This window comes from Epinephelus lanceolatus, chromosome 20 (genome assembly GCF_041903045.1).
Source record: "Epinephelus lanceolatus isolate andai-2023 chromosome 20, ASM4190304v1, whole genome shotgun sequence".
NCBI classification, from domain to species: Eukaryota; Metazoa; Chordata; class Actinopteri; order Perciformes; family Serranidae; genus Epinephelus; species Epinephelus lanceolatus.
In genome coordinates this window covers 19,256,325-19,462,773 of record NC_135753.1, presented here as the reverse complement: position 1 = coordinate 19,462,773, position 206,449 = coordinate 19,256,325, and the positions used below count along the sequence as shown (strand labels likewise).

The 206,449-nt window shown below is 42.1% G+C and overlaps 2 protein-coding genes across 3 annotated transcripts; one reads left to right on the top strand and one right to left on the bottom strand.

The window, feature by feature from the left end:
- Window positions 1-72,279: 72,279 nt before the first annotated feature.
- Window positions 72,280-98,516, bottom strand: dipk2ab (divergent protein kinase domain 2Ab). Of its 2 annotated transcripts, none has more exons than XM_033639161.2 (4): window positions 98,063-98,516; window positions 91,121-91,995; window positions 78,935-79,238; window positions 72,280-74,228 (listed from the first exon to the last, which is right to left on the bottom strand). In XM_033639161.2, exons 2-4 carry the CDS (start codon window positions 91,772-91,774, stop codon window positions 73,882-73,884), a joined length of 1,305 nt encoding a protein of 434 aa, XP_033495052.2. In that variant the 5' UTR covers window positions 91,775-91,995; window positions 98,063-98,516; the 3' UTR covers window positions 72,280-73,881. The 2 variants fall into 2 exon arrangements, with proteins under 2 accessions (XP_033495052.2, XP_078019147.1); XM_078163021.1 differs by having other exon boundaries at window positions 98,343-98,504.
- A 1,209-nt stretch (window positions 98,517-99,725) lies between these two features.
- LOC117265084 (sodium/hydrogen exchanger 9-like) lies at window positions 99,726-206,194 on the top strand. Its single transcript, XM_033639476.2, has 16 exons — window positions 99,726-99,919; window positions 101,555-101,754; window positions 106,342-106,419; window positions 106,582-106,658; window positions 110,445-110,560; window positions 123,963-124,068; window positions 126,396-126,534; window positions 128,385-128,490; window positions 136,023-136,111; window positions 137,449-137,562; window positions 143,612-143,723; window positions 145,717-145,870; window positions 185,256-185,301; window positions 189,572-189,627; window positions 202,288-202,393; window positions 202,482-206,194. Exons 1-16 carry the CDS (start codon window positions 99,769-99,771, stop codon window positions 202,650-202,652), a joined length of 1,821 nt encoding a protein of 606 aa, XP_033495367.2. The 5' UTR covers window positions 99,726-99,768; the 3' UTR covers window positions 202,653-206,194.
- The last annotated feature ends 255 nt before the right edge of the window (window positions 206,195-206,449 follow it).

Genomic DNA, 206,449 nt, shown 5'->3' with positions numbered 1-206,449 from the left:
TTTACTCGTCCAGGAGAAGGCAGTTAGTGTTCCTCAATGGTAGCCTTTCTAATCGCAAAGAGGTGCAATGTGGGGTTCCTCAAGGTTGCTGCTTGGGACTTCTCCTATATTCTTAATTCACAAATTATTTCCCATCAGTATTAGATAAATCAAGAGTGGTTATGTATGTAGATGTTTCAGCTATGCACAGCAGAGCATTGACATTTCAAAGGTTAACTTCTATACTGAGGTTTGACCTTCAGAACAGTGGCTAAGTGAGTAAGTAAGAAAAAAGAAGTGCTGCTTTCTAAAACAAAATGTATGGTGTTTTGACCTGGACATATGCTGGTCAGTAACCTTCTACTTAGCTCATTACATGGTGGAAAGCCAGTAGAAGTTAAAAAGATTACGCTACTTGGCATTGTTGGATGCTAGATTTACATAAACTGAACACACTGATAATACTGTAACTAAAATGGGTTAGAGCATTGCTGTTACTCGGAAATGATCAGGGTATGTAACACCATCATTCTGAGCCAAGTGATCCAAGCTTTAGTTTTGTCAGACCTTGAGTAATGTTTAGTCATTCAGTCATCATCAGCTAAGATAGATCTAAAATAGAAATGCTGTGAAATTGTGCTTACAGTTTGCATCCATGTCTGTGAAAACATGGATGCTTTACACACATCTTCAGCACAGAAGATCTATACAATTGGCACAGTTTCAACGTGGGCAACCATGATCAGTCACCAATTCAGTATCTGACCAAATGTCTCCCCTTCTGTTCCTGAGTTTGATGTTGAATAATAGCAAAGTCACATCAACCTTCACCAAACAATTTTGATCAGTTTGTCGTTGAGTCCAAGTGGACATTGGTGCCAAATTTGAAGATATAACTCAAGGTATTCTTGAAATATCACGTTCATGAGAATGTGATGGATGCAAGGTCACACTGATCTTATCCTTTTGACCAGCAAAATTTAATCAGTTCATTGTTGAATCCAAGTGGACATCTGTGCCAAATTTGAAAAAATTCTCTCCAGGCGTTCTTGAGTTCTCGCATTCATGAGAATGGGACATACAAAGATATGGACGAATGTTCAGACAGACGGACAGACAAACAACCCAAAAACATAATGCCTGCAGCCACGACCATCACCAGTACAGAGGCTAAAAAAAACAACAACAAAAAAAAACCTCAAACTCAACTCAATTGCTCAAAAAAGATTAGCTCTCAATTACGGACAAATGTCTCCGGTGGCTTCCTGAAGAGAACAGATTACAATCCAGTCCACAATCTTCCTCAGGAATGTCTTAAATGACAAGAAACCACAGTATTTGCTTGACCAAGTAGTGTACATCAGTCATTAACATAATTATCTAAAAAGACAGACCAGTTAAGGATATCTCGTACCACCTAGACCGAGGACAAACCTTCAATCTACTGTAATTTACAAAGTCATTACAGGAAGAAACTCTGCCCAGTCACGTTGTTAATACATATTCCAAAGCAACCTTTAGGAAAATTTGAAACTCAATGTAATTCACTAAACTAAACAAAAACTGAATGCTTTATCTTGCTTGCTGATTTTAGTGTATATAATCATTTGCTGAACCATGTGATGTTGGAGCTCAGGAATGACATCAAGGCAATGGCTAATGGGGATCCCAATAAACTAATGGCAGATCTAAAGCATAGCTACTAACTAAAAGAAAAGGTATTTTTCAAGTATGTAATACAAGGTGGATATTTTTCAGGTAGAATATTCACTCATTTATAAGTGGAATATTTTGTTTTGTCGCCCCCAAAAAATCAGAGGTTTAAAAGACAATATGAAATACATAATTTACACCTAATGTTGCCTTGGGTGTCTCTGGAGGAGGTAATTTGACAAGGATATTTGACAGGGAACACTTCTTGCATATTCAGTAAAAACCGTTTCCATAAACCACTGCTTTGTCCAACCACAGGGTACAATTATTTACAAAACAATAAAAAAGTGTAAAAACTAATTTAAAGCATTACTGTCTCAAAGGCGCACAAAATACTCTAAATCTCCCTCTAATAGCAAAATTATGATGATTAAAGAGCTCTACGGTTATTCTAATACTTGCCAAAGTTACTGAACATATCCATTTTGATTGTGGATCATTTTAAAGGCAAGCAGAAAGAACTGTTTATGACCGGTGTTATCTGTTGGTGTGTTTACAGTATACTTGGAATTTATTCCCTGGACAGAGGAAGATAAGTTCTGCCTCCTCATTCTCTTTGCAATTTTTGTCCATTGGGAACCAATGCCATCAGTGTTCCTGGCGTTGTACAAGATGTTCCCTTGCATAAGAGATTTCCCTGCTGATGTTGTCCTGTCATTTCCTTTCTTGTCCATAATATAATGTGACGGTGTGGTGTCCCACACAACATGCTCTATCTGAGAAGCCCGACAATGTCCTATGTCTCCACCCACCCACACAGCCAAGCTGTGATGTTCTTCAACACCCAAAGCTGTTTTCACTGATGGTGCGAAGTAAAAAAAAAAGAGCCTTTTGCGCTTCTGCACCAGGTGTTATTTAAATATTTTAAGTGCAAAGAGATTCTGCATCTAGACACGTTTACTTGACTACAAAGACAACCCACAGAGAGGCATCCAAACCTAACATGTGAATGAAACGGTTGTTTGAAAAGGTCAATTTTTACCACTTCAAAATACAAATTTCCTGTTATCTAATGAAAATTAACTTGGCCCAACACTGCACTGATAATGTGGGCTTGTAAACCTTTCAGCTTTGGTGTAACACTTTCTTTGATGCTTGAACATAATTGTTATTATGAGTTATATTTTGTGTCAAATGGGGCAAGTAAACCAGCAACTAATTGAAACTGAACACCAATTATCCCCCTTGTATAGTAGCAGAGTCACATGAAAGGATCCACACTTTTATTCAGCTAATAGTTCTAAGCAAAACAAAATTCAAAGATCACAAGGAGCTGTTGTATTCTGGGAAAAAATGAAATGATGATGTACCAGCAGCTTTTTTCACTCTGTCACCACATCTCACACCTATCATTTCTAAATCTTCCAAACTACCTGTTTAACAATAGTAAGCCTACATGGGTGCAATTATATGGGCTTTTGTAACTGATCCAAATGTTTTTGATTTGATGTTGCACTAATGTTTGTGCCTCATGTCATGAGAAAAATGCAATGTGCTTTGATGCTGACAGACAAAAACCTGAATTTGGGGCCTGTGTTTGTCATTCCCAACTTTCAGAATCAAGCACCAAAGAAGGACAAAATCTAAATTGGGAAGAGGAGGGCACAGGCAATCTGGTCTCTAGAGGACACTGCGGAAAAATGTAAATTGTACAAGCTATAGCACTGTACAGTAGTTTTAGGGAGAAAGGGATTAACCTCTGGGCTATGAACATTGTCGCAGCTGTAATAAGGTTTTCCTGATTGAATAAAATGAAATACACCTGTACCTGTAGACGCATTTCAAATTTCTTTTTGGATTATTCGACAGACATTGTATTGTTTAATCTGCATTGTACTGTTGTACGATGCTGATCATAGGTTGTTTCATTTTTTTTTCCAAATTAAATACTGTGCACTATTTTTTTGATAAGGTGATACAGGTACTGGTCAAGGTTGCATACAGATCACATTTAAATTGATACGGGTACTTTACTTTCTCTGTAACAACAAAAAGGGTTATTTGAACAAGCTGCAGGGGTGATGTAGTAAACTAAAAATAATTCTGCTCCTCTGTCCTTTTCTACGTACACATAGAGCTGATCTTCTGTCTCCTTCTGAATGGCAGGGACACTGCTACTCATATCCTTGACAAGTGAGCACTCCGTTTTCCATTGTGAAAACCTGAGTCACTGGTATGTGATTCTGTGAATGTATTCTATTGTACTTTTAATATTGTGTCCTTGTACAGGTTATTTTTCTGTGGATATAACTTAATTGTTAATATGTGCATCTGCTTGTCTAGCATAGATTTCTAAAATAATATAGAAAAGACAATAGACCAGAAGTCAACGAAGTGTCCATGGAAGTCTGTGGCCAGCTTCCTAGCTTTGGGGCAATTCCACTTCCTGTCTGAGGCTGAAGTCAGCAGCACTTCCACCTCTTGTTTTAACCTGGTGTTCTCAATCAGATGTGCTTTCAGGTGCCAAAAATGGCACCAGTGGATTTAAGGTTAATCGATACTCAGTAGTATTAACATAATTCAGCCGCTTTGAGAAAAGCTGGGGAACCTTTGTAACCTTTTTACAAAACAGAACTTCTCATGATTCTGATGCACATGGTCAAACTTCTTTTTTTGTTTTTTAATTAGTTTTGTCCATGAGGACATTTGCGACGGGGTGGGGTGTAATTGAACTGAATCTTGTTTGTGAGGAAAAAATAAATTAAAAACTCAATAAATATATTGCTGGGAAAAAATAAATAATTTCCGACAGTACCCTTCAAGTACCGAGACTGGTGCCCAACCCTAGTACAGGTGAAGTGCAGTCGTGCAGTTTAGCAACTCTGTGTTGATTACATTTTCTGTTGGCTTTAAAGGTTAATAAAGTGATATTTTAGTTTCTGTTTTCAAACAAAAAGTATTCCTTATAGAATACTACTATTTGTACTACTAATATTTCCACAAATAATAATGACAAGTATAATCAATCTCACAATACATTGCTGAAATGGACCAACACCACAAACCTGTCAATCAGAAAAGAGGCCAAAAGGCAAAGAGGCATGATTCATAATTTTTCCCATGGTGTTTTAATTTGAAATCTAATATGCAGTCCTGTATGATAAATGTTGTATGAATGTGTAATCAGGTGTTTATAAATGTTAAATTGACATGTTGAGAAAGTGTGATCAAACATGTCATGAGCCTTTTATTAATGTGCTGCACAAACCCTGAACAAAGAGTTAGCCATGCGCCACTGATTGACAGACTGAAGTTATTGCACATGATCCACTCTGGCTGATATGTCTCTGAGACTGTAAATATATCTACTGTGCTTGGCAGCGACTACTGTTCAAAACATCACTCGCTTTCTTTTCCGCTCTTGATATTTGTGATGAAGCGGTGGGTGTGATAGAAAATCTCTCTCATCCTTTTCCCCCCAGTTAAAATGGAAACCAGACAGGGAGGAAAAGAGAGTGGCGGGCCACAGCAGCTTCCATCACTTATCCACCACTCATGCATGATTGAAAGGCCTCTGCAAGCTTGGAGGACTGCATCATTTATACCGGGCTCCTTCAAAAATCAAGAGGCAAGCAGCAGCTATAGTTAATATTGACAAAGCATTGACTTAAAAAAATTTAAAGGCAGAGGCAAGTCTAAATAAAGTACAAGTTGATTCCCTCTTGGGTAAAGCTTAGACTTTTGTCTTCTCTTTTTCTTCTGCTCCTGCGCTAATCTTTTAGATGGATTCAGCTAAATTGTTATAGTCTCCTACGGAACATAAATGGAGAGCATCCAGGGATTTGGAGCTGCTATTAGGGAGACAAAATGATCCATCAAAGCAGCTGCTAGGGAAGGAACTGGGAAAATAAGGATGATGTGAGAGAAAGAGCTATTTTTGTAGGGATGCCATGTGGTGTGTTTTTTCCTCCTATTCCCTAGCTTTCTTCGTTCCCCTGCACTGGCAACACTACTGTGGTGAGCTAATCTGTGTTCTCCTGCCCCATGCGTGCTCCATACATTTGGTCTTCATCAAACTTGCATTCAGTAAGAATGCATTAGGCTTAGCCCATCAGACCACCGACACGACCACCACCTCGGCAGCAGCAGAGTGTCAGCCTCATCAGGACTACACTTTGAGCTCACACATGGACGATCACAGCTAGAGACTGTCTTTCCATCTCCTCCTCTCCTGCTTCGTGTCCATATCAACGGCTTTAGGTTGAAGCAGTAGGCTTTTGCTCATCAGTCAGAGCCCAGGGGTGTATGATGTTGAATCTGCATTAGATGTCTGGCCAGGGTGAAGAGAGAAACTGTTGATGGGGGTGGTGGGAGGTAAAGGATGGGGGTCACCACACTGATTAATGACTGAAAGCAGCAGAGCACCACAGTCTCCATTCCCTCCGCCTACACCACCCCTGGAAAGAGGAGAGATTTATCCAGCGTATCACTATAGTAGAGCCCCAAGCCTCATCCAGTTGTGTTGCCGATATCAAATCCCCACCCCCCACCCCCAACAGTAAGATTCATATCACTCAACTGAGCTTTTGTTTTAGATGTTTGTTTTTTTTTCCTCTCTGGTCCCGGAGATGGAAAGCTTGCACCTGTCAGTCACAGCTGCAGCTGGGTTTTGATGCCTTTAAAAGTGTGACATCGTGCTGTGATATGAGACAGGAGCACAGGTTCAGGCTGTGGCTGTTGGCCCGCTGGGTTTCCAATGGGAAATGGAAGCCACTGCAGTGTTTACTGTTTAGTTTTTGCAGCCTTTCCTCACACTAAATAAATCCACCACAGCCGAAAACAACTGTGGGAAAAAGGGTAGCGTCTACATAGTCTTATCTCCCGAGAACAAGAATCATGAATCAATACTGATTTTTCCTGTTTCCACTCCTGCAATCTGGCACAACAAAGGTCATGAAGACTCAAGAAATGCTGGTCTTAAATTCAGCTTGAGGTTCAGTAGTAGTAAAAACAAATCATAGAGAATAACGACTGCAAGATCAAACGGATAATTAATGATTTAAAAAAAATGTCTCTGTCCCCAAAGCTTCATGCAAGTCATTATATTAATCAATATCTTTTAGCAAAGACATAGATAAGATGCAATTTAATGACAAGAGATGAGATGCAACCAACTCATGTAATAAACACACAGTGTCGCAGATGCAAACACACACACACCTCTTTGAAAAAAAATGTGTTCAGTGCTAAAACACAGACCGTTCTTCTCGCCCTCCCACATATTTTTAGCATGAGGTTGGCTCCAGTGTCCTCAGGGTCCCGTCCTTCAGCGCTGTGCAATTCTGTGATAAGAGTGGTGATAACATCTGGCCACAAGATCAAGAATCAAAGGGACGAATCCTGCCAGGTGGGTAGGAAAAAAAACTGATAAAATCAGACAGAATATTTAAGAAACACTACATTTAAGCTTACCAAATATGTCTGTAATATCCTGTGAATTTAATTAATGACTCACACAGCTCTGGCAGGAATTATCACGCTTATATAGTCAAAGTACCTATTTTTCTTTTAAAGTGTAATATAAAGCGTTTAAGGTGTCAATCAATGCTCATCTTTTTAGTTTTCTGGGCAAAGGGGGATGTTTTAGATCATAACTGTGAGGCCTTATTATATCCAGAAAGTGAGGGAAAAAAACGACATACATTATACATAAAACAAGCTAAGTGAGATGTGTCACTGTATAATTTACATCTCATTGTCATACTTACAGCCAAGTGGCTTAATTACACTGTCAAACAATTGAAAAAAGCCTCGCTGGGAGTTGGAACAGAGCTCCGACAGCCTCTGTGCCTTGACCTTAGGTCCCTGCTCTTGGACGCTTCCTGGGTACTGATGCAGAAGGCTGACAGGGCTCAAAATAAACCTGTCTGAGACTCAGTTGCAAACTTTTCCTCATTTATTCTTCCTCCACACAACCAAAAGGGGCTTATCGTCCGAGCTTCACGTGGGAATTATCTGTGATTGATTGCTACAGCCTAGATTTTCAAGGACTCACCAGAAGGATGCGTGAGGGGACAGGTATGCTTAGCTGACCTCTCAGGCCGTTGATTAATGCTGTGTGTACTGCTGATTTGTACCACTCTGCCAGAGAGCACTGAGAGAGGCTGTGGAACACATGGTCCTCTCTGCTTTGATAAAAGCAGAGCAGGAAGAAACACACCCCTCCTCCATCCTCTTAGAGGCGATGGAGGAGTGATTTAGATGGTGAAAACACTGCAAGCAGTCCACCCCTGTGCTCTGACAATCTATACTGTTGCTACCAATGCTGCTTCCAATAAGTGGCCAAGACGTTGCCTGCAGGCTAGCTACCGTAGCAAAAGTGGATGAAACAGGGCTTGCTGACCGACATGAACCATAAAATGAGAAAAGCTGGGGAAACTTTTGTGTAAACACCACAAAATGTTTTTCATAGGTACCTCCGGGGGGGGGTTAGCTTCACATCTCTCCTAGGTTTCGGCGGATAAAGAGGCCCATGCTTAAAATTACATCCAGGCACCCTAAGTAGTAATAAGCTACTGAATGGAAACAGCCTGGGAACATGTGGACAGGGCGAGGCAGGCAATCCATTTCATGTGTTTATACTCAAGGCCGAGGAGCAAGACAGGTCTGCGCTGTCTTTCCCCAGGCTAAGGGTTTTTGTTTGACACAGATCGGCTCAACTTTGTTTACCGTTTCCTTGATTTTCTATTTAGTTTCCTCACTGCACAGCTGCGGGGCTAAACACGTGCTTATGTTGCAGAGCTCGGCGCAATGCTGGAAGTCCCTTGGTTCAGAGTTGAGGCTTTTAACTGATGGACGGGTTCCCCTCTGGCCATGGTATCCTGCCTGTCTGCCTACTAACACTCACTTGTGCAGCATCAGAAGAGAGTCTCAAAAGGAAGGGTTGAGAACTTAAGGGAGCTGCTTTGATTTGGTTGGAAGTTTTTCCGTTTAATCTTTTTAGGTTTCCGTGTAGTCCATGCTGGTAATGACTATACAATTGCACAGCTATTAATAAGGAATAATTAATATATTTTGCTGCAAGGTCTAGTTTACATACAGAACATCAGTCTGCAGCCAAGTGACACTTTACTCAGCGTTATTCTTTTCCTCACATGATACAGCACCATTGGTCTATGCAAATAAAGTGTTACCTCACGTTTAACGCTGTCCAAAGATGAAAATTAAACATTCCACTCTCTGTTTACTTTTTCCTCACTATAGCAGACAAACCAATTTTCACCTTTCTGTCTAATTTTCACCTTTTCATCCACCTTTTGATTTCCTTCATAAAGAGAGGAGGCGGATGAGTGGAGGACAAAAGCATAGCACAGATCATAACCCTGCAAAATATTTTTAAAAGAGCCACTCTGTTATGAGGCGGTTTAAGATGAAGAATGGTAAAACATGAGACAAATTGCTACAGGAGAGAGCACGTCCCCTGGGTGTGTGTAGGGGTGGCAGCCCAACTGGATCTACGAGCAGGGGTCAAGGAATCACTTGTGTGGGCATATGCAAACAGGTGCGTATATGTAAAGCTCAGTAACAAATGGCCTGTGAGAATGACAGATTAGCAGTGCAGATAGGATGAAATGGCATAGAGGGTGCAGAGAGGGGGTGAGGCACCATCCATCCCAGTCCGTAGGTGATCCATCAGGATGCGCAGGGGTCCCATAAAGGGCAAGCCAGGAGATGTAGCAGGAGACAAAACCCTGTTCGCCAGATGTTGAACGCTATTCCTGGGATGGATCATCTGGCAAGGGTGTGTGCGTCTCTGTGTGGGCGCACGAGAAACAGAGAGCCACAAATGATATGGGAATATCTGAATGGTCGTGCATGTGAATTAGGCTGTGGGCGAGATGTGAGAGATCCAGCTGTGTGTGTGTCTGTATGAGTGTATCTAAGCGAGAGGCACAGCAATTCAAGCGTACTAAAGGTAGATGTGAGAGATTTGGGTGTGTATTTGTGCGTGTGTGTGCATATACTCTAGAGAGTGCCAGCAATAGCTGAATGCTTAAGTGTGTGTATGACTCAGGTGGGGCGGGGGGGATGCAGGAGCACAAACTGTGTGTGCGAGAAAGAGTCAGTAATACAGTGGGAATACTTGAATATGTCTGTGTTAGACTCCAGCTGTGCATATGCATGCGTGTGCGAGTTACACCCTCACAATTCAAATATGCTCAAGGTTATCGCGTACATTCAGAGCTCTGGTACAGTTGTATCAACCAGCTCGACACAAAGCCTCCATATCCTTCGCTCAGAGCCACATCACAAAGGGTTAAAACAATATCCTCTCTGATAACTCGGGGCTGAATGGGAGTGAGATTTGCTCCGGTGATTATGCAGTCAGACACAGCAGCCACTTTGATGCGTGATCATACTGTTGATGGCTTGAGAGTGCACGGATAAAATCACAGTTTTGTATTCACATATACACCGCCCACCCACCACCACCACTAAGACGACACACACATATACACACACTCAGATATACACACTAATCCCCAGACTGTTTGCCCTACATGCTAGAGTAAAAAGTGTGCTGAAAATTCCAATCTGGAGTTCAGCTTTGAAATGGACCTCCGTTGCTCCAGGTGCCCGAGGTCGTGAAATCAGAATGAGATGCCTCCTGAGAAGAATGTTTGTCAAACATCATTTTACATTTCCGTCCTCTGCGGCTTCAGTGTGTTTGCATGAGAAAAAGAAAAGGGGGACCATGGGTGCTAAACACAGACAGACATACGCGGACAAAGACACGCACTGGTTTGAGGACGGTGCATTTTGGTTGCTGCTGAGCAGCATGAAGAGACGGAACATCAAAATGCACGCTCACATCCCGCCTCTGGGCCTAAGCTTCAGGCTGCCCATGCAATATTTCTGAGTACACGGCTTCCACTTGCATTGTATGTGTCATCACATAGCAGGAAAGGCACTGATGTCACACAATGTTTAGATGCTTCTAAACATTTCTTGAGGGGCAAAGGTGTTTTAATCTTGTTAATATACTTAATAAAGCAACATAACTTCCAATGCAGCCAAAAAGCCACTCATTCACTTTAAGCTGGTTACAGCAGTGGAGCATACTCATATCTTTTGACAGCATTAGGGATCTATGCACTGGTTAATAACGCCTCCAGATTGCGAAGGGCTGATTAATTGATTAGGCCCATTAGGAAAGGAGCATTAGAAGTGCTATTAATTTTGCAGCAGCAGCGCCCCTATGCGTGCTGCCGGAGAGCAGATGGCAATGAATGATGTATTTTGTTAGAACAGTAAATATTGACAGGTGCGCCTGGGCGTCTCCTCTAGCTCCCCACAGATGATGCAGAGGGAGAGCACTCTAATTGGCTGTCTCTAGTGAGGAGACCTCTGGAAAGCAGATGCCCTGACCCACTCTGGCCCAAAAAGGGCGAATGAGGAAGCGAGCAGCTTGAGCCACGCGCTTTACCCTCTATTGTGAATGTATACTATGTGTGGAGGGGGAGTGTGGTTGGGGGAGACGAGAGGGACAGTGTAGAGGGAGCTGATTCTGAATCTGAATGGCTTTGGTTTGGCTTGGGGAGCACTCGATAACAGGTCTTTGCCTGGCTCCACTTTGCCTCCAGTCACAATGGCTCCACGTCACTTCAATCGGAAAGCCAAGAAAACTCATTTCTGAGCAGCCTTGACATCAATTGCACTCTCCCGCTCAGTGGCAATTTTAAATCGATTGCTTCACACAGATCCCCTCCCAGACTTGGTGAAATTTAGACAATTTCAGACACAACACAGACACTGTAAAGCAACATGGAGAGACTCATGAAAGACACAATAAAGTTATATTAGTTGCGATTAGCTGATCTCGCTCTGTCTGAGCATCACATAGTAAAATTTTAGTGCCTGACTTGTATGAAGAAGGCACCATAGGAAATATTTCCTCAGTTCTACAGGGTACACTCAAGGACTCCTACACTGTAAAAAGTTTCCAGCCCACCTGAGGTGCATGTCTTTGCGCTGAGAGAAGAAACTAGGGCACAAAAACATATGCAAACACAGCAAGATGTCATCAAGGCATCGATCGTGGGTCTGTCTTGCTGGGAAGAAACTGTGTTGCCATGTGAAAGAGGCATCAGTTTCTAGCCAGGAAGGTGGCCCCCGGGGAGCTGGACACTATCAAGATGTTAAGTTAACCCAGGTCAGCGGCTCCAAGGTGGCAGGGAGCCGCATCATTGAAACTGTCCCCAGCAGGGATGCGGAGTCAGGAGGGCGACTGTGGAGCCTGTCAATGCTACAAATCTAATTGTGGATACTTGATGAAGACAGATGAATAGATTAGACGGACAGGTTAACAATTAATCTACTACTACATACAATTACTTTCATTCGTGATTATCTTGTTGAGTATTTCTTAATTATTTGAGTAAGAGCATAATTGTGTGGTCAGTTAATATCAGGAAAAGGGCAGATAATAGTGAAAAATGCCCATCGCGATCTCCTAGAAACAAGATGACATCCTCAAATTGGTGGTTTTGTGTCATAAACAGAACATATACAATTATATGCAACAAAGGAAAGCACCAATCCTACTATTTGTGAGACTGTAAGCAGGAAATGGTTGACATTTTGGTTTTATAAATTACTTAAAGCCACAGTGTGTAAGAATTTCTCCCATCTAACGTTGAAATCATATATTGCATTCAAACGGATAGCGCACTCTAGCGCCTCACTGTTTCAAACATGTACTGCAACAACGGTAGCCGCTTTGTGCCAAAAAGCTATGATAACATTGATGAAACCATGTCATCCGATACTTCATGGAGTATTCATTCAGGCTTCTACACAGACACACCCGACATGAGTTGACAAACCCCCTCCTCACCATGCTGGCTGCGTTTACAACGCAGGACTGTTGGGGCGGGTGTAAATCGAAACAAACCAATCACGTCTTGTCTTTTGACAACTGACAAGTGGCTCAACCTCACACACCTCATCCCTGTCCTCACATCACTGCGTCGAATTACTTTTAATTTACTTGACCAATTTTTTGACAGACTGACATTGAAGCACTTATTTAAGACAGTATCATTTTCATTCAATCTACAACATACTAGTTTTCCTCCCTATCAAGCGGCAACACAGAGGGAAACAAAACCCCTGTTTTCCTGTGTGACACAACACACAGCGCCTTTTAGTTACATGACAAAGATAACTGGTGTGATAAGAATGTGGTTTTTCCAGGCAGCGGCTTTTTCCTTCCAGAGAGATGTGTTGTTATTGTTGTTAGCTAACCAGTTATAGCCCCCAGGAGAAAACCACAGATGATGCTCAGATGAAGTGTCTTCCCTGGAACTGTGGGAATAATAGCTCCCCTCATTCTATCTCCACTCCTATGCTTCCTCTATCATTTTGGTCTCTGAGAGCCAGCGGGCCACTGTACCTCCGATTCTACTCCTTCATCCATGAAGACACGGGAAATTAGATTATCTTCGGTCCCTGTGCACGCGTGGGGGTGAGTTTCAATATGGTGGTGCTGGCTGGCGAAGGAGCCGGGGGTTATTTTTAGGGCAAAAAATTAAAAGTATACTCATGATACATAAATTTCTGGGGGAAAAAAACTCTAAAACAGCACATCATGAGACACCTTATCCCTTTTCTCATTTCAATAATATGTTATTTTGTCTTACCTTGTATGCTCTCTTAATCTCTTTTTGTTCATTGTGACTTGGTTGACCTTTCTGTCTTCTCTCTTTTCTTCCTCGCTCTATAGCTTAAAAATCACCTGCTGTGTTATTGAACTCTGCAGTGCTTTTTATGGCTGCATGGCGGTGTGCAATACTGTTGTAAAAGTCTTTGTAAAGTTGTTTTGAAAAGTGCTACACAAATAAATTTATATTGATAAGAGAGAGAGAGAGATAGGCAGAGGAGAACATATTAGAACTGGCTGGCCAATATCACATGCTCAATGGCAGGTTAAAATCCTGGCTGCAATGGACCTTTGAAAATAAAATATTAACGACTTCTGCTATGTTTCGCTTGCGCACATCCAAACAAAAAATCTACTGTAAATGTAAAGAGTTGAGATTGATGGAGAGCTTCCTCAGCTGTTTGACTGAGGCGGACGCTCAGGGTCATGCTGAGAGATCTTTCTTGCATTGCCTTGTTGCGAGCAGAGAGAGAAAGGAGAGAATGGCAAATGAAAAGTCAAAACTTTCAAAAAATGAATGCTTTCAGCTTGCTTGCATCATTCCACCATATACTGTATATGCAAAAGACAAGCGGAAAAATGGTATTTAGACTCAAACATAATGCTCTCCCAGTGAATCATTAGCAGAGCCGATCCCTGACGAAGAGATGCTTTCCAGCAGTCTCTCTGTATTTCCGAACATTAAAGACAAATGCAATTTGGGTCTTTAACAAATGTACCCTGTGGAGTTGTCTCTAAACTCAATCACTTAGGTCTATATGTGGCACTACTCATGAAATTCCCTTCTGTAAACCCATTTCATTCCTCATAAAACATTTAGAAAGCCTATTTTTGATTATTTAAACACCTGTATTCTTCTTCTTTGCGTTTTGCTTGTGCACTCCTACCTTCCTTGGCACATTCACCAAATTGTCATGTCATCGGCATCCTTGCCCATATGCTAGCAGAGCATGAGATACAAAAAAAAACATGGATTGCTGATTAGGGATGTCACAATTACTTGATTTCACTATTAACCGCGATTTTAAACGCCACGGTTAATTATTCGTAAAGATTCCTCAACACCGTCACTCTCCAAAGATTACGCCGGGACGCGGAACCATATACAGTAGGTCAGCGCAACTCGCACGGAATGAAAACAAAGTTACACAAGCGGCGTCTCCGAGTGATGAAGTATGGATGAAGAAGACTTATTCCCCCCCAAAAAACGGATAAAGTCAGCCGTGTGGGATCATTTTGGCTATCGCAAAATGACCAAGGGGTCATTGTTGACGACAGCTTTCCAGTTTGTAAAACATGCCGCAAAAAAGTCGCAGCCAAAGGATCAAACACGAGCAACATGATACAACACCTGCGGGACAACCACCCGGCTTTACATGCGCAAGTAAAGGTAGATGCACAATAACTGGGTTAAAATACGTCAATCTCAATTTATCTAATGTAACATTGAATTAAAAATTACATGTTAGCATGTCATTTGTAATTAATGGCGTAGTGGTATGATACGAGTTGGGCTTACAGTGCAACGTGACAAGCTAAGGCACGTCTCAAAAACTTTTTTCATGGATAGTTTTGCAGTTTGTGTGCACACAGCGTGAGGTTGTAATGGTTGTGGGTCCGTGTAGCTCTTTGGAGTGAAATGACAGGCAGAAACTTACGCCCACACGAGTGTGGGATTTCACAAATGCTTTATTGCTTTAATGCTTTATTTTTACATCAACTTAAAAACACTCCAAGCTTACCAAGCCCGGTTGTACGGCTACTACATTTTCATACATGAACAAAAGAGTCGCCACACGTACTTATAACCATCACTGTTGTGTTGAGAGATAAAACAAAAAGCAGGAGCACATAAGTATACGTCTGACCAGCGTTGGGTGCGCTCAACAGACAAATCATTAACAGGCGTTGCTTGATGACGTTGCTGCTAGGCAACGTCATCGGCACTAGTATACACCATGTTAAAGGCACATTTCATATATTTGACTGTTACAAGTTCAAATCCTTTTTTTAGTCGTCAGACTGTTTAAGTGTCAGTGTGCAATGTGGAAGATATACGTAATGTCTTCTCAAGGTCCTCAGTCAGTGAACATTTAGCATTAGTATTACCTCCTTTTGCTTCCTCCCATCTGTGTTGAGTAAATGTCGGACTTGTCCTTCCAGCACGATGTCTGTTTCATTTATTATTAACACTGCACGAGATATGCTCTCAATTTATTTGTGTAATTGTAATTTAAAGAGAACAAAAAGACACACACATCCTAGAAAAAACTTAGACTGCTGAACCACAAAGAGGCATGTAGTAAAAGTAGAGTCCGCACACTACTTTTTGGTTACTTTTCTTTGTTGCTATATTATTTTTGTTATGTTGGCATGGAAATAAATGAAATGTAAAGACCTATAAGGAGTGTTCATGTGATTTTACTAAGGATAGACCGATACATCGGCCGGCCGATATATCGGGCCGATATTTGAGTTTTTTACTCGTATCGGCATCGGCCGATACGCGCATGGGTTCGCGGATTTATTTTTCCCTGTCACTTTTTTTCATTTGAAAGTATGTGGTTAAGTTGAACAAAGCTGTTGAATCCTACTGTGTACAGGAGTTGTTGTTTTATTTATGCTTCAGCTTAAATATTTGTTTATTTTATAAAGACATTACTGGAAGATTTAAGAGCACTGAACTCTTTTTTTTTATTTGAATGTATAATAATAATAATAATAATAATAATAATAATATTCTACCAGTTCTACCTCAACTTTCCATCTTGTTTTAGTATTTTTTACTGTTCAATAAATGTTTCTTATTTTAAACTTGAGACCTGTAATATTTGTTATCATGGTGTCATTTTTTTTTTTATGTAAATTGAGGGAGCAAAAGCAGTATCGGCCCCAAATATCGGCTCAAGAAAATCGGCAATCCATAATCGGTCATCGGCTACGGGTGATGGAAAAAAATCGGTATCGGCATCGGCCCTAAAAAATCCATATCGGTCTATCCCTAGATTTTACACATTTATAGTGTGAAATTAATTAATGCATAATAATCGTGATAATCGTAAAACCGTGATTATTTCTCTGACAATAATCGTACCAAGAAAATCTATAATCGTGACATCCCTATTGCTGATCATTACATTGCTTCTCAGTACTGCTAGCGGTCAGCTACATGGTACCTTAAAGCATTCATTTAGTCCATTACATGACTGACAGGACTGTGCTTGGATTCTGTGTAACCGAGCACATTATGACGCCTGGTTGCATTTCGGCCCACCTGCCTAAACGAAATTTGGGCTCTCCGCTGATGTACTACACCACACACTTTCATTATTTAGCTGCATAAATGCAAATCAAAGCACGGGCGCTCTGAGGCAGGGCTTGTGGAGGACAAGGTAAATTGAGGTGAAGAGGAAGAGGTGAGCCATTCTTCCAGTGTCCTTCTCTAAGCCTTATTACCCAGGAAGAAAATGAACACAACTGATACAATATAAAGGGCTGAAAACCATGGCTATCTCTAATACAGTCTTTTCCCTCAAACAAAGGGAATGAAATAAGGTCTTTGTCAGCAGTTAGGGCATCTGTCTTCTTTCCCTCCTGCTCGCCTTGAGATAAAAGAATCAGCAAAGTAGCATAATGATTGTTAATGGGATCTTTATTAACCAAATTATTGTCTCGGCTGATAATTGCTTTCTCAATGTCATGTAACTGTGTTTTACACTGCCATTGAATTAATGTTGGGCATTTATGGAGTTTATTAGCCAACATCAGCGTGGCTTTCCATCACCTCTTTGATTAGGATAATCATGTAGATTTTACTAGACTGAGTTACGCTGTTCACATCCCCACACAGAGCATTGCAGACTTGGGACTACGGGTAATTGTCTTGCTTTGGGAGGCTTTGCACAGCAGTGCAACAGCAGCCTTCGCACAGTGTAACCTAATGAGAATTCAAGCTGTGTGAGTGTTTATGTGTGCACATGCATGTACATGTACGCATGTGTGCATTAGTAAACACAGGCATCCATCTAAAATACCATTGTGTTGCAGGGACAGAGATGAGCTTTGCTTCTTTTTAATTAGTGGCCCAGCGGACTTAACCCCACCTCATCATTCTGCCTGAACTAAGGCCCTACGATTAATTGACTCCTCGGAGTTGTCATGGAACTTCATTTCCTGAGGACACTCTGAGTGTGCCTCTGAGTTCACAACACATTTTGCTTGCACAAATATTGAGTCTTTAGTAATGACATATGGTGAAGTCCTACAGGGCTTTGATGTTCCATTTTTCCATCTTCCTCACAGCCGTGAGATGTACTCATCTCTCTTAGGCTGACTATAAGCTTAACAACTTATCATAAAATGTACCTTTTCCCTCATTTTTATGCCTATTTCTATTTCCCAACTCGTTACAGGTTTAATTGTTTTTTTGAACTGCCAGAAAGTTGCGGGCTGCCCTCAGTTGGTGACTCTATTACTGTTTCCATCCAACTGTCAAGAGAATCTGAATTGCACTTTTGAAATGTCAGAAAAATAAAATGCAAATTAGGTGCATTTTCATTAGCTGGGTGTAAGGGAATAGTCTTTCAGAATATAACTTGGTAAGACAGAAAATAGACCCCGTTGAAAATGTAACAGGAAGAAAAACGTAAACTGTTTTAATGCTACAAACAATACTGTATAAAAACTTGTTATCAGTCTTTGCTGACTGCAAACATGTCTGTCGTCTGCGTCAAAACCTCCATCACAATCCTCCATTTCCATCCATTATAATGTGCTGTTTGGAATCCTACCATTTCTAAATGTTTTAAACTGAACACCTGCACTTATTTTAATCAGGAATAAGAGTGACCCCACCAGAGTATGCAAAAAAAATAATGTTTTGCATGTTATGATTAGAAATGCCAGAGATGATGTATGAGGGGCACCTGAGATGAGAAGGTACCATGGGATGCAGAAAGCAAGCCATGGCAAACAGGCACACTCCTGCCTTAGGCTACACTTATATATATAGACCTGGGTACTTACAATTCCCTAGCATGGAGTAATGGTCCTCGATCTGCCAAGGAATGTGGACTTCAAAACTCACGAGGGGATCTTCTGAATGAAAGAAAAGGGCTGAAAAATAAAATGAGGTTTCTTCCATATGGGCATTGCTAGATAAATATTTTCATCTAACAGCTATGGCAGATGAATACAAACTTCACTGGAGCTTTCTGAAGTAAACTTTGCCCACTTAGTTTATCCCTTTTTGCCCTTTCCCTCTAAGAGCGTTTGGGCATAAAGTGGCCGGTATTATCGGACCAGAGAAGAAAACATCAATAAAAATAACCTTTAAGAGCAAATTACAAACCTCTGTACATTTCTGAAAGCTTGTGTTGTGTCATCAGCCATAAAACATTACCCAGAACTCCTGAACAGCTTTTAAAAATAAAGAAAACAGCATTCTATATTTTTCTTTCCACCAGCAATACCCATGAAAAGACCAAAAACTGTTTTTGAGTCTATACTTTCATCAAAGAAAAATTGCTGGGGACTTGTTTCAGCTGTAGATTTGGTGCACAAGCAGTAGTTACGACAGCAGGATGGTGTATGTGGGAGCTTAAACTATAATAAGGCCCTATGATTTCTGCTATGTGTAAAACATGGAAAGAATTGTGGAGTTTGATAATAAAAATGGAATCACTGTAAAATGCAAAATATCATGGAATCAAATGAACACAAAAACACTATGCTGCTATGTTTTGGTGTCATTTAGGGGCATGCTGCTTCTTGCCTCTGCTCTCTGTGTTGGTGTATCAATGAGGGCAGGGCTAAGCTCTTCCACACACATCAGCAGGGCTGCAGACACCAGGCAAACAAACACCAGGTCAGTTGTTGGCAAGACTTTGCTCCGCCTGTGTTGTCTCCAACTTTAGCATCGGCTGGTTTGACCACGGAGATGCAACGACGAGCTTGACTGCAATCTTTTTCTCGGTCAGCAAAGCTGGATCAAATCCTGTCCTCCTGGATCAAGCTAGCCATCGCTCACATCTCCATGGTCAAAGTTCCCTTATGTTATGACCTATTAATTCATTAAAACAGCCAAGGATACACATTCGACTATGTCCACTTTTCAAAATAGGGAGTAATAGCCTAAATATGTGAATAAGATTAACTGGATTATACTCACAGGAAGTATAAACATGTTACCTGCTTCCCTTATAAATGAAGAAATCCCACCAAATTGTAAGGGCAGTAACTTTAGTCCTTGATGTTATGTTGCTAAAAATAAAATCCTGACAATAAATGTTACTGATGGACCCTGCAGTGATGTGGAAGAGGCCCTCGGAGACAGTTAAGTCAACCAAAAAACTGAAGACTCAGACACTAATGGTTCAATTTAGAGGAGAGCAATATGAGGCTCAGGTGTGAAGCTCTTTATTTTACAAAAGGATGAAATGTTTTTCTTTCTTTGAATAAAAAAAAGTGCAATGATCTACTACATCAAATTCATTGATGATATTCATAAATTTTGAATATTTTCCTTTTGTTGAAATTTCATTCATCTATTACATGATTCAACACTAATGACAAAATGTGCTTCAACTGTAAAAAGAATGAGACAAATTTAAAAGGAAAACACAGAATTTTGGAAAAAATAAGAGTCTTAAAAAAATTGTAAATGGATCTCTGCAGCACCCTGATTCAACGCGATGATAAAACATGGTTAATGGACTTGCACTGACTTGTATGGCTCCTTAGTAGTCTTCCGACCACTCTAAGCGTTTTTACACAACAGAGTCATATTCACCCACTCACACACTGGTTGCCAAGGCTGCCACACAAGATGCCACCTGCTATTCAGGTCTAGACATTCACACACATTCGCACATCGTTGGCACAGTCATAAGGAGTAATTTGGGGTTGAGTATCTTGCCCAAGAATATTTCAACATGCAGACTGGAGGAGAAGGGTTGGGCCAGTGTAACATTTTCTAAACTGGTTTGATTTTAAGAGCCAGACTGAACTGGACCAGTATACCAAATGCTACGCACTCGACTCAGTAGATGCTCCCGACTGGAACATGACACCCTGTCCCGACAGCAAACAAGCGCCTGGCTATTATCAAATTGCACCACATAACATTGGAATATGCACTTCTGTCATGTAATGTAAACAACTACATAACTATCAGCTGTTCACTCAAAATCAGACTGGTGACAAAACCACTTAAAAGATGGGTGAGTAACCCATTTGCCATCATCCTACGTACTACTTACTTTGGGATGTTTTATATTGTGATATTTATGGTAAAATGACATACAAAATAGCCAAACGCTAGTAGCCTAGCTTGCTGTTAGCCATGGTCATGATCATTGACATTACCAAAAACTTTCAGCTCCCTGGTGAACTCTCTCAAGCCAGCTGAGACCTACGTTGGTTTTTTGTAGTGAAATGAGGTATTGTGTAGACCATTCCTCAATAAATCTGCTGTTCCTTGACAACCAACAAGGAACAGCGAGCAAAACAGGCCGTCCTACAAAAGTTCAGCTCTACACAATGCACCACATCACCTGCAGCCAATTAGGATACCTCTCTTGTTGGCTTCAAATCCAAAATGTTACCATATTGGTGCAGTTTTAGTTTTCTTGAGAGACTTCACCATGTCTCCTCTCATCACCGTTATCACATGAACTTTACAGTAAACACGCACGGCATGCGCAGCTCTGCCCCTCCCACCTCTATTGAAAACTGTCCTCTTTCATGTTGCTGGGGCTTACGTTGTCTACGATAGTCCGTTAATAAACAGACATAATAGTATGTTCACTTATTACTAATGCAATTCAAGTTGGATTTTGGTGCTGTGTCACTGTCAGCACAGGTTGCTGATGTAGGCTACTTTTTAATTTGCCGAAGCATGTCATAATGACAAATGTCAGTTCCACCAGTTTGCATAAAATCAGACTGGTTTAAGCTTGCACACCAGACCAGACCAGCAAAACCTGAAATCGACCCAACTCTACAGAGGAGCTCCAGCGCAGCGGTGTGGCTTGCTTGGACAAAAATGGAGGTCTATGGCATAGAGGAATAAGCTTTATCAGGCTTTGGCTACACAGACAATACTTCCTAGCAGGTTTCATTAGTTAGTAAGATCATTGTTAGTCATGGTGTAGTCATGGATTTGTTGAAAACAACAAAACTCTAGAACATCATCAGACTTATCCTTCAAGGCCCCAGTATGACATTGTGGTATTGGCTGTCTCCACCCAACCATCTGTACGCTAAAAAAAGGTACAGTCTAATAAATTACACTGTAAACCAATAATGGCTCTGGGCTTTCATTCCTGCTAAATGGTGACCAAAATACAGGCAATACATTTGTTTCATCAGGTATTGGCACCTGCACCCCGTTATAAATGTCTCAGCAGAATTGTAGACCGAGTGCAACAGAGGAATTAGTTACCTCTATTTAAGGTCTGCTGCCTATGCTCCCCCATTAAGCTTACACCCACAGATTTATAGGGGAAGGAAGGATGTACGGCTGTTGTGGTGCAATCTTGATTCTGCGACTGAAACTGGAGCAGTGCCCTGTGAACTCAGCAGGAGTGCAGCATTTATACTGAACCTCATCAGTCATACCTGGCTACACACACAACTGCTGCTCACCTATCGAGCGTCATCTCCCTGGGATGATAATCTTTTCCTATAAACTCACTGGAATGAGGATCTCTTTGTAGAACATAACCATTAGACAGTCAGTACAGTCAGCAGCACCTGGGGACTGATGCCAGGATGCAACTAAAGATGCTGCGATAACCTCATTGACCTACAGGTTGATATAGCAGGTGCAATTTCTGTAGGTTTTGTATTGAGCTGTCAAACGTTGTTACGATTGTCCCTGCAGAAGAATGGTGCGGAGGGTTTTGCAGAGTCAGTTCTTGTTATAATAGAAAAACACATTAGTCATTTTATTTTTCCGCACTCTACTTCATAAGATTTCATGCTTAGCTGAATATTTTAAACATTACTGGAAACTATCTGCATAAGTTGCTCCACAAACTCTGCAATGATTTATTAGATCTCTTCTCACATTGTGTATATTTCTCCTGAGTCATTGTTGATGTCACCCTTGAGTTCTTTTATTTATAAAGTGGACAGTTTTTGGGTCTTGTACTAAACCCCTGGATCATACAGTGGACTATTCATCAAACATATTTCGGGGAAGTTAAAAGGTCAGACTGCAGACTGTTTATGTTTTTGGACACAGTGACAACTATTTAAGAATTTCCCCTGGTAAATCCGTCACCAGTGAAACAGTACTGTATGCTCCAGAAGAAACATTCGAAATGAATCAACCAAGTGTAGCACTGCCAGGAATGTGTTGCCATTGATTGATATTTGAAATGAGCCTTATCACTAGTTTTGCTCGTTCATCCAGATGCTAATGTGACAAGACATCATCTCAGCTCAAAACCACATGGAAAAACAGAAGTATGTGTTCGGATGGCGTTCTCTTGTATTGTTGCCCGTATGGTGCGAGTTCTCCCTGGAGACATGAAAAGAAAGACTGTTCTGCCTTTCCTGGACGTCACCTAAAGCTGCACTTTAAAAGGGCTTTTAGTCTAATTCGTTTTCCCACCTCCACAACTACTTCTTCTCAAATTAATGGGCCCCTAAACGTCTATCAGCTGAACACATTTAGCAGTGCTTTACTGTGCCTCAATCACTGCCAATGCTTTCAAGCATTATAATTTTGCTGCTTTGCATCAGTTAGAAACATTCGCTGTGTGCATTAACTACATTACAATTTTACCCAGAGCCCGGAAGACTCACAAAGGAAAAAAAAAGGAAAATTGGCTCAGAACAGAGGCACTTACACAAACTTTATGATTATGTCTTTATCCCCTTTCACGCTCTAACATGGGAAGCTTAGATTAGCAATGAGGAATTGATGTCAATCATTACCACTCCATGCAGCTTTGTTGTTATTGTAAAATGTGTCACTTCGCCACCAGTTATAATTAGAGTTGGGTACGTTCACATTAGAACTGACAACAGTACCGGTTCCGCTAGCTGGAATTTAGTTCAGGTACCTTTTTTTGGTACTTTCTCTATAATAACAAAAAATGTAATTTTTGAACAAGCTGCAGGGGTAATGTAGTAGACGTAAAATCGGTTCTGCCCCTCTGCTCCTTTCTAATCACACAGAGTTAATCTGCTGTCTGTCTGTCGGCATGTGTGTGCATGCATGTGTGTGTCTGCTCGTCGGGCGGTGACACCAAGCTAATACTAAAATAATATAGTAAAGAAAACAGACCAGATGTCAAAACTATCATGGCAGATTGGTGGTGCAGCAATAGTTTTGGCTTGCTGGGAAGTGAGGACTTTGATACCCAACCTTAGTTATAACCCAAGGAAAGAAGAACTGTCAAGAAATGCTACCAGAAGAAAGAGCTCCTGGTCCTCCTCAACTGAATAATACTGTTTATTAAAAGTGCTGTCACTGGTTTTTTGGACTGGCAGCACAAGAGGACCAGCTTGAGGCACAAGCTGTCTTATTAACAACAAATAAAATAGGCCATCACAGCATGCAATAATTCATAGCTTTTAAAACAAGTTTCAACAGATCAGCATGGTGCCAAAGTCTAACTCTTTTAGTCCATGTGATTTTTGCTCATTGGTCTCAACTGTGCCGCCATCTCTACCTTGCTACTTTTGAACCTCAGCAATTTAGTTACGTAAACAGCTGGCTGAGAACAAAGACTCGGAAAGAACAAAAGCTGTTTGAGTCCAGCTGGCTCCTCAAAAATTATCCGAAGAAACCAATGCTTTCACCTTCCAGATAAATGCGGACTCAACTTAGGTCAGACCAAACACGTTTTGGAAATAATTAAAAGCAGTCATGGAGCTTTAGGCCGTCTTGCTGCCTCGCAGGCAGATTTGTTTCAGCCAGCACGTTGGGGGGGGAGGCGACTGGCTGTCGTTGAGGCCGACATACGCTTTGTTTCTCCTTTTGTTGTGCTGTCATGTGAGGATGTCGCAGATCAGCTCCTGCTTGTTTATGCCAGCATCAAGCAATGAAAGCCCGGACGAACACTGTGGCGATACAGCTGGTCTGGGATCGCTGACACAAATGCACACACGCATGCATAAATACAGCTGCTTCCTGGGCTTCTTCCCCTCAAACACGCATGTACACGTATACTCATTTGGAGAGATAACACACCTGCAGTATCATATTGCAGACTCGGAGCACGACAAGGATAGGGGCAATCAGATACCCATCTTCACACACAAAGGATAACACACACACACAAACTGTATGACAGGAAAAGCCTCAGAAGTCTCAGTATCCCAGAGACCAAACTAGGGCAGGGTTCTCTCTCTCTGTCTTTGCCCTTTGTCTGTCCATCTCTGGCTAGTGAGGTGGCTTTTGACTTAGCGGACAGAGAGCAGGGAGCCTCTGCCAGGCTGGAAAGGGATACAAAGCAGCAGCCCTGACAACCACAGAGCCCTTCATTCCCTTTCAAACCAACTCTCATTCAGCCACCAGCCTGCCAAGATCCGGGACAGGAGCAGAGGGGAAGAGTAACTGACCCCCAATTAGATTGATTAGACCATACTGAGTATGATTAATTGAAAATACCAGAATAAGACACACAAGACAGAATCATCCATTCATGATGCACTGGAGTTGCACTGACTCTTAATCGTTCCCTGGGTAGAATTAGAAATGTATCAAATAGATGAAGAAGTCAATGTTCATCTGGATAAGTGCCAATAAAACAGTCCTCCTGGCTGGACTCATATTTAGCATTCACTGCATTTGACTTTTCACGAGCACATGCTTTGATATCTGCTCAAGGCTGCATCAAGAAGCAAGGCCAAATATGAACTGAGTGTACACTCCACATTTGCAGCAAGACTGAACAGGTTTATATTGATCTCCAAAAAAATTATGCAAACATTCAGATGATCTCTTGCATGCTGAATCCTCACGAGATCCATGTGTTAAGTCCGCTTCAAAGTCAAAGTTTAAGGATCTGTGCTACAGCCCTTAGAGCTCAGCTCAAGCTCCAGCCAAGTATAATTGTCTGCTTTTGTTTTGCGGTGTTGGCCATTTTATATGTAATTAGCTGTCAGGGATCGTGAAAAGGGGCTAATTCCCTTTCTATTTTTGCCTCCCTGAGTGGAAGCTATGCTCAAGCCTGACACTGACAATAATTAAAACTCTGCCTCAATGACTCTCATGTGCAGTGTTACGTTTGTTTTCACCCGTGTAATGTGTAATATGGCTGGGCATCACCCCCACATTTCTCTGAGTAATTTGTTCCCCCTGAAGGGTTTGACCGCCTGACAACGCTGGGCCATGATACTTAACCATGCTATCACTCACAAGTCTAGTTAAGAAGTCTCTGAACTGGAGGGCTTTCAAAGTCAGCACAACGTGAGCACAGATCATACAGTTGGTATCAGAGGAACTTTATTATTCATGATGACACAATTTTTGGCATCTTTGGCAGCTTAGGAGGTTAGGGGATTCAACAGTGCTTCAAAACAGCTCATGTTTTTCATGTTGTTTTCTCCTAATTACCAAATACCTAATGTAATGGGGGTGTAACGGTACACAAAAGTCACGGTTCGGTTCATATGCGGGTTAAGGAGTCATGGTGGGGTGCAAGTTCAGTACAACAGAGAAAAAAATCCAAATGCATAAGGATACATTTCCATCATTTATTTTGAACAGACAGGAGTGCAAGTGTCAAAGTCAGACACAAACCTACTGCTGGGGACTGAGGTAGCATTTTACCCACTAACAACTTTGGTACCATTTTTATTATGAAAATAAGATCCATTTCAAACATTTCTGTATTAAGGCCTTCAAACACTCAGGCCGTTTTTTCGTCCAAAATGGTCACGTCTATAAATAAATACAACCTTAAGTTATGTTAATTATATTTGCACACTGAGCCTAAAACTTTAGCCCATCATTAAAATTTTTGGAACAGGTTTGTTTTTCTACGTTTTTCACATCCGTCTAGGGCTGTCAAAATTGCTCAAAAATGACGTTTGAATATTCCTTCTAAAAATAACTCATAGGTTCGAACCATTCAAATTTTTTTTTTTTTCCCGCATTATGTCCACAAGAGGGCAAACTAATACAAGGAAACATAACTACTTGTAGGTATTTTTATTTCAACATAAACGTCTTTGAAAACATTTACATACCTACACATTAAAACACATAAAACAATTATCTATAACATTACGTTATAAACGACCGCGGACCTCTCGCTCGCCCCCCTCTCTGACCCGTGGCCACACCGCCCGCGGAAGCGCTGCGAATAGCCTCGAAGCACTGGACCGTGACCGGCTTGTGCCCTGCAGCAATCGTTTCGGCGTCTGGTCTACTTTCTGCGCGAGCCGCAAGCGAATGTGTCAAGCCGGGTGACGGAGACAACAGCTGGGAGCAGAACCGCTTGTCGACCAGCGTGGAGAAATGCGCGTCTGATGCCAGCGCCCACTCGCAAAGAGGACAGCTGCGGTGGTGTTTTTTTTTTCTCCACAATCGATTATCAATTTTCACATTTGAAGGTCCTTTTTTTTTTTCAAATCCGAATTTAAATTCAAATTTAGAATATTCGTTACTCAGATAGCTACAGCTATAGCCTTTCCGCTGCACAAACACTGAACAAACACATTCCTTAAACGTAAAAGGTCACAATATGCTAGAGAATTTAAAAGCATCTTGAATTATATGAAATTGAAAATACCTAAACACACAGAATAATAAAAGATAAAACTTGCATTAGGAGGAGTGTTTAAAATAGTTCCACCCTTAAACATTCAAAGCACCCAAAGATTTACCATACCAGTGATCGGCACACCTGGGTGATGCCGTCGAATGTGCATTACCATGTTGGACGTGTGCATTCACATCCCCTACAATGGTGGAGCAATGCCTAGATACCATCCGCGTCACTGACCTGGGACCTGCAGGTCGGTCCTCCAGCTTCAACGTTTGATTTGCGCTTGCCATAGTGAGAGTGACTCGCGCACAAATCAGCTTGTTGTGCTAACATCAGCACCTGTTGCTATCATCATAAGGCTTCAAGTTTCCAGGCTGACTCACGCTTAAGACCTTTGGTTCTGCATTACATAGATCAGTCTACATACTGTGTATTCTGCACGAACCGAATCTTGACCTCTGTACCATGATGGTTTGGTACAGATACACAAACAGTGGCAGCCCTAGCACATAGTGAATTTTATTGGTAAAAGTTTTTCATATTCATAATTGAAGGACACAACGAGGTGTGACCAGTGTAAGCTTCACTGCCAGTCCATCAAAATAAAACATCGCACAATTGTTCTGCAGTACCCCAAGTTTTTTTTTCATCAAACATTTTCGGCCTTCAACAAAGTCTGAAGTTGTTCTCATTATCTTCTATAAATACTCTTCAGAGATACAAAATTTCACCAGAGAAAGATAAATGACTGCAAGTACAAAATACATATTTTTTCGGCATCACAAAATATTTCAGCTTAACCAAATAATGGATGAAAAGGTTGAAACTGAAACTGTAGTCTTTCAACCTCTATTTTTAAATCAAATTTTTCCAAAACACAGGACACTTTTGTCTCTCCCAATCTCTCCCCTCCTTTAATTCTTGCACGTTAGTCAAATATTCAAACCACACTGATGAAGGTAAGATAGCTGAAAATGTTGGGTGAACAAAGCACAGTGTAATGGAGAACAGCTATTCATTTTTTTTGACTGTGGATGAATGTTACAGCTTTTATCCCTACTAAATTAAATTCCATTATGAACAAAGCTCTCAAGAAAAATGCAGGGGTCTCTGCGGGGGGTTATCATGGAGACAACTAAAACCTTTTGCTGAAGCGTGAGTTGAAAACAACGTGAGACTCTTACATTTCTATCACGCAACAGTTGAGTGCCCTACTATGTATCAGGCTTTACTACAGACCTAGATTACACACAGTGGCTAGCTAATGCTAATGTGCGGGAATGTTTATGCCTGCTAGGCAACACTTCAGTCCCATCAGTTGTGGAACCATTTGTGTTGGCGAAGTCAAATGGATAATTAAATGAACAAATCATAATCTGTTGTCGCTTATTACGGTTAACTAATAAATGGTGCTTGTAGAACTGTTGTATAAAAGCAATATCACACTCAAGGTTGCGCTGTTGGACTGATTATCATCACAGATGTGATGATCTTCGACCAAATCAAAGCCGAGATGATATTCAGGGCAACAGCACTCCGTCTCGTGTGATATTGATCAATTATAGAACTGTAGATACTAAACATTGGTTGGTTTGAATTAGTTTGGGTTTGTTTGGCTGTATGGGATTGTTTATTTGGTTTATATACAGTAATTTGATCTGGGCTGATTTGGGTTGGCTGGTGGGTGAGTGGATTACTATAGATGAGGAATGACTAACTTGTCTTTGTTTGTTTTTTTCTATCAAAGACGACTCACTGATGAATGCCTCCATTGAACAGTCTATATTTTATCCTGAATCATCAAAGGAATTTCAGCAATGACGCACTGGCATGCTCCAACCTCACTAATTAAATTGGAAACTCAGATTAGCCTTTAACTAGAGGTATCTATAAAAATAATGAACAAACACAACAATCAGATCTGAAATGAATTTTCTTTCCAGCCATGGCACGAATCTAATTGTAGTACGCGAAATTATGCATCTGGGAACCGACAGCTGTTATTGTAATGATCATCTTTCCCACAGATATCAACACGTCATCATTATCATCATCATCATTATCATCATCATCATCATCATCATCACCACCACATGTATAGCAAGAAAAGGACTCCATGCCAACATGCTTTCACCTCAAAAAACAGGCTCTTTTAGAATGGGAGACCATTGCAACACCCAGTGTGACATGACGATATTCACATGGCGAATTGCAATCACTTAATCCTATTAGAACCATGTCGTAGTCATGGTAACACTTACAATGAAGCACCCATTTGATCAAGATGTCCTTCTTTTGCAAGGGAGGTGCACAGATGTTTGCACTCATGTGAGTAAAATTCAGCACTCACATTGCTTTTTCCTCTATCTCGGAGCCACAGCGTATTATGTAAATTTCACCTCTGCTGTTTGCATATGTGAGTGCATTTGTAATGAACATCATCAGCACTGGTTTACAGCTAACAGTGAGGTAAAGAGTCAAACAGTCAAAGTAAATGGAAAACACCACATAATTACTGTATACACTTGCGGTTCCAGACTTTTAAGTGAAAAGTGTGCTAGTTTTGTCCTTCCATAAAGAGTTTCACTTCTCGTCCCCCCCTGATAATGCACACAAATTCTACTCTGCACTGATAAGACATACACCCACTGCGTTTAGAGAAAATTAAGGTCTGAGACTGACAATCAAGCATGTCAGAGTATTTAAAAAAAAATAAAAGAAAACTATTGTTTGGCAGCAATTCTCCAGGCAGGTGCAGCAGGCATCTCTTTTTAATTTGCTACATGCTCAGTATTCAGCCGCATGGATCAAAGGGACACTTAATTTTCCTCCCCTCTCCCCATTATGTGCAGTGAGGAATGAGGCAGACCCTCGCGGGAGCAGATTTGATTACGGTTTATCATTACTGTCACTCTCCATGGTGACAGAGGGGCTGATCCCAGGCCGCCAAGACGCAGCCAAACAGATTAGTAAGAGGACCCTTATTTTCTGCTGTAATTTTATGCATCACTTGTACACTGAAGTCTTGTTAGATTTTAATTGTTAAGTGATTGTAAGACCTATTTCCCAGCAGCCAAGGCTACATTTTACAACTTTCTATTTGTGCTTAAGCAGTGGACGATTACCCAGAAACCACTTTAAACATTAGGCTGAAAACTGAAAATAAATGAAAATCATAAAAATGCGTAAACAGCTGTGAATCAAGCCCATGTGGTCACCATCCACAGCACTGAGGCCGAATGCAAATGCTGATGTATTTTGATAACTCTGCTGTTGAATGCAGGCAGGGCAAACCGTGGGCCTAATTATCTTCCATCCAAGTTTACTGTTGTCTGTTTCCCATTTCTCTCCCTCTCGTCCTCTCTAGTGCATCCTCAGCTCTCACTTTAAACCCACCCAAACTCCTGCACAATTGTGAATATTTCCTAACTACACACTACAACCATATTCATTTCCAATTAGAGACACTATACTTTCATCCCTCAAGTGAAACTGGTAATTTTTTATCCGATTTGCTTCCCTCTCCAACTTTTTTTCTTCTTCCTCTCCTTGTGTGATATTTTCCTGTGTCTACATTAGCATAAGTGCAGCAGTGATCTGCTTCAGGTTGACGGTTTTTAATGGGGCGGCATTTCCATTTCACAGAGGACACATGTGGCGGTGGGATGTCGAGCAGGGCTGGGGGGTTGTGGGGGGTAGCGGGTGAGGGGAAGCAGTACAAAGAGAATGGTAGAGACACTCTGCAACGAGTCCTGTCACACTTAATAATGCAGCAAGGATAGGGAAGGAGCAGTCATCTTCATCCCTAAACGGCAGACGTAGGTTGTATGCCCCTAGATGCCACAGAGCCTAATTACAAGTCAGAGACTCTTCTCCTGTCCATGGGCATGCGAGCGCTGGATCTGAACCACAGGAGAAACTATACGGTCCCTAAGGTCCTCTCAAAAGGCCTCCAGGGAGCACAGGTGACACATAGGTAAGTCACAGAGCCTGGGGGGACAGGGGCACAGCCCTCATGGCAGGGACTTGTCATGAATGTCAGAAGGACTTGACCCAGTTGCCAGATTGAGTGCTGGCAGCTGTCTCGTCAACAGAGCATCTGTCAGTCTTGGCCCACTAACTCACTGTGTAACAAAATGCACAGGAAAAGGTTTAAAATTCCAGGACAAAAGTCTGACTTTAACCTGAATTTCTCAGATAATGTGCGAGTGTGTGCCCGTGTGTGACTGTGCTCACTGTGTGTGAAATTTCAAAGGTTAGAGGCAGTGAGCGAGTGTAAGCCGCAGAAATGAATAACGCTCAAAACGGTTTCATAAATACAGAGTAATATTGTTTAAGTCACCAGTGGACTGTGCTTTTTAAAAGCTCTGCCTCCAATGAAAGTTATCTGTGAAGAAACAATCTCCATATCACACACAACACTCCACTTTTTTTTTCTTTTACTAAAATCCCTTTACACTCAAAGCTTTTCACACTTCTGTGTTTGAAAACAGTTACGAAACAAATCGATTTTGACCATACTCGTACCATATTCAAGAGTTAACAAAGGTCAGCTTGTCAAGAGGAGACATTTCGGATGGCTGATGTTAAACAGCATACTCTGATTAACCAATCAGCTCTGCTCAATATAGGATTATAAAATTAATAAAAGAAAGTAGCAAAAGGTCATATTATAATAGCAAATGTACTTGAACTTATAAATCTTCACATCTAGGCTTATTTTAGCTGCAATTTTTCATATTAATACCATAATCCTCAGGGCTTTCCTTAAAGAGTGGAGACATGAGGCTGCATCATCATCTTCTACTGTAGTGTTGAGTGTGTTAAATGCTTATTTGATACAGCTGTGGCACACAATATAGAAAATATGATGGTAATACACTTTTTTTGATAGCACCATCACACACAGCCATTCTAAGAGGAGCACTAAATCTCAATTTTGTGTCTTATTTTGTTTTTTGTCACTGAATAAATAACACAAAGCTACCATATGCTTCCCTTTATTATTTAACACTGACTTCAGTAAAGTGGGGTCCATGTCATTGGTTCGACAGCCCATTGGTTCGACATCCCATTAGTCCGACTGAACGGCTCGCGGCGGGCGTATGGTGCGCCGCGACCGGCTTGAGGCGGAGCAGGCTCACGGCTTATGTGTTTGTCACTTTCTTTTTCATTTTAACCCTCACCATGATCTTTTCCTGACCCTAACCAAGTGGTTTTTGTGCCTAAACCTAACCAGACCTTAACCACAGGGCATCATGATGATTTCGGAACGGACTTAGGAACAATGAGTTTAATATGGTCAGAACAATGGGATGTCGAACCAATTTAGGGCTGCAACGATTAGTCGATTAATCAATGACTAATGAACTATTAAAATAATCGGTGACTATGTAAGTAGTCGACTAATCGGTTTGAGTCTTTTTTCATAGAAAAGTACTATAAAAATACCCCAAAATACTCTTATTGCAGCTTCTTACGTTCAGATATTGGCAGCTTTACACACTCTCCAATGACGGTGAACTAAAATCCTTTGGCGTGAGTACGAAACAAGACATTAGATGACATAGTTTTTGGGTTTGGGAAAGACAGACCGACATTTTTCAACATTTTAACAAATTTTTCGATAAAATGATTAGTCGACTAATGGAAGAAATAATCATCAAATTAGTCGACAATGAAAACAATCGTTAGTTGCAGCCCTAGTCACCTCACGTCGCCTGTGTCTCAGACAAAACCTTGCAGTGAACAACGACCAAGTAGCATGTACATTCTGCGCCTGTGTGAGAGGAAATAACTCTCCATACCAGCAGGCGGTGGTAGTCTGTATTTGTCATTTAAACAGGGAAACTGTAAGACCAGTCCGATCAAGATGCTAGCTGTCCAGTTAGCCCATTAACAACACAACCTGATGCTGAAAGAACAAGACATCTACCGTGCACCAGTGAACAACAAAACAAACAACTACAAAACATATCTGCTAAAGAGCTCAATAGCTAAAAAAAATAATCTCACCAAATAAAACAAGTTTGTTCTGATCTCATGCCCTCCTGACTTCTTCACTTCCATTTCTTTTTCATGCACTGAATTGAACTGCCAATCAGAGGGATTTTTCTCACCAATGGTGTCTCCTGCAGCTAACAAGGGCCAACTAGTGCCAACAGTGCGAGACACACTGCAAAAACTAGGGAGACAGTCGTTTACCAACAGCCGACGGCCAACAGTTGACATGGTGAGTCAGGGCCCTTCGTGATGTGGCAAATATATTTGGGTGGGAATCGCCAGAGGACCAAGGATAAGATATTATCAGGATACGGTATAACTACATATTGTGATATGCTGTGTATTGTAGGGGTGAGTCAAGGTGTACACGTTTTTGAGATCATAAACGGTTATGAAAAATTAGTACACGAAAAACGTTTTTTTTGTTTGTTTGTTTTTTTAGGGGGGGAGGGGGGTGATACTAATTGTTGACTAACTGTGATAGACTGTGTTACCTTCTCCAGTCTGGCGCTCCGAACTGTATTTGGGAGACACTGGTTTTCTGTAGATCATCTTTACAACTTGGTTCGTTGCTGGTAACTAGCTCTAGGAGTCCATGTAGAAGCACATTTATTTCTCCTCTACAGCAGGAAAACATAACATAACATAACGCAGGGCCTTCTCACAGAGACCATGCTGTAACTGGAGCCTATCTAAACACTGTTAACAGACTGCAACCACCCGTAGCATGAACACTACTATTTTCACAGTGCATTCCTGTCCGTACACTCTATACGCCGCTTTACTTCCCACAACATCTACTATGTCACACCAACAAGGCCACAGTCTTAAAGCGAAGGGATGGCTGGTAACAACTGTGAATATGACGAGAAATATTGTGAGACAGGTCAGTAGCCTACATGCTCCGTTCTATTAAAACGGCACGTTGGTTAAATAGCCCGTTCAGTTGGTATTCGTATAACTGGGGCTTTACTGGTATAATGCAATAGCATCACCCAGTGGTGAAACCCATGTACACGTTTACACGAAAAAAATTACCCACTCTAAACGTTTAGAGACTTTTGTACACAAACTCACCCCTAGTGTATTGCGATACAATATATTGCAAGTTATTACCTTTTTTCCCCCCAACTGTAAATTATTACCCCAGGGGAAAACCTCATCATCAATTTTACCTCATAAGATAAAGTTTTCAGTCTGTTCATCTGACTTCAATCATTTTATTGCAGCAAAATGTGACACAAAGCAGACAGACTGACCAACACCGCCATAAAACCTGTCAGAAATGCTGCATACACCTGACAGACTGAATTTGGCAGACTTAACGCCCTCTACGAGGCCAGATTAAGTCGGCAATCCCCTATTCCTGAGCTGCATTTTGCAGGAGGTCTGCAATGTTTGCTGCCATGTGACTTTCGTGTACTTCTCTAGCTCAAAGAACGTGAGACAGCAATCGCCAGTCCTCTGCAATAATGTGCTGTTATAGTCACACATGAATCTGCTGACCTTAAAGGCCAGGCATCCCAAGTTAATGCCAGCCTTCCTATTGTACTCAAAGATCCTTCAACTTCATGTGTATTGCTACAATATCACCACGCAAAATATCGCAATACTATGTTGTATCGATTTTCTCACCTCACCCCTACAAACATACAGTATGAGAAACATTACAATTGCTCTATTGTCTGTATGATGACAAGACAACACACTCTGCTTTAGCAGAAAAAGGACAAATGGTATACTAATGTGTGTGTCTGGGATGTGACATACATACTGTGTAAGCTATTACAATTAACTAGAGAAACGCCTGTGACTGCATTATCCTCTAAATAAAAAAGATGCCACCACAACAACTTAATCTGTAGGGAAACACCTTACTAATGATTGTTTCCGTGATAAAGCAATACTGCCACATTACCCAGCTACGACAGTCTCATTTGTTGTGTTAAGGCACGCACAGTGTTGCTGTTAAACTGTGAAAAGTTTTTTGTGTGTGTGTGTGTGTGTGTGTGTGTGTGAACACTGTTTTTGTGAACTTTATCTAAATTTGATTAGACAATTAGAATAATTAGTCCTGGTCGTCAGTTCTAATTGGCTGAGTCAAGTCAAAAGCCATTTAAAACAAAAACACAATTTTGATAACTTATCCCTTGCGTAGCGTTCTCGTTTTAGTTCCCAGAAATGATCAACACTTTTTAGGTAACATTTATGATTTTTCATTTTAATTCAGAATGTCTTTATGTAACATATAATCAGTATGTGATGTGATGTTCAGCCTACATTAGCGTTCATTACTGACAGTTATTTAGACCAGATTCAGAGAGGAAATGAAGGAATGTTTTGTGCTTAGTAAGAAAAAAAAATGGTATTGTATGATTTACTGGAGGCCATTTCTATTATGCCACCTTTATGGATGTTCAATGTACCATACTCTTTAAGGAAAGGCTCATGGTTAATGTACCTACCTCCACCTAATGTCCTAATGAATCTACCAAAATCCAAGGTCTCACTCCAGCTCTGCCTTTCAGTTTTTAATACACCCTTAACTACATAAACTACAAAGTTTCCCATGTAGTAGCTTTAAAGTGATGCTGCATATACAGTATGTTTTGAATCTGTTCCATGTCCTCACTGACGCTACATGATGCTTACCTTGAGTGACATACTTCAACTCTTGTTGCCTCTTGTGCATCCTTTTTTACCCATTTCTCTGTAATTCAACCTGACATATTTGGTGTCTTTGGAAAGGTTTGTGTCGTGACTAGCATCTACAAGAAATTTCTGTGGGTTTGAACAGTGCTTGTCTTCGCTCCATGCATTTTAATGATAACACCCCTGGTGGGTGCAGCCAGCAGGCTTTAAGAGGTTAAATCCAAGGAAACTCAACAGCGGAAGTCCACTAGCCACAAAGAAAAAAATCATCTGCAACGTTGCATCCTCTATTATTTGGACAAGGACATGTGGTACTTATGTTGCAAAGGCTTGTGGGAAGGTGAGCGTTGAACATTTGCAAGCAAAGCAGCGAGAGGGACACGTTGAAAGGAGAGCTCAAGTTGTCTATGCAAATGTAAGCAGTCTGAAAGAACCGTTGACTAATGAACTGCCAGGTGTCTTTTTGATTGACGTATGCTCATAAAACATCCCAGTCCCACTTCCACCTGCTTCACCCATAGTCTACAATTTCACCATGGAAAAACTCATCACAACAGACAAAATAAATCTCGCTACCATCAGTTTTCCCAATAATTACAATACATGCCTTTTTAAGCACGGAGACAAATTAAGTCATGCAGCAGCACGGAAGAAAATCTGTGACACTGTGAGAGCTGGTGAAGGATGGAGAGGATGTAGCACTATTCTTTGGTCCAAATCTAATTTAGAAACAGCACCTATGATTAAATCAATGCACCCTTTACATGCCAGTGGCACATCTTACATTTTGAATGAAGCAATGTCAAGTGTTGGGAGCGCTGTAAGTGGACATGTGGACCGAGACTTGGCTCATGCTGACCATATGGTCTGGGTTGCAGACTTGCCTTATGTGCACTTTGGCAATCTCACACCTCTCAGTGTGTGCGCCTGAAAACCCCCAGTAGTGGTGCTATCAGAAAATTCTGCTTTTTGCACCTCTTCAATAAGACAAAACAACAATCCCTTTGGAATTGGAAAATGCTCCCAGTTTCTCTATGTTTGGCCAAGCCTGGACGTTTTGGCACCATCAACACTGTTTCAAATATCAGGTGGCACTCAGCCTTGTGCAGGATTCCAATTCCCATAGTCATTTTTAGCACAATTGTGTAATTACAAGAGCCGTGCAAAGGGAAGTTTGCATGGGTAAAGTAAAAAAGCTGTAGGACTATATGTAGAAATCACAAAAGCAGCTTCATATTGATGTGCAACACAAAGACTAGTCCTCTGGCAGAGACAAGACACTGGCTATACTTAATGCTGTTTTGTCTTCTACACCACCTACCAGTAACTGCAAAAAAATGAGGATGAGACAGGGCTGAGGCTACACAGTTAAAACGAGCTGAGGTCAAGGCAGTAGGTGGGAAGGCACTGGCTGCTATGAAAGCCAGATTTATACATAAAAAGACCTGATTATTACAGAACATCTTGCAAAGATTTTTACATGTCCATATGCAACACCAGACTCCAAGGATAACCAAGCAACATGCTGTCAATGTTACCTATTCAATAACAATATGCTTTGCAGTTTATAGGCTCCACAGACAAAGAGGGATCATAAAATGGGCCCAGTGATGGCGCGGCGGCCAGCACAATACAAACAGTACTACATAACAGAGGCATAATGCAAACACTGACTTGCTCTCACTGTTTGGAAGTTTATGTAAACTGGTGTGAAATTATATGGCTTTGCTGTGCAGCAACCCAAATCACCAATACACTCCACTGAGACACAGTCACAAGCATTCAAGCCAAGAAAATGACAGGGACATAACACTCACAAATGAAAAACAAGCATTTGTACAAAGCTTCCTGTAAAGATCTAGCCTAGGAAATCTCATTCATCAAACCTCCATGCTTTGCAGGTTACAGCTCTACAGCCACAGGCAGGATCACAGCATAAGCACAGCAATGGCACGGCGGCCAGCACAACCCAAACAGCACAACATAACAGAAGCATAATGCAAAGACTGATTACTTTGAGTGAATGCACCGCAATGCAAAACAATGACTTGCACTTACTGTTTGGAGATCTAATTGAGAGCGAAGTCCATCATGCTCCAATCCTTCTTTGTGGGGATGTCCATTTTGGCATTGGAGATGTTTTCATCTGTTTAAAAGCCAAAAAGATCCTCTCTTGCCAGAGATGTGCTCAGAATTTGAATTTCGTTTACATTCTATTATTTAGTAATGGGTGCTTGAGAGAGAAGCACCCAACAACATATCCAAGATGGCACATAAAATAACCTTTTAACACCAAATGCATTCAAGCCAAGTGAAGAGAAATGATGATAGAGAATATTATACAACACTAACTTTGCTCTGCAATCACCCAAACAATCAATAACCTCAGGTGTGTTAACAGGGTTTAATTAACTCTCACAAGCATTCAGATGGCAACCACAATAAATAAACCTACTGCAGTACAAATACAAAACAAGAATATGTAGTATGCTTCCTGTCAGAGACCAAGGCTGTAAACTGTTAATCATCCAACCTCATTCCGACAATGACACACAGTGCAACACTCTTAACAGTGAACCACTGTATAGTTGGCCTAATCACAACAGGCAATTGACAGTACTTTACAGCTCCACAGGCACAGGTGAGGTCGGTTAAATATAACACAACACAATAAAACATGCAACGGTGTCAGAACAGGTCTGCAGGTTACAGCTCCACAAGCACAGTTGAGGTCAACAACATAGGCACAGTAATGGCACAGGTACGACGGCCAGCTCACCACACTCAAGAAAACACAACACGCAACAGTGTCAGAGTAGGTCTGCAGGTTACAGCTCCACAGGTACAGGTGAGGTCAACATTACAGGCACAAGCACGGCGGCCATCTCACCACACTCACCTCAAGAAGCAACATGACAACATATATCAGTGTTAGAGTGGTCTGGAGGTGACAGCTCCACAGGCACAGGTGAGGTCAACACTATAGGCACAGTTATGGCACAGGCACGGCGGCCATCTTACCATACTCAGCTCAAGAAGCAACATGACAACATATATCAGTGTCAGAGTAGGTCTGCAGGCTACAGCTTTACAAGCACAGGTGAGGTCAACACTATAGGCACGGCGGCCCATACAACACCAACATAATGAGATACACTTACTATTTGAAGGTCGTCTTGACGGTGTCCACTCTGTGCCAGTCCTCCCTCACAATAGTCCTTTATGGCGTTGTATGCTAGCTACAGGTTGTCATCAGTTTGAGAGCTGAGGAGGTCGCCACCCGAGAGACAGCTACTATTAGCTAGTTGGCTAGTTCTTAATGTCCACTTTACAGCTTACCATCCGTCCTTGAGGGGTAGTGGAGTGACGCAGCTGTTTCAAGTATCCTCTGCTGGCAGTTATATTTCAGGTAAGTGTTGAGAACAGGGGCTCGTGACAAGACAGGTGTGTTTCTTAGCAACAGTTCGGCACAATTCACTTCGATGTTTGACGTCAGTTAAGTAACAAAGATGAAGACTTCATCCAAGAGTGCAGGTAAATCCAATTAACACTGGCTACATTCAATCAAACATGGCGCAGCATTTCTTCTTCACTTTTGGTCCGTGGGGCTGCTACATTGTGCTCTCTGCTGCCCCCGCTGGCTGAACGCAATATGACACCGTCTGTAATCTTGCACTCTACAGACTGTACTCTTCACATTTGATTTATAGGACACACATTGTCACACGAATGGTGATATTTTTTTAATCGTGCGTGCACATGTTAATTAGGCTATGTTGTGGGAGCAAGTTAAGGGAACAAATTCAGTGCAGAACTAAAACAGTGTAAAGAGTATATGGCTGTCAACTCTCAGTTATCCTGTCATACCCAATTTAGGTCATGTCAAGACTATTTAGGGACCACAGCATGCAGACATATTTAAATGCACCATTTTCCTTTTTTTCCTCGCCAAAATTTTGCTTAAACTTTCCGACATGATCGCTTAGCATGGTTGGTGCCAATGGATGCCTTACGTCAGGGGTGTCAAATTCATTTTAGTTCATGGGCCACATACAGCCCAATTTGGTTTCAAGTAGGCTGGACCAGTAAAACCATTGCATAACAACCTGTAAATAACAACCCCTTAATTTCTTTTCCCTTTTTTTTAGTGTAGAGATGGTACATTATGAAAATGTTCATCCATTTACAAAATAAATGATGAACAGCCCACAATATCCAAAGAAAAATATGAGAAGATTCAACACTATGTCTCAGTTTTCCACATTCTGTCAGTCTACTACTCACTTTTATTACATGTGCATTTTTTCATTCTTTACCTCTCCCACTCCCACAAAACTGAGCCTGATACAGCAGGTTTTAGTCCGCCTCACTTCTCATCATCAGCTTCATCTCTCATACCTGGTGCTTCTTCACGTTTACTTGACAGATATTTGTCCATTGCCTCTCAGCTCCTTTTATTTTCTTGTCCTGTCTGTACTCTGACGTTTCCTTTAGAAGCTCCTAATTTTTGGTGAGGCATTCTGACTTAGCTAATCAGGCAGTAGTCTGCCTCACATGTTGACATTAGTGGCACTTGTGACCTGTCCCATGTCAGATGGGCCGCACCATTTCACATTACCTGTGAATTCACAATGCCTGTGAGGGGGTGGGGTGGGTATCAGATGGCACGCTGAAAGTGTTTTAATTATAAAATTACATTTATGTATCATGTAAATACATATAACTTGTGTTGTTGGTGATTAAAGTTAGTAAGTAAATTGTTGTATTTGATCCCATTTAAGGGTCAACCATAGATCTTTTCATGTCCCCCCACTACGCTCACCACATACTCCCCCCTCCAACATTTTTCCTTATATTCAAATTTTCTGAATGACCAAAAAAAAGGTGGCACCGTAAACATCTGCCCATGTGGCTTACAGGAAGATCTTGTGTGTGCAGATAATAGGCAAACCTGTGCACACCAGACAATAACTTGATCCCACAAAATAATTAAGGGGCTCCATCAGCACGAGCAGAGTCTGTTTGGAAAAATAATAACAAACAGCATACTGTTCATGCATAGAATTTCATTTTTCTGCAAAACAATTATTTTGAAGTAGGTCAAGTTTAGCCTAGTTGAGGCAGCATGGTGCCACGATAACGTTACACTACAGTGTGATGCAAGTGGTTAAAAAAAGCTTGAGGTAGGTGTAATATGAGACACCTCCACACGAGCGTAAACATGCATTGCAACTTTGATTAACCTGAGAGCTAAATAAGATGCAGCATAGCTTATTATCTATACTGAACAACTGTTGCTCCTTGGTGCTTTTACCAAATGATGTTGCTTTTTTTCCATGTGTTTATTCACAATGCTTAAACCCGTGTTGCAGCTCCCTTGCAAGTTCATTTATTATTTATGCGAGAAATGATTATTAAGCACAAAGGGAGCCCTATTGTGTACTTACAATGCTTTCCCATAGTTCAAGAGACAGGTTAACATTGGGGGAAAAGAGCTACTGTTAAAGTCTTAATGCAGGAAGTATCCACAAGGAACACACATTTATTTCAGCTTCCTGGAGGCTGTAACTTCCCAGGTTGAGTTGACATAAATCACTGTATTTTGCAATAGCCTATAAATTCATACTGTATGATGATAACTCAGATCTAAGTAGGTAGTTGGCAAAATTTTGTTCCATCTCAGCTGCCACTGGTAGCCTGGCAGTGTCGAGCAGATGGCGCTTTATGTATTTATAATTGTCCAAACATTGTAAGAACCTCTCAGTATTTGGATCCTGTGCACACTAATTAGCTTGATGGATATAAATAAAGTGCTTAAAATTTAGCACATCGCAAAAACTATGTGGTGGTGCGCGCGCGCGTGTGTGTGTCAGTGCTGCCTAGACATAATGTATGGACTCTGCTTGCAGATGAGTGTTTGCATCAGTGTGAGTAAGCCCCGATCTGTTTCCAAGAGCCAACTACCAGTGTCCATTATCCCACTCTACAATGTGGTACCATGAGGTGCTCTTAGCGGCGCCAGAAAATCATCAAAATATTTATGATCTTTCTCAGACAGAGTTGTAAAACTGCTTAAGAAACAGACACCATGTGTTTGTTTTTTTTACTTGAAATGATTTGAGGGAGCTACAGCTGATATATCTGGTGAACTGAGTTTGATTCACTTTGTTTGTTTTAATGATATTGACTATTAGGAGTGCAGCAGGTGGAAACAGACCATCCTGAGCAGTCTGAAATATACTGCTCAAAAACTGAAGGGAACCTGATGAAGAAATTATTCAAGTTGAAAATCTTTACCAATCTACACTGTGTAATTTATTGAGAACAAAATGACATAACAGCAGTCAGTGCAAACTAAAACCATCAACCCACTGATGGCTGGATTCAGAATCAACCAAAAATCAAAGTGAGAAATTGAAATCGCAGGCTGGTCCAACTTGGTGAATTTTATCTCAGCAACTCATAATGTGACTCAGTAATATGTACGGCCCCCGCGTGCCTGTATGCACTCTCAACAGCATCTGTTCATGCTCCTGATGAGTCAGCGTATGGTGTCCTGCGGGATCTCCTCCCAGACCTGGATCAGGGCATCAGTGAGCACCTGGACAGTCCATGGCTGTACTTGTCGGTATCGTATGCACCGATACATAGCGTCCCATAGGTGCTCAATTGGATTTAGGTCAGGGTGATGAAAGGGCTAGTCAATGGCATCAGTGCCTTCGTCATCCAGGAACTGCCTACACACTCTGGCCACATGAGGCCAGGCATTGTCCGGCACCAGGAGGAACCCAGGGCCCACTACACCAGCGTAAGGTCTGACAGTCGCTTTGAGGATTTCATCCTGCTACCTCACAGCAGTCAGGTTACCATTGGCTATGACACAAAGGTCTGTGTGACCTTCTGAGGATATGCCTCCCCAGACCATCACTGACCTACCGTTAAACCAGTCATGCTGGATGATGTTACAGGCAGCAGTGCTCCGTGTGAACCTGCTCTCATCTGTGAAGTGAACAGGGCACCAATGGTGGACCTGTCAATGCTGGTGTTCTCTGATGAATGCCATTCGAGCTGCATGGTGCTGGACTGTGAGCACAGGTCCCACTAGAGGGCACTGGACCCTCATGGAGTCTGTTTCTGACAGTTTGGTCAGAAACATGCACACCAGTAGCCTGCTGGAGGTCATTTTGTAGGGCTCTGGCAGTGCTCCTCCTGTTCCTCCTCCTCACACAGAGGAGCAGATACCGGTCCTTCTGCTGGATTGATTCCCTTCTACGGCCCTGTCCAGCTCTCCTCGTGTTATAGCCGGTCTCCTGGCGTCTCTTCCATGCTCTTGAGACTGTGCTGGGAGACACAGCAAACCTTCTTGCGACTGCACATGTGCCATTCTGGAGGAGCTGGACTACCTGTGCAACCTGATTCATGCTCATGCTACCAGTAGTGACATGGACACTAGCAGAACACAAAACTAGACAAGAATCAGTGAGGAAGAATGAGGAGAGCAACTGTCTGCGGCCACCACATGTAAAACCATTCCCTTTCTGAGGGTTGTCTTGCTTTTGCCTCTCCATTGCACCTGTTGTCACTTTCATCTGCACCAAAGCAGGTGAAACTGATTCACAATCACTTGTGATCCTAAATGGACAGATTGATATTGCTGAAGTTTAACTGACTTGGTGTTAGACTCTGACGATTAAGAGTTCCCTTAATTTTTTTAAGCAGTGTAGACACTTTCATGTATTATTGCTCTACGGTATCTTCACCATCCCTTGTTGTACCCCAAATTAAAAAATATGCTGCGACTGATTAAAATACCATAAAAATGGTATGATTAATCAGTCAAAAACAACTTTGATCAGCATTATTACTGCAAATTATGAATCAGAGATTGTATCTGTGTATCTGCGGCTAATGATGCGTGCCAGATTTTCTGCAATCCTCCTTGTATACAAGTAATTATACAAAAATCTGTCATGCTTTTCCGCATTGCTTATACTTTGGCTGGTTTTCATAATGCTGGTAAGAGAGGGACACCTATCAGGTCTCTTGGAAAGCCTGAGTATTGACATTCCTTGGTAAGACGCAACACTGCATAAATTAGTGATTTAAGGATGACAGTAACATATAACACCAGCTGCTGTGAGGTGAGAGGAATACATCAGAAATAAAACAGATCAATCCCTCTAGCCTGACACCTCTAAAGGGGAATATCGTCTTGCGAAGAGATAAACGAAAGCAGCATAATGCTCATCTGGAGACATAACCTAATCTGCGAATGATTTCATCTCGGTGGTTATTACTTTAACAAGAAGTGCTAGACTGGAACTGACTGCTGATGTCACTGCGCAGCATCTTACAGACCGGCAACTGCCTTTGAGCATGACTTAATCTCAAAAAGCTCCAGCTGTGCTCTGACATTGACACCGTGCTGCTACAAACTCCTTAAGTTTGAATAAAAAGGCTCAGACACCAGCACAGAGAGAAAAATGTTACAGACATGAAAAGTGCAAATACAGGCTGCAGTATATGACATAACATAACACAGACTTGGCAAGAGGTAAGCAAAGGGTTAAAGCGATGCTTAAAAAACAGTGTGTCAGAATCCTTCAGCCACATCTCATGGCCATCCCCAGTTAATGGAGATGTTTTAGTTTTTGTCATGAGACAATTTCAGTCTTGTTATGAATGGTGGTCTTGAAAGGCAGCGCCAGAGTCCCTGCTGGTTGCCTGGAAACCGGAGGTGTCTCTGCTCTTAACCGTGGTTCACCAAAACAATAGTTAAAGCACACCTGGTCCAGAATCTTCTCACCTCTGGGCAGTGCCACAGTCGATGCATACAACTGCCAGTCACCCCAAAGTCATGCCAGCACACATCTGCAACATTATGGCTCATCGTCTTCAGTTTGTGTGAGGTGACATATGACCTACACAAAATCTTCATTTGTGTGACTTAATACCTCACACAGTTCGAAAGACAGTCTGAATGCCTCAGTCTAGTCTCGCACTTATCTGCTGTGAGAGGTACACTCACATCTTCGGGGTGGTTGGGGCTCAGGAGGTAGAGCAGGTCGTTCTCTAATCAAAAGATCGACAGTTCGATCTCCAGCTTCTCCAGTCCACATGTCAAGGTATCCTCAGGCAAGATGCTGAACCCCAAATTGCTCCTGATGGCTTTGCCATTGGTGTGTGAGTGCATGTCAATGTGAATCTCTACAAGTGCAAGTCTGTTTACCCTTTCTGTTGTCATCATTGCCCAGAATAGATTCCAGCTGTAAAATGTATTTCAGGTTAATGAAAATGTATTGTATCTCTATCCTTTAGTGACTGACCCAGCTCAACAATATTTTTACTTTACTATATGACATCAGAAAGAGGGGACGAGAGGGCCACTTCACACCGAATTAAAGTCCATTTGACGTGCTTATCATATTTAGGGTAATACAAAAGGAAGCTGTCTGTTATTTTCAGAAACAATCTTCTGCTTCAGCTACCTGCACCTACATCATTTGTCTTGACTTTGGATGAATGTGAAAGATTTTTTTGTGTAAAATGTTGGATATAAATTTCCCATTGTGTCCAACAATGAGTCTATTGAAGTAAAACAGACAAAGCAGACAATAGTTACTGCTTAGAAGGTGTTGAAACCGAATTTGACTTGGTGTCTACAAAGCAAGTAGCAAGATTTGGGCAGTTGCCACAGACTCTTTGAGTTTAATCACGTCAGCTTTGAATAAAAGGCCATGATAGCAATTATATAGGCCTTGTGTTTATATAGTTTTGTTGTTGTTGTTGTTGTTGTTGTTGTTGTTGTGAACCCAGGTGGAGAGGTTATGATCAGGACACAAGGATCTTGATGGTTTCCTTCCCACCTTTGCCACCCAAGATATGAAAATGTTTTGTTTGTTTTACGTTGTTCTTTTGTTATTGTACGCATGCTTTCAAATGGTTTAGTGACACCTAGAGGTGAGGTTGCAAATTGCATCCAAGAGAGAGAGAGACTTCTCTCATGTGCCAAGCATGTATAGGAGAGCTACTGTGCCCAACCTGAAGCCTATACTACAAAGCAGGATTTGAAGTTAGCGAGGTAACTTCAGGGTTAAATCTGGGTTTTCAGTAGTTCGAAGCTGGTTCTCTTTTTACTGGGATAAATCACCATGGCAACTTATGCTGAATAGCTAACCAGGTTAACTTCAGGATGTCAGATCGCAAGCTGTCAACACCCCGACCTCTGACCAATCAGATCACTGAAGAAAAAAGTATCCATGAACAAAAGTCCAGAGTGGCAGGTAAAAAAAGAGGAGTCTATATGCTGATATAGGTCAGTAGAATTATTTCAGTGTTCCAGGGCTCTATTTCCACTGCTTTCTACTGAATACATAATTTTAGCACTATTTGAAATTATGCAAAGTTTATTTTAGTCCGCAGTGATATTGCTGCTACTTTTACACTCTGATTCCATCACTGCAAAGTAACGAGACACCTGCGTGATGTGAACTAGGATAAAACAGATAATATTTTATTAGTTAAATAATCCACACGCTGTTAGTTGGCTCCTGTTATTATTTGGGTCACCAGTCATTAACTACTTTTCCACCCTTAACTTCAGCAGCAGAAACAGTCTGGTGTTATGTATATATGTTGTTTTATGAGACATATTTAACATCAGCCAACTAAATAGCAAAGAATACTCTATACTAATGTCACATAGGCCCACAGCTCAGTGATAACTGCAGGTAATTTGAGTCTGGGATGACGGTAAATTTTTGGATAGTGTTTCGATGTTTCTAGATCTTCCATTTTAATATTTCAAAGTATTGTTTACATTCCACACCACTGACATTTCACTGTCTCTTAGTCGCAGACACTTTCACTACTGTTTCATCTCATATGATATGTAGCAGCCTACTTCATTCATGGGTCCGATGATGTCGCTCATAATTAACACCCCCGCCTCTTTCATATGAACATACTTGTGGCGAGATAGGAAAACCCAGAGTTGACTGAACTGGTTGATAATTAGCTTTGTAGTACCATTATCCAGATGGCCATTGTAAGGGTTAGTCAACCAAGATAATATATAATAAATAATTCTTAATTGGTTTGTCCTCTCTGGGATACTGTAGGCGGACTCCATGGAAGAAGAGCTGCTCCATATGTATACATATATGCATAAACAGCTCATTCTAAGGTAACAAAAACACAGTGAATCTTAGTTTCAGGTGATTGTGCACTAATGACAACATATTTATAAATATTATAATCCACTGCCATTATACCCCTAAATTCTACACACTGGACCTTTAAGTCAGGTAACCTGCACTCTCTAACCCAAGCCTGGTCCTGATGGAGGGAGGCTGGGCACCTGACAGGTTGTTGCATAGCCAGTCAGGCTATGTTTCTGCATATTATCGTTCTTGTATTATAAAACTGGTAAATACATTTCTTTAATGAAGCACATATGGCAAATTTGTTAGTCATCAGTTGCCTATTTATAAATCCATCAGATAAGGAGAAACCTAAGCATCAGTTTTGAGTGTTTATGTCCAAACACTTTAAAGGAATATTTTACCTGTGAAACAACCTTTGCAAATAAATTAGTAATGCTGTGTTACCTTGAATCCATGAAGAAAACCTTTGTTTCTCTTGTATGCCTCCACGGAAAATGGTAAACATATTGATTTATTGATTGATTGAAGACCATGTTTAAAAACAGAAAAACTATATCAAACAAACTATCAAACTCTCACACAACTTGTGCAGTTTAATTCAGGTCTGTTTTTTCCAGTTGTATGCTCAGTAAAACGTTCGCAAATGTTAAAGGTCCAGCGGGTTGTTTAGGTAGCGTGGAAAGACCATCCTGATGATGTGAGCTCAGCATTCTGTTTCGCTTTCTGTATCAGTCTGGCCCTGCTGTAGTGCCAAAAACTTCCCAAAAGTAATCCTATCGGACCAATCAAGGATCCGCATCACAGTTGACAACATAAGCAGCCAGTTAGGGACTGTGTTGTAGTTGATAATTTACAATGCAATTTGCAGCTTGGAGAACAGGCTCCCGTCCTCAGTAGAGTAAACACAGCATTAAGTGACAATGATTAAACAAGAACAAGAGTAAGAGTTTCTGAGAGGAAAATACGTTTTTCGCTGTCCTTCTGACTGGATTTAGCAAAAGCTGAAACCCACTCAAAGTGTTTGGGGTGGCAGCACAGGCCTGGCGGATACTGAGCGAAACATGATGTTGAGCTCACGTTACCAAGCTATAGTTTAGGGGCATCTCTTGGCAGAAATGGTATATAATATTCATAACTATGTTTTTAGTACTGTATATTCATTCATTTATTGTCCGTAACCACTCATCCTATGAGGGGGGGGGGGGGTTGGAGCCTATCCCAGCTGTCACTGCGTGAGAGGCAGGGTACACCCTGGACAGGTCGCCAGACTATCACAGGGCTGACACATAGAGACAGACAACCGTTCACACTCACATTCACACCTACGGCCAATTTAGAGTCACCAGTTAACCTGCATGTCTTTGGACTGTGGGAGGAAGCCGGAGTAACTGGAGAAAACCCTTGCGGCACAGGGAGAACATGCACACAGAAGGGCCTCCCACCTCTTCATCTAGCCTGACCAGCTATGCAACAACGTCACGTACCCAGCCTCCCCCCATCAGGACCAGGCTTGGGTTAGAGAGCGCAGGCTACCTGTCTTAATGGTCCACTGTCTAGAATTTAGGGGAATAATTACAGAAATGGAATATAATTTTCAGAAATATGTTGTCATAAGTGTACAAGCACCTGAAACTAAGTGTGTCATTGTGTTTTTGTTACCTTAAATTGAGCCGTTTATATGTAAATATCAAGTAGGTCCTCCTCCACAGTGTCAACCATGTTGTTTCTACAGGAGCCCAGAGCAGACAAATCAAACACTGGCTCTAGATAGGGCCATTCATGTTTTTGCATCGGCCATCGAAATTCTCCTATTCACTTGGCACATGAGAGAAGTTTTAGTTCCGCAACGTCACCACTAGATGCCTTTCAGTTTAATATTCACCCTCCTTTTAGCTCTGTTTGGCTCTCCACCAGCTCCTGAGGGAAATATCTGTCTTAGCAGCTAAGTGCTTCGCTGTGTTTACCAGCAAGTCTGCTAACTTTGTTTGTCTGCCTTTTGTGCTGGGCAGGTGGCGCACAGTGGGATTAAGAATGTGTTCTCATTACACAGAAGTCCCATGTGTAAGAGCATCAGAGAGACTCGTACGACACCCATCAAAATCCACCATCAAGTAAAACTTTATACATATTCACTCAAGTGGTGGAGAATCCTAAGTCATCAGCAACATCCAGTTGTTTATGTAACATGGGGGCTGCAGTAATTATGCGAGTACACCATTGTAATTTATGGGAAACGTGTCCTATTTTGATGTAGAAGGATTACGAAGCCTCCAAGGCTTTTTGACACCAATTCACGCAGGAATGAATGCAAAACATTCTCTGCATGTCACCAACAGGCAGATCTGCATCAACAACATTGTGCTGGGTAAAAGATTACACTGATGATGTGTGCGTTCAGCAAGTGTAGTCATCCAAACAGTTTGTTCGTTGTTGTTTTTTTCCTTGATGTAAAGCAGCGCGTTGTCTGGCCTCATTTCTCCAAAAAATGTTCCCATTCCATCTGTCTGATTGCAAGAGTGTAAAGATATGTAACAGTAGTTTTAAAAATATATGAGTGAAAGCACTTCAGGTGAGACATCCCATGAACCTGACTAAATCTTCTGTTTCCTTTCACTACCTGTCATTTAAAGTGTAGAGACCTTTCCTCCACCTGTAAAGCCCCCCCTGGAAGATGTAATTTGTATTTTCTGTGTGCGTCTGTGTAATAAGACGTGGGATCCAAGACAGAACTCACTGTACTCGACGCTATACTGAAATGAAATAGCTGCATTTCAAAAGAAACACTTCATATCAAATAATTGCATAATAAATTGGAATGTCCGACACAAGAGTGACGTTGAATATTCAGCAATTTAATTTGAACATTCTCTCTCAACATTTTTTTTCTAATGTAAAAATTCGCCACTTCAAATTAATATAGAATGATGCCGGAGGGTGGGCAAGATTTATCTGGAATAAACAGACGCTGCTCTTTGGGCAATGAGTCTCTTCTGTCATCTTTTCAGAGGGACTAAAAATCCTTCTGCTCCCACTTAAAACATCAACAACTCTAACCATGTGGGCAGGGTAAATAAAACGCTTTGACAGAATGATACGGCTTCTCGAGCCTGACCCTCAACCTCAGCATGCTTGTTTTCCTTCCCTGCGAACTTCTGCGTAGGTTTGGTTCGTCAGCTTCCTCCCGCATGTGTTTTTTTTTTCTTTCTTTTAACAGAATTAACATCAGACCAAAGCAAACAAATTTGTTTTTGTGATATCTTGTTAAGCATTGCACAGGCCCCCTTTTGGGAGATACAAAAAACTCCCAATATTTGGATTGACACAATAATTACATCAGAACTGTGGTTCTATTCATATTAGTGTTTGACTGCGCTGGTGCACATTCTGACAGAAATTAACATAATTGTAAGCACTAAGGTTGATTTTGAGCTCTGAAGCTGTGAAACTAGAATATTTAACATTTTGCAGAAGTGAAGGAAGTGATTGGATGAATGAGGGGCTGAGGAGCACTGGAGGAGACCGCATCTGTCAACCAAGGACCTGAATTGAGTACTTCATGCTGACACCTCCACCCTGCTGAAGTGTCCCAGAGCAAAACCCAACTCCTCACTCTTCTCTGAATTTCTTTGTGCCACCTCACTGTGAGATGGCACATAGCCTTCAGAAATGCATGTGTATAGGGTGGCCATATTTTGATTTCCAAAAAAGAGGACACTCGGCCAGCTACGACATAGCCTACTTAAATGATACTCGCAGTTTACTCAAAGATGCCTTATAATTTTAATATATTTAAAATTTCTATGTATAGATAGAAAATTCAGTTATATTACAAAATAATATCTCTCAAAGACAGAAATTCAGATAGGCCCCAACAGGGGACACATACACACACTAGAGAGTGGCGATCTGAGCCCGATGGTACCCGACGGGTCGGCCGAGTTTGGTCAAAAATGTATAAATTGTATTCGGGCTCGGGTCGGATTCGGTCAGCTTTCAGTGAAAATGTAGTGTAAAAATAAATAAAATCCTATTGTCTGTCCTGTTTATTGCTTGGGCACTGTTATTTACGTGACAACACCTGAACATAACACACACAGACACACATTGGCTATTTGTTTCTACCTCTCCTCTCGCTGGAAGTCTCGGACCTCCAGCCGCCAGCTTCCGCCTTGATTAAACACTGAAAACGGAGGTCTCCCTCTCCGCAGCTGAGCACCCACGGCGCACGCCCGGCCTGTTAAATAGCCTGTAACCACTGTGTGACACAAACTCAGTGCTTTGGTCATTAAATAATGTCGGGTTCGGACAGAAATATGCTGCCCGTGCCGCACTCTAACACACACACACAAACACACGGAAAACCAGACATTATCATCAGTTTATAAAAGACCCCCGGACGCCCCGGACGGGACGTGAAAAGTGGACATGTCCGGGCAAAAGAGGACGTTTGGTCAGCCTACATGTGTGTGCCCTGCTTATCTTTATCTTTCTATTGCCTTGGCTTACCTTCTAAGGAAAATTTGAATTAGCAACCTAAAGAAAAGATTTCTAAAAGATACAGAGGACAATAGTGTATTCTGTAAGCCACTATTCACAGTTCAAGGAATAGTTTAACAGTTTAAAAAATTATTTGCTGTCTTGCTGAGCATTAGATGGCAAAAATTGATTCTCCTCTCATGTCTGTACAATAAATATAAGGCTACAGTCAGCAGCAGGTTAGCTTAGCTTAGCATAAAGACTACAAAGCAGGAGGGAAACACAGGCCTGGTGCCACAAGGAGTGCTAAGGGGGTTTAGACAGAGACAAAGAGAGAGAGCTGCGAGCTGCAAACAGCTGTTTCTACGTGCCTCCCCTGCTGATTTTGACAGAGTATCAATCAAAAGTTCAAACAGAATTTAGTCCTCTGCTAGCGCTACGTTCTTATGCAAGTGCTCTGATTAATTAATGTATTCTTTCATTTTGAAACAGTAGCTTGATGTTGTTCTTATTACCCTTTCTGAGTTTACTGCATGGTTAAATCAATTTTACTGTTTGGGAAAAAAAAAAAATCCCTGGCAATTTTGAGCAGCCCCCTCGGTCACTTCATCCTGGCACCTGGCCTGGGGACACAGCTAGCCTGGCTCTGACTTGGAGGCAAAAAAACAGAACCTCTGAAGTTCATTAATTAGCATTGGTTATCTTTTTAATGACGTAATTTTATTAGCTGGAAGCAAAACACGACTTGCCACCACAGGGCTGTGGGCTACACAGGAGTCTTTAAACGTTGTCTCATTGTGTTATTGGGAGCCAGAATAGAAGGAGTCATGGCTCAAAACTTAAATTTTATGACATACCAGCCGCCACTGCCCGTCAACAAAAACATCTATCGTTAAATGTGATAAAGACGAAAGGACTAGATGGAGGCGATCATCAAAATTGCTTGCATGTGTACATATACACACTATATCAGGTTAGGGAGAAAGTATTTTACTGTTGGAGGGATGAATATGTTATGTGTATTCAGGGTTATCATGTCCACCTCATCAGAAATTGAGGAGGTTTTAAGAGAAATATTGGATTTCTCTGTAATGCTAACTTTTGACTAACTTTGACAGTCCTTTAATTTAAGTAACACTGACAGTCCTGGAGTGAGTGACCTGACATGGTGCATTCGTAAATTCAGTCTGACGCTCTACATTAAAATGAGAGCCCTGTTGGTCGAAGAAATGGAGCATTATATTTCTAGGAATTAACCAACAGTTAAGTTAATTACAAATTCACTCCGCTTGGCGCTCTGCACTGGATAACTGAACAGTACATTCCGACAGCGTTACAAATTTAGGAATGGTCCAGTTTGTGTCAGAGTGCGCTCTGGCACTTGGAATGAGTATTTTGGAAAGCACCACTCGCACCATCTTCCTCCACCGTCTAAAACAAGCTAACAGAACTTGCTAGCTAGCACTAGCTAATGTTCATGGAGAATTGTTTTGCCCCCCCCCCCCCCCCCCAAAAAAAAAACAAACGTCATACTAACAGTAAAAGGGTTGATATATTACATAGCTAGCATGCTACTAGTAATAGCTAGCTAAACTTTCCATCAAAATGTTCACTTAATTAAATGCATAAATAAAGCTGAGCTAACATTCATCAATCTGCTAGCTAATTTGCTTTTATGCTAACTTTGTGTGGCACAGTGCAAGGGTCTGTCTGAAATCTGCCACAAAAGTCCAATTTTTTCAACATGCTCGAGGCAAATTTCGTACAAGACAAACAAACAAACAAACAAAACAAAGGAGTTTTGAAAATGAGCTTTAACCTATGTGGAAATGAGGCGTAACCATCTAGTCATAAGCCTCTTTTACACTGCCAGATTTTCCGCGAATGTTGGGTCGTTTTGCCGGCACGTTGCGAGCGTTTAGACACACAGAGCCGGATTGATGAGTTGATCCGAGGTGCCCAATTTTCCGCCTCGTAGGGTAGTCATATTGGCGGAACCCTTTTAGTTTAAACAGACCGAGGCTGCCTTCCGCAAAGAGAGGGGCTGTTGAAGGCTTGTGGGAGGAGCTGTTGATGACACCACACGTGCGACCCACTGGTGGTGGATAAACAGGAAACAGCTGATAGCAGGAATTAGCGAGCAGCTAGTAGCAAGAGGGAAATGCAAACCTGACAGACAATGTAAAGATGAGCAACTGGGGAGACAAGGAATTACGCGCCCTCCTTGCCCTTGCAAAGGAAGAGGCCATTAACCGTCACATGACGGGGACGGTGAAGAACGGGCTGACTTACGAGAGAATTGCCGAAGGACTTACCAGCCGCGGCTTCTTTCCCACGTCACTATTTACGTCACACGCTGAGCTACACGTTTTGTTATTTGCTCACGCCCCCCATTGCCCCGAAAAAGGCACATTCTGTATCAACAAAAGTAGGCAGGCGGCATTTTGCCGCACTCCCCGATTTTTTATACTGCCAATGCTGAAAAAAGACTGATTGGTCTTTCCTGCAAATTTGCACAATTCCTGTTTAAAAAGGGCTATAGTTTCATATTTTCCATGCAGACACAGAGTGGTATCAATCTTCTCATCTAACTCTCGGCAACAAAGCAAAGTATATTTCCCCAAATGTTGAATTATTCCTTTAAAGAAGTGCACTATAATCCACCACCACCATATGGAGTATATTGTCACTTTTTCCACTGTCATCCACAGTGGTTGTTTAGAATAAAAACACCTTTTATTATTCTACAGTTTAAAGAATAAGGGTTTTTATTAACACTTTTCCATATCCATTGCTTTTATTCATTGTTATAAAGCCCAGCTGAGCTCTACATTCATTTGCTGTCATATGAAGACTGTAGAGAGATTTTTATATTAGCAACAACATAACAATCTATGGTGCGGATCCATAATTTATAGACTTGCTCAAAAAATGGATTTGAGCTGTAATGGAGAGACATAACATGTTCTTTTAAGGTTCACAGATAGACTGAATGAAAGTGTGTCACACAGTATAATCCCAGTGATTGTGTGCTCTGCCCAGGATGGTGCCATTGTTTCATGGATCTGTTGATGGCTGGTTTCCAGCACAATCTCCTTTGTCACATCTGCAGCTCATCATCCCATCTCTCTCTCCCTCTTTTTTTTTCCTGGAAGCAACCCTCTTATCTGTCTTTGCCTCTTTCCTTTATTCCATTGCTTTAATGCATCTTGTCAGATTGAGTGTCTCCGAGTCACAGCTCTCTCATTTTTGGATTATAGAGCCCTCGAGGGTTTGTTGTTTTTTTTTTTCTCTTTCTTTCTGCAACCCCGCCTCCGCGCTTATTCCTCTTCAATTTCCTCTTCTTTATCCTCACCTCCTCCTGTGTTTTTTTCTCCTCCTGATATAGTAGGCCGGTATTCCCAATAAGCCTCTTACTCCAAACCCTCACCTCCATCTACCTCCGTGTCCTCATGAATGGAGCAAGAAGTTCGTAGTATCCAGGAGAAGGCTTCCGTATGCCACTCAAACAGTTTCTGTATTTTTGCACCCCTGGATCATGTTGGGAAGGACAGAGGTCTTCATCGCCTCAGGGTTTTTTCCTACAACTGCCATGCATAGTTATTAGTGGTTAAACTTGGCATTCAGTATTCAGCTGTGCCAAGTGGAAACACATCTATATCACAATCTCTCCCTCTGCTAAACCAACGGCTTCACCAGTACGTGTGAGGCCAGAGCACTAAAATAAAGCAACAACTCAGCAGGAGTGGCCTACTTAAGCCGGCAGTTTGATGTGCTTCCATTTGACTGATTTCACAACTGCAAGTTCCAGAAAGACTTGGCTTTTAAACCCTGCTGAATGGTCTTGAGGGCCCAGACCTCACAAAAAGATCAACTTGATGTCTTTTTATCCTAAATGTCTTTGGTTTCACTGTAACAATGCATTTAAAATATTCATAAAGGGACTGAGAACCACAGAGGGCATTCGTGTTTCTGCATCAGTAGACCCAAGGAATTTCCTCTTTGTTTTTCATCTCGAGTAATGGGATTTGTATCATAATGTAACTGGTTCAAACCACAATCATCAGCTTTATTTTTGTTTGTAATGATGTTCCGAGTGAAATCACACACATAAGTCAGAGTAAGAGGATTCTTTGTGGTTTCTTATCTTAGCGGTAGATGCTGATTTTCTGAGCAAGTTCAGTGAACCGCCATCATTTATTAGGATTTTTACTTCAACCTTTTTTTTTGTCTCCACGGGAGGTTGTGTTTGTTAATTTCTCACATCTCTGCACAGGATGGAGAGCGTCGCCGAGATGAAAAAGGAAGCCATCTCCCCCTGTCTTGTCCCCCCCGTTCTTCTCCTCTCACTCAGCTCAGCACCCTACGGCGCGGCAAAGCTAAGCAGACGGCTGTCCAGACTCCCCAGATCATTACACAGGAATCATACTGGGAGAGGTGTGTGGGAAGTGGCTGTGGCTCAATGTGTGAGCCAGTGTTTACTGACATTCATCTCCATATGTCATGAACCCAGCTACTCAGAAAGCATGGACGTGGATTTGGCTTTGGTTTTGGGGGGAATTAATGCATGCGGCTGCCTGTAGTAGCTACACATTTATTAACAAACAAGATAAGATTGTATCTCCACAGACACGGTTCATTTACATCTCCTATCAGATAAGTCTGCATTTTGCTGCTTTTGCTGCATACCCACTGATCTAGTATAGGCCGGGGAAAAACATACTGTTTAGAGGACACAATTCACACGGAAAAAATCTCAAACCGCAAATGAACACCCTCAAATCTCAAATGAAAACGACCGGCTCTTGTACCGACTCCAATTACATTTTGGCATATCAGTATGAGAATACATACTCCAGAGCAAATTAAACCCCTTGCTTAACCAACCTCCCCCCAGCAATTCAATTCTATGCAGTGCTGAAATCACTTCCCCGACTGCACTGCCAATCTCTCCATATGAGAGGAAAGATTCACTCCAGTCTATTTCTGAAAGTCTAATAAGATGAACCCTCACACTTGCCATGCTTAGATAAGGAGTCGCTTGAGTGTGTTGAAGTGTTTACCATGGCGCAGAGTTGCCTTCCACACACACAATACCCCCCTCCAAATGTCTTAACCCTTTAATTTCCTTAGAAGTGATTCGAGAACTAATTTGTAACAAAGGGGCATTAGAAATTCATGGCTTTGGTGCTTTTCACTGAATAAACTATTTCCTTTAGGAACAGCACTCATCTTCTACATAATGGATAATGTTTCATTCCAGTCATAGCCAGTGTTTCTGCTGGTCATTCACAGAGATTCAGTGAAGCTACAGTAACACTTGAGGGATGACCTAAGGGGAGATTGGCTGACGATGAAGAGGGAGAAGATAAAGAGGTTGTTGAATTGGCATTCTTTGGCCTCGCATCTTATTATTAACCTTGTTATCAGCCCCAAGGCATACAGTTCCACTCTGTTTATGCATTCCTTCCATTATTGAGTGCCCATAGGCCATGCTGCCATTTTATCATAGCTTGTTAAATTGCCGAGTTGAAAGATAGCCCCCCACCCCTCCCCATCAGCTAGACCGCTGTGAATCGCTTTTGTGCACGATGCAAAGCAGAAAATGTCATCCGCGGTGTGATTCTCGTGTCCTCCGAGAGGCCGGATCCACCTCCTATTTCAGATGCATCAACTTCTCCTGCTCTCCGACTCCCACGCGAGCACATAACTCACTGTGCGATGGATGGCATTTAGTTTGTTTTGATGAGACCGTGCAAAGTGCACGAGCAAAATGGAGCCTGTTGGTTATTCATTAATGAAATCCTTTTTTTTTTTTTTTTTACAGCGAGCAGGGAAAGGTTTGCAAACATGCCTGTACTCGGTAATTTTTACACACTCGGATGAGCTCAGGAATTTAAAATGGTCAACTCTGTTTACTCATCTCTCAGCGTGAGTGATTTAATTAGAAAGCACACAAAAGCGTCTTTTTCAGCATCTCGTATGTTTCCCATACATCATAAAACTCGTCCGCTCTTCCTGGATGACTTTTCCTAATGAAAAACAGCCCCATCTTTTGATTTGTCGCACATATTTTTAGAAATACATTCCGGCAATGACCAAAGTCTATTTATAACCATTGATTGCATGATCATAGGGCACAATCAGGCCATTGCCAACGTCGCAGAGCTGCATTGGTTGATTGTTCTCTTTGAGCTACTAGTTCCCTTTGATTATTGCTGGTGATTGCTACAGAGTGAGTGCAGTCACACACGCAACTGCACACACACACACCCTCTTCACATCCTTCAAAATGTGACCTGTGGTAATCAGTCTAGCCGTTTAGTAATCAGTGTGTGTGTTGATGTGAGTCTGGATGAAGGAATGACTTTAAGCAGAGTACAGTAGAGTCAACCGCTGTTTAATCTACTTGGCTCCTAGGTTGTAATCCTCTTTCTTATACTCTGACCTCCAGGGCTTAGAACACAAGACTGAACACACCAATCTTATTCAGATGATACAATAATAATAATCACCTCTCCTCCTTCTGTCCCTGCCTGCAACACATGCCGCCATGGATCTTTGTAATTATCCCTGTGCTGCAGATGGCGAAATTTGATTAAAATCCTCTCCAAAAAAAATCACGCTTTGTGCCCATTTCTCCGGACAACAGAATGCAATACTTCGCCTGAACATTCAAAGTTACAGTGGCTAGGAGGGGGGCCGCTGTGAAAGTGGTTTATCAAAGTAATTGGTGCTTTTCACTTTGGCCCAGGGTGTGGAATGGAAGGTAACAGATGTCTGTCTGAAGGAGATGTAGGTCACTGAGTTTCCTGCGCTCCCACTGATCCCATCAGATAAAGAGGAGGTTGTTTCCAAGGCTGCTTCCCGCCATGACACCCTATCAGATCTGTAGCCCCATCTTACTTCCTGTGTTTGAGGAAAATCCATGTCGTTTGAGACTGCTGGAGAGGCCATGTCAGTGAGTAATTACCACGCCATGATATCATCTACCCCCACTTATCCTCTAATGGCAATAGAAGCCAAATCCTTGTATCATACCCTCCTTTTATTTGCTTGATCCCAGAACGTGGCAGGATTTTATTTTGGAAATTTATTTTTATGAATACATCAGAAATAAGCAAGGTGATGAGAAGGAAGGTCGGAGCTCAAACTGCGCCTAAATATGTTATCATTTCCCAGACACTAGCAGGGAATCCTTAACATGCATCCCTCTAAGCATCTCTCGTGACACTTAGGTGTGTTTCGTGCCACGGGGTTAACAAGGAGCTTAATGGTGTAATCCTCACTGGATGGCAGTCTGGCATGCTGTCTTCTTAGTGACTTATCCCCTGAGCCATGGGTCAAAGTGCACGGCCCAGGTAATGCACCACCCTCCAGACAGCTCCACGACAATCTGAATTGCAACACGCAGCCATTCCTTAGAAAGTGCCATTCACAGGTGAATGGAAACAAATGATTGATTGCTTTTTACAGACCAGTGTTTTGCTGTAAAACCCACACAACCCAGACCCAGAATGTTACCCCACTGCCAACCCTCCCCTCCCCTTCACTCTCGCCGGCACACGGCCTGCACAACCCTCGCCATCCATGATGGATTATGGGAAGGCCTCGGGGCAGGCTGACTGGCTGGTTTCACTATCTGCCGGGTGTGACCCACATCCCTCTCCCCGGCTAATCCTTTTGTTCCTGCGATCTCTGAGTACCTAGCCACATCTAATCCTTTGTGCTGCTATATTTCAGCATTAGATTTCATCTCATCCGAGTGTCTTCCTGATGATACCCTTCATTCCCCTCATCAATTGGCTATGGATGTGCATTGAATCTCTATTTGCCACAGGTTCAAATGAAGGGAAAGGAGTTCTGGTAATTTGAAGTGTTATGTTCTGATCTCATCCTGCCTTATCACGCAAAGCACATCAGATTAGCAGACAAGGAATTACTACATTCGATTTACTCTCTGTGTATGCACTGTTAATACCCTGAAACTGTGCGAGACAGTGACTTCATACATCTTCCCCTTGAAACTCTTTGCTGCATCCAATACATCATTAGTTTGCAAATTCAAGTTCCAACTTGTTTTCTCACATTTTATTCCTACCAACCACAGACAGTGTGTCAGACTGAATATGCCGCGCTACAGTAACCACCAACAATTGATTGATCAGTTCAATACAACAGTTAATACGCTGTGAAACATCAATGTTGACATTTTTTATTTCTCCTCATGAAATGGCAAGTTTCAGGGATGAAATATGAAAAAATAAATAAATAAATAAAAATAGCTGGCTTCTTTGTTTTGGCTACAGTAACCTGACTGGGTTTCACATCTTTGATGGTGATTCAAATCATGGTGGCTTTCAGGTTTAATGTTTTTTTAATGTTTTTTTAATGATACTACAAAGAGAATACGCCGCATTTATTCTCAGCTCTGGCTCGTGCGGGCACGCACGTACACAAGCACACTACCAAGTATACACACACAAACAGTTAAATTGGTCAGAGCCCCTTGAGCCATTTGGAGCCCCTCAACAGCTAACCCAGTATCTGCCTTAATAAATAAATAAGGCTTTCTGCATCTATTATACATGGACATATACTATACGGGCATATGGAGAAGATGAAACAATGTATTAAACCAATGCTTTACTGGAGTGTAGAAAATGTATCAGTGAACAATCAGTTGTACACTTTACAAACTGATGTGGCTATAAAACCATATTTACAGTATTATCCTTCGCAAGCACACAATTCTTTTTAAATATATCACCACAAATAGTTATTTGTCAACTTAAAACTGAAGTACACCTTATGCCAACCATACCGTCATGACCCTCTGACATGTTCAGCCCACGATATATCTTTCTCTTCTATTTGCTCTGTTATCCATGAGTAAAAATAGCCCTCTCCTCCTTCTTCTCGGCTCCTTTTCTGTCTTTAATGACCTTTCCTGACTGCTGGAAGTGAAGCTATTTCCACAGACTTTAACTCTCTCTTGATTAAAGTTAAATTAAATATACCGTATAAAGCACCTTCTTCCGCATGCCCCTTCAACTGTTAATGCCCTGGCAATTTCTTGTGTCACAGCATACGGGAGCAGCTGCCAGATTTTCCATGTAAGACACAAGGCCACAGTGAAAACAAGACTTGCTAATAGAGCTTACAGAACCAATAGCCAATGGATCCTGGCGTAGAGACACGGAGCAATTACGCCCCGCTAACACCGGAGGGGAAAACAATTCATTGCTCTCCGCTGACTTTGTATTGCGTGAAGGTGCTTCGTGTCACTTTTGTCTGTTAGCAAACAACAAAACAATGCCTAAAAGCTGCTGTTTGTTGGGATGCACTACGAGCAGGGTAAAAGAACTAACTAAATTTTTAGAAGCTGCCAAACTGAGAAACTAAGCCTTTGAGAAGACAACAGTGGATACATGTGTGATGCATCAGCAGGAAATGGGAAACTGTAGGACGCTGACACTCATAAAATTTGACCAGACACACTGATGAGGTTGAAGCTAACTATGCTATGCAAGGCCTGGTTTTGACCTTTGTTAGGTTAAATGATGATCTTAGCTTGTAATTCGATAAAATATTTACAACTATTTTATTGAATTACAAGCTAAGATCATCATGGACCAGCTCATCAAGGCCTACTCCTCTTCACATACAGTACAGATCCTTAGCTCCTTCTTCATCTCATCTCACCACCAGCGTCTAAACTCCACAGGGGGGGTTCCCTAATCTACTATGTCCTTACCACCCTCGTGGAATATATGACATCATGATGGGGTCTAATCGGTCACAATTCTCATACTTATGTGCACATGTAAATAAATAGTCTTTTCTCTCAGAACGAGTCTCTCCTGATTGAAATGTTTTTGGCTTGCTATGGGCATTTTGTTAGTGTTGCAGCCTGCTGTTGTTTATTGTGGTGCTGATTTTTTTTCCTTCCACTGGGCGTAGTATAAGGCCTTATGCTCTGTCTCTATGCTGGAGGCTATACACATACATAAACCTACTCTAGGCTATACATATGCAGTATAGAATAATACCACTGGCAGATTTGGCACCCATTGTAGAGGGCTAACTAATTAAGCTAATGTTAGCTCCATGAGTTGGACGACAACACTGTCTCTGGGCAATTTAAATGTTTCTATATGAGTCATTCTGTAAACATAAAAGCATCTTGAGTATACCTTTGATGGCTACATACATGGTGTCATGCTAAAAGGCGGGGGCTAAAGTTGCATGTTGCAGGCCGAAAGTCAACAAAGTCGGAGTTCTGATTTAATGCTGTATTGTTTGCATTTCCAAATAATATGTTTCATGTTGATAAGAGAAAAGGCTTTTATGAGGACGAGGACGAACCAATGGGTTTATCAAACACTTTCTTGGGTAACGAGTTTAGCTGCGGCTGCTGAAGTGTGAAATTAACCAAAAATAATAAAGGGCAGGAGACGCTAATATATATTAGCATTTTACATATCCTGTAAGTCCACAATATGATATATTATAAAATGATTTTTGGCTCAGTTAGGCTGGGTAAGGTTGCTACAAGGGTGTAGGTTATGTTTCAACAATGGAGGGGGCAAATTGGGGGTTTGGGGTCAGCTTAATTTCCCGCATTCTGGGGAATTTTTAGAGTTAATTTGAGTTAATGTCTTTAATGTTGTAAAAATGAAAGTTCTTTGCTACATTCATGTTTTTATTTGGGGGTGGGGCAAATGCACATGCCCTAAATACTGAGGGGGACGTGTCCCCTGTGTTCCCCTGTAATCTACGCCTATGGGTTGCTACCTCAGATATTAAGCTAGTTAGCTAGAAATGCTAATGTGAGCAGCTCAGAAAAGATGAATACAGTTTCTCGCTCTTGTGGTTTTGGTTTCGGAAGGAGTAAAGAAACACACGGTGGTGCAGTGGCTAACATTGTCACCTCACAGCAAGAGGGTTTCTGGTTCGAACCCAGGGTGGGAGGTTTTAAGGCCCTTCTGTGTGGAGTTTGCATGTTCTCCGGCTTCCTCCCATTATCCAAAGACATGCAGGTTAACTGGTGACTCTAAATTGTCCATAGGTGTGAATGTGAGTGTGAATGGTTGTCTGTCTCTATGTGTCAGCCCTGTGATAGTCTGCCCGTCCAGGTTGTACCCCGCCTCTCACCCAGTGTTAGCCAGGATAGGCTCCAGCCCCCCCGCAACCCCTAACAGGATAAGCAGTTACGTTCTTCATTGCAATCATACAGAATTCATAACTTTTCTGGTTTCCATATTTTCCATCTCTAAAGTTGGAACAAACGAGGCAGCTCTTATGAGTCGAAAGATCATTAAACCTCATGTGAGGGCAGTCTCATCACATAGTTTTTCCTTGTACAAAACTCTTGTGTAAATGCTGAAAATCGCAGTTTCACCTGCGTAATTGAACCCAGCGCTATGACAAGTTGTGTGTATAAAAGGAATTTTAACATTTAAAATAACATAGCGTGAAAAGCGAGCGCTCAACAGATTCACCACATAACAGGGTGTAAATACCACCTAGAGTCATCCTGCATGGTCCTAATTATTCACCTCAGCAAAGTCTGCACTTACTTTCCACACCTTTTCCTTCTCCTCGTTGTCGCTGCAAAGTGTCTGATTGGCCAGTCAAGATCCAATTTATGCAGTATCGCACTTTTAAGGTCAGACTTTTGCACCTTGCTCTCTTGTTCTCAAATCTCATTTCCCCTTAAGTCTAACTGTCCTGCTGTTTTTGACACCAACTTGCAAAATATAAAGAATGAAACACCAATTTGATCATCTGGAAGTACCATTTGACCAGAGATAAGCAATAAACTAACAATTTATTGCAAGGAATAATGATAAGGATGCAATTCTGCAAAAAATAAAATCATTGTCTATCATCAGGTTGAAGAAAAACTGGTTTCTCAACTTCACAGTATTCTTCTCAAAGCCAAATGGGAGCCTTAAATGAATGTGTGGGCCTTTGGTGGAGCAAGACAGAGGTCATGTTTTGTCTCAACATGTGGATACACTCACATACCCTCTCCCTTTCTCTCCCTTATACACACACTCTTACGCAAAAGGCAAAACTTGGCAGCCAGACACCATAACTACTCAACAAATTGCTGTCCAGGCTGCTGTTGGCCTGTGCGCATCATGTCTCAGCATCCGAACGACAGCTTTGAATTGCTTATTATGCAGTTTCTCTGGAGTGCTCTGCTTGCACATGCAAGCCGCAATCTCTGTGCAGCAGCAGCTGACTAGGGAAACTGTGGAAATAATTGTCTGTCGCTCCTTGTTGGCTGCTTTGACGTCTGGCGAATCCCTTTGTGGTGCGCTAACAGAGTTGTTTGAAGTCTCTGTCAGTATGGTGGGAAGTGGCATGGCGCGAGCGCGCACTACATGTTAGCTTGCATCTGCGGTGCATTCGGTGATCCGCACACTTTCAGACTGGCTGTTGGAGGGATGAGGAGTTGGAGGGAAGAGCAGGCTGAGCATAATAGCTGCAGGTTTGACCCCAGCAGATGGACAAGACAGCCTCTGAATGGAGGTTTTTTTCTCTTCAAATATCATCTTGCACTTTCTTTCCGAGACAGGCCCAACGCCCAGACAATGGCAAGCTGTTGTGTCCACCCAAGAATTTGTTACCATTTAGAGTGCGAGACCTGCTGCTTGATGTTGGACATTGTGAGCACTGTGCTAAATTGCTCTGTTTTGAACGGTTGCGTATGTGCAAAAGGCTCTGATTGTGTTTAGACACTTGCTACTAGCTTTTTTTCCCACATGGGATTTTTTTTTTTAACTGAGTAAATATACCTAAAGCATTAATCAAAAAGTGAAGAAAATAACTCAGTAAAATTGCCTCTGAGGTCTAAAATCGAACCGATGGATGTGAGTGTCTGGTGTTTATGCGGGCATTGTTTCTGAAATGGCTGCTCCTGTTTTGCTTCAAATCAAAGATGTAGAGAGCTGGGAATCTTTGAATAGCTGTAATCAACTTTTCATCAATTTTGCACTTGTCAGGGGGCAACTATTGTTCATGAAACAAATGCACATTGGTAGAAAAACAAGGGAGGATGCATGTTTTCCCATTGTCCCTAGTCACTTCTCTCTATTGGAAATAAATAAATTCGACTGTGAGTAGCTTTATCATGCTGCCTGCAGAGAGGGTGCAGAGACGATGTTGTGTTTTGTATCCAGGGTGTCTGCTTCCTGTGTACTGTTAATTCCTTTACAAGCTCACAAGGAATTGAGCAAGGAGGGGGCAAAATTCTGGGTGAAACTTTCCACCGTGTTATCAGCTTTAGCCGCATGTCACTCAATGCGGGCGACAGTCATCAGAGAAAATGTTCCGTTTTGTCCAATAGAGTGTCACTAAGTGATGGATGCCTCCGGAGCGAAATGGGGCTGCAGTTGTGCAGCTGCCTGCGGAGCAAATGTGAAAAGCACCAAGGATTTTAGCACTGCTTTTCACAGGCATAGTGGAGATGCCATGTGAGGTCACAGAGGAGTAAATATAGCCCCGAGAGAGTGTTAAAGACCTCGAACTGGGTCCAGGCTCGTGTCGGATGTGCCGTCCTTTCCATGCTCTCCAGGGCGAAGAAGCTAAGCATTTCATTTGAGTGCACCAACGAGGGTAGGAGAGGTGAAGGGCAACCGATGCTACAGTGAGGTATAGGATCTATGCAGCTCAGTCTTTTCATATAGACATGTGATTTCTCTTGTCTAGAGTAGTTGTGGTGACATTCCGCCCCGCCAACATTCTGCAGCCTGCCTCTGAAGTGGAAGCGTGAAAAGTTACGGCAATCAGTGCAAATGTCACCTAGTATCATCTCCAACTTGCTAAATGCTTATTGCATCTTGTCTGAGTCACAGCGTACCATATGGCGTGTGATAAGATTTTTAAAAAAAACAACAATGTATCTCGGCTTTGCTCTGAAAGATACATTGAAATGAAGCCTCGATTTCGAACAGATGTGCACATCAGAATTTGATTCATTGGGCGAGGATGTGCGATTGGCATTCTCTGCTATCTAGGCTGCCGGTGCTCGTGCTGATCTGCGTGCACGGTGGATAATATGTTGTCTTTAGTGGGGATGAATACAAGCCTGGATAAGTGAGTCTGCTGAATAAATGATGTTTATAATCATAGCCCTGGGTGTCAGCTAATGTGCCTGGGGAGACGGGGGTGGGGAGTGGGGGTTGGGAGATGAGTTCCAATCATCTGTCCAAGCAAGCCCCTCCAAGGCAGATGATAATGTGGGTCTAAACTGCTGCACGGGTGGGTAATGGGATTGTGTGCACGCTGGTCTCCTGCTGGATAAGCTCCCCTGATAGTGCCACTGACCTCTTCCCTGATAGCTGGAACAGGGAGTCGCAGCACAGCTATATTTATTGTATGTGTGTGTGTGTTTAGGTATCGTATATGAGACAAAAGGGCGATGGAAGGTGTGCTGGTGGGGAGGTGAAAAGGTAGGAGGCGGGCGCATTTCCCCAGCCAGATATTATAGGGGAAGAACAAATAAAAATAAGGGAGGACAGTTCAGAAATGAAGGCTCAGGAGGGGTCATATTTGCTGTGATTAAACTTCTGTGAAATTTCAGTTCAGGTCTCACTGAGTCAACAGTAATCAAAGTTCAAGGAGGATTTTTGTTCTGGTAACTACGGGAAGTAGAGTAAATTATAAGGATTTAAATTCTGAAGCAGCAAAAACACCATTCAAACACTGTTAAAAAAGTGACTCATACCAGGCTGCATGCTAATTAGCAGTTTTTCGCCACCCTCTTATATCTGTCATCTCTCTTGGTTAGTTTCAACTTGTGACCGTTCCTCTTTGTGAACTCAGCTCACCTCAGTTGGCCAGTGTTGCAACAATTTTCAGTTATTTTTTGACAAATTGAGTAATTTTGGAGTTTCTATGATTTGGACACTGATGATTTGGTTGCCTAGCGTTCCTTTGAAAACTCTGCTGGCTGTCGGACCTCTTCAGTGGCTGACATATGCAGTTAATAAGCATTCAACTGAACAGGACGCACATAACATTTTATTCATATCAGTATCATCAAATTCAGCACAGTCTTTGACTATAACTGGCTGACTCGGTTCAGTGGAAACAGCAGTGACCCCAGGGGGGTTCTAAGGGAGGCGATGTCCCTCCTGATACAATTGCTGGCCCCCCTACTGGCCCTCCAGTGACAATAATTGTAGGCCATCATTACTTTCCTTAAAGGAATATGTCACCCACAAAATGACCATTAGCAAATCATTTAGTCATGGCATGTGACCTTGAAATCGTGAGGAAAACTCCCATGTCTCCACTGAAAATGTGGAACATATTGATTTATTGATTGATTAGGGAACACATTTAACAACAGCAAAACTCAACAAATGCATTTTTGCTGAAAATTGAAAATTTTGCTGAAAAAAAAAGTCTGACTTTGAAGAGAACATTGGTAAGGGTCTCCTTTAGTTCAGTTTTAAAAAGTAAGGTTTGGCGAAAATGCGTCCGTTAGGGAAGTACTGAGCATACGACTGGATAAATGTGACGTGGATTATACTGCATGAACTGTGTGAGAGTTTGGAAGCCAATGGTTTCGTATAGTTTTGCTGTTGTTAAACATGGTCCCCAATCAATCAATATGTCAATGCTCCTTGTTTTCCATAAAGATATCCAAGTTTTCTTTACAAATTCAAGGTAACATGGCATGACTAATTAAATGGTCATTTTGTAGGTGAGGTAATCCTTTAAGAGGCTCTGACTTGTTTTTTGAGCTAGTGCAAAGGTAGTATCTTGTGAAACTTAACAACCTTAGACAGCGGTTCCCAACTGGTCCAGTCACGGGATCCATATTTCTCCTTAGTCATTAGTTCAAGGTCCACACAGGTTAATGCACTCAGTGTCATACTTGCATTTGGCCATGTTGTCAAGCTAGTTTGCTGTCTCTGTCAAGTAGCTGTCTGCTGAGCTGTCACTCACGCATGGCAACTCAAAATATAAGCTCTGTGCTGGAAATTTTGTGAGTCACTTGCGGTCCATTCAGAATGGACCCGCGACCCACTACTTTGGAACCACTGACCGAGGGCATCCATTGGTACCAACCATGTTGGCATAGCTTTTCGAAAAGGGGCTAAATAATGCTACAAAGTTAGGCTACATTTTGGCTGAGGGAACAACTGGCATGGACGTTTTCAAATGTGAAGCTTGAACTATCACCACAAGATATCTGAATAAGAGATGGGTTCTGTAGGTACCTACGAGTCTCTCCTAAGTTTGACTTGTTTTGATGTTTTGTTCCTCACAATCAATGCAGTCCTTCAAAGTACAGCTGTATATTGGCCATTTTTGCGATATCTGTGCATGTCCAAAAACCTGTTGTTATCCAAGTCTTTTATAATGTTTCAAAGACCTTCCGACCAGAAGTGTGGGCTTTTCTGTTGGGCATGCATTCCTACACCAGCCCTGCAATCTCTTGGCAAATTGCTTTGTGTGGCGACCTTGAACAAACTAGAGGTCGTGTGTCACAACCTGCAGTAAAACCCCCAACTGAGACCCATATTCCAAATTTGCTGAATGCTTCCCCCAAGAATGCTATTAAAGCCTGAATAATAGCAGCATATCCCACATATCTTAATTGGAAATTGCTACATAACACATTAAAACAGGATTGTTGTGGAACTAAAAATGTTAACCGTACCAGCATTAGTCTGTGCACATCAGACAATTAGTCACACTGACTGTAAAATAGAAACCAAAGTATATGAGGATGTGATCCCTTAACTCTCCATTTTGACAGTTTTAAACTAGCCTATGTACTGTAAAAGCATAAGCGAACTCCTGAAATTCAGTTATGGCTTTTGGTTTTGGTGTGCCACCCATATGAAAAATGTCTGGGGGTGCCACTGGTGCAACGCTTCCAACCCCATAATCTGAGCCGCACTCTGAGGGGACGCTACAGGATTGTTTTCCCACACTGCTGTTTCTCCAATAAATTCTGTCTTGGACTCCGTTTCAGTGCCTTCTGATGTCAAAATGTGCAGGACTAGAAGATCAAACTAAAACCAGATTAACTCCCCAAAAATTCAAACACCCTGGCTCCCATGATGCTTCCTTTTGGTCCTCATCAAGCACACTGTCGCTGTACATTCAAACAACGAACGACTCCAGCCGTGGATTTTTGTGCTGGGCTGAAGTGTGCGACAGCTTTAAAAAAAAAAAAAAAAAAAAAAAGTGCTTCAGAACCAGAGTGCTATCTAAATGAGGCATAATAGATGTGAGAGTGACATAACCATGTTGAAGGGATGTAAGCAGCCTGACAGGAACATTGCTTCTAGCAACTCCTGTGTTGCATTAGTGATGATTTTCCAGGAGGCGCTCACAAAGAGTCTTCAGAGCGCTCTCCTGAGCCCCAGCCAAACCCGGAAAAGCCCCAAAACAACAGGCCATGTGCATGCAGGCGAGCTCTCCCTGACACAGCTTCACACGTTGTTATTCATAACCCACCCTCAACACTGGCCAAATCTATTTCCCCCCCCCCACTTCTAAAAAAAATATAGGTCATTCCGGTTCTAAAAATGGCTGCCTCCCTGGGGCTTGCCAGAGCATGAAATAGACTTTACATCACGTTAGCCAAGCAACAGCAACCAAGAAACTTTCCTTTTTTTTTTGGTCGTTGCTCATTTTTCATCCCCTTTTGTTGCTGTAATCTAACATATGGCGCTTCTCTCACTCTCCCCTCCTCTCTTTCAGTTTATGACCTGAATAAGATATCAGCAGTTTGCCAGGTCTGGAATATGACAGGCGAGGCTAAAGTCATGTAGAGATTTAGATAATATGGTTGCGGAACACTTTACAATGCTTTCCACCTCTGCCTTTCAGACTTCCCCCGTGCTGATAAGCAGGAATTCGGGGGTGGATTTCAAAACGCTTTGGATTTGCAAAGTGCCTGCTGATATGGCAAGGGGTAGTCACATGACAGGCAGCACAATTACTTGCTACCTGTTTATAATGCTACCTATCCCCTCAGCCAGCGGCGGATAAATTACAACAATATCCACTCTTCCTCTTGGTGGCGGCTGCAAAACACAATATGCAAAAAGAAGCAGCTCTCGCCTCCATTGTGGCTTTGACAACTTCGACTGAAATTTATGGAGGCAAACTCACTTGCAGCAGATTGGATAACGCAGGGAGAATTTCTGGTGAAATTTGCTGTAGTTTAGTGTTTACACATATCCAGATGCTCTTCCTCCACAACCATATTGTGTCATTTTAGTTTTTTTTCCCCACCTCCTACATCTCTACGTCCAATGCATAAACTCCCTGGTGGCTGTCCCTTGAAATGGCCTCATGTTTATTTAAACTTAGAGGGGCGGCAGCAGAGCGCCTGGTGCCCCATTCGTTTTCTGTGGTGTTTTCTTATAGCCAGCCAACCCCGGAGCCATTCATCAGCTGGGCTAAGTGTAGCTACAGCGCAGAGGGCTAAACAGCACTTCACCACAATGAGTGTGACATCAACTCTCCACACAAACCAGCGGGTGTGTCAAAGAGAAGCACAATTACAGAGGGAAATGGAAGGAAAGAGGTGGAGAAATGACCATGAAGAGAGACGAGGGGGGGGGGGGGGGGGGGGGGGGGGGGGTGTAGGGGGGAGGAGGCAGAGGGTGTCAGTCATGTAGCTTCTAATTTTGGTTCTGGCTCGAGCACTACTTTGTTCCACCACGGGCTTTTATGCTACGAGCATGAGCTGGCTCAAGACAGACAGAGAGAGACAGAAGAGCTATTGAATTAGCAAAAGACCACACTCCACACACACCAAAAATACCATGCGCACACACACACACACACACACACAAAATAATGAGACGGAAAAAAGTTTAAAAGATGGCGGAGAGTATTTTCGCATGTGCTTGAGCACACAAATTCTGTTTGTCTTGTGTTTTTTAGAATTAAAGCTCCCTCCGAATGTTAGGCTTTTAGAATGTAATCTAATTTCCTTGTGAATATTTCACAACGCTGCCACAGTAAACTGTTATAAAAATGATCTCCCCAAATATGGATAAAAGAGAAGGACTCGCATCCTTGCTGAGTGGAGAGCACAACAAAGGGAGCTCGGGCTAGGATCCAAATTAGAGGAGAGATGAAGATATGAAAAGATCAAAACCGAGGAGGAATGAGAAAAAAGGAATAGGAATTGGCAAACACCGACATCCAGCTGTGCCACACTGAATCACATTTTAAAGGCAATATGAACTGAAGCCAAACTCACTGTAACTGGGAGATATTAAAAAAAGAAGACTGAGACAGAATCAAGAAGAGTCCACACAAAGTGTCAGTGTATATCTATATATATATATATATATATATATATATCTTCATTTATTTTTAATATTTAAACCCACTAAAAGTTGTAAATACAACTTTTGAATGAAAGGCACAGGAAAAATCAGACAATGCTGATATAATACTCAAAAGAAAAATTACAGTACAAAAGTGGACAGTTAGTTACGCACGTACAAATCCCTCCAGGTTCAACGTCCTCCGTACAGGGGGAAACAGAAATGTATCAGACACAACAAATGAAAACCAGAAATCCATTAGTCAAACTTCTCTTTATTGCTTTTCCTAGCTGACAGGGGTCACGCCCGCTCCCCGGGTCTTGCAGAAGGTCAACAAAAGCAACTGCTGTGCTTTCCAGTTTCCCCCGTAGATGGACTGGCTCATATTTACTAGGGATGCACCGAAATGAAAATTTGTGGCCGAAGCCGAATAATATTAAACGCTTGGCCGAGTACCAAATGCCGTTTTTTTAATTAGTTTTCATTAGTTTTTGCAGATGAACCCCCTCCAGATTAGTGTTGTCACAGTACCAAAATTGGGACCCACAGTACGATACCAATGAAAGTATCACGGTCTGAGTAGTATCACGATACCACAGCGAAAATGAGGCAGATGTGCCTTTTGTCATTTATAAAAAGATAAATCACTTTTCTATAATACATCAATGATATTTCAATGGAATAAATTACTTATTGACTTATTCATACTTCAAAAACAGCATCAATAAGTGATTAACATAGGGGGGATTGAAATAAAATAAATAAATGAAATAAAAATCAACCAGCCACCCTCCTCCTCTGACAAGTCCCTTCATAAATAAAGAACAGTCCCAAAGGTGCGGTGAGGTTTGTGGGCCGTTACCTGCCACTGAAAGACTAAAAGAGAGAAATGTGAACTGCTCGTTTCTCCTCTGATACGCCACATACTGTGTGCCGCCATGGCTCAGCTGTTCAGGTAGCCTGCTTTTGGGCAGTCATGACAACAAGTTATTCACCTGGAGCCAGCGGGTAAGCCGTTATCATGCGCTGCCGTATTTGACAGGAATAGCCTACGTATTCTTGTCTGTGTCTGTGACCCCCGTTCAACCCACAACTGGCGGGATTTGCCGTTTTGTTTCTGCTGCTGGGTGAAATCTGTACTCACACAACGTGCTGAATGATTTATTTTGCCTGCACAAAACTATTTTTAGTCGCAAATGCGAGTGCGGTGACGGATGGAGTAAAATATCGCCACACTGCCGACATTTTACTCCGTCCGTCACCGCACGCTGTTTGATTGCATTATCAAAACATGCCGCTATTATTCGGCCTTGCTTTTCACTTATTCCACCGAATACCGAATGTGTGGTTTTTTTTGCAATATTCGGCTGAATATATTCGGTTACCAAATACTCGGTGCATCCCTAATATTTACTTGATTATTGGGCTGCTGACCGTGCTACACAAAACTCCACTGGGCGTTTAGCGTCCGATTCACAACATTGAGACAGATGAAATATGAAACATATGGACCAAAAGAGAGTTTTTTTTTGTTTTGTTTTTTTAAAGAGGTAAGATCTCTCATAATCCATTACCGAATGAGCCTGTATTTGTAATTACGCTTTAAGTCGTTGGTCAGCTGAGTGTAAAATCAACCCAACCTCTAAGTGGTGCCGGGTGTTTAAATATTCAACAGAAATTTCTGGGCTGCAAAATTTAAAAGTGCAGGTCAGAAGCCTGCTTCTGGAGCAAGATGGTAATTTAGGGATATCTTCATTTCCCCTTTTTAACATTTACTTGATAGAGCTTTACTGCGCTCAACACTAGTGGGAGAAGTTTGACAATAGGATTCATTTATCAATTACAGACATTTAAAGAGAATTTGGCACTGGAGGCCACTGCTACACTGTTTTATTGTGTTTTCGAGTCCTCTTAAGGATCACATAATTTCCCTCTTTCATTTAGTTTAGTGGGTTTTTTTCCACGTTGTTGAAGAAAAGCATGCCCAGGCCCATCTGACCATCATTCATCAATGGTATGGGAGGTGAACAATACAGAGGGGGTTCTGTGATATTAAGTATGCCCAATCTTTGGCTCGCACACCTCTGGTTTAGGTTCTTATGGAAAAAAATAAATCAGTATGCAGGCCTGTGCGCTCATATAGGCTTGTGTACACATTGTTTTGGACAGCTCTACTGGGGAACAACTGGAGGGAAAGGTGCCGTCACTCTGTACTGCTCAGGGTTCTTATTATTACATATAGCCTCTTTGGTATAGGCACATCTGCATCAAGGGACCACCACTGTCCAATTACTCCCATTCCTTTTCCTATGTGCAGCTGTCTCACTCTCTCTGTTTCCTATTGAAAATGGGGAAAAAAAACACACTTAGAAAAAAACAACAACAGATGATTGCCACAATCCTGGAACCTGGAAATCAAGTGATTGATTGGAGGAGCAAGAAATTAGACTTATATAGTCGTCAAGGGTTTTCTTTTTCTCCTGCATGAAGACCAAACCCCCAACCCCCTGCCTCTCCTCTCTACCTGCTGTAGCCTGGCCTTCGCTGCTGCCTGACAGCAGGAGATTCATGCTACCTCCGCCTTCCCTGCAGCCATGCTACAGAGAAAAAAGCAATGGCACAGCAAAAATGTAAACGCACCAATGTACTTAAATTCAGCCCTAAATTTAAAAAAAAAAAAACAGAGATCCTAGGGCAAAATGAAACAGGGTGTTAAGATTTGATGTTATAAAACACAACAGTTCTGATGGACTGAGGAGTGAACAGGAGGATGGATGTGGTCGATGTTGCCGCGCTAGATGCTTAGATGCTCTGGTTTGCGGTTGGGTCCAGCGAAGGATGCGTTTACCAGAGCCCTTTTCTCACCTCCCTCCCCAACGATGGCAGCCCACCCCGGGTGAGGAGAGGCTACCTCTATCCCCTCTCTATCCTGGTTCTAACCAGAATCTCTTAGCGCCACACTCCTCTTTCACACAGGAGCAAAGTCAGGTAAAAGCTAGAGCTTAAACAAATCTGCTTTGAAGTTTTGATTGTTACACTTCCTGATGCAAGACCTCTAACACCTTCCTGCTCCGGTGCACAAAGAAGAAGCGAATGACATCATGTACAAGAACCAGGATCTCGAAGAGTACAGGATCCAGTCTGTCAGTGCGTCAGGCTAACGCCGACTCCATTCATTACCTTGCCGTAGCGGAGGAGGAAGCGGCAGCTAGCTGTGTGAGGTATTCACGCAGTTCCTTGGCCGCCTGAAAGCGGCCGTAGCGCTTTTTGGGTTTGGTGCACTCGTCCAACAGTGCCTCGAGTTGTCCATCTTTGGCTATGTGGGCAGGGGGGTCATGGAGGAGGCCTCCGGTGGTGCCCCGCCACGTAGCATACCGCGACAGCAGGTTCTGGCACACGGCATAGTAGTTGTGGTCCACTGTGACCCTGGAACAAAGGGAGTCCTTGGAGAAAGAAAGGCAGGCCTCTCTGTCGCACTCCTCGAAGCGGCTCTCGTACCACACGTCATAGCTCTCTGGCTTGTCTGCGGGGACACAGAGAGACGGTTAAATGAACACACCGCAGTAAAAACATACTGATCATAAAAAACAGTTAATAATATTAATAGAGTCGTAGGTGCATAACATTCATTTCAAATATATTAAAGCGTTTATTGGGTCATAAGCTTGTTTCTTGCGGCCTTCATCAGGTGAATAAGTAATAAGGTCGGTATATGTTGGTCCTGCAAACAAAAATGTCCTGGTTTTATTACAGTGCAACACCCCTTTATATATTCCTTGGAGTCCCTACCAGCCTGCGGTTTACATTTGATGAGCCTTCACAGAAATTCTTTTCCTTAAATGTGGAGCTATACACGGGAAATTTGAGGCACAACTAATTTTAGATGATTACAACCAACTGCTTGATCGCATGTGATCGCGAGGAAAAACTATTTTTTCAAAGGTTTCTGCAAATTATTAGCTAAGAAATCAACCTGACCAGAAGCCGACAGGACCGTGGTGCCACATTTGACACCCCAGGGGCACTAACAGGAAATTCTTTCTCAAAGCACACAGCCAAACAACTCATCTGCAGTTTCATTTGACAGAAATGAACCACTTTCCAGATTTATTGAGCAAATAAAATTCTTTCTCCAGCTCATTTCACATTGCTTTTTCTCTTTAGAGGATTGTGCTGGGAAAGGAGGGAGCCAAGAAAATAACCTGGAATGATGAGAGAGAACTATTGGTTTGTGCATTAAAAAGCAGATCAATAACAGTGTTGGGAGGGGGGCTGGTGGGGGGGCGGACTCAGAGGATGCAAACACATAATCAGTGTATCAGCGTTGTAATGCACTTCTCTTCTGGCTCATCAGAACAACTCAATCAAACATCCAACGCTGCCCTGTTAGCAAGGGGGCCCCTGCAGCCCCCCTGAGGAGGAGGGGCACATCAACCTCAATCAGAGAGGGTGATGGAGATGGATCCGCCTGCGTATGCTCGCCACGAGCGCGAGCTCACAAACGCATATAAAAGATGTACGCGCGCAAGCAGCAAGGTGAGGTGAAAGCAATTAATGTTTCAGAGCTGGCCATGCATCACACCTCAGCACTGATTGACAGATGGCATCGGGAGAGTGTCCCATTCTTGTTCACTCGCACTGACGGACACACACACACACACATAGACAGACAGACACACACACAAACACACACACAGAGCAGTCAGACAGACAGAGCGGCTGAAAAGAACAAGCAGGGAGGAGAAGGTTCATACTCAAGGACGAAGATGAGCACAGCAAAAAAAGTACTTTGAGACTCAACTAAAGGCTAAAAAGGAGTCTGAGGTCTATTTACTTGCACCCCAATCCCCTCTGTTCCACCCTTACAGCAGGCCTGAGCGTAATAAAGCCAGAACATTTCCAAAGCAAACGAAATCATTTCCAATTCAAATGAGTGGCAGAGCAGTGGACGAGGCAGGCCACCTTTGCCTCTCTCTTCTCCCGCACCTCCCATGTTAAGGAGCTCAGGTCGGACTTGTATACATTCACCTCACTCCTCCGTCTTCCCAGGGCTACACTGAGAAGGGACATTGGGCCTGAAATGCTTGTTAGCGTGGCCTTACTAGTGGCATTCAAGAGTACGAGCTGGTTTTAACAATGCATGCCTGTGTTAGAGTGCATTATTGAATGTGAGAGAGAGGACTGCGTGTGTGTGTGTGAGTGAGTGAGTGAGTGTTTCAAGTGCTGTTGCATTTGTGTGTTTGTGTAAGCCGGGGAGCGATCGTGTTGGGGAGAGAAGAGAATGAGAGTGAGTGAAGTGTGTGTTACATTATACAGCATGTGTTTCCAAAAACCACTGGGGGTGAGACCATCCTCAAACACTATAAACTCAATGATGGGGAATGGCTCCTTTCGCACCACTGGACTGTGCAAACACACGGCACGCGGCACAACTTGAACACGGCATGCGTTTTATCTCACGGCGAAACCCGCCCTGCGTCAATATGGATGCCCCTAACGAGAGGGTGGAACCGCGCGTGAGCTCTCTGCGTGTTTTGATTTGCAAATCAATTGGCCTCAGTTTAGACTGATGAGATTCGCGCCACACACTTTAACTCGCTTTTCAATCTCGGGCTCTAATTGCAGGGATTGGATTCCTTTGCTTGTGGAGCCTTGGGGAGGTTACGGCGGCCTATTTCCTGCTGCTGTCCGACACATGGCCGTGACCTCGTAATTCTCATTACTGCCGTCGTTCCTCTTCTTCATGCTGAGGCCGCGCCACTTGGCACACACACAAACAGATCAGACACACAAACACGCGAGAAGCACGTAAACATTCTTGAGGCTTAAACTCTGAAGGGCCACGGTAAGCAGCTTGAGTTGTCAAGCTCTAAATGTGCCGGCCAGACAAAGAGAGTCTCAACCTGGATTGTGCTGCGGGACTTGCAAAGGGCTACGGTGACAGGGTGGAAAATTGCAGCCATTGGCAATAAGGTGAATATACACACACCAACATAATCGCACAGGAAATCAAGTACAAACTCGAGGGGAAAACTACAGGGCATGTAGGAGTGCTGCGACATGTCACACATCTATATGCGGTTTTCTGGTGTCAGATCTTGTAATTTGGCAAAGCGGCACTTTATCTGAAGATAAATTCATCACAATACTTCCCATCCAACTCAAAAAAAAAAAGCACACACACACTAGTTTCACACACACACACACACACACACACACACAGACAATAGTTCATATCTGTCACAGGGCACAATGGTGGAACCTCAACACCTAGCGACACAACAGTTTATCACTTTAATAGGATTTCTGCAGGAAGGGATAAATCTAAGAGCCTGACTGGGTGGTCGTCCCTCTCTTTGAAGTAGCCCCAGGAAGGAGGACTGAGGGGTAGCAAACTGCCACACTGAGTGCGTGATGTATAGCTCTCTCTGTCCTTGTTATGAGGTTTATTCTGAGAGGCAAAAAAAAAAAAAAAAAAAAACTAGGGCAGCGGAGATGGCTTGTTATCTGAACTATCTTTGCTTTGATGGGGACGAGTGTGTCGGAGGCACAAGGGGTGCTGAAGGAGTGTATTCTTAGATGAGAGGTGGCTTTGAGAACGTGCAAATTTGCCCACAGCCATCTGTCCCTTGAGACCTTTCCTCGAACCTTCGTCACTGCCTCATGAGCTACAGTTGGTGGTGGTTAAAATTTTGACATGAAGCGCAATGTTCTCTGGGGAGTTCAAGCTGCGGTCAGTGTTTGAATCACACTTTGGCTTTTGAGAAGTCTGTGATAAACAGTCTGAGAAGAGGAACAACCGCTGCATGAGTAGACATGTTATTAATACAGTTAGTTGTTAATTATCACTTTACAGTTTTAGAGAGGCAGCGATGTCACACAAGTAAACAAGAATTACAGCCCTGCGGCTGTGCGCCTCCACCAACCAGTCATGGTGCAGTTTACATCTATGTCTGTCCAGACTCATATGGAGCCATGACAACAGGCAAGGCTTCTTATTAGGGCAGCACCCTGAAAGTCCACTATTCGAATCATCAGTTGGAGACCCCTAAGTTGACTGAGAGTCCTTCAGATTGACCAGTCTTGGGGTTTATTGTCAGTCAGTGTGCTTCTGGGGACGTTTCAGTCCCCAGATGTAGCTGCAGAGTGAGCGCTCTCCACTTTCACGCTGCTCTGCTCTCTGGTACAGGTGGTTGCGGACCCAGACCGAGGGTGTGTCTAAGTGAGACGGAGGCAGCTGCTCGGAGGAGGACAGGCGTATGCTATCTTATGCCTTCTGCAGCAACTTAATACGATAGCATAGTTAGCATGCATTAGCTCGGAGGGCTATCTTGGCTTACGTGAGCGTCGACGTCACCCTAAACGTCACGCCGAAACCTGCTCAAACTCTCAAAATCTATATGGAAAAAGGAACGACTAGTCGAAAATTTGTACTCAACAACCAAATATGATTCTGCTGACATAATTCTAAGTTGGGTACAACCCTACTGTAAATATGGACGTTGCTGCAAAGAAGCTACATAATCAAAACATATCCACACATCTTCAACCCAGCAGCAAAGAAGATCTATACAATCAGCACAGCTTCAAGTTGGGCACCAAGGATTAGTGTCACCAATTCAGTATCTGATCAAATGTCTCCCCTTCTGTTCTTGAGATATTATGTTGAGTCATGGCCAGAAAAGTGTTTTTGCCGAACATTATGATGTCACAGTGAGGCTGGATATGAAATGTAATCACTTCATTCTATTAGACATTGTCATAATTAGTGTATGAAGTCTTGAGTTACGGCAAAAAACAGGACACAGTGAGGACACAGTGACCCTAGACAACCAAAATCTAATCAGTTCATAGCTGAGTCAAAGTGGACGTTTGTGCCAAAATTGAAAAATATTTGAAAAGGTGCTCTTGAAATAAAGTGTTCATGAGAATGGGATCGACAAACTGAAAACATAATTCCTCTGGCCAAGCAGGCACCGGTGCAAAGGCTTAAAAACCACCAGTGACAGCTCCACAATTTGAGTGACATAGTCTTAAGTGTTTATACTGTCCTTGAATAAGTGGGCAGCATTTATCTTCTTGTGTAGCTCCATAAGTGGTATTGTTTCTATGTATAAGACAAATAGTATTGTCATAGCAACAGGAGAATAAGCTGTACTAAGCATTAGACATATGGACACACACACACAGCACATATGTGTTCAGGTAACAATGGACGCTACCACTCACTCTGCTTGATCAGCCTTTTGTCTGCCACGAGAACATTCTCGGCATCAACGACGATGACCTTTCCGTCACGTGGGCCGACTGCAAAGTTATCGAAGCTGACATCGAGCAGGTAGAGGGCAAACTCAAAGTCATTGTTGGTGAGCTGCTCGGCAATGTCCATGAGCTGGCGCGCCAAGTCTACCCTCTTCTCCCAGGGTGCGTTGTAGAAGCTCCACAGCTCTTCGCCCACGTAGTTGACAGCTACCATGCGCCCACACGCTCCCAGGTACTTGGCGAAGGGCCACCCCTCATCTGACGGAAAGCTCTGGGAAAGAGAAACAGATGAGAACAGAAAACGGTGATTTAAAAACAAATATAAAAGAAGTCGGACCGTGTAATGTGGAGCTGGCTGAAAAAAAAAACAACAGAAATCCCCCCAACGGCTTTGAAAAGCAAAGGCTAACACATAAATTGCGAGAACCCTCACATTGTCAGAAAATGTTTGTTTAACTTGCACAGAAACTAGGTTCTAAATAAAGAGAGTCAAGAGAAAAAAATCCCAGACATCAAACACAACGCTGCTGTGTGTTGCCTTGGGTAATTTTTGACACATAATTCTAAGCACAATAGTTGAAAATCTGCCAAAGGATCACGTGAAATGCAGCCAGCACTGGGTATAACGGATTAAATTTAATAAAAGAAAAGAGCCAGTTTGTGTTAAAACCCTACAGCTATGAGCGGATGTACGCCGCTATCCTCAGTGCTTCCAGAGAACTGATAGGAGGTGATGTGTGGTAGCAGCAGTTAGCAGAGAAGCCTTATGTGTTGTGATGCAGCAGCGGGGCGATTTAAACTGCTGCATGATGTTGGCTAACCGAGTAAATGCAGTTTGGGCAAGCTGACAAGTAATCGCTGTGTATTACAAGGTTAAAACTGATTAATAATAACAAGGTAATACCGCTAGCAGGAAGTGGTATCACTGCTGCTGCACAAAACCCTAATCTCTCAGATTTACTCCACTTTATTGAGGTCAAACAAAAACAGGCACACATGCACCATCATCTGCAATCACTCAGAGTCAAGTGGCTGCACAGGCAAACACACAGACACAAATATACAGACAACTTAGATTAGTTGGGTGTGAAGCAGCTGCATTTGGCAAACGTGCCAGGCTGCTAAGGGACTGGATTCTGTATGTTGACTGCTGCTGTCTCTTTCTAGGAGCTCGGGAGTCTCACATTTTCAGTATATCACTTTCTCTTCTCCTAGTCCATTTCACTGCCACAGTCTAGGTGGACGAATGAAATCCCCCTTTGTTGCAGCCCACATGAGTTTCGCTACAAGTGATAAGCTCCCATCTTTTACAATAACCCCCCCCCCCCGCCATAGGCCTCTATCTTTTACAATAAACAGCCAGCCATATGCTAGCTTAATGATAGCCCACAATTCCTATGTAACAAATCTCTCCTAGGCTGCTGTTTCTGGCAGGCAGCCGTCGCACAGACAGAGAATCCAGAGTGCTCCTGTTTCACAGGAGTCTCGGCAGCCCTCCCTTTCTGAAACCCAATTGCATCGGAGATAGGGCAGGGGTGACACACCATGTCACTGCAGGTAAGGTGTGAACTACTATGACTGTTGCGTCTCACTTTACACTTGTGGTAATTCAATACTTCACCAGCTTTCAATTTATGCCAAGAGGGGGGATTTTAAATATGCATGGCTGCCCTAACTCCCTTTAAATTTTAATGAAATACAAATTATTTAAAAACATACATTTTAACCCCCCCGCCAGCCACGCAGCTGCTGTATCTCAAAGACAACAGCTGGACCCATGCCACATAGAGACTGTGGCACCGAGGGGGCGAATGTGACAAAGAAACCACAGCTTGGTGAATGGATGGCTATGCAGCGATTTGAAGGTTCACTTGTGCAGCCGTGACTGGAGTTGAGACATTTATATCTCAGACACTCAAACTGTGCTGCTCTTAAGCTCCTTTATCTCATCCTGTGACTTGGCTGTAATTTGCTGAGTGTATCGAAACGTGTATGGATCCTACCTGTGCTATAGCACATGGTACAACGTGCTGAATGCAATTATAAGTGAAGGCTAAGGATGCCTTGCAAGGGGTCCTTGACTGGACAAACTACCTTGGAAAAATCTTAGGGAGGAAAAATCAAGATCTTGATGCAACAGTGACTCATAACTTTTTACAACCTACACTGAAACAGGCAGACTTTTACAATCTGTGGTGTAAATCTATACCATAGGCGTATCTCCTGTTCCTGTCAGTTTTAAGGAAGCTCCACCACCAAGGGGGGGTGGGGAGGACAATGATAAGTTGCATGCATTGCAGTCTTGGTCGAGCCCATTTCCCTGAGGTGACCCAATCAATTGTGGGCCAGACAAAAGTCTGTCCAGGAAGCAGTGCTGGCTTCCAGCAGCCTGTCGGTCTGTCTGTGCTTGTCATCCTTAGACTTGGCAATGAGTCACCCAACTTCCCCAAAAACTCTCGGCTTAATCACCTACCTCTACATTTTCTGATAGAGCAAACTTGACAGGAAGCGGAATCTGAGGAAGTAGACATGTCTCAAAAAAGTGAGAAATTCCAGCAGATACGAGGAAACAAAAGGATACTGGTGGGCTGACAGCACTCCCAAATACTGACTGGAAAGAAGACAATCCCAGACTACTGAGATGTTGCCTGCCAATGGGCATTCCTACATAAGAGATTTTAGGATTAGAGACTTAACGGGCTAAATATCTAAAATGGCTTTCTAATTTCTGAAGTTGGTATAGAAAGATTAGGTTGGAGCTGGATCAGTTGATGGTACATCCCTATTAGTGCCGCTTCCCTTTGACCCAGATTCAAACCTCAGATCGCTTTATGTTGCTGCAAATCTAAGCGGCTCTTGGTCTTGTTGACAAAACTTAGCCTGTCCAATGTTACGGCTAAACCTGCTTTGTAAAACACCATCCTCACTCTCTCGCCCCTGCAGGGCGGATGGATAAATGTGGGGAAGGGTTAGTGGTGGTGGTGGTGAGGGTGGGAGGGGAGACAGGGAGCAAAAGAGAGAGAATACGATGGAGACGGCAAACAGAAGAGACAAACAGAGTGTCTTTCACTTCTCCGCTCCAGTGGACAGGAGGAATAAACCAGCAAAGACCTGCCTGCTAAACACATCTCTCTCTTTGTTGTCAGGTTGCAGCCTGAATGGGAGCAAAAGTAGAGTGGCGGCAGATGGGGGGGAGGCTGATGGGAAGGAGGAGAAGGATGAATGCCCTAAGGCTACTTTCAGACACTGTCAACGGCTGTTATGAGAACGCCTTCATGTCTGTTCGGCCCTCGTCCGCAGGTCTTAACATAGATGTCGTTCATTCATGCCTCTGACAGGCTCATTGCGCTGCGTCAATTACAAGAGTCTTGACAACTCATACCCATTTTTATGAGCTTCCTATATTTAAGTTTCATGTGCAATAAGTCTTAAGGTGAGAGCTACTGAGCGGTGTAGGCAGGCACATGGAAGTGGGCACCTGAGCTTTGGATCCAAACTTTGCCTATTGCAGAGCTTGATAAATACTCCACGTGTCCTACCAATCATTCTCCCTTAGCGCTCTTTAAACGGTTACTCTGCAGAAGTCATTAACGTCCGCAATGAGGCGTTGAAGGGGGGGTGGGGGGATGGACGAAATAAATTGGAAAGCCCAGCCTAATGCTACATCCACTGCACTATCTCTGAGCAGAATTGGGAGGTACTGTATGTGCTTGCGCTTGCATGTGTGGGGACTGCACAGGTAGTGAATTTTACCAGTCGTCTCTCGATGATGTTATGCTATTGAGAAATGCTGAGGGTGCAAAACTGCCAATGTCACATCTCAGCTACTTTTACTGCTTTAAAAAGGTCTTATCACTTCTTGTTCCTGTCATTGAATAAAAAACCTTTTATCTCCTGCTTAGCAAAACCTTTAACTCATAGAACCTGGCGCCAAATGCTCCTCTTATTTCCCGTACACATTTTTTGCTTGAATTTCTTGCAGTGTTAGAGAAATAATGAGCCCGACTCTGGAGACAATGAAAGCAAGGGTGGAAAACAGACCGAAACAGAGTCGTCTCATTACAGGCGACCTCACACTGACTTCTAGGCCCAAGTCTGACTAATCTAATCTTAAAGGTTGTGTTGGTGCGCTACAGTAGCATTGACTGGGGGGTGTTTGTGCTTTCCACTCCCCTCCCTGTAATACAACAGGCACACTGGCATCCTCTTGGGGGGAGATTGGTGTGGGCTGAAATGAAACAGGGCCACAGACAAATGGGCAGCCTCTGGAGAAGAGGATGAAACGAATGGAGCGAGAGGCACAGGAACACACACCTGCGTCCTGACATCTGCTGACAAAGGCATGCCCTTCTACTGGGCCACTCGGGGGAGGGCGTTGGCGTGTGTGTGTGTATTTGTGTGTGTGAGAGAGAGTCCGAAAAGAGGCTCTTTGTGCGTGCGTGTATGTGTGTGTGTGTCTATGTGAAACTGTATCCGAGTGCATGTGAATGAGAACATGCAACGTGACCAGGGCTGATAACAACCTCTATTCAGGGGCCGAGTAAACATGAGCGGCTCCCAAGATATTGCCTTGGCTGGTCTGCAAAGAACACTGGTCCATCAAACACACATATACATACACACAAACGGTGGACACACAGAGCGGCATTTATAAATGCAAGATTTGAAGGAACAAGTTGCCTTCATCTTGCAACCACAACTACTTACAGCAAAAAAGGAAATTAGTAGTTTGCCACAGAAGTGTTTCATGTGTGCAGCTTGTTAAAGCCCTGAGCAGGGTGTGGTGTAAATTCTCTACATTTTCTGTCCTCAGCAAAATCCCAGCGCTTCACAGCAAACAAGTTAGGACAGGACTCTTGAAGAGTCCGGGGATCAAACGGTAAAGTTGAGGAAGTGGGGCGGGCAGACGCAGCCAGTGAGACACAACAACAGCATTAAAAAAAAAAAAAAACCTTTTCAACCCTGATGTTGCAAAATGAACATTATTCAGCCTGTTTATCAAAGGGGCTTAGCGTTAAGAAGAAGTCACATCTGCTCTGCAAGGCTCGGGCTGCCAAGCCAGACTTGAAACGTCGCTTTTCTGTGCAGCTCTCCTGTTGACCTTGTGTGTCTGGAGGATGTGTGGCGAGCCCCGTCTGGCATTTTGCTGGCCATTTAAGTTTAAAATCCAGTTGGTTAGTTCGCAGCAAGAGCTCGGGCCCCACAGGGGAGCCGGCGCTAACTCCTCATCCTGGCACACATGGCGCTATCCCTTTCTTCTCTTTTGCTCTCATCTCCTGCTGCTGCTGCTTCTCCTGCTAACCCCGCTTTTTCCCCTCTCCCTTTGTTCCACCCCCAAAAACCTGCAATACAGGGCAGTGATGCTGTCTGTTCCAGACATGGAAGCCAGGAAATGCCTAGTCAGAGCACCAAACTGAGGAGAGTGTGTGTGTCTGTCTCTAGCGGATAGAGAAGAGTAGGGAGAGATAGAGACTGTGTATGTATCTGAATTTAGAAAAAGCCCTGCCTCTTTCTTTACCAGACATGCGGTTCAAAGAGTGCAAAGTCACAGTCTGTAGAGCTGGCAGCAGTCTTGGGAAACAGGAAAATCGTTGAATGGAGAAGACTGAAACTAGAAAGGACTGCTGGGTGGGTGTGTGTGTGTGTGTGTGTGTGTGTGTGCGTGTGCAAGCATGCGTGAACACCGAGCACAGATGAGAAATCAAAACCAAGAGGTCAGGTAGATAGAGCAGGCAAGTTAGACCACGTGCGGCCGGCTTGTGCAGCACGACAGAGCGCACACATGATTCAGAGAGCTCTGCCATGCAGTGATAGAAATGGGTTAGCTAGGTCTTTGAGTTCTGCAGGCCTTTGCTCTACAGAGAGAATGAGAGCAGGATGAGGAATGAGAGCACGGGATGGTGCAGCTCCGCGTTGCTAGTACACACTCCGCTGCTAGCTGATAGCTGATAGCTGAAACCCTTTGCCAACCTGAACCCGAGCCACTGAGCACAGAGCCACCTCATAAATCCCCACCACTGGAAGATGAGGAATGTATTAAGTCATAGGCAGCAGTGTTGACTCAGTCTAGGTGGTATTGCTGCCCACACGGGTGGGGAGGAACCCAAGTGAAGTTTGGCCTCAGACCTGAGGGCTGTGGGTTTGAGGCCGACATCAAGGGTAGTGTATTTCAGAGCAGGCGCCAATTATCTCCGGGGCAGCCGGGTGGTGTAGTGAGCAGGGAGACTGCTGTCACCGACCCCGCACTCTAACCTCGCTGCAGAAACAGGGGAAACATTAAGAGAATTTCCCACACAAGGAGCAATTAAGTGTCTCAAACGCTAAAGAAGAATTCAACTTACGTAATGAGAGGCGCCATTTCCAACACATATACAGCACAAGTGTAAATAATGTTTTTCTTTTACCTTTTGCAAGGGTGAAAATGCTCAAGATTTGAATATGCTACAGCATATCCCTGACCTCTCATATATTCACTGACAGGAACTAGGTGCCTGACGCTTTAATGCAGTGGACAATTTTATTACTGCAGACAAGCTGATGTGCTAAAAAGCATCTCCTTGCTCTAACATTAAGCCTTAGGCTCTCCGGGGGACACAGCACAGTAAAGAACCACTTGTTCCCGATCCATATTGGCCATCTTAAGGGGCCCAGGGAGAGATGTGAATGGGGTTAGTTACTCTCCAGCGTTGCAGAACTGCGTCTTCACGAGCAGGGCAGGAGGTACGTTGGGGTGCGGGCTGTAACAGTAGGAAGCTGGGTGGGGTGGGGGGCAGAAATCTAAAAAAGGAGCTGGTGGGTGGGATGAGTGAGGGGCGTGTGTGGGGGGTTCAGCCACAGGCATTTACCTAACCAAACACAGCTGTCATTCGTGTGTGTGTATATATGTGTGTGTGTTTGGAGAGCGGGAGAAAGAGAGAAAGGATTATGGTAACACAAGCAGTCCGGCTCATTCAAATGGGGGGAAAACACCACAAGGCTCCAGTTTGTACAACACACACACTCGCTCGCACAAACCCTCCGCTCCTCTCCTCTCCTCCCTCCTTCTTCTCTTCTCCCCTTTCCACCAGGGCCTCCATCCAGCGAGGGCAGCCAAAAGAGGGGAGTCGGGCCCAGATAACTCCCTGTCTTATCCTAACAGGATTCAGTCTGTACACAAAGGCCTATAAGAATAATGAAAGGGGGTTTGGGAGCACTTGAAGCAGGGTTAAGCGGCGTACACAACCTCCTCTCTTATGTGCTAAGAGCGTCACAATCCCCCAGACCCAAAAACAAAAGGTTCTAATCACAGACTAGCAACTTAAATACTATTTACCGGTGGACCTCAGCCACTGAGCCGGCCTTAGAGACAGAAGGCTCTTACTTAAGCCAGGATAGCATGCAGTGTCTGTGATTAAATGAAAAGAAATAAATAAAACTAAAAACAAAGCGGGCTTTGATCCTCTTTGTAAAGAGGCATGACCCAGAAAGCCAGACTATAAGATTGCAGAGCTTTTCCACCGTAGACAATATACAGTAACGGCTAAAATTATGTGCATGCTTGGTCAGAACATGACCATGTCGGTAATAAGAAGAGCTTTTTATACATTATTTGGACATTTTGTGAGCATGCAAAAAGTCTAATTTTCACACTTATTTTTCTAATATTTGACAGCTATACAGAAAATATTTTTTACTTGTATGCAACTCACACACACGTCATGTATAGCCTCTGACATACAGTAAGAATGCTTGCCTTTGTGTTAAAGAGGAGATGGCATGTGCAATCATTTTGATGTAATACTTAATCATTCTTCATTTAAATCATATCTTGACACTAAATCACTACCATTTTTTCAAATTATACAGTTATAAGATTATCTGACTCATAGCTGCTGTAGGAAGGTTGCGCATCAGCATGTGGCCCGATTGCATTTATTTCCCTATTAACAAATAAATCAAGGTTCAGTAGGTCACAGTGAGAGGCACCACCTTTGCCTCACTTTGTGCCAAGAAAAAAACCCCCTGAATTTATACTATTTACTTTGGCTTCGCTTCCCAAAGTGGATGAGCATCGTAATAGATTATGCAGAGCCTCATTAAATCAACAGCATACCAAAGAGGCATCCCCCCATTTTAGAAAATTCAAACAAGCTGCTAGTGTGTTTGCTCAAAGCGCTGTGAATGTTTACTTTCACATTTGCGTAAAATGCTGCTGTCAAGAATCTTAGGAGGAATAGGAGATAAGGTCATCCATCTAATCTCTGGCTTCCGTCTCTCCTGCGATTTAGTATCAGTGTCAAGACGTCCGTGTTCTGGGGAAAAACAGACGGTGTTGCGTGAGAGGTTCGTGCCTCCTGATGAGTATTGTGTCAGGTGAGGGCGGTGTGTTGAATGAGGAGGTGGAAATGTGGAAGGTGGGGAGAGATGGTAATAAAAAACAAGGGAGAAAGGGGTGTCTGGGAGAGCGCAGATTTGAGTCTGGAGGAGATGACTGCGTTAACCCCACAGGCCTGTCACATCCTATTCTCAGCTTCACTGAGCAAGACAGGGCTGAGGACCAAAAAGGGTGCGAGCGCAGTCACATGCTCCTGGCTAATTCGCCAAGCTTAATGATTTGGAAGGGAGGACTAGGCTAAATCGAACTAATTTAAGGTTGGGCCAGATGTACTCCATCAAACACAACCATCACCTGATGAATCAGTGAGTCATCTAGCCGAAGGAGAGAAGCCAAGGATGGCAAATAAGGTTCCAGTCGGGGAAATGAGAAGAATTTATTACTCATATTTCCTGCAAACCACGTTACTGTCAAATGAGAGGTAAAATTAAACAGCGTCATGTAATTTTTCTGCTTGGCAAAGAGACACAGTAGCAGAATAACTGTTCCAGGCCAACTTCTCTGTGAAACCTTAAGAAAATCTGCATTGAAATGAGAGGAAACAGATGAAGTTGCATAAGGTGCCTCTCTCATTGCACGAGGATTTTCTTGTTTGGCTATCGTCATTTTGTCTTCCAAAAATATTTATTCCCCAAAGCCAAATTGTCTTCCACGTGACACATGAGTGGGGGTGGTGTGTGTGTCTGTGCGTGTGAGTGTGTGAGTGCATGCTTGTGTACCACAGAGCACAAAGGAAATGCATTGTTGGACAGACCCGAAACAACACAGCAGATTGTTTCCCACTGACAAAGAAGGTCTGGTTTCTCATAGTGAAACAGGGCCGATTTACTGCCTGTGGCTTCAAAAGACTGGAAACAGAAGCCATTCGGAGAGGGAGTGCAGCTCACTGAGCAGACGGCAGAAATGTTATTGACATTATTCAACTGTATAAAGCCAGAGGAAAGGAGATAGAGAAAGAAAGCCGAAACCACAGCACTGGCAACCAGCGACACTAAGAAATCATTTACGCTAAATATAGCAAACTTAAATTATACGCCAAGTGATACCAGCCTCTCCAACTTACTGAAGAGGTGTTTGAAAACAACCGAGCAAAAAGAAACAATCGCTCAAGGCCTGACAAGAAGGCAGCGCGATAAACAGTCGAAATAAAGATCAGGTTTAATTAAATAGCAGGTCATAAAACTCAGCCCACATTCCTCTACCTTTTGTTAAAACTAGTCCCCACGCAGTAGCACTCACCTCTGGCAAAAAAAAAAAAAAAAAAAACAAACCAAAAAAAAAACCGGAGACTAAGGTGTTGTAGTACAGCACATCTCCTATTCAATCTCTATAGACGCTATTAATTCTTTATGGTCCACTGCTGCCCAACCTTGTGTATAGGGTCTCTCAGTCTCTCAGCAAATTTTCTCCTCATCTTTTGAGTTCAGTGATGCTGACCAACAGTCAAGGCACTCCTGTGAATCTCTGAGATGTCTGGAACATTTTAGCTGTATGTTACGCGTCCACAAAAGTCCATGCCCGTAATCTGTTACCCCTGGCCTGCTGCATACACAGACCCTACTGTTCTTTCTCATACCCGCAGGTCACAAGTTCAGCGTGAGATCAACAATTCATGAGGCCCCTGTAAACATGCAAAGGCTAGCCGAAGCAGAGAGTGAAGAGAGCCGTGGACAATGTGTGTGTGTGTAATGTGTTGGTGTGTGATGTCTGTAGCTTTGTGCAAGATAAGGGTTGGGGGGGGGGTGATTCACAGAGCCTCTGAACTGGGGCATAATGGCATTAAAAACACTGATAGAATTATCTGGCCAGAGTTTGTGGAGCGTACACAAGCGGACAGGAAAATATAGGAGAATGACACAGAAGAGGAGAAAGGCAAAATGAGAAAGAAAAGACGAGAAAGGAAGGAAGAGAAGGGCAAGCGACCACACAGGGCTAATCAGATTTTATAGATCGTCCAGACTAAAAGGCTGATCTCGCCTTTTGTCCTCTGTAATGCCTGGAGGTGTCTGGCACTATGTGTAAGGGGGGTTGGAGGTCACCATAAGTTATTGAATGTCTACACGAGCCATGACCATTGTTGTTCCGACACGGCCAATGCCAGATTGAAATTGAAATTGATTGGCTGCTTGTAAATCAGTCAGGATGAGGACATATATAACACAGTATGGCCGCTCTGACACGCAGGATGATGGAATAGAGGTGGGACGTACTTTTACTCCTAACCTGGTGTCAAAGATGATTAGGTTTACAGCGTTTTGATTTTGGCAGCATGTACCATTTAATCTACGTCAATTAAGGATTTTAAACGCTGAAGCACAATACAGTGATGATGATGTATCAAAAATTAAATGTTCAATCGGTCTCATCAAAACTACTCAAAAAGGAGCAGTGTGTAGGATTTAGCAGCTTACAGCGGTAAGGATTGCAGACTGCAACCAGCTGAAAATCCGCAGACATACAAACCAGGTGATTAAAACCAGTAAAAACACTGAATAAAACAGTTTCATCTTACAAATCAGTGTCTCTGCAACGCTGCAACGAGCTGCTAGCCGAGCACCTGCTAATGTGTGCTCACCTTTTTTCTCTCATAATTTAAAGATCCAGACATTCAGGAGATTTTTACCAGGAGCCGAATTATCCACAGAGGTCTCTTCCTCTCCAAAACAAACGGACTCAGTGTTTTACACCGGTAAAAGCAACGCACAAAGCAGTTTCATGTTAAAAATCAGTGTTTTTCTGATGCTGTTTGGTAGCTAAACAAGGTGGCCAACATGGCCCTATCTAGAGCCAGTGTATGGTTTGTCCATTCTGGGATACTGTAGAAAGATGAAACATGGACGAGGACCAGCTACCTATGTTGATAAAAATGGGTCATTCTAAGGTAACAAAAACACAACGATTCCTTTTTCAGGTGATTATACACTAACGAAAACATCCATATTCCATTTCTGCCAATACATCCTCTAAATCCCACACACTGGACCTTTAAAGCAAGAGTATCTTGGGTTTCTGTCAGTTCCTTCAAGCTGTAAATTACAACCAAATCTTTATTCTAGGTCAAAAACTTAAAAAGCTTTTATTTTGGAGGATTAGCGAAGGATCAAGAATGTTGGTACTAATACCACTTAGCAGCCCTGTAAGAGATCCCTCTACGTGCTGTCTCCTACAGATGAAGAGGATCCAGCGGACACAGACGTATATTAAAATTAAAAACAACTTGGACCATTTACAGATGCATTCTTGAATAATTCAAAACTGCCCTACATATAGTGTTAAATATGCAGTATTGCCGCCAGCCAAAATCTCTCATCTTTTGGGAGGCCACAGCTCTTAAACCCCTCTCTATTCTAGGCAGAGGAATGTTCGTGCTCCAAATAGCGGATGCGTAGTCTCGATGTAGCCTAGAGTTTAGGGGGGGTGTAATGGCTCATCTCAGATCTGTGGAAGAGGAAGGAAAAGGAGGATTCCCACCCTGTAATTTACTGGGGGCTTTGTGGGCCAACACCCCGACTTGCTTTGTACTGATGCTCTTATCCTCTTTGTAGCAAAGGTAATCCAGGAGCCGTGCCTTATCGACAACTCTGAAAACACCTGGTGCCACAGATCAGCTGACAGACATCTCTTTATCAAGATGCAATATTTTCTTCAAAGACAGTAATAGTCAAACATAACTCAAAAAAATCAAAAGTAACCATAAAAGCCTAAAATTCAACCACATGCAAATGTTGATTTAAACAGCACCTGTCCTGAAAACACTGAAAAAAAAAAGTTACATTTACCTGTAGTACGAGCGGTTCCGGGTTGAATGCCAAGGTCATGAGCAGCTGCATTCTCTCCGTGTCTTTGAGGTTCTTTAGCAGGAAGCTGCCTGAGTCTTTGGTCTCAGCATACCTGCGGACCACGCGGTCCAGCAGCCTCTGAGAGGGGCAGTGCACCAGGTCTGACCAGCCCTCCACCACCTCTGGAGTGAGCAGACGAACGTCGCCGTTGATCCGGGCAAATTCAGTCTTGTACATTGCCTGGATGAGGTCGCAGCGCGGCCTGCCTGTGGCCCTCTTGCAGATTTTCTGATCGATCTCAGCCAGCTCCTGGTTGGAGCCGAGTCGTTTCAGCACCACACGACGGGTGCCCTCCCTGGGCTCACCATACTGGGCAAAGTAAACATTCTTGACATTGAAAACGTCTAGGAATCGTAGGCGACCCCAGGTTTCAAAGGAAACCTGGCCGTTCATGAACTTGCGGCACCAGCTGGTGCCAAAGCAGGCGGGACACTTGTTGAGGTTGATGAAGCGTCTGTCAGTGAGCTCATTCTTCTGGAAGGAGGCGAACAGGTTGTGGGTGTTCATCAACAAGATGACAAACAACCCTACAACCAATAAGAGCTTCAGACAGCGGTACAGGCGGCCAAGTTTGAGAGGCAGGAAGCGCAGCATGGTGGGGACGGGGGTTCTTGAGGGATAGGGAGAAGGAGAGGTATTGAGACGATCGTCAGGGAGCGAACCTCAAAGCCTCTCCGTCATGATGTACAGGGGTAGCTTCTAAAGCGGCAGGCAGGGGCGAGGTTGGCACAGCTGCCCCGTGCCAGGCTCTGGCAGAGGCCAGTGAGTCATGTTCTCCCTTCTTGGTGTTTGTGTGCAACCTCGAGCCAGCAGGCCTGAAATCAAGCAAAGAAAGGGAGAGGGGAAGACATTACATCAGGGAAAATAGAAAAGCTGCATTTCATAACACGAATAACATGGCTACCAAGTGAAAATGATTGATCTTATTTTTCTTCCGCTAGCCCTGCAACTTCAACACCAAAGTCCCAACATGTGATACGACCTATAAAACAAAAAAGCACTTTCCCTGGTATATGAAATCGTCTCACAAATTTGAATTGCTTGGGTCATTTGAGAGATTTCATTACTTTTTGAGCAGAAATGAGATGGCCCACAGCCAATGTAATAAACCTGCCTGTGTCTGTTTGAGCGCCTTCTCTTTGGGAAATCATTTCTTGTATACTCCCCCCCCCCAATATAAGAAAGATAAATAAAAGTATGGAAAAGGGGAAAATAAAGTGTCAGTGATCAAATTAAGAGGAAATGTACAACATCCTCTCCAAGTATAAATAAAATGTGCAGCACTGCAAGGGATGATTCCTCAGAGGACCTTCCCTCGCTGCATCAGAAGTATCCATCACTTTTCTTCCGATGCACAGCAAAATAACACGCCGTCTGCATACCTCAACACTTATTCTGAGCTCGGAAGTCCTGAGTTTTTTTTCTCCTTCTCACTTCAAATGGAGAAATCTCGCTTTGCATTGTGAAGAGAGTCACGCTGTGCGTAGTTTAACCTTTGATCAGAGTTGCCCTGCTTCGTTTTAATCACGCTTTGAAGTTGTTTCTTTGAAAATGGCTGGTGTCACTAAAATAACGTCCGTGGTTGAGGGGGTGAGAGAGAGAATCTGTGAATACCTCCATTAGGCATATCGATGTCAGCAGAGAAGGGAACGGTGGGAACTAAGCAAGGAAGAAAGAGACGAGTATCTGAGCTCACAGTGCAAGAACAATGCTCTCAGAAGCCTCGCAAGCCCCCATGTAGCCTGCCCATGATGAAGCCATGTCAGACCCCCCAATCAGCTTTTTAGCAATGAGTCTTGTAAGTCTTATAAGTCGCTTTAAGAAAGACAATGACTCAGGCCATGCAAATTAGCCATCCTCAATTAGAGCTCATTAGGACATGCCTATTAGGACAGCTGACTTGAGAGGGCATGGCTAACGAGCAGGCACACTACTGTGATTAGTGCGCGTGTCGATGGGTTCCTTGCATTTTGCCTTCAGATCGAAGTGGCTGAGATCTAGAAAGACACAGGGGCTTGAGGCGGCCAAGGGAGCAGCGGTTATGGAAGATGTGTGGCTGTGGAGTGTCTGATAAGAAGATGAATACACTCGTTCTTACCTGTCTGAAAATACCTTGAGCAGATCAGGCCAACATCACTAACATAAAAATAGACTGTACCCAAATAGGGGAACTACAGACGGCTGCACTACAATTTTTTTTAAGCAAAAGAAAACTATGATTCATGCGTTTTTATTCTATTCTCACCACAAATCAAAAACTCTGTGACCCAATGGTGAGCATATGATTTTCTTCTCTGTGCCATAAACAAGGTAGAGATAATGAGAGTTGCTTTGCATCTTTTAAACAGAAGCAATCTTTAATCATATTTTGAACTCTGAACCAAATAGCTACTGTAAATCTGAATGGTAATGTGTCACAATTTCCAAAGACATGAGGCGGCATTTATTTATTTTTTCATTATAATGAACAGCACAATGATATGGTAATTTTAGGCTTTGGGAATTAATCCTTGAAAGGACACTTTTTGAAAATACAACTCCATGCACACATTAATCTGAGATATTGCATACGTTAAAATGTAAAAACAGACATTTCTTCATGCATGTAGTCTGAAACAGCATTTCATTGGGCACGCTTAATAAAGAAACTGCAGGTCCACATCAAGCTGACTTCAACAAAATGCCTCCACTGTGATAAATGAATAACCAAATAACCCTTCAGTTGCACCCATTCAGAATGAGCTAAAAAGAACACCAACACAATAGTTTAATAGTGTCAGGGGAAAATTCATTAAAATTCTACAAGATATTCATATTAAATTGGGAACGGAAGATGGATTGGGAGATGGGAAATAAAGAAACAATGTCTGTATGAAGAACCCCCCTAAAAACAACAACTTCAATAGGAGCCAGAAGGATGTGTGCCTTGTGCCTTTGACTACAGGGAGCAAGGGGGAGCTGATTGCTTGAGGGGAAAACTGAATATCCCGTTGCTATAAGATCTCGATTCAAGTGCCATTTAGCATCTAACACAGGCAGTCGCAGCACAGACGAGCCTGCAAAGATCTTGGGAGCAGATATGAGATTTAACCAGGATCAGGAAGAGGCTCAAGAGTTCAAAACGTAACCTCAGTCGGGCCGAGAAGATGATCATCCTAAAGAGAAAGCATCACAGGGCCAGGGCAAGACGGAAAAAGCCCCGAACAAGACCTGCAGAGCAATGAGATGCACGAGCTGGTGGTTAACGCTGGGAGGATGCATGGCTTCTTCCTCCTCTCCAGAGAAATGGTTAGGCCTCAATTACCTTTGGAGCGTTACCTGGATTATGTCAATGACCGTGCTAATTGCTGGAGTGAAAGGATAGGCCACACACTGCATTTTGTTTCTGTTAATGAACCAAGGTGTTAAAATGCTTAAAGTGTTGACAGTGAAACGCAGGAAACTGCCACTGATGGCTTATCCTTGATCCTGTACTTTTGTTTTGCATGAAGCAGGAGAGGATAAGGATTGAAATGCTACTAGATTAGAGTTTTTATAGCCCGCTATTGCTGCGACTACACGCTGAGTAATAGTGTGAATAAGACCACAACATTCAGCTTTATTGGAAAAATGCATGGTCATTTAAGATGGGGATATTTTTCCCGGGTAATTACCCCACTAGACTGCTTCTTGTGAATTTCACACCTGCAAGACTATTTATTTAACTCCCTCTCCGTCTATTGCTGCATGCCACCCTATGGCTGAGCGTTATTTAACAGGACTGGCAGGGAAGAGGACGGACTGTATAGACCTCAAGGTTGCCTACTCAGGTTTTTGACAAGGGTAAAGTTCACCAAAAGCTCTAAATTAAAGCCAGATGCTTTGTATTCTAACACAGATGTTACCCAGCGGAATAGAAGGGCAGTGAAATTTAAAGCAGTGTTTTCTTTCAGACAAACCTCACTGTGCCCACAGAAAACTTGTGTTTTGAATTAGCCCCCCCTCTCCTCCATTCCCCCCCCACAGTGCCTCTGCTCCTTCTGCACTCTGCAAGAAGGAGGGATGCACAATACCATGAGGAAAACCCTGTTTAGAGTAAGCACCAAATTACCTCTCATCATACGAAGCCACTGCCAAAACTGGGGTAAGAAAGTTTTTCAGCGTACTCGGTCTACAAAGTACTGCGGTGAGCGCTTCGAAAGAGAGGCAAAGAAAAGAGGGCAAATCAAAGGATGCCTGACTCCTCATGCATGGGAGATGAGTCTCGCATTCAAAATGTTCCAAGTTTGGCAGATGTTAAGAGCCGCAAAATGGCTCATTACTGGGACAGAAACGGCGCAAGATGAAGCAACAGGCCCCATGTTGGCTTAAAACAGAATGACAAAGGTCGGGACAGAGGGAGATGACATCGTAATATCCTAATATTTCAACTTTTATTAAAACTTAGATTCTGACAGAATAACCCAGATAAGAAAGAAGGGGTTGAAAAGGAAATTTCCGTCTTGAATAATCTTTTCCACAGCTCATTGTGTAAAGCCAGTTTCCGATAATGGTGTGCGAGGGCAAGGCTACTCTCGGGCTAACCCATTTCCTTCACTGCACCTGAGGCTAAACTTCATTATGATATAATGAAGTCAAGCCACACATGAACATGCTTGATTAATTCCACTGGAAATGCAAAAGAGAGTGCAAAGAGGGAGTGCTGAAAAGGACTGGAATACATTGGAGAGGTTGGGGGAGGGGGGGGGGGGAATGGAGAAAGGAGAGATATAACCAACGTATAACTAATGGACAGCAAGGTGAGAGAAACTTTGAGTTATTGCTCTTGTGATGGAAATGAATGGGAAGAGATCACTAGAATACAGAGTAGCAGTTCTCCGTCTCTGAATGGACACACACAAACACACACATGGACGCGTCTACCCACGGAGAATGCCGGCATTACCATCAAGCCCTACTCAAAGCTCCGAACTCCCCCCACCCCTTTCCATTGCAATGTACGGCTCTAGCTGGAGAGAGGAACTACTGTTGCCAAGGTTATCGACTGAGGGAGTCAATAATGTTTGATCAAAAAAACATTCAGCCACAGCCGGGTTGCCTCAGTACAGCAAACACATAGACAGTGATGGATAGATACAAATGACAGTAACATTCCCATGCCTAATGGAAAATTGAGTCCTTAGAATATAAGCACCAATTAGCGGCATCCCCATGTGAGCATTAGTCCATTCATCTCTGGCCCAAATCAAACGACAGAGGTTTAAATAACAATATAAATGGTATCTGCTTTGCGCCAAACTGACGCAGCTGTTTGGAAGGACGCACTTGAACGAGGAGAGGCTTGCTTTGGATTCTTTGACCAATAACATGATTGTTTTGTTTAATTTAAACAGCTGCACATTCTCACACGCCAGCATCAATCTGTAAAAGTTTGAAAAGTTGTCATACATTTTAAATCTCATGTTAATGCCACTGCAAAACAAATGTGTCGTCTTAAGTGAAGCTACACTTGGAATCATTAAAACAAGCTGTCACAACAAGCCTCGCTTTGAACAAATGGGAAATATGTTTGGAGTTAGGCGGGAGGAATTAAATTGATCATCTGACAGGCTTTTTTTCATTTCATTTAAGGTCACTCCTAATGTGGCTCCATCTGTTGTAGGAGTTGCTCTATCAGAGTTTGATTTGGTGAGTTTGGAGGTCAAAAACAAAAATATACTGCTCCTGTGGGAGCTTTTAGGCTACAATTACAAGACGTTCCCCCGCTGAGCGTTGAGAAACATTCAAATCAACCACCAGCAGAAAGTCTTAAGTGTATCCGTCTATTTTCATAGTTCCCTTGTCGCCTAACCTTGCAGAAAGGCTCCACAATTAGTCTCCTGTTATGGAAAAATTAATTCCAAGCAGCCCGTTCTATTCATTAGACTGTAAAAAGAAATTCCTAAGGACTTATTACAGACTTTAACCAAACAGCAGGACTGTTGTGGCAACATTTTTTTTTCCTTTGAGGCAATCAAGGGCAGAAGTTTGCAGAGAGCATGCAATCGCCAACATCTCATGGTCAAGTCAATTTAGCTATTACAGCAAATTGCTCTTTCATTTTCAGCGCCTGGACCTTTCTGTGTGATGGGCACAGGGCTCACGCCAACAAGGAAGACAAATACACAGCAAATCAATCCAAATCACGTTGGCCAAGTGGAGACCTGTTGAGGTACTTTCATTTGAGTGATAGAAACTGAAGTGCTAAGCAAGCACGAAGCAATGAAAAATGTTTTATTGAGGAAATACTTAATATGCAAATAAATACCTCCTCAACACCAATGCTTTTGCTATCATATAACATGATCTGCATACAAATTGACAAAGCAGTTCATGTTTAAAAGGTTTAAGGGACACTCCTGTGCAGTTTTGTGCATTGTATTATTCTATAGGTGCGTTCAGGTACCGGTTACAGACATGACTAATGCTCTCTAAAAACCCCAGCATAAACAAAAGACTAATTGCAGGGCAGGTAACACACCAAACGGTCATTTTGAGATCTCAAAGACAGTTGTGTTGCAGCAAAATAACACCAGCAGCAGCTCTAATAGCAGTAATAATAAACTTTCTGTCACTGTTGAGCGGATGTGGGCATCAGATAAGAGAGTGTGTTTCTAAAAACTGTCTTCTAGTATTATATCTTATCACTTCATCGTTTCTGGGGTAGCAACAGTGACGCCCTGAGTGCAAAGCTTGCTCTTAGGTTAATGTTAAAAACTGAGATTTTTTGTTTTATTGGTCAGTTATTCAAGTGGAGGCTGCAAAAAATGTCCATAAATTCATATTGTGCCATTTTATATTGTTAAAGGCTGAGTTCAGTGAGAGGACGGGCTGCAAAGAGAAGAAGAAAACTGTGGAACAAACCTGTATGACTTTTTCCTCCCCAGATCTGTAGTAGTGTAATGCTTAGCGCTCAGTTGATATCATTCTTTAAAGTTGCGGCTACTCACACGGCGGGCGACGGATACTTTAAATCATTTCCGACAGTATCTAACCCGAAAACAGCTTCTTCAAAGCTCGACGAAGATCTCTATCAAGCAAACTCACACGGTCTCCCCATGTCTAGCTCCTAGGTATCTAGCCAGCTAGCCTGCTAGCTGCTGAAATAAACAGTTGGGATGTAGAGTCTTAACTCTTCATATACCGGATCTTTCCGACTGGACGAGGCGGTCCTCTTCACAAAGGACAACAGCGTCCGTGTTGTGCGTTCACGTCCATATCTGTCCGCGTATCATGGGTCCCTTTGTGGTCACGGAATTGCCTCTTTTCTTCTTCTCTCAGGCAGCGGCTCACTCCTCTCCAACACCACAATGGGTTCTGTTTCGACTCTTTTCAACACCAGCCTCTTTGCCCTTTACGACACCCGCCGCCGCTTTACGGCAGCGGTTGCTAGGCGATTATTCTAATATTGTCTTGTCTGGAACGCCGCCCCCAGTGCAAAGTTTGACTAAATTTCTATTTTTTACCCTTCAGTGACTCCGTCAGACTAAAAGCAACCTTTGATTGAAGATAGTAACATAATTTAAAAAAATATAGTTTTTACTCAAATTGCCATAAAAAGCAACCGTATATTAAATCTAATGAAATAAAAAAAATTAAGAGTCGAAAAAATGGTATGCACAGTAATATTATCGTGCTTTGCTGTAAGAATACATCTTTGCAAGAGATTCATGTGGCTACAACCGCACCAAAATCACGTGTCAGTGTCAAAACTGCACTGAATCCATAATCACAACGAGACCATCCTGCAAAAACACCTTAACTGAGACAAAGGGGAATGCAAAGATAACAGTTCATACATATTTAATTGCGTTGTAAATCTACCGCAGCTTCATTTAAAAAACAGCACCTGCTTTTCTTTATCAGGCAGCATCATCTGTTGAACATTAGACTTGTCTATACACCAGCAATTGCACGTGTAACAGGAGCAGTGGGCCCAATTTAAGGTGTTTAATTTCACAGCCTAAGGGCAACACTGGTTGACACATTTATAAAAGGTAGTTTTAAAGGTTTTTAATAGTTTTGTACAACAGTTGAAGCGAATGAAAGAATAACATAACGATTACTTAATTAATTACAACTAATTAAGGACCATGACTGATTCACTTAGTGGTAAGGGACAGGAAGTGGAGATTCAGTGTCCCGGCCTCTCACAGTGGGCTCCCACGAGCTCTGCGGACATTACTTTGCATTCACTGCCATCTGCTGGAATATGAGAGGCTGACACCCAAAGCACGATGCATTTAAATACAGTGGGGAATACTGGAATTGTTTTAAAGCATAGTAAATACAACGAGATGAATTGCTCTCGCATTTTACTCGCAGCACGCCTCATACACATGTGTTGCTTTAGCTCTGTAGCAAAACAGCTGCATCTCTCTATCAATTTATATGTTTTCTATAAACGTGCAGGGCTATTTCCTGACGCGTAAAAGACAAAAACTGAGATTTACGTGCATCCCTAAAAGCGCCGCAGGCTCTCGAGCGCTGCTGATGCGGATGTTGCATCTGCTGAATTGAATCACAAAGGAAAGCAGTTGTTTCCGAAAAGTTTGACCTCGGCTTTGAAGATGTCGCACACTGACAAGCACAATCAAGACAGCACCACACTGGCGGTGCTGGTAGCAGTTGGCTTGGCACTTGTGACTATTCTCAGTGTGTGGAAGCTAAAACAGTTCAAATATAGACTTATAAATGAAACTGGAGGTGCAATGTTTTATGGTAAGTGACGTTAGCTGAGAGCCAATTCAGAGCATCGAGTACGGAAGCCGTTATTATACAACACTTCCTGAACTCACAGTTGTAATAAAATACCAAAATGGTGATAAAACAAAGCCAATTTTTAGCCACATGTGGTCAGATTTGACACCTTAATAGGAATATATCGGCTACATCATTTAATTTTGCTTCATTCACCATTTTCTTGTTGGCAAAGCAGAGTTTAAAATTGTTTATAACTGACACAACAGCCACTAGCAATGTGATGTAAATTCACAGGCTAAACAAATTAAGAATGAGGACATTTTAAAGGCACAATACAACACTGACTTTTATGTGGGTGGTTGTTTGGTTCAGTGGTGATACATGACTCTAATATATTGCACAGGGTTTTACAATTTTGAATGCTTTTAAATGTATTTTGAAAGACCCAGAGACAAAATTGTTGGGGCATCTGTGCTTTAAATGATATTTTGGATAAGTGGCTTGTACACCACAATGTTCCTTGGGGTATTATATATTGTAGTACTTTCTTCTCCTCTATTTTGTGTCTGTGTATAATCACTTTGTCTTGTGCTGCTGCCTATCTTGGCCAGGACTCCCTTGATTTTTTTATTTTTTTTGGGACCTATCTGGGTTTAAAGGTCCAGTGTGTAGGATTTAGGGAGATATATTGGTGGAATTGGAATGTAAAATAATAAGCATGTTGTCTTTTATCACCTGAAAACAAGAATTGTGTTTTCGTTACCTTGGAATGAGGCATTTATATCGACATACCCAGCACAGACAAATCAAACACTTGCTCTAGATAGGGCCATTCATGTTTTTGCATTGGCCACTGTGGTTAGCAGCCTCTCTGCAACAAGCATCGTTGTAAAAACACTGATTTGTTAACACAAAACTGCTTCATTCAGGAGTTTTACTAGTTTAAATCACCGGGTCTGTTTGTCTTGGAAAGAAGGAGACCTCTGCGCATGATTCGGCTCCTGGTATAAACATCCCAAGTGTCTGGATTATGTTATGTTATCAGAGAAAAAAGGTCCCTCTGTGACAAGCCAAATAACATCGGAGAAACTGATTTGTAATGTGAAACTGCTTATTCCTGTTTTAAACGATTTTAACAACCAGGTTAGTTTGTTTTGGAGAGGAGACCACTGGACACTGAAGTACTCTAACTAGGAGATGTTTCAGCTAGTTGCAATCTGCAGTCCTCACAGCTAGATGTCACTAAATCCTCTTAAATCATACACACTGCTCCTTTAAATGAAGGTTAAATTAAAATTAAATTGGCACTGGTCTCAACCTTTTAATCCAAGCTACCATTACACCTAGTAGGGTGTAATACATGCCAGGTAGCTCCAGATAGCACCAGCAAGTAGTATACTAGATTCATGCATTATGTATGTAGTTTGTGGTTTCACTACTGTTTCATCACTACTGCAACATCTAATGTAAATCATGTTCCTATATGTGCTACATTTGTGTCCCTATTATGAGCTTCTTTCTTTTAATCTTCCATACCACTGTTTTATGCATTACAGTAGCTGCATAATGATTTATGCACTTCAGGAATATTTCTGTATTTGCCAGTTTTTTCCACAACAGCAGTTTTGTCTTTCTTTTTGTATTCTCCTGCAGGCTTGCTTGTGGGTTTAACACTGAGATGCTTGTCATTTGACTGGGGCGAACATATGGACGACATGGAGACCGTGTGCAGCTGTGGTGCTCTTAACAACACTCCTCGCTTCTTGACGGTGAACATCACATCACACTTTCACTGTTTCAGACACGTTGGGAGAGTCAGCCAGCGATGCCCACCGGTCTCAACCCCTCACGTGGTAACTATGGCAATTTGATTTGACCTGCACTTCAAATACATGTTACAAAAGTGAATTATTTATGTGGGTAGCTGCAGGTTGTGACACAACATAGCCCCTAATGGAAAGTGAAACAACTTGTCTCAATAAAACATTTGTTTTAAAAAGCTACATAGTCAATATTGCAGTGGGAACACGTGAAAACAAACTGCTCAGTTCAGGATGCTTTCTTTTCCTCTGATGTAGTTTTATTTTGTCTGAAATAACATTTTCTTTCTCATTGTCTCTCCTTTGATCACATCTATATTTCGTCCCTGGTGTATGCTGGGTATTTACATCAGAACAGTCTCCTCTAATGGTGCTCAGTTATTGGTTTTCCTCTAAATTACTTGCATGGTCTGTTTGTTATTAGGGCAGCAAGAGAGTGGTGGAACAGAGAGAAACAGGGCAAGAGAGCAATTTAACCTATATTAAGGATTTATTAAGGAACAGATAGGGGAGATTACATTTTCAGGTGTGCGGTGCAGACAAGGGGGAATTAGGAGACGGCTGAACACAGAAACCAATAAACAGACTAGATACATAGACTCTAGCAGAGTAGATAAAGCAACACAAAGGGTCTGATCAATGAACAAAAAAGGCCCTCTGTTAACATTTTCTGAGAAGCATGTTCCTGCCAAAAACTGGGAACATAAACAGTGTGAATACAATTACAAAACCTAGTTTATTTCTTCTTGAAATCTGGGCTCCTCTCAAGACATTTGACTAGTTGTGTGTTTACATGCAGAGTTCCCATAATGAGATACTCTTGCAAAGGAGATTGGTGCCAGATTGCTCTGCACTGCAGGAGAGATGTGAGATAGTTAATCTCAAAAGGCACTGCAGCTTTTTTCCTCTGCAATAGAGATGGCCATCTCAACCTGTGACACAGAACACGGTAATGGATGTGAATGTCCACCATCTGTTATAAAGTGGAGGGAACTATGATACTGTGAACAAATATTCCATATCACATAAGGCTATGCATACTGTATATCAACAACGCTGCCTTAATGTAGCAGTAATGCACGGCTGCATATGATTTGATGCTGAGAGTTTAATTAGCACTTAGCCGTTATGTTTATGAACCCTGCTGACTCAAACAGAGGCTTGGTCAGGGCAGATGTTGTTGCAATTTATATTTCACAATTAAAAGATCTAGTGTCATTTTGTTTATGTGAGAAGTATAATGTTGGACCTCTATTTAATACTGAAGTGATACTGATACTTTTTTTCTGCATATAAGGATTGTTTATCAAAGTACAGTATATTTATGGTATTTTTTTTGTCTTTGAGGTAGAACTGGACCTTAAAGCTGAGGTAGACAGTTTAATTTTGGCGTCACCAGGCAAAAATCCCATAATGAACTTGGAGCTCATTGTAATTGAAGTGGTCTTAGAGAAAACTAGACTTCTTCACTTCCTCTTGGCTCCGTATTCAGGCTTTAGAAAATCTAGATCCTGATGAGGGACTTTGGCAAATCACAGGTCTTTTCAGGGAGAGGGTGTTCCTGTTGGCTGTTCTACAAATGCAAATGCGCATGCACATCCCTCCGGTGAAAGATGGATTCAGTGGCAGAGAATCTTGCAGTTAAAGGGACACTGTAAAGCAACCCCAAAACAGGAAGACGGACCTCTCAAAAACAGTCTTGAAAAGAGTCTGGCATTAAATACAATAAAACAAATGTCACTATCTTTGAAGTGTTTTAGACCTGAACGCAAATGTTGCTAATAGCTTAGCCTTTTCTTCCCTGGAGCCAAAGGCTCACAATTGCAGATTCAAGTTTATGTTTATGTAGCAAACATTAGCTAGAGTTTCAAATCACAGTGTGTTCTCCGCTTCACTCTCCGCCGCTACAGACCACCTTGCGGGGAGGAGAGCAGGCAGCAGCTCCAGAGAAGTTCCCCCAGTTATCAGTCACAACAACCTAAATCCAGCCAGCGCAAACCCCACCCTGACTCTCAGTGGGATCAGCAAACTTTCTGTTGCTGCTGTTACACAAGATAAAGTGTTTGCACTGGCTAGAGATGCTTCAGCTGATGACTGAAGGTACACATCTGGAGCTGCTGCCCACTTTCCTCCCAGTAAGGCAGTCCACAGCGGTGGGGAGTGAGGTGGAGGGGCGGTGGGGTGTCAAGCTGACTAATTCATGTCTTGTCTCTGGTTTGATGAACAGAGAGAGAGTGGGACAAGGAAGGGCTGAGTGGATATGGATTACTGTATGAAGCGTGTGCTTATGCCTGTGGTTGTCTAGTAGGAGGGGCTTAGGACAGAGAGAGGACAGCTATAGGAGGAGGGAGTATTTTCCAATCCTTTAGGCTTTTTCTTTTGTCTTTTCTCAGATCTCTGCCTGCCCCAGCTTTAAGCCAGAGTGCTGCAAACTCCTTGCAGCAACTATTTGTTAGAAAGGAAATAAGTCCGAGACTCTAATATCACTAAGTAGAAGAGCCTAAGCCTTGATATGGGCTTCTGGTTGTCATCAGTATTATTACTGTTTTCTTGCACGCTCTCGTACTTCGGCAGTGCTATCAGGGAGATTTGTCATATCAAAGAAACCAGCCAATGAGCCGGAGATTCAGCCACACGATGGCGAACAAGCACGAGAGGATATGGGGTGAGCGTATTTGAAATTGTATTTATTAATCTCGCAGAGATATTTCAACCCGAGAGAAAGGGAGTAAGTGAACCATGAACCTCGCAAATCATCCAGGCCAAGTGTAACTCTTCACTAATGGCTTGGACTCTTTGGCCCCTTTGAATGCTGGGGTCTCATTAGCAAACCAGCAGAGGCTACCACAAAGGCCATTACATTGGTCAGACCATTCTGTGTAGCCTTCACGCCATTAAGCCTGATTCATATGGGGACCTAGCAGGGAGAGATAAGAATTTCATTGCATTACTGGGTCCATTATGTGCCACTGGGGAGTAAAGCATTAAAGTTTGTGGTCTGATTAAATTTAGTGCTGCTCAGCTGAAGAGGCAATTAGTGTGTACAACACACCTCCATCCTGGACTCTGTGGTGCAGGTGGCCCTTAGAATAAAACCACTAGCACATACATAATTTATTGATTACAGTATCTGTATTATTCTCTGTTATGCCATTTTGTATTTGTCATGCACAGCCTGCACAGATGAAGAAATACATATATATTGTGCTGGGTGGGTAATTGCAGCTGCAAAAAAGTAATTTATATTGAGCCACGTGATAGGAGCAGAAAGATGGGAGCAATTTGTAGCTCTGGCAACCATTTCAAGTGTGAATTACTGAGAAAGCACGGAAGCTCTCCATACTCTATAGGTGGCTTTCCAGCATTGGAAATCATAATTAAAGGAATATATCCATATGTACATCTGTGAGTGTTCACCAAAATGCACTGTGTTCTGGAAAAAGACAGACAGAAGCATGCCGATATTCATTTGCCCAAATATTCATGCTAATCAAGCTGCTTCAACATTTTGTCTGTTCTTATAAGGCAAAATTTCAAATGGTCTGTGAGCACAGTCCTATTACAGCAAGAATCATCACCACCACATCTCTGGAATTTAATTGAACTGGAATTTAATTTTGAGCAATGTAATGAGACCTTGTGGGCTGCAGGAAACAGGGAAAAGTAGCATTATTTTGATCTGAATTGAATATCACTGCCGTTTGATCCTCCCAATGTACCCACAATAGACATAAAAAGGATTCAAGGATGAAGGACATGAAAGGCTACCTATCTGAGCGGCTTGTATTGCATCATGTTGGCTGGGATGAAAAACAGAGAGAGAACGTGCACGGTATATTAAAAAATACCCTGCATTGTATGTTACTGTTTATGTTGAAGGTAATGTAGGTTGTTGTGATCAGCAGCTGGGATTCTGTTTTATGTTAATCCGCCTATTGTCTCAACACGTGCGGCGATATGGACGGTCCCTGCTTATTCCCATTGTAATGAACGCTGGGGAGCCTCTATGGTGAACACTGACACAGCTAGTTAGACTTCTCACTTTGTATTATGCTTTGCTTTAATCAGCTGAGAAAGTCTGAGTCAGGGCGCTTGGACAGAATGCTAATGCAGTACATAGTAATTATATTATAGGGTGCTCTAAGGTGATCTAATGCCCCATCTAGTGGCCTTACTGAAGGCTCTAAGTTTGCTGTTTGAAAGAATTTCCTAACATAGCATTTAAACAATCAGTAACATGGTTAATGTGCAAAGTGATGGTTTTTCTAGACAGTTGGGAGCATACCTAACTCTGCGCAGTGGCACCTATAATGCTTACAACTGCAATTGTCATGTGTGGGAACAATAAAAAAAAAAAAATGCCTGGAGTGCCACACTTTTTCCTGTTAACAATATGCTAGAGAGGACAGAAAAGGTTGTCGTGGTACCTGGAGACTATTGTGACATTGGGATTCAAACAAGAAAAAAAAAACCTGTCTCCTGTCTGCCAAAACAGAGCCGCCGAAGTGAACGATGTGTGTGTAATATCTGTCTGTCAGCCAGTCACATTCAGTAAACGGAGTCCCTGTGCTCCCCACGGAGCCCTGTCAGTCACCAACACAACAGCTCTGTCTCTTACAGGAGACCTTTGATCCCAAGGTCCTTTTCAATCTGTTCCTGCCACCCATCATCTTCCATGGAGCTTACACCCTTAATCAGGTGAGTCTGGCGTCCTGACATGCCTCCAAGCACAGGGAAAAAGACATCATCAAAGGGCTTGCCTTATAGTTTGTGCTGCTGGAATTTGAGTAAATGTGTTGAATACTGTTGACCTGTTTGTTTGATGTTACTAATTGGTGTTCATTTTCATTTCTGCTCTAGAGGCGATTCATTGAGAGTCTTGGATCTGTTGTGACCTTTGCATTTTTGGGTACTATAATCAGCTGTTTGATCATGGGGTAAGCATTTTTCCTGTTCACTCACACAAATGCACACATCAAAAAACACAACACACAAACTTAAGATGCACAGAGGTGAGAGAATAGGTGAGGCACTGGAGAACAGTGGCTTTTCATGTAGTTGCACTGTGCTTAATCCGAGCCTTTTAACTAAGTCATGGACGGAACAATAAAATCCTGGATTAATTTTCACTGCTCCTTGTGTTAACACAGTCCTTTAACCTTTATCAAGATGGACACAGGCAGTTAGTGTCTGACACTGAGGAACATCAGATGGTACAAACTGGAAGTCTATAAAATGTAATCATATGCACAACTATTTTGAGAATCAATTAATTGCTTCAGTCATTTTTCAAGCAGTAATGTCCAACTGGTTGCTGGTTCCACCTTTTTTAAAATATTTTTTACAGCTTTTGCCTTTATTAGACAGGACAGATTTAAGTGTGAAAGGGGAAGAGAGAGAGAATGACATGCAGCAAAGCGCCACAGGCTGGAACTGAACCCTCGGCCGCTGTGGCAAGATGCCCCCGTGCATGTGGTACCCCCTCTAACCACTGTCACTTATGATAGTAAATGAAGAGTCATTGGGTTTTGGACTGTTGGTGGGACAAAAAAAAGCTAGTTGAAAATGTCACTTTGAGCTCTAGGAAATTGTGATCAGAATTTTTTTGTCATTTTATAGAGTAAACAATCAATGATTTAAACGTGAAAATAACTAGCACTAGATTAATTTCTAATAAAATTAGTTGTCAGTTGCAGCCTTGTACCATTTGTAAATTACAACAATAGATAGTAATTATCATAGTCAAATGCTCTTGCAGTTCATACACAGCACACAAAAACAATGTCATTTACTGTTTTTACTCAGACTGCTTTTACAAAGATTTAATGAACGTCTTTCGGGAGCTGTGTCATCACTTCTGCAATTAACTGAGATTGTTTGCAGCTGCGAGTGGCTTCTCTGTTTGCTCGGTGCATTGCATGGTGGTACAATGGGCCTTTGTCATAGGAGGAAAAGCACAGGTGTAACTAATGACATTAATTACTGCTCTGTTTCAAGTGTCCCAGTGAGCTGTGACTGTGAGCCAGCACGCACAATAGCAAAGCCCCGGTGCTGAGTGATGTGCATGAAATAGAGCCATCATTATTAATGACAATGCTTTTTTTTACTATCATAAGTCAAAATGTTTGCTATGAACACTTTAGTGAACATCAACAGAAGACTTACAATGATCAAATGATCAATGTCTGATTGGCTTTAGTGCGTAGCTTGGAGCTGAGTTGCTGTTCTGACCTCACAACACTAGATGGCACTCTCAGACTTTGAAGTGAAATTGAGGTCTTTGCAAATCAGTTGTTTCTGATGCTCACAAAGACGGTGTGAAAACCTCATAAGTCCAGTTGTTTTCCTGCTATAGCTGCAGGATCCTCTGCGATTCAAAAATAAGAACATCCCCTGATTTTATGAAGACCTTTCAAAGGATAATATTGATGTTATTAAATTGTTTTTTTTCCTCTGATATTTTTGAGACATGGGGTTTTTGGGCAAAAAAAAATCCAATTCAATGTCCTGCCATAAAGTCAGCTTTTACAGCGTGACGCTTATAATGTTCAGGTTTCTGTCAACACTGTCATAGAGGTGTTTAATAAATGATATGTTTTACCACTGAGGTCAGAGTTAATGACAGTGTTGTATTAGGCTGCTTCATATCGAGAGATGTTTCTAATATTCTGCCCGCCTCATGTATGTAAGTGGGAAGGACACAAAATTAGAAACACCACTCAGTGTAATGCAGTCCAGCGCAATGCCACCTTCAATTATGACCATAGTAATGAACATATACTTGAATTCACACATTTCTGACATTGTCACCAGAGGCTTTAAGTGTGCAGTGATTAGTTGATTAAACAATTAGTTGTCAACTGGTAAGGTAGTCGCCAACTACTTTGAGAATCTTTTATTCAGGTGAGTATTTTTTTCTCAGATTCTAGCTTTTGAAATGTGAATATTGTGTGTTTGTTTTTGTTTTTTTGTCTTTGAACAAAAAACGTCTGAACGTCTTTGATTTGTGGACAAAGCAAGACATTTGAGGACGCCATCTTTGGCTTTAGGAAACACTGATTTATATTTTTTGCTACTGTATAGACCAAACAACTGACCACTAAATCGAGGATATAATTGACAACAAATTAAAAATAAAATTAATCATTGCAGCCTTAATCAGCTTTGTAAAGATAGAGGTTATGGTAGTGCTGTTGCATTTGGTTGCATTATCTTGTCCAGATGAATGTGTTGCTTTCTTTTTGCCATTATAAAAAAATATAATGTCAATATTTTTTCATATTATGACACTCATAGAGCTACTACTGGTTTTAAGAGTTCCCTAGTGTGCTCGTTGTTTATGCACGTCATTATTCCCACTGTCATGCATGTTGGCAACTGATTCACAATGTTTTATATGCAATAGAAAAGTTCATGGCCCGTAGATATTTAAAGCTTACGTGCTTCTGCAACCTGCTGAAACCCGGTGTAAAAGATCCCGTCTTTCCTCGCCGCCCTCCCTTCTTCCACACATTGCTTCTTCCCCGGGAACACCCTTTGTCAAACTCTCCGCAGCTCCCCCTGGGAAGCAGGGCACGGTTTGACATGTTGGGTCACGTGCACATTCTTTGATGCTGAGGCCCAAGACCTGACCAATCCTGTTGCTTGTTAGTGAGTCTGCCGTATCCTATGGGGAAAAGACAGTCTCATGGGAGCGAGGGAGCCTTAATGACTCAACTGCCCAAGCACATCCACTGCCTGCCTTTCTCTGTCTGTGTCTGTCTGTCTCGCTTTCTTTTACTGCCTCTGTGTCCCCCTCACACACACACACACACACACACACACACACGTCATTACCATAACTTCAAATCTCCCTTAAAGATACATGCAAAAGACAGCTTAGTTGCCTCACCTGAGGGCAGTACTTTAAATCCTGGCCTTGGGGACAGGTCGTGTGCCGTCACCATGGTAACAGAGTTTTGCCAGTGGACAGAAAGGTTCCCCAGAGGACAAGCTGGCATACTGATTATTATGGGATGCTTCACAGTAACAGGATTAGTTCTTAACACACATCATTTACCAGTCGAGAGCTGGATTGGGGCGTTGAATGCGAAATGGACACGTTAGCAAGTTTTTGCTCATAGTGTTGTATTTTTATAACGGAGAGCATACAGTGGTGCATTCTGGGACAGTTAGATTTAGATTTGTTTTACTGCCAGGCCCTAGAGCTGATAAAAATACTGCTTCTGGTTTATTTCTGTCACAATGCCCTTTACTCTCCTCGTGGTTTTTAGTCTTTCGGGGGATTCTGCACTCACACAAACACACACACTCATAATTCTGGTGCCCTTTTATTATATCTGAGTCTTTATAATACTGGCATAAAATGGACGGGAGGGCTGAAGATGGATGGGCGCTGAGATAAGCTGTCTAACAAGAGTATTTGTCATGTGTATGGATGCATTATGCAGGTTGGTGTAGGACGGGAAAGAAGGGCCATGTCGATCTATACACACACACATATAAAAATGTGGTTAAATTTAATTTTACCTAGTGTGGTCACACCCGCACTTAGCAGCCGCTGCTTGGAAACGGGTCAACTCACCTGCTGGCAGCATCTGGCCCCATTACCCACACTACTCTGGGGGGAAGCCCTGCTGCGGTTAGAGTGATGACTGATAGGCCTGCTCTGGCTGGTGCTCCCTGATGACCTCGCCGCGTGTCCTTCTGTCTGTTTGTCCCAGGGCCTGCGTCTACGGCTTCACCAGACTGATGGTGCTGTTGGGCCAGGCAGCAGATGGAGACTTCTTCCTCACCGATTGCCTCCTGTTTGGTGCCATTATGTCAGCCACTGACCCAGGTAGCTGGCCTCATACAGTAACTCTCATACTTTTAATGGCAACGTTGATTTTTTTTGGTTGTGTGGCTTTACAACAGTGTTTCTAATATGGGGGGATGGGGGTACTCTGGAGTACTGTAGAGGGTATAAAAACGATCAGTCATGCACAATTCCATAAAATAATGATACTATGATTAGGGATGGAAATTCACAAGGTTTAATTGATATCAAAGCCATTTTGAATTCTGCTTATTTGTCCAATTCTTTACAGATTCCCTTGATTCCTGATTAATTTTCAAAAAAACTGACACAAACTGCTTTATTATTTATCAGTCTGAATACAAAGAAGCAACAGAGCAGGGAAAAAGGCATGACTGTTTAACTGCTGTGTAATTTGTAACGGTTTTCAACTGGACGGTCGAAATCCTGCTAAGCTTGCCGGCATGGCGATAATGTTATAACACAGGCGACAGACGTGCTGCTCGGTTGGGAAGCAGTGTCATAAGATGTTTCAGCATATAGCTGGACATTTCTACTCTTACTTGAAATGATCATTTTATTGACATTACAAGCAGCTCTGTTGTCATCTTTTGTTGTGAAATGACACCACACTTTGGACCATTTCCTCTTCTCTGCAATGTCTCCATCTTGGTGCAAGTTTGCAGTGTAGATGCATGAATTTGACATCACTGTTTTGCAGTGCAACTATCAATATAGCAGCATTGATAAAAAGAACTGAGACATAGGATTCTGATGGACTGACAGTTCTGAAACGGTTCCCATCCCAAACTATAATAAGTTCAATTCAGTATTACTGTTTTCAATGCAGTTGTTAACTGCCATAAACTGTCAACTTATCTAGGCTTTTTTTCAAACCAAAATGTTTTACACTGCTCAGGGGCCTAAAAAATATTTCAAAGGGGGGTACATCACATCATTGAAAAAAGTTTGAGAACCACTGCTTTAAAACACAAGCAAAAAAATATATTCTCAGGGATGTTTGGCACTCGCTTGCAGTAAGTATGTAACAGACACATCACAGGGATCTGCCTGAGGTAAACACATACAAATGAGTTAAAGAAAAAAACACCATGTCAAAAAAAATATCAAAGATGCAGAACGTGCAAAGACTGCTCAAGCAACTGTGTGTTTCTCATTTCTGCAGTGTCTGGGTTTTGATTTGGCGCTGCAGATTCATGCAGCTCTGCGGTATCAGAGAACATATGAGACAATATGTTTAAAAAGGTCAAACCTGGCTCACGCTGCTCTTTCACACCTCTCGGTAACCTCTTTCCTGTTGCACATGTGATGTAGTTAGGTGTAGATGTATGTGGGGTGGAGGCAAGCCACATAAAAAGTAGGACTTAACATTGTAATGTTATTCCATTTGGACATCTATGTATCTCTACTACAGTACACCCCCTCTTGCTTTATTTATAGCAATCCCTTTCTTCATATGCACAGTAGATAACAGATAGCAGAGCCTTAATGCATGAACAAAGTCATAATGCCCTCTCAGTCAATGCAGCTGCTTTGAATTCGGCACACCTTGTTCCTAAGTGGAACCATAACATAACATGTAATGTAACATAACATAATCTTTGTTCTTCAAGAGCAGTCAAGTGAAATGTCATAAGGCAGCCTGCGCCGCTGCGACAGTGGTAATGCTAATGTCCTCGTTTGGTAATGAATTATTTATACCAATAAGTGGTTGATCTGGGTGAGTGTCAAAGAGGAGCTGTAGATTATGGCACAGCTGTCACCCTGACTGACGTTATTTTCCCATGCCACGCTGTGCACATCCCCGCCGACCCCAGCACCCTCGTCACTTTGATTAGAATCACACCATAATGCATCGATGGCCTAAACACCAAGACCCCTTGGCTTCCTCCGTCTCGCGCCGTCCAAATATAGCGCCGGCTTTCTGATTTTTCTGAAAGGAAGCCATTAAAATGTCCCCGTCCATTTCTCCCCGTTTTATATTTGCATTCACAGGGCCAAAGTAGCAAAACACTCCAGAAATAGGCACACACTTACTTTTAGACACACACACACACACACACACACACATACCCAGTGACTCTAAGGAACAATTTAGTGCTGAGGAGTAAGACTCCCCCCCCCCCCCCCCCCCGCCATGTCATAACCCTTGTGTGACAGCGCTCTGGTTGTGCCGGTGACTCATTGTGTAAGTGCATCGATGTCACGTACTCCCTGAAATGATGGAGATCTTGAGAACACCGTGAAAGTCATCACAGGCCGGCAGCCAAGCTTTGAGTCGAATGGAAGCCCAATTTATTTGCCACTTTGCTCTCTCTGGACTATGGAATATAACAGAGATATTTGATAGCCTAGGTTCTCATTGCAGCTATAATGAATCTATGAAAGCTTCCACTGAGAGCAGCAGATAGCGAGCAACGGCAGTCAGGCATATGGGGGTGCTGCCTGGGTAGTAGTGTTATTTCTTTATTCATTTGGATGCTGATTTAGGGCTGCAGCTGCCATTTAAGACACTAATGTCATGTCCTCTGTTTTGTTACTGGGAATGTGGAGATTTTAATAACAGATTACACATGATGGGCCTTTTAAAACTGGCAAGGATGCTAATTTTAGAGATAATGCTTTTAAATATAACTAGTATTACTTCCTCAAAATTATATTTTTGCCAGTGTGGAGGATTTTCCAAGCAGTATTTAAACCGTAGAAGATGTATATTAGGCAACATGTATTTTTCGGTCTTGTCAGACATTTCTCAGGTGGGTGAAGTAGCACTGGGAGGGATTTGGAGTCATAGTTTCTGAAATCCTAGCTAGAGCCCTGATTTCTCCTCATATTCTAGTCTGGTGGTTTAGTGACTTTAATTTAAAGTCGGCGTGAGTCTTTTGCCTCTACAGTGAGGGATAGACTCCAGCTCCTGCTGACAATTTAGAAATTCAAGGAGAACACCATCTAAATTAAGAATTTCACTATGTTATTTCTATGGCCTAGGGAATTTCAATCACTATTTGTGAACATGAGCTTCTCTCATATAAAGCCAGAAACTAAGAAGTAAGTCTCAAATTGTGATGTCACCACGTATACAGTCTGTAGCTGCTTTATGATCAATGAATGGAAGTGTGATTTTGTGGACCCATAAAGTACTTGCTTTATTTTCATACTTAAATGAGCTTTACAGACCGAATCACAGTGATGTCGCACTAACAAAAACAATAATTTCCAGGTAGACAGCTGGCAATTTATTTCAGTTGCGGTGTTATGTGATATCAGCAAACATGTTTATTTCTGTTGTCAGTTTTCAGCTGTACCAGTAACGTTTAAAGATATATCGCCCGACCTATCAGGCATTTTGCTGTGCTTATTTTACATGCTGTGTTATTTTGCTAGCATTTTTGATTGAATGAATGAATGAATGCCTTTATTGTCATTGCATGTTTACATACAATGAAATTTGCTGTCTTTCATAAAAGAAACCATTCCATTCCTCTCAACACACACTCTCATACCCACACATTCAAATAGAATAAGGCTAAAATATGATAAATAAGATGCTAAAAAAAAAGGACTAGACAAAGTGTTCGGCTAAGTAAAATCACTGTTTTTATCAGTGGAGTCTGGTGACTTTGAGATAAGGGCTTCAGTTCCTCCGGCTGTCTGATGGCAAGGTAAAGCGCTGAAAATATTCTACATATAGCATATGTAGCATAGCATACATATGAAGTGATAAAATATAAAATAAAATATATAATTTTTCCAGATGGGCCCTTTTAAGGTGGCTAAAGACTGTCCAAATGCTCAATGACATTTCACCATTTCATTTCATGTATGTGATATTTGGGGGGGCTTTATACACTATATGAAAGCACAAATTTAAATTTTAGCACTCCAGTTTTTGGATTTTGCATAGTTTTTCATTTTTACTAATATTTTTGGACTGTTTTAGACCAAAGGAATAAGATGTATGAATTTTGCATAGAAGCTGGTAGAAAACATTTCAAGTGTTGACACCACCAGTTTGTTGACAGTAGAGACAACCAATGAGTAACAATTAGTATCCCCATTAATATTCATTTTAGAATATGTAATTCTTATGAGGCACAATGTCCTTAGCACACGCTTATTTGTTTCTTTCAGCGTGCATCCATTGAATTTTAAACTGTTGGTTTTATACCAGCCCCCAAAGCTCTGCAGCCACACAACCTGTTCTTCTCAGACTCAAAATAAGACACATGGTTCAGGTCACATAGTGGAACGCCTGCTGCGCTGCATCCTGTAGCCTCAGGGATGGTTACAAAAGGTCGGTGAAACCCTCACTTAACTTCTCAAAGGAAAGGCCCTTTTTTGGGAGGGTGCTGCAGTTTTTCCTTTCATCTTTTAGTTGGTATTTATTTATCTCCATATTCAGGAGCTCCCTTGACATGGACACTGCACATACATATTTCTCGTAGCATGTCAGAGCTGGAAATGATGCCAGAGCTGGAAATGACTTGTTTACATCTGCAGCTGTCAGCAGTAACTAGCCGACCCCAGATTCACTCTAGTTTGGCATTTCACCGAGCTATATTTGCATTTTTTTTTAGTGCTCTGTCTCTTGGATGCTTGCTGCGTATGGTCCGGCACCTGGTTGCTACCTTTTTATAAAACCCCAACCTCACAATTATGATGTGAGGGATTACTCATGTATCAGTCTACACATTGTTTTTTAGTAAATTCCCGCACAGCATGCCTCTTAGAGTGAAAGTAAATATTTAAAACACAGTTTTATTCTGAGAAGACAAGTAGTTTTGGCCAATCTGTCTTTCCTGTCGGAGCCTCTCAACAATGAGACAATTTACTGCAGCACATAAGAGACTTTTTCAACTGCCATTCCTTCTCCACAACATTAAGAGCCAGGTTTATTAGAAATCAAACTTGTGAACACCTGAACATTGAAGTCTTTTAGTGTTGTTTGTTGTCTCATTTGTCATTATTTAGTTCCGTTCTTTGTGTGTCATAACAGCTGCCTTCCATGTCTCTGTGTGGGGCGGGCTCTGATCGTATCTGTACAATATCACTGCTTTTATCATTGATTGTATTTTCAATGCTTTTATTCCTAATGCTTGCACCATTAACTATTGCCTGCCTGTGCACTGCAGCTGATAATTTGCCTTTCTACATGATTGGCATAATTTCAGAAACATAATTAAAATGCACTGTCACTGACAAATAAATAAATAAAGTTAAGTATGTTAGACATATGTGTACACATGCACATAACTCAACTTAAAGGCATGCTTGCTGTGCAGGAATTTACTAAAAAACAATGTGTAGACTGATACATAAGTAATCCCTCACATCATGATTGTGAGGTCGGGGTTTTATAAAAAGGTAGCAACCAGGTGCCGGACCATACGCAGCATGCATCCAAGAGACAGAGCATTAAAAAGAATGCAAATATAGCTTGGTGAAATGCCAAACTAGAGTGAATCTGGGGTCGGCTTTTACTTTTACTTTGATTGGTGAGCATGTTTATGAACAGTAACCAATAATCCTGCATAGTATACCTTACAGAAGTGTTACATCATTATACACAGAATAGGGCTGGGCAGTATGACGATATCATATCATTATCGAGATATCAGACTTTATATTGTCATAGATTTTAGATATCGTTGTGTGAAGATATGGCATAAATTATGATTTTTTCCCCTCATTTTAAAGGCTGTGTTACAGTAAAGTGATGTAAATTTACCAACTTAATGGACTTTTCAATTTGTTTTAACCACTTAGTAACCCACGTAGTCGTTATATCCAAATTATTGATGATTATTGATAAAAAAAATCTCATTGTAAATATTTTCTGAAAAAAAAAAAAAAAAAACAGTATCAGAGAGTCGGTGAAGATTCTCAGTCATCCAGGTCATGGTAATCGTAAGTGCTATGTGTTTCTTGTGTGTTTCGACTGACGTGGTGGCAAGCAGGTCCAGTTGCCTACGATACAGCACTTATGAGTATCAGAGAGGGTATTTGGTCAGAAATACTGTTATGCTCGATTTTGTCCTAGCATAAATGAGGTGCTTTTGAGGAGAATTAAAAATACTGATATACATATACAGTACAGGCCAAAAGTTTGGACACACCTTCTCATTCAATGCGTTTTCTTTATTTTCATGACTATTTACATTGTAGATTCTCACTGAAGGCATCAAAACTTTGAATGAACACATGTGGAGTTATGTACTTAACAAAAAAAGGTGAAATAACTGAAAACATGTTTTATATTCTAGTTTCTTCAAAATAGCCACCCTTTGCTCTGATTACTGCTTTGCACACTCTTGGCATTCTCTCGATGAGCTTCAAGAGGTAGTCACCTGAAATGGTTTCCACTTCACAGGTGTCCCTTATCAGGGTTAATTAGTGGAATTTCTTGCTTTATCAATGGGGTTGGGACCATCAGTTGTGTTGTGCAGAAGTCAGGTTAATACACAGCCGACAGCCCTATTGGACAACTGTTAAAATTCATATTATGGCAAGAACCAATCAGCTAACTAAAGAAAAACGAGTGGCCATCATTACTTTAAGAAATGAAGGTCAGTCAGTCCGGAAAATTGCAAAAACTTTAAATGTGTCCCCAAGTGGAGTCGCAAAAACCATCAAGCGCTACAACGAAACTGGCACACATGAGGACCGACCCAGGAAAGGAAGACCAAGAGTCACCTCTGCTTCTGAGGATAAGTTCATCCGAGTCACCAGCCTCAGAAATCGCAAGTTAACAGCAGCTCAGATCAGAGACCAGATGAATGCCACACAGAGTTCTAGCAGCAGACCCATCTCTAGAACAACTGTTAAGAGGAGACTGCGCCAATCAGGCCTTCATGGTCAAATAGCTGCTAGGAAACCACTGCTAAGGAGAGGCAACAAGCAGAAGAGATTTGTTTGGGCCAAGAAACACAAGGAATGGACATTAGACCAGTGGAAATCTGTGCTTTGGTCTGATGAGTCCAAATTTGAGATCTTTGGTTCCAACCGCCGTGTCTTTGTGAGACGCAGAAAAGGTGAACGGATGGATTCCACATGCCTGGTTCCCACTGTGAAGCATGGAGGAGGAGGTGTGATGGTGTGGGGGTGTTTTGCTGGTGACACTGTTGGGGATTTATTCAAAATTGAAGGCACACTGAACCAGCATGGCTACCACAGCATCCTGCAGCGACATGCCATCCCATCTGGTTTGCGTTTAGTTGGACGATCATTTATTTTTCAACAGGACAATGACCCCAAACACACCTCCAGGCTGTGTAAGGGCTATTTGACCAAGAAGGAGAGTGATGGAGTGCTGCGGCAGATGACCTGGCCTCCACAGTCACCGGACCTGAACCCAATCGAGATGGTTTGGGGTGAGTTGGACCGCAGAGTGAAGGCAAAGGGGCCAACAAGTGCTAAACACCTCTGGGAACTCCTTCAAGACTGTTGGAAAACCATTTCAGGTGACTACCTCTTGAAGCTCATCGAGAGAATGCCAAGAGTGTGCAAAGCAGTAATCAGAGCAAAGGGTGGCTATTTTGAAGAAACTAGAATATAAAACATGTTTTCAGTTATTTCACCTTTTTTGTTAAGTACATAACACCACATGTGTTCATTCATAGTTTTGATGCCTTCAGTGAGAATCTGCAATGTAAATAGTCATGAAAATAAAGAAAACGCATTGAATGAGAAGGTGTGTCCAAACTTTTGGCCTGTACTGTATACATATATATATATATATATATATATATATATATATATATATATATATATATATATATAGTGCATAGAGATACAGCCAAAAGATGTGAAAAAAGTGATAGAATTTTCAGGATAAATTGCCCAGTCCTAGCACAGAACTAAGGATTCATAATGCAGCAGAGCAGTAGTAACAGAACATTTACGCAGAAATGAAAACAGAGACAGGCCACAGTGACTTTTTACTAAAGCACATTCACCCTAAATGGCAAAATATAACAGGATTAAACATAGACAAGTGAAGACATGTAATGTGGTGTTGTCATATGGGCATGATTTCAACAGAGATAGGAAGCCCAGTGTAGAGTTTTCAAATTCTCATGACCTGACTGTGCGTTAGCTATTAGGCCATTGCCACCATTGTACCATTGTTACATACTGCTAATTCAAATAGGGTCAGACATTTTGGTACTTGTGAAATCAGGAACTGGTCACCAGTAGTGTATCCGTGTATCCCAAACACCTAAGCTGTCAATATTAGTTCAACCCATTTGGGCCCCAGTTAACTCTTAAAGGTGTACTGTAAGCACCATTTATCAGTGATACGTTTGTTTTATTGTTGGAAAGTATGACTTGCTACAATACAGAGAGAAATGTATTTCAGTGCAACATTGAAGAGGTTGTTAAATATGCAAGGTTACTTTTCCTGTATATTTTGACGTCTGCGAATCTTTATTGTGGCCCTGTGCGACTACCGTACATATGTGAGAAATGAACAGGAAGTGAAGCTTTTACTGTGAATGTTCAGTTTAAATAAATAAATGAGGACAGCGGCGCAACATGGTTGTTTTATTGCTCGTTCGCTGGCGTTGCTACCGAGCTGACTCAAAGCGTAAAGCAGTCTCCTGTTGTCACTAACATGTGGTTATTTATAGAAGTGAATTAAGACGAAGCAGACTAAGAATAGCCACTGCTATGTAGGAATTGTAAGTTACTGTTTGTAAACAGTGAAACCAGTGAAAATGAAAGTGAAAGCCAGTCCTAGCTTTGTTTACTTGCTGTTTCACATCGCTACATTTGCGTTTTTTTAGTGCCTTGTCCATGATTTCTGTGGCTTCCTCTTGGATGTGTGTTTCTTGAAGTCTGGCACCTCATCGCTACCTTTTTATAAAGTCCTGACCGGCACCTGTACGCCGTGTGGAACATCCCAAACATAGCAATGTAGGAAGAAAATAAGAAAATACAGGCAAAGAGCAAGGTCTCTGCTGTTAAATATGCCACTAAACACTTCTAGTGGGTCATAGGTGATGATTTAGAGGGATTACTTTTGTGTCTATACATTGTGTTTTTAAAGAAAATCCAGCATAGTATACCTTTAAGTGTCACAAAATGTGATTGGTCATAGATTTATGGTGCAAGACTGGCACGACTAATCATAAAGACCAGCACAGTTGCTATTTAAAGGTAATAAGAACTAATGGAGATCATAAAAAGACCGTATGCTGGCATTCTGAGGACCTACTGTGAGTTTCAGAGTAAACAAAACCAAATTAGAAAACTACTAATTATAAAGTGCTGGTTTACTTTGACTTGCTTCCAAACTGTGAGGAAGGCTTTCCCTGCCTGCAGTGACCCCTGTTTGTGCACTTGTCAATGCCTAAAAAATTGAGCACTCTTTACATGGAGCCAGGGAGATTATCGTAATTCCCTGTTGACCGTTATCTCTTCCCTAATGCATCACTTTCACTATTATATCTGCCTAATTTGGTCAAATCGGCGAGCAAATCCCATGCTCTCTGACTGAGAGGGCCACGAGCTCTGCCTGTGTTAAACCTCCGCAGCGGGGTAATTTGACCTAATAAGGCTCCCATTCGACCCTTTCAACTGTATTATGTCTGAAATAATTGTCTACTCTCTCCACCTTATGGTGTTGCTGTGGAAACTGATGAACACTTGACAGCTGTAGGATGGGGTTGCCATGACAACACAGCCAACCCGCACCCGCGTATGTGTGTGTGGGGTGGGCTTTATTTTATTTTATTTTTTTCCTTCCATCGTGCAGTGTGAGTAGTGCACGACATGCTGTCATCAGCCAGGCATTATGGGAGCAGGGAGATGGAACGATCCTGACTCCAGGGCCTACCTCAGCCTCTCCAGATAAAGGATTCTCCCCAACCAGGAAGAGCTTTAAACCTGTCAAAGACCAAAGAGCCAGATCTGTCAAAACAAGTCCTGAGGCCGCTCTCTTGCCACTGCTTTTATTATCAGTCTAGTCGTGTACTGGCTGTGATGCCCTCATTGGCCTGGTGTTCACTACAGGGCCAAACTACGAGCCATGCTCATTATTCGCAGCACAAATTTCCCTGAAACTAATTCATAGGATTCTTTCTGCATCTTGGTCTCAACAGGTGGAATATTAATCTACCGGGAGCTGTTATTGTTTTGAATATATTTTGTCTGGCCTTCAGAATAGCACTGCTCTGAGTTTCTGTTTTCCTGTCCGTGCCTATATCCTCAAAAATGTGTGTGTGTGTGTGTGTGTGTGTGTGTGTGTGTGTGTGTTGTCTTTCTCCATATCTGACATTGTTTTTCTTATATGATAATTTTGTTTTGCTTGTTTGAAACTCAGCCTGGTTTCTTTTGTGGCGGTTACAGTAAGGATTTGTGACAGTATATTTTTCTTTTCTGTCTACTGTATTTATCTGTCTATATATCAATCTATCTGTCCAACCTGATCTAATCTAATGTAATCTTAATCTAATGTAATCAGATCTACAGTACAAGTAATGCTACAGTCGATATCTTTTAGAAGGAGATACTTGAGGTGACGCAAAGTGCTCAGCTGACGGGCATGTCACTGCCTCGTCAATGTCAGTATTCTCCATTTCACTCAGTGTCAACACAGAGCCGTCCAGCGGCGCCGAGCGTGTTGCGTGTGTGCATGCGCTCATTCATATGCTCAGCATCTTCCGCTTGATGTTTACTGTTGGTGAACTCGCTGTGGAGTTCAGCTCATATTCCTCTAAGCAGATGCAGTGTGTTGAGAGATTCCGCTGTATAAACAAGTGAGTAATAACTTGTTTGTATTTTTCATCACAAATTTGAATTTCATCATAATTGAGCTGAGAAATTGCTTTTCTATGACATGGGATGCAAGTTAAAGATTGTGCCTTCATTAAAATCAAGAAACAGCAGAGAATACATCACTTGCACAGCATACAGATGCTTTTTATTGATAACTGCTTTCAAACTGCTAATGAGTAAGTCACAACCACTGTTACCATACAATACAGAACATCAACATTATTGTAATGTTTCAGTTTCAGGGCAAATGAAATGCAATTTTAAGGGTTAAATTTACCTATTAAAGGAACTCGACATGCTGCAAACCATGAAACACGCAAACCCCTCATTTAAATAGGGTGGTTCAGCCCCATACGCAAAATTCTAGATTGCGCAGGCAAATTAGTACACGCAAATTGGGATCTTAGTAGATCCGGCTCTGAGTAACTGATATACAAATGATTATTCAGGGGGTGAAGTGTTCCTTTACATAGTGGCATGGTGTTGCAGTGGTTAGCATTGTCACCTCACAGTAAGAGGGTTCCTAGTTTGAGTTAGGGGTGGAGCGTTTGAACCCTGGGGTGTGTCGGTTTTCTCTGGGTACTCCGGCTTCCTCCCACAGTCCAAAGACATGCAGGTTACGTTAGCTGGTGACTTTAAATTGCTCATAGGTGAATGTGAGTGTGAATGGTTGTGTGTCTCTATGTGTCAGTCTCTATGTGTCTTGTACCCTGCCTCTCGCCCAAATGTCAGCCGCAACAGACTCCAACTGCCCTGTGACCCTCAACAGAATAAGTGGTCATGGGAATGAATGAATGAATATTCCTCTAATTTAACCTTCTTTTTTTTTTTTTAATTGTCGGAAATTGTTGTCCTTCAGCATCTCGGCTCATCTGGGTTTGAATCAAAGGCCATTGGACTCCTTTTGTTATATAGCCTTCCACTGCTTTGCCGCTAATCTAAGTGGCTTCATCAGCTCCACTGATTGGTTGGGGTTTCCTGGCATTTAACCTCTGTAGATGACTCACACAATGACATCATGTAACATGTGAAGCATCTGCAGAGATTACAGTAAATGCTGGGGACTCCCTCCCAGTCATCAGTGCTGGTAAAACAGACACAACTCCACAGTAAGCCCTACTGCCTTTGACCTATTAATAGACATCCATTCTTCTCAGCTGTTGAAACCGTACAGCATTCCCGAAGCTAGATGGAGGCTATGATACAAACTTTTGGAAACTTTTCAGCTCACCGCAAATCATACTAAGCATTTATATAGGTAGCAATGTGTGTTTGTTATCATAGACATAAATAGCTGTGGTGAGAATATTTGTGTGTGTTTTTTACAGGTATGATAGTCATTGACTATTTTTCCCCATTTCAAATTTTTACGGAGTGTCTGTGTTAAATTTGCCGTAAACTGTGACCAGTGCCATTTATGTGTTGCATTCCCTCTGCATAAATATCCCACAGACACACTCAGGGCTGCAGGTGGTGTCTGTGCAAACTTCCATGTCCACTTAAAGTCATTACACAAGAGGCACCTGTGTGAGACAACAAGTTATGCTGGGAGGAATTCTTTGTGTTGCTGAGCAGTGAGTGAATCTTGAATTATTTAAAGCATGGATCTCTCTGCCTGTAGTTCCCCGACATTAGACTGTAATTGGCTTCGTTAGGATGTTTTAATCAGCTGCAGCATCTTCGCTCTAATCTCCCCCCCTTTCCTCCAACCAGCGCCCTCTCAAGATTCCCAGAATCCTCGTCGTTATCTCCCTCCGTAGTGAGAACTGCAGCCATGCTCTTAGCTAATAAACGCACCCTCACGTACATTCATTCTCAACAACATATGAAACAGAAACACCTGCAGTGCTAATGATAAGGAAATTGTAACAGCTGGTAGCTGCCAGCACCCAAATATATACAAATCATATCAAGCAGTTCAGTCATTCACTTCACTCGGATGATTTGCAATATCTGCTGCTGCCAGCAAATCACAGGTTGCCATGTTATGAATACAGGCGGTGACTATGACTCTCGAACACAGGGACCCAATCATACTAAGATTTTGCTTTTTTCGTTTTTTTTAATTTAGAAATTGGACCAATTTTTTTGTTCATTGGGTTTGTGCTTCTTTATAGAACAATAATGGAGTATAGTGTTTATTTATTCAATGATTTTATACAAAGGCTAACAGTTTGTTTTCTCTCTATCTCATTATGCACACAGAGAAACATCACATTCCAGATATCTTGAGTTTCCTGCAACAGTTTCACAGAAATGTAAATTATTCTTAATGAGTCACTGAAAAAGGGACAGTTCTCAACACAGCATTTCACGCTCTGTTCCCTCCGCAGACATAAATATTGTCTTTTCCAAAGCTTTGTGTATTTTCTTCAGCTTGGGCTGGACAAGTCTTTGCTCGGTTTAGTTACTCCGGCTGTTCCAAGTGCCAAAATCCTCTTTCCAGCGCTGTCAGTGTGCTGACACTTTCTGTCAGCTTTCATTGTTACACTGTTACATTAATTCCCCTGGTTTCTCCTGTTTGTAGCAGAAGAGGTGATACTCCACACCACTTCTGCTGTGGGATTAGCAGACGAGTTCTCCCGCTTCATGCAGTCTTCAATAGCAGTAACTCTGTTTTTTTTTTTTGTTTTTTTTTCCCTAGTTGCAGTCCTTGGCCTGCTGTCAGAGCTGCGTGTGGACCTGGATCTGCACACCTTGCTGTTTGGCGAGAGTGTCCTGAATGATGCTGTGGCCATTGTCCTGACACAGTGAGTATTTCGTTTTAGGATTTATCCGTGCCGTTGAAATGTGATATATTTCTAGGTTTAATTGTGTGGGCGCTCAGTCTTTTCCAATTGGCATTATGGGGGTGGATGTGTGGGGGAAGGAAGGCTGGATGGATGCTGCCAGCTTTAAGGAAAGGGTGTGATTGGCAAAACCGCATGAGTGCCTCAGATGCTTTGCAGTGGACTGCGTAAGCGAGTTGCCCCTGGCACTGTCAGCATCTCATTAAGGTACTCAGTGGAGAGACTCACTGCCAGGGTAGAGACACGCTCCCAGCTAACGAACTCGACGAACACAGCTACTGTCAAATTCAGACAAAATACAGCATAAAATCCTCGGAAGCTCAGTGGAGTAGCCATGATGCAGTCATGCCTTGTTCATGCATTTCAATTGCCTCATTCTTTTCTCCTCTTTTGCCCTTTCTCCAATGTTGCACTCTTATATTCATGTTTGTCCTGCTCACACACATTGCAGTCCTTGTCTGCTCTATTTACGCATTGCCAGTGAACAAAGCCATTCAAGTAGACTTGCTAACAGATGGCAAGATGGGGAGCAGAGAGATGGAGACGGATCGGGGAGAGAACTCACACAGGTCCACATTCATGGCCAGGCAGGCAGATGAAAAAATGGAGGTGGAAGGGAGATGTCAAGGATGAGATCCATATTTGCATATTGTATTCGCAAAGACTGACACATCACATGTACAGTACCTGCCATCTCTGGTGTCTCTTTCTCCGACGACACAAATGGGCCCAGACAGGCGGGCAGATGGAGAGAAAAGGAGGCGAGTGTGCAGATTGTTGTGTTCACGCCGTGGCTGCTGTCTCTGTGTACATTGAAGTGCAGAGGAAGGAGCCTGTACGTCTTCCTGGACAAACAGTCAGATAGTGCGGTGTTTGTTCCTGGAGTGGCGTGACCGGCCTTCATGCCATCTCTTGTCACTTGACTGGCTCGCTGGCCTGCCGGTCGCTCTGGCTCCACACACAAAGCTGGCCCTTATTAGTGAGCCACACGGGGCCCTGGCACTGGAATTTTAACAAGCTCCCGGAGCAGCTCAACCTTACGCTGATGTGCCCTCTCACAGGCACTAAACTTCCTGCTCCAGCAGCCTTGACCCAGCCACCATTCAACCAGGTCCTGTGTTGACAACTTGAGAGTTTTTGTCTGGGAGTTAACAGCCCAAGATAATGTCACACTGACTGAGGAACTAGTAGCCAAATTTAATGTGCTAACACAACTTGAGTCTTTATTTTGGCAGAGGGGATAATAAATTTCCCCCTTTCAACTTGCTGAGCTCATTAGCGTCAGCTTGATTGATTCTTCCCCTTTTGCTATGGAGATTAAAGCATGTTGTGGTGTGTGCTAGCTCATTTCAACCTGACAGCATGAAAAGTGGAGATACATTACAGGTTCATTTGTCAGACTTTTTTTTTGACACCATACAGATCTTCAACAAACCATTTTTATGGTACCTAGAGTATAAAGTAAGGTTCTGTGAGTTTTATCCTGGCTTTCAGGAGGTGTGCCCCTTTGAATGTAGGAAGCAAAAACATCAACAACATTCACTTTCACATTGTTTCTGCTGACTCAGTGTTTTGACATTCATTGAAAACAGTCGATGTCTACAGGGAGTACACGGGAGGGTCTGTGGTCGGTAAAGAAATGTTGTCATTCCACAAAGGCAGCCAGCTTCATCAGCCCCTCGCATGGGTGCCTGCCTCTGCTTGCTTCACCTCAGGACTTCTCTTACTCTCTCTCTCCCCCCCCCCCCCCCCCCACCCCTCCCGGTGAGGCCTCTTTTGCACTCAATGACTTCCATGTGGAAGTCTCCCCTTCCCCCCACAAAGTAAATATTTATAGCGGTGTGAATAGCACGATGCTGCTGTCTTTGTGAACAACAATAGTATTTCCCCTGTTTCCCACTAACTACTTGGGGATGTCTCTGAGGCAAGTCATTCAGAATGGATTGTTTTTCAGGCAAGGATTTAACTTCTAAAGAAGGCCATGTAGTGTTAGGAGTCACTCCAATAAATTGTGCTTAAAGGCTTAGCTCAGCATAATAAGCATGTGAATTTATGCACGCTGCTCCAGACTGGTTTACACCAAGAACCAAGTGCGCCATATTTCTGACAACTGCATTTGTTTCAGAGCCATAAACCATGTTGACGCTTTAATGTTTCAGCATCTGTAACACTCATATTTACTTCTGTCGTAATTGTGCTATTGCCTTCTCTTTGTTCCATAACAGTTTGTCTCTTTTTTTATGAGTGTAACCCTTTTTTACAGCGCGCTGTGTCAATTTGTCTTCCAGTGCCATCACCGCCTATAGCCAGATGGGTGCAGGACATGCCTTCGACCCTCCCGCCTTCCTCCTCTCTGTTGGTTATTTTCTTGGAGTGCTTGTCGGCTCCTTCCTCTTGGGTTTCATATATACTGTCATAACAGCCCTCATATCCTTTCATCCCCTCCCATCTCTGCCTCTGCACCCCAAACTCAATTATCACCTCAGCATCCGCTGCAATCTATCTACTTCCTCAACTTGGTAATTGCTCCTCTAACAAACCCCCTACTCTACCACCTGAACAAAAGCAACGCAGCGAAGTCTTAAAGTGCTTCTGCGACATTAATGGTTGCAGAGAGATCGTCAATCAAGCCAATAGCCTCTGATGAAGTTTCGACTCGCGCTGTTGTCCAGCATTTCCCTCTGATCTTAGTTATAAGGCTTTAGGATGAAAAATGAGGACGTGTCATGAGAGGTTTCGGGCAAACCTCAGCTCTTACAGTGACTAATCTCTGGGTGCAAGCGAAGCACATAGAGAGCATTTATTAGATTTTGCTGATGCTAACCATAGCAACAGCCCCTTCTTTTGTGCCATCTCCTCAAACAGTATTTACTTAAAAGGACTCAGTTCACTTGCAGTACCTGTCCTTGTTAATTATAAGACGATTAGACTTGGGAAGGTGTTTCCAATATTGTAAGCCAACAGTGTATTTAAAGGGACAGCTTGTATATTTTTTTATTGAAGTACTATCCATAGTCAGTGTATTACATACAGTAGATGTCTGTCAACACACCTTCAGTTTGGTGAAGCAGCAGGAGTTCCAAAAGGGAAGCTAAGCAATGTACTGCTGGGGATGAGGGCAGTGGCAAAACCTATTTTAGCCACCTAAAAACATCTGTGACAGTTTAAGTGAACGGTCTGTTGAGAGTATTTTCATGTCTTTACCTTTCCATCAAATAGCCTTTTCCAATAGGGAAGTCGTTAATGGCTTCAGTTCCTCATTTGTGCTCTTGTTAAAGCCATCGAACTCCATTGACCAAGACAGTAATTTTGGCTCGCTGAACACGGGAGCTGCTGGTCTACAGCTGCCACGATTCGTTTGTCTTTAATTGTGTTATTGTGTGAATTTAGTGAGTCTGAACTAACTCTTAAATGCCAAAATCACACAATAACATGAATAAACCTACTGATCAAGGCAGAGGTAGACCAGCAGCTCCTGTGATTAGTAATGTTAAATTGCTGGTTTTCTCAAGGGAGTCTGGCTATTAGAAGAGAAATGTAATAGCTTCAGTTGCCTGTCAAAAATCGCTGTCTGTCATTAAGGTAACGCAGTAAAACTATTCTAAATATAGTGCACACTTAAACTGATAATGATTTTTTCAGTGAGACTTGTTTTTAGGTGGCTAAAATACGTTTAGTTTCTGACTCCATCCACAGCGGTACACTGCTTAGCTTCCATGTCAGACTCCAGACTGCTTCTTCAAACTGCTTGCATGCCGACCAGTATTTACTGTATATAATACACTGGCTATGGATAAGTTTCTCATACAACATACAATAAGCAGTCCTAATATTGCAATATATACCGTACCTAAACGCTACGTATCTGCACTTTCTCTGACTATCACAAATACTGACCTTCCAACCTGCGTTGTTCTTTCTGGAACACTGTATAAAGACCTACTGTATGCCTTACAAGGAAGCTCTGCCCGAGGGGATGTGGGACAGAGAGAAAGCAGGAGTGGGATGTGGACTTTGTTATGTGGTGAAGAACTCGCAGAAAGGATCTCATCAAGACCCAGTGGGTTACTGTAAATGGCAGATCCCCTGGCTTAGTGAGCAGCTTCTGCGGTTGCTTTTTGTTTGCATAGGCTGCAGAATTGCTGCACTTTTCTGTACATGTAGTCTGCCACGACAGTCAAAAAAATGTGTTGCGTTTGCACATTCAACTGTTTACTGATGCAAAGTGTTAAGTGCTATATGATTATCTCTCTGTATATCTTTAACTCTCCTTCCACCTGACGAAATTCACTCGGCTACGTGAGAATCCGCTGCTGGAAACATCCATCGTCGTCCTGCTGTCATGGAGCAGCTTCCTCTCAGCTGAAGCCAGTGGACTTTCAGGTGAGCCTGCATGACTTGTATGCTCTGTGTGTGTGTGAGAGCATGTCAGTGCAGATGGTAGTGTGGAGGTCAGACAGAATACAAATCCTGTTAGCGAACTGCTGCCCTTTTCCCCTCAGGCGTCGCTTCTCAACTGCATGCACTGACTTGCTCACTCCTCCACAATATCAGTAGCACAAGCAGCTGTTTGATTGGCAAGCTCTGCTGCTTCAATGCGTCTCTGTGGCCACCGGCACTCCACAAACTTGGGAATGATGCGTGCACTTCGTCTGCTGTCCAGACAAGACCATCTGCGCAATTCTCTGCTCAAGAACAGATGAAAACCCACATCAGGATTGGAGGAAGGCCTTCCGCATATATACACTCATGCCTTACCCTCTGAGAGTCCTTGGTGTTGCGAGTCAATAATGCACAGATGAGAAAGTATTAAGCCATCTCCTCTCTACAGGGAACTGCAGGTACCAATCCCATTCTGGGCTCAACCCTCATAACTCATTTTAAAATGGTGTCCGCCCTCCGCTGTCTGAGCATGCTTGTACCTTTAGTTTGGAGATGGCCCCACAGATAGGCAGCAAGCCATAATAGCATTCTTGCCCTAGTTGTTTGCACATTTCCTGGAAAGTCAAAAAGTGTTCGGGTCTCATGTAAAAATGGATACAACATGACCTTGCTTTTGTTTTCTGTATCCATCACCAAGGGGAAGCAGCATTTCTATTACGTTGTTAGATTTTTCACTTTACTGATTCATAGTTCCTGAAATCTCAAGTAGCTTGTGTTTTGGAAAACAACAATTACTTGGCTCAGCTGCCTGGAATTGTCTTCATCTATTTCTTCGCCGACCACTCGTAATGTAGCTCTGAAATATGAATGCAGTGTACATATGCACACATTAGTGTTGTTGTTCCTCCTGCCCTGATTGTGTCAGAGGGATTCCATTCATTGAGCTGATGTTGTGGAGCTATCTCTTACTTGGCAGTACTCCATGTGGCCTGTGGAGGAGGAGGAGAAGACGGTTTTAATGAAATAGCGTAACCTTTGCCTATTGGACCCAGATGCCCTGTCTATAAAGTACAGCACTCTGAATGCTGCCCAGTGTGGGAGGCACAACCGCAGCAAAACCAAGGGCAGTGATTCTCGGTACTATCTGATACAGAGCCTCGGGTATTTTTAGTGCAGTTACAGCTTTTCTGTTATGTATTTATACTGTAATGCCACAGCTAATACTTAATTTTGACTTCAATCCTGTGGCATTGTGAAACCAATTTTGATTCTAATGTTTAGTCATAGTAACTAAAAAATGAGTCCTGTTGCAATCTTCGATGTTCCTGGTACAACACTGGACCCTATGAGACTAATCTGGGGAGTGCTACTCTGTTTAACGGCCTTTAATGGTCTATTTGGGGTGAAGCAGCACCTCATACAGAGCAAACCAGTGAGCGATTGGAGTCCTCCTTGGTGTCCTTTGGTAATCAAGGCTCTTTCTGTCTCTGTTAATTGCTGGAGTTTAGTGAGGGTGTGCCTAATGACCCTCAGCATCGCAGGGAGCCCTGCTATCATTAATCTTACGTCCCTCACAACTGCTCATTATGGGATGCATCTCATCTGTAGCCAAGTGCCCTGAGTGGAAGAGTCTTTATGTGGACAGTGGATGATGTGTTACCTCTGTCAGTGTTATGTAAACCAAAGAGGATGTCGAAGCCCTAAACCAAATTGAGCCAAAATGAGATCCGCCATGCTGGCATACTCGATTAGACTTTGCTGAGCAATGCTGGAAAGGACATTGTGAACAGGGATTACTGGAACTAGCCTAGTGCAGGTACAGGTCAGCACCCCAGTGTGAAGGCGGATGGTGAAGAGAGAATAATGGACTGGCTTCACTTGCAAGCCTGAACCACAGGTGCCATCTTTTCTCTGCTGCTGTATTTATTACTGCTGGCTCTGTCCTCCAACTCTTGCTCCCCATCACAGTAATTTCACATGTTTCCATCTTCTGTGATTCTCTCTGAAAGTAGAGTGAGCAAGAATGTGAAATTGAATTTCTGCAACAAAGCAAGCATGTCCTGCGAGGCAGCAACCCACCTTTTATGCTCTGCGTTTCAAATTCCAGCTCTCTGCTCCAGCCAGCCTCCTCTTTACCAGCAGGGACCCTAATCACTCCCTCCACCCTGTTTCCTCTCTCTGCAGAGCTGCATTTCTTTCCCCCTTGTACTTTTGCTCGACATTTGTTTGCCTTTTGTTAATTTCTCTTCCTCCGCATCTGGCACGATCTACAGCATGATGTCATTCTGTAGCAGTTATCATTCCCAGAGCTTCATGTCTCTGGAATAGAAATGGAAGTAACGTCTTTGGCCAGAAACATGCAGAATGCTTGAATTGGGTTGGACGGCACATTTTGATTGAGCTGTTTATACAGCTGGATTTGCTAGAACCAGGACAATGGGTGGATACAGGGTTGGGCCGGTCTGGTCAGATCTGGTGTCACATATTTAGCTGCACACAGGAGGATTGAACTGAATTCTTAGCCTTTAGATAAACGCTGACATGCATTGTTCTGCTAATGTTTCTCATGTTTTCAATCATCATTTCCAGATTTATTTTAAAAATCATGTTTTGGAATTAAACTGGAAGTCAGTTTATCTCTGGTCAGTTGCTTTGTTTTTAAAAAATGCTGGGTTGAATCATGCAAACAAAGACTCTGTTCACAATGTTTTTCCTATCATTGAAGAACCTCCCACAGCATACCCTCAACATGAGAGGCCCCAGGGCTCTGTGTGTTAGGCGGCACACAAACATACACATTCTCACAATCTGATTACATAATATGTGCATGTATCAGCAATTTTGCATACTTTGTAGTAATTAAATACAGCACATTGTTTAACTCCCCTCTGTTTACAGAACACTCCTCCATAAGTTTTTCCAGCCCAGCAACCAGAATAAAATGTTTGCATCACACATTTGTGCACACCACGGGGAATGCTGCACTTGTATGTTTCATACCTATGATGCAGTACATATTACATGTACATGAGCTGATTTTCTCATCTGGAGGAGGAGAGGATGGTGGGTGGTGTGACACCTAGGCAAGATGGCTGGGACATATCCACCCATGTTTGTAGCGACAAAAGCAGGTATTTTGAAATGACAGGTCAGGACATTTCCAGCTGTGTTTGTAGCAACAAAACCAGGTGTTTTTTAGTGAGAGGTTGGGACATTTCCAGATGTGTTTATAGCAACAAAAGCCGGTATTTTTAAACAATAGGTCGGGACATTTCCAGCCCTGTTTATAGCAACAAAAGTGGGTATTTTTAAACAATAGGTTGGGACATTTCCAGCCATGTATGTAGCGGCAAAAGTGGGTATTTTGAAATGACAGGTGAGGACATTTCCAGTCGTTTTTGTGGTGACAAATAGGGTATTTCTTAACAATAGGTTGGGACATTTCCTTCTGTGTTTGTATTGGTGAAAGTGGGTATTTTTGTAATAAGAGGTTGGGACATTTCTAGATGTGGTTACAGTAACTAAAGTGTATTTTGTAACAATAGTCAGGACATTTCCAGCCCTGTTTGTAGCAACAAAAGTGGGTAGTTTTAAACAATAGGTCGGGACATTTCCAGCCATGTTTGTAGCGGCAAAAGCGGGTATTTTGAAATGACAGGTGAGGACATTTCCAGTTGTTTTTGTGGTGACAAATAGGGTATTTCTTAACAATAGGTTGGGACATTTCCTTCTGTGTTTGTATTGGCGAAAGTGGGTATTTTTGTAATAAGAGGTTGGGACATTTCTAGATGTGGTTACAGTAACTAAAGTGTATTTTGTAACAATAGTCAGGACATTTCCAGCCCTGTTTGTAGCAACAAAAGTGGGACATTTTTAACAATAGGTCAGGACATTTCCAGCCATGTTTGTAGCGACAAAAGTGGGTATTTTTAAACAATAGGTCGGGACATTTCCAGCCATGTTTGTAGCGGCAAAAGCGGGTATTTTGAAATGACAGGTGAGGACATTTCCAGTCGTTTTTGTGGTGACAAATAGGGTATTTCTTAACAATAGGTTGGGACATTTCCTTCTGTGTTTGTATTGGCGAAAGTGGGTATTTTTGTAATAAGAGGTTGGGACATTTCTAGATGTGGTTACAGTAACTAAAGTGTATTTTGTAACAATAGTCAGGACATTTCCAGCCCTGTTTGTAGCAACAAAAGTGGGACATTTTTAACAATAGGTCAGGACATTTCCAGCCATGTTTGTAGCGACAAAAGTGGGTATTTTTAAACAATAGGTCGGGACATTTCCAGCCATGTTTGTAGCAGCAAAAGCGGGTATTTTGAAATGACAGGTGAGGACATTTCCAGTTGTTTTTGTGGTGACAAATAGGGTATTTCTTAACAATAGGTTGGGACATTTCCTTCTGTGTTTGTATTGGCGAAAGTGGGTATTATTGTAATAAGAGGTTGGGACATTTCTAGATGTGGTTACAGTAACTAAAGTGTATTTTGTAACAATAGTCAGGACATTTCCAGCCCTGTTTGTAGCAACAAAAGTGGGACATTTTTAACAATAGGTCAGGACATTTCCAGCCATGTTTGTAGCGACAAAAGTGGGTATTTTTAAACAATAGGTCGGGACATTTCCAGTCATGTTTGTAGCGGCAAAAGCGGGTATTTTGAAATGACAGGTGAGGACATTTCCAGTCGTTTTTGTGGTGACAAATAGGGTATTTCTTAACAATAGGTTGGGACATTTCCTTCTGTGTTTGTATTGGCGAAAGTGGGTATTTTTGTAATAAGAGGTTGGGACATTTCTAGATGTGGTTACAGTAACTAAAGTGTATTTTGTAACAATAGTCAGGACATTTCCAGCCCTGTTTGTAGCAACAAAAGTGGGACATTTTTAACAATAGGTCAGGACATTTCCAGCCATGTTTGTAGCGACAAAAGTGGGTATTTTTAAACAATAGGTCGGGACATTTCCAGCCATGTTTGTAGCGGCAAAAGCGGGTATTTTGAAATGACAGGTGAGGACATTTCCAGTCGTTTTTGTGGTGACAAATAGGGTATTTCTTAACAATAGGTTGGGACATTTCCTTCTGTGTTTGTATTGGCGAAAGTGGGTATTTTTGTAATAAGAGGTTGGGACATTTCTAGATGTGGTTACAGTAACTAAAGTGTATTTTGTAACAATAGTCAGGACATTTCCAGCCCTGTTTGTAGCAACAAAAGTGGGACATTTTTAACAATAGGTCAGGACATTTCCAGCCATGTTTGTAGCGACAAAAGTGGGTATTTTTAAACAATAGGTCGGGACATTTCCAGCCATGTTTGTAGCAGCAAAAGCGGGTATTTTGAAATGACAGGTGAGGACATTTCCAGTCGTTTTTGTGGTGACAAATAGGGTATTTCTTAACAATAGGTTGGGACATTTCCTTCTGTGTTTGTATTGGCGAAAGTGGGTATTTTTGTAATAAGAGGTTGGGACATTTCTAGATGTGGTTACAGTAACTAAAGTGTATTTTGTAACAATAGTCAGGACATTTCCAGCCCTGTTTGTAGCAACAAAAGTGGGACATTTTTAACAATAGGTCAGGACATTTCCAGCCATGTTTGTAGCGACAAAAGTGGGTATTTTTAAACAATAGGTCGGGACATTTCCAGTCATGTTTGTAGCGGCAAAAGCGGGTATTTTGAAATGACAGGTGAGGACATTTCCAGTCGTTTTTGTGGTGACAAATAGGGTATTTCTTAACAATAGGTTGGGACATTTCCTTCTGTGTTTGTATTGGCGAAAGTGGGTATTATTGTAATAAGAGGTTGGGACATTTCTAGATGTGGTTACAGTAACTAAAGTGTATTTTGTAACAATAGTCAGGACATTTCCAGCCCTGTTTGTAGCAACAAAAGTGGGACATTTTTAACAATAGGTCAGGACATTTCCAGCCATGTTTGTAGCGACAAAAGTGGGTATTTTTAAACAATAGGTCGGGACATTTCCAGTCATGTTTGTAGCGGCAAAAGCGGGTATTTTGAAATGACAGGTGAGGACATTTCCAGTTGTTTTTGTGGTGACAAATAGGGTATTTCTTAACAATAGGTTGGGACATTTCCTTCTGTGTTTGTATTGGCGAAAGTGGGTATTATTGTAATAAGAGGTTGGGACATTTCTAGATGTGGTTACAGTAACTAAAGTGTATTTTGTAACAATAGTCAGGACATTTCCAGCCCTGTTTGTAGCAACAAAAGTGGGACATTTTTAACAATAGGTCAGGACATTTCCAGCCATGTTTGTAGCGACAAAAATGGGTATTTTGAAATGAGAGGTTAGGACATTTCCAGCCGTGTTTGTGGTGACAAAAAAGGGTATTTCTTAACAAGAGGTTGGGACATTTCCAGCTGTGTTTCTAGCAACAAATGCAGGTATTTTTTAACAATAGGTTGGGACATTTCCAGTGCTGTTTGTATTGGCGAAAGCAGGTATTTTTGTAATAAGAGGTTGGGACATTTCCAGCCCTGTTTTTAGCAACAAAAGCAAGTACTCTTTAATGATAGGTTGGGACATTTCCAGCCATGTTTGTAGCGACAAAAGCAGGTATTTTGAAATGACAGGTCAGGACATTTCCAGCTGTATTTCTAGCAACAAATGCAGGTATTTTTTAACAATAGGTTGGGACATTGCCTTGTGCGTTTGTACTGACGAAAGTGGGACTTTTTGTAGTAAGAGTTTAGGACATTTCCAGATGTGTTTTCGCAACAAAAGTGTGTATTTTGTATCAATAATTGGGACATTTCTAGCCCTGTTTATAGCAACAAAAGCAGGTATTTTTTAACGATAGGTCGGGACATTTCCAGCCATGTTTGTAGCGACAAAAGTGGGTATTTTGAAATGACAGGTGATGACATTTTCCAGCAGTGTTTGTGGTGACAAAAAAGGGTATTTCTAATCAGGTTGGGACATTTCCAGTGGTGTTTGTATTGGCAAAAGCAGGTACTTTTGTAATAAGAGGTTGGGACATTTCCAGTGCTGTTTGTATTGGCGAAAGCAGGTATTTTTGTAATAAGAGGTTGGGACATTTCCAGATGAATTTACAGCAACAAAAGTGTGTATTTTGTAACAATAGTCAGGACATTTCCAGCCCTGTTTATAGCAACAAAAGCAAGTACTCTTTAACGATATGTCGGGACATTTCCAGCTGTGTTTGTGGCAACGAAAGCAAGCCTTTTTTAATGAGAGGTTGCAACATTTCTAGCCAATGTTTGTAGCGGCCAAACTGGGAATCTTGAGTGAAAATGCTTTTCCAACCCTAACCAAATGGTCTTTGTGCCTAAACCTAACAACACGGGAACCACAGCATTGTCACAACATATCCATAATTTGAAGAAACGTACAATGCCAACGTTTATTCTGGCGATTGGGTTGGTTTTTCACAAAAAATGTTGATGCTCACATTTGCAACTTACAGATGTCATGAAACACTTTATTGGCTATTTGCTTTTCTCTCCTTTTCATTTGTTTCACTTGCATGTTTCTTTCTCTTTCAGGTATTGTGGCAGTGCTGTTTTGCGGGTTGAGTCAGGCAAGGTACACAATTCACAATTTATCTTGTGAGAGCAGGACCAGGATCAAGCAGGTGGGTTCATGGAGGATGATTGAGGCCTATTTCATTGTTGTTTTCAAACAGCTTTTTTTTCAGTCTACTCACTTTGTTCACATTACCTTTTGATGCTAATGTTTTTGTCTTGCATGTATGCATGCGTGCATGCACAAACAATCATTAATTGCCATTAGTGCTCTGGTTGTCCAGTGGGTGTCTGTGTGGGAGGCCAGTCTCCAGCTATCTGCTTAAAAGGCTGAGCACAGATGGAGGCCAGCACACTGTCATACTGTACCGCCAAGCTTCACAGAGGAGCAAATAAATCAGAAGTACACACATATACTCATATATGCATTTATTATTCATTATCGGTGCCACAGTGGAGCTAACTGTTTATCACAGAAAAGCCTTTTTAAAAGGCTATGCAGCACATTGAAGCCGTTGCCTATAAAGTGGATTGGCTATGCAGTAGTCAATGCATGTGTATGGTGCAGTATGTTTACTTGGCAGAATGCCTTTATCTACATTTTTATGATTTATACATGCAGCTGCAGCTCAAAGGACAAGACAAAGTGATTTAGTGTATGCAGACACTGGTTGAATAGTTAGTAGGAGAAATGTTTTTCACTTTGGCATGTCTTGTCCTTGTGCTTGTGGAACCCTTAAGGGAAAAGGTACATTTATTCAATTAGATAGCTTTTTACCAGGGCTGTACAGCAAAGCTGGTTAAACTGATAAAAACAGAAAATAATAAATCATTAATGAAATCATAACATCTGCTCTAATTTAATCCAGATACAACATAAGGACCTTAATTAATATTTGATTTCTTATGCAGAAATGCCCCATTAAAATAATTCAGATTCTATTTTCAGCCAAAGTAAATGACATCCAAGCTCTTTGATGTGGCCCGGATCATTACAGGAAATGTCGGACTGAGTCGATGACTTGCAATATTCCTCAATCAGGAAGTATTATGGGAAAGGAACAAGTCTTTCTGAGTCCGGAAAGCAAGCCGTTACACATTTCCACAAATGGCATGTTTCAAATAAAAATCTTTAACGAGAGAATGATGACAAAAAATGTCTGGTGCTACATGCAACCACATTCTGGCCTCAAGCTGTAGATGTTTGTACTTGCTCCCTCAAAGGATCAGGGAATAACATCAACACTGGATTTGTTGTGTTTGTGCAAATCTAAGCCTGTTTACCCATTTCAGATATGATCCGAGTCCTTCACTGTCACCCCGCCACACACACACACACATGCACACACCATCCACACACCATCCACACACCATCCACCCTGAACCCCTCCCTATCTCGGATGACCTTCTCCCTCATGATCCTCTCAATCCCTTTTATAATTTGCAGCTCTTTGAAGTCTTCAACTTCCTGGGGGAGATTTTCATCTTCAGCTACATGGGATATGTATTGTCGACGTTCCCTCACCATGTCTTCAAAGCTCTCTTCATTTCTGGGGCATTTGTATCCTTTTCTACTACATGATGGAGCATTTTCACCCCCCGCTGTGCAGCCTTTGGATCCCACTCAGACCCCCAAAATGGTGTTCTGTTCTGTTCTGTTCTGTTCTGTTCCATCTCATCCACACTCTGCCATAATCCTTATCTGCACAATCATCTGCCACTTATCTGACCAGAGAGGTTATCCTGTTTTCTATCTTGCCTCTCTGCTGCAGTGCAGTGCAGTAATTTCCCCAGTTCTTTAAAAAAAAACTCTCAGCACTTAAATTGTACAGGTTTGATCCGGTGAGCTCTGCAAATGCCATTCAGTCGGTCTCCCGCGATCACCATCTCTGCAGATTAAGATGCTGCAGTGCAGCGTTTGCTCCGAGGAACGCCTATGAAACAGAAATTCAAATAGGTCTTTAATTATTGTTACTGCTGCTTGTTTTCTGTTCTCTAGCAGGGCTCGGTGGAATAACGATGTTTGCCCGTTTGAAATAAGCTTACAGTACTTTAATTTGTAGTGGATTAAGCACCGTATCCCTGTCGAGGTTGAAGATTAAATCTTATTAGTTCTAGAAACTAGTAAAATAGCCTCCTGCTGTTCTTTGTAGTATTCCCATATCGTTAAAGGAAAAATCCACTCTAAAATGCTTTTAACACTGTTAAACGCCTATTGATGGCATTTGCTTTTGTTGCCTGGAAATGGAAGATATTGTTCAGTGGTTCAGTTACCTGATTAGCATTTACTGGCCAGATGTAGAAACAGAAAATGACTTGAGAAGGATTTTTGGCAGTCAATTAACTGTTTAACTATATTAACCAGAAATGCCAACATTTCACTGTTCCAGCTTCTCAAATGCAACGATTATAGCTCTTCTCAGAAATATATCCCTCTGTATATCCTTGAGATTTGGGCTGTTTCTCAAATGAAACATGTAATGAGAAGACGTCAATTTAGGCTCTGGCAAACTGTGATGAGTATTTTTTCACTAAATTATTTATTTAATAATCAGAAAAAAAAGATGATTAATTGATACAAGTTTGACACAGTCTAACATTACATCCAGATACTTAAAGTGTCCATCTTCAGTGTAATTTAACTGAAGGAAAGCCATCAAAAACATAAGTAAATGTCAATTTGAGGGGTCAAAATGCTCAGAATCAGTATTTTACACTTAGACTCAATGATACAAATCACATGTTAAACTTATACTATCATAACAGATGTTTCATATTCACAGCTGCTGCTGTATCTGTCAGCTTTACTTCCTGAGGGGAACAGAGGGGTAATGGACTGCTGGCTACTATTGTCCTTGCCTGAGAGCTGGCATGACGGTAGCGTATGCCTGAGGAGAGACTCTAGTGGCCGCACTCCAAGGGGTTGTTCTTTCACAGTCCAGTGCCCAGATGGCCGGCAATTATTATTACAATCCATCTTCCACCATAGGGTCAAAGGAGCCAGAGAAAGAGTCGACTGAGCAGATTCTTTTTCCAATGCTCTTATGTTCAGCACGAGCGGCTGCCAGGGAGAAGATGTTTGACTCGAGCTTTGAGCCTTGATTGTGCTTCCATAACAAAAGCTTAGAGCGAAAGAAATCTGGCTAACTACACCTCCTGGAAGCTGACCCGGATGTAAAAACAGGAACAAATGGAGGTCGAAGTCCTCTTGTACAGTGCTAAAAGTGTCTATAAAAATGAAATAACCCCAGTGATTCAACCCTGTTAATCGCTCTTTGGTTACGCAGTAGATTTTAATCGCCATAGCTTGCAGCCTTTGTCAGTGACAATGGCGATGGACTTTATTGGAAATGAGGCTGAGATGAAAGTGCTTAATTACCTCCATTCAAATAGCTTCGAGGCCTTTGATAAAGAGAAATGACTGCTTTTGGGAGCAGGATATTGCTTTTGAAAATCCATAGGGTGCATGAGATCTAATATTGACTGCAGGGTGCGAGGGAGCTCTGTTTTAGTAATAGCCCTGTCAGACTAAGGTCCCCTGCCTAAGATATTGGTCCTTTTATTATTCCAGGCATCATATTTAGACTTACTGTAGAAAAGCTAAAACCACATCACCCTATGATGCGGAAGCAGGGGTACCTATCTGTGCAGATGATTCTTAATGACCAAATTTCAAAGAGGGTCTGAAAAATTGTGTTTTCTAAAGGAGTAAAAAGCTTGCCTGACTTCCGCCAGCCTCGCCTCCTCTAGTTTATTGCCTCGAATTCCACTAACAAGAACCAACTGGAGGATCTCAGGCTGCACTTAGGCTCATATGAGATTTTATGGCGCTGCAGTAACTTCTTCTCAAAGTATGACAAAAGATGTGAAGTGTATCCAGGACGGCAGCTATGTCCCCGATAATTGTACAGATATCCTCTCCCTAACTGCTGCCCAGGACACTTAGCATTCAGTCCCATCCTATGTGAAACATCAAAGTGTGTGTGGAGGGCAGAGACAGCTGGCAGAGCCTGATTGGCTTCATGCCTCGGCATGGTGCCACACTGCTGTGTTTGCATCCTAAACAGCAAATATTCAAAGATTATTTGTGTGTGTGCGTGTGCGTGTGAGCGCACACATATATTTATGTTGATATTCATATGTATACTTTAACCGGCTGATCTCACACAGAATTAGTACTTTTGTATTCAGTATGAAATTGTGTATCTTGTCTTATATGCATTAAAAGGATTAGCCTATGTGGAGTCAACCAGGGCTTTGTTTAAGAATAAATAGTGAAACCTTAACTTTAAGGTTCAGTTTGTAGGATTTAGGGGGATATATTGGCAGAAATGGAAAGTAATATGATAAGTATCTTTTCTTTCGTGTATAATCACCTGTAAAATAAGAATTGTTGTGTTTTTGTCGCCTTAGAATGAGCTGTTTATCTATATAAACACTGGCTCTTGATAGGCCAATTCACATTTTTCCAGTAAGTCACAGCTCCTTTATGACAAGAGCATCGGAAAAACACTGATATTTTTTTTAAAACCTGAATATTTGGATCAGAAAAAAAGATAAGCACACATTAGCAGGTGCTGGGCTAGTGGGCCATTTGTTATGTGCCAAATAGCATAGGAGAAACATTGTAAACATGAGACTGCTTTATTCAGTGTTTTGACTGGTTGTAATCAGCAGGTCTGTTTGTTTTGGAGAGTAAAGCCCTGTTTCCACCAAAAACTTTCTGTATGGTACCTTTGTAACCAAAAGTGACCCTTCAGACATGGTACCTAGACCCTAGGTCCATTTAACGATTCCACTGCAAACAGTACCCTTAAATGTTGGCAGGGTTGTTGTCACTACCTGCCCCATCCAGCACTCGTATTTCCTCATCGATGTAAGTCTGCAGCTTGTTTATCGTCTGGAGAATGAGGTTGCACGCCGACATTTTCAGAACAAAATAGAACAGGCAGCATTGAGAGTCTCTCTCCATGGGGTATTAAAAAATAGCAGGGTTATGCATTTAGTTAGTTTCAGGCAAGTGCAGCTGACCGTAGCCCATAGGAACGATGCTCTGCTATGCTTTTTTTTCTCCAAGTGAGGATTAGAATATATGCTGTTCACATAATCTGTTCAAAATTAATATATATATACAGTACAGGCCAAAAGTTTGGACACACCTTCTCATTCAATGCGTTTTCTTTATTTTCATGACTATTTACATTGTAGATTCTCACTGAAGGCATCAAAACTATGAATGAACACATGTGGAGTTATGTACTTAACAAAAAAAGGTGAAATAACTGAAAACATGTTTTATATTCTAGTTTCTTCAAAATAGCCACCCTTTGCTCTGATTACTGCTTTGCACACTCTTGGCATTCTCTCCATGAGCTTCAAGAGGTAGTCACCTGAAATGGTTTCCACTTCACAGGTGTGCCTTATCAGGGTTAATTAGTGGAATTTCTTGCTTTATCAATGGGGTTGGGACCATCAGTTGTGTTGTGCAGAAGTCAGGTTAATACACAGCCGACAGCCCTATTGGACAACTGTTAAAATTCATATTATGGCAAGAACCAATCAGCTAACTAAAGAAAAACGAGTGGCCATCATTACTTTAAGAAATGAAGGTCAGTCAGTCCGGAAAATTGCAAAAACTTTAAATGTGTCCCCAAGTGGAGTCGCAAAAACCATCAAGCGCTGCAACGAAACTGGCACACATGAGGACCGACCCAGGAAAGGAAGACCAAGAGTCACCTCTGCTTCTGAGGATAAGTTCATCCGAGTCACCAGCCTCAGAAATCGCAAGTTAACAGCAGCTCAGATCAGAGACCAGATGAATGCCACACAGAGTTCTAGCAGCAGACCCATCTCTAGAACAACTGTTAAGAGGAGACTGCGCCAATCAGGCCTTCATGGTCAAATAGCTGCTAGGAAACCACTGCTAAGGAGAGGCAACAAGCAGAAGAGATTTGTTTGGGCCAAGAAACACAAGGAATGGACATTAGACCAGTGGAAATCTGTGCTTTGGTCTGATGAGTCCAAATTTGAGATCTTTGGTTCCAACCGCCGTGTCTTTGTGAGACGCAGAAAAGGTGAACGGATGGATTCCACATGCCTGGTTCCCACTGTGAAGCATGGAGGAGGAGGTGTGATGGTGTGGGGGTGTTTTGCTGGTGACACTGTTGGGGATTTATTCAAAATTGAAGGCACACTGAACCAGCATGGCTACCACAGCATCCTGCAGCGACATGCCATCCCATCCGGTTTGCGTTTAGTTGGACGATCATTTATTTTTCAACAGGACAATGACCCCAAACACACCTCCAGGCTGTGTAAGGGCTATTTGACCAAGACGGAGAGTGATGGAGTGCTGCGGCAGATGACCTGGCCTCCACAGTCACCGGACCTGAACCCAATCGAGATGGTTTGGGGTGAGCTGGACCGCAGAGTGAAGGCAAAGGGGCCAACAAGTGCTAAACACCTCTGGGAACTCCTTCAAGACTGTTGGAAAACCATTTCAGGTGACTACCTCTTGAAGCTCATGGAGAGAATGCCAAGAGTGTGCAAAGCAGTAATCAGAGCAAAGGGTGGCTATTTTGAAGAAACTAGAATATAAAACATGTTTTCAGTTATTTCACCTTTTTTTGTTAAGTACATAACTCCACATGTGTTCATTCATAGTTTTGATGCCTTCAGTGAGAATCTACAATGTAAATAGTCATGAAAATAAAGAAAACGCATTGAATGAGAAGGTGTGTCCAAACTTTTGGCCTGTACTGTATATTAATATATATTATAAACTTTTGAAGATCCACTCATTACTAAAAGCATATGCCATTCAAGAGAGACAAAAACAACCAGACAAAACAACTAGAGTAATGGTCAAGGTTGTCATATTAAAATTTAATTTTTTTTTTCAGACTGTAGCTGCTGCAAGAGGCAGCAAAACAGACTTTAATTTTTATAGTTAGTTTTTACTAATGTAAAACTCTCCACAGTACGAACAGTGGTTACAAAACCTTCCAAACCAGCCACAACTCAGCCCTGAGCAAGAGTGACCATCTGCTATTGATATGAATGGACTGCAGTGTGTGATTTTTGGTCCCCCCAACAGAGGGGCGACCAAAAATGGGGACGATATGGAATGGTTCCGTTGGTGCCATCCACAACTTTTCTCAGTGTACCGAACTGAACTGAACCGTACCATACTCCTCAGTGGAAATGGGGCCTTAGAGACCTTTGCAGATAATTCAGCTCCTGGTAGAAACCTCCTGAACCATGGATACTTAGGGAATTCTAACTGGGAGAAGTTTCCTCTGGTTGCAAGCTATAATCCTCACCACTAGATGCCACTAAATCCCCATAAATCATACACACTACTACTTTAAATTATCAGTAACTTATCTTAACCAAGACTGCATACTTAATCTCAAACAACTGAAAACTGGTGCATTTCTGACAACATGTCCATAGGACTGTCAGGTTTCTAATGTGATGAAAAGAAATTATGATTTTCATTGAAAAATAACCCAATTTCTATGGCAACATGTTGACTCATGAGTGTACTTCAACCTGTGAGTGTGTCTCAGTCACTAGTGTTCTCCTTAATCTGTGCTCATTATGAACAGCTCTCCATCTTTATATCAAGGGCCTGTAACATCTACCCCTTGTCATTCCTCCTAAACCTGGGACGCACAGCTAAGATACCATGCGCCTTCCAGCACTTCATGGTGTTTGCAGGTACTGTTCTTAAGAATACCTATTAACATTATTTATTGTGATTTATCTTCATCGTGGCAACATTTTTGTATTTTTCAGCTATACATGTGTCATAGACTTTGGTATGATGTCAAAGCATTAACCCAAGTTTGCCTATTTTCCTATTATGTTTGAAATCATGAGCATCTATTTCTTCATATTTTGGACATGTTTTCAATAATTGCTCCAGGTTATGACTACTAACTGAAGCATCTGTGGGGAAAATGTGCAAAGATGAACTATCTTCACCGCTTACAGTGGCGTTCCTCTTGAGTGTCTCTCCTCAGTCTGATAACTGCAAATGCAGCATCTTTCTGCCTAACAATAGTCTCTAACTTGACAACTTTCAGTGTGTTGCACCACAGGTTAACACCCACATTGTTAACATACTTTGGCTCTTTTACCCTTTAATTGATAGACAGTCAAGCGTGAAAGGGGGAGAGCAAGAGGAAGTGACATGCAGCAAAGGGCCACAGGCTGGAGTCGAACCTGGGCTGCTGCGGCAACAGTCTTGTACATGGGGCGTCTGCTCTATCCACTAAGGCACCGACACCCCTTGAGTCAATGTTAAATGTGTTATCAAAAGTTGAAGCATGTTCAGTCAGAGCAGTAAACAAAACACAATTGTCCTCAGGGTGATGACACAGTGTCAATATTAGCCTTGGTGCCTCATACTGAAGCGCCCTAATTAAATGGCTCTTTCCTGTCCCTGGTGCAGGGACAGATCATGTCCAAGCACCATTGTCGTATTTGATTTTATTGTATAGTCTCAGAAGTCTCGCTAAATGGATTTGCATCCCCAAATTAGCTGGAAACATCACCTTAAATGTTTTTCTACACTGCTTGGTTGCCAAAGTTAAATGAATTTAAGCATTAGACTTGATGAAATGATGGCCATCTTGGATTTGACCTCTCATGGTCCTCAGAGGTCAGATCTGATCTCCCATCACATCTGAAAATTAACATTATGGCATGCACTATGTTAAAAAAATGTGCTGCTTTTCTCATAAAATGCACAATTGTTGTGGTTATCCACTTTAACACCGCTGGAAAGATCCTGTCTGACCACGTCTCCTTTCATAAATGTTGGGTTGGCGGTGTTATTGCTGCAAGAAACACGAAAATGAAAACTTTTACCCTAATTTATCCCGTGGAAACCCTTTAATTATTCCTTTCTCTTCACTGCCTGCAGCTTATGGCATTAGTGGGGATGCTGAAAGATTGCGTCTCCTGTGTGGAAGACGTGCGTTGGTGTGTGTGTCTGTGTCTGTGTGTTTGTGTGTGTGCATAAAGTCAGGTAAGTGGACACAGAGACGGGAGCCATCCTCAGGCTCTGTAATAATTCACTACCCTCATTACAAAAGGCGTTTTCGCATTAATGGGTATCAGCATCTCAGATCTTTTTTGAAAAACACTTCACTCGCTCTCTTTTCTATTTTTGTAGCTGTATTTTGGAGACAACTAAATAAGGCATCGCCTCACTTTGGCGTCTGAGACTAATGGTTGAAGCTCTGAATGGTTTGATGATGCAGGAGAAAGGAATATTTGATGTGAAGTGATGTGGGGTAGTGCAGCAGCAGCATGTTTCTCTGCTTGCCTGACCCACTTTACCTCTTACATAAGAAGGTTTCTTTGTAGAAAGCCCTTGTCTTGCTATTTTTCAAAACTCCCCCATCATCACCACCACCACCAGCACCTCCCCCATCTGTTTCTCATGGCAGAAAAGGATTTGCTGTGGGAATTGTTTTGGCTTTAAGTATTATGTCACCATTGTATAGCAGTCTAAAAGTTAAGGGCTCTTTGCTGGTGAGCAGCTGGTCAATGATAGTGATAATCAGGGTGTAATATGTTACCCATAGACGGAGTTATTAGCTGGAGAGCCCTCTCCTGCCTCTTTCAAATAATTGGTTGGTAGATGGTTGTCTGGTGGTTTGATGGATGGCAGTAATACAGCTGTTTGCTCCTCTGCTCTCAGGTTTCAGGGGGGCTGTGGCGTTTAGCCTGGCTGTAAAAGACACATCCACAGATGTGAAGCGCACCATCCTCACCACCACTCTGCTGCTGGTCGGCTTCACCGTCTGGGTGCTGGGCACGGCTGCTGATCCCACGCTGCGCCGTCTGAACATCAGGTTAGTGCTACCACCTCGCTGAGTGACACAGCTAGTATGATGGAGTCAGATCTTATCGTCCTGTCCCTCCATCTGTCCATCTCTCCTCCGTCATCTGCGGTTTCTCTGTCTCTTAAACAAACACAGACAGACACGGCTTAATTACACTCTCACATTAAGGATTCAGCCCACTTAATATGCAACAGCTCTTTGTAAAGCTTCTCTCAGCATGTTCGAATTGTGCCTCTCCCTCCTCCCCTCGCTGCCTGCTCAGCCCTACACAGGCACTTAGCTCCGTGTGTCTGCTCCAGCTCTGCCCTCTATTAGTGACTTGCACAGCTGGTGCGCAGGGCAAAGCAGGTCTACAGGTCCCTGGAAACTTTTTAGAGAGGAGATAACATTAAAATGCAGCTTGTCAAGCTGTACACATAAACCTGTGTATAAAAGAAACACTGTAGCCTAGTTATATAAAGAATACACAGTCAGTGCTGCTTTTTCTTTTAAAGTCTGCGTACTATGTGTGATTCGAGGCCAGTGGGCGATAATGATTAAGGAGTGCAGAAGAGGCATGAAGGATGCAAGGCAGTAATTAGATACTTATATTACTAAAGTGTAATCTATGGCCCAGATCAGAGTGGTATAATTGACTCCCACAGTCTTTCGAGGCAGTGCTTTTGAATCTCCAGTGGTTTTCCTCTGTGTGTGTGTGTGTGTGTGTGTGTGTGTGTGTGTGTGTGTGTGTGTGTGTGCGCATGTCTGTCAGTGAAGGCAAATTTAACAGTAAGAAAGCGATCTTGAAAAAATTTCAGTGCAGAAAAGAAGAAGTAAATAAAAGCAGTGGTGAGAAACAGAAGCTGGTTTTAAAAAACAGAATAAAATCAAGTTCAATAGATCATTGGAATTGCCCGATTGGATATTTATAGACTATATCAAAAGTAAAAAAAAGAATAGAATATATCCAAAAGTGCACACCCTGGAACATTTTTGCACATTAAAACGCCCCCTCTCAGTGCTACAAAACACAGACGATGAAGCAATTTGTGATGTGAAACAGAACCTGGAGCTCCTCTGTCGTCAATGAACTGCAGATTGCCTTTGGTAATTCAATCTGCCAAGTTGTTTGTTTGAGCTTTTACAGCCAAATAAGCTTCATTTCATTGTAATGCTAACATTTATGAACCAGACAAAGAACCAATATCTCCTCCAGGGCATGGGATTTGTGTCCACAAACACGGGTCTCTTGTTCTGTGTCAGTTGAGCAGCTTAAGGAGTTTTTGCTCTGTTGTCTCTAGATCCTATCTTCACCACGACTGAACTGTGTGAGAATTCAGGCTCATAGATTACACACAGCAACTTCCAAATGCAGGTGAAATCCGTTGCTGGGAGATAAAATCCTAAGGGCTATTAGTAGTTTTTAAACCAATAATGTATGAATGCTTTACTCCCGATTGGCCTGTTACCCTGCCTCCACTGTAGGTGGGAACATTTAAACACCCACCGACTTTCACTTCACGAAGAGTTTATGATCCTTTGTTGACCATCTTTAAATCCCATTAAAACTTAGCTTCAAGTATTTGTAAACAACATTAAAGTTCCTCTCCAGACATGTTATAAAGTATGTTTGGTACATGGTTTTCACACGTAACAGTTAAAACAGTCTCTGCAAAATGGCTGACAGCAGATCTACTAGCGTTAGCTTTAGAGGAAACATCAGCGAGACTCATTTGTAGGCCTAGTACATGTTGGAGCCTCAGCAGACCCAGACTCAGATGAGGAGTCTGCTGTACACCAAAATCATCAACTAGCAGACATATGAGAATTGTAAGTGTAGTTTGTATCTTTTATTTATGTTGTTTGTTAGCTTGTAGGCTAACCAGCAGTGGCTGACATCATGTGGTGTTTGTGGAACATACAATAATATCTGCTACGATGTGTTTTTTTGGTAGATAGTGGGAGGAAGCTCCAGGGTCTGGTTTACATCCACAAACTGCACACTCTACCATGTTTGCTGTCAAATTTTCACCATGCTAATGCTAACTCTCGCTCTATGACAAGTCCGCTCTGCACTAGAGGTTTCAGGTGTTTCCTGTATGAGACAGTGATACAGTGCCCCTGGAATGAGTCCTAAAACCTGAAAATGGGTTAGCATTTTACCACTGAGGGGTGTCTCATCTCAAAGTAAATGGCTCTTTTGAATGGGTTTGTGGTTAGATGACTGAAATAAGGTCTGTGGTTAACACAAGCTTAAGAAACTTTCGAGTTTCGTTCTACTACATAAATGTCAGTAAATACCCATTCATGAACTTTGAAGCTTCTGTGTGTCTTGAAAAAGGTGGTTGCTAACAAGTGGCTAAATACCGAGCTGCTCCAAACACAGCTTTGCTCGTGTTATGGCGGTGATGTTAGATCACGCGACCTTAGTGTAGTTAGTGTAACAACTGATGAACCAGGTGAGAATAGACTCAAACGCATGACTCTGGAGACAGTTTGGGTAAAGTAACACAGTCTTTATTGGTCAAAAGGCAGGTTCAGTACGTAGAAGGACTATCAGTGGAGGCAAACAAACCCAATAGGGATGAGAACTGGCACTGAGAGACACACTATATACTCTGGTGAGGGGAAGGATAACGAGACACAGGTGAGGCTAATCAGGGCGGGACAGACAGTCAGACACAGGTATATATATATGTATATATATATAAACACATCACCTGAAGCATGTGCAGTTCAACTTAAAATAAGAAGACAAACTGCTTTTGAACATGTGAAAGGATGTCAGGGAACGAATATGTGGTGGTAATTTATTTCAGTGTGATGGGGCCATAAATCTAAAAGCTCTCTTTCCAATTAATTTATGAACAGAAGGTACAGTGAAATAGGATTGTGCTGAAAGTCTAAGTTGATATCTTGATGAATACTGAACTAGATATTGTTTTAGATAATGAGGATAATCAAAATGTATGCATTTAAAAATCAGTTGAAGCCAGTGAATATGTCTTCTTGTTTCAAGTGATGACCAGTTAAGTGAACTATACATGGAACAGTGATGAGTGGTGAAGGGACAACCAAGAACAAATCTACAGAGCTTATTAGGAGATTAGTCTTGGAGGCATTCATGTACACAACATCAGCATAATCAAAAAAAGGAAGAATGAGTTGAGAGGCCAGTTTCTTTTGGGTGTTGAGGGTGAAACAGTTCCTAGAACAATATAGAACACTAATTTCATAGTTCACTTTATGAAGAACAGAATCAATATGTATTTTGAATGATAACTCGCAATCCAGCCAAGACCTAGGTATATAAATTTATCAACTCTGTGCAGAGATGAGCCATCTTTACATATTATGTTTAATTTGTTGGATTTTACTTTAATGTTCTGTTTTGTGCCAAAAACCATAGTAAAAGATTTGGCTTTATTTAATAATAATTTATTAGATAGGAGCCAGTCCTGTATAGTATTGAAGTCAGATGTATGAATTTGTGGAAGGTTGGGTTTGGAGCTATAGATGACTGTATTGTCTGCATATAATTGAACAGACGAGTAGGAGCAGATTGCCAGAAGATTGTTAATAAAAATGGAAAACAGAAGTGGACCCAGGGTCGAACCTTGGGGGACACCTCTTTGCTGAACATAAAATTCTGATTTATGATCTTGAAGAACAACACACTGCATTCTATTGTGAAGGTAAGAGTTAAACCATAATAATGCATTTTTGGATAACCCCACAGCATACAACTTGTCAAGAAGTAAATAATGATCAACTAAATCAAAAGCTTTTGCAAGATCGAGAAAGATGGCACCTGTGAGATTACCAGCATCACAAGCAGAGAACACATCGTTGGTAAATTTCAATAGAGCAGTAGAAGTTGAATGATTGGGTCTAAAACCAGATTGAAAAGGGGATAGGATATTATTAGTCTTAAGATGTTGGAATAACTGGTTAAAAATGATTTCTCAAAGACTTTGACAGTAGAACAGATGATGGATATGGGTCTATAGTTATTTGGATCGAGATTGTCGCCGCCTTTAAAGAGAGGAGTGACGCGTGCTTGCTTCCAGATAGCTGGTACCTCACAGGTAGATAAGGACAGATTGAAAAGGTCAGAGAGTGGGAACAAGGTCAGCGAGATATCTTGCTGAACAAAATATGTAAGTATCATACTCTTTTGTTTGTCACAGAGTTTATTTTCTGCAGTAATCCAAAATCCAATGGAAAACTCCCATAGACTTTTTGATGAGGGAACTAGTGCAATGCTAACTTCTGTATCGACCTACAGAGAAACGTCATCCCTGGGGCACTCTATTGGCTTTAGTATTAATGACTTACCTAATCTACCTTGCCGGGTGTACATTTAAGTCTAAGATTTTAAGGAAGTGCACAGACATCGCAGGACAGACAGGATATTTGTGACCAAAAAGGCAGCCATGATTTTAAAATATCCCCCTTAGCAGTCTGCTTGGAATAACATTTTGTGCCTTGAAACAAATGAGAAAAACACAAATACAGATTTTATTAAATAGTAATGTCATGTAAAATTAAAGTGTAAAATAGCAAGTGGTGTTCTAGCATATGCAGAAAAACATGTAGGAAACCACTGCTTGTAGCAATAGCTTATTGAGAAATTGGTTTCAGGGCCTTTCATTAGGACACAGAGGCAGATTGTGCAGCCGAAATAATAATGGAAATGCATAATATAACAGGTATTTTATTTAAATCTATTTATTGGTTTAATTATGTTTTTTAAAACATGTACCAGCCCTTGGCAGTACAAGCCCAACTATTCATTGTAGAAAATTTCACCTTTACAGCTCTCGACTTATATTAGTGTTTTTTCTCATACCTACCCTCCTGGCATGTGTGTATGCATGTGTACCTGTGGATATGTGTCCTGAATAGTGCACCTCTAGTGACTGCATATCTCTATCCCCATGACACTGCTGTCTTTGTGGATAGTCGTTCCATCTCAGGAGCTCATCACAGTAGACTGCGACGAGCCTTCAGGGCTGTCATGTTTCAGAGAATAGCTCTGTTTTCCTCACTTCCCATCCCAAACTCCCACCTCCACTTCCCTCTTCATCTCCCTTCCCTCATCCGATTGTATGAAGTGAAGGGACAAGTAACAATTTAGAGAGACTCATCTCGGTGAATAATACATTACATCTCTTCACCTGGAGCAAATTTAACTTCCATTCAATCTCTGAAATGGCTTTGTGGAGGAGTCTTTGAAAGTTGTACTCTGTGTGAAATTACCCCCCCCCCCCTTACCCCTATAGCTGCCTCAAAAGACCTACTACTGCAGGCATCAAATAAAAGAAAAAGAGATGGTAAAATGTCTCTTGTTTCCACTTTGTGCAATTTGTTCAGGAAAAAAAGCTGGTATCACAACTGTAGACAGGAAATTGTGATGGTTATCTGTCTCTTTCAGTCTGACATATCTGTTTTGAATTTCCAATTCAAACACTAAAGAGGAAAATGTTTCATTCCTCAGGTGTTTACAGGTTTGAGTAGGCGATGTGTTGCTGATAGATGTACAAACAGACAAACTGAACTGTGTGTCTGCACTGAACTATTGACTTCCTCCTCAACATTGTGCGGTGTGGTACATCCTGTATGCTGGTTTCATCAGCTCGCCCAGTGTTACCCAATAACTGTCCAAGAAAGAAAGTTTCTAACCACAAAGTGGGCTCTAGAATTCATTCACTTTTATAATTGAGGCTCAGAGGGAAAACATATCGAGGCAATGTTGCAACATGTTTCCCTCCAAACTAGCATTTTACCACTCACGATGCCTCGTCTCAAAGTCAGTGGGTTTTTTGAATGGGTTTTTGGTTAGATGCCTGATAAGGTTTGTGGTTAACACAAGCTTAGGAGACTGGCAAGTTTTGATCTACGACATTAAATACATGAGTAAATACCCCACTTGTGAACTTTGAAGCTTCTATGCATCTTGGCTTTACAGTCTTATTATGGTGGTGACATTAGGTCATGTGACTGTAGTGTGGTTTGTTTATAGCCTAATGATAGTTTTTTACTTCTGGCGATTGCATTGAGGCTTCAATAATCACAAAAGTGTTTATTTGTGAAGACTATCTTTTCAAATTCGGGAGCTTGGTCAGTGGCCCTATGACGCTCTAGGTACTCCTCTAGTGTCAGTTTTGCATGCTCTTTGCTAGGCTAATTTATACAATGTAAAATGCCATAGGCTTGTGCTAATAAGGTCAGCATGTTATATTTGTGTGGAAAATGTGTTTAATATAAAACCCTTTTTAGATAGGAATTGTGCAAATTTGCAGGAAAGCTCAATCAGTCTTTTTTCAGCATTGGCAGTATAAAAACAAAATGGGGGAGTGCGGCAAAATGCCGCCTACCTACTTTTAACAGAATGCGCCTTTTTCGGGGCAATGGGGGGTGTGAGCAAGTAACAAAATGTGTAGCTCAGCGTGTGATGTAAACAGTGACGTGGGAAAGAAGCCGCGGCTGATCAGTCCTTCGGTGATTCTCTCATAAGTCAGCCCGTTCTTCACCGTCCCCATCATCTGGCGGTTAATGGCCTCTTCGTTTGCGAGGGCAAGGAGGGCGCGCAATTCCTTGTCTTCCCAGTTGCTCATCTTTACAGTGTCTGTCAGGTTTGTGTTTCCCTCTTGCTACTAGCTGCTCGCTAATTCCTGCTATCAGCTGTTTCCTGTTTATCCACCGCCAGTGGGTCGCACATGTGGCGTCATCAGCAGCTCCTCCCACAAGTCATCAACAGCCCCTCCCGTTGCAGAAGGCCACCTCAGTCTGTTTAAACTAAAAGGGTTCCGCCAATGTGACTACCCTACGAGGTGGAAAATTGGGCACCTCAGATCAACTCGCCAATCCGCCTCTGTGTGTATAAACGCTCGCAGCGTGCCAGCAAAACAGCCCAACATTCGCGGAAAATCTGGCAGTGTAAAAGGGGCTTAAGACAGTTGTTTTGTTGGTGACACTTGTGAGTTGTAATAGAGCAGAATTTTGTAAGATTACCTTTTTTAAATGTTGTTGTCTCTGGCTTCATATGAGAAGAGAGAAGTCAGCTAGCCTAATTTATACAATGCAAAATGCCATAGGCTTGTGTGGGGGTGGGGATGTGTCCAGTAAAAGAGGTCTGTGACGTGTCTGTCAATGCTGCGATTCATAGTAAAGCCGATTTGTGTACTTTTGTTTAAAATTTTCATAATTAAGCCATATTTAATGTGTGTTATGGGTGTGTTTTGAATCAACTAAACTTTACAGCACTTCACAGAAACCCCACCACCAACTAGTGTTTTGGAGGTGTAACTACAGAGTGACACAGACACACCACCGCACAAGTATTAATGCTCACAACGGTGTAGGCCACGTGGGTAGGCTACGGCATGGGGTCTGCTGCACAAGTATAAATCCCCTATTACATGCTACAGCGGTGGCCTCTTAACCCCTATGGGGGGGTCACAAGGCCTTCTTCATTTTAAGTTGTTTTAGTAAACTTTTTAAAAATACATACACTTATACAAACCTCAGCCTTTCATTTACTTCTGTGTAGAAAACCAAATAAAATTGTTATTTTTTTAAGTTTAACATGTTGTTCAAGATATAAACTCAAAACATATCTCACAGGATAAAGGGCATGGTGACCTGAACACAATCTATGTTCAGAGCCTTCACTCTCTGCCAAACAGCCTCATCCTCGGCCTATTAAGTATGTATGATTGTTAAAAATTTACAAAATGCATAATACAGACAGAGAATCACATGAAAAGACACTAAAAATATCAGGGAAACTCATCTCTGTTGCAATATTCACAGGAAATAATCTGTTCAAAGTTAATCTAACTCGCTCGTTTTACACAAACGTCGCGGGTTTGGCGTTCACTGTTTGGGTTAGTTGCACAGTTTATCAGTTGTTCTGTACTGTTTCTGTACTTGTTGTTGTTGTGCATTAAATATAATATGAAACATTAATAAAATATGTCACTTTGTCAGGGATCGTCAGTTTACTCAAAGATGGAACAGATGTCCCTGAAAGAAGAAGGTTGAAAGTCTGTGCTACAGTGTTCTTTCAAAATAAACTTTGACGGTCACAAGAACTACTTCAGTTTTAGGAAACAAAACTACTGTTGTATAGTATAGAGAGAGCTGGACCCAAAAGCATGATATAGCTGTTCAGTTTTAAGTGGATTTATTTCAATAAAGCAAGAAGTGGTGTCTTGGGTTGACACATGAGGAAGGAAAGGCACAGACTATGACAACTACTTGGTTAGGGTTTTAAATAAGTATGTTTGGTATGTAACTTCACTTACTTTAGTAGCAAGTATATCACGATATTAAAAAAAAAGTCTTCTTTTGACATGGGACACAAACAGTGGTTTCCTGGGTGAAAGTCCTGTGATGTGGACTCTCTTGCTCTTTATGCTACGTCATTACCGTGGATGGATTTACACAGGACTTCGGTGAAAGTCTGGTGTGTCTCATACAGATACTAAAAGGGTGCCATGTGTGTTGGTATCACAAACCAAGGAATTTTGACCAAGCTGCTGTATACAATGCCTTGGGGATGAGAACGGTTTTAATATAGAATGTCATTGTTTGTTCCACTACTCTGCTACAGCATCTTAAGACTCCTCACAGCCAGCCACACACATACACAAACAAATTTCTACAAACACACACTCAGAAATGCATGCCATATAGGGGTGAGCTGAGCTGAGACAGATGAGCTGTCTGTCAGACTGCAGTGTGAAATTTATGTGCTGCGTGTTTAGATAGATGGTTAAAGCTCAAACCACATGAGAACTACAGAGTGAAAAACCCTGCTTCTGTTTTCAGTTTACTTACTGTTCAGTCAGACATCAGACTTTGAACACGAGACAAAATATGTTTTTAAGGCTTCGACTGTCTGCCTCTCCTCTTCTCTCCAGTTCCTCTCTTTCCTCTCCATTTCAGTCTCAATTTCAAGGTACATTATTGCCCACACTTGAGAGTTTCATCATGCCGCAGCAAAATAAAGTGATTATTTACACTAAACTGCCAACAGTAATGAAAATATTATTTTCCTGTATTGTGCAATTGATAGTAATTATTGATGTATCTACACACAACTTACCATGAAACTGTATAATGGTCATTTTTCTTTTCTCCTCCTCTCGTTCCCTCCTCTGCATTGTCATGCTTGTTGCTCGAGCCCAACCCCAACCTCCAGGGACGTTTGCTTTCCGCTGCACAAACCCACACACTTGTCAGTTAATGGTAGTTTTACTCTGCAGGAGGCAAAAACAAACATTGGAGCAGAGTATACTCATCTGAGAGAAATCTCTGATATAAAAAGAAATATGAGAACAATAGTAAAACAACCATAAAGAGGTCTTTTATCATTCAAGTGCAAATGCAAGCTCAACCAGGCAACAAGTTTTGGTGTCCAAGGATGAAAGCTCAACCTCGGTGCGGTGCAGCACAATCTTCAAAAGAATATATTGTTCAATACGATATCAGCAGGAGGAGGATTGAGTGGATCCGTTTTAAGCTATTTTTTTTCCTGTACCTTGTGTATATGTTGAAGATGAAAAGCAAGCCTGATATGTTTGGAAAGTTGTAATTTTTGAGACAGGTGCACTATAGAGATAATAATTATGTCAACTTTGGCAATATGTATATTCTCAGAGGTTTCCTATAATTCTTGGAACGTATGTATTGAGTCATGGGTTATTATTCTTTTAAATATTCTTACATTTAACACCCAAAACACACATTGAATATGGCTAAATAGGGAAAATTTTAAACACAATAACTCGCAGCATTCACAGACAAAACACTCTTTTACTGGACACATTTTTCCCACAAATACAACATGCTAATGTTTTTAGCACAAGCTAATGGCAATTTACATTGTATAAATTAGCCTAGTGGCTAGTGCACTTCTCTCTACCCATATGAAGCCAGAGACAACAGCAACATTTTACAAAGGCAACATTACAATATTCAACTCCATTACAACTCACAAGGTTCACCGACAAAACAAAAGTCTTACACTAAACACATTTTCCAAACAAATTTAACATGCTAACGTTATTAGCTCAAGCTTATGGCATTTTACATTGTATAAATTAGCCTAGCGAGGAGCGGAGATTTCCTCTATTCATATGAAGCCAGGATAAATCACACAAGACATAAAATGCTATTTTGTGGAGGCTTTTTTTGTCTTCACATTTTTTTTGTTTCTTACCTGTGAAATCAAAGTGAATAAAAGCTTTGTTTCCACTGAGGGAAATGGTGTCGACTTACAAAAATAGACAGGAGGTCTGCATCGCCATGATGCGTAGTTACATTGCTGGGGAGGTGCACATCAGTATGGTGCAGGGTATGCCGTAGGCTCTATGTCGACGCAGAGCCTACGGCGTAGGTATGGCGTCCATTCAACGCAGAAGTATAAATTCTGCCTCAGTCATTTATGTCAATAATAGAACCCCTCCTGAAAATACCCTAGAAAATGAGAAATGAAAGGAATAGCTTAAGCATTCACTTTGAAGATGTCACAAGAACGAAACTATCACTGTACATTTAAAGTGAGTGTTTCGCCCCCCTCAGTTTATATATAGGGCTTCCATTAGATGGGTTGAGTACTCCATGCAATATGTGTCCTTCAGCTCTGTGAGGAGAAACAACCGCACATTGTATTTGCCCTTCGAGGGAATGGGGCTGTTTCACGTTCGGGCCCATTGTGTCATAATACGTCCATGGTTGAAACTCTTCAAGATACATACAAGAGGTTTATGAGATATTGAATAGGTTTATGTATGTGCACCTCACCACCTTTTGCACAGACTACTTTGTTTGTGCAAAGTGCTCCAGCGTTGTTTGGAGCCATGGGATAACTTAACAGGGCCAGGAGGGCAAAACCTTTCCTTGTGCCTGGAAAAAAAATGGCAATCTTCCAGCGTCTGCTTTGCACCAGCATGGAAAACAGCCATGTTTGTTATTGTTTTCAAAGCCACTATTTGTGATTGGTCAGTAATTACAGAGTATACATGTTGATATGATCTCTGCTTAAGGCGTTATCAGTCTTTACAGAATGTATTGTTGGTCTAAAGTGTGGTAAGTGTGGTATAGGCCACTTATGGTACAGGCTGTTTGTCTAATTTTTATCTGAGAATCAGTAACATGCCCCAAATACAGACTAATTATTGTCTAGACTCATGTTTCTTATTTGCCACCAGTTGTAGGATTCTTCCAGCAGATTATTCAGCCACCAAAAAATACTGTTAAATTATTACAAATGACGCCATGTCACAGTGCTCTGTTTGTTTGTGTCTTTCCTTTTGTCTGTGTAACACTATGCCCGAGCAGTATCGCAAGCCCTCAGACACACACACACAATGCCACACTGCCGGTTCCCGGTCTCGGTCTGTCTCCTTGGCTTTGATGAGGGCCAGAGGTGGCAGGGCACCCCTGGGGAGATCTGAGACCCAGTCACAGTAAGAAGTCTGAGGGCCCCTGGGCTTTGAATGTTGGCCAGTCATGTCCTCTTCAAGCCTTTCACTTTGAATATCATTATTCTTCCTTGACCCAGCTCAGACTAATAGGTTTATTTTGCTTTCAGCATTTGGGCTTATCTATTATTAGTGGTAGCCATAGTTGTAGAGGTGCAGCAGCGATCACGAGGTCTATGGCCTGTTTCTGCTCTGTGTTTACTGCATTTGGCTTTGCTGTTTATTTGAACAACACTGCTGCTTTCAAGTCTAACTTAAAGCAGAGCTATGAGGCTTTTCCTTATTTTCTGTCATAATAGATGTCTTTAGATGTTCCAAAAAAATGAGCTAAACATAAATTAAAGTAATCCCTTTGAGCAAAAACACCAGGCTTCAGACCGTTCTGGATACTGTTTCCAATGTTTTTTCTACTTTGGGTCCAAGCTGAAGTTAGCTTGCAACTAATTTCTTTATATGGTCATCTGCTCCAGGCATGCACACATACACTGCTACATGTAGCTACATGCTAATGTCAGGGAAACATGTAATTTTGGTTGTTGCTGTTGTTAATTCCACCCTGATTCCAGATCTGACTCTTGTTGGAAAAGGTCCAGTTGTGAAGATTTTGGTTTAGAAGCTAGCAATGACAATGCAAAGACACCAGTAGCACAGATGCAGAAGACCTGGGAATGCTGTCCAATCAGAGCACACAGGGCTTTTTCAGGAAGGGAGCTTAAAGAGACAGGTGCTAGAATGAAGTGTCTCAGACAGAGGATAAATTTAGGTGTTCCAGCACAGTGTAGGAGACAGTGTTTATTATTTGTTTAGGCTGTATGTGTAAAACACAAGTATGAACCTGAAAATTAGCCTTATAGTTTCCCCTTTAATGTTTTAGCAATTTAGCGGCATGACTATGGATGGCAACTTTGGTCGGTTGGTAGTTCAAAGCTTTCAAAACTAAAGACATTTGCATCAGCCTAAGCTGCATTATGCTTTTAGTGCTAATTAATAAATGTTAGCATGCTAATGTGCTAATTTAAGATGGTTACATTGGCCTGTTTAATATCAGCATGTTAACATTGTCAGTGTGAGCTTGTTGGCATGCTGATGTAACCATTTAGCTAAAAGCACCGCTGTGCCTAAGTACAGCCTCACTGAGCCGCCAGCATGGCTGTAGACTTTTAGTCTTGTTAATTTGCATACTCCATGGAGCGAGAGTGATTTAAAAACAGAACAAGATGAGAAAATAGCTCACATGCAAGCCATTACAGTCTTGTGAGATGATGTCATTTCAAAATACTTCATGTTGGTCATAGTGTAGGACAGACGAGGCCTTGCTCTCCGCTGTAGTATGTTTGCGTCACTGTCTGTATGTGTGTGTGCACATGTAAGCGAGCAGTGTTCGAAACTTGGAGGCTAAGATGTAACAGCTGGAGCCTGGCTAATGACTGGCCTTTTTGTTTCGAGTGGACAGATGGACGGGTGGAAAAGCATGTCTCTGATGTCACTCACTCTCCTTCATGCCCCACTGACCTCTTATCACTCGCTCGCTCACTCGCTGGCTCACTCTTTTTGACATCCATCTGCCTGTAGAGCTTTGATAACATTTTTTTCCAATTGTGAGGACTGTGTAATACAAGAAAAAGGCCACACACACATGCACACACATTTACACACCTCCTCCCAGCTAATATATAGGCATAGCAGACTGAAGGAGAGACAAAAGTCACTCACACATCCTCATGTACACAGGCAAATACACACTGCCCATAATAAGAGGATGTCAACCCGATTGTATGGAAGATACTTCAAAGGACTCCAAAGATGAATGACTCCTGCATAGGTTTGCCCCGACAGATAAGGAAAGGAGGCAATAAGACAGTGAAAGAGAAAAGCTTAAATCCTGACTTCTCCTTCATTGGCATATTCTTTATTCTGTCCAGTCAGAGTGATTGCTTTGTAACAAATGGAAATGGGAAAATACAAGAGAAGTGTGAGTTAGAAAACCAATCTACAACAAGGGATGACTTTGGAACTTAGACGGGGAAGAGAGGCTTTTTTTTTCTTGCTTTAAAAATGTAACATATTCTTTAATGGGATTTCCAAAGCAATCTTTATTGTACAATAGCTTTCTGGATGTGGAAGAAAATTATCCATCTTTTCTTTTGTCCTCTCCGAGGGGGTCAGGTGACTGTTGGTTCTATTTGTCAAGCAAAACACATCTGTCTGTACACTCAACTTTTTACGTCTACAAAACACATTCATTATTAATGTAGCCTGATGATCCAGTGATGGATTGGAGCTATAATGCTGTTCCCAGAACACTTTGTCGCTGTTATTTATCAAAACAACCTGCAGTTCTTTCTCCCTCTCTCTCTTCTTTTCTTCCTCAATTTTCTCCATCCTCCTGTTCCTCCTTAGGTGATTTTCCCTCCCTCGCTGTACTGAAAGTTAAGTCTCATTTCTCATTACATTGAGCTCAGCTCCAGTTGGCGACAGGGTTTAGATGTGCAGCACTAAGTCACAGCGGAACGCTGCGAGTTCAGCCAGCCGCACCGACCATTGATTATGTCTCTCGAGTGTTGAAGAACCAAGCTTCATTTTAACATTTCAGACATTCCTTTTCTCAGATAGGGAAAAGGCTCTGCTGTCAAAATTCAGCCTGTCCTCATTTGCGCAGTTGCTCCGAATTTACACAACCCTAGTCGCCATTTGCCATTTCTGTTACACCAGGCAGCACAGCGTTGTCACCACTTGAGTCTGGCTAACTCTGTTTTGCTCAGGCTGAAGATGCCTATGTACTTCACTCTCATTCTATATTCATGAAGGGGAAAGAGTCAGTCAGTGCAACTTGTAAGGTGGTAAGGTGTTGCTGAGACTTAAGTGCTATATTCAAGGTTTGAAAACAGGCTTGTAACTGGGATAAGTAGGTCCCTAATTGAAGATGTTGCTGTTGGGAAAATAATAAGAGAGGTGGAGGCTGCAAGAGGCCAATGAATTATGATTCTGATGTTGATCAGACGTGAAACGTTATCTCTTCACATTAGCCTGCCAGGGTTACTCTCTGTGGCACCAGATACAGATAGTCCTCTCTCAGCTCAACTATCAACACCCTTATGTGTGTTGATAGTTGAGCTGTATGTGTGTGTGTGCGTGTGTGTGTGCGTGCATAGACAATAAACAGGTGAGAGCTTGCAGAGTGCATGCGCCACTGTTAACACACTGGCCTACCCTCTGACACACAGTTCAATGGGTTTCCTCTTGCTGTAGATTGATAGTCGTGGCGGTGTGCGGAGAGGCTGAACAGATTGCTGTGGTAACCGCGTCTGTCAGATCAACCAATACAGTGAGTTTATCAGGTGGAGATTGACTCTGGCCAGGGGTCTCGTACATTGGAGTCCTGCGCTGCAGCCTCCACTAAAATGGCCCAGAGGCATGGCCTAATGGACGTGACGTCAATACGGAGAGGGAGGAGGGCTGCCATTAAAAAGAGCATCAGGGCAATAAAAGTGCCCACTTGTGTGTGCACGTGTATCTTCATGTGTGGGTGTATGAGGGCTGATAGATCCTGTAAATGCAGAACCAGGGAATTCTGCATGAACACCGTATGCAAATTGGATACACGCAGATAGTTTGTTGAGAAGTATTTTTGAGTTTATTGCTTAAAGAAAGTCTCAGTTAAGCACCAGAGAGGGAAAGAAAATATAGTGAGAACATCAGTATGTGCTGTGTGTACCTCTGGCAGGTGTCTGTGGGCTGAAAGAGGATCCACACATGAGTATGAATAATAAAACAGACACAGGGGTGCCTCTCTCACACATGCATAAATGCAAACGCACATGCACACACTTTTTTCCACTCCACCGCTGGATGAACAATACTTTAAGAATGTGGTCTGCATGGAGTCCTCAGAGGGAACGGGAAAGTGGTAATGAGGGTTGATGGATGGTACTGATGGGGCTAAATTTGCAACACTGCAGAGAGCCGCGGAGGTAGAAAGTGTGTTTGAAACACTCAACACCCAATGCTGCATCAGTGCATGAGTGAGTGTGTTTGTGTGTGTGTGATGTCTATGAGGAAGGCATACCGTGTGTTTGTGTGGGAGAGTTGTGGGGGCTACTCTTTGGAAGTGGAGAGCGCTAATGAATCCAACTTACCCAGCATCCCCAGCTGCCTAGCGACCTCGCCTCTCAATCACTCTCAATGGGCACCTCTTATTTATAGAGCCATTATTTTTAGCCCTCTATAATTTCAGCCCCTCTGCCTCTGTAAGAATTGCAGAAAGAACATTGGGAAGAGAAGATGGAGACAGAAAATAGGAGAGAGACAGCCTGAAAAGATCCATCCATTGAATCAAGTTTATACTTGTAAAAGATTTTTTTTTTCCTCATAGTTTTGACCTCATTCTCAGCAGTTATGAAAACATCTTACTCACCACGTTAATTGCCGAGACCTTGAAATGTAGCACAAGAGTCTGGGGAAGAGACTTGAAAGGTCAAACAAGTTGTAGACTCTAAGTTTAGCTATACTATCTTAAATGCTTATTTGGATGTCAGCTTACCCAAAATGTAGCTTATAAAATGTTACTGCATGAAAAACAGTTCTGAATAGATGCTAACGTGCTCACAATGATAATGCAAACATGCTGGTGTTAAGAGGCTAACCTGTACCTGGTTTGCCATCATAGCCTATCAAGTTAGCATGCTACCATTTGCTAATTAGCAGTTAACACAAGCTGAATTTGATGCAGATCTACTGAATGTTTTGCAGGTATTTGGTCAAAAACCATATTATTGAACAAATTAAAAATTTGGTCTGCAAAATGTAACGGACATCTACGTGCAACAAATTTTGTAATATTTTTGTTAACATTTATTTTGGCTTCCTCTTTGGTTTGTTTATAACCGGTCTGATCATCTGATGGCTAGTGTTTCTTGCCTTCTTCGACTTTGTCCTTGCAATAAGTTATAAGATTCAGTGTGGGGGAAAAAAACTAGACACTGATCTATTGTTTGTTTGCTTGGTGACTTCCTCCACTCCCTGTCATTATTAAAGCTGAGGAAGGCAGTTTGATTAAGGTGTCGCTGGGCAAAAATTAAAATCATAGCCTTTGAGCAAACGCAATAAAATGTGTCAATATTGGGGAATCATTCCAGAGATAGAGAGAAAATGTTGCTAATAGTTTGGTCTTCTGCTAATCCTAGCCAAAGACTCATAATTGCAGCTTCGAGATCACATTTATGCAGCTGACGTTAGCTAAGGCCTGGAATTATAGTGCGTCCTATGCCTCACTCTCCGCCACCATTAACCACTTTGCCTAGTGGATAGCGGGCAGCTGCTCCACAGACAGACCCCATGTCAGTGGCTGCAGCAACCTGTATCCAGCCAGCTCTGGGGGATGGGACCACTCCAACTTTCCACCAGATCAGCAAACTTTCTGTTGCTGCCATTACACAGGTTAGACCCGGCACTGCTGCTTGCCGCCAGCCCGTTGTGACACCTAAAACTGGGGCTTTCATTGGCCATATTCAAGCCACTGACTGTAGGTCTGTTTCCAGAGCTGCTGGCCAGTCTCCTGCTGAAGTGGAGTGAGGAGTGAGGTGAAGGGACCACTGGGTGCTACCTTGCTAATTCTTGTCTCATTTATGGTCTGATAAACAGAGAGAGAGAGAAAGAGAGAGAGAGCAGGACAAGGAGGGGCTGAGCACAGCTCTACGATGTATGTATGGAAAACACTGGGTTACTCTATGTATACCTGTGGTTGTCCGGTGGGCTTAGGACAGGGAGGGGAAAGCTGCAGGAGGAAGGTGTATTGTCCAGAAAACTGCCTACCCCAGCTTTCAGGCACATGCAAATTGAGGTACCCGTCAAGGTAACACTGTGTCATCCTCGGGAGCCATTTATGATTTCTCTTCGTCTCGTGAATGATGATCCACCTCCCTGAATGTAAATTTCACCACAAGGTTGAAACCCGTCCACTTCCCTTTGATCTGTGCTGTGAAATCTAAGCTCCCCGAGGTGGTTCTTATTTGGTCCCAACTGCTTGTTCTTGAGGCAGGAAATCATTGGCCAGAGAGAGAACAACAGCGTCGGCCAAACACGGGCTCCCAATACACAGATGAGAAAAGAGAGGCAGATTTAATGGTTCAGCAGAATGGGCACACATAGTGAGAGGAGAGGCGGGGGGGGGGCACACAGAGAAAAATGGATGTGGACTAACTCACTACAAGACAATCAAGTGAAACAAGAGAGTGAGTGCTGGAAGATGGTCATTTATTCAGTCTTGAAAGCCTCCAAGCATTGGCACTGCACAAATCAAGTCCATGAAATCAATCTTCATCGAAGGCAACTGTGAGAAAATGTTATGTAACTGGTACATAGCAAAGGGTCAGACTTCACCCACAGAAATGTAGGCTTGTGTGTATGCATGCTCTACATCTGTGCTTATGGCCTCCTGTCTGTTTTCTAACCCCTCCGACTTGGACGGGACCATGCTCCAGGCAGAACCAGAGGAAAAGAAGAATAGACTTGGCAGGCCTTGAGTTGGCCATCTGTTCGTGTGGATGTGGTCAGTCTGAATTAGGCCCCTCTGTCTGTCCCGCACACATAGACACACACACATACACTATCCCATCCTCTTTCTAACTGGCTTTCTCGTGTACTGTATTTCATCAAGCCTCTTACACACACTGGCACAGTGCATCTGGCTGTCCAGTCTGTTGTGTCCCGTGGCCATGTGTCTGGACTTCTGTTCAGAGGGTCTGTGGTTTCAAGGAGAAAAAAAAGGGGGGAGTTGGGTGGGGGTGCTGGTAGTGGGGAGGGTTCATATCGATTCATACCCGCTAGCAACGCGCCAAGAAGCTGCTTTCATAATCCTCCCTCTTAAATAATTCACCACTCGCCCTCAAAATTTCATCAGCACCTACATATAGAGAACAATATCCCCCTCAGCAGCAGCAGCAGCGTTGTGAAGAATGTGTTCATATGAGAGGGAGAGGATGACGAGGCAGCAGACAGTTGAGGAGGTGGAAGAAAGGGAGGTGATGATACCTTTGTCCAAAGATGAACTATTACAGACCACTTATGCTGGGACAACACATGCATGGGTAGATCTACAGACATGACAGTATACCAGCTCCATGCCTGGGGGGATGTGAGACAGTGGTTTGACACTTCATCTGACTTGACAGGCAGATTTAACATGATCATACAGACCTGCTGGCAGCAGACACATAGAAATGCACAGTCTTAATCGTCTCATCACTCCTGTCATCTCTTGCCATTCATGAGTAAGTCTCAAGTCTTTGCAGTGAGGTCCTAAGTCAAGTCCCAAGTCCTAAACCTTTAGTCCTGAACATGTCGGAAGCACTTTTAACCAAATGTAATGCCATTTTAACAACAGAGTAATAATATATTACATTTACAAAAATCATGAATGCTTTTTAAAATGTGTATTTATTTGTTAAAACAAGCTCTTTTTAGCTTGAAGGTAACGTTAGCTAAGCATTAGCTTGCTAACTATGTTAATTTTGGTCTCGACTTATAATTCTTTGTGCAACTTCAAATGTTGAGCAAGGCTGGAAGTTGTTGCATTTTTATCTATAATTTCAAACCTGCACATTTTTCATACTGTTACTCATTTTTTGTTGACCACCGCATAGTTTTTGAATGTAAAGGAAATGGTCTTTGGTATCATTTTTTCCAACTGGCGCTCAGTAATGTAAAGTTAGTTTCCATGGTTCTCTCCTCAAACTTTATTGGATGCTGTAGGATTGATTCAGACAAAGTGGATCATCTGTGGAAGCATCGACTTGCTGTTAATAAATAGTGTTAGTTAACACAGGATATGAAGGGAAGTGAATTGATTCGTTGCACAAATAATGTACATTTTAATGTTTGGCTTTGGGGAAGGTATCAGGTATTTTCAAGTCAAAGGGCTCAAGTCAAAGTGAGGGCACACGCAGTGGTGACGTGGAGGGTATACGTAGGTATGCAGGGTATACCCACCTAAAAAGTTGTTGAAACATATAGGAGAATATAGCTACTTCCTCTTTGTTAACCTGCCCACCTACCTAGAAGTACCCCAGCCTCATCAGCTACCACTGCACTACTGGGCACAAGTCATTAGAGTCATGTGACTCAGATTCACTTGCTGTCTTGTGTTAATTTCTCTTGAAAAGAGTTCCACAGCGATCACAGTGTCCTTTTTCAAGTCCTCATCCAGTGCAGGTTTAATTTAATCACCTCTATTAAGCCTGAGGTGAAGTACAAAAAAAACAAAAAACGGCCACTGCTGTCCATTTTCCTGTAAAAAGCCAGGGAAATCCCTCCAGCCAGCTTTGCAGCAGGACGCAGTAAGCCATTAGCCCAGTGCCATATATAACACACAAAACAGGCTACTGTTGTCGCGACTGCGTCGTCATGTTAACCCACATACCACTAAGTCTTTTCTCCGAGATTCTCCTGAGTCCTGGTTTATTTAGCTGGTGCCAGCAGACACCGCCCTTGATCCGCTACAATAAAGAGATGGCACTGTCCAAATATGACACCCGAACACAGCATCAAGAAGCATCTCAGAGCTGGCCATGAAAGAGTTTCACCAGCGTTATCAAAAGCAGACATTTGATCTCATATCCTGAAGGCAGTCTTGGCATGAGTGAAAGAAAGGAAGAAGGAAGGAAGGATAAATAAAGCCAGATAAAGGTATTTGTTCTGTTCCACAATTATGAATGATCTGGCAGCTTAAATAAACCCACAGGCAAAGTGCCATCGGACTAGTCCATCTTTCTTTTTTTTTTTAATTGGGCGGTTTTTTACTGACCACAACCCCTTTCATTATGATTTCCCAGTTTGCTTTACACATACACACACCAGCGAGCAGTAATGTAACAGGCTATTATTGTATTTTCAGTCATTAGCAATCATTAAACAGCTTGAGGTTTTAGAGTAATTCAACAAAGATCCGACTGGGGCTGTGAGAGACTTTGGCATGGCTGTTAATATTTGTGCACAGCTTACACTTTCACACAGTCATCAATAGTTCTTGCTGATGGCAAGCTCGAGACATTTAAAGGGGACCTATGAAGCTCATTTCAGGTGGGCTTCTACTATAATAAGTTTATATGCTTTAGTGGGCAAAAAGCACATTTCCTTATACTGTCAGTGTTTGAACACCTGTATTCACAACACATTTTCACTCCAACCTCGTCACATATTGACGTTTGGTCATGGACTTTCCACATCCTGATATGACGTGAAAGGTTCCCTGGGTGCGGTGGTTGTTGACGTTCTGGGATGCCATGTTAAGCTCTGCCTGTTACATGCATTACACTTTCACACAGTCATCAATAGTTCTTGCTGATAGCAAACTCAAGACATTTAAAGGGGACCTATGAAGCTCATTTTAGGTGAGCTTCTACTATAATAAGTGCTTTAGTGGGCAAAAAACACATTTCCTTATACTGTCAGTGTTTGAACACCTGTATTCACAACACATTTTCACTCCAACCTCGTCACATATTGACGTTTGGTCATGGACTTTCCACATCCTGATATGACGTGAAAGGTTCCCTGGGTGCGGTGGTTGTTGACGTTCTGGGATGCTATGTTAAGCTCTGCCTGTTACATGCATTACACTTTCACACAGTCATCAATAGTTCTTGCTGATAGCAAACTCAAGACATTTAAAGGGGACCTATGAAGCTCATTTCAGGTGGGCTTCTACTATAATAAGTGCTTTAGTAGGCAAAAAACACATTTCCTTATACTGTCAGTGTTTGAATACCTGTATTCACAACATATTTTCACTCCAACCTCGTCACATATTGACATTTGGTCATGGACTTTCCACATCCTGATATGACATGGAAGGTTCCCTGGGTGCAGTGGTCGTTGACGTTCTGGGATGCCATGTTCAATCAATCAATCAATTTTATTTATAAAGCCCAATATCACAAATCACAATTTGCCTCACAGGGCTTTACAGCATACGACATCCCTCTGTCCTTATGACCCTCGCAGCGGATAAGGAAAAACTCTCCAAAAAAACCCCTTTAACGGGGGAAAAAAACGGTAGAAACCTCAGGAAGAGCAACTGAGGAGGGATCCCTCTTCCAGGACGGACAGATGTGCAATAGATGTCGTACAGAACAGATCAGCGTAATAAATTAACAGTAATCCGTATAACACAATGAGACAGAAAGAGAGAGAGAGATGCAGGTAATGACAGTAGCTTACAACAACATTAATGAAAGTAATAATATTATAGTTATAGTTCTGGCTACTGTGGTACAATATGTTGAAAGTATGTATTAATATCTGGCAGTATACATGTGTGACAATAGTCATGTGTATAATAACAGTAGAAGTATGACTAATGACTAATGATGGCAGCAGCAGCAGGAGGCATCTGGCAGGACCACGGCAGCAGCACAACCACACACGTCAAGCTGTCCAGGCACCGCTGCGATATGAGTTAATCTGAGAGACAGTGGAGCACAAAGGCTACAGAGAAGAAGCCGAGTTAGTGACATCCAGAATGGCGGAGTTAGCAAGATGCAGTAATAGAATACGAGAGAGAGAGAGAGAGAGAGAGAGAGAGAGAGAAGGAGAGAAGGTGCCCGGTGTATTATAGGGGGGTCCTCCAGCAGACTAGGCCTAAGTCAGCCTAACTAGGGGCTGGTACAGGGCAAGCCTGAGCCAGCCCTAACTATAAGCTTTATCAAAGAGGAAAGTCTTAAGTCTAGTCTTAAATGTGGAGACGGTGTCTGCCTCCCGGACCGTAACAGGAAGATGATTCCACAGGAGAGGAGCCTGATAGCTGAAGGCTCTGGCTCCTGATCTACTTTTGGAGACTTTAGGAACCACGAGTAACCCTGCGTTCTCAGAGCGGAGTGTTCTGGTGGGATAATATGGCACTATGAGCTCTCTAAGATATGACGGAGCTTGACCATTTAGAGCTTTATAAGTTAACAGTAGGATTTTAAATTCAATTCTGGATTTTACAGGGAGCCAGTGCAGAGAAGCTAAAACAGGAGAAATATGATCTTGTTTCTTAGTTCCTGTTAGTACACGTGCTGCTGCATTCTGAATTAGCTGGAGAGTTTTTAAGGACTTACTAGAGCTACCTGATAATAGAGAGTTACAGTAATCCAGCTTAGAGGTACCAAAAGCGTGGACCAATTTTTCTGCATCTTTTCGGGTCAGGATAGGCCTAATTTTCGCAATATTACGCAGATGAAAAAATGCAGTCCGTGAGGTTTGTTTTAAATGAGAATTAAAAGACAAATCTTGATCAAATATTACTCCGAGGTTTCTTACGGTAGTGCTAGAGGCCAGAGCAATGCCATCTAGAGAAACTATGTCATCAGATAAAGAGTCTCTGAGTTGTTTGGGGCCAAGAACAATAACTTCAGTTTTGTCTGAATTTAACATCAGGAAATTGGTGCTCATCCAAGTTTTTATGTCTTTAAGGCAGTTATGGCGTTTAGTTAATTGATTACTTTCTTCTGGCTTCATAGATAAATACAACTGTGTATCATCCGCATAACAATAGAAATTTATAGAGTGATTTCTAATGATGTTACCTAAAGGAAGCATATATAGAGTAAATAGGATTGGTCCGAGCACAGAACCTTGCGGAACTCCAAAACAAACTTTGGTACGTAAGGATGATTCATTATGAATGTCAACAAACTGAAAACGATCAGATAAATAAGATTTAAAACAGCTTAGTGCAGAACCTTTTAGGCCAATTAAGTGATCCAGTCTCTGTAGCAGAATTTGATGGTCAATAGTGTCAAACGCCGCACTAAGATCTAATAAAACAAGTACAGAGACAAGTCCTTTGTCTGAAGCAATCAGAAGGTCATTTGTAATTTTATCTAGTGCTGTCTCAGTGCTATGATGCACTCTAAATCCTGACTGAAATTCCTCAAATAAATTATCATCATGGAGAAAATCACACAGCTGGTCTGCGACTACTTACTTTCTCAAGTCTGTTAAGCTCTGCCTGTTACATGCATTGTCTTCTTTCAAGATATACTTCGGTTCTCACAGGAAATTTACTGTTTACATACAGTCTCTTTCAAAATAAATGCACTATGTTGGTACAAGCAAATGTATTTATTTTTTTCCTTCAACAACTAACACGTGGTTGGGTTTAGGCAACAACAACACGTGGTTGGGTTTAGGAAAAGAGAACAAGGTATGGCTTTTTAATCTTACGGGATGCGAATGCCGCTCCTGGGTGAAAGTTGGTGTTTGTTGGACCCATCCACCACCCCTCCCACCTGCCTTAGTCAAACTTTTGCCGCCTTAACTTTCATTCTTGTCCTGCCACGTTTCCCCCTGATGCCACCAAGTGATATTAAACTATAGCAGCCACCGTCTGCGTATTGTTCTGACGTTAAAGGATGTTTTTTCGTCATTGTCTGACGCCGCAAGTCACTGCCCAAGCGCGGCTCTTGTTTGTTGCCTGTCTCTTTAAGCCCCCCTCCTGAAAAGCCCAGTCCACTCTGATTGGTCAGCGCTTATGAGGTCTTCCAAATCTGTTCTCTCAGCATTTCTGCACCACTACATCATTGCTGCAGGGGTAATGACTGTAACAGAGAGTAGCAGCACACTCTACTATCCGCAATTGGGGCGAAATTAGCAACATCAGCAACCAAGTTTCTATGTTTTGTTTCTGACATTAGCATGTAGCTACATGTAGCAGTGTTATTGCTACTGGAGGAATAACCGTAACAGAGTTTGGGGCCCTTTCTATAGTGAAAAATAATTAATAAATGCTTCTAATCCAAAATCATCACAACCAGACATGCCTCAGCAGAAATGATCTGAAACTGGGGAGCAATTAATAACATCTCTAACTAAATGTACTTGTTTTCATGAAGCTAGCATGTAGCTACATGTAGCAGTGTAGGCTACATAATTTAAACACTTGCAGTAGTGTGCCTGGAGCGGATGGCCATATAAAGAAATCTTTCATGAGCTGATGTCAGCTTGTTGCAAAAGTAGAAAAAAGGGTGGAAACAGTTTGGAAATAGGAACCAGGTATATGACAGAAAGTAAGTATATGTCAGAAACACTAGTTCTGACAGAAAAACAGGACTTAATAGTATGACTCAACACAGAGTTTAGAAGGTGAAAGTCTTTACTTGAAAGCAGGGTTTGGTACACAAGTAAGCAGTCCAGCAGCAGGCAAAAGTACTTGAAAATGGTTGGCAAAGGTCTGAGTCTAAGAAACAGACGAATGGTCAGAAGAGTATAAAAGGTTAACATAAGTACTTTCGGGCTGGAATGCTCATTGAAAGACGAACTGGCACAGACAAATGGGAGCACACAGACTAAATACATGAGGGAGAAAGGTGATAACGGGGGTGAGGAGACAGCCAAGCTGATAAGAAACAGGTGAGACACATCAGGGCGAGGCAGACAATCACGCAGGCGGGAAAACACACAAAGACAGGAAGGAAACCAGATGGGACACATAAGGTGAGTATGACAAAATATAAAATGAAACACGATTAACTGAAAAAATGCAACAACGAAAAAAAACAAAACAAACAAACCTAGAAAACTATAACAAATTATAGTAGAACATGTGAAAGCAAACAAACCAAAACAACATAACCAAATAGTCTTTAACAAAAAGTCTGAAGGCCCCTGAACGCAGAGCAGTATAATGACAGTAAAAGTAATAGGTCCCCCTTAGGGAGGTAGATACAGCATGGATTTGCTTTGGTTTCCCTAATGTCGACCTTGTAGTATGATTTCCCTGTTGCAATGCATATAGAAAGCATTTGAATAGCTGTTATACATTTGCATTGCATGGCTTTATTTATATGCCAATAGTCAGTGTTTAACTGGGACAGAGCTTGTGAGCTAGTTATATATCTGCCTGGGGATATATTTGTCAAAAGTAATGTTATTCCTTAAGGGCAGTAAATCCGCACCACCAAGAACTGGTTGGCTGATGGTTGTAGCTCTTGTCTCTAACAGTAATAACTCACCTCCCATTTATGCAAGTAATCTAATCTAATCAGGGAAACAAAGTGTCCCTGTTGTCTTTAGAGGATAAGAATTTTCACAGTCGTCTTTATCTTAAAAGGCTAGCTTGGTCTAAAAATGAACAAATAATTTGTGCAAATACAGCAACGACTTCTATTTTAATTCAAAACTAAAAAACAACCAATACTAAATACACTGTGTATTAAAGTAAATATAGCCCTAGTTTGAGGTGTTATATGGATGTTAAATGTTATCCTTCTGGACAGCGACTGTTATCCAGCCAATTCTTGCCATGCTCCGCATCCCGCTAACTCCACGAGGCTAAATTTAGGCCATTTACCTGTGTCATGCTGAGACATCCAGGTGAACGTTGTGAGAAGGGAAATGAAATCTGTGTGATGAAAATATCTTTGGCTCCCACAGCCTCCTCTGCTCCCAACTGTCCTTGACTATCCACGGGGGATCCAGCAGGCTGAAATGCTAAAACACCTCCCCCCCCACCCCCTGCTAAACTCTTCAAAACACCGATGTCTGTCAGCTCTCATGGTGGAGGGATGTCATGCTCCCCTGCAATTGACACAGTGAGAAAATGTAGGAGAGGCATGAACCAAGACAAAGATACAGTATGTTACAGTGTTATTGCAGTTTTTTGCCCCCATTTTATTTTTCCATCTTTAACCTGATATATGAAGCACAGAATGGTCCTGCTACTGTAATGACACGATACAGGAGAAAAGAAGTCAGTAAGAAAGTGGCAAAGTATACTTAATACCTAGTTAATCTCAAGTGCTGTGCCGATAATACTGAGGCACAGGAGGGGAAAATTGCTGGAAATGAGTAATTCCTTTTTGTATATTTTTAGTCTTACTTTCTACATGCTAAATATACTTTTTCTTTGCCAGCCTACATTTATCTGATGGCTGTAGACTTTTTTACATGCAAAAAACCTAATATATGTAATACTTGGTTTAAGAGTGAAGTAGTTGATCTACCAACCATGAAAAAGAAATAGTTGGTCATTTTGGGAAGTATGCTTATTCGCTTTCTTGCAGAGAGTTTGATGACAAGCTCGATAACCACTCTCGTAACACTGATCTGACCCCAACTGTCTCTGTCACAAGGTACGTTGCATAACATTATGGTGTGTCTCCAAAATGAGCCAAAACATGACTCATTAATTTAACTATAGACTAAGAGGAACCTCCGCATGTGAATGTATGTATGAACTGTCTGAAAACCCATTTAATCCTCTGATAAACTGATGTTAACATACAGTGGTGGAAGAAGTACTAAGATCGTTTTAGCCATACTAGTGTAGAAATACCCTGTTACAAGTAAAAGTCCTGCATTCAAAATAGAATTCATGTAAAAATACACAATATACCTAAATTTCTGAAAGTAAAAGTACCCATTATGTAGAACAGCCCATTCAAGAATAGTATACTAGTCCATACTGAGTACAGCATACCATACCATGACTTAGTCATACAAAAAATTAGAAAAAAACCCAACAACATTCGGCCACAGGGGGAGCCACAGCGATTGGTTGCATTTTAGCCATTTTTAAGCATTTCTCTGTTGTTATAGCGCCACCCAGCTGCCAATTAGAGTTAAATTTCTCTAGTCACCTTGAGGCATCCTGTTCTACGTATCTCTTAAGTTTAGTAAAAAACAATATGGCGGTTAGGCCCAGATAAGAAATTGGCTCTCTAGCGCCTCCATTTTGTTTGATGGGGTCAATAATGGAGGGGTCCCCTCAGATTATGTGTGGTCATATGCCTACAAAGTTACGTGGTGATCTGTGAAACCCTTGAGATGTTATACACCTTAATGTGATGAGCCACGCCCTCCGCAATATTCATTGCCTTATAGAAGCTCAGTTTTAGTAAGTTTTCCAACTTTTGCCAAGAGGGAACTTTAGATATTGGTCCCTAGATTATGTTCACTGAGTTTCATGCAGATCGGTCAAACTTCATAGGAAGAGATTGATTTGAAGTCTTTTTCAAAAAATTTAAAATGGCGGAAAATCTATATAACAGGAAGTTATGGGTTCTTGAGGCAAATTTGTTCCTCATGAGGAGAGGCATCTCTGTGCAAAGTTTCATTTCTCTATGACATACGGGGGGATATATGCCCAAAGTTTGCAATTTCAGTCGGTTGCTATAGCGCCCCCCCTTTGGCCAATTGATGTAACGTTGCTTCATTCACATCCTCCCATGACCCTCTACCACTGTGCCAAATTTCACATGGATTGACCAAGTCAGTGAGGAGAAAAACGTGGAACAGACACACAGACAGAGTTTTCGTCATTATATAGTAAGATTATGTTACTGGATTAACTATTGCGTTGCTGCGTACATCTGCAGCACATAGAGGTGAAGCTCATTTTGATTACTTTATATCCTGCTGTGTAATCTATAATAACATATCATGATTTCTTTGTAGATTTGTATTTTTCTATTAACAATCTGAATCTCCAAAGTTACCAAAGCTGCCAAATGTGCAGTAAAAAAGTAGATTATTTGCCTCTGAAATGTAGAGTAGTAGAAGTTTAAACTAGCATGAAATAGGAAATACTCAAGTTAAGTACAAGTACCTCAAAATTGTACTTAAGTAGAACTATAGTAGTTGAGTAGATGTACTTACTTACTTTGAGGTACACATTGTTTAATCATGAAGACATGTATATTAAATATAAATAAGGTGCCAGCTTGTTTATTCAAAAACAAAATTCCAAGGGTATGATCCACCCAGACCCCCCTACAGAGGTCTGGGCTAAGCACTGACTGTCTTTAAACCCTAGAAACACCCCTGCTAAGCTCCCACCATGTGTAAGCTGCATAGTTAAACCCTAATGGTGAATGGATTCCAAATGTGCACGTGATTAAGCACGCGTGCATGTACGGGTGATTAAACCCATGGCAACAAACTCTTAACTCCAGCCAGATACCCAAAGTTGGCAACCCTGCTCATATCGGTCTGTTAGATATGAAACTACAGCCAGCAGCCAGTTAGCTTATCTTAGCACTAAGACTGGACACAGAGAAAAACAGCTGGCCCGGCTGTTTTTAAACTTTTATTGTGTGTGTGTGTGTGTGTGTGTGTGTGTGTGTGTGTGTGTGTGTGTGTGTGTTACACTCACTACAGGTCTCTTGCATAAAAAATGACAGGAAATGAGGTAAGGGAGGTCTTTTTATTGCAGAATTTCGACTCATAATCTACGTTCTCTCACCTCACCCTCCTCAGGATTGGTGCCCCAGCTATGACTTACAGGGTAGGGTTTAAGTTCCAGTGTCACACCAGTGTACACTGCAATCAATACATCCTGCACTTGAAGTGCTAACACATTTCCAAAGTTTCCACATGTGATTGTCTTCACTGCAAACAGTCAACCACGGCACCTTCAGCCTGCCCTGACCGTCTGACTGGGTGTAACCTGAGCTAAATGGTAATTAGTTGGGGAAGCAGGCAGATAAAAACAAACAAACATTAAAGACAGAAAACTAGTCCGCCCCAACGGCAATACCCACATATTTTTTTGCCAGTTACCAGCTCATGTGCCAGGGCAGACTAGACAAAGAAAAAGACCAAACCAAACCAAACAAAACCAAACAGCATAAACGCTCCCACGGCAAGAGCAGCTAATGAACCGCTGATGCTCTGGTACATCAATCTACTTTCCTACCGACTACCAGCCACCTTCAACCCAGCAGGGAAGCAGGCCAGTTTGTCTGCATCTCTCTGCCCCAGTCTTCCCAACACGCCAGCTTGGAATGAGATGTGCACCTGTCTCATCCCACCAGCCTGAACATCGCAGCCTCCATTCTTTCTCCTCCTTATATTAAAGATGTCACTACTTAATGCACTTCCGTGCCACCTGCCACATTTGGGACGGTTAAAACAAACTATATATAATATTGCTACGTTTATACAGACCAGTTATAGCTGTTTCCCCCCTGTCTCCAGTCTTTGTGCTGAACTAAGCTAGCTTCTCGCTGTAGCTTTATATTTAGAGTACAGACATGAGAGTGGTATTGATCTTTTCACATAACTTGCAGCAAAAGGGGATAAAGCATGTTTTACCTAGCTTAAATACATTTAAATTACAAGCTGTATTATTGCACAAGAGCATTTCAACATAGTGAAAATGGCAATTTGAAGACTGTTGCTGGGCTTGTGAGTAGTTGGCCTCAAGTCACAGTAGCAACTTCCAAGTTGGCATTACATAATATGCAGATTTATTTCTGGCTATTATTATGCAGTGGCTCAGATTAAACAACAGAAATGATAGCATGATATTTGGACATCTGTTGAGTGGGTGATCATTCATCAGTGTGCAATACGGTAGAAAGTGTTTAAAGTTTTGTCTGGTGAGATGAGAAATCTACCAAAGGACAATGGGCCTCATTCACTAATATCTGCGCAGAAATGTTCTTACTCTCCGCAAAAAATAAGTACTTGCGCAAAATCACCGTGGGATGCAATCAGCATACTACCACGCCCCCATTTCTCCATATAAGGAAACCGCTTGCCTAGAGTTGATTCATGAATGAAGGAAGCGGTTACGCGAGGAGAGAAGTAGTAAATTTCACAGTTTGTTAGAAGCGATGGCGCCGGGTCTTACAGGAATGCCATGGGTCATTGTAAGATTGTGGAGGACACAGCATGCCAGGATGATCTTGCACACCTTCTCAGGGGTATAAAGTAGTTTGCCACCGGCAGTGTCTGATCCAAACACATCCAACGGCCCTTAAGCACACCAAAAGTGCGCTCTACGGCGTGTGTGTGGGCATGTATGTTATTATAGCGCACCTCTTGAGGGGTTTCAGGGTTTGCGTATGGTGTCATCAGCCATGTTTTAAGGCCATATGCCCGGTCACCCAAACGATATAACATTTTAGCATTAACGGAACAGAGACTTACTGAAAATACTAACTTAAAACAATTGAAATAAAAGACTAGAACAAAAGATGCTCACCAACAAGCCATCTACTTCTCACAGCCCCTGCCTCCAAACGCATTCCCACTGTACTGTTTTGCAAAATAAATGAGTCGTGGGAGCCTCCTGGCCAGCGGGCCACAGCCTTAAGGATATGGCAGTCGGCATTACAGATCATCTGCACGCTGATGGAGTGATAGTTTTTCTGTTCATGTTATTGTTAATATTTTAATTGTCACAATGATAAGGGTGAACGTGTGTCAATTTCATGGTTATTTAATACATTTGGCCAATATATTAGTAAATTAATTATTTTAAAAAATGTTAATTAAATCTCTTTTTCATGAATGTGGTTTTATAGACTCTGCATGTACTTAAAAGGTATGTTTGCATTTTCTATGTCAGTTCGGCCTTCCTCATTTGTGCGTACGCATGGCCTGAGGCAGCTCTAAATTTGTTCGCAGAGTAAGAACAAATTCGGGTAAGAAAATATTGATGAATCCCGGATTTGTGCGTACGCACTGTTTGTGAAAGAGGCCCAGTATCTCTCAGACAATGAAACGCGCTCTTATGTAAATGCTTTGCACAGCCCACTGCAACGTGCACAGATGGATGCTTAGCTAATATCACTGATACACGTGCGTGTGAGAGAGCATACACAAACTCATACTACTCTGCCAGTTTTATTTTTATACTGCACAAGTGATGTGAAATTTGGGTTAAAGCTGCAGAGAGAGTGGGACTCTCACTCTAGGTTTCAGTAGATTGACCTGAATACTGCAGTCAGACACTTGGCCATATATGGATTGTTCTTTTGTAACGCTGCAGTAAGGAATGGAAACTTATGTTGTATTGTTCCTTGTTTCACCTCCTCATCCGCTGCAGAGTCGTAACACTGAGAGATGTGGGGCTCAGCACAACTCATGCATGACAACTAATATGCAGTTATGTCTCTTGTAAAGCTCGGTGTTATGACGTAAAATTTATATCCAGTATAAAGACGGGAAAGTAACAAGATATAACACCATATACGTGTTTCCCTGCACATAATTTCAAGAGAATGTGATTTAAATGCAAAACAAGATTCTGAGATAATATCATCATTTATCTGGAGTTAGAGGTGACATCAGTTAACTGTTAAAATACGCTGATTCTAGTTTTGTGTTCTGCTAGTGTCCTTGTCACTTCCGGTAGCATGAGGCGGCACCTGCAGCCCAATCATGTTGCACAGGTAGTCCAGCTCCTCCAGGATGGCACATCTTTGCGTGGGGTGGCAAGATGGTTTGCTGTGTCTCCCAGCACAGTCTCAAGAGCATGGAGGAGATACCAGGAGAGCTGGACATCAACTCAGCAGCAGGGCAAGTATCTGCTCCTTTGTGTGAGGAGGAACAGGAGGAGCACTGCCAGAGCTCTACAAAATCACCTCCAGCAGACTGCTGGTGTGCATGTTTCTGACCAAACTGTCAGAAACAGACTCCATGAAGGTGGCATGAGGGCCAAACATCCTCAAGTGGGACCTGTGCTCACAGCCCAACACCATGCAGCTCTATTAGCATTCGCCAGGGAACATCAGAACTGGCAGGTCCACCATTGGTGCCCTGTTCACTTCACAGATGAGAGCAGGTTCACACTGAGCACATGTGACAGGTGTGAAAGAGTCTGGAGACGCCGTGGTGACCGTTATGCTGCCTGTAACATCATCCAGCATGACCAGTATGGTGGTGGGTCAGTGATGGTCTGAGGAAGCATATGCTTGGTGGGTCACACAGACCTCAACATCATAGTCAGTGGTACTCTGACTGCTGTTAGGTACCAGGACGTTATGTATCGGTGCATCCAACGATGCAGAGTACCACCACAGACTGTCCAGGAGCTCACTGATGCCCTGATCCAGGTCTGGGAGGAGATCCCGCGGGATCATTTTGTTCTCAACATATTATATAGTGTACATCACTAAAGATTTTCAACTTGAATAATTCATTCATCAAGATCTGATGTGTGATTTAAGTGTTCCCTGAATTTTTTTTGGGCAGTGTTCTTGACAGTGGTTGTGGAGCTTATCACAGCACACAGCTGTGTCAGTGCTCTTTGCTCTACTTTCTCACGACATCTACTTTGCAAGATTTTGTTTTGGGTGAAATGTCTGTGGTTTGCTACTACATACCACAAATCCAGTGCCTGAGCCTGCAGTGACTCCCAATTTGATTGGTAGCCCTATTAAAATATAGACTAACTCTAGTCAACAGCCATAAATTTTTTCCGATGCTCTCAAAGGTTTGTTAAATCAGTAATATTTGTAAACAAAGCAGTAAAGCAGGCCTATAATTTTTTATTTATGATCAAACAAACAAACAAAAGGCTTATTTTCATCATTAAGACAAACTGTTTAATCACATATTCAGATGTGCTCGTAATTTATAGGAGCATAAAAACATTACACATTGTTCCTTTAAAGTCGTCTATCTCAGCAGGTTGGATGAGGTCCATGTCTTTACGCTAATGCACAGTTTTATAAAGTCCTTCCACTGCTGTTTTTTCTTATCACTTAAATCTTTCAGTCAATACAAGCAGATCTTACAGTCAGTGTCTGAGTCACTGCAGGCATTGATGTCTGCATTGTGCTTTTTCCTTTCTTTAAGAGCTGCTCTTGCCAGGGCTCACATTCTTCACAGTCACTCAGATGTTCTCTTCTTGAGGTGATAAAAGATGTTGCATGTGTTGCCACCTATGGCAAAAACTGCTGCCCTGCACAGATTGCAGATAAATGTATTCTGATGAGAGCTTGCAGTGCATTTTATATGACAGGACAGTTCAAATCTGTGTCATTTGGGAAACATTTAAATTCATGTCATTGCACCCATCTGTGCCAGTCATACCAGTTATACCACTTAGCACTTGTCTCTTACTTGTGTACATATGTGTAAGTGTTGCATGGTGTTCATGTCGATGCTGGTTCCGAATTCAGATGTCAGTCTGGAGGAGCGTACGCTGTCGAATATGGAATCCATGTGAATCCCTGGTGGGAAACACATCCAAATGGGATTTGCAAACAGGAAACTGGAAGGATGACTTACAGCTTTCCTCTTGTCCAAACTCGCACTATAGAGCAAACACAGTCCCTCTGAGACTCTGACTCTCTTTGTCTCCCGTCTCTATCTCTCTGCACTCCCTCGTCTATTTCTCTCTCATCCTCTCTCTCACTCTCTCCGTCGGAGCAGAAAGTAGAGGAAATAGCACACAGAGTGAGAACAGCAGAGGGGAGGAGAGCTCTAGCTTGATTTACCCTGCCTGTTGAGCAGTGGCGTAAGGTAGTTACAACAGGCCCTAATGCTCGCTATTATAACGGGCCCTAGTGCACTCTAGTTACTAGTTATGAAACACACACACATACACATCATTAGGCATGCGTACATATATATTTTACCAGCACTGTGTCTTACTGCGTCTTTTATGTTTGACAGGCATGACTGCTCGCTTAAATTGGAGATGTCAGTCTTGACAGATTTTGCGCCTAAAGCTACCGTATATCATATTATCTTGTCACATGATGAAATAGAGACTTGACATTGGACATCAAGAGATAAACACTGAATATATATACAGTATATATATATATATATATATTACCCAGCAATCATCGTGCATATCTGTATGTGACATTTATACCAAAGAAAATAAGAAATAAGAAGAAGAGAGAGAAGACTGGTTGCTCTGTACATACAAACATAGATCAAAATCTTGTGCCGGGTGATCGTGGTGAACAGGAAACAACAGGATCGACAGGAAGGAAATATTTAAAAAGCCTTTATTGTAGTGGCTGAATCATTAAAAGAGCCAATATGTTTCGACTACTTCAGGTCTTCATCAGGGCTTTTTTTCTATACTGATTACATTCAAGTGCCTGGATTGCCTTCCTGTCCAAAATAAGAAATTATTCATTTAATTGAATAGTTTTAGTTCTTCATAGTTGATGGAGAATAAACATATAATTCTGCTGTAGACTGCTCCTGGTGAAATGATTTTTTTCCCTAACCCTTCACTGGTCTGTTTGTTAGTGTGACCTTGTCTTGCCTAAGGAGAAGTCTAGTTCTAAAATTTTGCAGACTTTTTTCCACATTGTTGAAATCAGCTTAATATGTAGCCATGACATTGGAAATGTTCGTGAACAAGACCCAGAGATACTTAAACTCCCTTGCTTGGGGCAGCAACTCACTCCCAACCCGTGGGGGAAATCCACTGTTTTCCAGCAGAGAACCATGGCCTCAGACTTGGAGGTGCTGCCTCTCATCCCAACCGCTTCACACTCGGCTGCAAACTGCCTCAGTGCATGCTGCAGGTCACGGTGTGATGAAGCCCACAGAACCACATCATCTGCAAAAAGCAGAGATGCAACCCAACCCTCACCTATCATGAGCTCTGGCTAATGACCCAAAGAATAAGGTCGTGGATACAAGCTGCCGAAATTAGTATCCTCAGAAGGATGGCTGGGCTCAGCCTTAGAGATAGGGTAAGGAGTTTGGAGTAGAACAGCTGCTCTTTCATGTCGAAAGAAGTCAGTTGAAGTGGTATGGGCATCTGATCAGGATGCCTCCTGGGCACCTTCTGCTGGAGGTACAGGCATGTACCACTGGTAGGAGGCCCCGGGGTAGACCCAGAACACGCTGGAGAGATCACATATCTCATCTGGTCTGGGAACACCTTGGGGTCTCCCAGGAGGAGCTGGAAAGGGTTGCTGGGGAGAGGGAAGTCTGGAATGCGTTGCTCGCCCTGCTGCCCCTGCGACCTGGCTGCGGATAAGCGCTTCAAAATGGATGGATGGATTGAAAATCTTGCAGATAACACTAAGCTAGACCTTCTGTACTTCAACACAACCAACTCTTTGCAGCACTCCTTTGTCCAACTCTCACTAATGTTAACAAACAGACCAGCAAGAAGGTAATGAAAAATGTTTTATTTCTCTGTAGGGTCCTCCCCAAAATGTTGTCGAACACTTCAAATAACAGCCTGTCAGTGGCAAACACGAGTATTTCTAAAAGACATCAATTGACGGCGCACAATTGACCGTAGGGATTTCATTGCAGCCCGTTTCGCTGCTGTGGCGCTCTCACTACTGGACCAATTTCAAAAACTGTTTTCTCCATTAATCTCGCAGGCACAAAAACATGGAAGAATAGGCTTAAGGGTTAAAAAATACAAAAGTTTTCTCTCAACTTGAGTTCCTCTTTGAACACAGGCATATTTCTCAGGTGGCAATCTGAATCACTCGCAAAGGCCAGGGCCCCATGAGCCCTGATGTAACCACACTGCTGGCACCCTCTATATTTACTCCCCTGCTGTTAAATATATGCTACTTGAGTTCCTAAACTCAACATAACGTTTACTAACTGGTTCTGCTAATGACATCCAGATGAGATTTTCTCCTTCAGAGGAAACGATCATGAGGAAAATGTTTTGCCTGCATGTAAACACAGTTACTACCTGTAAACTGCCTCCAAGGTAAGACCATATATTATAAATGAGCCGTATGTGCAAAGTAGTTGACGTTTCTGTGATGTTGCGATGTCTTCTCTTGAGGCCTCACGTACGGGGTGCCCGCAGCACAGCAAGCACAGCTTTATCAGCCCACTACTGTCTCTGATAACAACACTACAGAGACACAGGCACACACGCATGTGCACACACAGACACACACACTGCATCACTGCTCAAGGCCAAGTTATTTTGCTTTTTCCTCTTTTCTATCAGGCATAGTGGAAATATTAGCATGTCGGGAGGTGTTTATGGGTGAGCGTGGGTGCTTTCTGCATCCATCTTGGTGTTTAATGTCTGCCCTTTTCGTGCTTATAAATGTGTTGGAGGAGAAGTAGTAAAAAAGCAGCTACTTTTTCTTACAGTTTTAAAACAAGCACAGAAACCTTTCAGCATTTTCATATTAATAGCGCCGTTCCCCAAAAGCCTGGATGAGTCGTCGTGAAGGCCATGTGCAGAGCGCTATGTCATCCTGGAACGTGTCCAGAGATATTTTAGTCACAGTGGAGCTCAGCACAAGGAGATTGTATCAGCACATAAAGAACCCACTAAAAGACAAGGAGGCATAGACTTTGGTTTTGGAAGCAGCAGATGACTGGTAGGATAGCAGCCGCAAATCAATCTAACAATCTTGCCAGATTCCAGAAGATTGAGTTACTCCATTGTGCGTTTCTTCTCGACTGGGTTTTATTGCAGGGCTGTGATTTCCCCACAGAATAGGGAACTCCACCTCATCTGAAGAGGTAACCGGGCCATGGGAGGACCGCATACTCCAGTGGAGGCTCATTACAGAAGTATCTGTGACTCAGTCGTTGTCTAGGAGCCTATTTCCCGCAGTAGATATAAATTTATGCAAAGTTTACAGACTTTCCTCCTCCGTTGAGCTTTCTCTGCTCTCTCACTGTGTGCCTGTGGCTGTCCACTTTCACTCATTTGCAGATTTATCTGAACTCACAGTCACAGAGTCGCTAGAGTAGTTTGGAACTTGATTTCTCTGTGCTGAATGTAAGGGTCACAGTGTGAGTGCGGCGAAGATAAGGGTCACAGGGAACAGAGGTCACATCAATTAAATATGTGGCACTGATAGAGCAGGTTGGCTGATGGCAAAATGCTCTCCCCCAAGACACAAGTCTTTTGTCGTCCTCTCACAAACAACATCTTACCTCATTATCTCTTTGTTCCTCCTCTCGGTACTGAGAGAGACGACCACTCTTTTTTATTCCCTTTTATTTATTTTTCTCTGTCTCTCCCTGGCTGTCTTGTCCTGTCACTTAGTCAATCTTTCACTCACAGTCAGAGTCACAGCCGCCGACTCACTATCTCTCCCTTTCACACGTTCACCAGCAGCACCATCTCATTCTGTCACTCTCATGCAGACTATCTCACTCACCATCATGCTCAGGAAACTGGAACTCCTTCTCTTATTTTTTGCTCTCCTCCGCCTCTTCTTTTTTTCGCTCCCCCCTCAGCTTGCGTTCCTTTCCTGACTCTTTCCCTCACACCTTATCTGCCCTTTCCTTTTTCTATCAGCTTAGCTCAGTGACGGAGCCTGTCGCCATGGAATGTATCCCGCCAGCTGAAGGCGATGCATCATGCGCAGTGCAGGCCACTTGAGCCTGTCACAGCCTGCCCCTTCCAAGAGGTTTTCCCATAACACTTTGCACCAAAACACCAGCGTCGACCCAGAGCCTTGCATAATAAAAACAAAGGCACCTTCTTTACCTTCGTCACTGTGCAATTTCAGCACAGTTTCAACCTTGTTGCCTGTTTCTGCCGTTCTGACAGGAAGACTGGTGGGCAGAAAATAAAGCAAATAACAGGAAGATGGTGGTAGGAGGAGGAGACAAAAAAAACAGAATTAAGAAGAGGTAGGAGGTGATAAAGACAGGAAGAGTGATCTGAAGGAGTGAAATGGATGTTGAAAAGAGGAGAGAGAGTTGGATGAGTGTGGAGGACAATTTAAAAGTAGACAGAGGAGATTTTGAAAAACAGCACCAGAAAACATCTTAGGCAAATGACAGAGATGGATGTGGAAGACAAAGATGGGTGTAGAGAGGAAGTTAAGGGAAAAAAACCAGAGGAAGAGACAGAAGCTGGGTGGAGTAAATAAAGGAAGAGACAAGGACAGATGGTGAAAAAGGAAAACAAACCAAGAGAAATGGCCCCATGATGGATGGTTTGATGGAACAGACCACATCCACGATCCAAATCAAATGAATTACAAACAACAATGATGTCCTGGATGTTTTCTTGAGTTTCAAAGCACAGGAGCTGTCACAGGCACGCTGCAAAATAGCCTCCGTTGGCATTGTATATACAACCAAAGACTAAACTGAAATGTGAGAACCAATAACAAGAAGAGCAATGATCAGAGGGGGAGAAATTCAAACACAGTAAAGACAAACACTGGAGACGGATTGCAGAGGGAAGGCAGCCAAGACAAAAATCTGCACAAGCTAAAGCAGTCGCAGTGCTCCAGTGCTCTGATGAGAATCTCCTCTCTGTTGTGTTACTGCAGGAGCCTCTCAGTGAAAGGCTTTGGTGTCAGCACATTCAAACTGAGCTCAAGCACACACACACACACACACACACACACACACACACACACACACATGCACGGCACAGTGATCGCGGTAGGCTATCTCAAAATGTCCTGAGCCTTGCAGCACTAATGCTAGGCTATTAGAGTTAACTGCTGACCTATAGGAACTAGCATCGACAGCCATCTAGTGCTCAGCTTCCCTCTAAGCTCTGTGGGAAATTTTATACCTTCAGTGAAGGAATGGAGGTTTTCTGGCTATCTGTAAATGATAGATTTTGGATGACATGCTCGAAAAATCCATCAAATGACCATGTGAGCAGCTGCTACACAGTTATCATCAGATTCAGGTTAAAAAATGGTGCGACATTGCTGCAGTGTGGGCGCTCAGTACACGTGTAGATGCAGGAAATGCATGCACACGCTGAGATAACGCCCTTGTTTCCCAATGAAGCAGCTCACTAGGCTGTCACTGGCCGGTGCTGAGTCACTTTATTTCAATTCAGAGCGAGCGAGCGAGCAGGCAGTGGGCCTCTCCTCGCAGCCCTGTTGCTCAAATGCGCCTGCAGCAAAATGGGGTCCACACCTCGACAGCGTAATGATCGGAGACGCGCGGAATATCAAGTATAATTGCAGCGCTGTTTGTCATTTATCAAAGGTTTACCCAGCTGACATTTTCTTGGTGTGATGTGGAAGACGAGGCTGATTTTGATGAGACTGTTTGAAAGGTCATGTTCAAACTGAGCCGGGTTCCACGCTGGCTTTCATTCTCATTGCGAAGTCACATGCAGCGCTACACTCACTTTAAAAGTGGGTATAGCTTCACATGTAGTGGAGAATCACACCCTCGGGATTTGTCTCTGTCTCGTTGTCCTTTTATTGTATTGCATCAGGGTCTGACTACAGGTTTTTTATTCTCCACAGAGTGGGGGTGGATGCAGATGAAAATCAAGAGGACCTGTCTTTTGAGGTAAAAACTCATTGTCACTATCCAGTAATCCATATTTTATCCGCTCTGTTTATTGCTGCAGTCTTTGTACCTTCTGGCATAGATGTGTATTTTAATCTGCAGTGCCACAAGTTTGTGCAGTTTCTCTGTAAGTGACTCTTTTAAATAGTGGCAGCGCCATGCTTTATCAGCCTCCATCTACAGGAATGTGCACAACATATGATGTCCTGCAAATATCTGGTCAACAGTGTAAAAGTAGTTGTAGAAGGACCTGTTCAAGAATTATCTCAGGTATTGCATGATGCATTATTAAAATAAATATTTTTTAAGCAGTGGGTTAAAAATCATTCATTCTTGAGAATTGGCCTTACTTTTTTGGATTTTTTTTAATTTAGCTCTTCAGTTAGGCGGGGAACTAAGAGTTTGCTTGATGCCAATTAAAATACTCAAATTTAACCGTAATTCTTGTTAAGTTTTGACTTAGAAGTGCTACAGAGTCAACATATTATGGTTAAGATACATTGATCGCAATAATATTTAATGAACTTATCAGAAATAGTAAGCTTACCAGTACTTGAGCCGCATTCCCGCCTTTTTTGAAGACCAGGAAGTGAGACTGCGATATAGCATACTGCTTATATTCCTGATTAAATAATGTTTTTTTTAGGAATCTGATAGAATTGCCAAAAATATGAGGCACATCTTTAAAGGTCCAACACCCCCCCACCTAAACATATTTTAAAACAAAGATTAAGTTCAATTCAGTTCAATAGAACTTGATTTACCCCGAAGGAAATTCTTGTGCAAGGGAATGCTTCAAATCACAGTAACTAATTTAATGTTCACAACCAGTAACAACCAGAACATCCACTGGGTTCCCCGGGTCAGGGTCACTCACTGGGCCCAGTTTTAGAAACGACTGAGTTTTAAATATCTGGCAAAAAAAAACAAAAAACAACAAGATAAGAAGTGTTTTCAAGGAGCAAAAGCAATGTGTCAAACATGATACTGCACTACATTGACAAGTGATTGTGATATATTGGAAGTAATATTGCACACGATAATAACGGCATTACATTTTTACACCAATGTTATATGTTATATGAGTATGTACAGTTACTTTTAGATTTTTAAGGTTTCTAATACATATTTTAATTGTTTAAAGCAATGGAACTTCACGTTTTCGTTGATTAAAGCGCCCCTTTTGGTCAAAGCGGTACGACACCCACAGCCTGGTGTCGTAAAATTCCGACTGCAGCCGGCATTCGGCTTCATTCGTAAAATCTCGACTGCAACTGGCAATTACCGCATGCATTTGTTTTGGAGAGCGAGAGGAAAATCAGAAATGTTCTGGTGTAGCTCTGAATTTCTTATAAACTGAGGACAGCTGCCTGCTGTATATTTATGTTCATGGTCACAGTCACAGATAATTTTGTGGCGTTTGTTGTAACGTTACTAGACAAAAGCGGTTCACATCAGCTAACGTTACATTTAGCTGGCTTATAACTTCCATGTCATCATATATTGAAATGAAACAACGTCTAACAAGTTGCGGTATATTCTCTAAATAAAAACAAAAATGACATACCTGTCAATCAGTTTTAAAACGTTTCAAATCTCTCAGCTCTCTCCACTTGGTGAATGCCCGACCAAGGTTTACATGCGTTTGGGATCGAGCCCTATCACTGTCCCGTTTAGCCTTCTTCTGTTCTTTTTCTTTTAGATGGTGCTCCTTCTTTATCCGCCATGACATCGAAAGTACAACCAAGTCCTTATAGACACATCTGGTAAAACTGTTGTGTGTTCAGCAATGCCCGTTGCGTACCGCTTACTTGAAAAACACTCTCTGTAAACACAGCTCTTCTTCTTCTTTCAATTTATTGGCAGATCGCAAACAACTTCCAGGTGCATACCACCACCTACTGTACAAGAGTGTGCAATGTGTCCGAAATCATTCACTACTCCCTACTACATGTCATTTAGCCTGTTTCTTAAATCCTACTTGTAAACATGGCTCCTTCTTCTTCTGTGCTTTAATGGCTGCGGGCCGCTGTGGGCGTGCAGACTTATTTCCGCCTCCGGGTGCCGTATTACGATTTGCTGACTTCCGCTGTGTCCAACCCGACCGAGGCTACGCTAAATAGCCATATAGAGAAAGGCTTTTTTGTCGCTGTTGGGTTCAAATAAATATGCGGATCTTCAAGGGGGGGTGATACGAACTAGGGACAGTTTTATAAATGGTAGAAAGTTCTGAACAGCTGCTTTAAAGTTGGGAATTATTGTCTGGATAAGGGTGTTTTCTTGCATAGGACAAGTTTAGAAGTTAAAAAAATGAAAATAGATAAAAATGTTTTATAAATGACAATTATTTCATACATAGAAATCCTTTAAAATAATGTTTCGCCCTGGAAACAAAATGATCCAGAAAGTCATTGTAGTGACAAACTCTCATTTTTTGAGATATTAAATCTTTTTTTTTTTTTTTTTTTTTTATAGTTATCTTTGAAAAGGTTTCACATTATTTTGAGACCTTTTCATTATATTGAGATACTGAGTCATAATTTCAAAAAAAGTTTCTGTTGTTTTGAGATACTGATTCATTATTGGGAGAAAGTTTCTCATTATAATGGCTTACAGGATTTTTTTTTTTTTTTTTTTCATCTCAGTGGCATAAATGGGCTGCAATAGAATTACATCAATCTATATTGCTGTCTCCTGATTCTTACAAAAGAAGGTACAATACCCAGGAGGCCATTGTTTACTATCACTGCACCTCCATTTGCTGCCTCCATTTAGCTGCACTTCATTGCAGCTATTGTCCATCAGTCCTATTTAGAGTCTTGACCATTAGTGCTGCTGTATATTGATATATTACAGACAGTAGTTGTTTTGTGTGCTTTAAAACACTTAAACTATTACAAACAGCGGTCCTAATGGTCTACTGAGAGTTTAATGTTATTCGGTTTAGGTATTCAAGGAATCAATTTTTCATGCAAAGTCCCTGCCACCACACATTAAACTTTAAAATTGTGGAACGTATTTCCAAAACAAGGAGAGAAAAATGACAGGTACCAGTAGGGAATAGCTCATGAGGCTTAAAATGATGCCATCATCTCTGATAAAATTACCTTTATAATATCTTTATAGATGGACAAAAAATTATAATTAAAAAGAAACTCTGCCGCTTCATTTGCTTTCTACTGATGACATTCGCACTTATTCACAGTACTTGAAATAAGTTAATGTTCTGCACAGAGTGATTCTACATACAGTACCTTGTGATTTAAGCTGTGTTTCCCGTTTCGGTGCCAACATTACAGCCCTCCCCACTGGAGGGAAGTGAAGGTGAAAGTGAGAGAGCAGCAATCAGAGTCAAAGACAATGAAACTTCATTTGGTAAAGAGCTATTTTTAATCACCACTTAAGTGCTGCAGGGCGTTACTGCATTTAATCTGAGTCTGTGCGTGTTTAACTACTGGTGGTGTTTTATCCACACACTGTACATTACAGAGATAACAATATGCTGCAGATGCTCTACTTAGCATTGATTTACAGAACACCCTGCCATCCTCTTCCACTGACATGTAATATGCTTCCAGCCTTTAACCTTGCCTCTGTTGTTTATTTCAAAACTGCGTGACATCAATGCGAAGGAAAGGTTCAAGAAGAGGAAATGCACTTTCTTCTTCCTGCTAAATGACATTCAGTTGCACATCCTTGCCCGCACACAGGCACTCCTGAGTGTGCCTTTTTGTTGTGCAGGCACGTCCACCCACCCACACACCCCTACCACCTCACCATCACTGCTTCCCGGCAGCTCGTCATCCCCTCTCTTTCATCTTCTTATTTGACCTAACTGTTATCTGCACGCTGTGAATGGGACATGGTGTGGGCAGCTCCCTGGCATTACTAGGCCAGAGGGACAGACAGGCTGGTGAAGGTGGGGGAGGATCTCAGTGGAGAGGTGAGTCCGAGCCTTAGCGCTCTTTCTTATGGAAATGGATAAATGTAACCTTGCCCAGAGCGAGGGTCCACACAGGGACTGCTAAGGGGCGTGTTCTTACTGTAGTAAGAAGGGATCACGAGGGACTTTGCCGTTTTTTTAGAACAAGATTTTCCTATACAAGAACAGGGCACGAGATCCCACTTGTTAAAATGGAGGTCATCGGATATGGCCCTGCTGACCATCCAGGGGTGCAGATTTTCAGCATTTCCATGAGGCAGCGTATATCGCCACCCCAGAGGGTCTCTGTGTGTCAATGGGTAACAGTGGTTCTCTCATGGTCTACAGGTTGCTACAGGGAGGCCAGACACAACACAGGGCCTGTGGCACCGCCTGGACTACAAGTATCCTTTCACTGCTTTCTTCTCTAAAGCACTCCCACATCTGCACGTACTCACAATGGTTAATGCACTGGTCTGTGGAGTAGTATTATACAGAGAGTACAAGGGGAAATGGCAGAGTGGCTCATTTCAGGGAACGGGAAAAAAGACCCTTGTGTACTGTGATAGCAGAACAAACAGGAAGTCCATGAACTCCTTCACGTGGGTAGATGTATGCATATTAAAGAAATATATTGACAGTTTAGAAGATCGTTTAGAGGACGGTTTCCAGCGTGAAGAAAAAAACAGCTAGCCTGGCTACGTCGATAAGTAAAATCACCCACCAGCACTGCTTAGGTAATATTAATGTAGCCTACTAATTAAAGTCCAGCTCAGACCAAAGATTTGCGACGAGACGAAACCGTTTTAGAAAGTTGCAGAGAAAAGTTGCAGAAATGTGAACTGGTTGGTCTGAGCTCGACTCAAGCCAGCTGATGGTGTCACCTGCAAATCAGCTGGTCAAATCACTGGCAGCTGGTTTTAGAACGTAAAGCACATCACCTGTTTTTATAGCCAATCGGCTTGTAGTGAAGTCTGCTGGTCAAGTCAAAATGACTGTGGGCGTCACGTTTCCTTGCTGCAGCAGGTGCTCTGTCCCAGTCAAGCCCTCTGTTTCTGTCCTCATGATGTGCAAGTCTCGGATGGTGGGTCACTGCTGCTGCTCACTGTATGTGCTTATGCCCCCTCACACACACACCCATTCTCACTGACTAACTAGGTGCTTCTTACTTATATTATTGTGGCATATTGATTATGAGTACAGTCCATCTGATGCTTGTTTTGTTTCTGTTTGTCACCGTTTCATCACTGCTACAAATGCAGCTGTAGCCAGTATGTCACTATCACTATCCTCATTCATATTTTAAGAAGCTACAAATTATATTCAGCCACAAAATAAGCCTGAAAAGATGGAAATCAGAACAGAAGTACAGAGAGTTGTTGCACAGAGATGATACACCATCTTGTCTAGTTGCATTGGTGTGAACCTGCAGGTTTTTAGAACGTTGCAGAACAGCACATTGCATGTAGCTGCCTGTCTCAACTCATCTCTTCGCGAACAGTAATTTTACCTTACTGAACACAGGAGCTGCTGGTCTACTGCTACTTCGATTGTTAGTTTCTGTTATTGTGTGACATTGATGAAACCGAACTAACACTTTAAAACACATAATAACAAAACTGATCGAGGCGGTGGTAGATCAGCAGCTCCTGTGTTTAGTGAGGTAAAATTACTGTTTTTGTTTATGGAGTCCGCCGTTGAAAAGAGCATAGATAAATTTCACTTTCAGTTTAGTTACCTGTTGTAAACAGTTGTCTGTGTGGGAGGTACTGAGCATATTACAGGATAAATGAGACTTAATACTGCACAAGTTGTGTGAAAGCTTGTATATAGATGTTTTAATATAGTTTCTGCTGTTGTTAAATGTGGTCACCTACGACTACGATTCATCAGGAATTTTTTCAGTTTTTGGATTCTTCGATCACCATGGGAGCATGTAAGAAAAATGAAATTTTCATCATGAATTCAGCACAACGCATGGTGAGTAACTGATATACAAATGGTCATTTGGGAGGTGAAGCATTCCTTTAACCCAAACAAAATTAAAGTGCATAAACACCAAGTTGTGTGATTTTACAGGGGGAGAAACACAACTTGATCTTGTTAATTACTGTGCGTTCCAATACCCTTTCTACCATACTGTATAGTATGCCAGAAAAAGATGTATGTCCAAATACACAGTATGTCAAATAGAGTATGCGAAAAATACCAGGATGTTCTACTATATCTGGTCCGATTTTGCAGTATGCAAACCAGCATGCTTTTCTGGCTATTTTGACCCACAATCCTCTGCATAGTGAACGATACATCATATTGAATGAGCTGCAAACAGATGACAGGTTGACAGCTCATTGACAGCTGTTTGACAGCTGATTGACAGCTGTCTTAAGTCATAATAAGGGATAACAGCACATTCAAATGACTGATGACCAGTTGAATAGTAATAATAGGAATACTGATTGTTTAAGAGAACAAAATAATCATGAATATTACAAACAATAATAGGACATAACTATAAAAATAACAATGACAGAGAAATGCAGATGTAACTTCACTGTGGCAAAAAATAATATGTTAGAATCTACAATCTGTGCAGTTATAACTTTAAAGTTAATCTACATACATTGCAAAGTAACAACAGCAGGTTGATCTTCGTCTCTGGTGAATTCGGTGAGTTGCGTTTGTTTTATCTCCAAGGTAACAGATGTGGTGTGATTTTAGGGCATAATGTTTTGAGAGTTTAGTATGTCCCAGCTATGTGCATACTGCATGCAACAGTATGTACTTTTTAAGGGCAGCTGCAGTACATACTAAAAGTAAAAAGAAAAAGTATACGATCTGTAAATCACCCTTAGAAAGAGCCAGGCTGGCTGTTTTCCTTGATACCAATATTTATGCTAAGCTAATCTACTCAGCTGCTAACTGCTACACATATATGAAAGTAATATCGATCTTTTCATGTAACTCTCTGCAAGAAAATGTACTCCACAAAATGTCATACAGTACAATTGCTATAATGTATTTGCTGTTGACTACATGGTGAACTGAATCCCTGTAAGCAGAGAATGTAGTTAAATAATTTGGCAGTAAGAAAACTGTCCTGTCCTCTGCAGTGGAATTTCATGAGGACTGCATTAAGTTTAAGCTAATCTAATTTTACCACTTAATGGCCTCATGACCTGGCCCGATGCTCAGTAAGAAGCACATCATTTTACTTTATGGACTCTGACTGTCTCCACTGCAAAACAATGAGATGCGGGTGCGCCGGTGCATTCATTTAGACTATTCATTTAATGCACGAGTGTGTTAATATTTAATATTCAAACTTTTTTATTATATGAGTTTAAAGTGAATAACGGTTAGGGGACATATTGGACAGCGTTGGTACACCGTTAACACTGTTTTCCTAAAACTTAAAATCTCCTTGTTACCCTATATCGTTGTAGTTTTTTAACCCTTTTGGCATTTTGTGGTGAAAATATTTTAGAAATATATTAAGAGTAGAAAAAATAAGTCTCAGTTTTAAACCATTCAGGTATTAACTTTCTCAAGACAACTCTGACAGCAATTACAGCCTCAGGTTTTTCTGGTAATGTCTGTTTTCACATGGCCCCATTAGATTTGGGTTTTTCCTTTCTCATTGTTCTTTGCATGTCATCTCAAACTTAATCAACAGGGAACATCTGTGAATAATAGCTTCAAGTAATTCTTAGATATTCAAAGGGATACTGTTATTGTTGCTTTGCTCTAATGTCTGAAACAAATATTGCTTTGAAAGTGCTTCTTCATTGTTTCTTTGTGTTCTCACACGTCTCCATGTCCCTGCTGCTGAAAAGCGTCTTCACAACATGATACTGCCGCCGCCACCATTTTTCACAGGATGGTGTTAGATGAGTGATAAACTCTGCCAAACATTGGGCTTCACGTTGCAGCTGAATCTATCTCTTCTTGGAGAATCAGCTTTTCTTTTGCTTTATATTTTTGATTTAGTAGTAAGAAAACACAAGTGGATTTCAGTGTGGATTGTTGTGTGAGTATTACCAACAAAGTTCCTGATCAGACCCATTATCAGTTCTCGCTGTTGAACCACAAAACTGCAGAAAAGGGAAATGTGGTTGGATAAGTTGTGAAATCCCCACACTGGAAATGACTTAATGTCCTTCCTGATGCCTTTATTTTACGTCGCATGGTTTGTTGTTGGTCTTTCAGCCTCTGAAAAAAATGGATACACACGCTGTTTTTCTCAGAGGCGACTGTTAGTTGTTGCAATTATTGCCAAAAAGAAAAAAAGAAAGTTCCACTCTGTGTAGAAATAGACACTTAATAAATGTTCAGTACTGTTTTGAACTGGCGAAGGTGTTTTTCAGTCAATATTTGATGGAATTACAAAATGGTGGTAATGTGACATATATTCATACGCAGTTTCTGATAACACACACAGGACATAAGTCTAGACAGGATTAAAATGACAGTATGCATATTTTGTACAGCGTGAGAAGTAGAGTATTATAGTTTGTATTTTTATTTTTATTTTAATTTTTTTTTTTCAACTCACATGAGTTTCAGTTAGTTTCCAGGATGGGCTAGCTTGTTTCTGTATAGTGTCTTTTTTTCAGTATTATAATCTAGGTGGTATTCATAAGGGGCAAGATTGGTGCAGACCACTGATGGATTGGGGGGCTTCATGATGGGGCAGGCTATGGGACAGTGGTGTCCAGTAGCCCTCCATGCTGTCCCCCGGCCCATCCTTATCTGTTCTCCAATTTTAAAGCACCACATACACCTACATCTTGTGGGACAGATGGGAACAGGTTCCAGGTGCCTATGGCTGCACGGGCTGCAGTCCGCGTCGGGCGGTCGGTGGGCGGGCCCTCCTGCCCCGCCTGTCTGGGGTGTGTCTCTGGCTCTCTGGGGGTGCCGGCCATTGCTGCCCCGGGTCCTTGGGCCTGCGTGGTGTCCTGCGGCCTCTGCGGCTCCCTGGTCTTGGGGTCTGGGCGCTCCTGCGGTCTTGTGGTGCCTTACCGCCCCCCTTCCCCCGCAGGGCTGGCCCTGGACCCTGGTGATGGTTTTCATAAACACATTGGGAGGGTTCAAATACACGCATGCATGTTCGATACTTCAGCTCCGTGACGCATCGCAAAGAACCGATGGGATCACTCCAAAGGGGCCCACTTGCTTCTCAAACCTACCACACCGCGCTGGCAACTCTTCTCTGCAATCGGGCTTTCCCCCTCCACCAAGACTCTCACATTTTTGGTGTTCAGTATAGACTTCTCTTTTGTTTTTGTTTTTCAGTACAGTATAGTAGACATGTATATGTTTATTTTTGATAATCTGCATGGAGCACAACCACCTCAAGGCCACAATACATCAGCTACACTGCCTATTTCTCCCGTTTTTGTTTTTTTTTGTTTATTTGTTTGTTTGTTTTTCCTCCTTCTTCTCCGCATGCACTGTCACTATATAACTCAGGACTTAAGCACCTGCCCCCTCCCCCTTGCTTGTTTCCTTACTTTCCCCTTGACACTTTGGTGTATCACGGCCCTCTCTTGCTCATATTAGGAAGTTTTTCCAATAAAGGCTGTTAGGCTAGTCTCCAGGGAGGGTGGGTGACGGTCACAACCACGCATTATGGGTATAAAATACTTGACTGCAAGATTAACAGTGCATCAATCTTCACAAGAAGCTTACACCCTTTAGTGGCGCTAAGCTATGAAGACCAATGCAGACAAGTATAAAAAAAAAAAAAAAATAAGGGGCAAGATTTAAGAAGTTCAGACAAGGTATTACAATTAGGGATGCACGATACTGGATTTTTTGCCGATATCCGATATGCAAGCACATTCTCACTCCAATCTCGTCACATATTGGTCTTTGGTCATGGACTTTCCACGTCGACATACGACGTGCAAGGTACCCTGGGTGCGTTGGTTGTTGACATCTAGGACACCATGTCTGTTACAGTTCTGTCTGTTACATGCATTGTCTTCTTTCAAAATACACTTCCGTTTTCATAGGAAATTTACTGTTTACATACAGTCCTTTTCAAAATAAATGCAGTACGTCGGTACAGCACCACGAATTTACGTTTTTTCCTTCAACAACAAACACACGTGGTTAGGTTTAGAAAAAAGAACAGGGTTTGGCTTTAGAATCTTACGGGACATGAACACTGCTCTCTCAGGTGAAAGTCAGCATTTGTTGGACCCATCCACCACCCCTCCTGCCTGGCTCAGTCAGACTTTTGCCGCCTTAACTTTCATCTTTGTCCTGCCATGTTTCCCCGAAGCTGCAGGGTGCTGTTAAACCAGCCGCGTATCATGCCAATGTTTAAAAGGGATAGTGCACCAAAAAAATGAAAATTCAGCCATTATCTACTCACTCATATGCCGATGGAGGATCAGGTGAAGTGTTAGAGTCCTCACAACACTTCCGGAGATCCCAGGGGAGAGGGGGTAGCAACACAACTCCACCTAATGGAAGCTTACGGCGCCCCAGATTCAAATGTCTAAAAACACATAATTGAAACCACAAAATATCTCCATACTGCTCGTCCATAGTGATCCAAGTGTCCTGAAGCCCCGACATAAAAAGTTGTTTGGAAACTCCATTACGTGGAGTTTTTTTGCTATACGCATGCATACTCTTATGGTGATGGCCCACCAGCAGATGGAGACATGAAATACAATACGTTTCAATGTATGTAATATTTATTAATTGTGCACAATGAAAAAATAGCATGTTGGCTGATTTTAAAGCCAATATCAGCAGACACACATTGTTGTTTGATTAGCCTGGGGTCACGTGCAACGGGGTCATGTGCAATAGGGTTTATGTGCAATATTATGATATCCCTGGTCACTTTGGTGTTGTCATGGGCTACACTTGATGTATTTTCGAATGTATATTGTACAACTCTTGTGTCTTCTGTATTGTGTCTACGTGGTTGCAATGAATTTAACTTTGTCTTTTGTCGTTCCCTACATTTTTACATCAACCAATAGGAATAATAGATGGAAATTAGCCGTGGGCTACAATCTAGCGCATTTCGATATACTCATGTATCTATTCCTATAAATAAACACCAATGACACACCGATATTATCATGTATCCCTAATTACAATATAAACACAACACTTTGTAAAGGCAGTTGATTCACAGACATGAAAACATCCCATTCTTTATATATATGCACCTATGCCTTCTCATGCTTGTAATTTGACCAAATTGACAGACTAAAATTAAAGACACTCACTGTATATTTTTATTCTATTTTAGTTAGTTTTTTTAAGTACACAGTATCATTTCAGTTATTTTTTTTTTTCTGAACTCTGGATTTTATTTTTTTTTTATTTCTGTTAACTAAAATGTTTTTTTCACACCTAATTTTAGTTCTTAGTTTAGTTTTAATAACCCGAGAAGCAGATTCTTCTTGACATTTTGAAAAAATACCACTCTCATGTCCGTAAAATAACTGTAAGGCCACAGGCAACAGCCAGTAGCTTAGCATAGAGGCTGAAAACAAGAAAACAGCTGGGCTGACTGCGCACAAAGGTAATAAAATCCGCCTACCAGCATCCCCAGAGCTCACTAATTAACATGTTATATCTTGTTTGTTCAGTCTGTAAAAGTGTATAAACAAGTCTGACTTTTTACCTTTGGAAAGAGCCAGACTAGCTCCAGCTCTGTCTACCAAGACAGCCAGAGAGATGATAATAACATCTTATGACACACTGCAAACCTTTGACTTATGACACTGTGACTGACCCGCACATTGCTTGCAACACAATCTTGAATTGCAGTCTGTGTAACCATAGTAACCACATACCCTCACCCTTTGGTATTAAATAAAAAATCTACATAGTGAGTTAATTTGCACGTCTGACAGAGTGTGTGTGTGTGTGTGTGTGTGTGTGTGTGTGTGTGTGCGTGTGCGTGTAGTGGGATTTTTGAATCTCTATATGCATGTAGATGTGTGGGTGTGAGTGAGAGAGTGGGATGAGAGAAGCTGCGCAGGATGAAAGGCCCAGTCCTGGCCAGTGTTTCCTATTGATGGAAAAAAGCAATCGTATTATAGAGATGCTTTGATGTGGACCAGGTGAGAGGAGTCTCAGCCTGGATCCCGCTGCCAGGTAATTGAGCTTCAGCTTGGCTTGCCGGTGTCTCATCCTAAAGGCATACTGCTGCTTCCTTAACCGTTTCCCTGTCAGCCTGGCTTTAAGGCTTATTAGGACAAACATTTGACTTTTAAGCAGTGATTTTGATGGACATCAAAGGCCGTTTGATCTTTCCTGCCGAAGTGGTTTGTAGTCTGTGATTTCAGGGCTGGAAACTGCTGTTTTTGTTTTGACTCTGGCATGTGTGAGGCCACCCGTGTTTAAGAGACTGGGGGTGGCTGCATTATACAGTTGGCTTGATCTCTGGATGAGTGTGGCGTGACATGGGAGTTAAATCTCTCTGTGTTACCTGTATTTATGGTATTATATAATATACAACATTACCAAGGCATAAACAATACTACATAAAAAAAGTAATGGTTAGAGGGAGGTGGCACCAACTGTAAATTGTATGTGCTGCTGGTATTTTGTATTGTGTGTGAGGGACATGTAGACGTATTCATTATGCGGTAAGGCCCCTTTTAGAGGGATGCATTTCATTGTTGTCACTGCTCAGAATGAAGCAAATTTTACTGTATTTACCAGGAGCTACAGCTGTCAGAAAGATGTAGGTGGATACAATATTGTCCTCTGAAACAGAGTAGAAGTAACAAATGAGGATTGCTTCAGATTTTTAAGAAATAACTTATTGGCTTTCTTGCCGAGAGCAAGATAAGAAAATCGATCGGATTCTCATGTCTGTCCATTAAACATAAAGCTACAGCTAGCGGCCTGTTAGTTTAGCTTAAAGACAGTAAGCAGGGGAGAACAGACCCGCTAGCATTTGTATTTGGGGCCCATATGGTCACTAAATGGACTGACCAATGGGCCTTATATGGGATTGTCCACAAGTTCCATATTAACCCCATGCCAATTGCTGACATGGATGGGTTTACCCAAGTGAGCCCCACATTGGTTAGGATAGGGCTACCTGGGTAGCAACTGTGATTGGCCAAAAATAGGCTCCTTATCTGAGGCTCACTTGGGTAAACCCACCCATGTGGGCAGTTGGCATGGGGTCAATATGGAACCTGTGAACAATCCCACATGGGACCTATTTTTCAGCCCATGTACAACCCACATGGGCCCAACATAAAAATGTTGGCTGGGAGCTAGCCTGTCTCCATCATTTTTTTCTTTTTTTTTGCATTACTGCTTTAAAGAAGTATTTCACTTCTGGAAAGATGGTATTTTAATAAAATTCAGCTGTCTATGCAAGAGCAACATGTCAGTACTTTTGAAAACAGAGAAAAAGGGCTGTAGCATTTGCTTTTGTTCAAGAGGTAAAAAATCTACAATTACCAGAATGCACTGCGTCACACTGGACCAATACACACTCCGAGCTTGTTTGTCTTGACACAGAAAACAATGAGGCGGCTGGTATCAAACAATCTTGAATAACAGTTAAACTGTAAGCTAAAATATCTTTGTGAACACATTTCAGGGTACTCAGTAACAGAATTTTTTTTTTTTTTATCAGTACTGCTTAGTTTTATCTCAACAATATGGCGCCTACTTCTTGTTCACAAATTCTCATATTACAGCCAAATACTGCACTAAAATATGTTTCTGAAGACATTTAAGGCAAGAAATAAGCAGCACAGTAAAAGACAGAGAGAAGGGCAGGTCTCTCACTTTGTCTGTTTCTATGCTCTTTGTGTCTGTGGTAGCGGGCTTAGGAAAATGCGGAAGTACAATCTGTAGTTTGAGCAACAGCCCTAGAGTCAGAGATTTGAGCTGAGAGATGAGCAGGGAGATCTGGGCACTGGTGTGTGTTTACCATGTTTCATTTGAGCAGGCTGTCTACACTTTTATGATACACAGAGATGGTTGAAAATCAGCAAAGTATTTCTTTAACGGTGAGCACCGTACTCAATGAGGTACATTGTGCCCCATCTCTGTTCAGATCTGCCTACCAATACTGTACCCCCAAAGCCCACTAATAACCACATTATATCTTGTTTGTTTAGTCCATATAAAGAATTGTAAAAATGTGATGTTGTGGTTTTACAGAGGTTATGTACAGGACTATTTTTGGATAGAAACACTCCATAGATATGAGAAAAGAGTAAATACCTCAGGAGTTGATTAAATATATGCAGTCAGTTATACTCAGTTACTTTCCTCCACTGATGAGAGGTCAGAAAAAGGTGACATGTAGGGATGGAACAATGACGGCTGAGGCAGCAGTTAGGTTTCTACCCCCCCACAACTACTCAGCAACTTTACACACACACACACACACACACACACACACACAACCTGACATCACTGTGGAGCAGAAAGCAGCTCTAGCAGTTATAATTACCATCGCTGTCTAGTGTTCTGCCAGCGTGGAGCAGAGGATGCCGTGCTGACATGAAGACAACTCACTCCTGCAGGTCCCCGGGAAGTCATTATTCCCCTCTTTTTTACCTCTTCATCCTTCATCCCCAGTCCTCATTTCTCTCTCTCTGTCCCTCATTTGAGACATTTATAAATAAATCCTGTTAGCTGGCAGAATGGTGCCCATAATTCCCACCTCTTGCATATTGCTGATAACAGCACCAGAATGTAAGAATTGGCGCCAAATAACATATTAGATCATTTTCGTCTGCTCTTTTGTTTTTTCTGTGCTTATGCCAGGGGATTGTGTACTTGTGTGCCACCTCTGAGTCCCACGTTATTCATTATAGGCTCTGTGGTACAAAGGTTGCTTTTGTACAGAAATTATAGCAACGGTGAAATGTTGTTTTGTCTCTTTCGAGGCGCAAGCAAAGCAAAGTGTGACCACCTGCTGAGGGGCAATTATTATCAGACCTATTTTTTACAGCTTAAAGCTTGTTCATGTGCTGTCATTTTAAGGGTCTGTAATGGAGAGGATACAGAGTCAAGTGTACTACAATATCGGCTGTCACCAAGCTACTGTGTGCAGACATGTGCTTCGAAAAGAGGCATTAAAGGGTGCATAATATGCCATTGTTATTATTGAGTAAGTACCTACCATAACAGCCCACTACACCTTCAGAGGACTTTACCATAACATCTCGCATCCAAAAACAGTCACTTCTACTCCTGATGAGAACACTGATCAAAAATAAATAAAGAAAGAAACTGAAGCTGCCGATGCTGCTGAGTGTGAGCTTCACACCAGGAGGAGTTGTGAGTGTCCGCCCAGCCACACACACTCAGTGACAGGGCTATCTGTTAGCATTGCATGTTTTTCATCTATAGGTGTAACGACAGAGTCGAGCTAATTCAGTGTTCAGTGTGAGCTTGTTTGGACTGTTTAATGTCACAGTGCTGCATGTTAGCTGCTGCTGCAGCTGTGTAGCTTTTGCTTACTAACATCTGCTGATCCCGCAGGATATGATCAGAAATTGATATTTTAAAGGTATAGAATCCCAATACAAAGCCCTACCACAATAATTACATGAAGATGAACAAATAATATTTTCAAACAGCTGGAGGCTTTATGTTTTAGAGTTGTCTGGGTATCCCATTTTCCTGAACATAATATCTCAAGAAGGCCTTAGGAATTTCTTCAAATTTGGCACAAACGTCCACTTGGTCGTGAGGATGAACTGATTAGAATTTATGTGTCAAAGTTTAAAGGTCAAAGTAACTGTGACCTCATCTATATTAATCTTGTGAACGTGATATTTCAAGAACTCCATGAGGTAACTCTTCAAATTTGGCACAAACGTCCACTTGGTCGTGAGGATGAACTGATTAGAATTTATGTGTCTAAGTTTAAAGGTCAAAGTAAATGTGACCTCATCTATCTTCATCTTGTTAATGTGATATTTCAAGAACGCCTTGAGGGAACGCTTCAAATTTGGCACAAACGTCAACTTGGACTCAAGCATGAACTGATCAGAATTTAGTGGTCAAACGCCAAGGTTACTGCAACCTCACAAAACATGTTATTAACCATAACTCAATAACACATATGCTAATTATGACAAAATTTCACATAAATGTCTAATAGGGATGAAATGAAGTGATGACATTTTATATCCAGAATATCAAAGGTCAATTTCACTGTACTGTACACTGTACACTTTACTATACAACTAGGATGGTAATTCTTGACATCTCCCACTTTTTAACCATCACTGTGACACAATATTTCAATGTGTGCTAAATTGTTTGTTTTGAATCTGATCCAAATCTTACTCTATCATTATTCTAGTGATTATTTTGCAGATAAACCTAGTAACCCTCGCCAAATGATCTTGGAAAGGAACTGAGCCATAACATCCAGCTCCCCTCAAAGAGCTCTAATTCCCATCCTGTACTACCTTATATCACCAATTTATAATACAGTTCTTGCCTTGGGTTTCAATCAAGCCCAAGACTGACCCATTATGCCTCCATGCCTTTTTTTTCTATGAGCGAAATTATTTTTATCTTTATCAACCCCCCTGCAGTCCTGCTCCTGCAGTGCACTCCCTCCTGGAAAGTCTTCCTTTGTTGCATATTTTATTGTGGGCTTTTATTTCTTGAGACAGCTACCCAGCAGAAAAGAATGACTCACTTTAACCAATGCTTTCTAGCATAGTCACTGTCCTGATTTGCCCTCCCACGTGTGTGACTAAAACAAACATCCCTCCAAAATCTTTTGGTCCTGCCAATAATTAACATACTTACTGCTAAGATGAGATATCAAACTTTGAACTTCTGGACATTCATGAACTCTCTAAAATAATCAGTAAATCACTACAACTGCTTCTCTTCACATATAATATCACTAAATGTGCCCCAAGTGAGATGTGCTTTGGTTCTGCTCAAATAATTATTATTAATGATTAGAATTCAGTAGCCTGAGGCCAGATTTGAAAAGGCTAAAATAAACCATTATCCTCTCTTGTTTACCGTCGTTGACACTGACACACTTTTGCCACCATGCCTTAACAAGGTCACAGATATCTAAAACCAGTGCTGACACACTGTGGCCCTCCCCTCACTGATTCACTGCCACAGTGGTGCGGAGTATTTGCCCGACCCTTCAGCAGCACCCATGTCCAAGAGGTAAGACCTCCCGTGTCTTACTTCATACTGTCAATATCTTTAGAATTAGAAAAAAAAAAGGAATTAAAGTTCTCAAGTTGTCATTCAGGTCGAAGAGCAGCCGTGTGAGGCTGAACCAGATGACTCCACTTTCGATTTGGAGAAAACAAAGACGCTGCTTGGATCCATGGGAGGTGACTCTGGATCCGCGCAGCAGGAAGACCTACTGGAGGGAGACCTGGGACTTGGCACTGCTCCTGCTCTCGCTAGGGAGGCCTGAAGCTCCAGGAGTCACCTCCAACCCTAGCTTATCAGACCCTGCTGCCCTGAGGCAGAGGCCCTGCCTTCCACTATGAATGGGGTCACTGGCCAGGGCATTTGAGAGGAGCTGAGTGGGCGTCGCCGTTACAATGGCTCCCAAAAGGTCACGCACTCCCCTTGTGCTGACATGCATACAAAGACACACTCACAGAGGGAGAAATTACAAAGGCCGTTGCTCTTTCTGTTGCTTTGCTCATGATTTTCTCGGCTTGTTTTGCTCCAGTTTTCAGGAATTTTAATAAGCTGAAATAGAATGATTAATCCTTCCAGTAAACGTCTAACACTGCGCACAGGAAGCAGGATCTGACCCATGTGTGCACTCTGTACTTTTCACACAGCAAGCAAAAGTTCTGGTGAAAATACAACATGCTAAGACGCACATTAATTGCCTGCGGCGCAGCTTCATGCTACTCGGTTACATAAGGTCTTGGTTTGAAGCTTCAGGGAGAACTGCTCATGAATATGTACCATGATTGAAAGCTACAGTATTTCCCTTAATCAGCTGAAATGGTATTTTTGTGCCAACTTTGCTTTGCTCTTCCCCAACTCCTTATTAAACTTTTATTGCACTGTTTTCTGCCACAATCCTTTTAACTGATTCAAAATGTATTCCAGTGAATTTATACTTACCCCCCCCCCCCCCGGCTTATCATTCTGCAGCCGGCTGGAATACTTCCAAATGCTGAAGTATATTAACAGCGTTTGGAAAAGATACTACTAGCATGTGAGGTTTCCTCTGACTTCTTTATAGATTGCACTTTGCTTTCTGAGTGCATCATTATAAATCTCAGAGCCCCGTTCCCCTTGCGTGGAGCAGAGTGTTGTGTACTGCTCAAATCCAATCTGTGAAGGTTAGGCTTTGTGAGTATGCAGACTGTTTGGTTCATATTAATAAAGCCATTGTCCTTGAAGTGAGAGCTTTCCATTTTACGTTGTGAATGCATGGGTGCATCTGTGGAATGCTCCTGTTTCAGAACTCGGTAGCAGCACAAAAATTTACAATGCATTCTCCTTTGTTTGCGCCGTTGTTTGAGTTCAGTTTTGTTCTGAGCAAAAGAGACTGAATGATAGCGACGTAGCATCATGAGTCCTCAGACGGAGATGCTTTAGTTTCACCCATAAAGGAACAGTCTAATTCTGAGAACAATCTCAGTAGTTAGGGTGTCATTTGCTGAGATAAAACTGCACAATAGGCCATCGCAACACAATGCACTATAGCGCATTTGTTCAGTGATGTTCAAAGCATATAAACTTTAAAATCTGATTTTTGAAAACTCGACGGCGATGTCTCTTTCCACAAGTGACTCGTGGTGAACAAAAAAACGTATTTTCAGTGGTTTCATTGAGAATTACTCACTGAAGAACGCCCATGAGCCACAGCGTCTATCTCTGTGCAGGATGAAGAACCTCTCTCAATAAGGGCGTAGAAATTTTCTGTGCAACCTTGTTGAGGAAGTTAAAGTGCCGCTTGTCAAGTTTTTCAAGTGTCATTTTTGGGCTTTTTCAGCATCACAGACTAAATGTTAATGAGCTGTTTTCACTGGAGTGAGATAAAAGCTTCAAACCTCACATCGTCACATTGAAATCTGGATGGATTAAGAGCAAAATTATGAATTGTCACTATAACTTTCATACTTTTAACCTTGTATTCAAATCATAAAATATTAGCATATCTCCCTTTTTGAGCCAACTACTAAATACAGTGTTTCTAATTAATATGAATAGCATTTTTACGCAACATACTTGAGGCAGCTTGTGGAGTTTTTGACCTCTAATAACAACCTTATAGAGAGATGTTTTTAACCGTGAGGCATTCTTGTTCTTGTGCCCGAGGGCGCACATGGATAGAGATGATGGGATACATATTTATGCTGATGGTTTTACATTATTCCTCTCATGTACAGGTTGCAATAAATCCCCAGGAAACATATTAACGCACCAGCAAATGCAGGGAAGAAAAAGACTATCAGGACGTAAACACAGACGTTAACACTGCAGGTTTCATGAAATAAGAATTGCTTTGCAGATGTTTTATAAGAAAGGAAATGCATTTTACATGATGGTTATGCTGAAAACACACCAAGCAGCAGCAAAGGGTGGCTTGCTGCAATAATTATTTCTGCAGCCACGTGGCGTGTCAATGTGTATCAGGTGGGGAGAAATTCCTTATAATATAGGTCAACATGTCACAGGACTGTGTTTACTGTTAGGCTGCGGGTACTGTCTGGCTGCGATTCGCCCCTAAAAGTTTAACTGTCCCCAACTTTTTGTATGCCAGCAAAATCAACCCCCCCAGCTCAGAGTGGCTGCTGTAGCTTTCCATAGACATTGCATGACAGCTTGCCCCAGGCCGCACTTCGCCACTGCTTGGCGTGTTTTCGGCTTTTAACCTCAAGGAAACCCAAACCATGCCCAGTGGCTGAGGGACATTACGTCCTGCCTTAATCTTGAGAAGATACGCTACTCAGCTGGTAACTCAGATAAAAAATTCCAAAAGGTTGGGGCTCCTTTCTGACATACTTCCAGAGCTGTCAGTTAAAGTGAAGCTTTTGGGTTTGTTTCTTGTTCCTGTTACTTCCTGTCAGTGTATACTCTGATGAAGTACCCCACATAATCATGCCTCCCCTTCTCTTTTAATATTGGGCCTGACTTTCAGCTCATCTGTCATTTACATATAGGCTATATATATTTTTATACTACTCAGAAGATAGAGAACCGTCCTATTGACGATATTCCAGCTGTTATCAGGGGTTAGTGGAATGGGGAGGATTGTGATTGGATTTCATGCTTTGTTCCTTGTCATATATGTGCTTTAAATTTGATACCTGTTGTGAATATGCATCATGTAATCCTCTAGGAAATACACAGTTCACTAACAAGAAAACTAGATAACACTTTACTTGAAGGTATCTACATAAGAGTGACATGACACTGTCATGAACTTGTCATGAACATTATGTACTTGTCATTAGTCTCGCCACCAGACAATCAGAGATCTCCGCCTTCTGATAGTCTGGGGACACTCCTTTCTAAAGTGTGTTTAACACACCGGCGAAAACGGCCGGCAACAAAGCAACGCCTCTTGCATTTTTGAAAAGGACACACTTTCTCGGAAACGTGCGCTCCCCGTTTTTGTCCGCAAGGAAACAAACACACAGAGAGCTTGAAAATGGATGCCGAGAGATTAAACGTCCAGTGGATGTCTTAGTTACAACATGATTGAGCTAACTGGAGTAGCTTCATGTCATATCCGACAACAGGAGGCTTTTAACAGATGACGTCCAGATGTTAGCTTTGCTGCTAGTGTTAGCTGTCCCTGTCAACTGATGCTTTCTAGACATCGTGATTTCCCAAAACTGAATAAATACCACACATAGCAACACAAAACTGCTTTGCTAGCTCAATCATGTTGTAACTAAGATATCCGCTGGAAAAGATATTTTTTTCACGGACCGTTTAATGAGTTATTACCTATTACAGACACTGCTAACGGCTAACAGGTCTAACAGCTAACGGTTAGCCCAGCTAAACGTGCACACAGAAATAGTAATGTTTGTTCAATCATTGTGTTTATAGACTTTACAAACATCGGATTAGTCTACACGGTGATACAGTGATGTGAAAAATGTGATACGTAGGCTATATATATATAGCTAAAAGCTCTGCTGGTTTTCTACCCGGACTATAGAGGGAATCGCATTGTTGTTTACAAGGCGATTGCCTCTATAGTCCGGCCAGACGGATGAGTCATGGCCT

Excerpts from the sequence above, each read along its gene's own strand:
- LOC117265084 (XM_033639476.2), top strand. The coding sequence starts at position 99,769 with ATGTCGCACACTGACAAGCACAATCAAGACAGCACCACACTGGCGGTG. Across the intron at positions 99,920-101,554 it reads TGGAGGTGCAATGTTTTATG|GCTTGCTTGTGGGTTTAACA; the intron begins GTAAGTGACGTT and ends ATTCTCCTGCAG. Across the intron at positions 136,112-137,448 it reads GCAGGACCAGGATCAAGCAG|CTCTTTGAAGTCTTCAACTT; the intron begins GTGGGTTCATGG and ends TATAATTTGCAG.
- dipk2ab (XM_033639161.2), bottom strand. The coding sequence starts at position 91,774 with ATGCTGCGCTTCCTGCCTCTCAAACTTGGCCGCCTGTACCGCTGTCTG. Across the intron at positions 79,239-91,120 it reads CGGAACCGCTCGTACTACAG|AGCTTTCCGTCAGATGAGGG; the intron begins GTAAATGTAACT and ends TCTCTTTCCCAG. Across the intron at positions 74,229-78,934 it reads CAAAAGGCTGATCAAGCAGA|ACAAGCCAGAGAGCTATGAC; the intron begins GTGAGTGGTAGC and ends GTGTCCCCGCAG.